Raw genomic sequence first — 288,358 nt, 5'->3', positions numbered from 1 at the left:
TGTTGGTGCGGCTTCGGAACTTTTAAATATCTCGATATATCTCGAAAACTACGCTTCTGATCAAAAAATATCATAGAACCTAAATTGTAGGAAACGTAATTCTCTACAAAAAAGGTCTCTTAACATTTTGCCATAGGTCACTTCGTTTCCGAGATATTTGCAGATTTATCTCAAGGGAAGGGGCCTGACGGACATATTTCGAGATATTTCTTCTTCTTGTTGTTCTTCTTCTGCACAGCTAAGCTGGAAGTGGCATTTGCAGCTCGCAATAGTGCAGAGTTATCTCAAAGAAAGGGGCCGCGGTGTTTCTGTATCTCTATTATGTTGGTGCGGCTTCGGAACTTTTAAATATCTTGATATATCTCGAGAACTACGCATCTGATCAAAAAATATCATAGAACATAAAAAGTAGGAAACTTAATTCTCTACAAAAAAGGTCTCTTAACATTTTGCCATAGCTTGCTTCGTTTCCGAGATATTTGCACATTTATCTCAAGGGAAGGGGCCTAACGGACATATTTCGAGATATTTCTTCTTCTTGTTGTTCTTCTTCTGCACAGCTAAACTGGAAGTGGCATTTCCAGCTCGCAATAGTGCAGAGTTATCTCAAAGAGAGGGGCCACGGTGTTTCTGTATCTCTATTATGTTGGTGCGGCTTCGGAACTTTTAAATATCTTGATATATCTCGAGAACTACGCATCTGATCAAAAAATGTCATAGAAGATAAAAAGTAGGAAACCTAATTCTCTACAAAAAAGGTCTCTTAACATTTTGCCATAGCTCGCTTCGTTTCCGAGATATTTGCAGATTTATCTCAAGGGAAGGGGCCTGACGGACATATTTCGAGATATTTCTTCTTCTTGTTGTTCTTCTTCTGCACAGCTAAGCTGGAAGTGGCATTTGCGGCTCGCACTAGTGCAGAGTTATCTCAAAGAAAGGGGCCACGGTGTTTCTGTATCTCTATTATGTTGGTGCGGCTTCGGAACTTTTAAATATCTCGATATATCTCGAAAACTACGCTTCTGATCAAAAAATATCATAGAACATAAAAAGTAGGAAACTTGATTCTCTACAAAAAAGGTCTCTCAACATTTTGCCATTGCTCGCTTCGTTTCCGAGATATTTGCAGATTTATCTCAAGGGAAGGGGCCTGACGGACATATTTCGCGATATTTCTTCTTCTTGTTGTTCTTCTTCTGCACAGCTAAGCTGGAAGTGGCATTTGCAGCTCGCAATAGTGCAGAGTTATCTCAAAGAAAGGGGCCACGGTGTTTCTGTATCTCTATTATGTTGGTGCGGCTTCGGAACTTTTAAATATCTTGATATATCTCGAGAACTACGCATCTGATCAAAAAATATCATAGAACATAAAAAGTAGGAAACTTAATTCTCTACAAAAAAGGTCTCTTAGCATTTTGCCATAGCTCGCTTCGTTTCCGAGATATTTGCAGATTCAGCTCAAAGGAACTGGCCTGACGCACATGTTTCGAGATATTTCTTCTTCTTGTTGTTCTTCCTCTGCACAGCTAAGCTGGAAGTGGCATTTGCACCTCGCAATAGTGCAGAGTTATCTCAAAGAATGGGGCCACGGTGTTTCTGTATCTCTATTATGTTGGTGCGGCTTCGGAACTTTTAAATATCTCGATATATCTCGAAAACTACGCTTCTGATCAAAAAATATTATAGAACATAAATTGTAGGAAACATAATTCTCTACAAAAAAGGTCTCTCAACATTTTGCCATAGCTCGCTTCGTTTCCGAGATATTTGCAGATGTATCTCAAGGGAAGGGGCCTAACGGACATATTTCGAGATATTTCTTCTTCTTGTTGTTCTTCTTCTGCACAGCTAGGCTGGAAGTGGCATTTGCAGCTCGCAATAGTGCAGAGTTATCTCAAAGAAAGGGGCCACGGTGTTTCTGTATCTCTATTATGTTGGTGCGGCTTCGGAACTTTTAAATATCTTGATATATCTCGAGAACTGCGCATCTGATCAAAAAATATCATAAAACACAAAAAGTAGGAAACTTAATTCTCTACAAAAAAGGTCTCTTAACATTTTGCCATAGCTCGCTTCGTTTCCGAGATATTTGCAGATTTATCTCAAGGGAAGGGGCCTGACGGACATATTTCGAGATATTTCTTCTTCTTGTTGTTCTTCTTCTGCACAGCTAAGCTGGAAGTGGCATTTGCGGCTCGCACTAGTGCAGAGTTATCTCAAAGAAAGGGGCCACGGTGTTTCTGTATCTCTATTATGTTGGTGCGGCATCGGAACTTTTAAATATCTCGATATATCTCGAAAACTACGCTTCTGATCAAAAAATATCATAGAACATAAATTGTAGGAAACATAATTCTCTACAAAAAAGGTCTCTTAACATTTTGCCATAGCTCGCTTCGTTTCCGAGATATTTGCAGATATATCTCCAGGGAAGGGGCCTGACGGACATATTTCGAGATATTTCTTCTTCTTGTTGTTCTTCTTCTGCACAGCTAAGCTGGAAGTGGCATTTACAGCTCGCAATAGTGCAGAGTTATCTCAAAGAAAGGGGCCACGGTGTTTCTGTATCTCTATTATGTTGGTGCGGCTTCGGAACTTTTAAATATCTTGATATATCTCGAGAACTACGCATCTGATCAAAAAATATCATAGAACATAAAAAGTAGGAAACTTAATTCTCTACAAAAAAGGTCTCTTAGCATTTTGCCATAGCTCTCTTCGTTTCCGAGATATTTCCAGATTTATCTCAAGGGAAGGGGCCTGACGGACATATTTCGAGATATTTCTTCTTCTTGTTGTTCTTCTTCTGCACAGCTACGCTGGAAGTGGCATTTGCAGCTCGCAATAGTGCAGAGTTATCTCAAAGAAAGGGGCCACGGTGTTTCTGTATCTCTATTATGTTGGTGCGGCTTCGGAACTTTTAAATATCTTGATATATCTCGAGAACTACGCATCTGATCAAAAAATATCATAGAACATAAAAAGTAGGAAACTTAATTCTCTACAAAAAAGGTCTCTTAACATTTTGCCATAGCTCGCTTCGTTTCCGAGATATTTGCAGATTTATCTCAAGGGAAGGGGCCTAACGGACATATTTCGAGATATTTCTGCTTCTTGTTGTTCTTCTTCTGCACAGCTAAGCTGGAAGTGGCATTTGCAGCTCGCAATAGTGCAGAGTTATCTCAAAGAAAGAGGCCACGGTGTTTCTGTATCTCTATTATGTTGGTGCGGCTTCGGAGCTTTTAAATATCTTGATATATCTCGAAAACTACGCTTCTGATCAAAAAATATCATAGAACATAAATTGTAGGAAACATAATTCTCTACAAAAAACGTCTCTTAACATTTTGCCATAGCTCGCTTCGTTTCCGAGATATTTGCAGATTTATCTCAAGGGAAGGGGCCTGACGGACATATTTCGAGATATTTCTTCTTCTTGTTGTTCTTCTTCTGCACAGCTAAGCTGGAAGTGGCATTTGCGGCTCGCACTAGTGCAGAGTTATCTCAAAGAAAGGGGCCACGGTGTTTCTGTATCTCTATTATGTTGGTGCGGCTTCGGAACTTTTAAATATCTCGATATATCTCGAAAACTACGCTTCTGATCAAAAAATATCATAGAACATAAATTGTAGGAAACATAATTCTCTACAAAAAACGTCTCTTAACATTTTGCCATAGCTCGCTTCGTTTCCGAGATATTTGCAGATTCAGCTCAAAGGAACTGGCCTGACGGACATATTTCGAGATATTTCTTCTTCTTGTTGTTCTTCCTCTGCACAGCTAAGCTGGAAGTGGCATTTGCAGCTCGCAATAGTGCAGAGTTATCTCAAAGAGAGGGGCCACGGTGTTTCTGTATCTCTATTATGTTGGTGCGGCTTCGGAACTTTTAAATATCTTGATATATCTCGAGAACTACGCATCTGATCAAAAAATATCATAGAAGATAAAAAGTAGGAAACTTAATTCTCTACAAAAAAGGTCTCTTAACATTTTGCCATAGCTCGCTTCGTTTCCGAGATATTTGCAGATTTATCTCAAGGGAAGGGGCCTGACGGACATATTTCGAGATATTTCTTCTTCTTGTTGTTCTTCTTCTGCACAGCTAAGCTGGAAGTGGCATTTACAGCTCGCAATAGTGCAGAGTTATCTCAAAGAAAGGGGCCACGGTGTTTCTGTATCTCTATTATGTTGGTGCGGCTTCGGAACTTTTAAATATCTTGATATATCTCGAGAACTACGCGTCTGATCAAAAAATATCATAGAACATAAAAAGTAGGAAACTTAATTCTCTACAAAAAAGGTCTCTTAACATTTTGCCATAGCTCGCTTCGTTTCCGAGATATTTGCAGATTTATCTCAAGGGAAGGGGCCTGACGGACATATTTCGAGATATTTCTTCTTCTTGTTGTTCTTCTTCTGCACAGCTAAGCTGGAAGTGGCATTTGCGGCTCGCACTATTGCAGAGTTATCTCAAAGAAAGGGGCCACGGTGTTTCTGTATCTCTATTATGTTGGTGCGGCTTCGTAACTTTTAAATATCTCAATATATCTCGAAAACTACGCTTCTGATCAAAAAATATCATAGAACCTAAATTGTAGGAAACGTAATTCTCTACAAAAAAGGTCTCTTAACATTTTGCCATAGGTCACTTCGTTTCCGAGATATTTGCAGATTTATCTCAAGGGAAGGGGCCTGACGGACATATTTCGAGATATTTCTTCTTCTTGTTGTTCTTCTTCTGCACAGCTAAGCTGGAAGTGGCATTTGCAGCTCGCAATAGTGCAGAGTTATCTCAAAGAAAGGGGCCGCGGTGTTTCTGTATCTCTATTATGTTGGTGCGGCTTCGGAACTTTTAAATATCTTGATATATCTCGAGAACTACGCATCTGATCAAAAAATATCATAGAACATAAAAAGTAGGAAACTTAATTCTCTACAAAAAAGGTCTCTTAACATTTTGCCAGAGCTTGCTTCGTTTCCGAGATATTTGCACATTTATCTCAAGGGAAGGGGCCTAACGGACATATTTCGAGATATTTCTTCTTCTTGTTGTTCTTCTTCTGCACAGCTAAGCTGGAAGTGGCATTTCAGCTCGCAATAGTGCAGAGTTATCTCAAAGAGAGGGGCCACGGTGTTTCTGTATCTCTATTATGTTGGTGCGGCTTCGGAACTTTTAAATATCTCGATATATCTCGAAAACTACGCTTCTGATCAAAAAATATCATAGAACATAAATTGTAGGAAACATAATTCTCTACAAAAAACGTCTCTTAACATTTTGCCATTGCTCGCTTCGTTTCCGAGATATTTGCAGATTCAGCTCAAAGGAACTGGCCTGACGGACATATTTCGAGATATTTCTTCTTCTTGTTGTTCTTCTTCTGCACAGCTAAGCTGGAAGTGGCATTTCAGCTCGCAATAGTGCAGAGTTATCTCAAAGAGAGGGGCCACGGTGTTTCTGTATCTCTATTATGTTGGTGCGGCTTCGGAACTTTTAAATATCTCGATATATCTCGAAAACTACGCTTCTGATCAAAAAATATCATAGAACATAAATTGTAGGAAACATAATTCTCTACAAAAAACGTCTCTTAACATTTTGCCATAGCTTGCTTCGTTTCCGAGATATTTGCACATTTATCTCAAGGGAAGGGGCCTAACGGACATATTTCGAGATATTTCCTCTTCTTGTTGTTCTTCTTCTGCACAGCTAAACTGGAAGTGGCATTTCCAGCTCGCAATAGTGCAGAGTTATCTCAAAGAGAGGGGCCACGGTGTTTCTGTATCTCTATTATGTTGGTGCGGCTTCGGAACTTTTAAATATCTTGATATATCTCGAGAACTACGCATCTGATCAAAAAATATCATAGAAGATAAAAAGTAGGAAACCTAATTCTCTACAAAAAAGGTCTCTTAACATTTTGCCATAGCTCGCTTCGTTTCCGAGATATTTGCAGATTTATCTCAAGGGAAGGGGCCTGACGGACATATTTCGAGATATTTCTTCTTCTTGTTGTTCTTCTTCTGCACAGCTAAGCTGGAAGTGGCATTTGCGGCTCGCACTAGTGCAGAGTTATCTCAAAGAAAGGGGCCACGGTGTTTCTGTATCTCTATTATGTTGGTGCGGCTTCGGAACTTTTAAATATCTCGATATATCTCGAAAACTACGCTTCTGATCAAAAAATATCATAGAACATAAAAAGTAGGAAACTTGATTCTCTACAAAAAAGGTCTCTCAACATTTTGCCATTGCTCGCTTCGTTTCCGAGATATTTGCAGGTTTATCTCAAGGGAAGGGGCCTAACGGACATATTTCGAGATATTTCTTCTTCTTGTTGTTCTTCTTCTGCACAGCTAAGCTGGAAGTGGCATTTCAGCTCGCAATAGTGCAGAGTTATCTCAAAGAGAGGGGCCACGGTGTTTCTGTATCTCTATTATGTTGGTGCGGCTTCGGAACTTTTAAATATCTCGATATATCTCGAAAACTACGCTTCTGATCAAAAAATATCATAGAACATAAATTGTAGGAAACATAATTCTCTACAAAAAACGTCTCTTAACATTTTGCCATTGCTCGCTTCGTTTCCGAGATATTTGCAGATTCAGCTCAAAGGAACTGGCCTGACGGACATATTTCGAGATATTTCTTCTTCTTGTTGTTCTTCTTCTGCACAGCTAAGCTGGAAGTGGCATTTACAGCTCGCAATAGTGCAGAGTTATCTCAAAGAGAGGGGCCACGGTGTTTCTGTATCTCTATTATGTTGGTGCGGCTTCGGAACTTTTAAATATCTTGATATATCTCGAGAACTACGCATCTGATCAAAAAATATCATAGAACATAAAAAGTAGGAAACTTAATTCTCTACAAAAAAGGTCTCTTAGCATTTTGCCATAGCTCGCTTCGTTTCCGAGATATTTGCAGATTCAGCTCAAAGGAACTGGCCTGACGCACATGTTTCGAGATATTTCTTCTTCTTGTTGTTCTTCCTCTGCACAGCTAAGCTGGAAGTGGCATTTGCACCTCGCAATAGTGCAGAGTTATCTCAAAGAATGGGGCCACGGTGTTTCTGTATCTCTATTATGTTGGTGCGGCTTCGGAACTTTTAAATATCTTGATATATCTCGAGAACTGCGCATCTGATCAAAAAATATCATAAAACATAAAAAGTAGGAAACTTAATTCTCTACAAAAAAGGTCTCTTAACATTTTGCCATAGCTCGCTTCGTTTCCGAGATATTTGCAGATTTATCTCAAGGGAAGGGGCCTGACGGACATATTTCGAGATATTTCTTCTTCTTGTTGTTCTTCTTCTGCACAGCTAAGCTGGAAGTGGCATTTGCGGCTCGCACTAGTGCAGAGTTATCTCAAAGAAAGGGGCCACGGTGTTTCTGTATCTCTATTATGTTGGTGCGGCTTCGTAACTTTTAAATATCTCGATATATCTCGAAAACTACGCTTCTGATCAAAAAATATCATAGAACATAAATTGTAGGAAACATAATTCTCTACAAAAAAGGTCTCTTAACATTTTGCCATAGCTCGCTTCGTTTCCGAGATATTTGCAGATATATCTCAAGGGCAGGGGCCTGACGGACATATTTCGAGATATTTCTTCTTCTTGTTGTTCTTCTTCTGCACAGCTAAGCTGGAAGTGGCATTTGCGGCTCGCACTAGTGCACAGTTATCTCAAAGAAAGGGGCCACGGTGTTTCTGTATCTCTATTATGTTGGTGCGTCTTCGGAACTTTTAAATATCTCGAAATATCTCGAAAACTACGCTTCTGATCAAAAAATATCATAGAACATAAATTGTAGGAAACATAATTCTCTACAAAAAACGTCTCTTAACATTTTGCCATAGCTCGCTTCGTTTCCGAGATATTTGCAGATTCAGCTCAAAGGAACTGGCCTGACGGACATATTTCGAGATATTTCTTCTTCTTGTTGTTCTTCCTCTGCACAGCTGAGCTGGAAGTGGCATTTGCACCTCGCAATAGTGCAGAGTTATCTCAAAGAAAGGGGCCACGGTGTTTCTGTATCTCTATTATGTTGGTGCGGCTTCGGAACTTTTAAATATCTCGATATATCTCGAAAACTACGCTTCTGATCAAAAAATATCATAGAACATAAATTGTAGGAAACATAATTCTCTACAAAAAAGGTCTCTTAACATTTTGCCATAGCTCGCTTCGTTTCCGAGATATTTGCAGATTTATCTCAAGGGAAGGGGCCTAACGGACATATTTCGAGATATTTCTTCTTCTTGTTGTTCTTCTTCTGCACAGCTAAGCTGGAAGTGGCATTTGCAGCTTGCAATAGTGCAGAGTTATCTCAAAGAAAGGGGCCACGGTGTTTCTGTATCTCTATTATGTTGGTGCGGCTTCGGAACTTTTAAATATCTTGATATATCTCGAGAACTGCGCATCTGATCAAAAAATATCATAGAACATAAAAAGTAGGAAACTTAATTCTCTACAAAAAAGGTCTCTTAACATTTTGCCATAGCTCGCTTCGTTTCCGAGATATTTGCAGATTTATCTCAAGGGAAGGGGCCTGACGGACATATTTCGAGATATTTCTTCTTCTTGTTGTAGTTCTTCTGCACAGCTAAGCTGGAAGTGGCATTTACAGCTCGCAATAGTGCAGAGTTATCTCAAAGAAAGGGGCCACGGTGTTTCTGTATCTCTATTATGTTGGTGCGGCTTCGGAACTTTTAAATATCTTGATATATCTCGAGAACTACGCATCTGATCAAAAAATATCATAGAAGATAAAAAGTAGGAAACTTAATTCTCTACAAAAAAGGTCTCTTAACATTTTGCCATAGCTCGCTTCGTTTCCGAGATATTTGCAGATATATCTCAAGGGAAGGGGCCTGACGGACATATTTCGAGATATTTCTTCTTCTTGTTGTTCTTCTTCTGCACAGCTAAGCTGGAAGTGGCATTTGCGGCTCGCACTAGTGCACAGTTATCTCAAAGAAAAGGGCCACGGTGTTTCTGTATCTCTATTATGTTGGTGCGTCTTCGGAACTTTTAAATATCTTGATATATCTCGAAAACTACGCTTCTGATCAAAAAATATCATAGAACATAAATTGTAGGAAACATAATTCTCTACAAAAAACGTCTCTTAACATTTTGCCATAGCTCGCTTCGTTTCCGAGATATTTGCAGATTCAGCTCAAAGGAACTGGCCTGACGGACATATTTCGAGATATTTCTTCTTCTTGTTGTTCTTCCTCTGCACAGCTAAGCTGGAAGTGACATTTGCAGCTCGCAATAGTGCAGAGTTAGCTCAAAGAAAGGGGCCACGGTGTTTCTGTATCTCTATTATGTTGGTGCGGCTTCGGAACTTTTAAATATCTCGATATATCTCGAGAACTACGCATCTGATCAAAAAATATCATAGAACATAAAAAGTAGGAAACTTAATTCTCTACAAAAAAGGTCTCTTAACATTTTGCCATAGCTCGCTTCGTTTCCGAGATATTTGCATATTTATTTCAAGGGAAGGGGCCTGACGGACATATTTCGAGATATTTCTTCTTCTTGTTGTTCTTCCTCTGCACAGCTAAGCTGGAAGTGGCATTTGCAGCTCGCAATAGTGCAGAGTTATCTCAAAGAAAGGGGCCACGGTGTTTCTGTATCTCTATTATGTTGGTGCGGCTTCGGAACTTTTAAATATCTTGATATATCTCGAGAACTACGCATCTGATCAAAAAATATCATAGAACATAAAAAGTAGGAAACGTAATTCTCTACAAAAAAGGTCTCTTAACATTTTGCCATAGCTCGCTTCGTTTCCGAGATATTTGCATATTTATTTCAAGGGAAGGGGCCTGACGGACATATTTCGAGATATTTCTTCTTCTTGTTGTTCTTCTTCTGCACAGCTAAGCTGGAAGTGGCATTTGCGGCTCGCACTAGTGCAGAGTTATCTCAAAGAAAGGGGCCACGGTGTTTCTGTATCTCTATTATGTTGGTGCGGCTTCGGAACTTTTAAATATCTCGATATATCTCGAAAACTACGCTTCTGATCAAAAAATATCATAGCACATAGAAAGTAGGAAACTTAATTCTCTACAAAAAAGGTCTCTTAACATTTTGCCATAGCTCGCTTGGTTTCCGAGATATTTGCATATTTATTTCAAGGGAAGGGGCCTGACGGACATATTTCGAGATATTTCTTCTTCTTGTTGTTCTTCTTCTGCACAGCTAAGCTGGAAGTGGCATTTGCGGCTCGCACTAGTGCAGAGTTATCTCAAAGAAAGGGGCCACGGTGTTTCTGTATCTCTATTATGTTGGTGCGGCTTCGGAACTTTTAAATATCTCGATATATCTCGAAAACTACGCTTCTGATGAAAAAATATCATAGCACATAAAAAGTAGGAAACTTAATTCTCTACAAAAAAGGTCTCTTAACATTTTGCCATAGCTCGCTTGGTTTCCGAGATATTTGCAGATTTATCTCAAGGGAAGGGGCCTAACGGACATATTTCGAGATATTTCTTCTTCATGTTGTTCTTCTTCTGCACAGCTAAGCTGGAAGTGGCATTTCCAGCGCGCAATAGTGCAGAGTTATCTCAAAGAAAGGGGCCACGGTGTTTCTGTATCTCTATTATGTTGGTGCGGTTTCGGAACTTTTAAATATCTTGATATATCTCGAGAACTACGCATCTTATCAAAAAATATCATACTACATAAAAAGTAGGAAACTTAATTCTCTACAAGAAAGGTCTCTTAACATTTTGCCATAGCTCGCTTCGTTTCCGAGATATTTGCAGATTTATCTCAAGGGAAGGGGCCTGACGGACATATTTCGAGATATTTCTTCTTCTTGTTGTTCTTCTTCTGCACAGCTAAGCTGGAAGTGGCATTTGCGGCTCGCACTATTGCAGAGTTATCTCAAAGAAAGGGGCCACGGTGTTTCTGTATCTCTATTATGTTGGTGCGGCTTCGTAACTTTTAAATATCTCGATATATCTCGAAAACTACGCTTCTGATCAAAAAATATCATAGAACATAAATTGTAGGAAATATAATTCTCTACAAAAAAGGTCTCTTAACATTTTGCCATAGCTCGCTTCGTTTCCGAGATATTTGCAGATATATCTCAAGGGCTGGGGCCTGACGGACATATTTCGAGATATTTCTTCTTCTTGTTGTTCTTCTTCTGCACAGCTAAGCTGGAAGTGGCATTTGCAGCTCGCAATAGTGCAGAGTTATCTCAAAGAAAGAGGCCACGGTGTTTCTGTATCTCTATTATGTTGGTGCGGCTTCGGAACTTTTAAATATCTTGATATATCTCGAGAACTACGCGTCTGATCAAAAAATATCATAGAACATAAAAAGTAGGAAACATAATTCTCTACAAAAACGGTCTCTTAACATTTTGCCATAGCTCGCTTCGTTTCCGAGATATTTGCAGATATATCTCAAGGGAAGGGGCCTGACGGACATATTTCGAGATATTTCTTCTTCTTGTTGTTCTTCTTCTGCACAGCTAAGCTGGAAGTGGCATTTGCGGCTCGCACTAGTGCACAGTTATCTCAAAGAAAGGGGCCACGGTGTTTCTGTATCTCTATTATGTTGGTGCGTCTTCGGAACTTTTAAATATCTCGATATATCTCGAAAACTACGCTTCTGATCAAAAAATATCATAGAACATAAATTGTAGGAAACATAATTCTCTACAAAAAACGTCTCTTAACATTTTGCCATAGCTCGCTTCGTTTCCGAGATATTTGCAGATTCAGCTCAAAGGAACTGGCCTGACGGACATATTTCGAGATATTTCTTCTTCTTGTTGTTCTTCCTCTGCACAGCTAAGCTGGAAGTGGCATTTGCAGCTCGCAATAGTGCAGAGTTATCTCAAAGAAAGGGGCCACGGTGTTTCTGTATCTCTATTATGTTGGTGCGGCTTCGGAACTTTTAAATATCTCGATATATCTCGAAAACTACGCTTCTGATCAAAAAATATCATAGAACATAAATTGTAGGAAACATAATTCTCTACAAAAAAGGTCTCTTAACATTTTGCCATAGCTCGCTTCGTTTCCGAGATATTTGCAGATATATCTCAAGGGAAGGGGCCTGACGGACATATTTCGAGATATTTCTTCTTCTTGTTGTTCTTCTTCTGCACAGCTAAGCTGGAAGTGGCATTTGCAGCTCGCAATAGTGCAGAGTTATCTCAAAGAAAGAGGCCACGGTGTTTCTGTATCTCTATTATGTTGGTGCGGCTTCGGAACTTTTAAATATCTTGATATATCTCGAGAACTACGCATCTGATCAAAAAATATCATAGAACATAAAAAGTAGGAAACTTAATTCTCTACAAAAAAGGTCTCTTAACATTTTGCCATAGCTCGCTTCGTTTCCGAGATATTTGCATATTTATTTCAAGGGAAGGGGCCTGACGGACATATTTCGAGATATTTCTTCTTCTTGTTGTTCTTCTTCTGCACAGCTAAGCTGGAAGTGGCATTTGCGGCTCGCACTAGTGCAGAGTTATCTCAAAGAAAGGGGCCACGGTGTTTCTGTATCTCTATTATGTTGGTGCGGCTTCGGAACTTTTAAATATCTCGATATATCTCGAAAACTACGCTTCTGATCAAAAAATATCATAGCACATAGAAAGTAGGAAACTTAATTCTCTACAAAAAAGGTCTCTTAACATTTTGCCATAGCTCGCTTGGTTTCCGAGATATTTGCATATTTATTTCAAGGGAAGGGGCCTGACGGACATATTTCGAGATATTTCTTCTTCTTGTTGTTCTTCTTCTGCACAGCTAAGCTGGAAGTGGCATTTGCGGCTCGCACTAGTGCAGAGTTATCTCAAAGAAAGGGGCCACGGTGTTTCTGTATCTCTATTATGTTGGTGCGGCTTCGGAACTTTTAAATATCTCGATATATCTCGAAAACTACGCTTCTGATGAAAAAATATCATAGCACATAAAAAGTAGGAAACTTAATTCTCTACAAAAAAGGTCTCTTAACATTTTGCCATAGCTCGCTTGGTTTCCGAGATATTTGCAGATTTATCTCAAGGGAAGGGGCCTAACGGACATATTTCGAGATATTTCTTCTTCATGTTGTTCTTCTTCTGCACAGCTAAGCTGGAAGTGGCATTTCCAGCGCGCAATAGTGCAGAGTTATCTCAAAGAAAGGGGCCACGGTGTTTCTGTATCTCTATTATGTTGGTGCGGTTTCGGAACTTTTAAATATCTTGATATATCTCGAGAACTACGCATCTTATCAAAAAATATCATACTACATAAAAAGTAGGAAACTTAATTCTCTACAAGAAAGGTCTCTTAACATTTTGCCATAGCTCGCTTCGTTTCCGAGATATTTGCAGATTTATCTCAAGGGAAGGGGCCTGACGGACATATTTCGAGATATTTCTTCTTCTTGTTGTTCTTCTTCTGCACAGCTAAGCTGGAAGTGGCATTTGCGGCTCGCACTATTGCAGAGTTATCTCAAAGAAAGGGGCCACGGTGTTTCTGTATCTCTATTATGTTGGTGCGGCTTCGTAACTTTTAAATATCTCGATATATCTCGAAAACTACGCTTCTGATCAAAAAATATCATAGAACATAAATTGTAGGAAATATAATTCTCTACAAAAAAGGTCTCTTAACATTTTGCCATAGCTCGCTTCGTTTCCGAGATATTTGCAGATATATCTCAAGGGCTGGGGCCTGACGGACATATTTCGAGATATTTCTTCTTCTTGTTGTTCTTCTTCTGCACAGCTAAGCTGGAAGTGGCATTTGCAGCTCGCAATAGTGCAGAGTTATCTCAAAGAAAGAGGCCACGGTGTTTCTGTATCTCTATTATGTTGGTGCGGCTTCGGAACTTTTAAATATCTTGATATATCTCGAGAACTACGCGTCTGATCAAAAAATATCATAGAACATAAAAAGTAGGAAACATAATTCTCTACAAAAACGGTCTCTTAACATTTTGCCATAGCTCGCTTCGTTTCCGAGATATTTGCAGATATATCTCAAGGGAAGGGGCCTGACGGACATATTTCGAGATATTTCTTCTTTTTGTTGTTCTTCTTCTGCACAGCTAAGCTGGAAGTGGCATTTGCGGCTCGCACTAGTGCACAGTTATCTCAAAGAAAGGGGCCACGGTGTTTCTGTATCTCTATTATGTTGGTGCGTCTTCGGAACTTTTAAATATCTCGATATATCTCGAAAACTACGCTTCTGATCAAAAAATATCATAGAACATAAATTGTAGGAAACATAATTCTCTACAAAAAACGTCTCTTAACATTTTGCCATAGCTCGCTTCGTTTCCGAGATATTTGCAGATTCAGCTCAAAGGAACTGGCCTGACGGACATATTTCGAGATATTTCTTCTTCTTGTTGTTCTTCCTCTGCACAGCTAAGCTGGAAGTGGCATTTGCAGCTCGCAATAGTGCAGAGTTATCTCAAAGAAAGGGGCCACGGTGTTTCTGTATCTCTATTATGTTGGTGCGGCTTCGGAACTTTTAAATATCTCGATATATCTCGAAAACTACGCTTCTGATCAAAAAATATCATAGAACATAAATTGTAGGAAACATAATTCTCTACAAAAAAGGTCTCTTAACATTTTGCCATAGCTCGCTTCGTTTCCGAGATATTTGCAGATATATCTCAAGGGAAGGGGCCTGACGGACATATTTCGAGATATTTCTTCTTCTTGTTGTTCTTCTTCTGCACAGCTAAGCTGGAAGTGGCATTTGCAGCTCGCAATAGTGCAGAGTTATCTCAAAGAAAGAGGCCACGGTGTTTCTGTATCTCTATTATGTTGGTGCGGCTTCGGAACTTTTAAATATCTTGATATATCTCGAGAACTACGCATCTGATCAAAAAATATCATAGAACATAAAAAGTAGGAAACTTAATTCTCTACAAAAAAGGTCTCTTAACATTTTGCCATAGCTCGCTTCGTTTCCGAGATATTTGCATATTTATTTCAAGGGAAGGGGCCTGACGGACATATTTCGAGATATTTCTTCTTCTTGTTGTTCTTCTTCTGCACAGCTAAGCTGGAAGTGGCATTTGCGGCTCGCACTAGTGCAGAGTTATCTCAAAGAAAGGGGCCACGGTGTTTCTGTATCTCTATTATGTTGGTGCGGCTTCGGAACTTTTAAATATCTCGATATATCTCGAAAACTACGCTTCTGATCAAAAAATATCGTAGCACATAAAAAGTAGGAAACTTAATTCTCTACAAAAAAGGTCTCTTAACATTTTGCCATAGCTCGCTTCGTTTCCGAGATATTTGCAGATTTATCTCAAGGGAAGGGGCCTAACGGACATATTTCGAGATATTTCTTCCGCTTGTTGTTCTTCTTCTGCACAGCTAAGCTGGAAGTGACATTTGCGGCTCGCACTAGTGCAGAGTTATCTCAAAGAAAGGGGCCACGGTGTTTCTGTATCTCTATTATGTTGGTGCGGTTTCGGAACTTTTAAATATCTTGATATATCTCGAGAACTACGCATCTGATCAAAAAATATCATAGAACATAAAAAGTAGGAAACTTAATTCTCTACAAATAAGGTCTCTTAACATTTTGCCATAGCTCGCTTCGTTTCCGAGATATTTGCAAATTTATCTCAAGGGAAGGGGCCTCACGGACATATTTCGAGATATTTCTTCTTCTTGTTGTTCTTCTTCTGCACAGCTAAGCTGGAAGTGGCATTTGCAGCTCGCAATAGTGCAGAGATATCTCAAAGAAAGGGGCCACGGTGTTTCTGTATCTCTATTATGTTGGTGCGGCTTCGGAACTTTTAAATATCTTGATATATCTCGAGAACTACGCGTCTGATCAAAAAATATCATAGAACATAAAAAGTAGGAAACATAATTCTCTACAAAAAAGGTCTCTTAACATTTTGCCATAGCTCGCTTCGTTTCCGAGATATTTGCAGATTTATCTCAAGGGAAGGGGCCTGACGGACATATTTCGAGATATTTCTTCTTCTTGTTGTTCTTCTTCTGCACAGCTAAGCTGGAAGTGGCATTTGCGGCTCGCACTAGTGCACAGTTATCTCAAAGAAAGGGGCCACGGTGTTTCTGTATCTCTATTATGTTGGTGCGGCTTCGGAACTTTTAAGTATCTCGATATATCTCGAAAACTACGCTTCTGATCAAAAAATATCATAGAACATAAATTGTAGGAAACATAATTCTCTACAAAAAACGTCTCTTAACATTTTGCCATAGCTCGCTTCGTTTCCGAGATATTTGCAGATTCAGCTCAAAGGAACTGGCCTGACGGACATATTTCGAGATATTTCTTCTTCTTGTTGTTCTTCCTCTGCACAGCTAAGCTGGAAGTGGCATTTGCAGCTCGCAATAGTGCAGAGTTATCTCAAAGAAAGGGGCCACGGTGTTTCTGTATCTCTATTATGTTGGTGCGGCTTCGGAACTTTTAAATATCTTGATATATCTCGAGAACTACGCATCTGATCAAAAAATATCATAGAACATAAAAAGTAGGAAACTTAATTCTCTACAAATAAGGTCTCTTAACATTTTGCCATAGCTCGCTTCGTTTCCGAGATATTTGCAGATTTATCTCAAGGGAAGGGGCCTCACGGACATATTTCGAGATATTTCTTCTTCTTGTTGTTCTTCTTCTGCACAGCTAAGCTGGAAGTGGCATTTGCGGCTCGCACTAGTGCACAGTTATCTCAAAGAAAGGGGCCACGGTGTTTCTGTATCTCTATTATGTTGGTGCGGCTTCGGAACTTTTAAATATCTTGATATATCTCGAGAACTACGCGTCTGATCAAAAAATATCATAGAACATAAAAAGTAGGAAACATAATTCTCTACAAAAACGGTCTCTTAACATTTTGCCATAGCTCGCTTTGTTTCCGAGATATTTGCAGATTCAGCTCATAGGAACTGGCCTGACGGACATATTTCGAGATATTTCTTCTTCTTGTTGTTCTTCCTCTGCACAGCTAAGCTGGAAGTGGCATTTGCGGCTCGCACTAGTGCAGAGTTATCTCAAAGAAAGGGGCCACGGTGTTTCTGTATCTCTATTATGTTGGTGCGGCTTCGGAACTTTTAAATATCTCGATATATCTCGAAAACTACGCTTCTGATCAAAAAATATCATAGAACATAAAAAGTAGGAAACTTAATTCTCTACAAAAAAGGTCTCTTAACATTTTGCCATAGCTCGCTTCGTTTCCGAGATATTTGCAGATTTATCTCAAGGGAAGGGGCCTAACGGACATATTTCGAGATATTTCTTCTTCTTGTTGTTCTTCTTCTGCACAGCTAAGCTGGAAGTGGCATTTGCGGCTCGCACTATTGCAGAGTTATCTCAAAGAAAGGGGCCACGGTGTTTCTGTATCTCTATTATGTTGGTGCGGCTTCGGAACTTTTAAATATCTCGATATATCTCGAAAACTACGCTTCTGATCAAAAAATATCATAGAACATAAATTGTAGGAAACATAATTCTCTACAAAAAACGTCTCTTAACATTTTGCCATAGCTCGCTTCGTTTCCGAGATATTTGCAGATATATCTCAAGGGAAGGGGCCTGACGGACATATTTCGAGATATTTCTTCTTCTTGTTGTTCTTCTTCTGCACAGCTAAGCTGGAAGTGGCATTTGCGGCTCGCACTAGTGCAGAGTTATCTCAAAGAAAGGGGCCACGGTGTTTCTGTATCTCTATTATGTTGGTGCGGCTTCGGAACTTTTAAATATCTCGATATATCTCGAAAACTACGCTTCTGATCAAAAAATATCATAGAACATAAATTGTAGGAAACATAATTCTCTACAAGAAACGTCTCTTAACATTTTGCCATAGCTCGCTTCGTTTCCGAGATATTTGCAGATATATCTCAAGGGAAGGGGCCTGACGGACATATTTCGAGATATTTCTTCTTCTTGTTGTTCTTCTTCTGCACAGCTAAGCTGGAAGTGGCATTTGCAGCTCGCAATAGTGCAGAGTTATCTCAAAGAAAGAGGCCACGGTGTTTCTGTATCTCTATTATGTTGGTGCGGCTTCGGAACTTTTAAATATCTTGATATATCTCGAGAACTACGCGTCTGATCAAAAAATATCATAGAACATAAAAAGTAGGAAACATAATTCTCTACAAAAACGGTCTCTTAACATTTTGCCGTAGCTCGCTTCGTTTCCGAGATATTTGCAGATATATCTCAAGGGAAGGGGCCTGACGGACATATTTCGAGATATTTCTTCTTCTTGTTGTTCTTCTTCTGCACAGCTAAGCTGGAAGTGGCATTTGCGGCTCGCACTAGTGCACAGTTATCTCAAAGAAAGGGGCCACGGTGTTTCTGTATCTCTATTATGTTGGTGCGGCTTCGGAACTTTTAAATATCTCGATATATCTCGAAAACTACGCTTCTGATCAAAAAATATCATAGAACATAAAAAGTAGGAAACTTAATTCTCTACAAAAAAGGTCTCTTAACATTTTGCCATAGCTCGCTTCGTTTCCGAGATATTTGCATATTAATTTCAAGGGAAGGGGCCTGACGGACATATTTCGAGATATTTCTTCTTCTTGTTGTTCTTCTTCTGCCCAGCTAAGCTGGAAGTGGCATTTGCGGCTCGCACTAGTGCAGAGTTATCTCAAAGAAAGGGGCCACGGTGTTTCTGTATCTCTATTATGTTGGTGCGGCTTCGGAACTTTTAAATATCTCGATATATCTCGAAAACTACGCTTCTGATCAAAAAATATCATAGAACATAAAAAGTAGGAAACTTAATTCTCTACAAAAAAGGTCTCTTAACATTTTGCCATAGCTCGCTTCGTTTCCGAGATATTTGCAGATATATCTCAAGGGAAGGGGCCTGACGGACATATTTCGAGATATTTCTTCTTCTTGTTGTTCTTCTTCTGCACAGCTAAGCTGGAAGTGGCATTTGCGGCTCGCACTAGTGCACAGTTATCTCAAAGAAAGGGGCCACGGTGTTTCTGTATCTCTATTATGTTGGTGCGGCTTCGGAACTTTTAAATATCTCGATATATCTCGAAAACTACGCTTCTGATCAAAAAATATCACAGAACATAAAAAGTAGGAAACTTAATTCTCTACAAAAAAGGTCTCTTAACATTTTGCCATAGCTCGCTTCGTTTCCGAGATATTTGCATATTAATTTCAAGGGAAGGGGCCTGACGGACATATTTCGAGATATTTCTTCTTCTTGTTGTTCTTCTTCTGCCCAGCTAAGCTGGAAGTGGCATTTGCTGCTCGCACTAGTGCAGAGTTATCTCAAAGAAAGGGGCCACGGTGTTTCTGTATCTCTATTATGTTGGTGCGGCTTCGGAACTTTTAAATATCTCGATATATCTCGAAAACTACGCTTCTGATCAAAAAATATCATAGAACATAAAAAGTAGGAAACTTAATTCTCTACAAAAAAGGTCTCTTAACATTTTGCCATAGCTCGCTTCGTTTCCGAGATATTTGCAGATATATCTCAAGGGAAGGGGCCTGACGGACATATTTCGAGATATTTCTTCTTCTTGTTGTTCTTCTTCTGCACAGCAAAGCTGGAAGTGGCATTTGCGGCTCGCACTAGTGCAGAGCTATCTCAAAGAAAGGGGCCACGGTGTTTCTGTATCTCTATTATGTTGGTGCGGCTTCGGAACTTTTAAATATCTTGATATATCTCGAGAACTACGCATCTGATCAAAAAATATCATAGAACATAAAAAGTAGGAAACTTAATTCTCTACAAAAAAGGTCTCTTAACATTTTGCCATAGCTCGCTTCGTTTCCGAGATATTTGCATATTTATTTCAAGGGAAGGGGCCTGACGGACATATTTCGAGATATTTCTTCTTCTTGTTGTTCTTCTTCTGCCCAGCTAAGCTGGAAGTGGCATTTCCGGCTCGCACTAGTGCAGAGTTATCTCAAAGAAAGGGGCCACGGTGTTTCTGTATCTCTATTATGTTGGTGCGGCTTCGGAACTTTTAAATATCTCGATATATCTCGAAAACTACGCTTCTGATCAAAAAATATCATAGAACATAAAAAGTAGGAAACTTAATTCTCTACAAAAAAGGTCTCTTAACATTTTGCCATAGCTCGCTTCGTTTCCGAGATATTTGCAGATTTATCTCAAGGGAAGGGGCCTAACGGACATATTTCGAGATATTTCTTCTTCTTGTTGTTCTTCTTCTGCACAGCTAAGCTGGAAGTGGCATTTGCGGCTCGCACTATCGCAGAGTTATCTCAAAGAAAGGGGCCACGGTGTTTCTGTATCTCTATTATGTTGGTGCGGCTTCGGAACTTTTAAATATCTCGATATATCTCGAAAACTACGCTTCTGATCAAAAAATATCATAGAACATAAATTGTAGGAAACATAATTCTCTACAAAAAACGTCTGTTAACATTTTGCCATAGCTCGCTTCGTTTCCGAGATATTTGCAGATATATCTCAAGGGAAGGGGCCTGCGGACATATTTCGAGATATTTCTTCTTCTTGTTGTTCTTCTTCTGCACAGCTAAGCTGGAAGTGGCATTTGCGGCTCGCACTAGTGCACAGTTATCTCAAAGAAAGGGGCCACGGTGTTTCTGTATCTCTATTATGATGGTGCGGCTTCGGAACTTTTAAATATCTCGATATATCTCGAAAACTACGCTTCTGATCAAAAAATATCATAGAACATAAAAAGTAGGAAACTTAATTCTCTACATAAAAGGTCTCTTAACATTTTGCCATAGCTCGCTTCGTTTCCGAGATATTTGCAGATTTATCTCAAGGGAAGGGGCCTAACGGACATATTTCGAGATATTTCTTCTTCTTGTTGTTCTTCTTCTGCACAGCAAAGCTGGAAGTGGCATTTGCAGCTCGCAATAGTGCAGAGATATCTCAAAGAAAGGGGCCACGGTGTTTCTGTATCTCTATTATGTTGGTGCGGCTTCGGAACTTTTAAATATCTTGATATATCTCGAGAACTACGCCTCTGATCGAAAAATATCATAGAACATAAAAAGTAGGAAACATAATTCTCTACAAAAAACGTCTCTTAATATTTTGCTATAGCTCGCTTCGTTTCCGAGATATTTGCAGATTCAGCTCAAAGGAACTGGCCTGACGGACATATTTCGAGATATTTCTTCTTCTTGTTGTTCTTCCTCTGCACAGCTAAGCTGGAAGTGGCATTTGCAGCTCGCAATAGTGCAGAGTTATCTCAGAGAAAGGGGCCACGGTGTTTCTGTATCTCTATTATGTTGGTGCGTCTTCGGAACTGTTAAATATCTCGATATATCTCGAAAACTACGCTTCTGATCAAAAAATATCATAGAACATAAATTGTAGGAAACATAATTCTCTACAAAAAACGTCTCATAACATTTTGCCATAGCTCGCTTCGTTTCCGAGATATTTGCAGATTCAGCTCAAGGGAAGGGGCCTGACGGACATATTTCGAGATATTTCTTCTTCTTGTTGTTCTTCTTCTGCACAGCTAAGCTGGAAGTGGCATTTGCAGCTCGCAATAGTGCAGAGTTATCTCAAAGAAAGGGGCCACGGTGTTTCTGTATCTCTATTATGTTGGTGCGGCTTCAGAACTTTTAAATATCTTGATATATCTCGAGAACTACGCATCTGATCAAAAAATATCATAGAACATAAAAAGTAGGAAACTTAATTCTCTACATAAAAGGTCTCTTAACATTTTGCCATAGCTCGCTTCGTTTCCGAGATATTTGCAGATTTATCTCAAGGGAAGGGGCCTAACGGACATATTTCGAGATATTTCTTCTTCTTGTTGTTCTTCTTCTGCACAGCAAAGCTGGAAGTGGCATTTGCAGCTCGCAATAGTGCAGAGATATCTCAAAGAAAGGGGCCACGGTGTTTCTGTATCTCTATTATGTTGGTGCGGCTTCGGAACTTTTAAATATCTTGATATATCTCGAGAACTACGCCTCTGATCGAAAAATATCATAGAACATAAAAAGTAGGAAACTTAATTATCTACAAAAACGGTCTCTTAACATTTTGCCATAGCTCGCTTCGTTTCCGAGATATTTGCAGATTTATCTCAAGGGAAGGGGCCTGACGGACATATTTCGAGATACTTCTTCTTCTTGTTGTTCTTCTTCTGCACAGCTAAGCTGGAAGTGGCATTTGCGGCTCGCACTAGTGCAGAGTTATCTCAAAGAAAGGGGCCACGGTGTTTCTGTATCTCTATTATGTTGGTGCGGCTTCGGAACTTTTAAATATCTCGATATATCTCGAAAACTACGCTTCTGATCAAAAAATATCATAGAACATAAATTGTAGGAAACATAATTCTCTACAAAAAACGTCTCTTAACATTTTGCTATAGCTCGCTTCGTTTCCGAGATATTTGCAGATTCAGCTCAAAGGAAGTGGCCTGACGGACATATTTCGAGATATTTCTTCTTCTTGTTGTTCTTCCTCTGCACAGCTAAGCTGGAAGTGGCATTTGCAGCTCGCAATAGTGCAGAGTTATCTCAAAGAAAGGGGCCACGGTGTTTCTGTATCTCTATTATGTTGGTGCGGCTTCGGAACTTTTAAATATCTCGATATATCTCGAAAACTACGCTTCTGATCAAAAAATATCATAGAACCTAAATTGTAGGAAACATAATTCTCTACAAAAAAGGTCTCTTAACATTTTGCCATAGCTCGCTTCGTTTCCGAGATATTTGCAGATATATCTCAAGGGAAGGGGCCTGACGGACATATTTCGAGATATTCCTTCTTCTTGTTGTTCTTCTTCTGCACAGCTAAGCTGGAAGTGGCATTTGCAGCTCGCAATAGTGCAGAGTTATCTCAAAGAAAGGGGCCACGGTGTTTCTGTATCTCTATTATGTTGGTGCGACTTCGGAACTTTTAAATATCTTGATATATCTCGAGAACTACGCATCTGATCAAAAAATATCATAGAACATAAAAAGTAGGAAACTTAATTCTCTACAAAAAAGGTTTCTTAACATTTTGCCATAGCTCGCTTCGTTTCCGAGATATTTGCAGATTTATCTCAAGGGAGGGGCCTAACGGACATATTTCGAGATATTTCTTCTTCTTGTTGTTCCTCTTCTGCACAGCTAAGCTGGAAGTGGCATTTGCGGCTCGCAATAGTGCAGAGATATCTCAAAGAAAGGGGCCACGGTGTTTCTGTATCTCTATTATGTTGGTGCGGCTTCGGAACTTTTAAATATCTTGATATATCTCGAGAACTACGCGTCTGATCAAAAAATATCATAGAACATAAAAAGTAGGAAACATAATTCTCTACCAAAAAGGTCTCTTAACATTTTGCCATAGCTCGCTTCGTTTCCGAGATATTTGCAGATTTATCTCAAGGGAAGGGGCCTAACGGACATATTTCGAGATGTTTCTTCTTCTTGTTGTTCTTCTTCTGCACAGCTGAGCTGGAAGTGGCATTTGCAGGTCGCAATAGTGCAGAGTTATCTCAAAGAAAGGGGCCACGGTGTTTCTGTATCTCTATTATGTTGGTGCGGCTTCGGAACTTTTAAATATCTCGATATATCTCGAAAACTACGCTTCTGATCAAAAAATATCATAGAACGTAAATTGTAGGAAATATTATTCTCTACAAAAAAGGTCTCTCAACATTTTGCCATAGCTCGCTTCGTTTCCGAGATATTTGCAGATTCATCTCAAGGAAAGGGGTCTGACGGACATATTTCGAGATATTTCTTCTTCTTGTTGTTCTTCTTCTGCACAGCTAAGCTCGAAGGGGCATTTGCAGCTCGCAATAGTGCAGAGTTATCCCAAAGAAAGGGGCCACGGTGTTTCTGTATCTCTATTATGTTGGTGCGGCTTCGGAACTTTTAAATATCTCGATATATCTCGAAAACTACGCTTCTGATCAAAAAATATCATGGAACATAAATTGTAGGAAACATAATTCTCTACAAAAAAGGTCTCTTAACATTTTGCCATAGCTCGCTTCGTTTCCGAGATATTTGCAGATTTATCTCAAGGGAAGGGGCCTGACGGACATATTTCGAGATATTTCTTCTTCTTGTTGTTCTTCTTCTGCACAGCTAAGCTGGAAGTGGCATTTGCGGCTCGCACTAGTGCACAGTTATCTCAAAGAAAGGGGCCACGGTGTTTCTGTATCTCTATTGTGTTGGTGCGTCTTCGGAACTTTTAAATATCTCGATATATCTCGAAAACTACGCTTCTGATCAAAAAATATCATAGAACATAAATTGTAGGAAACATAATTCTCTACAAAAAACGTCTCTTAACATTTTGCTATAGCTCGCTTCGTTTCCGAGATATTTGCAGATTCAGCTCAAAGGAAGTGGCCTGACGGACATATTTCGAGATATTTCTTCTTCTTGTTGTTCTTCCTCTGCACAGCTAAGCTGGAAGTGGCATTTGCAGCTCGCAATAGTGCAGAGTTATCTCAAAGAAAGGGGCCACGGTGTTTCTGTATCTCTATTATGTTGGTGCGGCTTCGGAACTTTTCAATATCTTGATATATCTCGAGAACTACGCATCTGATCAAAAAATATCATAGAACATAAAAAGTAGGAAACTTAATTCTCTACAAAAAAGATCTCTTAACATTTTGCCATAGCTCGCTTCGTTTCCGAGATATTTGCAGATTTATCTCAAGGGAAGGGGCCTCACGGACATATTTCGAGATATTTCTTCTTCTTGTTGTTCCTCTTCTGCACAGCTAAGCTGGAAGTGGCATTTGCGGCTCGCAATAGTGCAGAGATATCTCAAAGAAAGGGGCCACGGTGTTTCTGTATCTCTATTATGTTGGTGCGTCTTCGGAACTTTTAAATATCTCGATATATCTCGAAAACTACGCTTCTTATCAAAAAATATCATAGAACATAAATTGTAGGAAACATAATTCTCTACAAAAAACGTCTCTTAACATTTTGCTATAGCTCGCTTCGTTTCCGAGATATTTGCAGATTCAGCTCAAAGGAACTGGCCTGACGGACATATTTCGAGATATTTCTTCTTCTTGTTGTTCTTCCTCTGCACAGCTAAGCTGGAAGTGGCATTTGCAGCTCGCAATAGTGCAGAGTTATCTCAAAGAAAGGGGCCACGGTGTTTCTGTATCTCTATTATGTTGGTGCGGCTTCGGAACTTTTCAATATCTTGATATATCTCGAGAACTACGCATCTGATCAAAAAATATCATAGAACATAAAAAGTAGGAAACTTAATTCTCTACAAAAAAGATCTCTTAACATTTTGCCATAGCTCGCTTCGTTTCCGAGATATTTGCAGATTTATCTCAAGGGAAGGGGCCTCACGGACATATTTCGAGATATTTCTTCTTCTTGTTGTTCCTCTTCTGCACAGCTAAGCTGGAAGTGGCATTTGCGGCTCGCAATAGTGCAGAGATATCTCAAAGAAAGGGGCCACGGTGTTTCTGTATCTCTATTATGTTGGTGCGTCTTCGGAACTTTTAAATATCTCGATATATCTCGAAAACTACGCTTCTTATCAAAAAATATCATAGAACATAAATTGTAGGAAACATAATTCTCTACAAAAAACGTCTCTTAACATTTTGCTATAGCTCGCTTCGTTTCCGAGATATTTGCAGATTCAGCTCAAAGGAACTGGCCTGACGGACATATTTCGAGATATTTCTTCTTCTTGTTGTTCTTCCTCTGCACAGCTAAGCTGGAAGTGGCATTTGCAGCTCGCAATAGTGCAGAGTTATCTCAAAGAAAGGGGCCACGGTGTTTCTGTATCTCTATTATGTTGGTGCGGCTTCGGAACTTTTAAATATCTCGATATATCTCGAAAACTACGCTTCTGATCAAAAAATATCATAGAACCTAAATTGTAGGAAACATAATTCTCTACAAAAAAGGTCTCTTAACATTTTGCCATAGCTCGCTTCGTTTCCGAGATATTTGCAGATATATCTCAAGGGAAGGGGCCTGACGGACATATTTCGAGATATTCCTTCTTCTTGTTGTTCTTCTTCTGCACAGCTAAGCTGGATGTGGCATTTGCAGCTCGCAATAGTGCAGAGTTATCTCAAAGAAAGGGGCCACGGTGTTTCTGTATCTCTATTATGTTGGTGCGGCTTCGGAACTTTTAAATATCTTGATATATCTCGAGAACTACGCATCTGATCAAAAAATATCATAGAACATAAAAAGTAGGAAACTTAATTCTCTACAAAAAAGGTCTCTTAACATTTTGCCATAGCTCGCTTCGTTTCCGAGATATTTGCAGATTTATCTCAAGGGAGGGGCCTAACGGACATATTTCGAGATGTTTCTTCTTCTTGTTGTTCTTCTTCTGCACAGCTGAGCTGGAAGTGGCATTTGCAGGTCGCAATAGTGCAGAGTTATCTCAAAGAAAGGGGCCACGGTGTTTCTGTATCTCTATTATGTTGGTGCGGCTTCGGAACTTTTAAATATCTCGATATATCTCGAAAACTACGCTTCTGATCAAAAAATATCATAGAACGTAAATTGTAGGAAATATTATTCTCTACAAAAAAGGTCTCTCAACATTTTGCCATAGCTCGCTTCGTTTCCGAGATATTTGCAGATTCATCTCAAGGAAAGGGGTCTGACGGACATATTTCGAGATATTTCTTCTTCTTGTTGTTCTTCTTCTGCACAGCTAAGCTCGAAGGGGCATTTGCAGCTCGCAATAGTGCAGAGTTATCCCAAAGAAAGGGGCCACGGTGTTTCTGTATCTCTATTATGTTGGTGCGGCTTCGGAACTTTTAAATATCTCGATATATCTCGAAAACTACGCTTCTGATCAAAAAATATCATGGAACATAAATTGTAGGAAACATAATTCTCTACAAAAAAGGTCTCTTAACATTTTGCCATAGCTCGCTTCGTTTCCGAGATATTTGCAGATTTATCTCAAGGGAAGGGGCCTGACGGACATATTTCGAGATATTTCTTCTTCTTGTTGTTCTTCTTCTGCACAGCTAAGCTGGAAGTGGCATTTGCGGCTCGCACTAGTGCACAGTTATCTCAAAGAAAGGGGCCACGGTGTTTCTGTATCTCTATTGTGTTGGTGCGTCTTCGGAACTTTTAAATATCTCGATATATCTCGAAAACTACGCTTCTGATCAAAAAATATCATAGAACATAAATTGTAGGAAACATAATTCTCTACAAAAAACGTCTCTTAACATTTTGCTATAGCTCGCTTCGTTTCCGAGATATTTGCAGATTCAGCTCAAAGGAAGTGGCCTGACGGACATATTTCGAGATATTTCTTCTTCTTGTTGTTCTTCCTCTGCACAGCTAAGCTGGAAGTGGCATTTGCAGCTCGCAATAGTGCAGAGTTATCTCAAAGAAAGGGGCCACGGTGTTTCTGTATCTCTATTATGTTGGTGCGGCTTCGGAACTTTTAAATATCTCGATATATCTCGAAAACTACGCTTCTGATCAAAAAATATCATAGAACCTAAATTGTAGGAAACATAATTCTCTACAAAAAAGGTCTCTTAACATTTTGCCATAGCTCGCTTCGTTTCCGAGATATTTGCAGATATATCTCAAGGGAAGGGGCCTGACGGACATATTTCGAGATATTCCTTCTTCTTGTTGTTCTTCTTCTGCACAGCTAAGCTGGATGTGGCATTTGCAGCTCGCAATAGTGCAGAGTTATCTCAAAGAAAGGGGCCACGGTGTTTCTGTATCTCTATTATGTTGGTGCGGCTTCGGAACTTTTAAATATCTTGATATATCTCGAGAACTACGCATCTGATCAAAAAATATCATAGAACATAAAAAGTAGGAAACTTAATTCTCTACAAAAAAGGTCTCTTAACATTTTGCCATAGCTCGCTTCGTTTCCGAGATATTTGCAGATTTATCTCAAGGGAGGGGCCTAACGGACATATTTCGAGATGTTTCTTCTTCTTGTTGTTCTTCTTCTGCACAGCTGAGCTGGAAGTGGCATTTGCAGGTCGCAATAGTGCAGAGTTATCTCAAAGAAAGGGGCCACGGTGTTTCTGTATCTCTATTATGTTGGTGCGGCTTCGGAACTTTTAAATATCTCGATATATCTCGAAAACTACGCTTCTGATCAAAAAATATCATAGAACGTAAATTGTAGGAAATATTATTCTCTACAAAAAAGGTCTCTCAACATTTTGCCATAGCTCGCTTCGTTTCCGAGATATTTGCAGATTCATCTCAAGGAAAGGGGTCTGACGGACATATTTCGAGATATTTCTTCTTCTTGTTGTTCTTCTTCTGCACAGCAAAGCTGGAAGTGGCATTTGCGGCTCGCACTAGTGCAGAGCTATCTCAAAGAAAGGGGCCACGGTGTTTCTGTATCTCTATTATGTTGGTGCGGTTTCGGAACTTTTTAATATCTTGATATATCTCGAGAACTACGCATCTGATCAAAAAATATCATAGAACATAAAAAGTAGGAAACTTAATTCTCTACAAATAAGGTCTCTTAACATTTTGCCATAGCTCGCTTCGTTTCCGAGATATTTGCAGATTTATCTCAAGGGAAGGGGCCTCACGGACATATTTCGAGATATTTCTTCTTCTTGTTGTTCTTCTTCTGCACAGCTAAGCTGGAAGTGGCATTTGCGGCTCGCACTAGTGCACAGTTATCTCAAAGAAAGGGGCCACGGTGTTTCTGTATCTCTATTATGTTGGTGCGTCTTCGGAACTTTTAAATATCTCGATATATCTCGAAAACTACGCTTCTTATCAAAAAATATCATAGAACATAAATTGTAGGAAACATAATTCTCTACAAAAAACGTCTCTTAACATTTTGCTATAGCTCGCTTCGTTTCCGAGATATTTGCAGATTCAGCTCAAAGGAACTGGCCTGACGGACATATTTCGAGATATTTCTTCTTCTTGTTGTTCTTCCTCTGCACAGCTAAGCTGGAAGTGGCATTTGCAGCTCGCAATAGTGCAGAGTTATCTCAAAGAAAGGGGCCACGGTGTTTCTGTATCTCTATTATGTTGGTGCGGCTTCGGAACCCTTAAATATCTCGATATATCTCGAAAACTACGCTTCTGATCAAAAAATATCATAGAACCTAAATTGTAGGAAACATAATTCTCTACAAAAAAGGTCTCTTAACATTTTGCCATAGCTCGCTTCGTTTCCGAGATATTTGCAGACATATCTCAAGGGAAGGGGCCTGACGGACATATTTCGAGATATTCCTTCTTCTTGTTGTTCTTCTTCTGCACAGCTAAGCTGGATGTGGCATTTGCAGCTCGCAATAGTGCAGAGTTATCTCAAAGAAAGGGGCCACGGTGTTTCTGTATCTCTATTATGTTGGTGCGGCTTCGGAACTTTTAAATATCTTGATATATCTCGAGAACTACGCATCTGATCAAAAAATATCATAGAACATAAAAAGTAGGAAACTTAATTCTCTAGAAAAAAGGTCTCTTAACATTTTGCCATAGCTCGCTTCGTTTCCGAGATATTTGCAGATTTATCTCAAGGGAGGGGCCTAACGGACATATTTCGAGATGTTTCTTCTTCTTGTTGTTCTTCTTCTGCACAGCTGAGCTGGAAGTGGCATTTGCAGGTCGCAATAGTGCAGAGTTATCCCAAAGAAAGGGGCCACGGTGTTTCTGTATCTCTATTATGTTGGTGCGGCTTCGAAACTTTTAAATATCTCGATATATCTCGAAAACTACGCTTCTGATCAAAAAATATCATAGAACATAAATTGTAGGAAACATAATTCTCTACAAAAAAGGTCTCTTAACATTTTGCCATAGCTCGCTTCGTTTCCGAGATATTTGCAGATTTATCTCAAGGGAAGGGGCCTGACGGACATATTTCGAGATATTTCTTCTTCTTGTTGTTCTTCTTCTGCACAGCTAAGCTGGAAGTGGCATTTGCGGCTCGCACTAGTGCACAGTTATCTCAAAGAAAGGGGCCACGGTGTTTCTGTATCTCTATTATGTTGGTGCGGCTTCGGAACTTTTAAATATCTTGATATATCTCGAGAACTACGCGTCTGATCAAAAAATATCATAGAACATAAAAAGTAGGAAACATAATTCTCTACTAAAAAGGTCTCTTAACATTTTGCCATAGCTCGCTTCGTTTCCGAGATATTTGCAGATTTATCTCAAGGGAAGGGGCCTGACGGACATATTTCGAGATATTTCTTCTTCTTGTTGTTCTTCTTCTGCACAGCAAAGCTGGAAGTGGCATTTGCGGCTCGCACTAGTGCAGAGCTATCTCAAAGAAAGGGGCCACGGTGTTTCTGTATCTCTATTATGTTGGTGCGGTTTCGGAACTTTTTAATATCTTGATATATCTCGAGAACTACGCATCTGATCAAAAAATATCATAGAACATAAAAAGTAGGAAACTTAATTCTCTACAAATAAGGTCTCTTAACATTTTGCCATAGCTCGCTTCGTTTCCGAGATATTTGCAGATTTATCTCAAGGGAAGGGGCCTCACGGACATATTTCGAGATATTTCTTCTTCTTGTTGTTCTTCTTCTGCACAGCTAAGCTGGAAGTGGCATTTGCGGCTCGCACTAGTGCACAGTTATCTCAAAGAAAGGGGCCACGGTGTTTCTGTATCTCTATTATGTTGGTGCGTCTTCGGAACTTTTAAATATCTCGATATATGTCGAAAACTACGCTTCTGATCAAAAAATATCATAGAACATAAATTGTAGGAAACATAATTCTCTACAAAAAACGTCTCTTAACATTTTGCTATAGCTCGCTTCGTTTCCGAGATATTTGCAGATTCAGCTCAAAGGAACTGGCCTGACGGACATATTTCGAGATATTTCTTCTTCTTGTTGTTCTTCCTCTGCACAGCTAAGCTGGAAGTGGCATTTGCAGCTCGCAATAGTGCAGAGTTATCTCAAAGAAAGGGGCCACGGTGTTTCTGTATCTCTATTATGTTGGTGCGGCTTCGGAACTTTTAAATATCTCGATATATCTCGAAAACTACGCTTCTGATCAAAAAATATCATAGAACCTAAATTGTAGGAAACATAATTCTCTACAAAAAAGGTCTCTTAACATTTTGCCATAGCTCGCTTCGTTTCCGAGATATTTGCAGATATATCTCAAGGGAAGGGGCCTGACGGACATATTTCGAGATATTCCTTCTTCTTGTTGTTCTTCTTCTGCACAGCTAAGCTGGATGTGGCATTTGCAGCTCGCAATAGTGCAGAGTTATCTCAAAGAAAGGGGCCACGGTGTTTCTGTATCTCTATTATGTTGGTGCGGCTTCGGAACTTTTAAATATCTTGATATATCTCGAGAACTACGCATCTGATCAAAAAATATCATACTACATAAAAGGTAGGAAACTTAATTCTCTACAAGAAAGGTCTCTAAACATTTTGCCATAGCTCGCTTCATTTCCGAGATATTTGCAGATTTATCTCAAGGGAAGGGGCCTGACGGACATATTTCGAGATATTTCTTCTTCTTGTTGTTCTTCCTCTGCACAGCTAAGCTGGAAGTGGCATTTGCAGCTCGCAATAGTGCAGAGTTATCTCAAAGAAAGGGGCCACGGTGTTTCTGTATCTCTATTATGTTGGTGCGGCTTCGGAACTTTTAAATATCTCGATATATCTCGAAAACTACGCTTCTGATCAAAAAATATCATAGAACCTAAATTGTAGGAAACATAATTCTCTACAAAAAAGGTCTCTTAACATTTTGCCATAGCTCGCTTCGTTTCCGAGATATTTGCAGATATATCTCAAGGGAAGGGGCCTGACGGACATATTTCGAGATATTCCTTCTTCTTGTTGTTCTTCTTCTGCACAGCTAAGCTGGAAGTGGCATTTGCAGCTCGCAATAGTGCAGAGTTATCTCAAAGAAAGGGGCCACGGTGTTTCTGTATCTCTATTATGTTGGTGCGGCTTCGGAACTTTTAAATATCTTGATATATCTCGAGAACTACGCATCTGATCAAAAAATATCATAGAACATAAAAAGTAGGAAACTTAATTCTCTACAAAAAAGGTCTCTTAACATTTTGCCATAGCTCGCTTCGTTTCCGAGATATTTGCAGATTTATCTCAAGGGAGGGGCCTAACGGAGATATTTCGAGATATTTCTTCTTCTTGTTGTTCCTCTTCTGCACAGCTAAGCTGGAAGTGGCATTTGCGGCTCGCAATAGTGCAGAGATATCTCAAAGAAAGGGGCCACGGTGTTTCTGTATCTCTATTATGTTGGTGCGGCTTCGGAACTTTTAAATATCTTGATATATCTCGAGAACTACGCGTCTGATCAAAAAATATCATAGAACATAAAAAGTAGGAAACATAATTCTCTACTAAAAAGGTCTCTTAAGATTTTGCCATAGCTCGCTTCGTTTCCGAGATATTTGCAGATTTATCTCAAGGGAAGGGGCCTGACGGACATATTTCGAGATATTTCTTCTTCTTGTTGTTCTTCTTCTGCACAGCAAAGCTGGAAGTGGCATTTGCGGCTCGCACTAGTGCAGAGCTATCTCAAAGAAAGGGGCCACGGTGTTTCTGTATCTCTATTATGTTGGTGCGGTTTCGGAACTTTTTAATATCTTGATATATCTCGAGAACTACGCATCTGATCAAAAAATATCATAGAACATAAAAAGTAGGAAACTTAATTCTCTACAAATAAGGTCTCTTAACATTTTGCCATAGCTCGCTTCGTTTCCGAGATATTTGCAGATTTATCTCAAGGGAAGGGGCCTCACGGACATATTTCGAGATATTTCTTCTTCTTGTTGTTCTTCTTCTGCACAGCTAAGCTGGAAGTGGCATTTGCGGCTCGCACTAGTGCACAGTTATCTCAAAGAATGGGGCCACGGTGTTTCTGTATCTCTATTATGTTGGTGCGTCTTCGGAACTTTTAAATATCTCGATATATCTCGAAAACTACGCTTCTGATCAAAAAATATCATAGAACATGAATTGTAGGAAACATAATTCTCTACAAAAAACGTCTCTTAACATTTTGCTATAGCTCGCTTCGTTTCCGAGATATTTGCAGATTCAGCTCAAAGGAACTGGCCTGACGGACATATTTCGAGATATTTCTTCTTCTTGTTGTTCTTCCTCTGCACAGCTAAGCTGGAAGTGGCATTTGCAGCTCGCAATAGTGCAGAGTTATCTCAAAGAAAGGGGCCACGGTGTTTCTGTATCTCTATTATGTTGGTGCGGCTTCGGAACTTTTAAATATCTCGATATATCTCGAAAACTACGCTTCTGATCAAAAAATATCATAGAACCTAAATTGTAGGAAACATAATTCTCTACAAAAAAGGTCTCTTAACATTTTGCCATAGCTCGCTTCGTTTCCGAGATATTTGCAGATATATCTCAAGGGAAGGGGCCTGACGGACATATTTCGAGATATTCCTTCTTCTTGTTGTTCTTCTTCTGCACAGCTAAGCTGGATGTGGCATTTGCAGCTCGCAATAGTGCAGAGTTATCTCAAAGAAAGGGGCCACGGTGTTTCTGTATCTCTATTATGTTGGTGCGGCTTCGGAACTTTTAAATATCTTGATATATCTCGAGAACTACGCATCTGATCAAAAAATATCATAGAACATAAAAAGTAGGAAACTTAATTCTCTACAAAAAAGGTCTCTTAACATTTTGCCATAGCTCGCTTCGTTTCCGAGATATTTGCAGATTTATCTCAAGGGAGGGGCCTAACGGACATATTTCGAGATGTTTCTTCTTCTTGTTGTTCTTCTTCTGCACAGCTGAGCTGGAAGTGGCATTTGCAGGTCGCAATAGTGCAGAGTTATCTCAAAGAAAGGGGCCACGGTGTTTCTGTATCTCTATTATGTTGGTGCGGCTTCGGAACTTTTAAATATCTCGATATATCTCGAAAACTACGCTTCTGATCAAAAAATATCATAGAACGTAAATTGTAGGAAATATTATTCTCTACAAAAAAGGTCTCTCAACATTTTGCCATAGCTCGCTTCGTTTCCGAGATATTTGCAGATTCATCTCAAGGAAAGGGGTCTGACGGACATATTTCGAGATATTTCTTCTTCTTGTTGTTCTTCTTCTGCACAGCTAAGCTCGAAGTGGCATTTGCAGCTCGCAATAGTGCAGAGTTATCCCAAAGAAAGGGGCCACGCTGTTTCTGTATCTCTATTATGTTGGTGCGGCTTCGGAACTTTTAAATATCTCGATATATCTCGAAAACTACGCTTCTGATCAAAAAATATCATAGAACATAAATTGTAGGAAACATAATTCTCTACAAAAAAGGTCTCTTAACATTTTGCCATAGCTCGCTTCGTTTCCGAGATATTTGCAGATTTATCTCAAGGGAAGGGGCCTGACGGACATATTTCGAGATATTTCTTCTTCTTGTTGTTCTTCTGCACAGCTAAGCTGGAAGTGGCATTTGCGGCTCGCACTAGTGCACAGTTATCTCAAAGAAAGGGGCCACGGTGTTTCTGTATCTCTATTATGTTGGTGCGTCTTCGGAACTTTTAAATATCTCGATATATCTCGAAAACTACGCTTCTGATCAAAAAATATCATAGAACATAAATTGTAGAAAGCATAATTCTCTACAAAGAAGGTCTCTTAACATTTTGCCATAGCTCGCTTCGTTTCCGAGATATTTGCAGATATATCTCAAGGGAAGGGGCCTGACGGACATATTTCGAGATATTTCTTCTTCTTGTTGTTCTTCTTCTGCACAGCTAAGCTGGAAGTGGCATTTACAGCTCGCAATAGTGCAGAGTTATCTCAAAGAAAGGGGCCACGGTGTTTCTGTATCTCTATTATGTTGGTGCGGCTTCGGAACTTTTAAATATCTTGATATATCTCGAGAACTACGCCTCTGATCGAAAAATATCATAGAACATAAAAAGTAGGAAACTGAATTCTCTACAAAAAAGGTCTCTTAACATTTTGCCATAGCTCGCTTCGTTTCCGAGATATTTGCAGATTTATCTCAAGGGAAGGGGCCTGACGGACATATTTCGAGATATTTCTTCTTCTTGTTGTTCTTCTTCTGCCCAGCTAAGCTGGAAGTGGCATTTGCAGCGCGCAATAGTGCAGAGTTATCTCAAAGAAAGGGGCCACGGTGTTTCTGTATCTCTATTATGTTGGTGCGGCTTCGAAACTTTTAAATATCTCGATATATCTCGAAAACTACGCTTCTGATCAAAAAATATCATAGAACATAAATTGTAGGAAACATAATTCTCTACAAAAAAGGTCTCTTAACATTTTGCCATAGCTCGCTTCGTTTCCGAGATATTTGCAGATTTATCTCAAGGGAAGGGGCCTGACGGACATATTTCGAGATATTTCTTCTTCTTGTTGTTCTTCTTCTGCACAGCTAAGCTGGAAGTGGCATTTGCGGCTCGCACTAGTGCACAGTTATCTCAAAGAAAGGGGCCACGGTGTTTCTGTATCTCTATTATGTTGGTGCGGCTTCGGAACTTTTAAATATCTTGATATATCTCGAGAACTACGCGTCTGATCAAAAAATATCATAGAACATAAAAAGTAGGAAACATAATTCTCTACTAAAAAGGTCTCTTAACATTTTGCCATAGCTCGCTTCGTTTCCGAGATATTTGCAGATTTATCTCAAGGGAAGGGGCCTGACGGACATATTTCGAGATATTTCTTCTTCTTGTTGTTCTTCTTCTGCACAGCAAAGCTGGAAGTGGCATTTGCGGCTCGCACTAGTGCAGAGCTATCTCAAAGAAAGGGGCCACGGTGTTTCTGTATCTCTATTATGTTGGTGCGGTTTCGGAACTTTTTAATATCTTGATATATCTCGAGAACTACGCATCTGATCAAAAAATATCATAGAACATAAAAAGTAGGAAACTTAATTCTCTACAAATAAGGTCTCTTAACATTTTGCCATAGCTCGCTTCGTTTCCGAGATATTTGCAGATTTATCTCAAGGGAAGGGGCCTCACGGACATATTTCGAGATATTTCTTCTTCTTGTTGTTCTTCTTCTGCACAGCTAAGCTGGAAGTGGCATTTGCGGCTCGCACTAGTGCACAGTTATCTCAAAGAAAGGGGCCACGGTGTTTCTGTATCTCTATTATGTTGGTGCGTCTTCGGAACTTTTAAATATCTCGATATATGTCGAAAACTACGCTTCTGATCAAAAAATATCATAGAACATAAATTGTAGGAAACATAATTCTCTACAAAAAACGTCTCTTAACATTTTGCTATAGCTCGCTTCGTTTCCGAGATATTTGCAGATTCAGCTCAAAGGAACTGGCCTGACGGACATATTTCGAGATATTTCTTCTTCTTGTTGTTCTTCCTCTGCACAGCTAAGCTGGAAGTGGCATTTGCAGCTCGCAATAGTGCAGAGTTATCTCAAAGAAAGGGGCCACGGTGTTTCTGTATCTCTATTATGTTGGTGCGGCTTCGGAACTTTTAAATATCTCGATATATCTCGAAAACTACGCTTCTGATCAAAAAATATCATAGAACCTAAATTGTAGGAAACATAATTCTCTACAAAAAAGGTCTCTTAACATTTTGCCATAGCTCGCTTCGTTTCCGAGATATTTGCAGATATATCTCAAGGGAAGGGGCCTGACGGACATATTTCGAGATATTCCTTCTTCTTGTTGTTCTTCTTCTGCACAGCTAAGCTGGATGTGGCATTTGCAGCTCGAAATAGTGCAGAGTTATCTCAAAGAAAGGGGCCACGGTGTTTCTGTATCTCTATTATGTTGGTGCGGCTTCGGAACTTTTAAATATCTTGATATATCTCGAGAACTACGCATCTGATCAAAAAATATCATACTACATAAAAGGTAGGAAACTTAATTCTCTACAAGAAAGGTCTCTAAACATTTTGCCATAGCTCGCTTCATTTCCGAGATATTTGCAGATTTATCTCAAGGGAAGGGGCCTGACGGACATATTTCGAGATATTTCTTTTTCTTGTTGTTCCTCTTCTGCACAGCTAAGCTGGAAGTGGCATTTGCGGCTCGCAATAGTGCAGAGATATCTCAAAGAAAGGGGCCACGGTGTTTCTGTATCTCTATTATGTTGGTGCGGCTTCGGAACTTTTAAATATCTTGATATATCTCGAGAACTACGCGTCTGATCAAAAAATATCATAGAACATAAAAAGTAGGAAACATAATTCTCTACTAAAAAGGTCTCTTAAGATTTTGCCATAGCTCGCTTCGTTTCCGAGATATTTGCAGATTTATCTCAAGGGAAGGGGCCTGACGGACATATTTCGAGATATTTCTTCTTCTTGTTGTTCTTCTTCTGCACAGCAAAGCTGGAAGTGGCATTTGCGGCTCGCACTAGTGCAGAGCTATCTCAAAGAAAGGGGCCACGGTGTTTCTGTATCTCTATTATGTTGGTGCGGTTTCGGAACTTTTTAATATCTTGATATATCTCGAGAACTACGCATCTGATCAAAAAATATCATAGAACATAAAAAGTAGGAAACTTAATTCTCTACAAATAAGGTCTCTTAACATTTTGCCATAGCTCGCTTCGTTTCCGAGATATTTGCAGATTTATCTCAAGGGAAGGGGCCTCACGGACATATTTCGAGATATTTCTTCTTCTTGTTGTTCTTCTTCTGCACAGCTAAGCTGGAAGTGGCATTTGCGGCTCGCACTAGTGCACAGTTATCTCAAAGAATGGGGCCACGGTGTTTCTGTATCTCTATTATGTTGGTGCGTCTTCGGAACTTTTAAATATCTCGATATATCTCGAAAACTACGCTTCTGATCAAAAAATATCATAGAACATAAATTGTAGGAAACATAATTCTCTACAAAAAACGTCTCTTAACATTTTGCTATAGCTCGCTTCGTTTCCGAGATATTTGCAGATTCAGCTCAAAGGAACTGGCCTGACGGACATATTTCGAGATATTTCTTCTTCTTGTTGTTCTTCCTCTGCACAGCTAAGCTGGAAGTGGCATTTGCAGCTCGCAATAGTGCAGAGTTATCTCAAAGAAAGGGGCCACGGTGTTTCTGTATCTCTATTATGTTGGTGCGGCTTCGGAACTTTTAAATATCTCGATATATCTCGAAAACTACGCTTCTGATCAAAAAATATCATAGAACCTAAATTGTAGGAAACATAATTCTCTACAAAAAAGGTCTCTTAACATTTTGCCATAGCTCGCTTCGTTTCCGAGATATTTGCAGATATATCTCAAGGGAAGGGGCCTGACGGACATATTTCGAGATATTCCTTCTTCTTGTTGTTCTTCTTCTGCACAGCTCAGCTGGATGTGGCATTTGCAGCTCGCAATAGTGCAGAGTTATCTCAAAGAAAGGGGCCACGGTGTTTCTGTATCTCTATTATGTTGGTGCGGCTTCGGAACTTTTAAATATCTTGATATATCTCGAGAACTACGCATCTGATCAAAAAATATCATAGAACATAAAAAGTAGGAAACTTAATTCTCTACAAAAAAGGTCTCTTAACATTTTGCCATAGCTCGCTTCGTTTCCGAGATATTTGCAGATTTATCTCAAGGGAGGGGCCTAACGGACATATTTCGAGATGTTTCTTCTTCTTGTTGTTCTTCTTCTGCACAGCTGAGCTGGAAGTGGCATTTGCAGGTCGCAATAGTGCAGAGTTATCTCAAAGAAAGGGGCCACGGTGTTTCTGTATCTCTATTATGTTGGTGCGGCTTCGGAACTTTTAAATATCTCGATATATCTCGAAAACTACGCTTCTGATCAAAAAATATCATAGAACGTAAATTGTAGGAAATATTATTCTCTACAAAAAAGGTCTCTCAACATTTTGCCATAGCTCGCTTCGTTTCCGAGATATTTGCAGATTCATCTCAAGGAAAGGGGTCTGACGGACATATTTCGAGATATTTCTTCTTCTTGTTGTTCTTCTTCTGCACAGCTAAGCTCGAAGTGGCATTTGCAGCTCGCAATAGTGCAGAGTTATCCCAAAGAAAGGGGCCACGCTGTTTCTGTATCTCTATTATGTTGGTGCGGCTTCGGAACTTTTAAATATCTCGATATATCTCGAAAACTACGCTTCTGATCAAAAAATATCATAGAACATAAATTGTAGGAAACATAATTCTCTACAAAAAAGGTCTCTTAACATTTTGCCATAGCTCGCTTCGTTTCCGAGATATTTGCAGATTTATCTCAAGGGAAGGGGCCTGACGGACATATTTCGAGATATTTCTTCTTCTTGTTGTTCTTCTGCACAGCTAAGCTGGAAGTGGCATTTGCGGCTCGCACTAGTGCACAGTTATCTCAAAGAAAGGGGCCACGGTGTTTCTGTATCTCTATTATGTTGGTGCGTCTTCGGAACTTTTAAATATCTCGATATATCTCGAAAACTACGCTTCTGATCAAAAAATATCATAGAACATAAATTGTAGAAAGCATAATTCTCTACAAAGAAGGTCTCTTAACATTTTGCCATAGCTCGCTTCGTTTCCGAGATATTTGCAGATATATCTCAAGGGAAGGGGCCTGACGGACATATTTCGAGATATTTCTTCTTCTTGTTGTTCTTCTTCTGCACAGCTAAGCTGGAAGTGGCATTTACAGCTCGCAATAGTGCAGAGTTATCTCAAAGAAAGGGGCCACGGTGTTTCTGTATCTCTATTATGTTGGTGCGGCTTCGGAACTTTTAAATATCTTGATATATCTCGAGAACTACGCCTCTGATCGAAAAATATCATAGAACATAAAAAGTAGGAAACTGAATTCTCTACAAAAAAGGTCTCTTAACATTTTGCCATAGCTCGCTTCGTTTCCGAGATATTTGCAGATTTATCTCAAGGGAAGGGGCCTGACGGACATATTTCGAGATATTTCTTCTTCTTGTTGTTCTTCTTCTGCCCAGCTAAGCTGGAAGTGGCATTTGCAGCGCGCAATAGTGCAGAGTTATCTCAAAGAAAGGGGCCACGGTGTTTCTGTATCTCTATTATGTTGGTGCGGCTTCGGAACTTTTAAATATCTTGATATATCTCGAGAACTACGCATCTGATCAAAAAATATCATACTACATAAAAGGTAGGAAACTTAATTCTCTACAAGAAAGGTCTCTAAACATTTTGCCATAGCTCGCTTCGTTTCCGAGATATTTGCAGATTTATCTCAAGGGAAGGGGCCTGACGGACATATTTCGAGATATTTCTTCTTCTTGTTGTTCTTCTTCTGCACAGCTAAGCTGGAAGTGGCATTTGCAGCTCGCAATAGTGCAGAGTTATCTCAAAGAGAGGGGCCACGGTGTTTCAGTATCTCTATTATGTTTGGTGCGGCTTCGGAACTTTTAAGTATCTTGATCTATCTCGAGAACTACGCTTCTGATCAAAAAATATCATAGAACATAAAAAGTAGGAAACTTAATTCTCTACAAAAACGGTCTCTTAACATTTTGCCATAGCTCGCTTCGTTTCCGAGATATTTGCAGATATATCTCAAGGGAAGGGGCCTGACGGACATATTTCGAGATATTTCTTCTTCTTGTTGTTCTTCTTCTGCACAGCTAACCTGGAAGTGGCATTTGCGGCTCGCACTAGTGCAGAGTTATCTCAAAGAAAGGGGCCACGGTGTTTCTGTATCTCTATTATGTTGGTGCGGCTTCGGAACTTTTAAATATCTTGATATATCTCGAGAACTACGCATCTGATCAAAAAATATCATAGAACATAAAAAGTAGGAAACTTAATTCTCTACAAAAAAGGTCTCTTAACATTTTGCCATAGCTCGCTTCGTTTCCGAGATATTTGCAGATTTATCTCAAGGGAAGTGGCCTGACGGACATATTTCGAGATATTTCCTCTTCTTGTTGTTCTTCTTCTGCACAGCTAAGCTGGAAGTGGCATTTGCAGCTCGCAATAGTGCAGAGTTATCTCAAAGAGAGGGGCCACGGTGTTTCTGTACCTCTATTATGTTTGGTGCGGCTTCGGAACTTTTAAGTATCTTGATCTATCTCGAGAACTACGCTTCTGATCAAAAAATATCATAGAACATAAATTGTAGGAAATATAATTCTCTACAAAAAACGTCTCTTAACATTTTGCCATAGCTCGCTTCGTTTCCGAGATATTTGCAGATTTATCTCAAGGGAAGGGGCCTGACGGACATATTTCGAGATATTTCTTCTTCTTGTTGTTCTTCTTCTGCACAGCTAAGCTGGAAGTGGCATTTGCGGCTCGCACTAGTGCAGAGTTATCACAAAGAAAGGGGCCACGGTGTTTCTGTATCCCTATTATGTTGGTGCGACTTCGGAACTTTTAAATATCTCGATATATCTCGAAAACTACGCTTCTGATCAAAAAATATCATAGAACATAAATTGTAGGAAACATAATTCTCTACAAAAAACGTCTCTTAACATTTTGCCATAGCTCGCTTCGTTTCCGAGATATTTGCAGATTCAGCTCAAAGGAACTGGCCTGACGGACATATTTCGAGATATTTCTTCTTCTTGTTGTTCTTCTTCTGCACAGCTAAGCTGGAAGTGGCATTTGCAGCGCGCAATAGTGCAGAGTTATCTCAAAGAAAGGGGCCACGGTGTTTCTGTATCTCTATTATGTTGGTGCGGCTTCGGAACTTTTAAATATCTTGATATATCTCGAGAACTACGCATCTGATCAAAAAATATCATACAACATAAAAAGTAGGAAACTTAATTCTCTACAAAAAAGGTCTCTTAACGTTTTGCCATAGCTCGCTTCGTTTCCGAGATATTTGCAGATTTATCTCAAGGGAAGGGGCCTGACGGACATATTTCGAGATATTTCTTCTTCTTGTTGTTCTTCTTCTGCACAGCTGAGCTGGAAGTGGCATTTGCAGGTCGCAATAGTGCAGAGTTATCTCAAAGAAAGGGGCCACGGTGTTTCTGTATCTCTATTATGTTGGTGCGGCTTCGGAACTTTTAAATATCTCGATATATGTCGAAAACTACGCTTCTGATCAAAAAATATCATAGAACGTAAATTGTAGGAAATATTATTCTCTACAAAAAAGGTCTCTCAACATTTTGCCATAGCTCGCTTCGTTTCCGAGATATTTGCAGATTCATCTCAAGGGAAGGGGTCTGACGGACATATTTCGAGATATTTCTTCTTCTTGTTGTTCTTCTTCTGCACAGCTAAGCTCGAAGTGGCATTTGCAGCTCGCAATAGTGCAGAGTTATCTCAAAGAAAGAGGCCACGGTGTTTCCGTACCTCTATTATGTTGGTGCAGCTTCGGAACTTTTAAATATCTTGATATATCTCGAGAACTACGCATCTGATCAAAAAATATCATCGAACATAAGAAGTAGGGAACTTAATTCTCTACAAAAAAGGTCTCTTAACATTTTGCCATAGCTCGCTTCGTTTCCGAGATATTTGCAGATTTATCTCAAGGGAAGTGGCCTGACGGACATATTTCGAGATATTTCTTCTTCTTGTTGTTCTTCTTCTGCACAGCTAAGCTGGAAGTGGCATTTGCAGCTCGCAATAGTGCAGAGTTTTCTCAAAGAGAGGGGCCACGGTGTTTCTGTATCTCTATTATGTTTGGTGCGGCTTCGGAACTTTTAAGTATCTTGATCTATCTCGAGAACTACGCTTCTGATCAAAAAATATCATAGAACATAAATTGTAGGAAATATAATTCTCTACAAAAAACGTCTCTTAACATTTTGCCATAGCTCGCTTCGTTTCCGAGATATTTGCAGATTTATCTCAAGGGAAGGGGCCTGACGGACATATTTCGAGATATTTCTTCTTCATGTTGTTCTTCTTCTGCACAGCTAAGCTGGAAGTGGCATTTGCGGCTCGCACTAGTGCAGAGTTATCTCAAAGAAAGGGGCCACGGTGTTTCTGTATCCCTATTATGTTGGTGCGGCTTCGGAACTTTTAAATATCTCGATATATCTCGAAAACTACGCTTCTGATCAAAAAATATCATAGAACATAAATTGTAGGAAACATAATTCTCTACAAAAAACGTCTCTTAACATTTTGCCATAGCTCGCTTCGTTTCCGAGATATTTGCAGATTCAGCTCAAAGGAACTGGCCTGACGGACATATTTCGAGATATTTCTTCTTCTTGTTGTTCTTCTTCTGCACAGCTAAGCTGGAAGTGGCATTTGCAGCGCGCAATAGTGCAGAGTTATCTCAAAGAAAGGGGCCACGGTGTTTCTGTATCTCTATTATGTTGGTGCGGCTTCGGAACTTTTAAATATCTCGATATATCTCGAAAACTACGCTTCTGATCAAAAAAGATCATAGAATATAAATTGTAGGAAACATAATTCTCTACAAAAAAGGTCTCTTAACATTTTGCCATAGCTCGCTTCGTTTCCGAGATATTTGCAGATATATCTCAAGGGAAGGGGCCTGACGGACATATTTCGAAATATTTCTTCTTCTTGTTGTTCTTCTTCTGCACAGCTAAGCTGGAAGTGGCATTTACAGCTCGCAATAGTGCAGAGTTATCTCAAAGAAAGGGGCCACGGTGTTTCTGTATCTCTATTATGTTGGTGCGGCTTCGGAACTTTTAAATATCTTGATATATCTCGAGAACTACGCATCTGATCAAAAAATATCATAGAACATAAAAAGTAGGAAACTTAATTCTCTACAAAAAAGGTCTCTTAACATTTTGCCATAGCTCGCTTCGTTTCCGAGATATTTGCAGATTTATCTCAAGGAAAGGGGCCTGACGGACATATTTCGAGATATTTCTTCTTCTTGTTGTTCTTCTTCTGCACAGCTAAGCTGGAAGTGGCATTTGCGGCTCGCACTAGTGCAGAGTTATCTCAAAGAAAGGGGCCACGGTGTTTCTGTATCCCTATTATGTTGGTGCGGCTTCGGAACTTTTAAATATCTCGATATATCTCGAAAACTACGCTTCTGATAAAAAAATATCATAGAACATAGATTGTAGGAAACATAATTCTCTACAAAAAACGTCTCTTAACATTTTGCCATAGCTCGCTTCGTTTCCGAGATATTTGCAGACTCAGCTCAAAGGAACTGGCCTGACGGACATATTTCGAGATATTTCTTCTTCTTGTTGTTCTTCCTCTGCACAGCTAAGCTGGAAGTGGCATTTGCAGCGCGCAATAGTGCAGAGTTATCTCAAAGAAAGGGGCCACGGTGTTTCTGTATCTCTATTATGTTGGTGCGGCTTCGGAACTTTTAAATATCTTGATATATCTCGAGAACTACGCATCTGATCAAAAAATATCATACTACATAAAAGGTAGGAAACTTAATTCTCTACAAGAAAGGTCTCTAAACATTTTGCCATAGCTCGCTTCGTTTCCGAGATATTTGCAGATTTATCTCAAGGGAAGGGGCCTGACGGACATATTTCGAGATATTTCTTCTTCTTGTTGTTCTTCCTCTGCACAGCTAAGCTGGAAGTGGCATTTGCAGCTCGCAATAGTGCAGAGTTATCTCAAAGAAAGGGGCCACGGTGTTTCTGTATCTCTATTATGTTGGTGCGGTTTCGGAACTTTTAAATATCTCGATATATCTCGAAAACTACGCTTCTGATCAAAAAATATCATAGAACCTAAATTGTAGGAAACATAATTCTCTACAAAAAAGGTCTCTTAACATTTTGCCATAGCTCGCTTCGTTTCCGAGATATTTGCAGATATATCTCAAGGGAAGGGGCCTGACGGACATATTTCGAGATATTCCTTCTTCTTGTTGTTCTTCTTCTGCACAGCTAAGCTGGAAGTGGCATTTGCAGCTCGCAATAGTGCAGAGTTATCTCAAAGAAAGGGGCCACGGTGTTTCTGTATCTCTATTATGTTGGTGCGGCTTCGGAACTTTTAAATATCTTGATATATCTCGAGAACTACGCATCTGATCAAAAAATATCATAGAACATAAAAAGTAGGAAACTTAATTCTCTACAAAAAAGGTCTCTTAACATTTTGCCATAGCTCGCTTCGTTTCCGAGATATTTGCAGATTTATCTCAAGGGAAGGGGCCTGACGGACATATTTCGAGATATTTCTTCTTCTTGTTGTTCTTCTTCTGCACAGCTAAGCTGGAAGTGGCATTTGCGGCTCGCACTAGTGCACAGTTATCTCAAAGAAAGGGGCCACGGTGTTTCTGTATCTCTATTATGTTGGTGCGTCTTCGGAACTTTTAAATATCTCGATATATCTCGAAAACTACGCTTCTGATCAAAAAATATCATAGAACATAAATTGTAGGAAACATAATTCTCTACAAAAAACGTCTCTTAACATTTTGCTATAGCTCGCTTCGTTTCCGAGATATTTGCAGATTCAGCTCAAAGGAACTGGCCTGACGGACATATTTCGAGATATTTCTTCTTCTTGTTGTTCTTCCTCTGCACAGCTAAGCTGGAAGTGGCATTTGCAGCTCGCAATAGTGCAGAGTTATCTCAAAGAAAGGGGCCACGGTGTTTCTGTATCTCTATTATGTTGGTGCGGCTTCGGAACTTTTAAATATCTCGATATATCTCGAAAACTACGCTTCTGATCAAAAAATATCATAGAACCTAAATTGTAGGAAACATAATTCTCTACAAAAAAGGTCTCTTAACATTTTGCCATAGCTCGCTTCGTTTCCGAGATATTTGCAGATATATCTCAAGGGAAGGGGCCTGACGGACATATTTCGAGATATTCCTTCTGCTTGTTGTTCTTCTTCTGCACAGCTAAGCTGGATGTGGCATTTGCAGCTCGCAATAGTGCAGAGTTATCTCAAAGCAAGGGGCCACGGTGTTTCTGTATCTCTATTATGTTGGTGCGGCTTCGGAACTTTTAAATATCTTGATATATCTCGAGAACTACGCATCTGATCAAAAAATATCATAGAACATAAAAAGTAGGAAACTTAATTCTCTACAAAAAAGGTCTCTTAACATTTTGCCATAGCTCGCTTCGTTTCCGAGATATTTGCAGATTTATCTCAAGGGAGGGGCCTAACGGACATATTTCGAGATGTTTCTTCTTCTTGTTGTTTTTCTTCTGCACAGCTGAGCTGGAAGTGGCATTTGCAGGTAGCAATAGTGCAGAGTTATCTCAAAGAAAGGGGCCACGGTGTTTCTGTATATCTATTATGTTGGTGCGGCTTCGGAACTTTTAAATATCTCGATATATCTCGAAAACTACGCTTCTGATCAAAAAATATCATAGAACGTAAATTGTAGGAAATATTATTCTCTACAAAAAAGGTCTCTCAACATTTTGCCATAGCTCGCTTCGTTTCCGAGATATTTGCAGATTCATCTCAAGGAAAGGGGTCTGACGGACATATTTCGAGATATTTCTTCTTCTTGTTGTTCTTCTTCTGCACAGCTAAGCTCGAAGTGGCATTTGCAGCTCGCAATAGTGCAGAGTTATCCCAAAGAAAGGGGCCACGGTGTTTCTGTATCTCTATTATGTTGGTGCGGCTTCGGAACTTTTAAATATCTCGATATATCTCGAAAACTACGCTTCTGATCAAAAAATATCATAGAACATAAATTGTAGGAAACATAATTCTCTACAAAAAAGGTCTCTTAACATTTTGCCATAGCTCGCTTCGTTTCCGAGATATTTGCAGATTTATCTCAAGGGAAGGGGCCTGACGGACATATTTCGAGATATTTCTTCTTCTTGTTGTTCTTCTTCTGCACAGCTAAGCTGGAAGTGGCATTTGCGGCTCGCACTAGTGCACAGTTATCTCAAAGAAAGGGGCCACGGTGTTTCTGTATCTCTATTATGTTGGTGCGTCTTCGGAACTTTTAAATATCTCGATATATCTCGAAAACTACGCTTCTGATCAAAAAATATCATAGAACATAAATTGTAGAAAGCATAATTCTCTACAAAGAAGGTCTCTTAACATTTTGCCATAGCTCGCTTCGTTTCCGAGATATTTGCAGATATATCTCAAGGGAAGGGGCCTGACGGACATATTTCGAGATATTTCTTCTTCTTGTTGTTCTTCTTCTGCACAGCTAAGCTGGAAGTGGCATTTACAGCTCGCAATAGTGCAGAGTTATCTCAAAGAAAGGGGCCACGGTGTTTCTGTATCTCTATTATGTTGGTGCGGCTTCGGAACTTTTAAATATCTTGATATATCTCGAGAACTACGCCTCTGATCGAAAAATATCATAGAACATAAAAAGTAGGAAACTGAATTCTCTACAAAAAAGGTCTCTTAACATTTTGCCATAGCTCGCTTCGTTTCCGAGATATTTGCAGATTTATCTCAAGGGAGGGGCCTAACGGACATATTTCGAGATGTTTCTTCTTCTTGTTGTTCTTCTTCTGCACAGCTGAGCTGGAAGTGGCATTTGCAGGTCGCAATAGTGCAGAGTTATCTCAAAGAAAGGGGCCACGGTGTTTCTGTATCTCTATTATGTTGGTGCGGCTTCGGAACTTTTAAATATCTCGATATATCTCGAAAACTACGCTTCTGATCAAAAAATATCATAGAACGTAAATTGTAGGAAATATTATTCTCTACAAAAAAGGTCTCTCAACATTTTGCCATAGCTCGCTTCGTTTCCGAGATATTTGCAGATTTATCTCAAGGGAAGGGGCCTGACGGACATATTTCGAGATATTTCTTCTTCTTGTTGTTCTTCTTCTGCACAGCTAAGCTGGAAGTGGCATTTGCAGCTCGCAATAGTGCAGAGTTATCTCAAAGAGAGGGGCCACGGTGTTTCTGTATCTCTATTATGTTTGGTGCGGCTTCGGAACTTTTAAGTATCTTGATCTATCTCGAGAACTACGCTTCTGATCAAAAAATATCATAGAACATAAAAAGTAGGAAACTTAATTCTCTACAAAAACGGTCTCTTAACATTTTGCCATAGCTCGCTTCGTTTCCGAGATATTTGCAGATATATCTCAAGGGAAGGGGCCTGACGGACATATTTCGAGATATTTCTTCTTCTTGTTGTTCTTCTTCTGCACAGCTAACCTGGAAGTGGCATTTGCGGCTCGCACTAGTGCAGAGTTATCTCAAAGAAAGGGGCCACGGTGTTTCTGTATCTCTATTATGTTGGTGCGGCTTCGGAACTTTTAAATATCTTGATATATCTCGAGAACTACGCATCTGCTCAAAAAATATCATAGAACATAAAAAGTAGGAAACATAATTCTCTACAAAAAAGGTCTCTTAACATTTTGCCATAGCTCGCTTCGTTTCCGAGATATTTGCAGATTTATCTCAAGGGAAGTGGCCTGACGGACATATTTCGAGATATTTCCTCTTCTTGTTGTTCTTCTTCTGCACAGCTAAGCTGGAAGTGGCATTTGCAGCTCGCAATAGTGCAGAGTTATCTCAAAGAGAGGGGCCACGGTGTTTCTGTATCTCTATTATGTTTGGTGCGGCTTCGGAACTTTTAAGTATCTTGATCTATCTCGAGAACTACGCTTCTGATCAAAAAATATCATAGAACATAAATTGTAGGAAATATAATTCTCTACAAAAAACGTCTCTTAACATTTTGCCATAGCTCGCTTCGTTTCCGAGATATTTGCAGATATATCTCAAGGGAAGGGGCCTGACGGACATATTTCGAAATATTTCTTCTTCTTGTTGTTCTTCTTCTGCACAGCTAAGCTGGAAGTGGCATTTGCGGCTCGCACTAGTGCAGAGTTATCACAAAGAAAGGGGCCACGGTGTTTCTGTATCCCTATTATGTTGGTGCGGCTTCGGAACTTTTAAATATCTCGATATATCTCGAAAACTACGCTTCTGATCAAAAAATATCATAGAACATAAATTGTAGGAAACATAATTCTCTACAAAAAACGTCTCTTAACATTTTGCCATAGCTCGCTTCGTTTCCGAGATATTTGCAGATTCAGCTCAAAGGAACTGGCCTGACGGACATATTTCGAGATATTTCTTCTTCTTGTTGTTCTTCTTCCGCACAGCTAAGCTGGAAGTGGCATTTGCAGCGCGCAATAGTGCAGAGTTATCTCAAAGAAAGGGGCCACGGTGTTTCTGTATCTCTATTATGTTGGTGCGGCTTCGGAACTTTTAAATATCTCGATATATCTCGAAAACTACGCTTCTGATCAAAAAAGATCATAGAATATAAATTGTAGGAAACATAATTCTCTACAAAAAAGGTCTCTTAACATTTTGCCATAGCTCGCTTCGTTTCCGAGATATTTGCAGATATATCTCAAGGGAAGGGGCCTGACGGACATATTTCGAGATATTTCTTCTTCTTGTTGTTCTTCTTCTGCACAGCTAACCTGGAAGTGGCATTTGCGGCTCGCACTAGTGCAGAGTTATCTCAAAGAAAGGGGCCACGGTGTTTCTGTATCTCTATTATGTTGGTGCGGCTTCGGAACTTTTAAATATCTTGATATATCTCGAGAACTACGCATCTGCTCAAAAAATATCATAGAACATAAAAAGTAGGAAACATAATTCTCTACAAAAAAGGTCTCTTAACATTTTGCCATAGCTCGCTTCGTTTCCGAGATATTTGCAGATTTATCTCAAGGGAAGTGGCCTGACGGACATATTTCGAGATATTTCCTCTTCTTGTTGTTCTTCTTCTGCACAGCTAAGCTGGAAGTGGCATTTGCAGCTCGCAATAGTGCAGAGTTATCTCAAAGAGAGGGGCCACGGTGTTTCTGTATCTCTATTATGTTTGGTGCGGCTTCGGAACTTTTAAGTATCTTGATCTATCTCGAGAACTACGCTTCTGATCAAAAAATATCATAGAACATAAATTGTAGGAAATATAATTCTCTACAAAAAACGTCTCTTAACATTTTGCCATAGCTCGCTTCGTTTCCGAGATATTTGCAGATTTATCTCAAGGGAAGGGGCCTGACGGACATATTTCGAGATATTTCTTCTTCTTGTTGTTCTTCTTCTGCACAGCTAAGCTGGAAGTGGCATTTGCGGCTCGCACTAGTGCAGAGTTATCACAAAGAAAGGGGCCACGGTGTTTCTGTATCCCTATTATGTTGGTGCGGCTTCGGAACTTTTAAATATCTCGATATATCTCGAAAACTACGCTTCTGATCAAAAAATATCATAGAACATAAATTGTAGGAAACATAATTCTCTACAAAAAACGTCTCTTAACATTTTGCCATAGCTCGCTTCGTTTCCGAGATATTTGCAGATTCAGCTCAAAGGAACTGGCCTGACGGACATATTTCGAGATATTTCTTCTTCTTGTTGTTCTTCTTCCGCACAGCTAAGCTGGAAGTGGCATTTGCAGCGCGCAATAGTGCAGAGTTATCTCAAAGAAAGGGGCCACGGTGTTTCTGTATCTCTATTATGTTGGTGCGGCTTCGGAACTTTTAAATATCTCGATATATCTCGAAAACTACGCTTCTGATCAAAAAAGATCATAGAATATAAATTGTAGGAAACATAATTCTCTACAAAAAAGGTCTCTTAACATTTTGCCATAGCTCGCTTCGTTTCCGAGATATTTGCAGATATATCTCAAGGGAAGGGGCCTGACGGACATATTTCGAAATATTTCTTCTTCTTGTTGTTCTTCTTCTGCACAGCTAAGCTGGAAGTGGCATTTGCGGCTCGCACTAGTGCAGAGTTATCACAAAGAAAGGGGCCACGGTGTTTCTGTATCCCTATTATGTTGGTGCGGCTTCGGAACTTTTAAATATCTCGATATATCTCGAAAACTACGCTTCTGATCAAAAAATATCATAGAACATAAATTGTAGGAAACATAATTCTCTACAAAAAACGTCTCTTAACATTTTGCCATAGCTCGCTTCGTTTCCGAGATATTTGCAGATTCAGCTCAAAGGAACTGGCCTGACGGACATATTTCGAGATATTTCTTCTTCTTGTTGTTCTTCTTCCGCACAGCTAAGCTGGAAGTGGCATTTGCAGCGCGCAATAGTGCAGAGTTATCTCAAAGAAAGGGGCCACGGTGTTTCTGTATCTCTATTATGTTGGTGCGGCTTCGGAACTTTTAAATATCTCGATATATCTCGAAAACTACGCTTCTGATCAAAAAAGATCATAGAATATAAATTGTAGGAAACATAATTCTCTACAAAAAAGGTCTCTTAACATTTTGCCATAGCTCGCTTCGTTTCCGAGATATTTGCAGATATATCTCAAGGGAAGGGGCCTGACGGACATATTTCGAAATATTTCTTCTTCTTGTTGTTCTTCTTCTGCACAGCTAAGCTGGAAGTGGCATTTGCAGCTCGCAATAGTGCAGAGTTATCTCAAAGAAAGGGGCCACGGTGTTTCTGTATCTCTATTATGTTGGTGCGGCTTCGGAACTTTTAAATATCTTGATATATCTCGAGAACTACGCATCTGATCAAAAAATATCATAGAACATAAAAAGTAGGAAACTTAATTCTCTACAAAAAAGGTCTCTTAACATTTTGCCATAGCTCGCTTCGTTTCCGAGATATTTGCAGATTTATCTCAAGGAAAGGGGCCTGACGGACATATTTCGAGATATTTCTTCTTCTTGTTGTTCTTCTTCTGCACAGCTAAGCTGGAAGTGGCATTTGCGGCTCGCACTAGTGCAGAGTTATCTCAAAGAAAGGGGCCACGGTGTTTCTGTATCCCTATTATGTTGGTGCGGCTTCGGAACTTTTAAATATCTCGATATATCTCGAAAACTACGCTTCTGATAAAAAAATATCATAGAACATAGATTGTAGGAAACATAATTCTCTACAAAAAACGTCTCTTAACATTTTGCCATAGCTCGCTTCGTTTCCGAGATATTTGCAGATTCAGCTCAAAGGAACTGGCCTGACGGACATATTTCGAGATATTTCTTCTTCTTGTTGTTCTTCCTCTGCACAGCTAAGCTGGAAGTGGCATTTGCAGCGCGCAATAGTGCAGAGTTATCTCAAAGAAAGGGGCCACGGTGTTTCTGTATCTCTATTATGTTGGTGCGGCTTCGGAACTTTTAAATATCTTGATATATCTCGAGAACTACGCATCTGATCAAAAAATATCATACTACATAAAAGGTAGGAAACTTAATTCTCTACAAGAAAGGTCTCTAAACATTTTGCCATAGCTCGCTTCGTTTCCGAGATATTTGCAGATTTATCTCAAGGGAAGGGGCCTGACGGACATATTTCGAGATATTTCTTGTTCTTGTTGTTCTTCCTCTGCACAGCTAAGCTGGAAGTGGCATTTGCAGCTCGCAATAGTGCAGAGTTATCTCAAAGAAAGGGGCCACGGTGTTTCTGTATCTCTATTATGTTGGTGCGTCTTCGGAACTTTTAAATATCTCGATATATCTCGAAAACTACGCTTCTGATCAAAAAATATCATAGAACATAAATTGTAGGAAACATAATTCTCTACAAAAAACGTCTCTTAACATTTTGCTATAGCTCGCTTCGTTTCCGAGATATTTGCAGATTCAGCTCAAAGGAACTGGCCTGACGGACATATTTCGAGATATTTCTTCTTCTTGTTGTTCTTCCTCTGCACAGCTAAGCTGGAAGTGGCATTTGCAGCTCGCAATAGTGCAGAGTTATCTCAAAGAAAGGGGCCACGGTGTTTCTGTATCTCTATTATGTTGGTGCGGCTTCGGAACTTTTAAATATCTCGATATATCTCGAAAACTACGCTTCTGATCAAAAAATATCATAGAACCTAAATTGTAGGAAACATAATTCTCTACAAAAAAGGTCTCTTAACATTTTGCCATAGCTCGCTTCGTTTCCGAGATATTTGCAGATATATCTCAAGGGAAGGGGCCTGACGGACATATTTCGAGATATTCCTTCTTCTTGTTGTTCTTCTTCTGCACAGCTAAGCTGGATGTGGCATTTGCAGCTCGCAATAGTGCAGAGTTATCTCAAAGCAAGGGGCCACGGTGTTTCTGTATCTCTATTATGTTGGTGCGGCTTCGGAACTTTTAAATATCTTGATATATCTCGAGAACTACGCATCTGATCAAAAAATATCATAGAACATAAAAAGTAGGAAACTTAATTCTCTACAAAAAAGGTCTCTTAACATTTTGCCATAGCTCGCTTCGTTTCCGAGATATTTGCAGATTTATCTCAAGGGAGGGGCCTAACGGACATATTTCGAGATGTTTCTTCTTCTTGTTGTTCTTCTTCTGCACAGCTGAGCTGGAAGTGGCATTTGCAGGTCGCAATAGTGCAGAGTTATCTCAAAGAAAGGGGCCACGGTGTTTCTGTATCTCTATTATGTTGGTGCGGCTTCGGAACTTTTAAATATCTCGATATATCTCGAAAACTACGCTTCTGATCAAAAAATATCATAGAACGTAAATTGTAGGAAATATTATTCTCTACAAAAAAGGTCTCTCAACATTTTGCCATAGCTCGCTTCGTTTCCGAGATATTTGCAGATTCATCTCAAGGAAAGGGGTCTGACGGACATATTTCGAGATATTTCTTCTTCTTGTTGTTCTTCTTCTGCACAGCTAAGCTCGAAGTGGCATTTGCAGCTCGCAATAGTGCAGAGTTATCCCAAAGAAAGGGGCCACGGTGTTTCTGTATCTCTATTATGTTGGTGCGGCTTCGGAACTTTTAAATATCTCGATATATCTCGAAAACTACGCTTCTGATCAAAAAATATCATAGAACATAAATTGTAGGAAACATAATTCTCTACAAAAAAGGTCTCTTAACATTTTGCCATAGCTCGCTTCGTTTCCGAGATATTTGCAGATTTATCTCAAGGGAAGGGGCCTGACGGACATATTTCGAGATATTTCTTCTTCTTGTTGTTCTTCTTCTGCACAGCTAAGCTGGAAGTGGCATTTGCGGCTCGCACTAGTGCACAGTTATCTCAAAGAAAGGGGCCACGGTGTTTCTGTATCTCTATTATGTTGGTGCGTCTTCGGAACTTTTAAATATCTCGATATATCTCGAAAACTACGCTTCTGATCAAAAAATATCATAGAACATAAATTGTAGGAAACATAATTCTCTACAAAAAACGTCTCTTAACATTTTGCCATAGCTCGCTTCGTTTCCGAGATATTTGCAGATATATCTCAAGGGAAGGGGCCTGACGGACATATTTCGAGATATTCCTTCTGCTTGTTGTTCTTCTTCTGCACAGCTAAGCTGGATGTGGCATTTGCAGCTCGCAATAGTGCAGAGTTATCTCAAAGCAAGGGGCCACGGTGTTTCTGTATCTCTATTATGTTGGTGCGGCTTCGGAACTTTTAAATATCTTGATATATCACGAGAACTACGCATCTGATCAAAAAATATCATAGAACATAAAAAGTAGGAAACTTAATTCTCTACAAAAAAGGTCTCTTAACATTTTGCCATAGCTCGCTTCGTTTCCGAGATATTTGCAGATTTATCTCAAGGGAGGGGCCTAACGGACATATTTCGAGATGTTTCTTCTTCTTGTTGTTCTTCTTCTGCACAGCTGAGCTGGAAGTGGCATTTGCAGGTAGCAATAGTGCAGAGTTATCTCAAAGAAAGGGGCCACGGTGTTTCTGTATATCTATTATGTTGGTGCGGCTTCGGAACTTTTAAATATCTCGATATATCTCGAAAACTACGCTTCTGATCAAAAAATATCATAGAACCTAAATTGTAGGAAACATAATTCTCTACAAAAAAGGTCTCTTAACATTTTGCCATAGCTCGCTTCGTTTCCGAGATATTTGCAGATATATCTCAAGGGAAGGGGCCTGACGGACATATTTCGAGATATTCCTTCTTCTTGTTGTTCTTCTTCTGCACAGCTAAGCTGGATGTGGCATTTGCAGCTCGCAATAGTGCAGAGTTATCTCAAAGCAAGGGGCCACGGTGTTTCTGTATCTCTATTATGTTGGTGCGGCTTCGGAACTTTTAAATATCTTGATATATCTCGAGAACTACGCATCTGATCAAAAAATATCATAGAACATAAAAAGTAGGAAACTTAATTCTCTACAAAAAAGGTCTCTTAACATTTTGCCATAGCTCGCTTCGTTTCCGAGATATTTGCAGATTTATCTCAAGGGAGGGGCCTAACGGACATATTTCGAGATGTTTCTTCTTCTTGTTGTTCTTCTTCTGCACAGCTGAGCTGGAAGTGGCATTTGCAGGTCGCAATAGTGCAGAGTTATCTCAAAGAAAGGGGCCACGGTGTTTCTGTATCTCTATTATGTTGGTGCGGCTTCGGAACTTTTAAATATCTCGATATATCTCGAAAACTACGCTTCTGATCAAAAAATATCATAGAACGTAAATTGTAGGAAATATTATTCTCTACAAAAAAGGTCTCTCAACATTTTGCCATAGCTCGCTTCGTTTCCGAGATATTTGCAGATTCATCTCAAGGAAAGGGGTCTGACGGACATATTTCGAGATATTTCTTCTTCTTGTTGTTCTTCTTCTGCACAGCTAAGCTCGAAGTGGCATTTGCAGCTCGCAATAGTGCAGAGTTATCCCAAAGAAAGGGGCCACGGTGTTTCTGTATCTCTATTATGTTGGTGCGGCTTCGGAACTTTTAAATATCTCGATATATCTCGAAAACTACGCTTCTGATCAAAAAATATCATAGAACATAAATTGTAGGAAACATAATTCTCTACAAAAAAGGTCTCTTAACATTTTGCCATAGCTCGCTTCGTTTCCGAGATATTTGCAGATTTATCTCAAGGGAAGGGGCCTGACGGACATATTTCGAGATATTTCTTCTTCTTGTTGTTCTTCTTCTGCACAGCTAAGCTGGAAGTGGCATTTGCGGCTCGCACTAGTGCACAGTTATCTCAAAGAAAGGGGCCACGGTGTTTCTGTATCTCTCTTATGTTGGTGCGGCTTCGGAACTTTTAAATATCTTGATATATCACGAGAACTACGCATCTGATCAAAAAATATCATAGAACATAAAAAGTAGGAAACTTAATTCTCTACAAAAAAGGTCTCTTAACATTTTGCCATAGCTCGCTTCGTTTCCGAGATATTTGCAGATTTATCTCAAGGGAGGGGCCTAACGGACATATTTCGAGATGTTTCTTCTTCTTGTTGTTCTTCTTCTGCACAGCTGAGCTGGAAGTGGCATTTGCAGGTAGCAATAGTGCAGAGTTATCTCAAAGAAAGGGGCCACGGTGTTTCTGTATATCTATTATGTTGGTGCGGCTTCGGAACTTTTAAATATCTCGATATATCTCGAAAACTACGCTTCTGATCAAAAAATATCATAGAACGTAAATTGTAGAAAATATTATTCTCTACAAAAAAGGTCTCTCAACATTTTGCCATAGCTCGCTTCGTTTCCGAGATATTTGCAGATTCATCTCAAGGAAAGGGGTCTGACGGACATATTTCGAGATATTTCTTCTTCTTGTTGTTCTTCTTCTGCACAGCTAAGCTCGAAGTGGCATTTGCAGCTCGCAATAGTGCAGAGTTATCCCAAAGAAAGGGGCCACGGTGTTTCTGTATCTCTATTATGTTGGTGCGGCTTCGGAACTTTTAAATATCTCGATATATCTCGAAAACTACGCTTCTGATCAAAAAATATCATAGAACATAAATTGTAGGAAACATAATTCTCTACAAAAAAGGTCTCTTAACATTTTGCCATAGCTCGCTTCGTTTCCGAGATATTTGCAGATTTATCTCAAGGGAAGGGGCCTGACGGACATATTTCGAGATATTTCTTCTTCTTGTTGTTCTTCTTCTGCACAGCTAAGCTGGAAGTGGCATTTGCGGCTCGCACTAGTGCACAGTTATCTCAAAGAAAGGGGCCACGGTGTTTCTGTATCTCTATTATGTTGGTGCGTCTTCGGAACTTTTAAATATCTCGATATATCTCGAAAACTACGCTTCTGATCAAAAAATATCATAGAACATAAATTGTAGAAAGCATAATTCTCTACAAAGAAGGTCTCTTAACATTTTGCCATAGCTCGCTTCGTTTCCGAGATATTTGCAGATATATCTCAAGGGAAGGGGCCTGACGGACATATTTCGAGATATTTCTTCTTCTTGTTGTTCTTCTTCTGCACAGCTAAGCTGGAAGTGGCATTTACAGCTCGCAATAGTGCAGAGTTATCTCAAAGAAAGGGGCCACGGTGTTTCTGTATCTCTATTATGTTGGTGCGGCTTCGGAACTTTTAAATATCTTGATATATCTCGAGAACTACGCCTCTGATCGAAAAATATCATAGAACATAAAAAGTAGGAAACTGAATTCTCTACAAAAAAGGTCTCTTAACATTTTGCCATAGCTCGCTTCCTTTCCGAGATATTTGCAGATTTATCTCAAGGGAAGGGGCCTGACGGACATATTTCGAGATATTTCTTCTTCTTGTTGTTCTTCTTCTGCCCAGCTAAGCTGGAAGTGGCATTTGCAGCGCGCAATAGTGCAGAGTTATCTCAAAGAAAGGGGCCACGGTGTTTCTGTATCTCTATTATGTTGGTGCGGCTTCGGAACTTTTAAATATCTTGATATATCTCGAGAACTACGCATCTGATCAAAAAATATCATACTACATAAAAGGTAGGAAACTTAATTCTCTACAAGAAAGGTCTCTAAACATTTTGCCATAGCTCGCTTCGTTTCCGAGATATTTGCAGATTTATCTCAAGGGAAGGGGCCTGACGGACATATTTCGAGATATTTCTTCTTCTTGTTGTTCTTCTTCTGCACAGCTAAGCTGGAAGTGGCATTTGCAGCTCGCAATAGTGCAGAGTTATCTCAAAGAGAGGGGCCACGGTGTTTCTGTATCTCTATTATGTTTGGTGCGGCTTCGGAACTTTTAAGTATCTTGATCTATCTCGAGAACTACGCTTCTGATCAAAAAATATCATAGAACATAAAAAGTAGGAAACTTAATTCTCTACAAAAACGGTCTCTTAACATTTTGCCATAGCTCGCTTCGTTTCCGAGATATTTGCAGATATATCTCAAGGGAAGGGGCCTGACGGACATATTTCGAGATATTTCTTCTTCTTGTTGTTCTTCTTCTGCACAGCTAACCTGGAAGTGGCATTTGCGGCTCGCACTAGTGCAGAGTTATCTCAAAGAAAGGGGCCACGGTGTTTCTGTATCTCTATTATGTTGGTGCGGCTTCGGAACTTTTAAATATCTTGATATATCTCGAGAACTACGCATCTGCTCAAAAAATATCATAGAACATAAAAAGTAGGAAACTTAATTCCCTACAAAAAAGGTCTCTTAACATTTTGCCATAGCTCGCTTCGTTTCCGAGATATTTGCAGATTTATCTCAAGGGAAGGGGCCTGACGGACATATTTCGAGATATTTCTTCTTCTTGTTGTTCTTCTTCTGCACAGCAAAGCTGGAAGTGGCATTTGCAGCTCGCAATAGTGCAGAGTTATCTCAAAGAAAGGGGCCACGGTGTTTCTGTATCTCTATTATGTTGGTGCGGCTTCGGAACTTTTAAATATCTTGATATATCTCGACAAACTACGCATCTGATCAAAAAATATCATAGAACATAAAAAGTAGGAAACTTAATTCTCTACAAAAAAGGTCTCTTAACATTTTGCCATAGCTCGCTTCGTTTCCGAGATATTTGCAGATTTATCTCAAGGGAAGGGGCCTGACGGACATATTTCGAGATATTTCTTCTTCTTGTTGTTCTTCTTCTGCACAGCTAAGCTGGAAGTGGCATTTGCGGCTCGCACTAGTGCAGAGTTATCTCAAAGAATGGGGCCACGGTGTTTCTGTATCTCTATTATGTTGGTGCGGCTTCGGAACTTTTAAATATCTCGATATATCTCGAAAACTACGCTTCTGATAAAAAAATATCATAGAACATAAAAAGTAGGAAACTTAATTCTCTACAAAAAAGGTCTCTTAACATTTTGCCATAGCTCGCTTCGTTTCCGAGATATTTGCAGATTTATCTCAAGGGAAGGGGCCTAACGGACATATTTCGAGATATTTCTTCTTCTTGTTGTTCTTCTTCTGCACAGCTAAACTGGAAGTGGCATTTCCAGCTCGCAATAGTGCAGATTTATCTCAAAGAAAGGGGCCACGGTGTTTCTGTATCTCTATTATGTTGGTGCGGCTTCGGAACTTTTAAATATCTTGATATATCTCGAGAACTACGCATCTGATCAAAAAATATCCTAGAACATAAAAAGTAGGAAACTTAATTCTCTACAAAAAAGGTCTCTTAACATTTTGCCATAGCTCGCTTCGTTTCCGAGATATTTGCAGATTTATCTCAAGGGAAGGGGCCTGACGGAAATATTTCGAGATATTTCTTCTTCTTGTTGCTCTTCTTCTGCACAGCTAAGCTGGAAGTGGCATCTGCGGCTCGCACTAGTGCAGAGTTATCTCAAAGAAAGGGGCCACGGTGTTTCTGTATCTCTATTTTGTTGGTGCGGCTTCGGAACTTTTAAATATCTCGATATATCTCGAAAACTACGCTTCTGATCAAAAAATTTCATAGAACATAAATTGTAGGAAACATAATTCTCTACAAAAAAGATCTCTTAACATTTTGCCATAGCTCGCTTCGTTTCCGAGATATTTGCAGATATATCTCAAGGGAAGGGGCCTGACGGACATATTTCGAGATATTTCTTCTTCTTGTTGTTCTTCTTCTGCACAGCTAAGCTGGAAGTGGCATTTACAGCTCGCAATAGTGCAGAGTTATCTCAAAGAAAGGGGCCACGGTGTTTCTGTATCTCTATTATGTTGGTGCGGCTTCGGAACTTTTAAATATCTCGATATATCTCGAAAACTACGCTTCTGATCAAAAAATATCATAGAACATAAATTGTAGAAAGCATAATTCTCTACAAAAAAGGTCTCTTAACATTTTGCCATAGCTCGCTTCGTTTCCGAGATATTTGCAGATATATCTCAAGGGAAGGGGCCTGACGGACATATTTCGAGATATTTCTTCTTCTTGTTGTTCTTCTTCTGCACAGCTAAGCTGGAAGTGGCATTTACAGCTCGCAATAGTGCAGAGTTATCTCAAAGAAAGGGGCCACGGTGTTTCTGTATCTCTATTATGTTGGTGCGGCTTCGGAACTTTTAAATATCTTGATATATCTCGAGAACTACGCCTCTGATCGAAAAATATCATAGAACATAAAAAGTAGGAAACTGAATTCTCTACAAAAAAGGTCTCTTAACATTTTGCCATAACTCGCTTCGTTTCCGAGATATTTGCAGATTTATCTCAAGGGAAGGGGCCTGACGGACATATTTCGAGATATTTCTTCTTCTTGTTGTTCTTCTTCTGCCCAGCTAAGCTGGAAGTGGCATTTGCAGCGCGCAATAGTGCAGAGTTATCTCAAAGAAAGGGGCCACGGTGTTTCTGTATCTCTATTATGTTGGTGCGGCTTCGGAACTTTTAAATACCTTGATATATCTCGAGAACTACGCATCTGATCAAAAAATATCATAGAACATAAAAAGTAGGAAACTTAATTCTCTACAAAAAAGGTCTCTTAACATTTTGCCATAGCTCGCTTCGTTTCCGAGATATTTGCAGATTTATCTCAAGGGAAGGGGCCTGACGGACATATTTCGAGATATTTCTTCTTCTTGTTGTTCTTCTTCTGCACAGCTAAGCTGGAAGTGGCATCTGCGGCTCGCACTAGTGCAGAGTTATCTCAAAGAAAGGGGCCACGGTGTTTCTGTATCTCTATTTTGTTGGTGCGGCTTCGGAACTTTTAAATATCTCGATATATCTCGAAAACTACGCTTCTGATCAAAAAATATCATAGAACATAAATTGTAGGAAACATAATTCTCTACAAAAAAGGTCTCTTAACATTTTGCCATAGCTCGCTTCGTTTCCGAGATATTTGCAGATATATCTCAAGGGAAGGGGCCTGACGGACATATTTCGAGATATTTCTTCTTCTTGTTGTTCTTCTTCTGCACAGCTAAACTGGAAGTGGCATTTCCAGCTCGCAATCGTGCAGAGTTATCTCAAAGAAAGGGGCCACGGTGTTTCTGTATCTCTATTATGTTGGTGCGGCTTCGCAACTTTTAAATATCTTGATATATCTCGAGAACTACGCCTCTGATCGAAAAATATCATAGAACATAAAAAGTAGGAAACTTAATTATCTACAAAAAAGGTCTCTTAACATTTTGCCATAGCTCGCTTCGTTTCCGAGATATTTGCAGATTTATCTCAAGGGAAGGGGCCTGACGGACATATTTCGAGATATTTCTTCTTCTTGTTGTTCTTCTTCTGCACAGCTAAGCTGGAAGTGGCATTTGCAGCTCGCAATAGTGCAGAGTTATCTCAAAGAGAGGGGCCACGGTGTTTCTGTATCTCTATTATGTTTGGTGCGGCTTCGGAACTTTTAAGTATCTTGATCTATCTCGAGAACTACGCTTCTGATCAAAAAATATCATAGAACATAAATTGTAGGAAATATAATTCTCTACAAAAAACATCTCTTAACATTTTGCCATAGCTCGCTTCGTTTCCGAGATATTTGCAGATTCAGCTCAAAGGAACTGGCCTGACGGACATATTTCGAGATATTTCTTCTTCTTGTTGTTCTTCCTCTGCACAGCTAAGCTGGAAGTGGCATTTGCAGCGCGCAATAGTGCAGAGTTATCTCAAAGAAAGGGGCCACGGTGTTTCTGTATCTCTATTATGTTGGTGCGGCTTCGGAACTTTTAAATATCTTGATATATCTCGAGAACTACGCATCTGATCAAAAAATATCATACTACATAAAAGGTAGGAAACTTAATTCTCTACAAGAAAGGTCTCTAAACATTTTGCCATAGCTCGCTTCGTTTCCGAGATATTTGCAGATTTATCTCAAGGGAAGGGGCCTGACGGACATATTTCGAGATATTTCTTCTTCTTGTTGTTCTTCTTCTGCACAGCTAAGCTGGAAGTGGCATTTGCAGCTCGCAATAGTGCAGAGTTATCTCAAAGAAAGGGGCCACGGTGTTTCTGTATCTCTATTATGTTGGTGCGGCTTCGGAACTTTTAAATATCTTGATATATCTCGAGAACTACGCATCTGATCAAAAAATATCATAGAACATAAAAAGTAGGAAACTTAATTCCCTACAAAAAAGGTCTCTTAACATTTTGCCATAGCTCGCTTCGTTTCCGAGATATTTGCAGATTTATCTCAAGGGAAGGGGCCTGACGGACATATTTCGAGATATTTCTTCTTCTTGTTGTTCTTCTTCTGCACAGCTAAGCTGGAAGTGGCATTTACAGCTCGCAATAGTGCAGAGTTATCTCAAAGAAAGGGGCCACGGTGTTTCTGTATCTCTATTATGTTGGTGCGGCTTCGGAACTTTTAAATATCTCGATATATCTCGAAAACTACGCTTCTGATCAAAAAATATCATAGAACATAAATTGTAGAAAGCATAATTCTCTACAAAAAAGGTCTCTTAACATTTTGCCATAGCTCGCTTCGTTTCCGAGATATTTGCAGATATATCTCAAGGGAAGGGGCCTGACGGACATATTTCGAGATATTTCTTCTTCTTGTTGTTCTTCTTCTGCACAGCTAAACTGGAAGTGGCATTTCCAGCTCGCAATCGTGCAGAGTTATCTCAAAGAAAGGGGCCACGGTGTTTCTGTATCTCTATTATGTTGGTGCGGCTTCGCAACTTTTAAATATCTTGATATATCTCGAGAACTACGCCTCTGATCGAAAAATATCATAGAACATAAAAAGTAGGAAACTTAATTATCTACAAAAAAGGTCTCTTAACATTTTGCCATAGCTCGCTTCGTTTCCGAGATATTTGCAGATTTATCTCAAGGGAAGGGGCCTGACGGACATATTTCGAGATATTTCTTCTTCTTGTTGTTCTTCTTCTGCCCAGCTAAGCTGGAAGTGGCATTTGCAGCGCGCAATAGTGCAGAGTTATCTCAAAGAAAGGGGCCACGGTGTTTCTGTATCTCTATTATGTTGGTGCGGCTTCGGAACTTTTAAATACCTTGATATATCTCGAGAACTACGCATCTGATCAAAAAATATCATAGAACATAAAAAGTAGGAAACTTAATTCTCTACAAAAAAGGTCTCTTAACATTTTGCCATAGCTCGCTTCGTTTCCGAGATATTTGCAGATTTATCTCAAGGGAAGGGGCCTGACGGACATATTTCGAGATATTTCTTCTTCTTGTTGTTCTTCTTCTGCACAGCTAAGCTGGAAGTGGCATTTGCGGCTCGCACTAGTGCAGAGTTATCTCAAAGAAAGGGGCCACGGTGTTTCTGTATCTCTATTATGTTGGTGCGGCTTCGGAACTTTTAAATATCTCGATATATCTCGAAAACTACGCTTCTGATAAAAAAATATCATAGAACATAAATTGTAGGAAACATAATTCTCTACAAAAAACGTCTCTTAACATTTTGCCATAGCTCGCTTCGTTTCCGAGATATTTGCAGATTCAGCTCAAAGGAACTGGCCTGACGGACATATTTCGAGATATTTCTTCTTCTTGTTGTTCTTCTTCTGCACAGCTAAGCTGGAAGTGGCATTTGCAGCTCGCAATAGTGCAGAGTTATCTCAAAGAAAGGGGCCACGGTGTTTCTGTATCTCTATTATGTTGGTGCGGCTTCGGAACTTTTAAATATCTTGATATATCTCGAGAACTACGCATCTGATCAAAAAATATCATACTACATAAAAGGTAGGAAACTTAATTCTCTACAAGAAAGGTCTCTAAACATTTTGCCATAGCTCGCTTCGTTTCCGAGATATTTGCAGATTTATCTCAAGGGAAGGGGCCTGACGGACATATTTCGAGATATTTCTTCTTCTTGTTGTTCTTCTTCTGCACAGCTAAGCTGGAAGTGGCATTTGCAGCTCGCAATAGTGCAGAGTTATCTCAAAGAAAGGGGCCACGGTGTTTCTTTATCTCTATTATGTTGGTGCGGCTTCGGAACTTTTAAATATCTTGATATATCTCGAGAACTACGCATCTGATCAAAAAATATCATAGAACATAAAAAGTAGGAAACTTAATTCTCTACAAAAAAGGTCTCTTAACATTTTGCCATAGCTCGCTTCGTTTCCGAGATATTTGCAGATTTATCTCAAGGGAAGGGGCCTGACGGACATATTTCGAGATATTTCTTCTTCTTGTTGTTCTTCTTCTGCACAGCTAAGCTGGAAGTGGCATTTGCCGCTCGCACTAGTGCAGAGTTATCTCAAAGAAAGGGGCCACGGTGTTTCTGTATCTCTATTATGTTGGTGCGGCTTCGGAACTTTTAAATATCTCGATATATCTCGAAAACTACGCTTCTGATCAAAAAATATCGTAGAACATAAATTGTAGGAAACATAATTCTCTACAAAAAAGGTCTCTTAACATTTTGCCATAGCTCGCTTCGTTTCCGAGATATTTGCAGATATATCTCAAGGGAAGGGGCCTGACGGACATATTTCGAGATATTTCTTCTTCTTGTTGTTCTTCTTCTGCACAGCTAAGCTGGAAGTGGCATTTACAGCTCGCAATAGTGCAGAGTTATCTCAAAGAAAGGGGCCACGGTGTTTCTGTATCTCTATTATGTTGGTGCGGCTTCGGAACTTTTAAATATCTTGATATATCTCGAGAACTACGCATCTGATCAAAAAATATCATAGAACATAAAAAGTAGGAAACTTAATTCCCTACAAAAAAGGTCTCTTAACATTTTGCCATAGCTCGCTTCGTTTCCGAGATATTTGCAGATTTATCTCAAGGGAAGGGGCCTGACGGACATATTTCGAGATATTTCTTCTTCTTGTTGTTCTTCTTCTGCACAGCAAAGCTGGAAGTGGCATTTGCAGCTCGCAATAGTGCAGAGTTATCTCAAAGAAAGGGGCCACGGTGTTTCTGTATCTCTATTATGTTCGTGCGGCTTCGGAACTTTTAAATATCTTGATATATCTCGACAAACTACGCATCTGATCAAAAAATATCATAGAACATAGAAAGTAGGAAACTTAATTCTCTACAAAAAAGGTCTCTTAACATTTTGCCATAGCTCGCTTCGTTTCCGAGATATTTGCAGATTTATCTCAAGGGAAGGGGCCTGACGGACATATTTCGAGATATTTCTTCTTCTTGTTGTTCTTCTTCTGCACAGCTAAGCTGGAAGTGGCATTTGCGGCTCGCACTAGTGCAGAGTTATCTCAAAGAAAGGGGCCACGCTGTTTCTGTATCTCTATTATGTTGGTGCGGCTTCGGAACTTTTAAATATCTCGATATATCTCGAAAACTACGCTTCTGATAAAAAAATATCATAGAACATAAAAAGTAGGAAACTTAATTCTCTACAAAAAAGGTCTCTTAACATTTTGCCATAGCTCGCTTCGTTTCCGAGATATTTGCAGATTTATCTCAAGGGAAGGGGCCTAACGGACATATTTCGAGATATTTCTTCTTCTTGTTGTTCTTCTTCTGCACAGCTAAACTGGAAGTGGCATTTCCAGCTCGCAATAGTGCAGATTTATCTCAAAGAAAGGGGCCACGGTGTTTCTGTATCTCTATTATGTTGGTGCGGCTTCGGAACTTTTAAATATCTTGATATATCTCGAGAACTACGCATCTGATCAAAAAATATCTTAGAACATAAAAAGTAGGAAACTTAATTCTCTACAAAAAAGGTCTCTTAACATTTTGCCATAGCTCGCTTCGTTTCCGAGATATTTGCAGATTTATCTCAAGGGTAGGGGCCTGACGGAAATATTTCGAGATATTTCTTCTTCTTGTTGCTCTTCTTCTGCACAGCTAAGCTGGAAGTGGCATCTGCGGCTCGCACTAGTGCAGAGTTATCTCAAAGAAAGGGGCCACGGTGTTTCTGTATCTCTATTTTGTTGGTGCGGCTTCGGAACTTTTAAATATCTCGATATATCTCGAAAACTACGCTTCTGATCAAAAAATTTCATAGAACATAAATTGTAGGAAACATAATTCTCTACAAAAAAGATCTCTTAACATTTTGCCATAGCTCGCTTCGTTTCCGAGATATTTGCAGATATATCTCAAGGGAAGGGGCCTGACGGACATATTTCGAGATATTTCTTCTTCTTGTTGTTCTTCTTCTGCACAGCTAAGCTGGAAGTGGCATTTACAGCTCGCAATAGTGCAGAGTTATCTCAAAGAAAGGGGCCACGGTGTTTCTGTATCTCTATTATGTTGGTGCGGCTTCGGAACTTTTAAATATCTCGATATATCTCGAAAACTACGCTTCTGATCAAAAAATATCATAGAACATAAATTGTAGAAAGCATAATTCTCTACAAAAAAGGTCTCTTAACATTTTGCCATAGCTCGCTTCGTTTCCGAGATATTTGCAGATATATCTCAAGGGAAGGGGCCTGACGGACATATTTCGAGATATTTCTTCTTCTTGTTGTTCTTCTTCTGCACAGCTAAACTGGAAGTGGCATTTCCAGCTCGCAATCGTGCAGAGTTATCTCAAAGAAAGGGGCCACGGTGTTTCTGTATCTCTATTATGTTGGTGCGGCTTCGCAACTTTTAAATATCTTGATATATCTCGAGAACTACGCCTCTGATCGAAAAATATCATAGAACATAAAAAGTAGGAAACTTAATTATCTACAAAAAAGGTCTCTTAACATTTTGCCATAGCTCGCTTCGTTTCCGAGATATTTGCAGATTTATCTCAAGGGAAGGGGCCTGACGGACATATTTCGAGATATTTCTTCTTCTTGTTGTTCTTCTTCTGCCCAGCTAAGCTGGAAGTGGCATTTGCAGCGCGCAATAGTGCAGAGTTATCTCAAAGAAAGGGGCCACGGTGTTTCTGTATCTCTATTATGTTGGTGCGGCTTCGGAACTTTTAAATACCTTGATATATCTCGAGAACTACGCATCTGATCAAAAAATATCATAGAACATAAAAAGTAGGAAACTTAATTCTCTACAAAAAAGGTCTCTTAACATTTTGCCATAGCTCGCTTCGTTTCCGAGATATTTGCAGATTTATCTCAAGGGAAGGGGCCTGACGGAAATATTTCGAGATATTTCTTCTTCTTGTTGTTCTTCTTCTGCACAGCTAAGCTGGAAGTGGCATCTGCGGCTCGCACTAGTGCAGACTTATCTCAAAGAAAGGGGCCACGGTGTTTCTGTATCTCTATTTTGTTGGTGCGGCTTCGGAACTTTTAAATATCTCGATATATCTCGAAAACTACGCTTCTGATCAAAAAATATCATAGAACATAAATTGTAGGAAATATAATTCTCTACAAAAAACGTCTCTTAACATTTTGCCATAGCTCGCTTCGTTTCCGAGATATTTGCAGATTTATCTCAAGGGAAGGGGCCTGACGGACATATTTCGAGATATTTCTTCTTCTTGTTGTTCTTCTTCTGCACAGCTAAGCTGGAAGTGGCATTTGCGGCTCGCACTAGTGCAGAGTTATCACAAAGAAAGGGGCCACGGTGTTTCTGTATCCCTATTATGTTGGTGCGACTTCGGAACTTTTAAATATCTCGATATATCTCGAAAACTACGCTTCTGATCAAAAAATATCATAGAACATAAATTGTAGGAAACATAATTCTCTACAAAAAACGTCTCTTAACATTTTGCCATAGCTCGCTTCGTTTCCGAGATATTTGCAGATTCAGCTCAAAGGAACTGGCCTGACGGACATATTTCGAGATATTTCTTCTTCTTGTTGTTCTTCTTCTGCACAGCTAAGCTGGAAGTGGCATTTGCAGCTCGCAATAGTGCAGAGTTATCTCAAAGAAAGGGGCCACGGTGTTTCTGTATCTCTATTATGTTGGTGCGGCTTCGGAACTTTTAAATATCTTGATATATCTCGAGAACTACGCATCTGATCAAAAAATATCATACTACATAAAAGGTAGGAAACTTAATTCTCTACAAGAAAGGTCTCTAAACATTTTGCCATAGCTCGCTTCGTTTCCGAGATATTTGCAGATTTATCTCAAGGGAAGGGGCCTGACGGACATATTTCGAGATATTTCTTCTTCTTGTTGTTCTTCTTCTGCACAGCTAAGCTGGAAGTGGCATTTGCAGCTCGCAATAGTGCAGAGTTATCTCAAAGAAAGGGGCCACGGTGTTTCTTTATCTCTATTATGTTGGTGCGGCTTCGGAACTTTTAAATATCTTGATATATCTCGAGAACTACGCCTCTGATCGAAAAATATCATAGAACATAAAAAGTAGGAAACTTAATTATCTACAAAAAAGGTCTCTTAACATTTTGCCATAGCTCGCTTCGTTTCCGAGATATTTGCAGATTTATCTCAAGGGAAGGGGCCTGACGGACATATTTCGAGATATTTCTTCTTCTTGTTGTTCTTCTTCTGCCCAGCTAAGCTGGAAGTGGCATTTGCAGCGCGCAATAGTGCAGAGTTATCTCAAAGAAAGGGGCCACGGTGTTTCTGTATCTCTATTATGTTGGTGCGGCTTCGGAACTTTTAAATACCTTGATATATCTCGAGAACTACGCATCTGATCAAAAAATATCATAGAACATAAAAAGTAGGAAACTTAATTCTCTACAAAAAAGCTCTCTTAACATTTTGCCATAGCTCGCTTCGTTTCCGAGATATTTGCAGATTTATCTCAAGGGAAGGGGCCTGACGGAAATATTTCGAGATATTTCTTCTTCTTGTTGTTCTTCTTCTGCACAGCTAAGCTGGAAGTGGCATCTGCGGCTCGCACTAGTGCAGACTTATCTCAAAGAAAGGGGCCACGGTGTTTCTGTATCTCTATTTTGTTGGTGCGGCTTCGGAACTTTTAAATATCTCGATATATCTCGAAAACTACGCTTCTGATCAAAAAATATCATAGAACATAAATTGTAGGAAACATAATTCTCTACAAAAAAGGTCTCTTAACATTTTGCCATAGCTCGCTTCGTTTCCGAGATATTTGCAGATATATCTCAAGGGAAGGGGCCTGACGGACATATTTCGAGATATTTCTTCTTCTTGTTGTTCTTCTTCTGCACAGCTAAACTGGAAGTGGCATTTCCAGCTCGCAATCGTGCAGAGTTATCTCAAAGAAAGGGGCCACGGTGTTTCTGTATCTCTACTATGTTGGTGCGGCTTCGCAACTTTTAAATATCTTGATATATCTCGAGAACTACGCCTCTGATCGAAAAATATCATAGAACATAAAAAGTAGGAAACTTAATTATCTACAAAAAAGGTCTCTTAACATTTTGCCATAGCTCGCTTCGTTTCCGAGATATTTGCAGATTTATCTCAAGGGAAGGGGCCTGACGGACATATTTCGAGATATTTCTTCTTCTTGTTGTTCTTCTTCTGCACAGCTAAGCTGGAAGTGGCATCTGCGGCTCGCACTAGTGCAGAGTTATCTCAAAGAAAGGGGCCACGGTGTTTCTGTATCTCTATTTTGTTGGTGCGGCTTCGGAACTTTTAAGTATCTTGATATATCTCGAAAACTACGCTTCTGATCAAAAAATATCATAGAACATAAATTGTAGGAAATATAATTCTCTACAAAAAACGTCTCTTAACATTTTGCCATAGCTCGCTTCGTTTCCGAGATATTTGCAGATTTATCTCGAGGGAAGGGGCCTGACGGACATATTTCGAGATATTTCTTCTTCTTGTTGTTCTTCTTCTGCACAGCTAAGCTGGAAGTGGCATTTGCGGCTCGCACTAGTGCAGAGTTATCACAAAGAAAGGGGCCACGGTGTTTCTGTATCCCTATTATGTTGGTGCGACTTCGGAACTTTTAAATATCTCGATATATCTCGAAAACTACGCTTCTGATCAAAAAATATCATAGAACATAAATTGTAGGAAACATAATTCTCTACAAAAAACGTCTCTTAACATTTTGCCATAGCTCGCTTCGTTTCCGAGATATTTGCAGATTCAGCTCAAAGGAACTGGCCTGACGGACATATTTCGAGATATTTCTTCTTCTTGTTGTTCTTCTTCTGCACAGCTAACCTGGAAGTGGCATTTGCAGCTCGCAATAGTGCAGAGTTATCTCAAAGAAAGGGGCCACGGTGTTTCTGTATCTCTATTATGTTGGTGCGGCTTCGGAACTTTTAAATATCTTGATATATCTCGAGAACTACGCATCTGATCAAAAAATATCATACTACATAAAAGGTAGGAAACTTAATTCTCTACAAGAAAGGTCTCTAAACATTTTGCCATAGCTCGCTTCGTTTCCGAGATATTTGCAGATTTATCTCAAGGGAAGGGGCCTGACGGACATATTTCGAGATATTTCTTCTTCTTGTTGTTCTTCTTCTGCACAGCTAAGCTGGAAGTGGCATTTGCAGCTCGCAATAGTGCAGAGTTATCTCAAAGAAAGGGGCCACGGTGTTTCTGTATCTCTATTATGTTGGTGCGGCTTCGGAACTTTTAAATATCTTGATATATCTCGACAAACTACGCATCTGATCAAAAAATATCATAGAACATAAAAAGTAGGAAACTTAATTCTCTACAAAAAAGGTCTCTTAACATTTTGCCATAGCTCGCTTCGTTTCCGAGATATTTGCAGATTTATCTCAAGGGAAGGGGCCTGACGGACATATTTCGAGATATTTCTTCTTCTTGTTGTTCTTCTTCTGCACAGCTAAGCTGGAAGTGGCATTTGCGGCTCGCACTAGTGCAGAGTTATCTCAAAGAAAGGGGCCACGGTGTTTCTGTATCTCTATTATGTTGGTGCGGCTTCGGAACTTTTAAATATCTCGATATATCTCGAAAACTACGCTTCTGATAAAAAAATATCATAGAACATAAATTGTAGGAAACATAATTCTCTACAAAAAACGTCTCTTAACATTTTGCCATAGCTCGCTTCGTTTCCGAGATATTTGCAGATTCAGCTCAAAGGAACTGGCCTGACGGACATATTTCGAGATATTTCTTCTTCTTGTTGTTCTTCTTCTGCACAGCTAAGCTGGAAGTGGCATTTGCAGCTCGCAATAGTGCAGAGTTATCTCAAAGAAAGGGGCCACGGTGTTTCTGTATCTCTATTATGTTGGTGCGGCTTCGGAACTTTTAAATATCTTGATATATCTCGAGAACTACGCATCTGATCAAAAAATATCATACTACATAAAAGGTAGGAAACTTAATTCTCTACAAGAAAGGTCTCTAAACATTTTGCCATAGCTCGCTTCGTTTCCGAGATATTTGCAGATTTATCTCAAGGGAAGGGGCCTGACGGACATATTTCGAGATATTTCTTCTTCTTGTTGTTCTTCTTCTGCACAGCTAAGCTGGAAGTGGCATTTGCAGCTCGCAATAGTGCAGAGTTATCTCAAAGAAAGGGGCCACGGTGTTTCTTTATCTCTATTATGTTGGTGCGGCTTCGGAACTTTTAAATATCTTGATATATCTCGAGAACTACGCATCTGATCAAAAAATATCATAGAACATAAAAAGTAGGAAACTTAATTCTCTACAAAAAAGGTCTCTTAACATTTTGCCATAGCTCGCTTCGTTTCCGAGATATTTGCAGATTTATCTCAAGGGAAGGGGCCTGACGGACATATTTCGAGATATTTCTTCTTCTTGTTGTTCTTCTTCTGCACAGCTAAGCTGGAAGTGGCATTTGCCGCTCGCACTAGTGCAGAGTTAGCTCAAAGAAAGGGGCCACGGTGTTTCTGTATCCCTATTATGTTGGTGCGGCTTCGGAACTTTTAAATATCTCGATATATCTCGAAAACTACGCTTCTGATCAAAAAATATCGTAGAACATGAATTGTAGGAAACATAATTCTCTACAAAAAAGGTCTCTTAACATTTTGCCATAGCTCGCTTCGTTTCCGAGATATTTGCAGATATATCTCAAGGGAAGGGGCCTGACGGACATATTTCGAGATATTTCTTCTTCTTGTTGTTCTTCTTCTGCACAGCTAAGCTGGAAGTGGCATTTACAGCTCGCAATAGTGCAGAGTTATCTCAAAGAAAGGGGCCACGGTGTTTCTGTATCTCTATTATGTTGGTGCGGCTTCGGAACTTTTAAATATCTTGATATATCTCGAGAACTACGCATCTGATCAAAAAATATCATAGAACATAAAAAGTAGGAAACTTAATTCCCTACAAAAAAGGTCTCTTAACATTTTGCCATAGCTCGCTTCGTTTCCGAGATATTTGCAGATTTATCTCAAGGGAAGGGGCCTGACGGACATATTTCGAGATATTTCTTCTTCTTGTTGTTCTTCTTCTGCACAGCAAAGCTGGAAGTGGCATTTGCAGCTCGCAATAGTGCAGAGTTATCTCAAAGAAAGGGGCCACGGTGTTTCTGTATCTCTATTATGTTGGTGCGGCTTCGGAACTTTTAAATATCTTGATATATCTCGACAAACTACGCATCTGATCAAAAAATATCATAGAACATAAAAAGTAGGAAACTTAATTCTCTACAAAAAAGGTCTCTTAACATTTTGCCATAGCTCGCTTCGTTTCCGAGATATTTGCAGATTTATCTCAAGGGAAGGGGCCTGACGGACATATTTCGAGATATTTCTTCTTCTTGTTGTTCTTCTTCTGCACAGCTAAGCTGGAAGTGGCATTTGCGGCTCGCACTAGTGCAGAGTTATCTCAAAGAAAGGGGCCACGGTGTTTCTGTATCTCTATTATGTTGGTGCGGCTTCGGAACTTTTAAATATCTCGATATATCTCGAAAACTACGCTTCTGATAAAAAAATATCATAGAACATAAAAAGTAGGAAACTTAATTCTCTACAAAAAAGGTCTCTTAACATTTTGCCATAGCTCGCTTCGTTTCCGAGATATTTGCAGATTTATCTCAAGGGAAGGGGCCTAACGGACATATTTCGAGATATTTCTTCTTCTTGTTGTTCTTCTTCTGCACAGCTAAACTGGAAGTGGCATTTCCAGCTCGCAATAGTGCAGATTTATCTCAAAGAAAGGGGCCACGGTGTTTCTGTATCTCTATTATGTTGGTGCGGCTTCGGAACTTTTAAATATCTTGATATATCTCGAGAACTACGCATCTGATCAAAAAATATCTTAGAACATAAAAAGTAGGAAACTTAATTCTCTACAAAAAAGGTCTCTTAACATTTTGCCATAGCTCGCTTCGTTTCCGAGATATTTGCAGATTTATCTCAAGGGAAGGGGCCTGACGGAAATATTTCGAGATATTTCTTCTTCTTGTTGCTCTTCTTCTGCACAGCTAAGCTGGAAGTGGCATCTGCGGCTCGCACTAGTGCAGAGTTATCTCAAAGAAAGGGGCCACGGTGTTTCTGTATCTCTATTTTGTTGGTGCGGCTTCGGAACTTTTAAATATCTCGATATATCTCGAAAACTACGCTTCTGATCAAAAAATTTCATAGAACATAAATTGTAGGAAACATAATTCTCTACAAAAAAGATCTCTTAACATTTTGCCATAGCTCGCTTCGTTTCCGAGATATTTGCAGATATATCTCAAGGGAAGGGGCCTGACGGACATATTTCGAGATATTTCTTCTTCTTGTTGTTCTTCTTCTGCACAGCTAAGCTGGAAGTGGCATTTACAGCTCGCAATAGTGCAGAGTTATCTCAAAGAAAGGGGCCACGGTGTTTCTGTATCTCTATTATGTTGGTGCGGCTTCGGAACTTTTAAATATCTCGATATATCTCGAAAACTACGCTTCTGATCAAAAAATATCATAGAACATAAATTGTAGAAAGCATAATTCTCTACAAAAAAGGTCTCTTAACATTTTGCCATAGCTCGCTTCGTTTCCGAGATATTTGCAGATATATCTCAAGGGAAGGGGCCTGACGGACATATTTCGAGATATTTCTTCTTCTTGTTGTTCTTCTTCTGCACAGCTAAACTGGAAGTGGCATTTCCAGCTCGCAATCGTGCAGAGTTATCTCAAAGAAAGGGGCCACGGTGTTTCTGTATCTCTATTATGTTGGTGTGGCTTCGCAACTTTTAAATATCTTGATATATCTCGAGAACTACGCCTCTGATCGAAAAATATCATAGAACATAAAAAGTAGGAAACTTAATTATCTACAAAAAAGGTCTCTTAACATTTTGCCATAGCTCGCTTCGTTTCCGAGATATTTGCAGATTTATCTCAAGGGAAGGGGCCTGACGGACATATTTCGAGATATTTCTTCTTCTTGTTGTTCTTCTTCTGCCCAGCTAAGCTGGAAGTGGCATTTGCAGCGCGCAATAGTGCAGAGTTATCTCAAAGAAAGGGGCCACGGTGTTTCTGTATCTCTATTATGTTGGTGCGGCTTCGGAACTTTTAAATACCTTGATATATCTCGAGAACTACGCATCTGATCAAAAAATATCATAGAACGTAAAAAGTAGGAAACTTAATTCTCTACAAAAAAGGTCTCTTAACATTTTGCCATAGCTCGCTTCGTTTCCGAGATATTTGCAGATTTATCTCAAGGGAAGGGGCCTGACGGAAATATTTCGAGATATTTCTTCTTCTTGTTGTTCTTCTTCTGCACAGCTAAGCTGGAAGTGGCATCTGCGGCTCGCACTAGTGCAGACTTATCTCAAAGAAAGGGGCCACGGTGTTTCTGTATCTCTATTATGTTGGTGCGGCTTCGCAACTTTTAAATATCTTGATATATCTCGAGAACTACGCCTCTGATCGAAAAATATCATAGAACATAAAAAGTAGGAAACTTAATTATCTACAAAAAAGGTCTCTTAACATTTTGCCATAGCTCGCTTCGTTTCCGAGATATTTGCAGATTTATCTCAAGGGAAGGGGCCTGACGGACATATTTCGAGATATTTCTTCTTCTTGTTGTTCTTCTTCTGCACAGCTAAGCTGGAAGTGGCATCTGCGGCTCGCGCTAGTGCAGAGTTATCTCAAAGAAAGGGGCCACGGTGTTTCTGTATCTCTATTTTGTTGGTGCGGCTTCGGAACTTTTAAATATCTCGATATATCTCGAAAACTACGCTTCTGATCAAAAAATATCATAGAACATAAATTGTAGGAAACATAATTCTCTACAAAAAAGGTCTCTTAACATTTTGCCATAGCTCGCTTCGTTTCCGAGATATTTGCAGATATATCTCAAGGGAAGGGGCCTGACGGACATATTTCGAGATATTTCTTCTTCTTGTTGTTCTTCTTCTGCACAGCTAAACTGGAAGTGGCATTTCCAGCTCGCAGTCGTGCAGAGTTATCTCAAAGAAAGGGGCCACGGTGTTTCTGTATCTCTATTATGTTGGTGCGGCTTCGCAACTTTTAAATATCTTGATATATCTCGAGAACTACGCCTCTGATCGAAAAATATCATAGAACATAAAAAGTAGGAAACTTAATTATCTACAAAAAAGGTCTCTTAACATTTTGCCATAGCTCGCTTCGTTTCCGAGATATTTGCAGATTTATCTCAAGGGAAGGGGCCTGACGGACATATTTCGAGATATTTCTTCTTCTTGTTGTTCTTCTTCTGCACAGCTAAGCTGGAAGTGGGATTTGCAGCTCGCAATAGTGCAGAGTTATCTCAAAGAGAGGGGCCACGGTGTTTCTGTATCTCTATTATGTTTGGTGCGGCTTCGGAACTTTTAAGTATCTTGATCTATCTCGAGAACTACGCTTCTGATCAAAAAATATCACAGAACATAAATTGTAGGAAATATAATTCTCTACAAAAAACATCTCTTAACATTTTGCCATAGCTCGCTTCGTTTCCGAGATATTTGCAGATTCAGCTCAAAGGAACTGGCCTGACGGACATATTTCGAGATATTTCTTCTTCTTGTTGTTCTTCCTCTGCACAGCTAAGCTGGAAGTGGCATTTGCAGCGCGCAATAGTGCAGAGTTATCTCAAAGAAAGGGGCCACGGTGTTTCTGTATCTCTATTATGTTGGTGCGGCTTCGGAACTTTTAAATATCTTGATATATCTCGAGAACTACGCATCTGATCAAAAAATATCATACTACATAAAAGGTAGGAAACTTAATTCTCTACAAGAAAGGTCTCTAAACATTTTGCCATAGCTCGCTTCGTTTCCGAGATATTTGCAGATTTATCTCAAGGGAAGGGGCCTGACGGACATATTTCGAGATATTTCTTCTTCTTGTTGTTCTTCTTCTGCACAGCTAAGCTGGAAGTGGCATTTGCAGCTCGCAATAGTGCAGAGTTATCTCAAAGAAAGGGGCCACGGTGTTTCTGTATCTCTATTATGTTGGTGCGGCTTCGGAACTTTTAAATATCTCGATATATCTCGAAAACTACGCTTCTGATCAAAAAATATCGTAGAACATAAATTGTGGGAAACATAATTCTCTACAAAAAAGGTCTCTTAACATTTTGCCATAGCTCGCTTCGTTTCCGAGATATTTGCAGATATATCTCAAGGGAAGGGGCCTGACGGACATATTTCGAGATATTTCTTCTTCTTGTTGTTCTTCTTCTGCACAGCTAAACTGGAAGTGGCATTTCCAGCTCGCAATCGTGCAGAGTTATCTCAAAGAAAGGGGCCACGGTGTTTCTGTATCTCTATTATGTTGGTGTGGCTTCGCAACTTTTAAATATCTTGATATATCTCGAGAACTACGCCTCTGATCGAAAAATATCATAGAACATAAAAAGTAGGAAACTTAATTATCTACAAAAAAGGTCTCTTAACATTTTGCCATAGCTCGCTTCGTTTCCGAGATATTTGCAGATTTATCTCAAGGGAAGGGGCCTGACGGACATATTTCGAGATATTTCTTCTTCTTGTTGTTCTTCTTCTGCCCAGCTAAGCTGGAAGTGGCATTTGCAGCGCGCAATAGTGCAGAGTTATCTCAAAGAAAGGGGCCACGGTGTTTCTGTATCTCTATTATGTTGGTGCGGCTTCGGAACTTTTAAATACCTTGATATATCTCGAGAACTACGCATCTGATCAAAAAATATCATAGAACGTAAAAAGTAGGAAACTTAATTCTCTACAAAAAAGGTCTCTTAACATTTTGCCATAGCTCGCTTCGTTTCCGAGATATTTGCAGATTTATCTCAAGGGAAGGGGCCTGACGGAAATATTTCGAGATATTTCTTCTTCTTGTTGTTCTTCTTCTGCACAGCTAAGCTGGAAGTGGCATCTGCGGCTCGCACTAGTGCAGACTTATCTCAAAGAAAGGGGCCACGGTGTTTCTGTATCTCTATTATGTTGGTGCGGCTTCGCAACTTTTAAATATCTTGATATATCTCGAGAACTACGCCTCTGATCGAAAAATATCATAGAACATAAAAAGTAGGAAACTTAATTATCTACAAAAAAGGTCTCTTAACATTTTGCCATAGCTCGCTTCGTTTCCGAGATATTTGCAGATTTATCTCAAGGGAAGGGGCCTGACGGACATATTTCGAGATATTTCTTCTTCTTGTTGTTCTTCTTCTGCACAGCTAAGCTGGAAGTGGCATCTGCGGCTCGCGCTAGTGCAGAGTTATCTCAAAGAAAGGGGCCACGGTGTTTCTGTATCTCTATTTTGTTGGTGCGGCTTCGGAACTTTTAAATATCTCGATATATCTCGAAAACTACGCTTCTGATCAAAAAATATCATAGAACATAAATTGTAGGAAACATAATTCTCTACAAAAAAGGTCTCTTAACATTTTGCCATAGCTCGCTTCGTTTCCGAGATATTTGCAGATATATCTCAAGGGAAGGGGCCTGACGGACATATTTCGAGATATTTCTTCTTCTTGTTGTTCTTCTTCTGCACAGCTAAACTGGAAGTGGCATTTCCAGCTCGCAGTCGTGCAGAGTTATCTCAAAGAAAGGGGCCACGGTGTTTCTGTATCTCTATTATGTTGGTGCGGCTTCGCAACTTTTAAATATCTTGATATATCTCGAGAACTACGCCTCTGATCGAAAAATATCATAGAACATAAAAAGTAGGAAACTTAATTATCTACAAAAAAGGTCTCTTAACATTTTGCCATAGCTCGCTTCGTTTCCGAGATATTTGCAGATTTATCTCAAGGGAAGGGGCCTGACGGACATATTTCGAGATATTTCTTCTTCTTGTTGTTCTTCTTCTGCACAGCTAAGCTGGAAGTGGGATTTGCAGCTCGCAATAGTGCAGAGTTATCTCAAAGAGAGGGGCCACGGTGTTTCTGTATCTCTATTATGTTTGGTGCGGCTTCGGAACTTTTAAGTATCTTGATCTATCTCGAGAACTACGCTTCTGATCAAAAAATATCACAGAACATAAATTGTAGGAAATATAATTCTCTACAAAAAACATCTCTTAACATTTTGCCATAGCTCGCTTCGTTTCCGAGATATTTGCAGATTCAGCTCAAAGGAACTGGCCTGACGGACATATTTCGAGATATTTCTTCTTCTTGTTGTTCTTCCTCTGCACAGCTAAGCTGGAAGTGGCATTTGCAGCGCGCAATAGTGCAGAGTTATCTCAAAGAAAGGGGCCACGGTGTTTCTGTATCTCTATTATGTTGGTGCGGCTTCGGAACTTTTAAATATCTTGATATATCTCGAGAACTACGCATCTGATCAAAAAATATCATACTACATAAAAGGTAGGAAACTTAATTCTCTACAAGAAAGGTCTCTAAACATTTTGCCATAGCTCGCTTCGTTTCCGAGATATTTGCAGATTTATCTCAAGGGAAGGGGCCTGACGGACATATTTCGAGATATTTCTTCTTCTTGTTGTTCTTCTTCTGCACAGCTAAGCTGGAAGTGGCATTTGCAGCTCGCAATAGTGCAGAGTTATCTCAAAGAAAGGGGCCACGGTGTTTCTGTATCTCTATTATGTTGGTGCGGCTTCGGAACTTTTAAATATCTCGATATATCTCGAAAACTACGCTTCTGATCAAAAAATATCGTAGAACATAAATTGTGGGAAACATAATTCTCTACAAAAAAGGTCTCTTAACATTTTGCCATAGCTCGCTTCGTTTCCGAGATATTTGCAGATATATCTCAAGGGAAGGGGCCTGACGGACATATTTCGAGATATTTCTTCTTCTTGTTGTTCTTCTTCTGCACAGCTAAACTGGAAGTGGCATTTCCAGCTCGCAATAGTGCAGAGTTATCTCAAAGAAAGGGGCCACGGTGTTTCTGTATCTCTATTATGTTGGTGCGGCTTCGGAACTTTTAAATATCTTGATATATCTCGAGAACTACGCATCTGATCAAAAAATATCATCGAACATAAAAAGTAGGAAACTTAATTCTCTACAAGAAAGGTCTCTAAACATTTTGCCATAGCTCGCTTCGTTTCCGAGATATTTGCAGATTTATCTCAAGGGAAGGGGCCTGACGGACATATTTCGAGATATTTCTTCTTCTTGTTGTTCTTCTTCTGCACAGCTAAGCTGGAAGTGGCATTTGCACCTCGCAATAGTGCAGAGTTTTCTCAAAGAGAGGGGCCACGGTGTTTCTGTATCTCTATTATGTTGGTGCGGCTTCGGAACTTTTAAGTATCTTGATCTATCTCGAGAACTACGGATCTGATCAAAAAATATCATAGAAGATAAAAAGTAGGAAACTTAATTCTCTACAAAAAAGGTCTCTTAACATTTCGCCATAGCTCGCATCGTTTCCGAGATATTTGCAGATTTATCTCAAGGGAAGGGGCCTGTCGGACATATTTCGAGATATTTCTTCTTCTTGTTGCTCTTCTTCTGCACAGCTAAGCTCGAAGTGGCATTTGCAGCTCGCAATAGTGCAGAGTTATCTCAAAGAAAGAGGCCACGGTGTTTCTGTACCTCTATTATGTTGGTGCAGCTTCGGAACTTTTAAATATCTTGATATATCTCGAGAACTACGCATCTGATCAAAAAATATCATCGAACATAAAAAGTAGGAAACTTAATTCTCTACAAAAAAGGTCTCTTAACATTTTGCCATAGCTCGCTTCGTTTCCGAGATATTTGCAGATATATCTCAAGGGAAGGGGCCTGACGGACATATTTCGAGATATTTCTTCTTCTTGTTGTTCTTCTTCTGCACAGCTAAGCTGGAAGTGGCATTTACAGCTCGCAATAGTGCAGAGTTATCTCAAAGAAAGGGGCCACGGTGTTTCTGTATCTCTATTATGTTGGTGCGGCTTCGGAACTTTTAAATATCTTGATATATCTCGAGAACTACGCATCTGCTCAAAAAATATCATAGAACATGAAAAGTAGGAAACTTAATTCTCTACAAAAAAGGTCTCTTAACATTTTGCCATAGCTCTCTTCGTTTCCGAGATATTTGCAGAATTATCTCAAGGGAAGGGGCCTGACGGACATATTTCGAGATATTTCTTCTTCTTGTTGTTCTTCTTCTGCACAGCTAAGCTGGAAGTGGCATTTGCAGCTCGCAATAGTGCAGAGTTATCTCAAAGAAAGGGGCCACGGTGTTTCTGTATCTCTATTATGTTGGTGCGTCTTCGGAACTTTTAAATATCTCGATATATCTCGAAAACTACGCTTCTGATCAAAAAATATCATAGAACATAAATTGTAGGAAACATAATTCTCTACAAAAAACGTCTCTTAACATTTTGCCATAGCTCGCTTCGTTTCCGAGATATTTGCAGATTCAGCTCAAAGGAACTGGCCTGACGGACATATTTCGAGATATTTCTTCTTCTTGTTGTTCTTCCCCTGCACAGCTAAGCTGGAAGTGGCATTTGCAGCTCGCAATAGTGCAGAGTTATCTCAAAGAAAGGGGCCACGGTGTTTCTGTATCTCTATTATGTTGGTGCGGCTTCGGAACTTTTAAATATCTTGATATATCTCGAGAACTACGCGTCTGATCAAAAAATATGATAGAACATAAAAAGTAGGAAACTTAATTCTCTACAAAAAAGTCTGTTAACATTTTGCCATAGCTCGCTTCGTTTCCGAGATATTTGCAGATTTATCTCAAGGGAAGGGGCCTGACGGACATATTTCGAGATATTTCTTCTTCTTGTTGTTCTTCTTCTGCACAGCTAAGCTGGAAGTGGCATTTGCAGCTCGCAATAGTGCAGAGTTATCTCAAAGAAAGGGGCCACGGTGTTTCTGTATCTCTATTATGTTGGTGCGGCTTCGGAACTTTTAAATATCTTGATATATCTCGAGAACTACGCGTCTGATCAAAAAATATCATAGAACATAAAAAGTAGGAAACATAATTCTCTACAAAAAAGGTCTCTTAACATTTTGCCATAGCTCGCTTCGTTTCCGAGATATTTGCAGATTTATCTCAAGGGAAGGGGCCTGACAGACATATTTCGAGATATTTCTTCTTCTTGTTGTTCTTCTTCTGCGCAGCTAAGCTGGAAGTGGCATTTGCGGCTCGCACTAGTGCAGAGTTATCTCAAAGAAAGGGGCCACGGTGTTTCTGTATCGCTATTATGTTGGTGCGGCTTCGGAACTTTTAAATATCTTGATATATCTCGAGAACTACGCGTCTGATCAAAAAATATCATAGAACATAAAAAGTAGGAAACATAATTCTCTACAAAAAAGGTCTCTTAACATTTTGCCATAGCTCGCTTCGTTTCCGAGATATTTGCAGATTTATCTCAAGGGAAGGGGCCTGACAGACATATTTCGAGATATTTCTTCTTCTTGTTGTTCTTCTTCTGCGCAGCTAAGCTGGAAGTGGCATTTGCAGCTCGCAATAGTGCAGAGTTATCTCAAACAAAGGGGCCACAGTGTTTCTGTATCTCTATTATGTTGGTGCGGCTTCGGAACTTTTAAATATCTTGATATATCTCGAGAACTACGCATCTGATCAAAAAATATCATAGAACATAAAACGTAGGAAACTTAATTCTCTACAAAAAAGGTCTCTTAACATTTTGCCATAGCTCGGTTCGTTTCCGAGATATTTGCAGATTTATCTCAAGGGAAGGGGCCTAACGGACATATTTCGAGATATTTCTTCTTCTTGTTGTTCTTCTTCTGCACAGCTAAACTGGAAGTGGCATTTCCAGGTCGCAATAGTGCAGAGTTATCTCAAAGAAAGGAGCCACGGTGTTTCTGTATCTCTATGTTGGTGCGGCTTCGGAACTTTTAAATATCTGGATATATCTCGAGAACTACGCGTCTGATCAAAAAATATCATAGAACATAAAAAGTAGGAAACATGATTCTCTACAAAAAAGGTCTCTTAACATTTTGCCATAGCTCGCTTCGTTTCCGAGATATTTGCAGATTTATCTCAAGGGAAGGGGCCTGACGGACATATTTCGAGATATTTCTTCTTCTTGTTGTTCCTCTTCTGCACAGCTAAGCTGGAAGTGGCATTTGCAGCTCGCAATTGTGCAGAGTTATCTCAAAGAGAGGGGCCACGGTGTTTCTGTATCTCTATTATGTTGGTGCGGCTTCGGAACTTTTAAATATCTTGATATATCTCGAGAACTACGCATCTGATCAGAAAATATCACAGAAGATAAAAAGTAGGAAACTTAATTCTCTACAAAAAAGGTCTCTTAACATTTTGCCATAGCTCGCTTCGTTTCCGAGATATTTGCAGATTTATCTCAAGGTAAGGGGCCTGACGGACATATTTCGAGATATTTCTTCTTCTTGTTGTTCTTCTTCTGCACAGCTAAGCTGGAAGTGGCATTTGCAGCTCGCAATAGTGCATAGCTATCTGAAAGAAAGGGGCCACGGTGTTTCTGTATCTCTATTATGTTGGTGCGGCTTCGGAACTTTTAAATATCTTGATATATCTCGAGAACTACGCATCTGATCAAAAAATATCATAGAACATAAAAAGTAGGAAACTTAATTCGCTACAAAAAAGGTCTCTTAACATTTTGCCATAGCTCGCTTCGTTTCCGAGATATTTGCAGATTTATCTCAAGGGAAGGGGCCTAACGGACATATTTCGTGATATTTCTTCTTCTTGTTGTTCTTCTTCTGCACAGCTAAGCTGGAAGTGGCATTTGCAGCTCGCAATAGTGCAGAGTTATCCCAAAGAAAGGGGCCACGGTGTTTCTGTATCTCTATTATGTTGGTGCGGCTTCGGAACTTTTAAATATCTTGATATATCTCGAGAACTACGCATCTGATCAGAAAATATCATAGAAGATAAAAAGTAGGAAACTTAATTCTCTACAAAAAAGGTCTCTTAACATTTTGCCATAGCTCGCTTCGTTTCCGAGATATTTGCAGATTCAGCTCAAAGGAACTGGCCTGACGGACATATTTCGAGATATTTCTTCTTCTTGTTGTTCTTCTTCTGCGCAGCTAAGCTGGAAGTGGCATTTGCGGCTCGCACTAGTGCAGAGTTATCTCAAAGAAAGGGGCCACGGTGTTTCTGTATCGCTATTATGTTGGTGCGGCTTCGGAACTTTTAAATATCTTGATATATCTCGAGAACTACGCGTCTGATCAAAAAATATCATAGAACATAAAAAGTAGGAAACATGATTCTCTACAAAAAAGGTCTCTTAACATTTTGCCATAGCTCGCTTCGTTTCCGAGATATTTGCAGATTTATCTCAAGGGAAGGGGCCTGACGGACATATTTCGAGATATTTCTTCTTCTTGTTGTTCCTCTTCTGCACAGCTAAGCTGGAAGTGGCATTTGCAGCTCGCAATTGTGCAGAGTTATCTCAAAGAGAGGGGCCACGGTGTTTCTGTATCTCTATTATGTTGGTGCGGCTTCGGAACTTTTAAATATCTTGATATATCTCGAGAACTACGCATCTGATCAGAAAATATCACAGAAGATAAAAAGTAGGAAACTTAATTCTCTACAAAAAAGGTCTCTTAACATTTTGCCATAGCTCGCTTCGTTTCCGAGATATTTGCAGATTTATCTCAAGGTAAGGGGCCTGACGGACATATTTCGAGATATTTCTTCTTCTTGTTGTTCTTCTTCTGCACAGCTAAGCTGGAAGTGGCATTTGCAGCTCGCAATAGTGCATAGCTATCTGAAAGAAAGGGGCCACGGTGTTTCTGTATCTCTATTATGTTGGTGCGGCTTCGGAACTTTTAAATATCTTGATATATCTCGAGAACTACGCATCTGATCAAAAAATATCATAGAACATAAAAAGTAGGAAACTTAATTCGCTACAAAAAAGGTCTCTTAACATTTTGCCATAGCTCGCTTCGTTTCCGAGATATTTGCAGATTTATCTCAAGGGAAGGGGCCTAACGGACATATTTCGTGATATTTCTTCTTCTTGTTGTTCTTCTTCTGCACAGCTAAGCTGGAAGTGGGATTTGCAGCTCGCAATAGTGCAGAGTTATCTCAAAGAAAGGGGCCACGGTGTTTCTGTATCTCTATTATGTTGGTGCGGCTTCGGAACTTTTAAATATCTTGATATATCTCGAGAACTACGCATCTGATCAGAAAATATCATAGAAGATAAAAAGTAGGAAACTTAATTCTCTACAAAAAAGGTCTCTTAACATTTTGCCATAGCTCGCTTCGTTTCCGAGATATTTGCAGATTCAGCTCAAAGGAACTGGCCTGACGGACATATTTCGAGATATTTCTTCTTCTTGTTGTTCTTCCTCTGCACAGCTAAGCTGGAAGTGGCATTTGCAGCTCGCAATAGTGCAGAGTTATCTCAAAGAAAGGGGCCACGGTGTTTCTGTATCTCTATTATGTTGGTGCGGCTTCGGAACTTTTAAATATCTTGATATATCTCGAGAACTACGCATCTGATCAAAAAATATCATAGAACATAAAAAGTAGGAAACTTAATTCTCTACAAAAAAGGTCTCTTATCATTTTGCCATAGCTCTCTTCGTTTCCGAGATATTTGCAGATTTATCTCAAGGGAAGGGGCCTGACGGACATATTTCGAGATATTTCTTCTTCTTGTTGTTCTTCTTCTGCACAGCTAAACTGGAAGTGGCATTTCCAGGTCGCAATAGTGCAGAGTTATTTCAAAGAAAGGAGCCACGGTGTTTCTGTATCTCTATTATGTTGGTGCGGCTTCGGAACTTTTAAATATCTTGATATATCTCGAGAACTACGCGTCTGATCAAAAAATATCATAGAACATAAAAAGTAGGAAACATAATTCTCTACAAAAAACGTCTCTTAACATTTTGCCATAGCTCGCTTCGTTTCCGAGATATTTGCAGATTCAGCTCAAAGGAACTGGCCTGACGGACATATTTCGAGATAATTCTTCTTCTTGTTGTTCTTCCTCTGCACAGCTAAGCTGGAAGTGGCATTTGCAGCTCGCAATAGTGCAGAGTTATCTCAAAGAAAGGGGCCACGGTGTTTCTGTATCTCTATTATGTTGGTGCGGCTTCGGAACTTTTAAATATCTCGATATATCTCGAGAACTACGCATCTGATCAGAAAATATCATAGAAGATAAAAAGTAGGAAACTTAATTCTCTACAAAAAAGGTCTCTTAACATTTTGCCATAGCTCGCTTCGTTTCCGAGATATTTGCAGATTCAGCTCAAAGGAACTGGCCTGACGGACATATTTCGAGATATTTCTTCTTCTTGTTGTTCTTCCTCTGCACAGCTAAGCTGGAAGTGGCATTTGCAGCTCGCAATAGTGCAGAGTTATCTCAAAGAAAGGGGCCACGGTGTTTCTGTATCTCTATTATGTTGGTGCGGCTTCGGAACTTTTAAATATCTTGATATATCTCGAGAACTACGCATCTGATCAAAAAATATCATAGAACATAAAAAGTAGGAAACTTAATTCTCTACAAAAAAGGTCTCTTATCATTTTGCCATAGCTCTCTTCGTTTCCGAGATATTTGCAGATTTATCTCAAGGGAAGGGGCCTGACGGACATATTTCGAGATATTTCTTCTTCTTGTTGTTCTTCTTCTGCACAGCTAAGCTGGAAGTGGCATTTGCAGCTCGCAATAGTGCAGAGTTATCTCAAAGAAAGGGGCCACGGTGTTTCTGTATCTCTATCATGTTGGTGCGGCTTCGGAACTTTTAAATATCTTGATATATCTCGAGAACTACGCATCTGATCAAAAAATATCATAGAACATAAAACGTAGGAAACTTAATTCTCTACAAAAAAGGTCTCTTAACATTTTGCCATAGCTCGCTTCGTTTCCGAGATATTTGCAGATTTATCTCAAGGGAAGGGGCCTAACGGACATATTTCGAGATATTTCTTCTTCTTGTTGTTCTTCTTCTGCACAGCTAAACTGGAAGTGGCATTTCCAGCTCGCAATTGTGCAGAGTTATCTCAAAGAGAGGGGCCACGGTGTTTCTGTATCTCTATTATGTTGGTGCGGCTTCGGAACTTTTAAATATCTTGATATATCTCGAGAACTACGCATCTGATCAGAAAATATCATAGAAGATAAAAAGTAGGAAACTTAATTCTGTACAAAAAATGTCTCTTAACATTTTGCCATAGCTCGCTTCGTTTCCGAGATATTTGCAGATTTATCTCAAGGTAAGGGGCCTGACGGACATATTTCGAGATATTTCTTCTTCTTGTTGTTCTTCTTCTGCACAGCTAAGCTGGAAGTGGCATTTGCAGCTCGCAATAGTGCATAGCTATCTGAAAGAAAGGGGCCACGGTGTTTCTGTATCTCTATTATGTTGGTGCGGCTTCGGAACTTTTAAATATCTTGATATATCTCGAGAACTACGCATCTGATCAAAAAATATCATAGAACATAAAAAGTAGGAAACTTAATTCGCTACAAAAAAGGTCTCATAACATTTTGCCATAGCTCGCTTCGTTTCCGAGATATTTGCAGATTTATCTCAAGGGAAGGGGCCTAACGGACATATTTCGTGATATTTCTTCTTCTTGTTGTTCTTCTTCTGCACAGCTAAGCTGGAAGTGGCATTTGCCGCTCGCAATAGTGCAGAGTTATCTCAAAGAGAGGGGCCACGGTGTTTCTGTATCTCTATTATGTTGGTGCGGCTTCGGAACTTTTAAATATCTTGATACATCTCGAGAACTACGCATCTGATCAAAAAATATCATAGAACATAAATTGTAGGAAACATAATTGTCTACAAAAAAGGTCTCTTAACATTTTGCCATAGCTCGCTTCGTTTCCGAGATACTTGCCGATTTATCTCAAGGGAAGGGGCCTGACGGACATATTTCGAGATATTTCTTCTTCTTGTTGTTCTTCTTCTGCACAGCTAAGCTGGAAGTGGCATTTACAGCTCGCAATAGTGCAGAGTTATCTCAAAGAAAGGGGCCACGGTGTTTCTGTATCTCTATTATGTTGGTGCGGCTTCGGAACTTTTAAATATCTTGATATATCTCGAGAACTACGCATCTGATCAAAAAATATCATAGAAGATAAAAAGTAGGAAACTTAATTCTCTACAAAAAAGGTTTCTTAACATTTTCCCATAGCTGGCATCGTTTCCGAGATATTTGCAGATTTATCTCAAGGGAAGGGGCCTGACGGACATATTCCGAGATATTTCTTCTTCTTGTTGTTCCTCTTCTGCACAGCTAACCTGGAAGTGGCATTTGCAGCTCGCAATAGTGCAGAGTTATCTCAAAGAAAGAGGCCACGGTGTTTCTGCACCTCTACTATGTTGGTGCAGCTTCGGAGCTTTTAAATATCTTGATATATCTCGAGAACTACGCATCTGATCAAAAAATATCATACAACATAAAAAGTAGGAAACTTAATTCTCTACAAAAAAGGTCTCTTAACGTTTTGCAATAGGTCGCTTCGTTTCCGAGATATTTGCAGATTTATCTCAAGGGAAGGGTCCTGACGGACATATTTCGAGATATTTCTTCTTCTTGTTGTTCTTCTTCTGCACAGCTAAACTGGAAGTGGCATTTCCAGCTCGCAATAGTGCAGAGTTATCCCAAAGAAAGGGGCCACGGTGTTTCTGTATCTCTATTATGTTGGTGCGGCTTCGGCACTTTTAAATATCTCGATATATCTCGAAAGCTACGCTTCTGATCAAAAAATATCATAGAACATAAATTGTAGGAAACATAATTCTCTACGAAAAAGGTCTCTTAACATTTTGCCATAGCTCGCTTCGTTTCCGAGATATTTGCAGATTTATCTCAAGGGAAGGGTCCTGATGGACATATTTCGAGATATTTCTTCTTCTTGTTGTTCTTCTTCTGCACAGCTAAACTGGAAGTGGCATTTCCAGCTCGCAATCGTGCAGAGTAATCTCAAAGAAAGGGGCCACGGTGTTTCTGTATCTCTATTATGTTGGTGCGGCTTCGGAACTTTTAAATATCTTGATATATCTCGAGAACTACGCATCTGATCAAAAAATATCATAGAACATAAAAAGTAGGAAACTTAATTCTCTACAAAAAAGGTCGCTTAACATTTTGCCATAGCTCGCTTCGTTTCCGAGATATTTGCATATTTATCTCAAGGGAAGGGGCCTGACGGACATATTTCGAGATATTTCTTCTTCTTGTTGTTCTTCTTCTGCACAGCTAAGCTGGAAGTGGCATTTGCGGCTCGCACTAGTGCAGAGTTATCTCAAAGAACGGGGCCACGGTGTTTCTGTATCCCTATTATGTTGGTGCGGCTTCGGAACTTTTAAATATCTTGATATATCTCGAGAACTACGCTTCTGATCAAAAAATATCATAGAATATAAATTGTAGGAAACATAATTCTCTACAAAAAACGTCTCTTAACATTTTGCCATAGCTCGCTTCGTTTCCGAGATATTTGCAGATTCAGCTCAAAGGAACTGGCCTGACGGACATATTTCGAGATATTTCTTCTTCTTGTTGTTCTTCCACTCCACAGCTAAGCTGGAAGTGGCATTTGCAGCTCGCAATAGTGCAGAGTTATCTCAAAGAAAGGGGCCACGGTGTTTCTGTATCTCTATTATGTTGGTGCGGCTTCGGAACTTTTGAATATCTTGATATATCTCGAGAACTACGCATCTGATCAAAAAATATCATAGAACATAAAAAGTAGGAAACTTAATTCTCTACAAAAAAGGTCTCTTAGCATTTTGCCATAGCTCGCTTCGTTTCCGAGATATTTGCAGATTTATCTCAAGGGAAGGGGCCTGACGGACATATTTCGAGATATTTCTTCTTCTTGTTGATCTTCTTCTGCACAGCTAAGCTGGAAGTGGCATTTGCGGCTCGCACTAGTGCAGAGTTATCTCAACGAAAGGGGCCACAGTGTTTCTGTATCTCTATTATGTTGGTGCGGCTTCGGAACTTTTAAATATCTCGATATATCTCGAAAACTACGCTTCTGATGAAAAAATATCATAGAAGATAAATTGTAGGAAACATAATTCTCTACAAAAAAGGTCTCTTAACATTTTGCCATAGCTCGCTTCGTTTCCGAGATATTTGCAGATATATCTCAAGGGAAGGGGCCTGACGGACATATTTCGAGATATTTCTTCTTCTTGTTGTTCTTGTTCTGCACAGCTAAGCTGGAAGTGGCATTTACAGCTCGCAATAGTGCAGAGTTATCTCAAAGAAAGGGGCCACGGTGTTTCTGTATCTCTATTATGTTGGTGCGGCTTCGGAACTTTTAAATATCTTGATATATCTCGAGAAATACGCATCTGATCAAAAAATATCATAGAACATAAAAAGTAGGAAACTTAATTCTCTACAAAAAAGGTCGCTTAACATTTTGCCATAGCTCGCTTCGTTTCCGAGATATTTGCATATTTATCTCAAGGGAAGGGGCCTGACGGACATATTTCGAGATATTTCTTCTTCTTGTTGTTCTTCTTCTGCACAGCTAAGCTGGAAGTGGCATTTGCGGCTCGCACTAGTGCAGAGTTATCTCAAAGAACGGGGCCACGGTGTTTCTGTATCCCTATTATGTTGGTGCGGCTTCGGAACTTTTAAATATCTTGATATATCTCGAGAACTACGCATCTGATCAAAAAATATCATAGAACATAAAAAGTAGGAAACTTAATTCTCTACAAAAAAGGTCTCTTAGCATTTTGCCATAGCTCGCTTCGTTTCCGAGATATTTGCAGATTTATCTCAAGGGAAGGGGCCTGACGGACATATTTCGAGATATTTCTTCTTCTTGTTGTTCTTCTTCTGCACAGCTAAGCTGGAAGTGGCATTTGCGGCTCGCACTAGTGCAGAGTTATCTCAACGAAAGGGGCCACGGTGTTTCTGTATCTCTATTATGTTGGTGCGGCTTCGGAACTTTTAAATATCTTTATATATCTCGAGAACTACGCATCTGATCAGAAAATATCATACAAGATAAAAAGTAGGAAACTTAATTCTCTACAAAAAAGGTCTCTTAACATTTTGCCATAGCTCGCTTCGTTTCCGAGATATTTGCAGATTTATCTCAAGGTAAGGGGCCTGACGGACATATTTCGAGATATTTCTTCTTCTTGTTGTTCTTCTTCTGCACAGCTAAGCTGGAAGTGGCATTTGCAGCTCGCAATAGTGCATAGTTATCTGAAAGAAAGGGGCCACGGTGTTTCTGTATCTCTATTATGTTGGTGCGGCTTCGGAACTTTTAAATATCTCGATATATCTCGAAAACTACGCTTCTGATGAAAAAATATCATAGAAGATAAATTGTAGGAAACATAATTCTCTACAAAAAAGGTCTCTTAACATTTTGCCATAGCTCGCTTCGTTTCCGAGATATTTGCAGATATATCTCAAGGGAAGGGGCCTGACGGACATATTTCGAGATATTTCTTCTTCTTGTTGATCTTGTTCTGCACAGCTAAGCTGGAAGTGGCATTTACCGCTCGCAATAGTGCAGAGTTATCTCAAAGAAAGGGGCCACGGTGTTTCTGTATCTCTATTATGTTGGTGCGGCTTCGGAACTTTTAAATATCTTGATATATCTCGAGAAATACGCATCTGATCAAAAAATATCATAGAACATAAAAAGTAGGAAACTTAATTCTCTACAAAAAAGGTCGCTTAACATTTTGCCATAGCTCGCTTCGTTTCCGAGATATTTGCATATTTATCTCAAGGGAAGGGGCCTGACGGACATATTTCGAGATATTTCTTCTTCTTGTTGTTCTTCTTCTGCACAGCTAAGCTGGAAGTGGCATTTGCGGCTCGCACTAGTGCAGAGTTATCTCAAAGAACGGGGCCACGGTGTTTCTGTATCCCTATTATGTTGGTGCGGCTTCGGAACTTTTAAATATCTTGATATATCTCGAGAACTACGCATCTGATCAAAAAATATCATAGAACATAAAAAGTAGGAAACTTAATTCTCTACAAAAAAGGTCTCTTAGCATTTTGCCATAGCTCGCTTCGTTTCCGAGATATTTGCAGATTTATCTCAAGGGAAGGGGCCTGACGGACATATTTCGAGATATTTCTTCTTCTTGTTGTTCTTCTTCTGCACAGCTAAGCTGGAAGTGGCATTTGCGGCTCGCACTAGTGCAGAGTTATCTCAACGAAAGGGGCCACGGTGTTTCTGTATCTCTATTATGTTGGTGCGGCTTCGGAACTTTTAAATATCTTGATATATCTCGAGAACTACGCATCTGATCAGAAAATATCATAGAAGATAAAAAGTAGGAAACTTAATTCTCTACAAAAAAGGTCTCTTAACATTTTGCCATAGCTCGCTTCGTTTCCGAGATATTTGCAGATTTATCTCAAGGTAAGGGGCCTGACGGACATATTTCGAGATATTTCTTCTTCTTGTTGTTCTTCTTCTGCACAGCTAAGCTGGAAGTGGCATTTGCAGCTCGCAATAGTGCATAGTTATCTGAAAGAAAGGGGCCACGGTGTTTCTGTATCTCTATTATGTTGGTGCGGCTTCGGAACTTTTAAATATCTTGATATATCTCGAGAACTACGCATCTGATCAAAAAATATCATAGAACATAAAAAGTAGGAAACTTAATTCTCTACAAAAAAGGTCGCTTAACATTTTGCCATAGCTCGCTTCGTTTCCGAGATATTTGCATATTTATCTCAAGGGAAGGGGCCTGACGGACATATTTCGAGATATTTCTTCTTCTTGTTGTTCTTCTTCTGCACAGCTAAGCTGGAAGTGGCATTTGCGGCTCGCACTAGTGCAGAGTTATCTCAAAGAACGGGGCCACGGTGTTTCTGTATCCCTATTATGTTGGTGCGGCTTCGGAACTTTTAAATATCTCGATATATCTCGAAAACTACGCTTCTGATCAAAAAATATCATAGAACATAAATTGTAGGAAACATAATTCTCTACAAAAAACGTCTCTTAACATTTTGCCATAGCTCGCTTCGTTTCCGAGATATTTGCAGATTCAGCTCAAAGGAACTGGCCTGACGGACATATTTCGAGATATTCCTTCTTCTTGTTGTTCTTCCTCTGCACAGCTAAGCTGGAAGTGGCATTTGCAGCTCGCAATAGTGCAGAGTTATCTCAAAGAAAGGGGCCACGGTGTTTCTGTATCTCTATTATGTTGGTGCGGCTTCGGAACTTTTGAATATCTTGATATATCTCGAGAACTACGCATCTGATCAAAAAATATCATAGAACATAAAAAGTAGGAAACTTAATTCTCTACAAAAAAGGTCTCTTAACATTTTGCCATAGCTCGCTTCGTTTCCGAGATATTTGCAGATTTATCTCAAGGGAAGGGGCCTGACGGACATATTTCGAGATATTTCTTCTTCTTGTTGTTCTTCTTCTGCACAGCTAAGCTGGAAGTGGCATTTGCGGCTCGCACTAGTGCAGAGTTATCTCAACGAAAGGGGCCACGGTGTTTCTGTATCTCTATTATGTTGGTGCGGCTTCGGAACTTTTAAATATCTCGATATATCTCGAAAACTACGCTTCTGATGAAAAAATATCATAGAAGATAAATTGTAGGAAACATAATTCTCTACAAAAAAGGTCTCTTAACATTTTGCCATAGCTCGCTTCGTTTCCGAGATATTTGCAGATATATCTCAAGGGAAGGGGCCTGACGGACATATTTCGAGATATTTCTTCTTCTTGTTGATCTTGTTCTGCACAGCTAAGCTGGAAGTGGCATTTACAGCTCGCAATAGTGCAGAGTTATCTCAAAGAAAGGGGCCACGGTGTTTCTGTATCTCTATTATGTTGGTGCGGCTTCGGAACTTTTAAATATCTTGATATATCTCGAGAAATACGCATCTGATCAAAAAATATCATAGAACATAAAAAGTAGGAAACTTAATTCTCTACAAAAAAGGTCGCTTAACATTTTGCCATAGCTCGCTTCGTTTCCGAGATATTTGCATATTTATCTCAAGGGAAGGGGCCTGACGGACATATTTCGAGATATTTCTTCTTCTTGTTGTTCTTCTTCTGCACAGCTAAGCTGGAAGTGGCATTTGCGGCTCGCACTAGTGCAGAGTTATCTCAAAGAACGGGGCCACGGTGTTTCTGTATCCCTATTATGTTGGTGCGGCTTCGGAACTTTTAAATATCTTGATATATCTCGAGAACTACGCATCTGATCAAAAAATATCATAGAACATAAAAAGTAGGAAACTTAATTCTCTACAAAAAAGGTCTCTTAGCATTTTGCCATAGCTCGCTTCGTTTCCGAGATATTTGCAGATTTATCTCAAGGTAAGGGGCCTGACGGACATATTTCGAGATATTTCTTCTTCTTGTTGTTCTTCTTCTGCACAGCTAAGCTGGAAGTGGCATTTGCAGCTCGCAATAGTGCATAGTTATCTGAAAGAAAGGGGCCACGGTGTTTCTGTATCTCTATTATGTTGGTGCGGCTTCGGAACTTTTAAATATCTTGATATATCTCGAAAACTACGCTTCTGATCAAAAAATATCATAGAACATAAATTGTAGGAAACATAATTCTCTACAAAAAACGTCTCTTAACATTTTGCCATAGCTCGCTTCGTTTCCGAGATATTTGCAGATTCAGCTCAAAGGAACTGGCCTGACGGACATATTTCGAGATATTCCTTCTTCTTGTTGTTCTTCCTCTGCACAGCTAAGCTGGAAGTGGCATTTGCAGCTCGCAATAGTGCAGAGTTATCTCAAAGAAAGGGGCCACGGTGTTTCTGTATCTCTATTATGTTGGTGCGGCTTCGGAACTTTTAAATATCTCGATATATCTCGAGAACTACCCATCTGATCAAAAAATATCATAGAAGATAAAAAGTAGGGAACTTAATTCTCTACAAAAAAGGTCTCTTAACATTTTCCCATACCTGGCATCGTTTCCGAGATATTTGCAGATTTATCTCAAGGGAAGGGGCCTGACGGACATATTCCGAGATATTTCTTCTTCTTGTTGTTCCTCTTCTGCACAGCTAAGCTGGAAGTGGCATTTGCAGCTCGCAATAGTGCAGAGTTATCTCAAAGGGAGGGGCCACGGTGTTTCAGTATCTCTATTATGTTGGTGCGGCTTCGGAACTTTTAAATATCTTGATATATGTCGAGAACTACGCATCTGATCAGAAAATATCATAGAAGATAAAAAGTAGGAAACTTAATTCTCTACAAAAAAGGTCTCTTAACATTTTGCCATAGCTTGCTTCGTTTCCGAGATATTTGCAGATTTATCTCAAGGTAAGGGGCCTGACGGACATATTTCCAGATATTTCTTCTTCTTGTTGTTCTTCTTCTGCACAGCTAAGCTGGAAGTGGCATTTGCAGCTCGCAATAGTGCATAGCTATCTGAAAGAAAGGGGCCACGGTGTTTCTGTATCTCTATTATGTTGGTGCGGCTTCGGAACTTTTAATTATCTTGATATATCGCGAGAACTACGCATCTGATCAAAAAATATCATAGAACATAAAAAGTAGGAAACTTAATTCGCTACAAAAAAGGTCTCTTAACATTTTGCCATAGCTCGCTTCGTTTCCGAGATATTTGCAGATTTATCTCAAGGGAAGGGGCCTGACGGACATATTTCGAGATATTTCTTCTTCTTGTTGTTCTTCTTCTGCACAGCTAAGCTGGAAGTGGCATTTGCAGCTCGCAATAGTGCATAGTTATCTGAAAGAAAGGGGCCACGGTGTTTCTGTATCTCTATTATGTTGGAGCGGCTTCGGAACTTTTAAATATCTCGATATATCTCGAAAACTACGCTTCTGATCAAAAAATATCATAGAACATAAATTGTAGGAAACATAATTCTCTACAAAGAAGGTCTCTTCACATTTTGCCATAGCTCGCTTCGTTTCCGAGATATTTGCAGATATATCTCAAGGGAAGGGGCCTGACGGACATATTTCGAGATATTTCTTCTTCTTGTTGTTCTTCTTCTGCACAGCTAAGCTGGAAGTGGCATTTGCGGCTCGCACTAGTGCAGAGTTATCTCAAAGAACGGGGCCACGGTGTTTCTGTATCCCTATTATGTTGGTGCGGCTTCGGAACTTTTAAATATCTTGATATATCTCGAGAACTACGCATCTGATCAAAAAATATCATAGAACATAAAAAGTAGGAAACTTAATTCTCTACAAAAAAGGTCTCTTAGCATTTTGCCATAGCTCGCTTCGTTTCCGAGATATTTGCAGATTTATCTCAAGGGAAGGGGCCTGACGGACATATTTCGAGATATTTCTTCTTCTTGTTGTTCTTCTTCTGCACAGCTAAGCTGGAAGTGGCATTTGCGGCTCGCACTAGTGCAGAGTTATCTCAACGAAAGGGGCCACGGTGTTTCTGTATCTCTATTATGTTGGTGCGGCTTCGGAACTTTTAAATATCTTGATATATCTCGAGAACTACGCATCTGATCAGAAAATATCATAGAAGATAAAAAGTAGGAAACTTAATTCTCTACAAAAAAGGTCTCTTAACATTTTGCCATAGCTCGCTTCGTTTCCGAGATATTTGCAGATTTATCTCAAGGTAAGGGGCCTGACGGACATATTTCGAGATATTTCTTCTTCTTGTTGTTCTTCTTCTGCACAGCTAAGCTGGAAGTGGCATTTGCAGCTCGCAATAGTGCATAGTTATCTGAAAGAAAGGGGCCACGGTGTTTCTGTATCTCTATTATGTTGGTGCGGCTTCGGAACTTTTAAATATCTTGATATATCTCGAGAACTACGCATCTGATCAAAAAATATCATAGAACATAAAAAGTAGGAAACTTAATTCTCTACAAAAAAGGTCGCTTAACATTTTGCCATAGCTCGCTTCGTTTCCGAGATATTTGCATATTTATCTCAAGGGAAGGGGCCTGACGGACATATTTCGAGATATTTCTTCTTCTTGTTGTTCTTCTTCTGCACAGCTAAGCTGGAAGTGGCATTTGCGGCTCGCACTAGTGCAGAGTTATCTCAAAGAACGGGGCCACGGTGTTTCTGTATCCCTATTATGTTGGTGCGGCTTCGGAACTTTTAAATATCTCGATATATCTCGAAAACTACGCTTCTGATCAAAAAATATCATAGAACATAAATTGTAGGAAACATAATTCTCTACAAAAAACGTCTCTTAACATTTTGCCATAGCTCGCTTCGTTTCCGAGATATTTGCAGATTCAGCTCAAAGGAACTGGCCTGACGGACATATTTCGAGATATTCCTTCTTCTTGTTGTTCTTCCTCTGCACAGCTAAGCTGGAAGTGGCATTTGCAGCTCGCAATAGTGCAGAGTTATCTCAAAGAAAGGGGCCACGGTGTTTCTGTATCTCTATTATGTTGGTGCGGCTTCGGAACTTTTGAATATCTTGATATATCTCGAGAACTACGCATCTGATCAAAAAATATCATAGAACATAAAAAGTAGGAAACTTAATTCTCTACAAAAAAGGTCTCTTAACATTTTGCCATAGCTCGCTTCGTTTCCGAGATATTTGCAGATTTATCTCAAGGGAAGGGGCCTGACGGACATATTTCGAGATATTTCTTCTTCTTGTTGTTCTTCTTCTGCACAGCTAAGCTGGAAGTGGCATTTGCGGCTCGCACTAGTGCAGAGTTATCTCAACGAAAGGGGCCACGGTGTTTCTGTATCTCTATTATGTTGGTGCGGCTTCGGAACTTTTAAATATCTCGATATATCTCGAAAACTACGCTTCTGATGAAAAAATATCATAGAAGATAAATTGTAGGAAACATAATTCTCTACAAAAAAGGTCTCTTAACATTTTGCCATAGCTCGCTTCGTTTCCGAGATATTTGCAGATATATCTCAAGGGAAGGGGCCTGACGGACATATTTCGAGATATTTCTTCTTCTTGTTGATCTTGTTCTGCACAGCTAAGCTGGAAGTGGCATTTACAGCTCGCAATAGTGCAGAGTTATCTCAAAGAAAGGGGCCACGGTGTTTCTGTATCTCTATTATGTTGGTGCGGCTTCGGAACTTTTAAATATCTTGATATATCTCGAGAAATACGCATCTGATCAAAAAATATCATAGAACATAAAAAGTAGGAAACTTAATTCTCTACAAAAAAGGTCGCTTAACATTTTGCCATAGCTCGCTTCGTTTCCGAGATATTTGCATATTTATCTCAAGGGAAGGGGCCTGACGGACATATTTCGAGATATTTCTTCTTCTTGTTGTTCTTCTTCTGCACAGCTAAGCTGGAAGTGGCATTTGCGGCTCGCACTAGTGCAGAGTTATCTCAAAGAACGGGGCCACGGTGTTTCTGTATCCCTATTATGTTGGTGCGGCTTCGGAACTTTTAAATATCTTGATATATCTCGAGAACTACGCATCTGATCAAAAAATATCATAGAACATAAAAAGTAGGAAACTTAATTCTCTACAAAAAAGGTCTCTTAGCATTTTGCCATAGCTCGCTTCGTTTCCGAGATATTTGCAGATTTATCTCAAGGTAAGGGGCCTGACGGACATATTTCGAGATATTTCTTCTTCTTGTTGTTCTTCTTCTGCACAGCTAAGCTGGAAGTGGCATTTGCAGCTCGCAATAGTGCATAGTTATCTGAAAGAAAGGGGCCACGGTGTTTCTGTATCTCTATTATGTTGGTGCGGCTTCGGAACTTTTAAATATCTTGATATATCTCGAGAACTACGCATCTGATCAAAAAATATCATAGAACATAAAAAGTAGGAAACTCAATTCTCTACAAAAAAGGTCTCTTAACATTTTGCAATAGCTCGCTTCGTTTCCGAGATATTTGCAGATTTATCTCAAGGGAAGGTGCCTGACGGACATATTTCGAGATATTTCTTCTTCTTGTTGTTCTTGTTCTGCACAGCTAAGCTGGAAGTGGCATTTGCGGCTCGCACTAGTGCAGAGTTATCTCAAAGAAAGGGGCCACGGTGTTTCTGTATCTCTATTATGTTGGTGCGGCTTCGGAACTTTTAAATATCTCGATATATCTCGAAAACTACGCTTCTGATCAAAAAATATCATAGAACATAAATTGTAGGAAACATAATTCTCTACAAAAAACGTCTCTTAACATTTTGCCATAGCTCGCTTCGTTTCCGAGATATTTGCAGATTCAGCTCAAAGGAACTGGCCTGACGGACATATTTCGAGATATTCCTTCTTCTTGTTGTTCTTCCTCTGCACAGCTAAGCTGGAAGTGGCATTTGCAGCTCGCAATAGTGCAGAGTTATCTCAAAGAAAGGGGCCACGGTGTTTCTGTATCTCTATTATGTTGGTGCGGCTTCGGAACTTTTAAATATCTCGATATATCTCGAGAACTACCCATCTGATCAAAAAATATCATAGAAGATAAAAAGTAGGGAACTTAATTCTCTACAAAAAAGGTCTCTTAACATTTTCCCATACCTGGCATCGTTTCCGAGATATTTGCAGATTTATCTCAAGGGAAGGGGCCTGACGGACATATTCCGAGATATTTCTTCTTCTTGTTGTTCCTCTTCTGCACAGCTAAGCTGGAAGTGGCATTTGCAGCTCGCAATAGTGCAGAGTTATCTCAAAGGGAGGGGCCACGGTGTTTCAGTATCTCTATTATGTTGGTGCGGCTTCGGAACTTTTAAATATCTTGATATATGTCGAGAACTACGCATCTGATCAGAAAATATCATAGAAGATAAAAAGTAGGAAACTTAATTCTCTACAAAAAAGGTCTCTTAACATTTTGCCATAGCTTGCTTCGTTTCCGAGATATTTGCAGATTTATCTCAAGGTAAGGGGCCTGACGGACATATTTCCAGATATTTCTTCTTCTTGTTGTTCTTCTTCTGCACAGCTAAGCTGGAAGTGGCATTTGCAGCTCGCAATAGTGCATAGCTATCTGAAAGAAAGGGGCCACGGTGTTTCTGTATCTCTATTATGTTGGTGCGGCTTCGGAACTTTTAATTATCTTGATATATCGCGAGAACTACGCATCTGATCAAAAAATATCATAGAACATAAAAAGTAGGAAACTTAATTCGCTACAAAAAAGGTCTCTTAACATTTTGCCATAGCTCGCTTCGTTTCCGAGATATTTGCAGATTTATCTCAAGGGAAGGGGCCTGACGGACATATTTCGAGATATTTCTTCTTCTTGTTGTTCTTCTTCTGCACAGCTAAGCTGGAAGTGGCATTTGCAGCTCGCAATAGTGCATAGTTATCTGAAAGAAAGGGGCCACGGTGTTTCTGTATCTCTATTATGTTGGAGCGGCTTCGGAACTTTTAAATATCTCGATATATCTCGAAAACTACGCTTCTGATCAAAAAATATCATAGAACATAAATTGTAGGAAACATAATTCTCTACAAAGAAGGTCTCTTCACATTTTGCCATAGCTCGCTTCGTTTCCGAGATATTTGCAGATATATCTCAAGGGAAGGGGCCTGACGGACATATTTCGAGATATTTCTTCTTCTTGTTGTTCTTCTTCTGCACAGCTAAGCTGGAAGTGGCATTTACAGCTCGCAATAGTGCAGAGTTATCTCAAAGAAAGGGGCCACGGTGTTTCTGTATCTCTATTATGTTGGTGCGGCTTCGGAACTTTTAAATATCTTGATATATCTCGAGAACTACGCATCTGATCAAAAAATATCATAGAAGATAAAAAGTAGGGAACTTAATTCCCTACAAAAAAGGTCTCTTAACATTTTCCCATACCTGGCATCGTTTCCGAGATATTTGCAGATTTATCTCAAGGGAAGGGGCCTGACGGACATATTCCGAGATATTTCTTCTTCTTGTTGTTCCTCTTCTGCACAGCTAAGCTGGAAGTGGCATTTGCAGCTCGCAATAGTGCAGAGTTATCTCAAAGGGAGGGGCCACGGTGTTTCAGTATCTCTATTATGTTGGTGCGGCTTCGGAACTTTTAAATATCTTGATATATGTCGAGAACTACGCATCTGATCAGAAAATATCATAGAAGATAAAAAGTAGGAAACTTAATTCTCTACAAAAAAGGTCTCTTAACATTTTGCCATAGCTTGCTTCGTTTCCGAGATATTTGCAGATTTATCTCAAGGTAAGGGGCCTGACGGACATATTTCCAGATATTTCTTCTTCTTGTTGTTCTTCTTCTGCACAGCTAAGCTGGAAGTGGCATTTGCGGCTCGCACTAGTGCAGAGTTATCTCAAAGAACGGGGCCACGGTGTTTCTGTATCCCTATTATGTTGGTGCGGCTTCGGAACTTTTAAATATCTTGATATATCTCGAGAACTACGCTTCTGATCAAAAAATATCATAGAATATAAATTGTAGGAGACATAATTCTCTACAAAAAACGTCTCTTAACATTTTGCCGTAGCTCGCTTCGTTTCCGAGATATTTGCAGATTCAGCTCAAAGGAACTGGCCTGACGGACATATTTCGAGATATTTCTTCTTCTTGTTGTTCTTCCACTGCACAGCTAAGCTGGAAGTGGCATTTGCAGCTCGCAATAGTGCAGAGTTATCTCAAAGAAAGGGGCCACGGTGTTTCTGTATCTCTATTATGTTGGTGCGGCTTCGGAACTTTTGAATATCTTGATATATCTCGAGAACTACGCATCTGATCAAAAAATATCATAGAACATAAAAAGTAGGAAACTTAATTCTCTACAAAAAAGGTCTCTTAGCATTTTGCCATAGCTCGCTTCGTTTCCGAGATATTTGCAGATTTATCTCAAGGGAAGGGGCCTGACGGACATATTTCGAGATATTTCTTCTTCTTGTTGATCTTCTTCTGCACAGCTAAGCTGGAAGTGGCATTTGCGGCTCGCACTAGTGCAGAGTTATCTCAACGAAAGGGGCCACAGTGTTTCTGTATCTCTATTATGTTGGTGCGGCTTCGGAACTTTTAAATATCTCGATATATCTCGAAAACTACGCTTCTGATGAAAAAATATCATAGAACATAAATTGTAGGAAACATAATTCTCTACAAAAAAGGTCTCTTAACATTTTGCCATAGCTCGCTTCGTTTCCGAGATATTTGCAGATATATCTCAAGGGAAGGGGCCTGACGGACATATTTCGAGATATTTCTTCTTCTTGTTGTTCTTCTTCTGCACAGCTAAGCTGGAAGTGGCATTTACAGCTCGCAATAGTGCAGAGTTATCTCAAAGAAAGGGGCCACGGTGTTTCTGTATCTCTATTATGTTGGTGCGGCTTCGGAACTTTTAAATATCTTGATATATCTCGAGAACTACGCATCTGATAAAAAAATATCATAGAACATAAAAAGTAGGAAACCTAATTCTCTACAAAAAAGGTCTCTTAACATTTTGCCATAGCTCTCTTCGTTTCCGAGATATTTGCAGATTTATCTCAAGGGAAGGGGCCTGACGGACATATTTCGAGATATTTCTTCTTCTTGTTGTTCTTCTTCTGTACAGCTAAGCTGAAAGTGGCATTTGCAGCTCGCAATAGTGCAGAGTTATCTCAAAGAAAGGGGCCACGGTGTTTCTGTATCTCTATTATGTTGGTGCGGCTTCGGAACTTTTAAATATCTTGATATATCTCGAGAACTACGCATCTGATCAAAAAATATCATAGAACATAAAAAGTAGGAAACTTAATTCTCTACAAAAAAGGTCGCTTAACATTTTGCCATAGCTCGCTTCGTTTCCGAGATATTTGCATATTTATCTCAAGGGAAGGGGCCTGACGGACATATTTCGAGATATTTCTTCTTCTTGTTGTTCTTCTTCTGCACAGCTAAGCTGGAAGTGGCATCTGCGGCGCTCACTAGTGCAGAGTTATCTCAAAGAACGGGGCCACGGTGTTTCTGTATCCCTATTATGTTGGTGCGGCTTCGGAACTTTTAAATATCTTGATATATCTCGAGAACTACGCTTCTGATCAAAAAATATCATAGAACATAAATTGTAGGAAACATAATTCTCTACAAAAAACGTCTCTTAACATTTTGCCATAGCTCGCTTCGTTTCCGAGATATTTGCAGATTCAGCTCAAAGGAACTGGCCTGACGGACATATTTCGAGATATTTCTTCTTCTTGTTGTTCTTCCACTGCACAGCTAAGCTGGAAGTGGCATTTGCAGCTCGCAATAGTGCAGAGTTATCTCAAAGAAAGGGGCCACGGTGTTTCTGTATCTCTATTATGTTGGTGCGGCTTCGGAACTTTTGAATATCTTGATATATCTCGAGAACTACGCTTCTGATCAAAAAATATCATAGAACATAAAAAGTAGGAAACTTAATTCTCTACAAAAAAGGTCTCTTAGCATTTTGCCATAGCTCGCTTCGTTTCCGAGATATTTGCAGATTTATCTCAAGGGAAGGGGCCTGACGGACATATTTCGAGATATTTCTTCTTCTTGTTGTTCTTCTTCTGCACAGCTAAGCTGGAAGTGGCATTTGCGGCTCGCACTAGTGCATAGTTATCTGAAAGAAAGGGGCCACGGTGTTTCTGTATCTCTATTATGTTGGTGCGGCTTCGGAACTTTTAAATATCTTGATATATCTCGAGAACTACGCATCTGATCAAAAAATATCATAGAACATAAAAAGTAGGAAACTTAATTCTCTACAAAATAGGTCGCTTAACATTTTGCCATAGCTCGCTTCGTTTCCGAGATATTTGCATATTTATCTCAAGGGAAGGGGCCTGACGGACATATTTCGAGATATTTCTTCTTCTTGTTGTTCTTCTTCTGCACAGCTAAGCTGGAAGTGGCATTTGCGGCTCGCACTAGTGCAGAGTTATCTCAACGAAAGGGGCCACGGTGTTTCAGTATCTCTATTATGTTGGTGCGGCTTCGGAACTTTTAAATATCTCGATATATCTCGAAAACTACGCTTCTGATCAAAAAATATCATAGAACATAAATTGTAGGAAACATAATTCCCTACAAAAAAGGTCTCTTAACATTTTGCCATAGCTCGCTTAGTTTCCGAGATATTTGCAGATTTATCTCAAGGTAAGGGGCCTGACGGACATATTTCGAGATATTTCTTCTTCTTGTTGTTCTTGTTCTGCACAGCTAAGCTGGAAGTGGCATTTGCGGCTCGCACTAGTGCAGAGTTATCTCAAAGAAAGGGGCCACGGTGTTTCTGTATCTCTATTATGTTGGTGCGGCTTCGGAACTTTTAAATATCTCGATATATCTCGAAAACTACGCTTCTGATCAAAAAATATCATAGAACATAAATTGTAGGAAACATAATTCTCTACAAAAAACGTCTCTTAACATTTTGCCATAGCTCGCTTCGTTTCCGAGATATTTGCAGATTCAGCTCAAAGGAACTGGCCTGACGGACATATTTCGAGATATTCCTTCTTCTTGTTGTTCTTCCTCTGCACAGCTAAGCTGGAAGTGGCATTTGCAGCTCGCAATAGTGCAGAGTTATCTCAAAGAAAGGGGCCACGGTGTTTCTGTATCTCTATTATGTTGGTGCGGCTTCGGAACTTTTAAATATCTCGATATATCTCGAAAACTACGCTTCTGATCAAAAAATATCATAGAACATAAAAAGTAGGAAACTTAATTCTCTACAAAAAAGGTCTCTTAACATTTTGCCATAGCTCGCTTCGTTTCCGAGATATTTGCAGATTTATCTCAAGGGAAGGGGCCTGACGGACATATTTCGAGATATTTCTTCTTCTTGTTGTTCTTCTTCTGCACAGCTAAGCTGGAAGTGGCATTTGCGGCTCGCACTAGTGCAGAGTTATCTCAGCGAAAGGGGCCACGGTGTTTCTGTATCTCTATTATGTTGGTGCGGCTTCGGAACTTTTAAATATCTCGATATATCTCGAAAACTACGCTTCTGATCAAAAAATATCATAGAACGTAAATTGTAGGAAACTTAATTCTCTACAAAAAAGGTCTCTTAACATTTTGCCATAGCTCGCTTCGTTTCCGAGATATTTGCAGATTTATCTCAAGGTAAGGGGCCTGACGGACATATTTCGAGATATTTCTTCTTCTTGTTGTTCTTCTTCTGCACAGCTAAGCTGGAAGTGGCATTTGCAGCTCGCAATAGTGCATAGTTATCTGAAAGAAAGGGGCCACGGTGTTTCTGTATCTCTATTATGTTGGTGCGGCTTCGGAACTTTTAAATATCTTGATATATCTCGAGAACTACGCATCTGATCAAAAAATATCATAGAGCATAAAAAGTAGGAAACTCAATTCTCTACAAAAAAGGTCTCTTAACATTTTGCAATAGCTCGCTTCGTTTCCGAGATATTTGCAGATTTATCTCAAGGGAAGGTGCCTGACGGACATATTTCGAGATATTTCTTCTTCTTGTTGTTCTTGTTCTGCACAGCTAAGCTGGAAGTGGCATTTGCGGCTCGCACTAGTGCAGAGTTATCTCAAAGAAAGGGGCCACGGTGTTTCTGTATCTCTATTATGTTGGTGCGGCTTCGGAACTTTTAAATATCTCGATATATCTCGAAAACTACGCTTCTGATCAAAAAATATCATAGAACATAAATTGTAGGAAACATAATTCTCTACAAAAAACGTCTCTTAACATTTTGCCATAGCTCGCTTCGTTTCCGAGATATTTGCAGATTCAGCTCAAAGGAACTGGCCTGACGGACATATTTCGAGATATTCCTTCTTCTTGTTGTTCTTCCTCTGCACAGCTAAGCTGGAAGTGGCATTTGCAGCTCGCAATAGTGCAGAGTTATCTCAAAGAAAGGGGCCACGGTGTTTCTGTATCTCTATTATGTTGGTGCGGCTTCGGAACTTTTAAATATCTCGATATATCTCGAAAACTACGCTTCTGATCAAAAAATATCATAGAACATAAAAAGTAGGAAACTTAATTCTCTACAAAAAAGGTCTCTTAACATTTTGCCATAGCTCGCTTCGTTTCCGAGATATTTGCAGATTTATCTCAAGGGAAGGGGCCTGACGGACATATTTCGAGATATTTCTTCTTCTTGTTGTTCTTCTTCTGCACAGCTAAGCTGGAAGTGGCATTTGCGGCTCGCACTAGTGCAGAGTTATCTCAGCGAAAGGGGCCACGGTGTTTCTGTATCTCTATTATGTTGGTGCGGCTTCGGAACTTTTAAATATCTCGATATATCTCGAAAACTACGCTTCTGATCAAAAAATATCATAGAACGTAAATTGTAGGAAACTTAATTCTCTACAAAAAAGGTCTCTTAACATTTTGCCATAGCTCGCTTCGTTTCCGAGATATTTGCAGATTTATCTCAAGGTAAGGGGCCTGACGGACATATTTCGAGATATTTCTTCTTCTTGTTGTTCTTCTTCTGCACAGCTAAGCTGGAAGTGGCATTTGCAGCTCGCAATAGTGCATAGTTATCTGAAAGAAAGGGGCCACGGTGTTTCTGTATCTCTATTATGTTGGTGCGGCTTCGGAACTTTTAAATATCTTGATATATCTCGAGAACTACGCATCTGATCAAAAAATATCATAGAGCATAAAAAGTAGGAAACTCAATTCTCTACAAAAAAGGTCTCTTAACATTTTGCAATAGCTCGCTTCGTTTCCGAGATATTTGCAGATTTATCTCAAGGGAAGGTGCCTGACGGACATATTTCGAGATATTTCTTCTTCTTGTTGTTCTTGTTCTGCACAGCTAAGCTGGAAGTGGCATTTGCGGCTCGCACTAGTGCAGAGTTATCTCAAAGAAAGGGGCCACGGTGTTTCTGTATCTCTATTATGTTGGTGCGGCTTCGGAACTTTTAAATATCTCGATATATCTCGAAAACTACGCTTCTGATCAAAAAATATCATAGAACATAAATTGTAGGAAACATAATTCTCTACAAAAAACGTCTCTTAACATTTTGCCATAGCTCGCTTCGTTTCCGAGATATTTGCAGATTCAGCTCAAAGGAACTGGCCTGACGGACATATTTCGAGATATTCCTTCTTCTTGTTGTTCTTCCTCTGCACAGCTAAGCTGGAAGTGGCATTTGCAGCTCGCAATAGTGCAGAGTTATCTCAAAGAAAGGGGCCACGGTGTTTCTGTATCTCTATTATGTTGGTGCGGCTTCGGAACTTTTGAATATCTTGATATATCTCGAGAACTACGCATCTGATCAAAAAATATCATAGAACATAAAAAGTAGGAAACTTAAGTCTCTACAAAAAAGGTCTCTTAACATTTTGCCATAGCTCGCTTCGTTTCCGAGATATTTGCAGATTTATCTCAAGGGAAGGGGCCTGACGGACATATTTCGAGATATTTCTTCTTCTTGTTGTTCTTCTTCTGCACAGCTAAGCTGGAAGTGGCATTTGCGGCTCGCACTAGTGCAGAGTTATCTCAACGAAAGGGGCCACGGTGTTTCTGTATCTCTATTATGTTGGTGCGGCTTCGGAACTTTTAAATATCTCGATATATCTCGAAAACTACGCTTCTGATGAAAAAATATCATAGAACATAAATTGTAGGAAACATAATTCTCTACAAAAAAGGTCTCTAAACATTTTGCCATAGCTCGCTTCGTTTCCGAGATATTTGCAGATTTATCTCAAGGGAAGGGGCCTGACGGACATATTTCGAGAGATTTCTTCTTCTTGTTGTTCTTCTTCTGCACAGCTAAGCTGAAAGTGGCATTTGCAGCTCGCAATAGTGCAGAGTTATCTCAAAGAAAGGGGCCACGGTGTTTCTGTATCTCTATTATGTTGGTGCGGCTTAGGAACTTTTAAATATCTTGATATATCTCGAGAACTACGCATCTGATCAGAAAATATCATAGAAGATAAAAAGTAGGAAACTTAATTCTCTACAAAAAAGGTCTCTTAACATTTTGCCATAGCTCGCTTCGTTTCCGAGATATTTGCAGATTTATCTCAAGGTAAGGGGCCTGACGGACATATTTCGAGATATTTCTTCTTCTTGTTGTTCTTCTTCTGCACAGCTAAGCTGGAAGTGGCATTTGCAGCTCGCAATAGTGCATAGTTATCTGAAAGAAAGGGGCCACGGTGTTTCTGTATCTCTATTATGTTGGTGCGGCTTCGGAACTTTTAAATATCTTGATATATCTCGAGAACTACGCATCTGATCAAAAAATATCATAGAACATAAAAAGTAGGAAACTCAATTCTCTACAAAAAAGGTCTCTTAACATTTTGCAATAGCTCGCTTCGTTTCCGAGATATTTGCAGATTTATCTCAAGGGAAGGTGCCTGACGGACATATTTCGAGATATTTCTTCTTCTTGTTGTTCTTGTTCTGCACAGCTAAGCTGGAAGTGGCATTTGCGGCTCGCACTAGTGCAGAGTTATCTCAAAGAAAGGGGCCACGGTGTTTCTGTATCTCTATTATGTTGGTGCGGCTTCGGAGCTTTTAAATATCTCGATATATCTCGAAAACTACGCTTCTCATCAAAAAATATCATAGAACATAAATTGTAGGAAACATAATTCTCTACAAAAAACGTCTCTTAACATTTTGCCATAGCTCGCTTCGTTTCCGAGATATTTGCAGATTCAGCTCAAAGGAACTGGCCTGACGGACGTATTTCGAGATATTCCTTCTTCTTGTTGTTCTTCCTCTGCACAGCGAAGCTGGAAGTGGCATTTGCAGCTCGCAGTAGTGCAGAGTTATCTCAAAGAAAGGGGCCACGGTGTTTCTGTATCTCTATTATGTTGGTGCGGCTTCGGAACTTTTAAATATCTTGGTATATCTCGAGAACTACGCATCTGATCAAAAAATATCATAGAAGATAAAAAGTAGGAAACTTAATTCTCTACAAAAAAGGTCTCTTAACATTTTGCCATAGCTCGCTTGGTTTCCGAGATATTTGCAGATTTATCTCAAGGTAAGGGGCCTGACGGACATATTTCGAGATATTTCTTCTTCTTGTTGTTCTTCTTCTGCACAGCTAAGCTGGAAGTGGCATTTGCAGCTCGCAATAGTGCATAGTTATCTGAAAGAAAGGGGCCACGGTGTTTCTGTATCTCTATTATGTTGGTGCGGCTTCGGAACTTTTAAATATCTTGATATATCTCGAGAACTACGCATCTGATCAAAAAATATCATAGAACATAAAAAGTAGGAAACTCAATTCTCTACAAAAAAGGTCTCTTAACATTTTGCAATAGCTCGCTTCGTTTCCGAGATATTTGCAGATTTATCTCAAGGGAAGGTGCCTGACGGACATATTTCGAGATATTTCTTCTTCTTGTTGTTCTTGTTCTGCACAGCTAAGCTGGAAGTGGCATTTGCGACTCGCACTAGTGCAGAGTTATCTCAAAGAAAGGGGCCACGGTGTTTCTGTATCTCTATTATGTTGGTGCGGCTTCGGAACTTTTAAATATCTCGATATATCTCGAAAACTACGCTTCTGATCAAAAAATATCATAGAACATAAATTGTAGGAAACATAATTCTCTACAAAAAACGTCTCTTAACATTTTGCCATAGCTCGCTTCGTTTCCGAGATATTTGCAGATATATCTCAAGGGAAGGGGCCTGACGGACATATTTCGAGATATTTCTTCTTCTTGTTGTTCTTCTTCTGCGCAGCTAAGCTGGAAGTGGCATTTGCAGCTCGCAATAGTGCAGAGATATCTCAAAGAAAGGGGCCACGGTGTTTCTGTATCTCTATTATGTTGGTGCGGCTTCGGAACTTTTAAATATCTTGATATATCTCGAGAACTACGCATCTGATCAAAAAATATCATAGAACATAAAAAGTAGGAAACTTAATTCTCTACAAAAAAGGTCGCTTAACATTTTGCCATAGCTCGCTTCGTTTCCGAGATATTTGCATATTTATCTCAAGGGAAGGGGCCTGACGGACATATTTCGAGATATTTCTTCTTCTTGTTGTTCTTCTTCTGCACAGCTAAGCTGGAAGTGGCATTTGCGGCTCGCAATAGTGCAGAGTTATCTCAAAGAAAGGGGCCACGGTGTTTCTGTATCTCTATTATGTTGGTGCGGCTTCGGAACTTTTAAATATCTTGATATATCTCGAGAACTACGCGTCTGATCAAAAAATATCATAGAACATAAAAAGTAGGAAACTTAATTCTCTGCAAAAAAGTCTGTTAACATTTTGCCATAGCTCGCTTCGTTTCCGAGATATTTGCATATTTATCTCAAGGGAAGGGGCCTGACGGACATATTTCGAGATATTTCTTCTTCTTATTGTTCTTCTTCTGCACAGCTAAGCTGGAAGTGGCATTTGCAGCTCGCAATAGTGCAGAGTTATCTCAAAGAAAGGGGCCACGGTGTTTCTGTATCTCTATTATGTTGGTGCGGCTTCGGAACTTTTAAATATCTTGATATATCTCGAAAACTACGCTTCTGATCAAAAAATCTCATAGAACATAAATTGTAGGAAACATAATTCTCTACAAAGAAGGTCTCTTCACATTTTGCCATAGCTCGCTTCGTTTCCGAGATATTTGCAGATATATCTCAAGGGAAGGGGCCTGACGGACATATTTCGAGATATTTCTTCTTCTTGTTGTTCTTCTTCTGCACAGCTAAGCTGGAAGTGGCATTTGCAGCTCGCAATAGTGCATAGTTATCTGAAAGAAAGGGGCCACGGTGTTTCTGTATCTCTATTATGTTGGTGCGGCTTCGGAACTTTTAAATATCTCGATATATCTCGAAAACTACGCTTCTGATCAAAAAATATCATAGAACATAAATTGTAGGAAACATAATTCTCTACAAAGAAGGTCTCTTCACATTTTGCCATAGCTCGCTTCGTTTCCGAGATATTTGCAGATATATCTCAAGGGAAGGGGCCTGACGGACATATTTCGAGATATTTCTTCTTCTTGTTGTTCTTCTTCTGCACAGCTAAGCTGGAAGTGGCATTTACAGCTCGCAATAGTGCAGAGTTATCTCAAAGAAAGGGGCCACGGTGTTTCTGTATCTCTATTATGTTGGTGCGGCTTCGGAACTTTTAAATATCTTGATATATCTCGAGAACTACGCATCTGATCAAAAAATATCATAGAAGATAAAAAGTAGGGAACTTAATTCTCTACAAAAAAGGTCTCTTAACATTTTCCCATACCTGGCATCGTTTCCGAGATATTTGCAGATTTATCTCAAGGGAAGGGGCCTGACGGACATATTCCGAGATATTTCTTCTTCTTGTTGTTCCTCTTCTGCACAGCTAAGCTGGAAGTGGCATTTGCAGCTCGCAATAGTGCAGAGTTATCTCAAAGGGAGGGGCCACGGTGTTTCTGTATCTCTATTATGTTGGTGCGGCTTCGGAGCTTTTAAATATCTCGATATATCTCGAAAACTACGCTTCTCATCAAAAAATATCATACAACATAAATTGTAGGAAACATAATTCTCTACAAAAAACGTCTCTTAACATTTTGCCATAGCTCGCTTCGTTTCCGAGATATTTGCAGATTCAGCTCAAAGGAACTGGCCTGACGGACGTATTTCGAGATATTCCTTCTTCTTGTTGTTCTTCCTCTGCACAGCTAAGCTGGAAGTGGCATTTGCAGCTCGCAGTAGTGCAGAGTTATCTCAAAGAAAGGGGCCACGGTGTTTCTGTATCTCTATTATGTTGGTGCGGCTTCGGAACTTTTAAATATCTTGGTATATCTCGCGAACTACGCATCTGATCAAAAAATATCATAGAAGATAAAAAGTAGGAAACTTAATTCTCTACAAAAAAGGTCTCTTAACATTTTGCCATAGCTCGCTTCGTTTCCGAGATATTTGCAGATTTATCTCAAGGTAAGGGGCCTGACGGACATATTTCGAGATATTTCTTCTTCTTGTTGTTCTTCTTCTGCACAGCTAAGCTGGAAGTGGCATTTGCAGCTCGCAATAGTGCATAGTTATCTGAAAGAAAGGGGCCACGGTGTTTCTGTATCTCTATTATGTTGGTGCGGCTTCGGAACTTTTAAATATCTTGATATATCTCGAGAACTACGCATCTGATCAAAAAATATCATAGAACATAAAAAGTAGGAAACTCAATTCTCTACAAAAAAGGTCTCTCAACATTTTGCAATAGCTCGCTTCGTTTCCGAGATATTTGCAGATTTATCTCAAGGGAAGGTGCCTGACGGACATATTTCGAGATATTTCTTCTTCTTGTTGTTCTTCTTCTGCACAGCTAAGCTGGAAGTGGCATTTGCGACTCGCACTAGTGCAGAGTTATCTCAAAGAAAGGGGCCACGGTGTTTCTGTATCTCTATTATGTTGTTGCGGCTTCGGAACTTTTAAATATCTCGATATATCTCGAAAACTACGCTTCTGATCAAAAAATATCATAGAACATAAATTGTAGGAAACATAATTCTCTACAAAAAACGTCTCTTAACATTTTGCCATAGCTCGCTTCGTTTCCGAGATATTTGCAGATTCAGCTCAAAGGAACTGGCCTGACGGACATATTTCGAGATATTCCTTCTTCTTGTTGTTCTTCCTCTGCACAGCTAAGCTGGAAGTGGCATTTGCAGCTCGCAGTAGTGCAGAGTTATCTCAAAGAAAGGGGCCACGGTGTTTCTGTATCTCTATTATGTTGGTGCGGCTTCGGAACTTTTAAATATCTTGGTATATCTCGAGAACTATGCATCTGATCAAAAAATATCATAGAACATAAATTGTAGGAAACATAATTCTCTACAAAAAAGGTCTGTTAACATTTTGCCATAGCTCGCTTCGTTTCCGAGATATTTGCAGATATATCTCAAGGGAAGGGGCCTGACGGACATATTTCGAGATATTTCTTCTTCTTGTTGTTCTTCTTCTGCGCAGCTAAGCTGGAAGTGGCATTTGCAGCTCGCAATAGTGCAGAGATATCTCAAAGAAAGGGGCCACGGTGTTTCTGTATCTCTATTATGTTGGTGCGGCTTCGGAACTTTTAAATATCTTGATATATCTCGAGAACTACGCATCTGATCAAAAAATATCATAGAACATAAAAAGTAGGAAACTTAATTCTCTACAAAAAAGGTCGCTTAACATTTTGCCATAGCTCGCTTCGTTTCCGAGATATTTGCAGATTTATCTCAAGGGAAGGGGCCTGACGGACATATTTCGAGATATTTCTTCTTCTTGTTGTTCTTCTTCTGCACAGCTAAGCTGGAAGTGGCATTTGCAGCTCGCAATAGTGCAGAGTTATCTCAAAGAAAGGGGCCACGGTGTTTCTGTATCTCTATTATGTTGGTGCGGCTTCGGAACTTTTAAATATCTTGATATATCTCGAGAACTACGCGTCTGATCAAAAAATATCATAGAACATAAAAAGTAGGAAACTTAATTCTCTACAGAAAAGGTCTCTTAACATTTTGCCATAGCTCGCTTCGTTTCCGAGATATTTGCAGATTTATCTCAAGGGAAGGGGCCTAACGGACATATTTCGAGATATTTCTTCTTCTTGTTGTTCTTCTTCTGCACAGCTAAACTGGAAGTGGCATTTCCAGGTCGCAATAGTGCAGAGTTATCTCAAAGAAAGGAGCCACGGTGTTTCTGTATCTCTATTATGTTGGTGCGGCTTCGGAACTTTTAAATATCTTGATATATCTCGAGAACTACGCATCTGATCAAAAAATATCATAGAACATAAAAAGTAGGAAACTTAATTCTCTACAAAAAAGGTCTCTTAACGTTTTGCAATAGCTCGCTTCGTTTCCGAGATATTTGCAGATTTATCTCAAGGGAAGGGTCCTGACGGACATATTTCGAGGTATTTCTTCTTCTTGTTGTTCTTCTTCTGCACAGCTAAGCTGGAAGTGGCATTTGCAGCTCGCAATAGTGCAGAGTTATCTCAAAGAAAGGGGCCACGGTGTTTCTGTATCTCTATTATGTTGGTGCGGCTTCGGAACTTTTAAATATCTTGATATATCTCGAGAACTACGGACCTGATCAAAAAATATCGTAGAACATAAAAAGTAGGAAACTTAATTCTCTACAAATAAGGTCTCTTAACATTTTGCCATAGCTCGCTTGGTTTCCGAGATATTTGCAGATTTATCTCAAGGGAAGGGGCCTGAGGGACATATTTCGAGATATTTCTTCTTCTTGTTGTTCTTCTTCTGCACAGCTAAGCTGGAAGTGGCATTTGCAGCTCGCAATAGTGCAGAGTTACCTCAAAGAAAGGGGCCACGGTGTTTCTGTATCTCTATTATGTTGGTGCCGCTTCGGAACTTTTAAATATCTGGATATATCTCGAGAACTACGCATCTGATCAAAAAATATCATAGAACATAAAAAGTAGGAAACGTAATTCTCTACAAAAAAGGTCTCTTAACATTTTGCCATAGCTCGCTTCGTTTCCGAGATATTTGCAGATTTATCTCAAGGGAAGGGGCCTGACGGACATATTTCGAGATATTTCTTCTTCTTGTTGTTCTTCTTCTGCACAGCTAAGCTGGAAGTGGCATTTGCAGCTCGCAGTAGTGCAGAGTTATCTCAAAGAAAGGGGCCACGGTGTTTCTGTATCTCTATTATGTTGGTGCGGCTTCGGAACTTTTAAATATCTTGACATATCTCGAGAACTACGCATCTGATCAAAAAATATCATAGAACATAAAAAGTAGAAAACTTAATTCTCTACAAAAAAGGTCTCTTAACATTTTGCCATAGCTCGCTTCGTTTCCGCGATATTTGCAGATTTATCTCAAGGGAAGGGGCCTGACGGACATATTTCGAGATATTTCTTCTTGTTGTTGTTCTTCTTCTGCACAGCTAAGCTGGAAGTGGCATTTGCAGCTCGCAATAGTGCAGAGTTATCTCAAAGAAAGGGGCCACGGTGTTTCTGTATCTCTATTATGTTGGTGCGGCTTCGGAACTTTTAAATATCTTGATATATCTCGAGAACTACGCATCTGATCAAAAAATATCGTAGAACATAAAAAGTAGGAAACTTAATTCTCTACAAATAAGGTCTCTTAACATTTTGCCATAGCTCGCTTCGTTTCCGAGATATTTGCAGATTTATCTCAAGGGAAGGGGCCTAACGGACATATTTCGTGATATTTCTTCTTCTTGTTGTTCTTCTTCTGCACAGCTAAGCTGGAAGTGGCATTTGCAGCTCGCAATAGTGCAGAGTTATCTCAAAGAAAGGGGCCACGGTGTTTCTGTATCTCTATTATGTTGGTGCCGCTTCGGAACTTTTAAATATCTGGATATATCTCGAGAACTACGCATCTGATCAAAAAATATCATAGAACATAAAAAGTAGGAAACTTAATTCTCTACAAAAAAGGTCTCTTAACATTTTGCCATAGCTCGCTTCGTTTCCGAGATATTTGCAGATTTATCTCAAGGGAAGGGGCCTGACGGACATATTTCGAGATATTTCTTCTTCTTGTTGTTCTTCTTCTGCACAGCTAAGCTGGAAGTGGCATTTGCAGCTCGCAGTAGTGCAGAGTTATCTCAAAGAAAGGGGCCACGGTGTTTCTGTATCTCTATTATGTTGGTGCGGCTTCGGAACTTTTAAATATCTTGACATATCTCGAGAACTACGCATCTGATCAAAAAATATCATAGAACATAAAAAGTAGGAAACTTAATTCTCTACAAAAAAGGTCTCTTAACATTTTGCCATAGCTCGCTTCGTTTCCGAGATATTTGCAGATTTATCCCAAGGGAAGGGGCCTGACGGACATATTTCGAGATATTTCTTCTTCTTGTTGTTCTTCTTCTGCACAGCTAAGCTGGAAGTGGCATTTGCAGCTCGCAGTAGTGCAGAGTTATCTCAAAGAAAGGGGCCACGGTGTTTCTGTATCTCTATTATGTTAGTGCGGCTTCGGAACTTTTAAATATCTTGATATATCTCGAGAACTACGCATCTGTTCAAAAAATATCATAGAACATAAAAAGTAGGAATCCTAATTTTCTACAAAAAAGGTCTCTTAACATTTTGCCATAGCTCGCTTCGTTTCCGAGATATTTGCAGATTTATCTCAAGGGAAGGGGCCTGACGGACATATTTCGAGATATTTCTTCTTCTTGTTGTTCTTCTTCTGCACAGCTAAGCTGGAAGTGGCATTTGCAGCTCGCAGTAGTGCAGAGTTATCTCAAAGAAAGGGGCCACGGTGTTTCTGTATCTCTATTATGTTGGTGCGGCTTCGGAACTTTTAAATATCTTGATATATCTCGAGAACTACGCATCTGATCAAAAAATATCATAGAACATAAAAAGTAGGAAACTTAATTCTCTACAAAAAAGGTCTCTTAACTTTTTGCCATAGCTCGCTTCGTTTCCGCGATATTTGCAGATTTATCTCAAGGGAAGGGGCCTGACGGACATATTTCGAGATATTTCTTCTTGTTGTTGTTCTTCTTCTGCACAGCTAAGCTGGAAGTGGCATTTGCAGCGCGCAATAGTGCAGAGTTATCTCAAACAAAGGGGCCACGGTGTTTCTGTATCTCTATTATGTTAGTGCGGCTTCGGAACTTTTAAATATCTTGATATATCTCGAGAACTACGCATCTGTTCAAAAAATATCATAGAACATAAAAAGTAGGAATCCTAATTTTCTACAAAAAAGGTCTCTTAACATTTTGCCGTAGCTCGCTTCGTTTCCGAGATATTTGCAGATTTATCTCAAGGGAAGGGGCCTGACGGACATATTTCCAGATATTTCTTCTTCTTGTTGTTCTTCTTCTGCACAGCTAAGCTGGAAGTGGCATCTGCAGCTCGCAATAGTGCAGAGTTATCTCAAAGAAAGGGGCCACGGTGTTTCTGTATCTCTATTATGTTGGTGCGGCTTCGGAACTTTTAAATATCTTGATATATCTCGAGAACTACGCATCTGATCAAAAAATATCATAGAACATAAAAAGTAGGAAACTTAATTCTCTACAAAAAAGGTCTCTTAACATTTTGCCATAGCTCGCTTCGTTTCCGAGATATTTGCAGATTTATGTCAAGGGAAGGGGCCTGACGGACATATTTCGAGATATTTCTTCTTCTTGTTGTTCTTCTTCTGCACAGCTAAGCTGGAAGTGGCATTTGCAGCTCGCAATAGTGCAGAGTTATCTCAAAGAAAGGGGCCACGGTGTTTCTGTATCTCTATTATGTTGGTGCGGCTTCGGAACTTTTAAATATCTTGATATATCTCGAGAACTACGCATCTGATCAAAAAATATCGTAGAACATAAAAAGTAGGAAACTTAAATCTCTACAGATAAGGTCTCTTAACATTTTGCCATAGCTCGCTTGGTTTCCGAGATATTTGCAGATTTATCTCAAGGGAAGGGGCCTGAGGGACATATTTCCAGATATTTCTTCTTCTTGTTGTTCTTCTTCTGCACAGCTAAGCTGGAAGTGGCATCTGCAGCTCGCAATAGTGCAGAGTTATCTCAAAGAAAGGGGCCACGGTGTTTCTGTATCTCTATTATGTTGGTGCGGCTTCGGAACTTTTAAATATCTTGATATATCTCGAGAACTACGCATCTGATCAAAAAATATCATAGAACATAAAAAGTAGGAAACTTAATTCTCTACAAAAAAGGTCTCTTAACATTTTGCCATAGCTCGCTTCGTTTCCGAGATATTTGCAGATTTATCTCAAGGGAAGGGGCCTGACGGACATATTTCGAGATATTTCTTCTTCTTGTTGTTCTTCTTCTGCACAGCTAAGCTGGAAGTGGCATTTGCAGCTCGCAATAGTGCAGAGTTATCTCAAAGAAAGGGGCCACGGTGTTTCTGTATCTCTATTATGTTGGTGCGGCTTCGGAACTTTTAAATATCTTGATATATCTCGAGAACTACGCATCTGATCAAAAAATATCGTAGAACATAAAAAGTAGGAAACTTAAATCTCTACAAATAAGGTCTCTTAACATTTTGCCATAGCTCGCTTGGTTTCCGAGATATTTGCAGATTTATCTCAAGGGAAGGGGCCTGAGGGACATATTTCGAGATATTTCTTCTTCTTGTTGTTCTTCTTCTGCACAGCTAAGCTGGAAGTGGCATTTGCACCTCACAATAGTGCAGAGTTACCTCAAAGAAAGGGGCCACGGTGTTTCTGTATCTCTATTATGTTGGTGCCGCTTCGGAACTTTTAAATATCTGGATATATCTCGAGAACTACGCATCTGATCAAAAAATATCATAGAACATAAAAAGTAGGAAACTTAATTCTCTACAAAAAAGGTCTCTTAACATTTTGCCATAGCTCGCTTCGTTTCCGAGATATTTGCAGATTTATCCCAAGGGAAGGGGCCTGACGGACATATTTCGAGATATTTCTTCTTCTTGTTGTTCTTCTTCTGCACAGCTAAGCTGGAAGTGGCATTTGCAGCTCGCAATAGTGCAGAGTTATCTCAAAGAAAGGGGCCACGGTGTTTCTGTATCTCTATTATGTTGGTGCGGCTTCGGAACTTTTAAATATCTTGATATATCTCGAGAACTACGCATCTGATCAAAAAATATCGTAGAACATAAAAAGTAGGAAACTTAAATCTCTACAAATAAGGTCTCTTAACATTTTGCCATAGCTCGCTTGGTTTCCGAGATATTTGCAGATTTATCTCAAGGGAAGGGGCCTGAGGGACATATTTCGAGATATTTCTTCTTCTTGTTGTTCTTCTTCTGCACAGCTAAGCTGGAAGTGGCATTTGCACCTCGCAATAGTGCAGAGTTACCTCAAAGAAAGGGGCCACGGTGTTTCTGTATCTCTATTATGTTGGTGCCGCTTCGGAACTTTTAAATATCTGGATATATCTCGAGAACTACGCATCTGATCAAAAAATATCATAGAACATAAAAAGTAGGAAACTTAATTCTGTACAAAAAAGGTCTCTTAACATTTTGCCATAGCTCGCTTCGTTTCCGAGATATTTGCAGATTTATCCCAAGGGAAGGGGCCTGACGGACATATTTCGAGATATTTCTTCTTCTTGTTGTTCTTCTTCTGCACAGCTAAGCTGGAAGTGGCATTTGCAGCTCGCAGTAGTGCAGAGTTATCTCAAAGAAAGGGGCCACGGTGTTTCTGTATCTCTATTATGTTGGTGCGGCTTCGGAACTTTTAAATATCTTGATATATCTCGAGAACTACGCATCTGATCAAAAAATATCATAGAACATAAAAAGTAGGAAACTTAATTCTCTACAAAAAAGGTCTCTTAACATTTTGCCATAGCTCGCTTCGTTTCCGAGATATTTGCAGATTTATCTCAAGGGAAGGGGCCTGACGGACATATTTCGAGATATTTCTTCTTCTTGTTGTTCTTCTTCTGCACAGCTAAGCTGGAAGTGCCATTTGCAGCGCGCAATAGTGCAGAGTTATCTCAAAGAAAGGGGCCACGGTGTTTCTGTATCTCTATTATGTTGGTGCGGCTTCGGAACTTTTAAATATCTTGATATATCTCGAGAACTACGCATCTGTTCAAAAAATATCATAGAACATAAAAAGTAGGAATCCTAATTTTCTACAAAAAAGGTCTCTTAACATTTTGCCGTAGCTCGCTTCGTTTCCGAGATATCTGCAGATTTATCTCAAGGGAAGGGACCTGACGGACATATTTCCAGATATTTCTTCTTCTTGTTGTTCTTCTTCTGCACAGCTAAGCTGGAAGTGGCATTTGCAGCTCGCAATAGTGCAGAGTTATCTCAAAGAAAGGGGCCACGGTGTTTCTGTATCTCTATTATGTTGGTGCGGCTTCGGAACTTTTAAATATCTTGATATATCTCGAGAACTACGCATCTGATCAAAAAATATCGTAGAACATAAAAAGTAGGAAACTTAATTCTCTACAAATAAGGTCTCTTAACATTTTGCCATAGCTCGCTTGGTTTCCGAGATATTTGCAGATTTATCTCAAGGGAAGGGGCCTCAGGGACATATTTCGAGATATTTCTTCTTCTTGTTGTTCTTCTTCTGCACAGCTAAGCTGGAAGTGGCATTTGCAGGTCGCAATAGTGCAGAGTTATCTCAAAGAAAGGGGCCACGGTGTTTCTGTATCTCTATTATGTTGGTGCGGCTTCGGAACTTTTAAATATCTCGATATATCTCGAAAACTACGCTTCTGATCAAAAAATATCAGAGAACGCAAATTGTAGGAAACATAATTCTCTACAAAAAAGGTCTCTTAACATTTTGCCATATCTCGCTTCGTTTCCGAGATATTTGCAGATTTATCTCAAGGGAAGGGGTCTGACGGACATATTTCGAGATATTTCTTCTTCTTGTTGTTCTTCTTCTGCACAGCTAAGCTGGAAGTGGCATTTGCAGCTCGCAGTAGTGCAGAGTTATCTCAAAGAAAGGGGCCACGGTGTTTCTGTATCTCTATTATGTTGGTGCGGCTTCGGAACTTTTAAATATCTTGATATATCTCGAAAACTACGCATCTGATCAAAAAATATCATAGAACATAAAAAGTAGGAAAATTAATTCTCTACAAAAAAGGTCTCTTAACATTTTGCCATAGCTCGCTTCGTTTCCGAGATATTTGCAGATTTATCTCAAGGGAAGGGTCCTGACGGACATATTTCGAGATATTTCTTCTTCTTGTTGTTCTTCTTCTGCACAGCTAAACTGGAAGTGGCATTTCCAGCTCGCAATAGTGCAGAGTTATCAGAAAGAAAGGGGCCACGGTGTTTCTGTATCTCTATTATGTTAGTGCGGTTTCGGAACTTTTAAATATCTTGATATATCTCGAGAACTACGCATCTGTTCAAAAAATATCATAGAACATAAAAAGTAGGAATCCTAATTTTCTACAAAAATGGTCTCTTAACATTTTGCCGTAGCTCGTTTCGTTTCCCAGATATTTGCAGATTTATCTCAAGGGAAGGGGCCTGACGGACATATTTCCAGATATTTCTTCTTCATGTTGTTCTTCTTCTGCACAGCTAAGCTGGAAGTGGCATCTGCAGCTCGCAACAGTGCAGAGTTATCTCAAAGAAAGGGGCCACGGTGTTTCTGTATCTCTATTATGTTGGTGCGGCTTCGGAACTTTTAAATATCTTGATATATCTCGAGAACTACGCATCTGATCAAAAAATATCATAGAACATAAAAAGTAGGAAACTTAATTCTCTACAAAAAAGGTCTCTTAACGTTTTGCAATAGCTCGCTTCGTTTCCGAGATATTTGCAGATTTATCTCAAGGGAAGGGTCCTGACGGACATATTTCGAGATATTTCTTCTTCTTGTTGTTCTTCTTCTGCACAGCTAAACTGGAAGTGGCATTTCCAACTCGCAATAGTGCAGAGTTATCCCAAAGAAAGGGGCCACGATGTTTCTGTATCTCTATTATGTTGGTGCCGCTTCGGAACTTTTAAATATCTGGATATATCTCGAGAACTACGCATCTGATCAAAAAATATCATAGAACATAAAAAGTAGGAAACTTAATTCTCTACAAAAAAGGTCTCTTAACATTTTGCCATAGCTCGCTTCGTTTCCGAGATATTTGCAGATTTATCTCAAGGGAAGGGGCCTGACGGACATATTTCGAGATATTTCTTCTTCTTGTTGTTCTTCTTCTGCACAGCTAAGCCGGAAGTGGCATTTGCAGCGCGCAATAGTGCAGAGTTATCTCAAAGAAAGGGGCCACGGTGTTTCTGTATCTCTATTATGTTAGTGCGGCTTCGGAACTTTTAAATATCTTGATATATCTCGAGAACTACGCATCTGTTCAAAAAATATCATAGAACATAAAAAGTAGGAATCCTAATTTTCTACAAAAAAGGTCTCTTAACATTTTGCCGTAGCTCGTTTCGTTTCCCAGATATTTGCAGATTTATCTCAAGGGAAGGGGCCTGACGGACATATTTCCAGATATTTCTTCTTCATGTTGTTCTTCTTCTGCACAGCTAAGCTGGAAGTGGCATCTGCAGCTCGCAACAGTGCAGAGTTATCTCAAAGAAAGGGGCCACGGTGTTTCTGTATCTCTATTATGTTGGTGCGGCTTCGGAACTTTTAAATATCTTGATATATCTCGAGAACTACGCATCTGATCAAAAAATATCATAGAACATAAAAGGTTGGAAACTTAATTCTCTACAAAAAAGGTCTCTTAACGTTTTGCAATAGCTCGCTTCGTTTCCGAGATATTTGCAGATTTATCTCAAGGGAAGGGGCCTGACTGACATATTTCGAGATATTTCTTCTTCTTGTTGTTCTTCTTCTGCACAGCTAAGCTGGAAGTGGCATTTGCAGCTCGCAGTAGTGCAGAGTTATCTCAAAGAAAGGGGCCACGGTGTTTCTGTATCTCTATTATGTTGGTGCGGCTTCGGAACTTTTAAATATCTTGATATATCTCGAGAACTACGCATCTGATCAAAAAATATCGTAGAACATAAAAAGTAGGAAACTTAATTCTCTACAAATAAGGTCTCTTAACATTTTGCCATAGCTCTCTTGGTTTCCGAGATATTTGCAGATTTATCTCAAGGGAAGGGGCCTGAGGGACATATTTCGAGATATTTCTTCTTCTTGTTGTTCTTCTTCTGCACAGCTAAGCTGGAAGTGGCATTTGCAGCTCGCAATAGTGCAGAGTTACCTCAAAGAAAGGGGCCACGGTGTTTCTGTATCTCTATTATGTTGGTGCCGCTTCGGAACTTTTAAATATCTGGATATATCTCGAGAACTACGCATCTGATCAAAAAATATCATAGAACATAAAAAGTAGGAAACTTAATTCTCTACAAAAAAGGTCTCTTAACATTTTGCCATAGCTCGCTTCGTTTCCGAGATATTTGCAGATTTATCTCAAGGGAAGGGGCCTGACGGACATATTTCGAGATATTTCTTCTTCTTGTTGTTCTTCTTCTGCACAGCTAAGCTGGAAGTGGCATTTGCAGCTCGCAGTAGTGCAGAGTTATCTCAAAGAAAGGGGCCACGGTGTTTCTGTATCTCTATTATGTTGGTGCGGCTTCGGAACTTTTAAATATCTCGACATATCTCGAAAACTACGCATCTGATCAAAAAATATCATAGAACATAAAAAGTAGGAAACTTAATTCTCTACAAAAAAGGTCTCTTAACATTTTCCCATAGCTGGCATCGTTTCCGAGATATTTGCAGATTTAGCTCAAGGGAAGGGGCCTGACGACATATTCCGAGATATTTCTTCTTCTTGTTGTTCCTCTTCTGCACAGCTAAGCTGGAAGTGGCATTTGCAGGTCGCAATAGTGCAGAGTTATCTCAAAGAAAGGGGCCACGGTGTTTCTGTATCTCTATTATGTTGGTGCGGATTCGGAACTTTTAAATATCTCGATATATCTCGAAAACTACGCTTCTGATCAAAAAATATCAGAGAACGTAAATTGTAGGAAACATAATTCTCTACAAAAAAGGTCTCTTAACATTTTGCCATAGCTCGCTTCGTTTCCGAGATATTTGCAGATTTATCTCAAGGGAAGGGGCCTGACGGACATATTTCGAGATATTTCTTGTTCTTGTTGTTCTTCTTCTGCACAGCTAAGCTGGAAGTGGCATTTGCAGCTCGCAACAGTGCAGAGTTATCTCAAAGAAAGGGGCCACGGTGTTTCTGTATCTCTATTATGTTGTTGCGGCTTGGGAACTTTTAAATATCTTGATATATCTCGAGAACTACGCATCTGATCAAAAAATATCGTAGAACATAAAAAGTAGGAAACTTAATTCTCGACAAATAAGGTCTCTTAACATTTTGCCATAGCTCGCTTGGTTTCCGAGATATTTGCAGATTTATCTCAAGGGAAGGGGCCTGAGGGACATATTTCGAGATATTTCTTCTTCTTGTTGTTCTTCTTCTGCACAGCTAAACTTGGAGTGGCATTTCCAGCTCGCAATCGTGCAGAGTTATCTCAAAGAGAGGGGCCACGGTGTTTCTGTATCTCTATTATGTTGGTGCGGCTTCGGAACTTTTAAATATCTTGATATATCTCGAGAACTACGCCTCTGATCGAAAAATGTCATAGAACATAAAAAGTAGGAAACTTAATTCTCTACAAAAAAGGTCTCTTAACATTTTGCCATAGCTCGCTTCGTTTCCGAGATATTTACAGATTTATCTCAAGGGAAGGGGCCTGACGGACATATTTCGAGATATTTCTTCTTCTTGTTGTTCTTCTTCTGCACAGCTAAGCTGGAAGTGGCATTTGCAGCTCGCAATAGTGCAGAGTTATCTCAAAGAAAGGGGCCACGGTGTTTCTGTATCTCTATTATGTTGGTGCGGCTTGGGAACTTTTAAATATCTTGATATATCTCGAGAACTACGCATCTGATCAAAAAATATCGTAGAACATGAAAAGTAGGAAACTTAATTCTCTACAAATAAGGTCTCTTAACATTTTGCCATAGCTCGCTTGGTTTCCGAGATATTTGCAGATTTATCTCAAGGGAAGGGGCCTGAGGGACATATTTCGAGATATTTCTTCTTCTTGTTATTCTTCTTCTGCACAGCTAAGCTGGAAGTGGCATTTGCAGCTCGCAATAGTGCAGAGTTACCTCAAAGAAAGGGGCCACGGTGTTTCTGTATCTCTATTATGTTGGTGCCGCTTCGGAACTTTTAAATATCTGGATATATCTCGAGAACTACGCATCTGATCAAAAAATATCATAGAACATAAAAAGTAGGAAACTTAATTCTCTACAAAAAAGGTCTCTTAACATTTTGCCATAGCTCGCTTCGTATCCGAGATATTTGCAGATTTATCTCAAGGGAAGGGGCCTGACGGACATATTTCGAGATATTTCTTCTTCTTGTTGTTCTTCTTCTGCACAGCTAAGCTGGAAGTGGCATTTGCAGCTCGCAGTAGTGCAGAGTTATCTCATAGAAAGGGGCCACGGTGTTTCTGTATCTCTATTATGTTGGTGCCGCTTCGGAACTTTTAAATATCTGGATATATCTCGAGAACTACGCATCTGATCAAAAAATATCGTAGAACATAAAAAGTAGGAAACTTAATTCTCTACAAATAAGGTCTCTTAACATTTTGCCATAGCTCGCTTGGTTTCCGAGATATTTGCAGATTTATCTCAAGGGAAAGGGCCTGACGGACATATTTCCAGATATTTCTTCTTCTTGTTGTTCTTCTTCTGCACAGCTAAGCTGGAAGTGGCATTTGCAGCCCGCAATAGTGCAGAGTTATCTCAAAGAAAGGGGCCACGGTGTTTCTGTATCTGTATTATGTTGGTGCGGCTTCGGAACTTTTAAATATCTTGATATATCTCGAGAACTACGCATCTGATCAAAAAATATCATAGAACATAAAAAGTAGGAAACCTAATTTTCTACAAAAAAGGTCGCTTAACATTTTGCCGTAGCTCGCTTCGTTTCCGAGATATTTGCAGATTTATCTCAAGGGAAGGGGCCTGACGGACATATTTCGAAATATTTCTTATTCTTGTTGTTCTTCTTCTGCACAGCTAAGCTGGAAGTGGCATTTGCAGCTCGCAATAGTGCAGAGTTATCTCAAAGAAAGGGGCCACGGTGTTTCTGTACCTCTATTATGTTGGTGCAGCTTCGGAGCTTTTAAATATCTTGATATATCTCGAGAACTACGCATCTGATCAAAAAATATCATAGAACATAAAAAGTAGGAAACTTAATTCTCTACAAAAAAGGTCTCTTAACATTTTGCCATAGCTCGCTTCGTTTCCGAGATATTTACAGATTTATCTCAAGGGAAGGGGCCTGACGGACATATTTCGAGATATTTCTTCTTCTTGTTGTTCTTCTTCTGCACAGCTAAGCTGGAAGTGGCATTTGCAGCTCGCAATAGTGCAGAGTTATCGCAAAGAAAGGGGCCACGGTGTTTCTGTATCTCTATTATGTTGGTGCGGCTTCGGAACTTTTAAATATCTTGATATATCTCGAGAACTACGCATCTGACCAAAAAATATCATAGAACATAAAAAGTAGGAAACCTAATTTTCCACAAAAAAGGTCTCTTAACATTTTGCCGTAGCTCGCTTCGTTTCCGAGATATTTGCAGATTTATCTCAAGGGAAGGGGCCTGACGGACATATTTCGAAATATTTCTTATTCTTGTTGTTCTTCTTCTGCACAGCTAAGCTGGAAGTGGCATTTGCAGCTCGCAATAGTGCAGAGTTATCTCAAAGAATGGGGCCACGGTGTTTCTGTATCTCTATTATGTTGGTGCGGCTTCGGAACTTTTAATTATCTTGCTATATCTCGAGAACTACGCATCTGATCAAAAAATATCATAGAACATAAAAAGTAGGAAACTTAATTCTCTACAAAAAAGGTCTCTTAACATTTTGCCATAGCTCGCTTCGTTTCCGAGATATTTGCAGATTTATCTCAAGGGAAGGGGCCTGACGGACATATTTCGAGATATTTCTTCTTCTTGTTGTTCTTCTTCTGCACAGCTAAGCTGGAAGTGGCATTTGCAGCTCGCAATAGTGCAGAGTTACCTCAAAGAAAGGGGCCACGGTGTTTCTGTATCTCTATTATGTTGGTGCGGCTTCGGAACTTTTAAATATCTAGCTATATCTCGAGAACTACGCATCTGATCAAAAAATATCATAGAACATAAAAAGTAGGAAACTTAATTCTCTACAAAAAAGGTCTCTTAACATTTTGCCATCACTCGCGTCGTTTCCGAGATATTTGCAGATTTATCTCAAGGGAAGGGGCCTGACGGACATATTTCGAGATATTTCTTCTTCTTGTTGTTCTTCTTCTGCACAGCTAAGCTGGAAGTGGCATTTGCAGCGCGCAATAGTGCAGAGTTATCTCAAAGAAAGGGGCCACGGTGTTTCTGTATCTCTATTATGTTGGTGCGGCTTCGGAACTTTTAAATATCTTGATATATCTCGAGAACTACGCATCTGATCAAAAAATATCGTAGAACATAAAAAGTAGGAAACTTAATTCTCTACAAATAAGGTCTCTTAACATTTTGCCATAGCTCGCTTGGTTTCCGAGATATTTGCAGATTTATCTCAAGGGAAAGGGCCTGACGGACATATTTCCAGATATTTCTTCTTCTTGTTGTTCTTCTTCTGCACAGCTAAGCTGGAAGTGGCATTTGCAGCTCGCAATAGTGCAGAGTTATCTCAACGAAAGGGGCCACGGTGTTTCTGTACCTCTATTATGTTGGTGCGGCTTCGGAACTTTTAAATATCTTGATATATCTCGAGAACTACGCATCTGATCAAAAAATATCGTAGAACATAAAAAGTAGGAAACTTAATTCTCTACAAAAAAGGTCTCTTAACATTTTGCCATAGCTCGCTTCGTTTCCGAGATATTTGCAGATTTATCTCAAGGGAAGGGGCCTGACGGACATATTTCGAGATATTTCTTCTTCTTGTTGTTCTTCTTCTGCACAGCTAAGCTGGAAGTGGCATTTGCAGCTCGCAGTAGTGCAGAGTTATCTCAAAGAAAGGGGCCACGGTGTTTCTGTATCTCTATTATGTTGGTGCGGCTTCGGAACTTTTAAATATCTTGATATATCTCGAGAACTACGCATCTGATCAAAAAATATCGTAGAACATAAAAAGTAGGAAACTTAATTCTCTACAAATAAGGTCTCTTAACATTTTGCCATAGCTCGCTTGGTTTCCGAGATATTTGCAGATTTATCTCAAGGGAAAGGGCCTGACGGACATATTTCCAGATATTTCTTCTTCTTGTTGTTCTTCTTCTGCACAGCTAAGCTGGAAGTGGCATTTGCAGCTCGCAATAGTGCAGAGTTATCTCAAAGAAAGGGGCCACGGTGTTTCTGTATCTGTATTATGTTGGTGCGGCTTCGGAACTTTTAAATATCTTGATATATCTCGAGAACTACGCATCTGATCAAAAAATATCATAGAACATAAAAAGTAGGAAACCTAATTTTCTACAAAAAAGGTCGCTTAACATTTTGCCGTAGCTCGCTTCGTTTCCTAGATATTTGCAGATTTATCTCAAGGGAAGGGGCCTGACGGACATATTTCGAAATATTTCTTATTCTTGTTGTTCTTCTTCTGCACAGCTAAGCTGGAAGTGGCATTTGCAGCTCGCAATAGTGCAGAGTTATCTCAAAGAAAGGGGCCACGGTGTTTCTGTACCTCTATTATGTTGGTGCAGCTTCGGAGCTTTTAAATATCTTGATATATCTCGAGAACTACGCATCTGATCAAAAAATATCATAGAACATAAAAAGTAGGAAACTTAATTCTCTACAAAAAAGGTCTCTTAACGTTTTGCAATAGCTCGCTTCGTTTCCGAGATATTTGCAGATTTATCTCAAGGGAAGGGTCCTGACGGACATATTTCGAGATATTTCTTCTTCTTGTTGTTCTTCTTCTGCACAGCTAAACTGGAAGTGGCATTTCCAGCTCGCAATCGTGCAGAGTTATCTCAAAGAGAGGGGCCACGGTGTTTCTGTATCTCTATTATGTTGGTGCGGCTTCGGAACTTTTAAATATCTTGATATATCTCGAGAACTACGCATCTGACCAAAAAATATCATAGAACATAAAAAGTAGGAAACCTAATTTTCTACAAAAAAGGTCTCTTAACATTTTGCCGTAGCTCGCTTCGTTTCCGAGATATTTGCAGATTTATCTCAAGGGAAGGGGCCTGACGGACATATTTCGAAATATTTCTTATTCTTGTTGTTTTTCTTCTGCACAGCTAAGCTGGAAGTGGCATTTGCAGCTCGCAGTAGTGCAGAGTTATCTCAAAGAAAGGGGCCACGGTGTTTCTGTATCTCTATTATGTTGGTGCGGCTTCGGAACTTTTAAATATCTTGATATATCTCGAGAACTACGCATCTGATCAGAAAATATCGTAGAACATAAAAAGTAGGAAACTTAATTCTCTACAAATAAGGTCTCTTAACATTTTGCCATAGCTCGCTTGGTTTCCGAGATATTTGCAGATTTATCTCAAGGGAAAGGGCCTGACGGACATATTTCCAGATATTTCTTCTTCTTGTTGTTCTTCTTCTGCACAGCTAAGCTGGAAGTGGCATTTGCAGCTCGCAATAGTGCAGAGTTATCTCAAAGAAAGGGGCCACGGTGTTTCTGTATCTGTATTATGTTGGTGCGGCTTCGGAACTTTTAAATATCTTGATATATCTCGAGAACTACGCATCTGATCAAAAAATATCATAGAACATAAAAAGTAGGAAACCTAATTTTCTACAAAAAAGGTCGCTTAACATTTTGCCGTAGCTCGCTTCGTTTCCTAGATATTTGCAGATTTATCTCAAGGGAAGGGGCCTGACGGACATATTTCGAAATATTTCTTATTCTTGTTGTTCTTCTTCTGCACAGCTAAGCTGGAAGTGGCATTTGCAGCTCGCAATAGTGCAGAGTTATCTCAAAGAAAGGGGCCACGGTGTTTCTGTACCTCTATTATGTTGCTGCAGCTTCGGAGCTTTTAAATATCTTGATATATCTCGAGAACTACGCATCTGATCAAAAAATATCATAGAACATAAAAAGTAGGAAACTTAATTCTCTACAAAAAAGGTCTCTTAACGTTTTGCAATAGCTCGCTTCGTTTCCGAGATATTTGCAGATTTATCTCAAGGGAAGGGTCCTGACGGACATATTTCGAGATATTTCTTCTTCTTGTTGTTCTTCTTCTGCACAGCTAAACTGGAAGTGGCATTTCCAGCTCGCAATCGTGCAGAGTTATCTCAAAGAGAGGGGCCACGGTGTTTCTGTATCTCTATTATGTTGGTGCGGCTTCGGAACTTTTAAATATCTTGATATATCTCGAGAACTACGCATCTGACCAAAAAATATCATAGAACATAAAAAGTAGGAAACCTAATTTTCTACAAAAAAGGTCTCTTAACATTTTGCCGTAGCTCGCTTCGTTTCCGAGATATTTGCAGATTTATCTCAAGGGAAGGGGCCTGACGGACATATTTCGAAATATTTCTTATTCTTGTTGTTTTTCTTCTGCACAGCTAAGCTGGAAGTGGCATTTGCAGCTCGCAATAGTGCAGAGTTATCTCAAAGAAAGGGGCCACGGTGTTTCTGTACCTCTATTATGTTGGTGCAGCTTCGGAGCTTTTAAATATCTTGATATATCTCGAGAACTACGCATCTGATCAAAAAATATCATAGAACATAAAAAGTATGAAACTTAATTCTCTACAAAAAAGGTCTCTTAACATTTTGCCATAGCTCGCTTCGTTTCCGAGATATTTGCAGATTTATCTCAAGGGAAGGGGCCTGACGGACATATTTCGAGATATTTCTTCTTCTTGTTGTTCTTCTTCTGCACAGCTAAGCTGGAAGTGGCATTTGCAGCGCGCAATAGTGCAGAGTTATCTCAAAGAAAGGGGCCACGGTGTTTCTGTATCTCTATTATGTTGGTGCGGCTTCGGAACTTTTAAATATCTTGATATATCTCGAAAACTACGCTTCTGATCAAAAAATATCAGAGAACATAAATTGTAGGAAACATAATTCTCTACAAAAAAGGTCTCTTAACATTTTGCCATAGCTCGCTTCGTTTCCGAGATATTTGCAGATTTATCTCAAGGGAAGGGGCCTGACGGACATATTTCGAGATATTTCTTCTTCTTGTTGTTCTTCTTCTGCACAGCTAAGCTGGAAGTGGCATTTGCAGCGCGCAATAGTGCAGAGTTATCTCAAAGAAACGGGCCACGGTGTTTCTGTATCTCTATTATGTTGGTGCCGCTTCGGAACTTTTAAATATCTGGATATATCTCGAGAACTACGCATCTGATCAAAAAATATCATACAACATAAAAAGTAGGAAACTTAATTCTCTACAAAAAAGGTCTCTTAACATTTTGCCATAGCTCGCTTCGTTTCCGAGATATTTGCAGATTTATCTCAAGGGAAGGGGCCTGACGGACATATTTCGAGATATTTCTTCTTCTTGTTGTTCTTCTTCTTCACAGCTAAGCTGGAAGTGGCATTTGCAGCTCGCAATAGTGCAGAGTTATCTCAAAGAAAGGGGCCACGGTGTTTCTGTATCTGTATTATGTTGGTGCGGCTTCGGAACTTTTAAATATCTTGATATATCTCGAGAACTACGCATCTGATCAAAAAATATCATAGAACATAAAAAGTAGGAAACCTAATTTTCTACAAAAAAGGTCGCTTAACATTTTGCCGTAGCTCGCTTCGTTTCCTAGATATTTGCAGATTTATCTCAAGGGAAGGGGCCTGACGGACATATTTCGAAATATTTCTTATTCTTGTTGTTCTTCTTCTGCACAGCTAAGCTGGAAGTGGCATTTGCAGCTCGCAATAGTGCAGAGTTATCTCAAAGAAAGGGGCCACGGTGTTTCTGTACCTCTATTATGTTGGTGCAGCTTCGGAGCTTTTAAATATCTTGATATATCTCGAGAACTACGCATCTGATCAAAAAATATCATAGAACATAAAAAGTAGGAAACTTAATTCTCTACAAAAAAGGTCTCTTAACGTTTTGCAATAGCTCGCTTCGTTTCCGAGATATTTGCAGATTTATCTCAAGGGAAGGGTCCTGACGGACATATTTCGAGATATTTCTTCTTCTTGTTGTTCTTCTTCTGCACAGCTAAACTGGAAGTGGCATTTCCAGCTCGCAATCGTGCAGAGTTATCTCAAAGAGAGGGGCCACGGTGTTTCTGTATCTCTATTATGTTGGTGCGGCTTCGGAACTTTTAAATATCTTGATATATCTCGAGAACTACGCATCTGACCAAAAAATATCATAGAACATAAAAAGTAGGAAACCTAATTTTCTACAAAAAAGGTCTCTTAACATTTTGCCGTAGCTCGCTTCGTTTCCGAGATATTTGCAGATTTATCTCAAGGGAAGGGGCCTGACGGACATATTTCGAAATATTTCTTATTCTTGTTGTTCTTCTTCTGCACAGCTAAGCTGGAAGTGGCATTTGCAGCTCGCAATAGTGCAGAGTTATCTCAAAGAAAGGGGCCACGGTGTTTCTGTACCTCTATTATGTTGGTGCAGCTTCGGAGCTTTTAAATATCTTGATATATCTCGAGAACTACGCATCTGATCAAAAAATATCATAGAACATAAAAAGTAGGAAACTTAATTCTCTACAAAAAAGGTCTCTTAACATTTTGCCATAGCTCGCTTCGTTTCCGAGATATTTGCAGATTTATCTCAAGGGAAGGGGCCTGACGGACATATTTCGAGATATTTCTTCTTCTTGTTGTTCTTCTTCTTCACAGCTAAGCTGGAAGTGGCATTTGCAGCTCGCAATAGTGCAGAGTTATCTCAAAGAAAGGGGCCACGGTGTTTCTGTATCTCTATTATGTTGGTGCGGCTTCGGAACTTTTAAATATCTTGATATATCTCGAGAACTACGCATCTGATCAAAAAATACCATAGAACATAAAAAGTAGGAAACTTAATTCTCTACAAATAAGGTCTCTTAACATTTTGCCATAGCTCGCTTCGTTTCCGAGATATTTGCAGATTTATCTCAAGGGAAGGGGCCTGACGGACATATTTCGAGATATTTCTTCTTCTTGTTGTTCTTCTTCTGCACAGCTAAGCTGGAAGTGGCATTTGCAGCTCGCAATAGTGCAGAGTTATCTCAAAGAAAGGGGCCACGGTGTTTCTGTATCTCTATTATGTTGGTGCGGCTTCGGAACTTTTAAATATCTTGATATATCTCGAGAACTACGCATCTGTTCAAAAAATATCATAGAACATAAAAAGTAGGAATCCTAATTTTCTACAAAAAAGGTCTCTTAACATTTTGCGGTAGCTCGCTTCGTTTCCGAGATATTTGCAGATTTATCTCAAGGGAAGGGGCCTGACGGACATATTTCGAGATATTTCTTCTTTTTGTTGTTCTTCTTCTGCACAGCTAAGCTGGAAGTGGCATTTGCAGCTCGCAATAGTGCAGAGTTATCTCAAAGAAAGGGGCCACGGTGTTTCTGTATCTCTATTATGTTGGTGCGGCTTCGGAACTTTTAAATATCTTGATATATCTCGAGAACTACGCATCCGATCAAAAAATATCATAGAACATAGAAAGTAGGAAACTTAATTCTCTACAAAAAAGGTCTCTTAACATTTTGCCATAGCTCGCTTCGTTTCCGAGATATTTGCAGATTTATCTCGAGGGAAGGGGCCTGACGGACATATTTCGAGATATTTCTTCTTCTTGTTGTTCTTCTTCTGCACAGCTAAGCTGGAAGCGGCATTTGCGGCTCGCACTAGTGCAGAGTTATATCAAAGAAAGGGGCCACGGTGTTTCTGTGTCTCTATTATGTTGGTGCGGCTTCGGATCTTTTAAATATCTTGATATATCTCGAGAACTACGCATCTGATCAAAAAATACCATAGAACATAAAAAGTAGGAAACTTAATTCTCTACAAAAAAGGTCTCTTAACATTTTCTCATAGCTGGCATCGTTTCCGAGATATCTGCAGATTTAGCTCAAGGGAAGGGGCCTGACGGACATATTCCGAGATATTTCTTCTTCTTGTTGTTCCTCTTCTGCACAGCTAAGCTGGAAGTGGCATTTGCAGGTCGCAATAGTGCAGAGTTATCTCAAAGAAAGGGGCCACGGTGTTTCTGTATCTCTATTATGTTGGTGCGGCTTCGGAACTTTTAAATATCTCGATATATCTCGAAAACTACGCTTCTGATCAAAAAATATCAGGGAACGTAAATTGTAGGAAACATAATTCTCTACAAAAAAGGTCTCTTAACATTTTGCCATAGCTCGCTTCGTTTCCGAGATATTTGCAGATTTATCTCAAGGGAAGGTGCCTGACGGACATATTTCGAGATATTTCTTCTTCTTGTTGTTCTTCTTCTGCACAGCTAAGCTGGAAGTGGCATTTGCAGCTCGCAATAGTGCAGAGTTATCTCAAAGAAAGGGGCCACGGTGTTTCTGTATCTCTATTATGTTGGTGCGGCTTCGGAACTTTTAAATATCTCGATATATCTCGAAAACTACGCTTCTGATCAAAAAATATCAGAGAACGTAAATTGTAGGAAACATAATTCTCTACAAAAAAGGTCTCTTAACATTTTGCCATAGCTCGCTTCGTTTCCGAGATATTTGCAGATATATCTCAAGGGAAGGGGCCTGACGGACATATTTCGAGATATTTCTTCTTCTTGTTGTTCTTCTTCTTCACAGCTAAGCTGGAAGTGGCATTTGCAGCTCGCAATAGTGCAGAGTTATCTCAAAGAAAGGGGCCACGGTGTTTCTGTATCTCTATTATGTTGGTGCGGCTTCGGAACTTTTAAATATCTTAATATATCTCGAGAACTACGCATCTGATCAAAAAATATCATAGAACATAAAAAGTAGGAAACTTAATTCTCTACAAAAAAGGTCTCTTAACATTTTGCCATAGCTCGCTTCGTTTCCGAGATATTTGCAGATATATCTCAAGGGCAGGGGCCTGACGGACATATTTCGAGATATTTCTTCTTCTTGTTGTTCTTCTTCTGCACAGCTAAACTGGAAGTGGCATTTCCAGTTCGCAATAGTGCAGAGTTATCTCAAAGAAAGGAGCCACGGTGTTTCTGTATCTCTATTATGTTGGTGCGGCTTCGGAACTTTTAAATATCTTGATATATCTCGAGAACTACGCATCTGATCAAAAAATATCATAGAACATAAAATGTAGGAAACTTAATTCTCTACAAAAAAGGTCTCTTAACATTTTGCCATAGCTCGCTTCGTTTCCGAGATATTTGCAGATTTATCTCAAGGGAAGGGGCCTGACGGACATATTTCGAGATATTTCTTCTTCTCGTTGTTCTTCTTCTGCACAGCTAAGCTGTAAGTGGCATTTGCGGCTAGCACTAGTGCAGAGTTATCTCAAAGAAAGGGGCCACGGTGTTTCTGTATCTCTATTATGTTGGTGCGGCTTCGGAACCTTTAAATATCTCGATATATCTCGAAAACTACGCTTCTGATCAAAAAATATCATAGAACATAAATTGTAGGAAACATAATTCTCTACAAAAAAGGTCTCTTAACATTTTGCCATAGCTCGCTTCGTTTCCGAGATATTTGCAGATATATCTCAAGGGCAGGGGCCTGACGGACATATATCGAGATATTTCTTCTTCTTGTTGTTCTTCTTCTGCACAGCTAAGCTGGAAGTGGCATTTACAGCTCGCAATAGTGCAGAGTTATCTCAAAGAAAGGGGCCACGGTGTTTCTGTATCTCTATTATGTTGGTGCGGCTTCGGAACTTTTAAATATCTTGATATATCTCGAGAACTACGCATCTGATCAAAAAATATCATAGAACATAAAAAGTAGGAAACTTAATTCTCTACAAAAAAGGTTTCTTAACATTTTGCCATAGCTCTCTTCGTTTCCGAGATATTTGCAGATTTATCTCAAGGGAAGGGGCCTGACGGACATATTTCGAGATACTTCTTCTTCTTGTTGTTCTTCTTCTGCACAGCTAAGCTGGAAGTGGCATTTGCAGCTCGCAATAGTGCAGAGTTATCTCAAAGAAAGGGGCCACGGTGTTTCTGTATCTCTATTATGTTGGTGCGGCTTCGGAACTTTTAAATATCTTAATATATCTCGAGAACTACGCATCTGATCAAAAAATATCATAGAACATAAAATGTAGGAAACTTAATTCTCTACAAAAAAGGTCTCTTAACATTTTGCCATAGCTCGCTTCGTTTCCGAGATATTTGCAGATTTATCTCAAGGGAAGGGGCCTAACGGACATATTTCGAGATATTTCTTCTTCTTGTTGTTCTTCTTCTGCACAGCTAAGCTGGAAGCGGCATTTGCGGCTCGCACTAGTGCAGAGTTATCTCAAAGAAAGGGGCCACGGTGTTTCTGTATCTCTGTTATGTTGGTGCGGTTTCGGAACTTTTAAATATCTTGATATATCTCGAGAACTACGCATCTGATCAAAAAATATCATAGAACATAAATTGTAGGAAGCATAATTCTCTACAAAAAAGGTCTCTTAACATTTTGCCATAGCTCGCTTCGTTTCCGAGATATTTGCAGATATATCTCAAGGGAAGGGGCCTGACGGACATATTTCGAGATATTTCTTCTTGTTGTTGTTCTTCTTCTGCACAGCTAAGCTGGAAGTGGCATTTACAGCTCGCAATAGTGCAGAGTTATCTCAAAGAAAGGGGCCACGGTGTTTCTGTATCTCTATTATGTTGGTGCGGCTTCGGAACTTTTAAATATCTTGATATATCTCGAGAACTACGCATCTGATCAAAAAATATCATAGAACATAAAAAGTAGGAAACCTAATTTTCTACAAAAAAGGTCTCTTAACATTTTGCCATAGCTCGCTTCGTTTCCGAGATATTTGCAGATTTATCTCAAGGGAAGGCGCCTGACGGACATATTTCGAGATATTTCTTCTTCTTGTTGTTCTTCTTCTGCACAGCTACGCTGGAACTGGCATTTGCGGCTCGCACTAGTGCAGAGTTATCTCAAAGAAAGGGGCCACGGTGTTTCTGTATCCCTATTATGTTGGTGCGGCTTCGGAACTTTTAAATATCTCGATATATCTCGAAAACTACGCTTCTGATCAAAAAATATCATAGAACATAAATTGTAGGAAACATAATTCTCTACAAAAAACGTCTCTTAACATTTTGCCATAGCTCGCTTCGTTTCCGAGATATTTGCAGATTCAGCTCAAAGGAACTGGCCTGACGGACATATTTCGAGATATTTCTTCTTCTTGTTGTTCTTCTTCTGCACAGCTAAACTGGAAGTGGCATTTCCAGCTCGCAATCGTGCAGAGTTATCTCAAAGAAAGGGGCCACGGTGTTTCTGTATCCCTATTATGTTGGTGCGGCTTCGGAACTTTTAAATATCCCGATATATCTCGAAAACTACGCTTCTGATCAAAAAATATCATAGAACATAAATTGTAGGAAACATAATTCTCTACAAAAAACGTCTCTTAACATTTTGCCATAGCTCGCTTCGTTTCCGAGATATTTGCAGATTCAGCTCAAAGGAACTGGCCTGACGGACATATTTCGAGATATTTCTTCTTCTTGTTGTTCTTCTTCTGCACAGCTAAACTGGAAGTGGCATTTCCAGCTCGCAATCGTGCAGAGTTATCTCAAAGAAAGGGGCCACGGTGTTTCTGTATCTCTATTATGTTGGTGCGGCTTCGGAACTTTTAAATATCTTGATATATCTCGAGAACTACGCCTCTGATCGAAAAATATCATAGAACATAAAAAGTAGGAAACTTAATTCTCTACAAAAAAGGTCTCTTAACATTTTGCCATAGCTCGCTTCGTTTCCGAGATATTTGCAGATATATCTCAAGGGAAGGGGCCTGACGGACATATTTCGAGATATTTCTTCTTCTCGTTGTTCTTCTTCTGCACAGCTAAGCTGTAAGTGGCATTTGCGGCTCGCACTAGTGCAGAGTTATCTCAAAGAAAGGGGCCACGGTGTTTCTGTATCCCTATTATGTTGGTGCGGCTTCGGAACTTTTAAATATCTCGATATATCTCGAGAACTACGCCTCTGATCGAAAAATATCATAGAACATAAAAAGTAGGAAACTTAATTCTCTACAAAAAAAGTCTCTTAACATTTTGCCATAGCTCGCTTCGTTTCCGAGATATTTGCAGATATATCTCAAGGGCAGGGGCCTGACGGACATATATCGAGATATTTCTTCTTCTTGTTGTTCTTCTTCTGCACAGCTAAGCTGGAAGTGGCATTTGCAGCTCGCACTAGTGCAGAGTTATCTCAAAGAAAGGGGCCACGGTGTTTCTGTATCTCTATTATGTTGGTGCGGCTTCGGAACTTTTAAATATCTTGATATATCTCGAGAACTACGCATCTGATCAAAAAATATCGTAGAACATGAAAAGTAGGAAACTTAATTCTCTACAAAAAAGGTCTCTTAACATTTTGCCATAGCTCTCTTCGTTTCCGAGATATTTGCAGATTTATCTCAAGGGAAGGGGCCTGACGGACATATTTCGAGATATTTCTTCTTCTTGTTGTTCTTCTTCTGCACAGCTAAGCTGGAAGTGGCATTTGCAGCTCGCAATAGTGCAGAGTTATCTCAAAGAAAGGGGCCACGGTGTTTCTGTATCTCCATTATGTTGGTGCGGCTTCGGAACTTTTAAATATCTTGATATATCTCGAGAACTACGCATCTGATCAAAAAATATCATAGAACATAAAAAGTAGGAAACTTAATTCTCTACAAAAAAGGTCTCTTAACATTTTGCCATAGCTCGCTTCGTTTCCGAGATATTTGCAGATTTATCTCAAGGGAAGGGTCCTGATGGACATATTTCGAGATATTTCTTCTTCTTGTTGTTCTTCTTCTGCACAGCTAAACTGGAAGTGGCATTTGCGGCTCGCACTAGTGCAGAGTTATCTCAAAGAAAGGAGCCACGGTGTTTCTGTATCTCTATTATGTTGGTGCGGCTTCGGAACTTTTAAATATCTCGATATATCTCGAAAACTACGCTTCTGATCAAAAAATATCATAGAACATAAATTGTAGGAAACATAATTCACTACAAAAAACGTCTCTTAACATTTTGCCATAGCTCGCTTTGTTTCCGAGATATTTGCAGATTCAGCTCAAAGGAACGGGCCTGACGGACATATTTCGAGATACTTCTTCTTCTTGTTGTTCTTCCTCTGCACAGCTAAGCTGGAAGTGGCATTTGCAGCTCGCAATAGTGCAGAGTTATCTCAAAGAAAGGGGCCACGGTGTTTCTGTATCTCTATTATGTTGGTGCGGCTTCGGAACTTTTAAATATCTCGATATATCTCGAGAACTACGCGTCTGATCGAAAAATATCATAGAACATAAAAAGTAGGAAACCTAATTCTCTACAAAAAAGGTCTCTTAACATTTTGCCATAGCTCGCTTCGTTTCCGAGATATTTGCAGATTTATTTCAAGGGAAGGGGCCTGACGGACATATTTCGAGATATTTCTTCTTCTTGTTGTTCTTCTTCTGCACAGCTAAGCTGGAAGTGGCATTTGCAGCTCGCAATAGTGCAGAGTTATCTCTAAGAAAGGGGCCACGGTGTACCTGTATCTCTATTATGTTGGTGCGGCTTCGGAACTTTTAAATATCTTGATATATCTCGAGAACCACGCATCTGATCAAAAAATATCATACAACATAAAAAGTAGGAAACTTAATTCTCTACAAAAACGGTCTCTTAACATTTTGCCATAGCTCGCTTCGTTTCCGAGATATTTGCAGATTTATCTCAAGGGAAGGGGCCTGACGGACATATTTCGAGATATTTCTTCTTCTTGTTGTTCTTCTTCTGCACAGCTGAGCTGGAAGTGGCATTTGCAGGTCGCAATAGTGCAGAGTTATCTCAAAGAAAGGGGCCACGGTGTTTCTGTATCTCTATTATGTTGGTGCGGCTTCGGAACTTTTAAATATCTTGATATATCTCGAGAACTACGCATCTGATCAAAAAATATCATAGAACATAAATTGTAGGAAACATAATTCTCTACAAAAAGGGTATCTTAACATTTTGCCATAGCTCGCTTCGTTTCCGAGATATTTGCAGATATATCTCAAGGGAAGGGGCCTACCGGACATATTTCGAGATATTTCTTCTTCTTGTTGTTCTTCTTCTGCACAGCTAAGCTGGAAGTGGCATTTACAGCTCGCAATAGTGCAGAGTTATCTCAAAGAAAGGGGCCACGGTGTTTCTGTATCTCTATTATGTTGGTGCTGCTTCGGAACTTTTAAATATCTTGATATATCTCGAGAACTACGCATCTGATCAAAAAATATCGTAGAAGATAAAAAGTAGGAAACTTAATTCTCTACAAAAAAGGTCTCTTAACATTTCGCCATAGCTCGCTTCGTTTCCGAGATATTTGCAGATTTATCTCAAGGGAAGGGGCCTGTCGGACATATTTCGAGATATTTCTTCTTCTGCACAGCTAAGCTGGAAGTGGCATTTGCGGCTCGCACTAGTGCAGAGTTATCTCAAAGAAAGGGGCCACGGTGTTTCTGTATCTCTATTATGTTGGTGCGGCTTCGGAACTTTTAAATATCTCGATATATCTCGAAAACTACGCTTCTGATCAAAAAATATGATAGAACATAAATTGTAGGAAACATAATTCTCTACAAAAAACGTCTCGTAACATTTTGCCATAGCTCGCTTCGTTTCCGAGATATTTGCAGATTCAGCTCAAAGGAACGGGCCTGACGGACATATTTCGAGATACTTCTTCTTCTTGTTGTTCTTCCTCTGCACAGCTAAGCTGGAAGTGGCATTTGCAGCTCGCAATAGTGCACAGTTATCTCAAAGAAAGGGGCCACGGTGTTTCTGTATCTCTATTATGTTGGTGCGGCTTCGGAACTTTTAAATATCTTGATATATCTCGAGAACTACGCATCTGATCAAAAAATATCATACTACATAAAAAGTAGGAAACTTAATTCTCTACAAGAAAGGTCTGTAAACATTTTGCCATAGCTCGCTTCGTTTCCGAGATATTTGCAGATTTATCTCAAGGGAAGGGGCCTGACGGACATATTTCGAGATATTTCTTCTTCTTGTTGTTCTTCTTCTGCACAGCTAAGCTGGAAGTGGCATTTGCAGCTCGCAATAGTGCAGAGTTATCTCAAAGAGAGGGGCCACGGTGTTTCTGTATCTCTATTATGTTGGTGCGGCTTCGGAACTTTTAAATATCTTGATATATCTCGAGAACTACGCATCTGATCAAAAAATATCATAGAAGATAAAAAGTAGGAAACTTAATTCTCTACAGAAAAGGTCTCTTAACATTTCGCCATAGCTCGCTTCGTTTCCGAGATATTTGCAGATTTATCTCAAGGGAAGGGGCCTGTCGGACATATTTCGAGATATTTCTTCTTCTTGTTGTTCTTCTTCTGCACAGCTAAGCTGGAAGTGGCATTTGCGGCTCGCACTAGTGCAGAGTTATCTCAAAGAAAGGGGCCACGGTGTTTCTGTATCTCTATTATGTTGGTGCGGCTTCGGAACTTTTAAATATCTCGATATGTCTCGAAAACTACGCTTCTGATCAAAAAATATCATAGAACATAAATTGTAGGAAACATAATTCTCTACAAAAAACGTCTCTTAACATTTTGCCATAGCTCGCTTCGTTTCCGAGATATTTGCAGATTCAACTCAAAGGAACTGGCCTGACGGACATATTTCGAGATATTTCTTCTTCTTGTTGTTCTTCCTCTGCACAGCTAAGCTGGAAGTGGCATTTGCGGCTCGCACTAGTGCAGAGTTATCTCAACGAAAGGGGCCACGGTGTTTCTGTATCTCTATTATGTTGGTGCGGCTTCGGAACTTTTAAATATCTCGATATATCTCGAAAACTACGCTTCTGACCAAAAAATATCATAGAACATAAATTGTAGGAAACATAATTCTCTACAAAAAAGGTCTCTTAACATTTTGCCATAGCTCGCTTCGTTTCCGAGATATTTGCAGATATATCTCAAGGGAAGGGGCCTGACGGACATATTTCGAGATATTTCTTCCTCTTGTTGTTCTTCTTCTGCACAGCTAAGCTGGAAGTGGCATTTACAGCTCGCAATAGTGCAGAGTTATCTCAAAGAAAGGGGCCACGGTGTTTCTGTATCTCTATTATGTTGGTGCGGCTTTGGAACTTCTAAATATCTGGATATATCTCGAAAACTACGCTTCTGATCAAAAAATATCATAGAACATAAATTGTAGGAAACATAATTCTCTACAAAAAAGGTCTCTGAACATTTTGCCATAGCTCGCTTCGTTTCCGAGATATTTGCAGATATATCTCAAGGGAAGGGGCCTGACGGACATATTTCGAGATATGTCTTCTTCTTGTTGTTCTTCTTCTGCACAGCTAAGCTGGAAGTGGCATTTACAGCTCGCAATAGTGCAGGGTTATCTCAAAGAGAGGGGCCACGGTGTTTCTGTATCTCTATTATGTTGGTGCGGCTTCGGAACTTTTAAATATCTTGATATATCTCGAGAACTACGCATCTGATCAAAAAATATCATAGAACATAAAAAGTAGGAAACTTAATTCTCTACAAAAAAGGTCTCCTAACATTTTGCCATAGCTCGCTTCGTTTCCGTGATATTTGCAGATTTATCTCAAGGGAAGGGGCCTGACGGACATATTTCGAGATATTTCTTCTTCTTGTTGTTCTTCTTCTGCACAGCTAAACTGGAAGTGGCATTTCCAGCTCGCAATAGTGCAGAGTTATCTCAAAGAGAGGGGCCACGGTGTTTCTGTATCTCTATTATGTTGGTGCGGCTTCGGAACTTTTAAATATCTTGATATATCTCGAGAACTACGCATCTGATCAAAAAATATCATAGAACATAAAAAGTAGGAAACTTAATTCTCTACAAAAAAGGTCTCTCAACATTTTGCCATAGCTCGCTTCGTTTCCGAGATATTTGCAGATTTATCTCAAGGGAAGGGGCCTGACGGACATATTTCGAGATATTTCTTCTTCTTGTTGTTCTTCTTCTGCACAGCTAAGCTGGAAGTGGCATTTGCGGCTCGCACTAGTGCAGAGTTATCTCAAAGAAAGGGGCCACGGTGTGTCTGTATCCCTATTATGTTGCTGCGGCTTCGGAACTTTTAAATATCTCGATATATCTCGAAAACTACGCTTCTGATCAAAAAATATCATAGAACATAAATTGTAGGAAACATAATTCTCTACAAAAAACGTCTCTTAACATTTTGCCATAGCTCGCTTCGTTTCCGAGATATTTGCAGATTTATCTCAAGGGAAGGGGCCTGACGGACATATTTCGAGATATTTCTTCTTCTTGTTGTTCTTCTTCTGCACAGCTAAGCTGGAAGTGGCATTTGCGGCTCGCACTAGTGCAGAGTTATCTCAACGAAAGGGGCCACGGTGTTTCTGTATCTCTATTATGTTGGTGCGGCTTTGGAACTTCTAAATATCTGGATATATCTCGAAAACTACGCTTCTGATCAAAAAATATCATAGAACATAAATTGTAGGAAACATAATTCTCTACAAAAAAGGTCTCTGAACATTTTGCCATAGCTCGCTTCGTTTCCGAGATATTTGCAGATATATCTCAAGGGAAGGGGCCTGACGGACATATTTCGAGATATGTCTTCTTCTTGTTGTTCTTCTTCTGCACAGCTAAGCTGGAAGTGGCATTTACAGCTCGCAATAGTGCAGGGTTATCTCAAAGAGAGGGGCCACGGTGTTTCTGTATCTCTATTATGTTGGTGCGGCTTTGGAACTTTTAAATATCTGGATATATCTCGAAAACTACGCTTCTGATCAAAAAATATCATAGAACATAAATTGTAGGAAACATAATTCTCTACAAAAAGGTCTCTTAACATTTTGCCATAGCTCGCTTCGTTTCCGAGATATTTGCAGATATATCTCAAGGGAAGGGGCCTGACGGACATATTTCGAGATATGTCTTCTTCTTGTTGTTCTTCTTCTGCACAGCTAAGCTGGAAGTGGCATTTACAGCTCGCAATAGTGCAGAGTTATCTCAAAGAAAGGGGCCACGGTGTTTCTGTATCTCTATTATGTTGGTGCGGCTTCGGAACTTTTAAATATCTTGATATATCTCGAGAACTACGCATCTGATCAAAAAATATCATAGAACATAAAAAGTAGGAAACTTAATTCTCTACAAAAAAGGTCTCTTAACATTTTGCCATAGCTCGCTTCGTTTCCGAGATATTTGCAGATTTATCTCAAGGGAAGGGGCCTAACGGACATATTTCGAGATATTTCTTCTTCTTGTTGTTCTTCTTCTGCACAGCTAAACTGGAAGTGGCATTTCCAGCTCGCAATAGTGCAGAGTTATCTCAAAGAGAGGGGCCACGGTGTTTCTGTATCTCTATTATGTTGGTGCGGCTTCGGAACTTTTAAATATCTTGATATATCTCGAGAACTACGCATCTGATCAAAAAATATCATAGAAGATAAAAAGTAGGAAACTTAATTCTCTACAAAAAAGGTCTCTTAACATTTTGCCATAGCTCACTTCGTTTCCGAGATATTTGCAGATTTATCTCAAGGGAAGGGGCCTGACGGACATATTTCGAGATATTTCTTCTTCTTGTTGTTCTTCTTCTGCACAGCTAAGCTGGAAGTGGCATTTGCGGCTCGCACTAGTGCAGAGTTATCTCAAAGAAAGGGGCCACGGTGTTTCTGTATCTCTATTATGTTGGTGCGGCTTCGGAACTTTTAAATATCTTGATATATCTCGAGAACTACGCATCTGATCAAAAAATATCATAGAACATAAAAAGTAGGAAACTTAATTCTCTACAAAAGAGGTCTCTTAACATTTTACCATAGCTCGCTTCGTTTCCGAGATATTTGCAGATTTATCTCAAGGGAAGGGGCCTGACGGACATATTTCGAGATATTTCTTCTTCTTGTTGTTCTTCTTCTGCACAGCTAAGCTGGAAGTGGCATTTGCGGCTCGCACTAGTGCAGAGTTATCTCAAAGAAAGGGGCCATGGTGTTTCTGTATCTCTATTATGTTGGTGCGGCTTCGGAACTTTTAAATATCTCGATATATCTCGAAAACTACGCTTCTGATCAAAAAATATCATAGAACATAAATTGTAGGAAACATAATTCTCTACAAAAAAGGTCTCTTAACATTTTGCCATAGCTCTCTTCGTTGCCGAGATATTTGCAGATTTATCTCAAGGGAAGGGGCCTAACGGACATATTTCGAGATATTTCTTCTTCTTGTTGTTCTTCTTCTGCACAGCTAAACTGGACGTGGCATTTCCAGCTCGCAATAGTGCAGAGTTATCTCAAAGAGAGGGGCCCCGATGTTTCTGTATCGCTATTATGTTGGTGCGGCTTCGGAACTTTTAAATATCTTGATATATCTCGAGAGCTACGCGTCTGATCAAAAAATATCATAGAACATAAAAAGTAGGAAACATAATTCCCTACAAAAAAGGTCTCTTAACATTTTGCCATAGCTCGCTTCGTTTCCGAGATATTTGCAGATTTATCTCAAGGGAAGTGGCCTGACGGACATATTTCGAGATATTTGTTCTTCTTGTTGTTCTTCTTCTGCACAGCTAAGCTGGAAGTGGCATTTGCGGCTCGCACTAGTGCAGAGTTATCTCAAACAAAGGGGCCACGGTGTTTCTGTATCCCTATTATGTTGGTGCGGCTTCGGAACTTTTAAATATCTCGATATATCTCGAAAACTACGCTTCTGATCAAAAAATATCATAGAACATAAATTGTAGGAAACATAATTCTCTACAAAAAACGTCTCTTAACATTTTGCCATAGCTCGCTTCGTTTCCGAGATATTTGCAGATTTATCTCAAGGGAAGGGGCCTGACGGACATATTTCGAGATATTTCTTCTTCTTGTTGTTCTTCTTCTGCACAGCTAAACTGGAAGTGGCATTTCCAGCTCGCAATAGTGCAGAGTTATCTCAAAGAGAGGGGCCACGGTGTTTCTGTATCTCTATTATGTTGGTGCGGCTTCGGAACTTTTAAATATCTTGATATATCTCGAGAACTACGCATCTGATCAAAAAATATCATAGAACATAAAAAGTAGGAAACGTAATTCTCTACAAAAAAGGTCTCTCAACATTTTGCCATAGCTCGCTTCGTTTCCGAGATATTTGTAGATTTATCTCAAGGGAAGGGGCCTGACGGAAATATTTCGAGATATTTCTTCTTCTTGTTGTTCTTCTTCTGCACAGCTAAACTGGAAGTGGCATTTCCGGCTCGCACTAGTGCAGAGTTATCTCAAAGAAAGGGGCCACGGTGTTTCTGTATCCCTATTATGTTGGTGCGGCTTCGGAACTTTTAAATATCTCGATATATCTCGAAAACTACGCTTCTGATCAAAAAATATCATAGAACATAAATTATAGGAAACATAATTCTCTACAAAAAAGGTCTCTTAACATTTTGCCATAGCTCGCTTCGTTTCCGAGATATTTGCAGATATATCTCAAGGGAAGGGGCCTGACGGACATATTTCGAGATATTTCTTCTTCTTGTTGTTCTTCTTCTGCACAGCTAAGCTGGAAGTGGCATTTACAGCTCGCAATAGTGCAGAGTTATCTCAAAGAAAGGGGCCACGGTGTTTCTGTATCTCTATTATGTTGGTGCGGCTTCGGAACTTTTAAATATCTTGATATATCTCGAGACCTACGCATCAGATCAAAAAATATCATAGAACATAAATTGTAGGAAACATAATTCTCTACAAAAAAGGTCTCTTAACATTTTGCCATAGCTCGCTTCGTTTCCGAGATATTTGCAGATATATCTCAAGGGAAGGGGCCTGACGGACATATTTCGAGATATGTCTTCTTCTTGTTGTTCTTCTTCTGCACAGCTAAGCTGGAAGTGGCATTTACAGCTCGCAATAGTGCAGAGTTATCTCAAAGAAAGGGGCCACGGTGTTTCTGTATCTCTATTATGTTGGTGCGGCTTCGGAACTTTTAAATATCTTGATATATCTCGCGAACTACGCATCTGATCAAAAAATATCATAGAACATGAAAAGTAGGAAACTTAATTCTCTACAAAAAAGGTCTCTTAACATTTTGCCATAGCTCGCTTCGTTTCCGAGATATTTGCAGATTTATCTCAAGGGAAGGGGCCTGACGGACATATTTCGAGATATTTCTTCTTCTTGTTGTTCTTCTTCTGCACAGCTAAGCTGGAAGTGGCATTTGCGGCTCGCACTAGTGCAGAGTTATCTCAAAGAAAGGGGCCACGGTGTTTCTGTATCCCTATTATGTTGGTGCGGCTTCGGAACTTTTAAATATCTCGATATATCTCGAAAACTACGCTTCTGATCAAAAAATATCATAGAACATAAATTGTAGGAAACTGAATTCTCTACAAAAAAGGTCTCTTAACATTTTGCCATAGCTCTCTTCGTTTCCGAGATATTTGCAGATTTATCTCAAGGGAAGGGGCCTAACGGACATATTTCGAGATATTTCTTCTTCTTGTTGTTCTTCTTCTGCACAGCTAAACTGGAAGTGGCATTTCCAGCTCGCAATAGTGCAGAGTTATCTCAAAGAGAGGGGCCACGGTGTTTCTGTATCTCTATTATGTTGGTGCGGCTTCGGAACTTTTAAATATCTTGATATATCTCGAGAGCTATGCGTCTGATCAAAAAATATCATAGAACATAAAAAGTAGGAAACATAATTCTCTACAAAAAAGGTCTCTTAACATTTTGCCATAGCTCGCTTCGTTTCCGAGATATTTGCAGATTCAGCTCAAAGGAACTGGCCTGACGGACATATTTCGAGATATTTCTTCTTCTTGTTGTTCTTCCTCTCCACAGCTAAGCTGGAAGTGGCATTTGCAGCTCGCAATAGTGCAGAGTTATCTCAAAGAAAGGGGCCACGGTGTTTCTGTATCTCTATTATGTTGGTGCGGCTTCGGAACTTTTAAATATCTCGATATATCTCGAAAACTACGCTTCTGATCAAAAAATATCATAGAACATAAATTGTAGGAAACATAATTCTCTACAAAAAAGGTCTCTTAACATTTTGCCATAGCTCGCTTCGTTTCCGAGATATTTGCAGATTTATCTCAAGGGAAGGGGCCTAACGGACATATTTCGAGATATTTCTTCTTCTTGTTGTTCTTCTTCTGCACAGCTAAACTGGACGTGGCATTTCCAGCTCGCAATAGTGCAGAGTTATCTCAAAGAGAGGGGCCCCGATGTTTCTGTATCGCTATTATGTTGGTGCGGCTTCGGAACTTTTAAATATCTTGATATATCTCGAGAGCTACGCGTCTGATCAAAAAATATCATAGAACATAAAAAGTAGGAAACATAATTCCCTACAAAAAAGGTCTCTTAACATTTTGCCATAGCTCGCTTCGTTTCCGAGATATTTGCAGATTTATCTCAAGGGAAGTGGCCTGACGGACATATTTCGAGATATTTGTTCTTCTTGTTGTTCTTCTTCTGCACAGCTAAGCTGGAAGTGGCATTTGCGGCTCGCACTAGTGCAGAGTTATCTCAAACAAAGGGGCCACGGTGTTTCTGTATCTCTATTATGTTGGTGCGGCTTCGGAACTTTTAAATATCTTGATATATCTCGAGAACTACGCATCTGATCAAAAAATATCATAGAACATAAAAAGTAGGAAACTTAATTCTCTACAAAAAAGGTCTCTCAACATTTTGCCATAGCTCGCTTCGTTTCCGAGATATTTGCAGATTTATCTCAAGGGAAGGGGCCTGACGGACATATTTCGAGATATTCCTTCTTCTTGTTGTTCTTCTTCTGCACAGCTAAGGTGGAAGTGGCATTTGCGGCTGGCACTAGTGCAGAGTTATCTCAAAGAAAGGGGCCACGGTGTTTCTGTATCCCTATTATGTTGGTGCGGCTTCGGAACTTTTAAATATCTCGATATATCTCGAAAACTACGCTTCTGATCAAAAAATATCATAGAACATAAATTGTAGGAAACATAATTCTCTACAAAAAACGTCTCTTAACATTTTGCCATAGCTCGCTTCGTTTCCGAGATATTTGCAGATTTATCTCAAGGGAAGGGGCCTGACGGACATATTTCGAGATATTTCTTCTTCTTGTTGTTCTTCTTCTGCACAGCTAAACTGGAAGTGGCATTTCCAGCTCGCAATAGTGCAGAGTTATCTCAAAGAGAGGGGCCACGGTGTTTCTGTATCTCTATTATGTTGGTGCGGCTTCGGAACTTTTAAATATCTTGATATATCTCGAGAACTACGCATCTGATCAAAAAATATCATAGAACATAAAAAGTAGGAAACGTAATTCTCTACAAAAAAGGTCTCTCAACATTTTGCCATAGCTCGCTTCGTTTCCGAAATATTTGTAGATTTATCTCAAGGGAAGGGGCCTGACGGAAATATTTCGAGATATTTCTTCTTCTTGTTGTTCTTCTTCTGCACAGCTAAACTGGAAGTGGCATTTCCGGCTCGCACTAGTGCAGAGTTATCTCAAAGAAAGGGGCCACGGTGTTTCTGTATCCCTATTATGTTGGTGCGGCTTCGGAACTTTTAAATATCTCGATATATCTCGAAAACTACGCTTCTGATCAAAAAATATCATAGAACATAAATTATAGGAAACATAATTCTCTACAAAAAAGGTCTCTTAACATTTTGCCATAGCTCGCTTCGTTTCCGAGATATTTGCAGATATATCTCAAGGGAAGGGGCCTGACGGACATATTTCGAGATATGTCTTCTTCTTGTTGTTCTTCTTCTGCACAGCTAAGCTGGAAGTGGCATTTACAGCTCGCAATAGTGCAGAGTTATCTCAAAGAAAGGGGCCACGGTGTTTCTGTATCTCTATTATGTTGGTGCGGCTTCGGAACTTTTAAATATCTCGATATATCTCGAAAACTACGCTTCTGATCAAAAAATATCATAGAACATAAATTGTAGGAAACATAATTCTCTACAAAAAAGGTCTCTTAACATTTTGCCATAGCTCGCTTCGTTTCCGAGATATTTGCAGATTTATCTCAAGGGAAGGGGCCTAACGGACATATTTCGAGATATTTCTTCTTCTTGTTGTTCTTCTTCTGCACAGCTAAACTGGACGTGGCATTTCCAGCTCGCAATAGTGCAGAGTTATCTCAAAGAGAGGGGCCCCGATGTTTCTGTATCGCTATTATGTTGGTGCGGCTTCGGAACTTTTAAATATCTTGATATATCTCGAGAGCTACGCGTCTGATCAAAAAATATCATAGAACATAAAAAGTAGGAAACATAATTCTCTACAAAAAGGTCTCTTAACATTTTGCCATAGCTCGCTTCGTTTCCGAGATATTTGCAGATTTATCTCAAGGGAAGTGGCCTGACGGACATATTTCGAGATATTTGTTCTTCTTGTTGTTCTTCTTCTGCACAGCTAAGCTGGAAGTGGCATTTGCGGCTCGCACTAGTGCAGAGTTATCTCAACGAAAGGGGCCACGGTGTTTCTGTATCTCTATTATGTTGGTGCGGCTTCGGAACTTTTAAATATCTCGATATATCTCGAAAACTACGCTTCTGATCAAAAAATGTCATAGAACATAAATTGTAGGAAACATAATTCTCTACAAAAAAGGTCTCTTAACATTTTGCCATAGCTCGCTTCGTTTCCGAGATATTTGCAGATTTATCTCAAGGGAAGGGGCCTGACGGACATATTTCGAGATATTTCTTCTTCTTGTTGTTCTTCTTCTGCACAGCTAAACTGGAAGCGGCATTTCCAGCTCGCAATAGTGCAGAGTTATCTCAAAGAGAGGGGCCACGGTGTTTCTGTATCTCTATTATGTTGGTGCGGCTTCGGAACTTTTAAATATCTTGATATATCTCGAGAACTACGCATCTGATCAAAAAATATCATAGAACATAAAAAGTAGGAAACTTAATTCTCTACAAAAAAGGTCTCTCAACATTTTGCCATAGCTCGCTTCGTTTCCGAGATATTTGCAGATTTATCTCAAGGGAAGGGGCCTGACGGACATATTTCGAGATATTTCTTCTTCTTGTTGTTCTTCTTCTGCACAGCTAAGCTGGAAGTGGCATTTACAGCTCGCAATAGTGCAGAGTTATCTCAAAGAAAGGGGCCACGGTGTTTCTGTATCTCTATTATGTTGGTGCGGCTTCGGAACTTTTAAATATCTTGATATATCTCGAGAACTACGCATCTGATCAAAAAATATCAGAGAACATAAAAAGTAGGAAACTTAATTCTCTACAAAAAAGGTCTCTTAACATTTTGCCATAGCTCGCTTCGTTTCCGAGATATTTGCAGATTTATCTCAAGGGAAGGGGCCTAACGGACATATTTCGAGATATTTCTTCTTCTTGTTGTTCTTCTTCTGCACAGCTAAACTGGACGTGGCATTTCCAGCTCGCAATAGTGCAGAGTTATCTCAAAGAGAGGGGCCCCGATGTTTCTGTATCGCTATTATGTTGGTGCGGCTTCGGAACTTTTAAATATCTTGATATATCTCGAGAGCTACGCGTCTGATCAAAAAATATCATAGAACATAAAAAGTAGGAAACATAATTCTCTACAAAAAGGTCTCTTAACATTTTGCCATAGCTCGCTTCGTTTCCGAGATATTTGCAGATTTATCTCAAGGGAAGTGGCCTGACGGACATATTTCGAGATATTTGTTCTTCTTGTTGTTCTTCTTCTGCACAGCTAAGCTGGAAGTGGCATTTGCGGCTCGCACTAGTGCAGAGTTATCTCAAACAAAGGGGCCACGGTGTTTCTGTATCTCTATTATGTTGGTGCGGCTTCGGAACTTTTAAATATCTTGATATATCTCGAGAACTACGCATCTGATCAAAAAATATCATAGAACATAAAAAGTAGGAAACTTAATTCTCTACAAAAAAGGTCTCTCAACATTTTGCCATAGCTCGCTTCGTTTCCGAGATATTTGCAGATTTATCTCAAGGGAAGGGGCCTGACGGACATATTTCGAGATATTTCTTCTTCTTGTTGTTCTTCTTCTGCACAGCTAAACTGGAAGTGGCATTTCCAGCTCGCAATAGTGCAGAGTTATCTCAAAGAAAGGGGCCACGGTGTTTCTGTATCTCTATTATGTTGGTGCGGCTTCGGAACTTTTAAATATCTTGATATATCTCGAGAACTACGCATCTGATCAAAAAATATCATAGAACATAAAAAGTAGGAAACTTAATTCTCTACAAAAAAGGTCTCTTAACATTTTGCCATAGCTCGCTTCGTTTCCGAGATATTTGCAGATTTATCTCAAGGGAAGGGGCCTGACGGACATATTTGGAGATATTTCTTCTTCTTGTTGTTCTTCTTCTGCACAGCTAAGCTGGAAGTGGCATTTGCGGCTCGCACTAGTGCAGAGTTATCTCAAAGAAAGGGGCCACGGTGTTTCTGTATCTCTATTATGTTGGTGCGGCTTCGGAACTTTTAAATATCTCGATATATCTCGAAAACTACGCTTCTGTTCAAAAAATATCATAGAACATAAATTGTAGGAAACATAATTCTCTACAAAAAAGGTCTCTTAACATTTTGCCATAGCTCTCTTCGTTTCCGAGATATTTGCAGATTTATCTCAAGGGAAGGGGCCTAACGGACATATTTCGAGATATTTCTTCTTCTTGTTGTTCTTCTTCTGCACAGCTAAACTGGAAGTGGCAATATCCAGCTCGCAATAGTGCAGAGTTATCTCAAAGAGAGGGGCCACGGTGTTTCTGTATCTCTATTATGTTGGTGCGGCTTCGGAACTTTTAAATATCTTGATATATCTCGAGAGCTACGCGTCTGATCAAAAAATATCATAGAACATAAAAAGTAGGAAACATAATTCACTACAAAAAACGTCTCTTAACATTTTGCCATAGCTCGCTTCGTTTCCGAGATATTTGCAGATTTATCTCAAGGGAAGGGGCCTGACGGACATATTTCGAGATATTTCTTCTTCTTGTTGTTCTTCTTCTGCACAGCTAAGCTGGAAGTGGCATTTACAGCTCGCAATAGTGCAGAGTTATCTCAAAGAAAGGGGCCACGGTGTTTCTGTATCTCTATTATGTTGGTGCGGCTTCGGAACTTTTAAATATCTTGATATATCTCGAGAACTACGCATCTGATCAAAAAATATCATAGAACATAAAAAGTAGGAAACTTAATTCTCTACAAAAAAGGTCTCTTAACATTTTGCCATAGCTCGCTTCGTTTCCGAGATATTTGCAGATTTATCTCAAGGGAAGGGGCCTAACGGACATATTTCGAGATATTTCTTCTTCTTGTTGTTCTTCTTCTGCACAGCTAAACTGGAAGTGGCATTTCCAGCTCGCAATAGTGCAGAGTTATCTCAAAGAGAGGGGCCACGGTGTTTCTGTATCTCTATTATGTTGGTGCGGCTTCGGAACTTTTAAATATCTTGATATATCTCGAGAACTACGCATCTGATCAAATAATATCATAGAACGTAAAAAGTAGGAAACTTAATTCTCTACAAAAAGGTCTGTTAACATTTTGCCATAGCTCGCTTCGTTTCCGAGATATTTGCAGATTTATCTCAAGGGAAGGGGCCTGACGGACATATTTCGAGATATTTCTTCTTCTTGTTGTTCTTCTTCTGCACAGCTAAGCTGGAAGTGGCATTTGCAGCTCGCAATAGTGCAGAGTTATCTCAAAGAAAGGGGCCACGGTGTTTCTGTATCTCTATTATGTTGGTGCGGCTTCGGAACTTTTAAATATCTTGATATATCTCGAGAACTACGGATCAGATCAAAAAATATCATAGAACATAAAAAGTAGGAAACTTAATTCTCTACAAAAAAGGTCTCTTGACATTTTGCCATAGCTCTCTTCGTTTCCGAGATATTTGCAGATTTATCTCAAGGGAAGGGGCCTGACGGACATATTTCGAGATATTTCTTCTTCTTGTTGTTCTTCTTCTGCACAGCTAAACTGGAAGTGGCGTTTCCAGCTCGCAATAGTGCAGAGTTATCTCAAAGAGAGGGGCCACGGTGTTTCTGTATCTCTATTATGTTGGTGCGGCTTCGGAACTTTTAAATATCTTGATATATCTCGAGAACTACGCATCTGATCAAAAAATATTATAGAACATAAAAAGTAGGAAACTTAATTCTCTACAAAAAAGGTCTCTTAACATTTTACCATAGCTCGCTTCGTTTCCGAGATATTTGCAGATATATCTCAAGGGAAGGGGCCTGACGGACATATTTCGAGATATTTCTTCTTCTTGTTGTTCTTCTTCTGCACAGCTAAGCTGGAAGTGGCATTTGCGGCTCGCACTAGTGCAGAGTTATCTCAAAGAAAGGGGCCACGGTGTTTCTGTATCTCTATTATGTTGGTGCGGCTTCGGAACTTTTAAATATCTCGATATATCTCGAAAACTACGCTTCTGATCAAAAAATATCATAGAACATAAATTGTAGGAAACATAATTCTCTACAAAAAAGGTCTCTTAACATTTTGCCATAGCTCTCTTCGTTTCCGAGATATTTGCAGATTTATCTCAAGGGAAGGGGCCTGACGGACATATTTCGAGATATTTCTTCTTCTTGTTGTTCTTCTTCTGCACAGCTAAACTGGAAGTGGCATTTCCAGCTCGCAATAGTGCAGAGTTATCTCAAAGAGAGGGGCCACGGTGTTTCTGTATCTCTATTATGTTGGTGCGGCTTCGGAACTTTTAAATATCTTGATATATCTCGAGAACTACGCATCTGATCAAAAAATATCATAGAACATAAAAAGTAGGAAACTTAATTCTCTACAAAAAAGGTCTCTCAACATTTTGCCATAGCTCGCTTCGTTTCCGAGATATTTGCAGATTTATCTCAAGGGAAGGGGCCTGACGGACATATTTCGAGATATTTCTTCTTCTTGTTGTTCTTCTTCTGCACAGCTAAGCTGGAAGTGGCATTTACAGCTCGCAATAGTGCAGAGTTATCTCAAAGAAAGGGGCCACGGTGTTTCTGTATCTCTATTATGTTGGTGCGGCTTCGGAACTTTTAAATATCTTGATATATCTCGAGAACTACGCATCTGATCAAAAAATATCATAGAACATAAAAAGTAGGAAACTTAATTCTCTACAAAAAAGGTCTCTTAACATTTTGCCATAGCTCGCTTCGTTTCCGAGATATTTGCAGATTTATCTCAAGGGAAGGGGCCTAACGGACATATTTCGAGATATTTCTTCTTCTTGTTGTTCTTCTTCTGCACAGCTAAACTGGAAGTGGCATTTCCAGCTCGCAATAGTGCAGAGTTATCTCAAAGAGAGGGGCCACGGTGTTTCTGTATCTCTATTATGTTGGTGCGGCTTCGGAACTTTTAAATATCTTGATATATCTCGAGAACTACGCATCTGATCAAATAATATCATAGAACGTAAAAAGTAGGAAACTTAATTCTCTACAAAAAGGTCTGTTAACATTTTGCCATAGCTCGCTTCGTTTCCGAGATATTTGCAGATTTATCTCAAGGGAAGGGGCCTGACGGACATATTTCGAGATATTTCTTCTTCTTGTTGTTCTTCTTCTGCACAGCTAAACTGGAAGTGGCATTTCCAGCTCGCAATAGTGCAGAGTTATCTCAAAGAGAGGGGCCACGGTGTTTCTGTATCTCTATTATGTTGGTGCGGCTTCGGAACTTTTAAATATCTTGATATATCTCGAGAACTACGCATCTGATCAAAAAATATCATAGAACATAAAAAGTAGGAAACTTAATTCTCTACAAAAAAGGTCTCTTAACATTTTGCCATAGCTCGCTTCGTTTCCGAGATATTTGCAGATTTACCTCAAGGGAAGGGGCCTGACGGACATATTTCGAGATATTTCTTCTTCTTGTTGTTCTTCTTCTGCACAGCTAAGCTGGAAGTGGCATTTGCGGCTCGCACTAGTGCAGAGTTATCTCAAAGAAAGGGGACACGGTGTTTCTGTATCTCTATTATGTTGGTGCGGCTTCGGAACTTTTAAATATCTTGATATATCTCGAGAACTACGCATCTGATCAAAAAATATCATAGAACATAAAAAGTAGGAAACTTAATTCTCTACAAAAAAGGTCTCTTAACATTTTACCATAGCTCGCTTCGTTTCCGAGATATTTGCAGATTTATCTCAAGGGAAGGGGCCTGACGGACATATTTCGAGATATTTCTTCTTCTTGTTGTTCTTCTTCTGCACAGCTAAGCTGGAAGTGGCATTTGCGGCTCGCACTAGTGCAGAGTTATCTCAAAGAAAGGGGCCACGGTGTTTCTGTATCTCTATTATGTTGGTGCGGCTTCGGAACTTTTAAATATCTCGATATATCTCGAAAACTACGCTTCGGATCAAAAAATATCATAGAACATAAATTGTAGGAAACATAATTCTCTACAAAAAAGGTCTCTTAACATTTTGCCATAGCTCTCTTCGTTTCCGAGATATTTGCAGATTTATCTCAAGGGAAGGGGCCTAACGGACATATTTCGAGATATTTCTTCTTCTTGTTGTTCTTCTTCTGCACAGCTAAACTGGAAGTGGCATTTCCAGCTCGCAATAGTGCAGAGTCATCTCAAAGAGAGGGGCCACGGTGTTTCTGTATCTCTATTATGTTGGTGCGGCTTCGGAACTTTTAAATATCTTGATATATCTCGAGAGCTACGCGTCTGATCAAAAAATATCATACAACATAAAAAGTAGGAAACATAATTCTCTACAAAAAAGGTCTCTTAACATTTTGCCATAGCTCGCTTCGTTTCCGAGATATTTGCAGATTCAGCTCGAAGGAACTGGCCTGACGGACATATTTCGAGATATTTCTTCTTCTTGTTGTTCTTCCTCTGCACAGCTAAGCTGGAAGTGGCATTTGCAGCTCGCAATAGTGCAGAGTTATCTCAAAGATAGGGGCCACGGTGTTTCTGTATCTCTATTATGTTGGTGCGGCTTCCGAACTTTTAAATATCTCGATATATCTCGAAAACTACGCTTCTGAACAAAAAATATCATAGAACATAAATTGTAGGAAACATAATTCTCTACAAAAAAGGTCTCTTAACATTTTGCCATAGCTCGCTTCGTTTCCGAGATATTTGCAGATTTATCTCAAGGGAAGGGGCCTAACGGACATATTTCGAGATATTTCTTCTTCTTGTTGTTCTTCTTCTGCACAGCTAAACTGGACGTGGCATTTCCAGCTCGCAATAGTGCAGAGTTATCTCAAAGAGAGGGGCCACGGTGTTTCTGTACCGCTATTATGTTGGTGCGGCTTCGGAACTTTTAAATATCTTGATATATCTCGAGAGCTACGCGTCTGATCAAAAAATATCATAGAACATAAAAAGTAGGAAACATAATTCTCTACAAAAAAGGTCTCTTAACATTTTGCCATAGCTCGCTTCGTTTCCGAGATATTTGCAGATTTATCTCAAGGGAAGGGGCCTAACGGACATATTTCGAGATATTTCTTCTTCTTGTTGTTCTTCTTCTGCACAGCTAAACTGGACGTGGCATTTCCAGCTCGCAATAGTGCAGAGTTATCTCAAAGAGAGGGGCCACGGTGTTTCTGTATCGCTATTATGTTGGTGCGGTTTCGGAACTTTTAAATATCTTGATATATCTCGAGAGCTACGCGTCTGATCAAAAAATATCATAGAACATAAAAAGTAGGAAACTTAATTCTCTACAAAAAAGTCTGGTAAGATTTTGCCATAGCTCGCTTCGTTTCCGAGATATTTGCAGATTTATCTCAAGGTAAGGGGCCTGACGGACATATTTCGAGATATTTCTTCTTCTTGTTGTTCTTCTTCTGCACAGCTAAGCTGGAAGTGGCATTTACAGCTCGCAATAGTGCATAGTTATCTGAAAGAAAGGGGCCACGGTGTTTCTGTATCTCTATTATGTTGGTGCGGCTTCGGAACTTTTAAATATCTTGATATATTTCGAGAACTACGCGTCTGATCAAAAAATATCATACAACATAAAAAGTAGGAAACATAATTCTCTACAAAAAAGGTCTCTTAACATTTTGCCATAGCTCGCTTCGTTTCCGAGATATTTGCAGATTCAGCTCGAAGGAACTGGCCTGACGGACATATTTCGAGATATTTCTTCTTCTTGTTGTTCTTCTTCTGCACAGCTAAGCTGGAAGTGGCATTTACAGCTCGCAATAGTGCATAGTTATCTGAAAGAAAGGGGCCACGGTGTTTCTGTATCTCTATTATGTTGGTGCGGCTTCGGAACTTTTAAATATCTTGATATATTTCGAGAACTACGCATCTGATCAAAAAATATCATAGAACATAAAAAGTAGGAAACTCAATTCTCTACAAAAAAGGTCTCTTAACATTTTGCAATAGCTCGCTTCGTTTCCGAGATATTTGCAGATTTATCTCAAGGGAAGGGGCCTAACGGACATATTTCGAGATATTTCTTCTTCTTGTTGTTCTTCTTCTGCACAGCTAAACTGGAAGTGGCATTTCCAGCTCGCAATAGTGCAGAGTTATCTCAAAGAAAGGGGCCACGGTGTTTCTGTATCTCTATTATGTTGGTGCGGCTTCTTAACTTTTAAATATCTTGATATATCTCGAGAACTACGCATCTGATCAAAAAATATCATAGAACATAAAAAGTAGGAAACTCAATTCTCTACAAAAAAGGTCTCTTAACATTTTGCCATAGCTCGCTTCGTTTCCGAGATATTTGCAGATTCAGCTCAAAGGAACTGGCCTGACGGACATATTTCGAGATATTTCTTCTTCTTGTTGTTCTTCCTCTGCACAGCTAAACTGGAAGTGGCATTTGCAGCTCGCAATAGTGCATAGTTATCTGAAAGAAAGGGGCCACGGTGTTTCTGTATCTCTATTATGTTGGTGCGGCTTCGGAACTTTTAAATATCTTGATATATCTCGAGAACTACGCATCTGATCAAAAAATATCATAGAACATAAAAAGTAGGAAACTCAATTCTCTACAAAAAAGGTCTCTTAACATTTTGCAATAGCTCGCTTCGTTTCCGAGATATTTGCAGATTTATCTCAAGGGAAGGGGCCTGACGGACATATTTCGAGATATTTCTTCTTCTTGTTGTTCTTCTTCTGCACAGCTAAGCTGGAAGTGGCATTTGCGGCTCGCACTAGTGCAGAGTTATCTCAAAGAAAGGGGCCACGGTGTTTCTGTATCTCTATTATGTTGGTGCTTCTTCGGAACTTTTAAATATCTCGATATATCTCGAAAACTACGCTTCTGATCAAAAAATATCATAGAACATAAATTGTAGGAAACATAATTCTCTACAGAAAACGTCTCTTAATATTTTGCCATAGCTCGCTTCGTTTCTGAGATATTTGCAGATTTATCTCAAGGGAAGGGGCCTAACGGACATATTTCGAGATATTTCTTCTTCTTGTTGTTCTTCTTCTGCACAGCTAAACTGGAAGTGGCATTTCCAGCTCGCAATAGTGCAGAGTTATCTCAAAGAGAGGGGCCACGGTGTTTCTGTATCTCTATTATGTTGGTGCGGCTTCGGAACTTTTAAATATCTTGATATATCTCGAGAACTACGCATCTGATCAAATAATATCATAGAACGTAAAAAGTAGGAAACTTAATTCTCTACAAAAAGGTCTGTTAACATTTTGCCATAGCTCGCTTCGTTTCCGAGATATTTGCAGATTTATCTCAAGGGAAGGGGCCTGACGGACATATTTCGAGATATTTCTTCTTCTTGTTGTTCTTCTTCTGCACAGCTAAGCTGGAAGTGGCATTTGCAGCTCGCACTAGTGCAGAGTTATCTCAAAGAAAGGGGCCACGGTGTTTCTGTATCTCTGTTATGTTGGTGCGGTTTCGGAACTTTTAAATATCTTGATATATCTCGAGAACTACGGATCAGATCAAAAAATATTATAGAACATAAAAAGTAGGAAACTTAATTCTCTACAAAAAAGGTCTCTTAACATTTTACCATAGCTCGCTTCGTTTCCGAGATATTTGCAGATATATCTCAAGGGAAGGGGCCTGACGGACATATTTCGAGATATTTCTTCTTCTTGTTGTTCTTCTTCTGCACAGCTAAGCTGGAAGTGGCATTTGCGGCTCGCACTAGTGCAGAGTTATCTCAAAGAAAGGGGCCACGGTGTTTTCTGTATCTCTATTATGTTGGTGCGGCTTCGGAACTTTTAAATATCTCGATATATCTCGAAAACTACGCTTCTGATCAAAAAATATCATAGAACATAAATTGTAGGAAACATAATTCTCTACAAAAAAGGTCTCTTAACATTTTGCCATAGCTCTCTTCGTTTCCGAGATATTTGCAGATTTATCTCAAGGGAAGGGGCCTGACGGACATATTTCGAGATATTTCTTCTTCTTGTTGTTCTTCTTCTGCACAGCTAAACTGGAAGTGGCATTTCCAGCTCGCAATAGTGCAGAGTTATCTCAAAGAGAGGGGCCACGGTGTTTCTGTATCTCTATTATGTTGGTGCGGCTTCGGAACTTTTAAATATCTTGATATATCTCGAGAACTACGCATCTGATCAAAAAATATCATAGAACATAAAAAGTAGGAAACTTAATTCTCTACAAAAAAGGTCTCTCAACATTTTGCCATAGCTCGCTTCGTTTCCGAGATATTTGCAGATTTATCTCAAGGGAAGGGGCCTGACGGACATATTTCGAGATATTTCTTCTTCTTGTTGTTCTTCTTCTGCACAGCTAAGCTGGAAGTGGCATTTACAGCTCGCAATAGTGCCGAGTTATCTCAAAGAAAGGGGCCACGGTGTTTCTGTATCTCTATTATGTTGGTGCGGCTTCGGAACTTTTAAATATCTTGATATATCTCGAGAACTACGCATCTGATCAAAAAATATCATAGAACATAAAAAGTAGGAAACTTAATTCTCTACAAAAAAGGTCTCTTACCATTTTGCCATAGCTCGCTTCGTTTCCGAGATATTTGCAGATTTATCTCAAGGGAAGGGGCCTAACGGACATATTTCGAGATATTTCTTCTTCTTGTTGTTCTTCTTCTGCACAGCTAAACTGGAAGTGGCATTTCCAGCTCGCAATAGTGCAGAGTTATCTCAAAGAGAGGGGCCACGGTGTTTCTGTATCTCTATTATGTTGGTGCGGCTTCGGAACTTTTAAATATCTTGATATATCTCGAGAACTACGCATCTGATCAAAAAATATCATAGAACATAAAAAGTAGGAAACTTAATTCTCTACAAAAAAGGTCTCTTAACATTTTGCCATAGCTCGCTTCGTTTCCGAGATATTTGCAGATTTATCTCAAGGGAAGGGGCCTGACGGACATATTTCGAGATATTTCTTCTTCTTGTTGTTCTTCTTCTGCACAGCTAAGCTGGAAGTGGCATTTGCGGCTCGCACTAGTGCAGAGTTATCTCAAAGAAAGGGGACACGGTGTTTCTGTATCTCTATTATGTTGGTGCGGCTTCGGAACTTTTAAATATCTTGATATATCTCGAGAACTACGCATCTGATCAAAAAATATCATAGAACATAAAAAGTAGGAAACTTAATTCTCTACAAAAAAGGTCTCTTAACATTTTACCATAGCTCGCTTCGTTTCCGAGATATTTGCAGATTTATCTCAAGGGAAGGGGCCTGACGGACATATTTCGAGATATTTCTTCTTCTTGTTGTTCTTCTTCTGCACAGCTAAGCTGGAAGTGGCATTTGCGGCTCGCACTAGTGCAGAGTTATCTCAAAGAAAGGGGCCACGGTGTTTCTGTATCTCTATTATGTTGGTGCGGCTTCGGAACTTTTAAATATCTCGATATATCTCGAAAACTACGCTTCGGATCAAAAAATATCATAGAACATAAATTGTAGGAAACATAATTCTCTACAAAAAAGGTCTCTTAACATTTTGCCATAGCTCTCTTCGTTTCCGAGATATTTGCAGATTTATCTCAAGGGAAGGGGCCTAACGGACATATTTCGAGATATTTCTTCTTCTTGTTGTTCTTCTTCTGCACAGCTAAACTGGAAGTGGCATTTCCAGCTCGCAATAGTGCAGAGTCATCTCAAAGAGAGGGGCCACGGTGTTTCTGTATCTCTATTATGTTGGTGCGGCTTCGGAACTTTTAAATATCTTGATATATCTCGAGAGCTACGCGTCTGATCAAAAAATATCATACAACATAAAAAGTAGGAAACATAATTCTCTACAAAAAAGGTCTCTTAACATTTTGCCATAGCTCGCTTCGTTTCCGAGATATTTGCAGATTCAGCTCGAAGGAACTGGCCTGACGGACATATTTCGAGATATTTCTTCTTCTTGTTGTTCTTCCTCTGCACAGCTAAGCTGGAAGTGGCATTTGCAGCTCGCAATAGTGCAGAGTTATCTCAAAGATAGGGGCCACGGTGTTTCTGTATCTCTATTATGTTGGTGCGGCTTCCGAACTTTTAAATATCTCGATATATCTCGAAAACTACGCTTCTGAACAAAAAATATCATAGAACATAAATTGTAGGAAACATAATTCTCTACAAAAAAGGTCTCTTAACATTTTGCCATAGCTCGCTTCGTTTCCGAGATATTTGCAGATTTATCTCAAGGGAAGGGGCCTAACGGACATATTTCGAGATATTTCTTCTTCTTGTTGTTCTTCTTCTGCACAGCTAAACTGGACGTGGCATTTCCAGCTCGCAATAGTGCAGAGTTATCTCAAAGAGAGGGGCCACGGTGTTTCTGTATCGCTATTATGTTGGTGCGGCTTCGGAACTTTTAAATATCTTGATATATCTCGAGAGCTACGCGTCTGATCAAAAAATATCATAGAACATAAAAAGTAGGAAACATAATTCTCTACAAAAAAGGTCTCTTAACATTTTGCCATAGCTCGCTTCGTTTCCGAGATATTTGCAGATTTATCTCAAGGGAAGGGGCCTAACGGACATATTTCGAGATATTTCTTCTTCTTGTTGTTCTTCTTCTGCACAGCTAAACTGGACGTGGCATTTCCAGCTCGCAATAGTGCAGAGTTATCTCAAAGAGAGGGGCCACGGTGTTTCTGTATCGCTATTATGTTGGTGCGGTTTCGGAACTTTTAAATATCTTGATATATCTCGAGAGCTACGCGTCTGATCAAAAAATATCATAGAACATAAAAAGTAGGAAACTTAATTCTCTACAAAAAAGTCTGGTAAGATTTTGCCATAGCTCGCTTCGTTTCCGAGATATTTGCAGATTTATCTCAAGGTAAGGGGCCTGACGGACATATTTCGAGATATTTCTTCTTCTTGTTGTTCTTCTTCTGCACAGCTAAGCTGGAAGTGGCATTTACAGCTCGCAATAGTGCATAGTTATCTGAAAGAAAGGGGCCACGGTGTTTCTGTATCTCTATTATGTTGGTGCGGCTTCGGAACTTTTAAATATCTTGATATATTTCGAGAACTACGCATCTGATCAAAAAATATCATAGAACATAAAAAGTAGGAAACTCAATTCTCTACAAAAAAGGTCTCTTAACATTTTGCAATAGCTCGCTTCGTTTCCGAGATATTTGCAGATTTATCTCAAGGGAAGGGGCCTAACGGACATATTTCGAGATATTTCTTCTTCTTGTTGTTCTTCTTCTGCACAGCTAAACTGGAAGTGGCATTTCCAGCTCGCAATAGTGCAGAGTTATCTCAAAGAAAGGGGCCACGGTGTTTCTGTATCTCTATTATGTTGGTGCGGCTTCTTAACTTTTAAATATCTTGATATATCTCGAGAACTACGCATCTGATCAAAAAATATCATAGAACATAAAAAGTAGGAAACTCAATTCTCTACAAAAAAGGTCTCTTAACATTTTGCCATAGCTCGCTTCGTTTCCGAGATATTTGCAGATTCAGCTCAAAGGAACTGGCCTGACGGACATATTTCGAGATATTTCTTCTTCTTGTTGTTCTTCCTCTGCACAGCTAAACTGGAAGTGGCATTTGCAGCTCGCAATAGTGCATAGTTATCTGAAAGAAAGGGGCCACGGTGTTTCTGTATCTCTATTATGTTGGTGCGGCTTCGGAACTTTTAAATATCTTGATATATCTCGAGAACTACGCATCTGATCAAAAAATATCATAGAACATAAAAAGTAGGAAACTCAATTCTCTACAAAAAAGGTCTCTTAACATTTTGCAATAGCTCGCTTCGTTTCCGAGATATTTGCAGATTTATCTCAAGGGAAGGGGCCTGACGGACATATTTCGAGATATTTCTTCTTCTTGTTGTTCTTCTTCTGCACAGCTAAGCTGGAAGTGGCATTTGCGGCTCGCACTAGTGCAGAGTTATCTCAAAGAAAGGGGCCACGGTGTTTCTGTATCTCTATTATGTTGGTGCTTCTTCGGAACTTTTAAATATCTCGATATATCTCGAAAACTACGCTTCTGATCAAAAAATATCATAGAACATAAATTGTAGGAAACATAATTCTCTACAGAAAACGTCTCTTAATATTTTGCCATAGCTCGCTTCGTTTCTGAGATATTTGCAGATTTATCTCAAGGGAAGGGGCCTAACGGACATATTTCGAGATATTTCTTCTTCTTGTTGTTCTTCTTCTGCACAGCTAAACTGGAAGTGGCATTTCCAGCTCGCAATAGTACAGAGTTATCTCAAAGAAATGGGCCACGGTGTTTCTGTATCTCTATTATGTTGGTGCGGCTTCGGAACTTTTAAATATCTTGATATATCTCGAGAACTACGCATCTGATCAAAAAATATCATAGAACATAAAAAGTAGGAAACTCAATTCTCTACAAAAAAGGTCTCTTAACATTTTGCCATAGCTCGCTTCGTTTCCGAGATATTTGCAGATTCAGCTCAAAGGAACTGGCCTGACGGACATATTTCGAGATATTTCTTCTTCTTGTTGTTCTTCCTCTGCACAGCTAAACTGGAAGTGGCATTTGCAGCTCGCAATAGTGCATAGTTATCTGAAAGAAAGGGGCCACGGTGTTTCTGTATCTCTATTATGTTGGTGCGGCTTCGGAACTTTTAAATATCTTGATATATCTCGAGAACTACGCATCTGATCAAAAAATATCATAGAACATAAAAAGTAGGAAACTCAATTCTCTACAAAAAAGGTCTCTTAACATTTTGCAATAGCTCGCTTCGTTTCCGAGATATTTGCAGATTTATCTCAAGGGAAGGGGCCTGACGGACATATTTCGAGATATTTCTTCTTCTTGTTGTTCTTCTTCTGCACAGCTAAGCTGGAAGTGGCATTTGCGGCTCGCACTAGTGCAGAGTTATCTCAAAGAAAGGGGCCACGGTGTTTCTGTATCTCTATTATGTTGGTGCTTCTTCGGAACTTTTAAATATCTCGATATATCTCGAAAACTACGCTTCTGATCAAAAAATATCATAGAACATAAATTGTAGGAAACATAATTCTCTACAGAAAACGTCTCTTAATATTTTGCCATAGCTCGCTTCGTTTCTGAGATATTTGCAGATTTATCTCAAGGGAAGGGGCCTAACGGACATATTTCGAGATATTTCTTCTTCTTGTTGTTCTTCTTCTGCACAGCTAAACTGGAAGTGGCATTTCCAGCTCGCAATAGTACAGAGTTATCTCAAAGAAATGGGCCACGGTGTTTCTGTATCTCTATTATGTTGGTGCGGCTTCGGAACTTTTAAATATCTTGATATATCTCGAGAACTACGCATCTGATCAAAAAATATCATAGAACATAAAAAGTAGGAAACTTAATTCTCTACAAAAAAGGTCTCTTAACATTTTGCCATAGCTCTCTTCGTTTCCGAGATATTTGCAGATTTATCTCAAGGGAAGGGGCCTGACGGACACATTTCGAGATATTTCTTCTTCTTGTTGTTCTTCTTCTGCACAGCTAAGCTGGAAGTGGCATTTGCAGCTCGCAATAGTGCAGAGTTATCTCAAAGAAAGGGGCCACGGTGTTTCTGTATCTCTATTATGTTGGTGCGGCTTCGGAACTTTTAAATATCTTGATATATCTCGAGAACTACGCATCTGATCAAAAAATATCATAGAAGATAAAAAGTAGGAAACTTAATTCTCTACAAAAAAGTCTCGTAAGATTTTGCCATAGCTCGCTTCGTTTCCGAGATATTTGCAGATTTATCTCAAGGGAAGGGGCCTAACGGACATATTTCGAGATATTTCTTCTTCTTGTTGTTCTTCTTCTGCACAGCTAAACTGGAAGTGGCATTTCCAGCTCGCAATTGTGCAGAGTTATCTCAAAGAGAGGGGCCACGGTGTTTCTGTATCTCTATTATGTTGGTGCGGCTTCGGAACTTTTAAATATCTTGATATATCTCGAGAACTACGCATCTGATCAAAAAATATCATACAACATAAAACGTAGGAAACTTAATTCTCTACAAAAAAGGTCTCTTAACATTTTGCCATAGCTCGCTTCGTTTCCGAGATATTTGCAGATTTATCTCAAGGGAAGGGGCCTAACGGACATATTTCGAGATATTTCTTCTTCTTGTTGTTCTTCTTCTGCACAGCTAAACTGGAAGTGGCATTTCCAGCTCGCAATAGTGCAGAGTTATCTCAAAGAAAGGGGCCACGGTGTTTCTGTATCTCTATTATGTTGGTGCGGCTTCTTAACTTTTAAATATCTTGATATATCTCGAGAACTACGCATCTGATCAAAAAATATCATAGAACATAAAAAGTAGGAAACTCAATTCTCTACAAAAAAGGTCTCTTAACATTTTGCCATAGCTCGCTTCGTTTCCGAGATATTTGCAGATTCAGCTCAAAGGAACTGGCCTGACGGACATATTTCGAGATATTTCTTCTTCTTGTTGTTCTTCCTCTGCACAGCTAAACTGGAAGTGGCATTTGCAGCTCGCAATAGTGCAGAGTTATCTCAAAGACAGGGGCCACGGTGTTTCTGTATCTCTATTATGTTGGTGCGGCTTCGGAACTTTTAAATATCTCGATATATCTCGAAAACTACGCTTCTGATCAAAAAATATCATAGAACATAAATTGTAGGAAACATAATTCTCTACAAAAAAGGTCTCTTAACATTTTGCCATAGCTCGCTTCGTTTCCGAGATATTTGCAGATTTATCTCAAGGGAAGGGGCCTAACGGACATATTTCGAGATATTTCTTCTTCTTGTTGTTCTTCTTCTGCACAGCTAAACTGGAAGTGGCATTTGCAGCTCGCAATAGTGCAGAGTTATCTCGAAGACAGGGGCCACGGTGTTTCTGTATCTCTATTATGTTGGTGCGGCTTCGGAACTTTTAAATATCTTGATATATCTCGAGAACTACGCATCTGATCAAAAAATATCATAGAACATAAAAAGTAGGAAACTTAATTCTCTACAAAAAAGGTCTCTTAACATTTTACCATAGCTCGCTTCGTTTCCGAGATATTTGCAGATTTATCTCAAGGGAAGGGGCCTGACGGACATATTTCGAGATATTTCTTCTTCTTGTTGTTCTTCTTCTGCACAGCTAAGCTGGAAGTGGCATTTGCGGCTCGCACTAGTGCAGAGTTATCTCAAAGAAAGGGGCCACGGTGTTTCTGTATCCCTATTATGTTGGTGCGGCTTCGGAACTTTTAAATATCTCGATATATCTCGAAAACTACGCTTCTGATCAAAAAATATCATAGAACATAAATTGTAGGAAACATAATTCTCTACAAAAAACGTCTCTTAACATTTTGCCATAGCTCGCTTCGTTTCCGAGATATTTGCAGATTTATCTCAAGGGAAGGGGCCTGACGGACATATTTCGAGATATGTCTTCTTCTTGTTGTTCTTCTTCTGCACAGCTAAGCTGGAAGTGGCATTTACAGCTCGCAATAGTGCAGAGTTATCTCAAAGAAAGGGGCCACGGTGTTTCTGTATCTCTATTATGTTGGTGCGGCTTCGGAACTTTTAAATATCTTGATATATCTCGAGAACTACGCATCTGATCAAAAAATATCATAGAACATAAAAAGTAGGAAACTTAATTCTCTACAAAAAAGGTCTCTTAACATTTTGCCATACCTCGCTTCGTTTCCGAGATATTTGCAGATTTATCTCAAGGGAAGGGGCCTGACGGACACATTTCGAGATATTTCTTCTTCTTGTTGTTCTTCTTCTGCACAGCTAAGCTGGAAGTGGCATTTGCAGCTCGCAATAGTGCAGAGTTATCTCAAAGAAAGGGGCCACGGTGTTTCTGTATCTCTATTATGTTGGTGCTGCTTCGGAGCTTTTAAATATCTCGATATATCTCGAAAACTACGCTTCTGATCAAAAAATATCATAGAACATAAATTGTAGGAAACATAATTCTCTACAAAAAACGTCTCTTAACATTTTGCCATAGCTCTCTTCGTTTCCGAGATATTTGCAGATACATCTCAAGGGAAGGGGCCTAACGGACATATTTCGAGATATTTCTTCTTCTTGTTGTTCTTCTTCTGCACAGCTAAACTGGAAGTGGCATTTCCAGCTCGCAATAGTACAGAGTTATCTCAAAGAAAGGGGCCACGGTGTTTCTGTATCTCTATTATGTTGGTGCGGCTTCGGAACTTTTAAATATCTTGATATATCTCGAGAACTACGCATCTGATCAAAAAATATCATAGAACATAAAAAGTAGGAAACTTAATTCTCTACAAAAAAGTCTCGTAAGATTTTGCCATAGCTCGCTTCGTTTCCGAGATATTTGCAGATTTATCTCAAGGTAACGGGCCTGACGGACATATTTCGAGATATTTCTTCTTCTTGTTGTTCTTCTTCTGCAGAGCTAAGCTGGAAGTGGCATTTACAGCTCGCAATAGTGCATAGTTATCTGAAAGAAAGGGGCCACGGTGTTTCTGTATCTCTATTATGTTGGTGCGGCTTCGGAACTTTTAAATATCTTGATATATCTCGAGAACTACGCATCTGATCAAAAAATATCATAGAACATAAAAAGTAGGAAACTCAATTCTCTACAAAAAAGGTCTCTTAACATTTTGCAATAGCTCGCTTCGTTTCCGAGATATTTGCAGATTTATCTCAAGGGAAGGGGCCTGACGGACATATTTCGAGATATTTCTTCTTCTTGTTGTTCTTCTTCTGCACAGCTAAGCTGGAAGTGGCATTTGCGGCTCGCACTAGTGCAGAGTTATCTCAAAGAAAGGGGCCACGGTGTTTCTGTATCTCTATTATGTTGGTGCTTCTTCGGAACTTTTAAATATCTCGATATATCTCGAAAACTACGCTTCTGATCAAAAAATATCATAGAACATAAATTGTAGGAAACATAATTCTCTACAGAAAACGTCTCTTAATATTTTGCCATAGCTCGCTTCGTTTCTGAGATATTTGCAGATTTATCTCAAGGGAAGGGGCCTAACGGACATATTTCGAGATATTTCTTCTTCTTGTTGTTCTTCTTCTGCACAGCTAAACTGGAAGTGGCATTTCCAGCTCGCAATAGTACAGAGTTATCTCAAAGAAATGGGCCACGGTGTTTCTGTATCTCTATTATGTTGGTGCGGCTTCGGAACTTTTAAATATCTTGATATATCTCGAGAACTACGCATCTGATCAAAAAATATCATAGAACATAAAAAGTAGGAAACTTAATTCTCTACAAAAAAGGTCTCTTAACATTTTGCCATAGCTCTCTTCGTTTCCGAGATATTTGCAGATTTATCTCAAGGGAAGGGGCCTGACGGACACATTTCGAGATATTTCTTCTTCTTGTTGTTCTTCTTCTGCACAGCTAAGCTGGAAGTGGCATTTGCAGCTCGCAATAGTGCAGAGTTATCTCAAAGAAAGGGGCCACGGTGTTTCTGTATCTCTATTATGTTGGTGCGGCTTCGGAACTTTTAAATATCTTGATATATCTCGAGAACTACGCATCTGATCAAAAAATATCATAGAAGATAAAAAGTAGGAAACTTAATTCTCTACAAAAAAGTCTCGTAAGATTTTGCCATAGCTCGCTTCGTTTCCGAGATATTTGCAGATTTATCTCAAGGGAAGGGGCCTAACGGACATATTTCGAGATATTTCTTCTTCTTGTTGTTCTTCTTCTGCACAGCTAAACTGGAAGTGGCATTTCCAGCTCGCAATTGTGCAGAGTTATCTCAAAGAGAGGGGCCACGGTGTTTCTGTATCTCTATTATGTTGGTGCGGCTTCGGAACTTTTAAATATCTTGATATATCTCGAGAACTACGCATCTGATCAAAAAATATCATACAACATAAAACGTAGGAAACTTAATTCTCTACAAAAAAGGTCTCTTAACATTTTGCCATAGCTCGCTTCGTTTCCGAGATATTTGCAGATTTATCTCAAGGGAAGGGGCCTAACGGACATATTTCGAGATATTTCTTCTTCTTGTTGTTCTTCTTCTGCACAGCTAAACTGGAAGTGGCATTTCCAGCTCGCAATAGTGCAGAGTTATCTCAAAGAAAGGGGCCACGGTGTTTCTGTATCTCTATTATGTTGGTGCGGCTTCTTAACTTTTAAATATCTTGATATATCTCGAGAACTACGCATCTGATCAAAAAATATCATAGAACATAAAAAGTAGGAAACTCAATTCTCTACAAAAAAGGTCTCTTAACATTTTGCCATAGCTCGCTTCGTTTCCGAGATATTTGCAGATTCAGCTCAAAGGAACTGGCCTGACGGACATATTTCGAGATATTTCTTCTTCTTGTTGTTCTTCCTCTGCACAGCTAAACTGGAAGTGGCATTTGCAGCTCGCAATAGTGCAGAGTTATCTCAAAGACAGGGGCCACGGTGTTTCTGTATCTCTATTATGTTGGTGCGGCTTCGGAACTTTTAAATATCTCGATATATCTCGAAAACTACGCTTCTGATCAAAAAATATCATAGAACATAAATTGTAGGAAACATAATTCTCTACAAAAAAGGTCTCTTAACATTTTGCCATAGCTCGCTTCGTTTCCGAGATATTTGCAGATTTATCTCAAGGGAAGGGGCCTAACGGACATATTTCGAGATATTTCTTCTTCTTGTTGTTCTTCTTCTGCACAGCTAAACTGGAAGTGGCATTTGCAGCTCGCAATAGTGCAGAGTTATCTCGAAGACAGGGGCCACGGTGTTTCTGTATCTCTATTATGTTGGTGCGGCTTCGGAACTTTTAAATATCTTGATATATCTCGAGAACTACGCATCTGATCAAAAAATATCATAGAACATAAAAAGTAGGAAACTTAATTCTCTACAAAAAAGGTCTCTTAACATTTTACCATAGCTCGCTTCGTTTCCGAGATATTTGCAGATTTATCTCAAGGGAAGGGGCCTGACGGACATATTTCGAGATATTTCTTCTTCTTGTTGTTCTTCTTCTGCACAGCTAAGCTGGAAGTGGCATTTGCGGCTCGCACTAGTGCAGAGTTATCTCAAAGAAAGGGGCCACGGTGTTTCTGTATCCCTATTATGTTGGTGCGGCTTCGGAACTTTTAAATATCTCGATATATCTCGAAAACTACGCTTCTGATCAAAAAATATCATAGAACATAAATTGTAGGAAACATAATTCTCTACAAAAAACGTCTCTTAACATTTTGCCATAGCTCGCTTCGTTTCCGAGATATTTGCAGATTTATCTCAAGGGAAGGGGCCTGACGGACATATTTCGAGATATGTCTTCTTCTTGTTGTTCTTCTTCTGCACAGCTAAGCTGGAAGTGGCATTTACAGCTCGCAATAGTGCAGAGTTATCTCAAAGAAAGGGGCCACGGTGTTTCTGTATCTCTATTATGTTGGTGCGGCTTCGGAACTTTTAAATATCTTGATATATCTCGAGAACTACGCATCTGATCAAAAAATATCATAGAACATAAAAAGTAGGAAACTTAATTCTCTACAAAAAAGGTCTCTTAACATTTTGCCATACCTCGCTTCGTTTCCGAGATATTTGCAGATTTATCTCAAGGGAAGGGGCCTGACGGACACATTTCGAGATATTTCTTCTTCTTGTTGTTCTTCTTCTGCACAGCTAAGCTGGAAGTGGCATTTGCAGCTCGCAATAGTGCAGAGTTATCTCAAAGAAAGGGGCCACGGTGTTTCTGTATCTCTATTATGTTGGTGCTGCTTCGGAGCTTTTAAATATCTCGATATATCTCGAAAACTACGCTTCTGATCAAAAAATATCATAGAACATAAATTGTAGGAAACATAATTCTCTACAAAAAACGTCTCTTAACATTTTGCCATAGCTCTCTTCGTTTCCGAGATATTTGCAGATACATCTCAAGGGAAGGGGCCTAACGGACATATTTCGAGATATTTCTTCTTCTTGTTGTTCTTCTTCTGCACAGCTAAACTGGAAGTGGCATTTCCAGCTCGCAATAGTACAGAGTTATCTCAAAGAAAGGGGCCACGGTGTTTCTGTATCTCTATTATGTTGGTGCGGCTTCGGAACTTTTAAATATCTTGATATATCTCGAGAACTACGCATCTGATCAAAAAATATCATAGAACATAAAAAGTAGGAAACTTAATTCTCTACAAAAAAGTCTCGTAAGATTTTGCCATAGCTCGCTTCGTTTCCGAGATATTTGCAGATTTATCTCAAGGTAACGGGCCTGACGGACATATTTCGAGATATTTCTTCTTCTTGTTGTTCTTCTTCTGCACAGCTAAGCTGGAAGTGGCATTTACAGCTCGCAATAGTGCATAGTTATCTGAAAGAAAGGGGCCACGGTGTTTCTGTATCTCTATTATGTTGGTGCGGCTTCGGAACTTTTAAATATCTTGATATATCTCGAGAACTACGCATCTGATCAAAAAATATCATAGAACATAAAAAGTAGGAAACTCAATTCTCTACAAAAAAGGTCTCTTAACATTTTGCAATAGCTCGCTTCGTTTCCGAGATATTTGCAGATTTATCTCAAGGGAAGGGGCCTGACGGACATATTTCGAGATATTTCTTCTTCTTGCTGTTCTTCTTCTGCACAGCTAAGCTGGAAGTGGCATTTGCGGCTCGCACTAGTGCAGAGTTATCTCAAAGAAAGGGGCCACGGTGTTTCTGTATCTCTATTATGTTGGTGCGGCTTCGGAACTTTTAAATATCTTGATATATCTCGAGAACTACGCATCTGATCAAAAAATATCATAGAACATAAAAGGTAGGAAACTTAATTCTCTACAAAAAAGGTCTCTTAACATTTTGCCATAGCTCTCTTCGTTTCCGAGATATTTGCAGATTTATCTCAAGGGAAGGGGCCTGACGGACACATTTCGAGATATTTCTTCTTCTTGTTGTTCTTCTTCTGCACAGCTAAGCTGGAAGTGGCATTTGCAGCTCGCAATAGTGCAGAGTTATCTCAAAGAAAGGGGCCACGGTGTTTCTGTATCTCTATTATGTTGGTGCGGCTTCGGAACTTTTAAATATCTTGATATATCTCGAGAACTGCGCATCTGATCAAAAAATATCATAGAACATAAAAAGTAGGAAACTTTATTCTCTACAAAAAAGTCTGGTAAGATTTTGCCATAGCTCGCTTCGTTTCCGAGATATTTGCAGATTTATCTCAAGGGAAGGGGCCTAACGGACATATTTCGAGATATTTCTTCTTCTTGTTGTTCTTCTTCTGCACAGCTAAACTGGAAGTGGCATTTCCAGCTCGCAATAGTGCAGAGTTATCTCAAAGAGAGGGGCCACGGTGTTTCTGTATCTCTATTATGTTGGTGCGGCTTCGGAACTTTTAAATATCTTGATATATCTCGAGAACTACGCATCTGATCAAAAAATATCATACAACATAAAACGTAGGAAACTTAATTCTCTACAAGAAAGGTCTCTTAACATTTTGCCATAGCTCACTTCGTTTCCGAGATATTTGCAGATTTATCTCAAGGGAAGGGGCCTGACGGACATATTTCGAGATATTTCTTCTTCTTGTTGTTCTTCTTCTGCACAGCTAAACTGGAAGTGGCATTTCCAGCTCGCAATAGTGCAGAGTTATCTCAAAGAAAGGGGCCACGGTGTTTCTGTATCTCTATTATGTTGGTGCGGCTTCTTAACTTTTAAATATCTTGATATATCTCGAGAACTACGCATCTGATCAAAAAATATCATAGAACATAAAAAGTAGGAAACTCAATTCTCTACAAAAAAGGTCTCTTAACATTTTGCCATAGCTCGCTTCGTTTCCGAGATATTTGCAGATTCAGCTCAAAGGAACTGGCCTGACGGACATATTTCGAGATATTTCTTCTTCTTGTTGTTCTTCTTCTGCACAGCTAAGCTGGAAGTGGCATTTGCGGCTCGCACTAGTGCAGAGTTATCTCAAAGAAAGGGGCCACGGTGTTTCTGTATCTCTATTATGTTGGTGCTTCTTCGGAACTTTTAAATATCTCGATATATCTCGAAAACTACGCTTCTGATCAAAAAATATCATAGAACATAAATTGTAGGAAACATAATTCTCTACAGAAAACGTCTCTTAATATTTTGCCATAGCTCGCTTCGTTTCTGAGATATTTGCAGATTTATCTCAAGGGAAGGGGCCTAACGGACATATTTCGAGATATTTCTTCTTCTTGTTGTTCTTCTTCTGCACAGCTAAACTGGAAGTGGCATTTCCAGCTCGCAATAGTACAGAGTTATCTCAAAGAAATGGGCCACGGTGTTTCTGTATCTCTATTATGTTGGTGCGGCTTCGGAACTTTTAAATATCTTGATATATCTCGAGAACTACGCATCTGATCAAAAAATATCATAGAACATAAAAAGTAGGAAACTTAATTCTCTACAAAAAAGGTCTCTTAACATTTTGCCATAGCTCTCTTCGTTTCCGAGATATTTGCAGATTTATCTCAAGGGAAGGGGCCTGACGGACACATTTCGAGATATTTCTTCTTCTTGTTGTTCTTCTTCTGCACAGCTAAGCTGGAAGTGGCATTTGCAGCTCGCAATAGTGCAGAGTTATCTCAAAGAAAGGGGCCACGGTGTTTCTGTATCTCTATTATGTTGGTGCGGCTTCGGAACTTTTAAATATCTTGATATATCTCGAGAACTACGCATCTGATCAAAAAATATCATAGAAGATAAAAAGTAGGAAACTTAATTCTCTACAAAAAAGTCTCGTAAGATTTTGCCATAGCTCGCTTCGTTTCCGAGATATTTGCAGATTTATCTCAAGGGAAGGGGCCTAACGGACATATTTCGAGATATTTCTTCTTCTTGTTGTTCTTCTTCTGCACAGCTAAACTGGAAGTGGCATTTCCAGCTCGCAATTGTGCAGAGTTATCTCAAAGAGAGGGGCCACGGTGTTTCTGTATCTCTATTATGTTGGTGCGGCTTCGGAACTTTTAAATATCTTGATATATCTCGAGAACTACGCATCTGATCAAAAAATATCATACAACATAAAACGTAGGAAACTTAATTCTCTACAAAAAAGGTCTCTTAACATTTTGCCATAGCTCGCTTCGTTTCCGAGATATTTGCAGATTTATCTCAAGGGAAGGGGCCTAACGGACATATTTCGAGATATTTCTTCTTCTTGTTGTTCTTCTTCTGCACAGCTAAACTGGAAGTGGCATTTCCAGCTCGCAATAGTGCAGAGTTATCTCAAAGAAAGGGGCCACGGTGTTTCTGTATCTCTATTATGTTGGTGCGGCTTCTTAACTTTTAAATATCTTGATATATCTCGAGAACTACGCATCTGATCAAAAAATATCATAGAACATAAAAAGTAGGAAACTCAATTCTCTACAAAAAAGGTCTCTTAACATTTTGCCATAGCTCGCTTCGTTTCCGAGATATTTGCAGATTCAGCTCAAAGGAACTGGCCTGACGGACATATTTCGAGATATTTCTTCTTCTTGTTGTTCTTCCTCTGCACAGCTAAACTGGAAGTGGCATTTGCAGCTCGCAATAGTGCAGAGTTATCTCGAAGACAGGGGCCACGGTGTTTCTGTATCTCTATTATGTTGGTGCGGCTTCGGAACTTTTAAATATCTTGATATATCTCGAGAACTACGCATCTGATCAAAAAATATCATAGAACATAAAAAGTAGGAAACTTAATTCTCTACAAAAAAGGTGTCTTAACATTTTACCATAGCTCGCTTCGTTTCCGAGATATTTGCAGATTTATCTCAAGGGAAGGGGCCTGACGGACATATTTCGAGATATTTCTTCTTCTTGTTGTTCTTCTTCTGCACAGCTAAGCTGGAAGTGGCATTTGCGGCTCGCACTAGTGCAGAGTTATCTGAAAGAAAGGGGCCACGGTGTTTCTGTATCTCTATTATGTTGGTGCGGCTTCGGAACTTTTAAATATCTTGATATATCTCGAGAACTACGCATCTGATCAAAAAATATCATAGAACATAAAAAGTAGGAAACTCAATTCTCTACAAAAAAGGTCTCTTAACATTTTGCAATAGCTCGCTTCGTTTCCGAGATATTTGCAGATTTATCTCAAGGGAAGGGGCCTGACGGACATATTTCGAGATATTTCTTCTTCTTGCTGTTCTTCTTCTGCACAGCTAAGCTGGAAGTGGCATTTGCGGCTCGCACTAGTGCAGAGTTATCTCAAAGAAAGGGGCCACGGTGTTTCTGTATCTCTATTATGTTGGTGCGGCTTCCGAACTTTTAAATATCTTGATATATCTCGAGAACTACGCATCTGATCAAAAAATATCATAGAACATAAAAGGTAGGAAACTTAATTCTCTACAAAAAAGGTCTCTTAACATTTTGCCATAGCTCTCTTCGTTTCCGAGATATTTGCAGATTTATCTCAAGGGAAGGGGCCTGACGGACACATTTCGAGATATTTCTTCTTCTTGTTGTTCTTCTTCTGCACAGCTAAGCTGGAAGTGGCATTTGCAGCTCGCAATAGTGCAGAGTTATCTCAAAGAAAGGGGCCACGGTGTTTCTGTATCTCTATTATGTTGGTGCGGCTTCGGAACTTTTAAATATCTTGATATATCTCGAGAACTGCGCATCTGATCAAAAAATATCATAGAACATAAAAAGTAGGAAACTTTATTCTCTACAAAAAAGTCTGGTAAGATTTTGCCATAGCTCGCTTCGTTTCCGAGATATTTGCAGATTTATCTCAAGGGAAGGGGCCTAACGGACATATTTCGAGATATTTCTTCTTCTTGTTGTTCTTCTTCTGCACAGCTAAACTGGAAGTGGCATTTCCAGCTCGCAATAGTGCAGAGTTATCTCAAAGAGAGGGGCCACGGTGTTTCTGTATCTCTATTATGTTGGTGCGGCTTCGGAACTTTTAAATATCTTGATATATCTCGAGAACTACGCATCTGATCAAAAAATATCATACAACATAAAACGTAGGAAACTTAATTCTCTACAAAAAAGGTCTCTTAACATTTTGCCATAGCTCACTTCGTTTCCGAGATATTTGCAGATTTATCTCAAGGGAAGGGGCCTGACGGACATATTTCGAGATATTTCTTCTTCTTGTTGTTCTTCTTCTGCACAGCTAAACTGGAAGTGGCATTTCCAGCTCGCAATAGTGCAGAGTTATCTCAAAGAAAGGGGCCACGGTGTTTCTGTATCTCTATTATGTTGGTGCGGCTTCTTAACTTTTAAATATCTTGATATATCTCGAGAACTACGCATCTGATCAAAAAATATCATAGAACATAAAAAGTAGGAAACTCAATTCTCTACAAAAAAGGTCTCTTAACATTTTGCCATAGCTCGCTTCGTTTCCGAGATATTTGCAGATTCAGCTCAAAGGAACTGGCCTGACGGACATATTTCGAGATATTTCTTCTTCTTGTTGTTCTTCTTCTGCACAGCTAAGCTGGAAGTGGCATTTGCGGCTCGCACTAGTGCAGAGTTATCTCAAAGAAAGGGGCCACGGTGTTTCTGTATCTCTATTATGTTGGTGCTTCTTCGGAACTTTTAAATATCTCGATATATCTCGAAAACTACGCTTCTGATCAAAAAATATCATAGAACATAAATTGTAGGAAACATAATTCTCTACAGAAAACGTCTCTTAATATTTTGCCATAGCTCGCTTCGTTTCTGAGATATTTGCAGATTTATCTCAAGGGAAGGGGCCTAACGGACATATTTCGAGATATTTCTTCTTCTTGTTGTTCTTCTTCTGCACAGCTAAACTGGAAGAGGCATTTCCAGCTCGCAATAGTACAGAGTTATCTCAAAGAAATGGGCCACGGTGTTTCTGTATCTCTATTATGTTGGTGCGGCTTCGGAACTTTTAAATATCTTGATATATCTCGAGAACTACGCATCTGATCAAAAAATATCATAGAACATAAAAAGTAGGAAACTTAATTCTCTACAAAAAAGGTCTCTTAACATTTTGCCATAGCTCTCTTCGTTTCCGAGATATTTGCAGATTTATCTCAAGGGAAGGGGCCTGACGGACACATTTCGAGATATTTCTTCTTCTTGTTGTTCTTCTTCTGCACAGCTAAGCTGGAAGTGGCATTTGCAGCTCGCAATAGTGCAGAGTTATCTCAAAGAAAGGGGCCACGGTGTTTCTGTATCTCTATTATGTTGGTGCGGCTTCGGAACTTTTAAATATCTTGATATATCTCGAGAACTACGCATCTGATCAAAAAATATCATAGAAGATAAAAAGTAGGAAACTTAATTCTCTACAAAAAAGTCTCGTAAGATTTTGCCATAGCTCGCTTCGTTTCCGAGATATTTGCAGATTTATCTCAAGGGAAGGGGCCTAACGGACATATTTCGAGATATTTCTTCTTCTTGTTGTTCTTCTTCTGCACAGCTAAACTGGAAGTGGCATTTCCAGCTCGCAATTGTGCAGAGTTATCTCAAAGAGAGGGGCCACGGTGTTTCTGTATCTCTATTATGTTGGTGCGGCTTCGGAACTTTTAAATATCTTGATATATCTCGAGAACTACGCATCTGATCAAAAAATATCATACAACATAAAACGTAGGAAACTTAATTCTCTACAAAAAAGGTCTCTTAACATTTTGCCATAGCTCGCTTCGTTTCCGAGATATTTGCAGATTTATCTCAAGGGAAGGGGCCTAACGGACATATTTCGAGATATTTCTTCTTCTTGTTGTTCTTCTTCTGCACAGCTAAACTGGAAGTGGCATTTCCAGCTCGCAATAGTGCAGAGTTATCTCAAAGAAAGGGGCCACGGTGTTTCTGTATCTCTATTATGTTGGTGCGGCTTCTTAACTTTTAAATATCTTGATATATCTCGAGAACTACGCATCTGATCAAAAAATATCATAGAACATAAAAAGTAGGAAACTCAATTCTCTACAAAAAAGGTCTCTTAACATTTTGCCATAGCTCGCTTCGTTTCCGAGATATTTGCAGATTCAGCTCAAAGGAACTGGCCTGACGGACATATTTCGAGATATTTCTTCTTCTTGTTGTTCTTCCTCTGCACAGCTAAACTGGAAGTGGCATTTGCAGCTCGCAATAGTGCAGAGTTATCTCAAAGACAGGGGCCACGGTGTTTCTGTATCTCTATTATGTTGGTGCGGCTTCGGAACTTTTAAATATCTCGATATATCTCGAAAACTACGCTTCTGATCAAAAAATATCATAGAACATAAATTGTAGGAAACATAATTCTCTACAAAAAAGGTCTCTTAACATTTTGCCATAGCTCGCTTCGTTTCCGAGATATTTGCAGATTTATCTCAAGGGAAGGGGCCTAACGGACATATTTCGAGATATTTCTTCTTCTTGTTGTTCTTCTTCTGCACAGCTAAACTGGAAGTGGCATTTGCAGCTCGCAATAGTGCAGAGTTATCTCGAAGACAGGGGCCACGGTGTTTCTGTATCTCTATTATGTTGGTGCGGCTTCGGAACTTTTAAATATCTTGATATATCTCGAGAACTACGCATCTGATCAAAAAATATCATAGAACATAAAAAGTAGGAAACTTAATTCTCTACAAAAAAGGTCTCTTAACATTTTACCATAGCTCGCTTCGTTTCCGAGATATTTGCAGATTTATCTCAAGGGAAGGGGCCTGACGGACATATTTCGAGATATTTCTTCTTCTTGTTGTTCTTCTTCTGCACAGCTAAGCTGGAAGTGGCATTTGCGGCTCGCACTAGTGCAGAGTTATCTCAAAGAAAGGGGCCACGGTGTTTCTGTATCCCTATTATGTTGGTGCGGCTTCGGAACTTTTAAATATCTCGATATATCTCGAAAACTACGCTTCTGATCAAAAAATATCATAGAACATAAATTGTAGGAAACATAATTCTCTACAAAAAACGTCTCTTAACATTTTGCCATAGCTCGCTTCGTTTCCGAGATATTTGCAGATTTATCTCAAGGGAAGGGGCCTGACGGACATATTTCGAGATATGTCTTCTTCTTGTTGTTCTTCTTCTGCACAGCTAAGCTGGAAGTGGCATTTACAGCTCGCAATAGTGCAGAGTTATCTCAAAGAAAGGGGCCACGGTGTTTCTGTATCTCTATTATGTTGGTGCGGCTTCGGAACTTTTAAATATCTTGATATATCTCGAGAACTACGCATCTGATCAAAAAATATCATAGAGCATAAAAAGTAGGAAACTTAATTCTCTACAAAAAAGGTCTCTTAACATTTTGCCATACCTCGCTTCGTTTCCGAGATATTTGCAGATTTATCTCAAGGGAAGGGGCCTGACGGACACATTTCGAGATATTTCTTCTTCTTGTTGTTCTTCTTCTGCACAGCTAAGCTGGAAGTGGCATTTGCAGCTCGCAATAGTGCAGAGTTATCTCAAAGAAAGGGGCCACGGTGTTTCTGTATCTCTATTATGTTGGTGCTGCTTCGGAGCTTTTAAATATCTCGATATATCTCGAAAACTACGCTTCTGATCAAAAAATATCATAGAACATAAATTGTAGGAAACATAATTCTCTACAAAAAACGTCTCTTAACATTTTGCCATAGCTCTCTTCGTTTCCGAGATATTTGCAGATACATCTCAACGGAAGGGGCCTAACGGACATATTTCGAGATATTTCTTCTTCTTGTTGTTCTTCTTCTGCACAGCTAAACTGGAAGTGGCATTTCCAGCTCGCAATAGTACAGAGTTATCTCAAAGAAAGGGGCCACGGTGTTTCTGTATCTCTATTATGTTGGTGCGGCTTCGGAACTTTTAAATATCTTGATATATCTCGAGAACTACGCATCTGATCAAAAAATATCATAGAACATAAAAAGTAGGAAACTTAATTCTCTACAAAAAAGTCTCGTAAGATTTTGCCATAGCTCGCTTCGTTTCCGAGATATTTGCAGATTTATCTCAAGGTAACGGGCCTGACGGACATATTTCGAGATATTTCTTCTTCTTGTTGTTCTTCTTCTGCACAGCTAAGCTGGAAGTGGCATTTACAGCTCGCAATAGTGCATAGTTATCTGAAAGAAAGGGGCCACGGTGTTTCTGTATCTCTATTATGTTGGTGCGGCTTCGGAACTTTTAAATATCTTGATATATCTCGAGAACTACGCATCTGATCAAAAAATATCATAGAACATAAAAAGTAGGAAACTCAATTCTCTACAAAAAAGGTCTCTTAGCATTTTGCAATAGCTCGCTTCGTTTCCGAGATATTTGCAGATTTATCTCAAGGGAAGGGGCCTGACGGACATATTTCGAGATATTTCTTCTTCTTGTTGTTCTTCTTCTGCACAGCTAAGCTGGAAGTGGCATTTGCGGCTCGCACTAGTGCAGAGTTATCTCAAAGAAAGGGGCCACGGTGTTTCTGTATCTCTATTATGTTGGTGCGGCTTCGGAACTTTTAAATATCTTGATATATCTCGAGAACTACGCATCTGATCAAAAAATATCATAGAACATAAAAGGTAGGAAACTTAATTCTCTACAAAAAAGGTCTCTTAACATTTTGCCATAGCTCTCTTCGTTTCCGAGATATTTGCAGATTTATCTCAAGGGAAGGGGCCTGACGGACACATTTCGAGATATTTCTTCTTCTTGTTGTTCTTCTTCTGCACAGCTAAGCTGGAAGTGGCATTTGCAGCTCGCAATAGTGCAGAGTTATCTCAAAGAAAGGGGCCACGGTGTTTCTGTATCTCTATTATGTTGGTGCGGCTTCGGAACTTTTAAATATCTTGATATATCTCGAGAACTGCGCATCTGATCAAAAAATATCATAGAACATAAAAAGTAGGAAACTTTATTCTCTACAAAAAAGTCTGGTAAGATTTTGCCATAGCTCGCTTCGTTTCCGAGATATTTGCAGATTTATCTCAAGGGAAGGGGCCTAACGGACATATTTCGAGATATTTCTTCTTCTTGTTGTTCTTCTTCTGCACAGCTAAACTGGAAGTGGCATTTCCAGCTCGCAATAGTGCAGAGTTATCTCAAAGAGAGGGGCCACGGTGTTTCTGTATCTCTATTATGTTGGTGCGGCTTCTTAACTTTTAAATATCTTGATATATCTCGAGAACTACGCATCTGATCAAAAAATATCATAGAACATAAAAAGTAGGAAACTCAATTCTCTACAAAAAAGGTCTCTTAACATTTTGCCATAGCTCGCTTCGTTTCCGAGATATTTGCAGATTCAGCTCAAAGGAACTGGCCTGACGGACATATTTCGAGATATTTCTTCTTCTTGTTGTTCTTCCTCTGCACAGCTAAGCTGGAAGTGGCATTTGCAGCTCGCAATAGTGCAGAGTTATCTCAAAGAAAGGGGCCACGGTGTTTCTGTATCTCTATTATGTTGGTGCGGCTTCGGAACTTTTAAATATCTCGATATATCTCGAAAACTACGCTTCTGATCAAAAAATATTATAGAACATAAATTGTAGGAAACATAATTCTCTACAAAAAAGGTCTCTTAACATTTTGCCATAGCTCGCTTCGTTTCCGAGATATTTGCAGATTTATCTCAAGGGAAGGGGCCTAACGGACATATTTCGAGATATTTCTTCTTCTTGTTGTTCTTCTTCTGCACAGCTAAACTGGACGTGGCATTTCCAGCTCGCAATAGTGCAGAGTTATCTCAAAGAGAGGGGCCACGGTGTTTCTGTATCGCTATTATGTTGGTGCGGCTTCGGAACTTTTAAATATCTTGATATATCTCGAGAGCTACGCGTCTGATCAAAAAATATCATAGAACATAAATTGTAGGACACATAATTCTCTACAAAAAAGGTCTCTAAACATTTTGCCATAGCTCGCTTCGTTTCCGAGATATTTGCAGATATATCTCAAGGGAAGGGGCCTGACGGACATATTTCGAGATATTTCTTCTTCTTGTTGTTCTTCTCCTGCACAGCTAAGCTGGAAGTGGCATTCACAGCTCGCAATACTGCAGAGTTATCTCAAAGAAAGGGGCCACGGTGTTTCTGTATCTCTATTATGTTGGTGCGGCTTCGGAACTTTTAAATATCTTGATATATCTCGAGAACTACGCATCTGATCAAAAAATATCATAGAACATAAAAAGTAGGAAACTTAATTCTCTACAAAAAAGGTCTCTTAACATTTTGCCATAGCTCGCTTCGTTTCCGAGATATTTGCAGATTTATCTCAAGGGAAGGGGCCTGACGGACATATTTCGAGATATTTCTTCTTCTTGTTGTTCTTCTTCTGCACAGCTAAGCTGGTAGTGGCATTTGCGGCTCGCACTAGTGCAGAGTTATCTCAAAGAAAGGGGCCACGGTGTTTCTGTATCTCTATTATGTTGGTGCTGCTTCGGAGCTTTTAAATATCTCGATATATCTCGAAAACTACGCTTCTGATCAAAAAATATCATAGAACATAAATTGTAGGAAACATAATTCTCTACAAAAAACGTCTCTTAAGATTTTGCCATAGCTCGCTTCGTTTCCGAGATATTTGCAGATTCATCTCAAGGGAAGGGGCCTAACGGACATATTTCGAGATATTTCTTCTGCTTGTTGTTCTTCTTCTGCACAGCTAAACTGGAAGTGGCATTTCCAGCTCGCAATAGTACAGAGTTATCTCAAAGAAATGGGCCACGGTGTTTCTGTATCTCTATTATGTTGGTGCGGCTTCGGAACTTTTAAATATCTTGATATATCTCGAGAACTACGCATCTGATCAAAAAATATCATAGAACATAAAAGGTAGGAAACTTAATTCTCTACAAAAAAGGTCTCTTAACATTTTGCCATAGCTCTCTTCGTTTCCGAGATATTTGCAGATTTATCTCAAGGGAAGGGGCCTGACGGACACATTTCGAGATATTTCTTCTTCTTGTTGTTCTTCTTCTGCACAGCTAAGCTGGAAGTGGCATTTGCAGCTCGCAATAGTGCAGAGTTATCTCAAAGAAAGGGGCCACGGTGTTTCTGTATCTCTATTATGTTGGTGCGGCTTCGGAACTTTTAAATATCTTGATATATCTCGAGAACTGCGCATCTGATCAAAAAATATCATAGAACATAAAAAGTAGGAAACTTAATTCTCTACAAAAAAGGTCTCTTAACATTTTGCCATAGCTCGCTTCGTTTCCGAGATATTTGCAGATTTATCTCAAGGGAAGGGGCATAACGGACATATTTCGAGATATTTCTTCTTCTTGTTGTTCTTCTTCTGCACAGCTAAACTGGACGTGGCATTTCCAGCTCGCAATAGTGCAGAGTTATCTCAAAGAGAGGGGCCACGGTGTTTCTGTATCGCTATTATGTTGGTGCGGCTGCGGAACTTTTAAATATCTTGATATATCTCGAGAGCTACGCGTCTGATCAAAAAATATCATAGAACATAAAAAGTAGGAAACATAATTCTCTACAAAAAAGGTCTCTTAACATTTTGCCATAGCTCGCTTCGTTTCCGAGATATTTGCAGATTTATCTCAAGGGAAGTGGCCTGACGGACATATTTCGAGATATTTGTTCTTCTTGTTGTTCTTCTTCTGCACAGCTAAGCTGGAAGTGGCATTTGCGGCTCGCACTAGTGCAGAGTTATCTCAAACAAAGGGGCCACGGTGTTTCTGTATCTCTATTATGTTGGTGCGGCTTCGGAACTTTTAAATATCTTGATATATCTCGAGAACTACGCATCTGATCAAAAAATATCATAGAACATAAAAAGTAGGAAACTTAATTCTCTACAAAAAAGGTCTCTTAACATTTTACCATAGCTCGCTTCGTTTCCGAGATATTTGCAGATTTATCTCAAGGGAAGGGGCCTGACGGACATATTTCGAGATATTTCTTCTTCTTGTTGTTCTTCTTCTGCACAGCTAAGCTGGAAGTGGCATTTGCGGCTCGCACTAGTGCAGAGTTATCTCAAAGAAAGATGCCACGGTGTTTATGTATCTCTATTATGTTGGTGCGGTTTCGGAACTTTTAAATATCTTGATATATCTTGAGAACTACGCATCTGATCAAAAAATATCATAGAACGTAAAAGGTAGGAAACTTAATTCTCTACAAATAAGGTCTCTTAACATTTTGCCATAGCTCGCTTCGTTTCCGAGATATTTGCAGATTTATCTCAAGGGAAGGGGCCTAACGGACATATTTCGAGATATTTTTGCTTCTTGTTGTTCTTCTTCTGCACAGCTAAACTGGAAGTGGCATTTCCAGCTCGCAATAGTGCAGAGTTATCTCAAAGAGAGGGGCCACGGTGTTTCTGTATCTCTATTATGGTGGTGCGGCTTCGGAACTTTTAAATATCTTGATATATCTCGAGAACTACGCATCAGATCAAAAAATATCATAGAACATAAAAAGTAGGAAACTTAATTCTCTACAAAAAAGGTCTCTTAACATTTTGCCATAGCTCGCTTCGTTTCCGAGATATTTGCAGATTTATCTCAAGGGAAGGGGCCTGACGGACATATTTCGAGATATTTCTTCTTCTTGTTGTTCTTCTTCTGCACAGCTAAGCTGGAAGTGGCATTTGCGGCTCGCACTAGTGCAGAGTTATCACAAAGAAAGGGGCCACGGTGTTTCTGTATCTCTATTATGTTGGTGCGGCTTCGGAACTTTTAAATATCTCGATATATCTCGAAAACTACGCTTCTGATCAAAAAATATCATAGAACATAAATTGTAGGAAACATAATTCTCTACAAAAAAGGTCTCTTAACATTTTGCCATAGCTCGCTTCGTTTCCGAGATATTTGCAGATTTATCTCAAGGGAAGGGGCCTGACGGACATATTTCGAGATATTTCTTCTTCTTGTTGTTCTTCTTCTGCACAGCTAAGCTGGAAGTGGCATTTGCGGCTCGCACTAGTGCAGAGTTATCTCAAAGAAAGGGGCCACGGTGTTTCTGTATCTCTATTATGTTGGTGCGGCTTTGGAACTTTTAAATATCTCGATATATCTCGAAAACTACGCTTCTGATCAAAAAATATCATAGAACATAAATTGTAGGACACATAATTCTCTACAAAAAAGGTCTCTTAACATTTCGCCATAGCTCGCTTCGTTTCCGAGATATTTGCAGATATATCTCAAGGGAAGGGGCCTGACGGACATATTTCGAGATATTTCTTCTTCTTGTTGTTCTTCTCCTGCACAGCTAAGCTGGAAGTGGCATTTACAGCTCGCAATACTGCAGAGTTATCTCAAAGAAAGGGGCCACGGTGTTTCTGTATCTCTATTATGTTGGTGCGGCTTCGGAACTTTTAAATATCTTGATATATCTCGAGAACTACGCATCTGATCAAAAAATATCATAGAACATAAAAAGTAGGAAACTGAATTCTCTACAAAAAAGGTCTCTTAACATTTTGCCATAGCTCGCTTCGTTTCCGAGATATTTGCAGATTTATCTCAAGGGAAGGGGCCTAACGGACATATTTCGAGATATTTCTTCTTCTTGTTGTTCTTCTTCTGCACAGCTAAACTGGAAGTGGCATTTCCAGCTCGCAATAGTGCAGAGTTATCTCAAAGAGAGGGGCCACGGTGTTTCTGTATCTCTATTATGTTGGTGCGGCTTCGGAACTTTTAAATATCTTGATATATCTCGAGAACTACGCATCTGATCAAAAAATATCATAGAACATAAAAAGTAGGAAACTTAATTCTCTACAAAAAAGGTCTCTTAACATTTTGCCATAGCTCGCTTCGTTTCCGAGATATTTGCAGATTTATCTCAAGGGAAGGGGCCTGACGGACATATTTCGAGATATTTCTTCTTCTTGTTGCACTTCTTCTGCACAGCTAAGCTGGAAGTGGGATTTGCGGCTCGCACTAGTGCAGAGTTATCTCAAAGAAAGGGGCCACGGTGTTTCTGTATCCCTATTATGTTGGTGCGGCTTCGGAACTTTTAAATATCTCGATATATCTCGAAAACTACGCTTCTGATCAAAAAATATCATAGAACATAAATTGTAGGAAACATAATTCTCTACAAAAAACGTCTCTTAACATTTTGCCATAGCTCGCTTCGTTTCCGAGATATTTGCAGATTTATCTCAAGGGAAGGGGCCTAACGGACATATTTCGAGATATTTTTGCTGCTTGTTGTTCTTCTTCTGCACAGCTAAACTGGAAGTGGCATTTCCAGCTCGCAATAGTGCAGAGTTATCTCAAAGAGAGGGGCCACGGTGTTTCTGTATCTCTATTATGTTGGTGCGGCTTCGGAACTTTTAAATATCTTGATATATCTCGAGAACTACGCATCTGATCGAAAAATATCATAGAACATAAAAAGTAGGAAACTTAATTCTCTACAAGAAAGGTCTCTTAACATTTTGCGATAGCTCGCTTCGTTTCCGAGATATTTGCAGATTTATCTCAAGGGAAGGGGCCTAACGGACATATTTCGAGATATTTCTTCTTCTTGTTGTTCTTCTTCTGCACAGCTAAGCTGGAAGTGGCATTTGCGGCTCGCACTAGAGCAGAGTTATCTCAAAGAAAGGGGTCACGGTGTTTATGTATCTCTATTATGTTGGTGCGGTTTCGGAACTTCTAAATATCTTGATATATCTCGAGAACTACGCATCTGATCAAAAAATATCATAGAACGTAAAAGGTAGGAAACTTAATTCTCTACAAATAAGGTCTCTTAACATTTTGCCATAGCTCGCTTCGTTTCCGAGATATTTGCAGATTTATCTCAAGGGAAGGGGCCTAACGGACATATTTCGAGATATTTTTGCTTCTTGTTGTTCTTCTTCTGCACAGCTAAGCTGGAAGTGGCATTTGCGGCTCGCACTAGTGCAGAGTTATCTCAAAGAAAGGGGCCACGGTGTTTCTGTATCTCTATTATGTTGGTGCGGCTTTGGAACTTTTAAATATCTCGATATATCTCGAAAACTACGCTTCTGATCAAAAAATATCATAGAACATAAATTGTAGGACACATAATTCTCTACAAAAAAGGTCTCTTAACATTTCGCCATAGCTCGCTTCGTTTCCGAGATATTTGCAGATATATCTCAAGGGAAGGGGCCTGACGGACATATTTCGAGATATTTCTTCTTCTTGTTGTTCTTCTCCTGCACAGCTAAGCTGGAAGTGGCATTTACAGCTCGCAATACTGCAGAGTTATCTCAAAGAAAGGGGCCACGGTGTTTCTGTATCTCTATTATGTTGGTGCGGCTTCGGAACTTTTAAATATCTTGATATATCTCGAGAACTACGCATCTGATCAAAAAATATCATAGAATATAAAAAGTAGGAAACTGAATTCTCTACAAAAAAGGTCTCTTAACATTTTGCCATAGCTCGCTTCGTTTCCGAGATATTTGCAGATTTATCTCAAGGGAAGGGGCCTAACGGACATATTTCGAGATCTTTCTTCTTCTTGTTGTTCTTCTTCTGCACAGCTAAACTGGAAGTGGCATTTCCAGCTCGCAATAGTGCAGAGTTATCTCAAAGAGAGGGGCCACGGTGTTTCTGTATCTCTATTATGTTGGTGCGGCTTCGGAACTTTTAAATATCTTGATATATCTCGAGAACTACGCATCTGATCAAAAAATATCATAGAACATAAAAAGTAGGAAACTTAATTCTCTACAAAAAAGGTCTCTTAACATTTTGCCATAGCTCGCTTCGTTTCCGAGATATTTGCAGATTTATCTCAAGGGAAGGGGCCTGACGGACATATTTCGAGATATTTCTTCTTCTTGTTGTACTTCTTCTGCACAGCTAAGCTGGAAGTGGGATTTGCGGCTCGCACTAGTGCAGAGTTATCTCAAAGAAAGGGGCCACGGTGTTTCTGTATCCCTATTATGTTGGTGCGGCTTCGGAACTTTTAAATATCTCGATATATCTCGAAAACTACGCTTCTGATCAAAAAATATCATAGAACATAAATTGTAGGAAACATAATTCTCTACAAAAAACGTCTCTTAACATTTTGCCATAGCTCGCTTCGTTTCCGAGATATTTGCAGATTTATCTCAAGGGAAGGGGCCTAACGGACATATTTCGAGATATTTTTGCTTCTTGTTGTTCTTCTTCTGCACAGCTAAACTGGAAGTGGCATTTCCAGCTCGCAATAGTGCAGAGTTATCTCAAAGAGAGGGGCCACGGTGTTTCTGTATCTCTATTATGTTGGTGCGGCTTCGGAACTTTTAAATATCTTGATATATCTCGAGAACTACGCATCTGATCGAAAAATATCATAGAACATAAAAAGTAGGAAACTTAATTCTCTACAAGAAAGGTCTCTTAACATTTTGCGATAGCTCGCTTCGTTTCCGAGATATTTGCAGATTTATCTCAAGGGAAGGGGCCTAACGGACATATTTCGAGATATTTCTTCTTCTTGTTGTTCTTCTTCTGCACAGCTAAGCTGGAAGTGGCATTTGCGGCTCGCACTAGAGCAGAGTTATCTCAAAGAAAGGGGTCACGGTGTTTATGTATCTCTATTATGTTGGTGCGGTTTCGGAACTTTTAAATATCTTGATATATCTTGAGAACTACGCATCTGATCAAAAAATATCATAGAACGTAAAAGGTAGGAAACTTAATTCTCTACAAATAAGGTCTCTTAACATTTTGCCATAGCTCGCTTCGTTTCCGAGATATTTGCAGATTTATCTCAAGGGAAGGGGCCTGACGGACATATTTCGAGATATTTCTTCTTCTTGTTGTTCTTCTTCTGCACAGCTAAGCTGGAAGTGGCATTTGCGGCTCGCACTAGTGCAGAGTTATCTCAAAGAAAGGGGCCACGGTGTTTCTGTATCTCTATTATGTTGGTGCGGCTTTGGAACTTTTAAATATCTCGATATATCTCGAAAACTACGCTTCTGATCAAAAAATATCATAGAACATAAATTGTAGGACACATAATTCTCTACAAAAAAGGTCTCTTAACATTTCGCCATAGCTCGCCTCGTTTCCGAGATATTTGCAGATATATCTCAAGGGAAGGGGCCTGACGGACATATTTCGAGATATTTCTTCTTCTTGTTGTTCTTCTCCTGCACAGCTAAGCTGGAAGTGGCATTTACAGCTCGCAATACTGCAGAGTTATCTCAAAGAAAGGGGCCACGGTGTTTCTGTATCTCTATTATGTTGGTGCGGCTTCGGAACTTTTAAATATCTTGATATATCTCGAGAACTACGCATCTGATCAAAAAATATCATAGAACATAAAAAGTAGGAAACTGAATTCTCTACAAAAAAGGTCTCTTAACATTTTGCCATAGCTCGCTTCGTTTCCGAGATATTTGCAGATTTATCTCAAGGGAAGGGGCCTAACGGACATATTTCGAGATATTTCTTCTTCTTGTTGTTCTTCTTCTGCACAGCTAAACTGGAAGTGGCATTTCCAGCTCGCAATAGTGCAGAGTTATCTCAAAGAGAGGGGCCACGGTGTTTCTGTATCTCTATTATGTTGGTGCGGCTTCGGAACTTTTAAATATCTTGATATATCTCGAGAACTACGCATCTGATCAAAAAATATCATAGAACATAAAAAGTAGGAAACTTAATTCTCTACAAAAAAGGTCTCTTAACATTTTGCCATAGCTCGCTTCGTTTCCGAGATATTTGCAGATTTATCTCAAGGGAAGGGGCCTGACGGACATATTTCGAGATATTTCTTCTTCTTGTTGTACTTCTTCTGCACAGCTAAGCTGGAAGTGGGATTTGCGGCTCGCACTAGTGCAGAGTTATCTCAAAGAAAGGGGCCACGGTGTTTCTGTATCCCTATTATGTTGGTGCGGCTTCGGAACTTTTAAATATCTCGATATATCTCGAAAACTACGCTTCTGATCAAAAAATATCATAGAACATAAATTGTAGGAAACATAATTCTCTACAAAAAACGTCTCTTAACATTTTGCCATAGCTCGCTTCGTTTCCGAGATATTTGCAGATTTATCTCAAGGGAAGGGGCCTAACGGACATATTTCGAGATATTTTTGCTTCTTGTTGTTCTTCTTCTGCACAGCTAAACTGGAAGTGGCATTTCCAGCTCGCAATAGTGCAGAGTTATCTCAAAGAGAGGGGCCACGGTGTTTCTGTATCTCTATTATGTTGGTGCGGCTTCGGAACTTTTAAATATCTTGATATATCTCGAGAACTACGCATCTGATCGAAAAATATCATAGAACATAAAAAGTAGGAAACTTAATTCTCTACAAGAAAGGTCTCTTAACATTTTGCGATAGCTCGCTTCGTTTCCGAGATATTTGCAGATTTATCTCAAGGGAAGGGGCCTAACGGACATATTTCGAGATATTTCTTCTTCTTGTTGTTCTTCTTCTGCACAGCTAAGCTGGAAGTGGCATTTGCGGCTCGCACTAGAGCAGAGTTATCTCAAAGAAAGGGGTCACGGTGTTTATGTATCTCTATTATGTTGGTGCGGTTTCGGAACTTTTAAATATCTTGATATATCTTGAGAACTACGCATCTGATCAAAAAATATCATAGAACGTAAAAGGTAGGAAACTTAATTCTCTACAAATAAGGTCTCTTAACATTTTGCCATAGCTCGCTTCGTTTCCGAGATATTTGCAGATTTATCTCAAGGGAAGGGGCCTAACGGACATATTTCGAGATATTTTTGCTTCTTGTTCTTCTTCTTCTGCACAGCTAAACTGGAAGTGGCATTTCCAGCTCGCAATAGTGCAGAGTTATCTCAAAGAGAGGGGCCACGGTGTTTCTGTATCTCTATTATGGTGGTGCGGCTTCGGAACTTTTAAATATCTTGATATATCTCGAGAACTACGCATCAGATCAAAAAATATCATAGAACATAAAAAGTAGGAAACTTAATTCTCTACAAAAAAGGTCTCTTAACATTTTGCCATAGCTCGCTTCGTTTCCGAGATATTTGCAGATTTATCTCAAGGGAAGGGGCCTGACGGACATATTTCGAGATATTTCTTCTTCTTGTTGTTCTTCTTCTGCACAGCTAAGCTGGAAGTGGCATTTGCGGCTCGCACTAGTGCAGAGTTATCACAAAGAAAGGGGCCACGGTGTTTCTGTATCTCTATTATGTTGGTGCGGCTTCGGAACTTTTAAATATCTCGATATATCTCGAAAACTACGCTTCTGATCAAAAAATATCATAGAACATAAATTGTAGGAAACATAATTCTCTACAAAAAAGGTCTCTTAACATTTTGCCATAGCTCGCTTCGTTTCCGAGATATTTGCAGATTTATCTCAAGGGAAGGGGCCTGACGGACATATTTCGAGATATTTCTTCTTCTTGTTGTTCTTCTTCTGCACAGCTAAGCTGGAAGTGGCATTTGCGGCTCGCACTAGTGCAGAGTTATCTCAAAGAAAGGGGCCACGGTGTTTCTGTATCTCTATTATGTTGGTGCGGCTTTGGAACTTTTAAATATCTCGATATATCTCGAAAACTACGCTTCTGATCAAAAAATATCATAGAACATAAATTGTAGGACACATAATTCTCTACAAAAAAGGTCTCTTAACATTTCGCCATAGCTCGCCTCGTTTCCGAGATATTTGCAGATATATCTCAAGGGAAGGGGCCTGACGGACATATTTCGAGATATTTCTTCTTCTTGTTGTTCTTCTCCTGCACAGCTAAGCTGGAAGTGGCATTTACAGCTCGCAATACTGCAGAGTTATCTCAAAGAAAGGGGCCACGGTGTTTCTGTATCTCTATTATGTTGGTGCGGCTTCGGAACTTTTAAATATCTTGATATATCTCGAGAACTACGCATCTGATCAAAAAATATCATAGAACATAAAAAGTAGGAAACTGAATTCTCTACAAAAAAGGTCTCTTAACATTTTGCCATAGCTCGCTTCGTTTCCGAGATATTTGCAGATTTATCTCAAGGGAAGGGGCCTAACGGACATATTTCGAGATATTTCTTCTTCTTGTTGTTCTTCTTCTGCACAGCTAAACTGGAAGTGGCATTTCCAGCTCGCAATAGTGCAGAGTTATCTCAAAGAGAGGGGCCACGGTGTTTCTGTATCTCTATTATGTTGGTGCGGCTTCGGAACTTTTAAATATCTTGATATATCTCGAGAACTACGCATCTGATCAAAAAATATCATAGAACATGAAAAGTAGGAAACTTAATTCTCTACAAAAAAGGTCTCTTAACATTTTGCCATAGCTCGCTTCGTTTCCGAGATATTTGCAGATTTATCTCAAGGGAAGGGGCCTGACGGACATATTTCGAGATATTTCTTCTTCTTGTTGTACTTCTTCTGCACAGCTAAGCTGGAAGTGGGATTTGCGGCTCGCACTAGTGCAGAGTTATCTCAAAGAAAGGGGCCACGGTGTTTCTGTATCCCTATTATGTTGGTGCGGCTTCGGAACTTTTAAATATCTCGATATATCTCGAAAACTACGCTTCTGATCAAAAAATATCATAGAACATAAATTGTAGGAAACATAATTCTCTACAAAAAACGTCTCTTAACATTTTGCCATAGCTCGCTTCGTTTCCGAGATATTTGCAGATTTATCTCAAGGGAAGGGGCCTAACGGACATATTTCGAGATATTTTTGCTTCTTGTTGTTCTTCTTCTGCACAGCTAAACTGGAAGTGGCATTTCCAGCTCGCAATAGTGCAGAGTTATCTCAAAGAGAGGGGCCACGGTGTTTCTGTATCTCTATTATGTTGGTGCGGCTTCGGAACTTTTAAATATCTTGATATATCTCGAGAACTACGCATCTGATCGAAAAATATCATAGAACATGAAAAGTAGGAAACTTAATTCTCTACAAGAAAGGTCTCTTAACATTTTGCGATAGCTCGCTTCGTTTCCGAGATATTTGCAGATTTATCTCAAGGGAAGGGGCCTAACGGACATATTTCGAGATATTTCTTCTTCTTGTTGTTCTTCTTCTGCACAGCTAAGCTGGAAGTGGCATTTGCGGCTCGCACTAGAGCAGAGTTATCTCAAAGAAAGGGGTCACGGTGTTTATGTATCTCTATTATGTTGGTGCGGTTTCGGAACTTTTAAATATCTTGATATATCTTGAGAACTACGCATCTGATCAAAAAATATCATAGAACGTAAAAGGTAGGAAACTTAATTCTCTACAAATAAGGTCTCTTAACATTTTGCCATAGCTCGCTTCGTTTCCGAGATATTTGCAGATTTATCTCAAGGGAAGGGGCCTAACGGACATATTTCGAGATATTTTTGCTTCTTGTTCTTCTTCTTCTGCACAGCTAAACTGGAAGTGGCATTTCCAGCTCGCAATAGTGCAGAGTTATCTCAAAGAGAGGGGCCACGGTGTTTCTGTATCTCTATTATGGTGGTGCGGCTTCGGAACTTTTAAATATCTTGATATATCTCGAGAACTACGCATCAGATCAAAAAATATCATAGAACATAAAAAGTAGGAAACTTAATTCTCTACAAAAAAGGTCTCTTAACATTTTGCCATAGCTCGCTTCGTTTCCGAGATATTTGCAGATTTATCTCAAGGGAAGGGGCCTGACGGACATATTTCGAGATATTTCTTCTTCTTGTTGTTCTTCTTCTGCACAGCTAAGCTGGAAGTGGCATTTGCGGCTCGCACTAGTGCAGAGTTATCACAAAGAAAGGGGCCACGGTGTTTCTGTATCTCTATTATGTTGGTGCGGCTTCGGAACTTTTAAATATCTCGATATATCTCGAAAACTACGCTTCTGATCAAAAAATATCATAGAACATAAATTGTAGGAAACATAATTCTCTACAAAAAAGGTCTCTTAACATTTTGCCATAGCTCGCTTCGTTTCCGAGATATTTGCAGATTTATCTCAAGGGAAGGGGCCTGACGGACATATTTCGAGATATTTCTTCTTCTTGTTGTTCTTCTCCTGCACAGCTAAGCTGGAAGTGGCATTTACAGCTCGCAATACTGCAGAGTTATCTCAAAGAAAGGGGCCACGGTGTTTCTGTATCTCTATTATGTTGGTGCGGCTTCGGAACTTTTAAATATCTTGATATATCTCGAGAACTACGCATCTGATCAAAAAATATCATAGAACATAAAAAGTAGGAAACTTAATTCTCTACAAAAAAGGTCTCTTAACATTTTGCCATAGCTCGCTTCGTTTCCGAGATATTTGCAGATTTATCTCAAGGGAAGGGGCCTGACGGACATATTTCGAGATATTTCTTCTTCTTGTTGTACTTCTTCTGCACAGCTAAGCTGGAAGTGGGATTTGCGGCTCGCACTAGTGCAGAGTTATCTCAAAGAAAGGGGCCACGGTGTTTCTGTATCCCTATTATGTTGGTGCGGCTTCGGAACTTTTAAATATCTCGATATATCTCGAAAACTACGCTTCTGATCAAAAAATATCATAGAACATAAATTGTAGGAAACATAATTCTCTACAAAAAACGTCTCTTAACATTTTGCCATAGCTCGCTTCGTTTCCGAGATATTTGCAGATTTATCTCAAGGGAAGGGGCCTAACGGACATATTTCGAGATATTTTTGCTTCTTGTTGTTCTTCTTCTGCACAGCTAAACTGGAAGTGGCATTTCCAGCTCGCAATAGTGCAGAGTTATCTCAAAGAGAGGGGCCACGGTGTTTCTGTATCTCTATTATGTTGGTGCGGCTTCGGAACTTTTAAATATCTTGATATATCTCGAGAACTACGCATCTGATCGAAAAATATCATAGAACATAAAAAGTAGGAAACTTAATTCTCTACAAGAAAGGTCTCTTAACATTTTGCGATAGCTCGCTTCGTTTCCGAGATATTTGCAGATTTATCTCAAGGGAAGGGGCCTAACGGACATATTTCGAGATATTTCTTCTTCTTGTTGTTCTTCTTCTGCACAGCTAAGCTGGAAGTGGCATTTGCGGCTCGCACTAGAGCAGAGTTATCTCAAAGAAAGGGGTCACGGTGTTTATGTATCTCTATTATGTTGGTGCGGTTTCGGAACTTTTAAATATCTTGATATATCTTGAGAACTACGCATCTGATCAAAAAATATCATAGAACGTAAAAGGTAGGAAACTTAATTCTCTACAAATAAGGTCTCTTAACATTTTGCCATAGCTCGCTTCGTTTCCGAGATATTTGCAGATTTATCTCAAGGGAAGGGGCCTGACGGACATATTTCGAGATATTTCTTCTTCTTGTTGTTCTTCTTCTGCACAGCTAAGCTGGAAGTGGCATTTGCGGCTCGCACTAGTGCAGAGTTATCACAAAGAAAGGGGCCACGGTGTTTCTGTATCTCTATTATGTTGGTGCGGCTTCGGAACTTTTAAATATCTCGATATATCTCGAAAACTACGCTTCTGATCAAAAAATATCATAGAACATAAATTGTAGGAAACATAATTCTCTACAAAAAAGGTCTCTTAACATTTTGCCATAGCTCGCTTCGTTTCCGAGATATTTGCAGATTTATCTCAAGGGAAGGGGCCTGACGGACATATTTCGAGATATTTCTTCTTCTTGTTGTTCTTCTTCTGCACAGCTAAGCTGGAAGTGGCATTTGCGGCTCGCACTAGTGCAGAGTTATCTCAAAGAAAGGGGCCACGGTGTTTCTGTATCTCTATTATGTTGGTGCGGCTTTGGAACTTTTAAATATCTCGATATATCTCGAAAACTACGCTTCTGATCAAAAAATATCATAGAACATAAATTGTAGGACACATAATTCTCTACAAAAAAGGTCTCTTAACATTTCGCCATAGCTCGCTTCGTTTCCGAGATATTTGCAGATATATCTCAAGGGAAGGGGCCTGACGGACATATTTCGAGATATTTCTTCTTCTTGTTGTTCTTCTCCTGCACAGCTAAGCTGGAAGTGGCATTTACAGCTCGCAATACTGCAGAGTTATCTCAAAGAAAGGGGCCACGGTGTTTCTGTATCTCTATTATGTTGGTGCGGCTTCGGAACTTTTAAATATCTTGATATATCTCGAGAACTACGCATCTGATCAAAAAATATCATAGAACATAAAAAGTAGGAAACTGAATTCTCTACAAAAAAGGTCTCTTAACATTTTGCCATAGCTCGCTTCGTTTCCGAGATATTTGCAGATTTATCTCAAGGGAAGGGGCCTAACGGACATATTTCGAGATATTTCTTCTTCTTGTTGTTCTTCTTCTGCACAGCTAAACTGGAAGTGGCATTTCCAGCTCGCAATAGTGCAGAGTTATCTCAAAGAGAGGGGCCACGGTGTTTCTGTATCTCTATTATGTTGGTGCGGCTTCGGAACTTTTAAATATCTTGATATATCTCGAGAACTACGCATCTGATCAAAAAATATCATAGAACATAAATTGTAGGAAACATAATTCTCTACAAAAAACGTCTCTTAACATTTTGCCATAGCTCGCTTCGTTTCCGAGATATTTGCAGATTTATCTCAAGGGAAGGGGCCTAACGGACATATTTCGAGATATTTTTGCTTCTTGTTGTTCTTCTTCTGCACAGCTAAACTGGAAGTGGCATTTCCAGCTCGCAATAGTGCAGAGTTATCTCAAAGAGAGGGGCCACGGTGTTTCTGTATCTCTATTATGTTGGTGCGGCTTCGGAACTTTTAAATATCTTGATATATCTCGAGAACTACGCATCTGATCGAAAAATATCATAGAACATAAAAAGTAGGAAACTTAATTCTCTACAAGAAAGGTCTCTTAACATTTTGCGATAGCTCGCTTCGTTTCCGAGATATTTGCAGATTTATCTCAAGGGAAGGGGCCTAACGGACATATTTCGAGATATTTCTTCTTCTTGTTGTTCTTCTTCTGCACAGCTAAGCTGGAAGTGGCATTTGCGGCTCGCACTAGAGCAGAGTTATCTCAAAGAAAGGGGTCACGGTGTTTATGTATCTCTATTATGTTGGTGCGGTTTCGGAACTTTTAAATATCTTGATATATCTTGAGAACTACGCATCTGATCAAAAAATATCATAGAACGTAAAAGGTAGGAAACTTAATTCTCTACAAATAAGGTCTCTTAACATTTTGCCATAGCTCGCTTCGTTTCCGAGATATTTGCAGATTTATCTCAAGGGAAGGGGCCTGACGGACATATTTCGAGATATTTCTTCTTCTTGTTGTTCTTCTTCTGCACAGCTAAGCTGGAAGTGGCATTTGCGGCTCGCACTAGTGCAGAGTTATCACAAAGAAAGGGGCCACGGTGTTTCTGTATCTCTATTATGTTGGTGCGGCTTCGGAACTTTTAAATATCTCGATATATCTCGAAAACTACGCTTCTGATCAAAAAATATCATAGAACATAAATTGTAGGAAACATAATTCTCTACAAAAAAGGTCTCTTAACATTTTGCCATAGCTCGCTTCGTTTCCGAGATATTTGCAGATTTATCTCAAGGGAAGGGGCCTGACGGACATATTTCGAGATATTTCTTCTTCTTGTTGTTCTTCTTCTGCACAGCTAAGCTGGAAGTGGCATTTGCGGCTCGCACTAGTGCAGAGTTATCTCAAAGAAAGGGGCCACGGTGTTTCTGTATCTCTATTATGTTGGTGCGGCTTTGGAACTTTTAAATATCTCGATATATCTCGAAAACTACGCTTCTGATCAAAAAATATCATAGAACATAAATTGTAGGACACATAATTCTCTACAAAAAAGGTCTCTTAACATTTCGCCATAGCTCGCTTCGTTTCCGAGATATTTGCAGATATATCTCAAGGGAAGGGGCCTGACGGACATATTTCGAGATATTTCTTCTTCTTGTTGTTCTTCTCCTGCACAGCTAAGCTGGAAGTGGCATTTACAGCTCGCAATACTGCAGAGTTATCTCAAAGAAAGGGGCCACGGTGTTTCTGTATCTCTATTATGTTGGTGCGGCTTCGGAACTTTTAAATATCTTGATATATCTCGAGAACTACGCATCTGATCAAAAAATATCATAGAACATAAAAAGTAGGAAACTGAATTCTCTACAAAAAAGGTCTCTTAACATTTTGCCATAGCTCGCTTCGTTTCCGAGATATTTGCAGATTTATCTCAAGGGAAGGGGCCTAACGGACATATTTCGAGATATTTCTTCTTCTTGTTGTTCTTCTTCTGCACAGCTAAACTGGAAGTGGCATTTCCAGCTCGCAATAGTGCAGAGTTATCTCAAAGAGAGGGGCCACGGTGTTTCTGTATCTCTATTATGTTGGTGCGGCTTCGGAACTTTTAAATATCTTGATATATCTCGAGAACTACGCATCTGATCAAAAAATATCATAGAACATAAAAAGTAGGAAACTTAATTCTCTACAAAAAAGGTCTCTTAACATTTTGCCATAGCTCGCTTCGTTTCCGAGATATTTGCAGATTTATCTCAAGGGAAGGGGCCTGACGGACATATTTCGAGATATTTCTTCTTCTTGTTGTACTTCTTCTGCACAGCTAAGCTGGAAGTGGGATTTGCGGCTCGCACTAGTGCAGAGTTATCTCAAAGAAAGGGGCCACGGTGTTTCTGTATCCCTATTATGTTGGTGCGGCTTCGGAACTTTTAAATATCTCGATATATCTCGAAAACTACGCTTCTGATCAAAAAATATCATAGAACATAAATTGTAGGAAACATAATTCTCTACAAAAAACGTCTCTTAACATTTTGCCATAGCTCGCTTCGTTTCCGAGATATTTGCAGATTTATCTCAAGGGAAGGGGCCTAACGGACATATTTCGAGATATTTTTGCTTCTTGTTGTTCTTCTTCTGCACAGCTAAACTGGAAGTGGCATTTCCAGCTCGCAATAGTGCAGAGTTATCTCAAAGAGAGGGGCCACGGTGTTTCTGTATCTCTATTATGTTGGTGCGGCTTCGGAACTTTTAAATATCTTGATATATCTCGAGAACTACGCATCTGATCGAAAAATATCATAGAACATAAAAAGTAGGAAACTTAATTCTCTACAAGAAAGGTCTCTTAACATTTTGCGATAGCTCGCTTCGTTTCCGAGATATTTGCAGATTTATCTCAAGGGAAGGGGCCTAACGGACATATTTCGAGATATTTCTTCTTCTTGTTGTTCTTCTTCTGCACAGCTAAGCTGGAAGTGGCATTTGCGGCTCGCACTAGAGCAGAGTTATCTCAAAGAAAGGGGTCACGGTGTTTATGTATCTCTATTATGTTGGTGCGGTTTCGGAACTTTTAAATATCTTGATATATCTTGAGAACTACGCATCTGATCAAAAAATATCATAGAACGTAAAAGGTAGGAAACTTAATTCTCTACAAATAAGGTCTCTTAACATTTTGCCATAGCTCGCTTCGTTTCCGAGATATTTGCAGATTTATCTCAAGGGAAGGGGCCTGACGGACATATTTCGAGATATTTCTTCTTCTTGTTGTTCTTCTTCTGCACAGCTAAGCTGGAAGTGGCATTTGCAGCTCGCAATAGTGCAGAGTTATCTCAAAGAAAGGGGCCACGGTGTTTCTGTATCTCTATTATGTTGGTGCGGCTTCGGAACTTTTAAATATCTTGATATATCTCGAGAACTACGCATCTGATCAAAAAATATCATAGAACATAAAAAGTAGGAAACTTAATTCTCTACAAAAAAGGTCTCTTAACATTTTGCCATAGCTCGCTTCGTTTCCGAGATATTTGCAGATTTATCTCAAGGGAAGGGGCCTAACGGACATATTTCGAGATATTTCTTCTTCTTGTTGTTCTTCTTCTGCACAGCTAAACTGGAAGTGGCATTTCCAGCTCGCAATAGTGCAGAGTTATCTCAAAGAGAGGGGCCACGGTGTTTCTGTATCTCTATTATGTTGGTGCGGCTTCGGAACTTTTAAATATCTTGATATATCTCGAGAACTACGCATCTGATCAAAAAATATCATAGAACATAAAAAGTAGGAAACTTAATTCTCTACAAAAAGGTCTGTTAACATTTTGCCATAGCTCGCTTCGTTTCCGAGATATTTGCAGATTTATCTCAAGGGAAGGGGCCTGACGGACATATTTCGAGATATTTCTTCTTCTTGTTGTTCTTCTTCTGCACAGCTAAGCTGGAAGTGGCATTTGCAGCTCGCAATAGTGCAGAGTTATCTCAAAGAAAGGGGCCACGGTGTTTCTGTATCTCTATTATGTTGGTGCGGCTTCGGAACTTTTAAATATCTTGATATATCTCGAGAACTACGGATCAGATCAAAAAATATCATAGAACATAAAAAGTAGGAAACTTAATTCTCTACAAAAAAGGTCTCTTGACATTTTGCCATAGCTCTCTTCGTTTCCGAGATATTTGCAGATTTATCTCAAGGGAAGGGGCCTGACGGACATATTCCGAGATATTTCTTCTTCTTGTTGTTCTTCTTCTGCACAGCTAAACTGGAAGTGGCGTTTCCAGCTCGCAATAGTGCAGAGTTATCTCAAAGAGAGGGGCCACGGTGTTTCTGTATCTCTATTATGTTGGTGCGGCTTCGGAACTTTTAAATATCTTGATATATCTCGAGAACTACGCATCTGATCAAAAAATATCATAGAACATAAAAAGTAGGAAACTTAATTCTCTACAAAAAAGGTCTCTTAACATTTTACCATAGCTCGCTTCGTTTCCGAGATATTTGCAGATTTATCTCAAGGGATGGGGCCTGACGGACATATTTCGAGATATTTCTTCTTCTTGTTGTTCTTCTTCTGCACAGCTAAGCTGGAAGTGGCATTTGCGGCTCGCACTAGTGCAGAGTTATCTCAAAGAAAGGGGCCACGGTGTTTCTGTATCTCTATTATGTTGGTGCGGCTTTGGAACTTTTAAATATCTCGATATATCTCGAAAACTACGCTTCTGATCAAAAAATATCATAGAACATAAATTGTAGGACACATAATTCTCTACAAAAAAGGTCTCTTAACATTTCGCCATAGCTCGCTTCGTTTCCGAGATATTTGCAGATATATCTCAAGGGAAGGGGCCTGACGGACATATTTCGAGATATTTCTTCTTCTTGTTGTTCTTCTCCTGCACAGCTAAGCTGGAAGTGGCATTTACAGCTCGCAATACTGCAGAGTTATCTCAAAGAAAGGGGCCACGGTGTTTCTGTATCTCTATTATGTTGGTGCGGCTTCGGAACTTTTAAATATCTTGATATATCTCGAGAACTACGCATCTGATCAAAAAATATCATAGAACATAAAAAGTAGGAAACTGAATTCTCTACAAAAAAGGTCTCTTAACATTTTGCCATAGCTCGCTTCGTTTCCGAGATATTTGCAGATTTATCTCAAGGGAAGGGGCCTAACGGACATATTTCGAGATATTTCTTCTTCTTGTTGTTCTTCTTCTGCACAGCTAAACTGGAAGTGGCATTTCCAGCTCGCAATAGTGCAGAGTTATCTCAAAGAGAGGGGCCACGGTGTTTCTGTATCTCTATTATGTTGGTGCGGCTTCGGAACTTTTAAATATCTTGATATATCTCGAGAACTACGCATCTGATCAAAAAATATCATAGAACATAAAAAGTAGGAAACTTAATTCTCTACAAAAAAGGTCTCTTAACATTTTGCCATAGCTCGCTTCGTTTCCGAGATATTTGCAGATTTATCTCAAGGGAAGGGGCCTGACGGACATATTTCGAGATATTTCTTCTTCTTGTTGTACTTCTTCTGCACAGCTAAGCTGGAAGTGGGATTTGCGGCTCGCACTAGTGCAGAGTTATCTCAAAGAAAGGGGCCACGGTGTTTCTGTATCCCTATTATGTTGGTGCGGCTTCGGAACTTTTAAATATCTCGATATATCTCGAAAACTACGCTTCTGATCAAAAAATATCATAGAACATAAATTGTAGGAAACATAATTCTCTACAAAAAACGTCTCTTAACATTTTGCCATAGCTCGCTTCGTTTCCGAGATATTTGCAGATTTATCTCAAGGGAAGGGGCCTAACGGACATATTTCGAGATATTTTTGCTTCTTGTTGTTCTTCTTCTGCACAGCTAAACTGGAAGTGGCATTTCCAGCTCGCAATAGTGCAGAGTTATCTCAAAGAGAGGGGCCACGGTGTTTCTGTATCTCTATTATGTTGGTGCGGCTTCGGAACTTTTAAATATCTTGATATATCTCGAGAACTACGCATCTGATCGAAAAATATCATAGAACATAAAAAGTAGGAAACTTAATTCTCTACAAGAAAGGTCTCTTAACATTTTGCGATAGCTCGCTTCGTTTCCGAGATATTTGCAGATTTATCTCAAGGGAAGGGGCCTAACGGACATATTTCGAGATATTTCTTCTTCTTGTTGTTCTTCTTCTGCACAGCTAAGCTGGAAGTGGCATTTGCGGCTCGCACTAGAGCAGAGTTATCTCAAAGAAAGGGGTCACGGTGTTTATGTATCTCTATTATGTTGGTGCGGTTTCGGAACTTTTAAATATCTTGATATATCTTGAGAACTACGCATCTGATCAAAAAATATCATAGAACGTAAAAGGTAGGAAACTTAATTCTCTACAAATAAGGTCTCTTAACATTTTGCCATAGCTCGCTTCGTTTCCGAGATATTTGCAGATTTATCTCAAGGGAAGGGGCCTGACGGACATATTTCGAGATATTTCTTCTTCTTGTTGTTCTTCTTCTGCACAGCTAAGCTGGAAGTGGCATTTGCAGCTCGCAATAGTGCAGAGTTATCTCAAAGAAAGGGGCCACGGTGTTTCTGTATCTCTATTATGTTGGTGCGGCTTCGGAACTTTTAAATATCTTGATATATCTCGAGAACTACGCATCTGATCAAAAAATATCATAGAACATAAAAAGTAGGAAACTTAATTCTCTACAAAAAAGGTCTCTTAACATTTTGCCATAGCTCGCTTCGTTTCCGAGATATTTGCAGATTTATCTCAAGGGAAGGGGCCTAACGGACATATTTCGAGATATTTCTTCTTCTTGTTGTTCTTCTTCTGCACAGCTAAACTGGAAGTGGCATTTCCAGCTCGCAATAGTGCAGAGTTATCTCAAAGAGAGGGGCCACGGTGTTTCTGTATCTCTATTATGTTGGTGCGGCTTCGGAACTTTTAAATATCTTGATATATCTCGAGAACTACGCATCTGATCAAAAAATATCATAGAACATAAAAAGTAGGAAACTTAATTCTCTACAAAAAGGTCTGTTAACATTTTGCCATAGCTCGCTTCGTTTCCGAGATATTTGCAGATTTATCTCAAGGGAAGGGGCCTGACGGACATATTTCGAGATATTTCTTCTTCTTGTTGTTCTTCTTCTGCACAGCTAAGCTGGAAGTGGCATTTGCAGCTCGCAATAGTGCAGAGTTATCTCAAAGAAAGGGGCCACGGTGTTTCTGTATCTCTATTATGTTGGTGCGGCTTCGGAACTTTTAAATATCTTGATATATCTCGAGAACTACGGATCAGATCAAAAAATATCATAGAACATAAAAAGTAGGAAACTTAATTCTCTACAAAAAAGGTCTCTTGACATTTTGCCATAGCTCTCTTCGTTTCCGAGATATTTGCAGATTTATCTCAAGGGAAGGGGCCTGACGGACATATTCCGAGATATTTCTTCTTCTTGTTGTTCTTCTTCTGCACAGCTAAACTGGAAGTGGCGTTTCCAGCTCGCAATAGTGCAGAGTTATCTCAAAGAGAGGGGCCACGGTGTTTCTGTATCTCTATTATGTTGGTGCGGCTTCGGAACTTTTAAATATCTTGATATATCTCGAGAACTACGCATCTGATCAAAAAATATCATAGAACATAAAAAGTAGGAAACTTAATTCTCTACAAAAAAGGTCTCTTAACATTTTACCATAGCTCGCTTCGTTTCCGAGATATTTGCAGATTTATCTCAAGGGATGGGGCCTGACGGACATATTTCGAGATATTTCTTCTTCTTGTTGTTCTTCTTCTGCACAGCTAAGCTGGAAGTGGCATTTGCGGCTCGCACTAGTGCAGAGTTATCTCAAAGAAAGGGGCCACGGTGTTTCTGTATCTCTATTATGTTGGTGCGGCTTCGGAACTTTTAAATATCTCGATATATCTCGAAAACTACGCTTCTGATCAAAAAATATCATAGAACATAAATTGTAGGAAACATAATTCTCTACAAAAAAGGTCTCTTAACATTTTGCCATAGCTCTCTTCGTTTCCGAGATATTTGCAGATTTATCTCAAGGGAAGGGGCCTGACGGACATATTTCGAGATATTTCTTCTTCTTGTTGTTCTTCTTCTGCACAGCTAAACTGGAAGTGGCATTTCCAGCTCGCAATAGTGCAGAGTTATCTCAAAGAGAGGGGCCACGGTGTTTCTGTATCTCTATTATGTTGGTGCGGCTTCGGAACTTTTAAATATCTCGATATATCTCGAGAACTACGCATCTGATCAAAAAATATCATAGAACATAAAAAGTAGGAAACTTAATTCTCTACAAAAAAGGTCTCTCAACATTTTGCCATAGCTCGCTTCGTTTCCGAGATATTTGCAGATTTATCTCAAGGGAAGGGGCCTGACGGACATATTTCGAGATATTTCTTCTTCTTGTTGTTCTTCTTCTGCACAGCTAAGCTGGAAGTGGCATTTACAGCTCGCAATAGTGCCGAGTTATCTCAAAGAAAGGGGCCACGGTGTTTCTGTATCTCTATTATGTTGGTGCGGCTTCGGAACTTTTAAATATCTTGATATATCTCGAGAACTACGCATCTGATCAAAAAATATCATAGAACATAAAAAGTAGGAAACTTAATTCTCTACAAAAAAGGTCTCTTAACATTTTGCCATAGCTCGCTTCGTTTCCGAGATATTTGCAGATTTATCTCAAGGGAAGGGGCCTAACGGACATATTTCGAGATATTTCTTCTTCTTGTTGTTCTTCTTCTGCACAGCTAAACTGGAAGTGGCATTTCCAGCTCGCAATAGTGCAGAGTCATCTCAAAGAGAGGGGCCACGGTGTTTCTGTATCTCTATTATGTTGGTGCGGCTTCGGAACTTTTAAATATCTCGATATATCTCGAGAACTACGCATCTGATCAAAAAATATCATAGAACATAAAAAGTAGGAAACTTAATTCTCTACAAAAAAGGTCTCTCAACATTTTGCCATAGCTCGCTTCGTTTCCGAGATATTTGCAGATTTATCTCAAGGGAAGGGGCCTGACGGACATATTTCGAGATATTTCTTCTTCTTGTTGTTCTTCTTCTGCACAGCTAAGCTGGAAGTGGCATTTACAGCTCGCAATAGTGCCGAGTTATCTCAAAGAAAGGGGCCACGGTGTTTCTGTATCTCTATTATGTTGGTGCGGCTTCGGAACTTTTAAATATCTTGATATATCTCGAGAACTACGCATCTGATCAAAAAATATCATAGAACATAAAAAGTAGGAAACTTAATTCTCTACAAAAAAGGTCTCTTAACATTTTGCCATAGCTCGCTTCGTTTCCGAGATATTTGCAGATTTATCTCAAGGGAAGGGGCCTAACGGACATATTTCGAGATATTTCTTCTTCTTGTTGTTCTTCTTCTGCACAGCTAAACTGGAAGTGGCATTTCCAGCTCGCAATAGTGCAGAGTCATCTCAAAGAGAGGGGCCACGGTGTTTCTGTATCTCTATTATGTTGGTGCGGCTTCGGAACTTTTAAATATCTTGATATATCTCGAGAGCTACGCGTCTGATCAAAAAATATCATAGAACATAAAAAGTAGGAAACATAATTCTCTACAAAAAAGGTCTCTTAACATTTTGCCATAGCTCGCTTCGTTTCCGAGATATTTGCAGATTCAGCTCAAAGGAACTGGCCTGACGGACATATTTCGAGATATTTCTTCTTCTTGTTGTTCTTCCTCTGCACAGCTAAGCTGGAAGTGGCATTTGCAGCTCGCAATAGTGCAGAGTTATCTCAAAGATAGGGGCCACGGTGTTTCTGTATCTCTATTATGTTGGTGCGGCTTCCGAACTTTTAAATATCTCGATATATCTCGAAAACTACGCTTCTGAACAAAAAATATCATAGAACATAAATTGTAGGAAACATAATTCTCTACAAAAAAGGTCTCTTAACATTTTGCCATAGCTCGCTTCGTTTCCGAGATATTTGCAGATTTATCTCAAGGGAAGGGGCCTAACGGACATATTTCGAGATATTTCTTCTTCTTGTTGTTCTTCTTCTGCACAGCTAAACTGGAAGTGGCATTTCCAGCTCGCAATAGTGCAGAGTCATCTCAAAGAGAGGGGCCACGGTGTTTCTGTATCTCTATTATGTTGGTGCGGCTTCGGAACTTTTAAATATCTTGATATATCTCGAGAGCTACGCGTCTGATCAAAAAATATCATAGAACATAAAAAGTAGGAAACATAATTCTCTACAAAAAAGGTCTCTTAACATTTTGCCATAGCTCGCTTCGTTTCCGAGATATTTGCAGATTCAGCTCAAAGGAACTGGCCTGACGGACATATTTCGAGATATTTCTTCTTCTTGTTGTTCTTCCTCTGCACAGCTAAGCTGGAAGTGGCATTTGCAGCTCGCAATAGTGCAGAGTTATCTCAAAGATAGGGGCCACGGTGTTTCTGTATCTCTATTATGTTGGTGCGGCTTCCGAACTTTTAAATATCTCGATATATCTCGAAAACTACGCTTCTGAACAAAAAATATCATAGAACATAAATTGTAGGAAACATAATTCTCTACAAAAAAGGTCTCTTAACATTTTGCCATAGCTCGCTTCGTTTCCGAGATATTTGCAGATTTATCTCAAGGGAAGGGGCCTAACGGACATATTTCGAGATATTTCTTCTTCTTGTTGTTCTTCTTCTGCACAGCTAAACTGGACGTGGCATTTCCAGCTCGCAATAGTGCAGAGTTATCTCAAAGAGAGGGGCCACGGTGTTTCTGTATCGCTATTATGTTGGTGCGGCTTCGGAACTTTTAAATATCTTGATATATCTCGAGAGCTACGCGTCTGATCAAAAAATATCATAGAACATAAAAAGTAGGAAACATAATTCTCTACAAAAAAGGTCTCTTAACATTTTGCCATAGCTCGCTTGGTTTCCGAGATATTTGCAGATTTATCTCAAGGGAAGTGGCCTGACGGACATATTTCGAGATATTTGTTCTTCTTGTTGTTCTTCTTCTGCACAGCTAAGCTGGAAGTGGCATTTGCGGCTCGCACTAGTGCAGAGTTATCTCAAACAAAGGGGCCACGGTGTTTCTGTATCTCTATTATGTTGGTGCGGCTTCGGAACTTTTAAATATCTTGATATATCTCGAGAACTACGCATCTGATCAAGAAATATCATAGAACATAAAAAGTAGGAAACTTAATTCTCTACAAAAAAGGTCTCTTAACATTTTACCATAGCCCGCTTCGTTTCCGAGATATTTGCAGATTTATCTCAAGGGAAGGGGCCTGACGGACATATTTCGAGATATTTCTTCTTCTTGTTGTTCTTCTTCTGCACAGCTAAGCTGGAAGTGGCATTTGCGGCTCGCACTAGTGCAGAGTTATCTCAAAGAAAGATGCCACGGTGTTTCTGTATCTCTATTATGTTGGTGCGGCTTCGGAACTTTTAAATATCTCGATATATCTCGAAAACTACGCTTCTGATCAAAAAATATCATACAACATAAATTGTAGGAAACATAATTCTCTACAAAAAAGGTCTCTTAACATTTTGCCATAGCTCGCTTCGTTTCCGAGATATTAGCAGATTTATCTCAAGGGAAGGGGCCTGACGGACATATTTCGAGATATTTCTTCTTCTTGTTGTTCTTCTTCTGCACAGCTAAGCTGGAAGTGGCATTTACAGCTCGCAATAGTGCAGAGTTATCTCAAAGAAAGGGGCCACGGTGTTTCTGTATCTCTATTATGTTGGTGCGGCTTCGGAACTTTTAAATATCTTGATATATCTCGAGAACTACGCATCTGATCAAAAAATATCATAGAACATAAAAAGTAGAAAACTTAATTCTCTACAAAAAAGGTCTCTAAACATTTTGCCATAGCTCGCTTCGTTTCCGAGATATTTGCAGATTTATCTCAAGGGAAGGGGCCTGACGGACATATTTCGAGATATTTCTTCTTCTTGTTGTACTTCTTCTGCACAGCTAAGCTGGAAGTGGCATTTGCGGCTCGCACTAGTGCAGAGTTATCTCAAAGAAAGGGGCCACGGTGTTTCTGTATCCCTATTATGTTGGTGCGGCTTCGGAACTTTTAAATATCTCGATATATCTCGAAAACTACGCTTCTGATCAAAAAATATCATAGAACATAAATTGTAGGAAACATAATTCTCTACAAAAAACGTCTCTTAACATTTTGCCATAGCTCGCTTCGTTTCCGAGATATTTGCAGATTCAGCTCAAAGGAACTGGCCTGACGGACATATTTCGAGATATTTCTTCTTCTTGTTGTTCTTCCTCTGCACAGCTAAGCTGGAAGTGGCATTTGCAGCTCGCAATAGTGCAGAGTTATCTCAAAGAAAGGGGCCACGGTGTTTCTGTATCTCTATTATGTTGGTGCGGCTTCGGAACTTTTAAATATCTTGATATATCTCGGGAACTACGCATCTGATCAAAAAATATCATAGAACATAAAAAGTAGGAAACTTAATTCTCTACAAAAAAGTCTGGTAAGATTTTGCCATAGCTCGCTTCGTTTCCGAGATATTTGCAGATTTATCTCAAGGTAAGGGGCCTGACGGACATATTTCGAGATATTTCTTCTTCTTGTTGTTCTTCTTCTGCACAGCTAAACTGGAAGTGGCATTTCCAGCTCGCAATAGTACAGAGTTATCTCAAAGAAAGGGGCCACGGTGTTTCTGTATCTCTATTATGTTGGTGCGGCTTCGGAACTTTTAAATATCTTGATATATCTCGGGAACTACGCATCTGATCAAAAAATATCATAGAACATAAAAAGTAGGAAACTTAATTCTCTACAAAAAAGTCTGGTAAGATTTTGCCATAGCTCGCTTCGTTTCCGAGATATTTGCAGATTTATCTCAAGGTAAGGGGCCTGACGGACATATTTCGAGATATTTCTTCTTCTTGTTGTTCTTCTTCTGCACAGCTAAGCTGGAAGTGGCATTTACAGCTCGCAATAGTGCATAGTTATCTGAAAGAAAGGGGCCACGGTGTTTCTGTATCTCTATTATGTTGATGCGGCTTCGGAACTTTTAAATATCTTGATATATCTCGAGAACTACGCATCTGATCAAAAAATATTATAGAACATAAAAAGTAGGAAACTCAATTCTCTACAAAAAAGGTCTCTTAACATTTTGCAATAGCTCGCTTCGTTTCCGAGATATTTGCAGATTTATCTCAAGGGAAGGGGCCTGACGGACATATTTCGAGATAGTTCTTCTTCTTGTTGTACTTCTTCTGCACAGCTAAGCTGGAAGTGGCATTTGCGGCTCGCACTAGTGCAGAGTTATCTCAAAGAAAGGGGCCACGGTGTTTCTGTATCTCTATTATGTTGGTGCTGCTTCGGAACTTTTAAATATCTCGATATATCTCGAAAACTACGCTTCTGATCAAAAAATATCATAGAACATAAATTGTAGGAAACATAATTCTCTACAGAAAACGTCTCTTAACATTTTGCCATAGCTCGCTTCGTTTCCGAGATATTTGCAGATTCATCTCAAGGGAAGGGGCCTAACGGACATATTTCGAGATATTTCTTCTTCTTGTTGTTCTTCTTCTGCACAGCTAAACTGGAAGTGGCATTTCCAGCTCGCAATAGTACAGAGTTATCTCAAAGAAAGGGGCCACGGTGTTTCTGTATCTCTATTATGTTGGTGCGGCTTCGGAACTTTTAAATATCTTGATATATCTCGGGAACTACGCATCTGATCAAAAAATATCATAGAACATAAAAAGTAGGAAACTTAATTCTCTACAAAAAAGTCTGGTAAGATTTTGCCATAGCTCGCTTCGTTTCCGAGATATTTGCAGATTTATCTCAAGGTAAGGGGCCTGACGGACATATTTCGAGATATTTCTTCTTCTTGTTGTTCTTCTTCTGCACAGCTAAGCTGGAAGTGGCATTTACAGCTCGCAATAGTGCATAGTTATCTGAAAGAAAGGGGCCACGGTGTTTCTGTATCTCTATTATGTTGATGCGGCTTCGGAACTTTTAAATATCTTGATATATCTCGAGAACTACGCATCTGATCAAAAAATATTATAGAACATAAAAAGTAGGAAACTCAATTCTCTACAAAAAAGGTCTCTTAACATTTTGCAATAGCTCGCTTCGTTTCCGAGATATTTGCAGATTTATCTCAAGGGAAGGGGCCTGACGGACATATTTCGAGATAGTTCTTCTTCTTGTTGTACTTCTTCTGCACAGCTAAGCTGGAAGTGGCATTTGCGGCTCGCACTAGTGCAGAGTTATCTCAAAGAAAGGGGCCACGGTGTTTCTGTATCTCTATTATGTTGGTGCTGCTTCGGAACTTTTAAATATCTCGATATATCTCGAAAACTACGCTTCTGATCAAAAAATATCATAGAACATAAATTGTAGGAAACATAATTCTCTACAGAAAACGTCTCTTAATATTTTGCCATAGCTCGCTTCGTTTCTGAGATATTTGCAGATTTATCTCAAGGGAAGGGGCCTAACGGACATATTTCGAGATATTTCTTCTTCTTGTTGTTCTTCTTCTGCACAGCTAAACTGGAAGTGGCATTTCCAGCTCGCAATAGTACAGAGTTATCTCAAAGAAATGGGCCACGGTGTTTCTGTATCTCTATTATGTTGGTGCGGCTTCGGAACTTTTAAATATCTTGATATATCTCGAGAACTACGCATCTGATCAAAAAATATCATAGAACATAAAAAGTAGGAAACTTAATTCTCTACAAAAAAGGTCTCTTAACATTTTGCCATAGCTCTCTTCGTTTCCGAGATATTTGCAGATTTATCTCAAGGGAAGGGGCCTGACGGACACATTTCGAGATATTTCTTCTTCTTGTTGTTCTTCTTCTGCACAGCTAAGCTGGAAGTGGCATTTGCAGCTCGCAATAGTGCAGAGTTATCTCAAAGAAAGGGGCCACGGTGTTTCTGTATCTCTATTATGTTGGTGCGGCTTCGGAACTTTTAAATATCTTGATATATCTCGAGAACTACGCATCTGATCAAAAAATATCATAGAACATAAAAAGTAGGAAACTTAATTCTCTACAAAAAAGTCTCGTAAGATTTTGCCATAGCTCGCTTCGTTTCCGAGATATTTGCAGATTTATCTCAAGGGAAGGGGCCTAACGGACATATTTCGAGATATTTCTTCTTCTTGTTGTTCTTCTTCTGCACAGCTAAACTGGAAGTGGCATTTCCAGCTCGCAATTGTGCAGAGTTATCTCAAAGAGAGGGGCCACGGTGTTTCTGTATCTCTATTATGTTGGTGCGGCTTCGGAACTTTTAAATATCTTGATATATCTCGAGAACTACGCATCTGATCAAAAAATATCATACAACATAAAACGTAGGAAACTTAATTCTCTACAAAAAAGGTCTCTTAACATTTTGCCATAGCTCGCTTCGTTTCCGAGATATTTGCAGATTTATCTCAAGGGAAGGGGCCTAACGGACATATTTCGAGATATTTCTTCTTCTTGTTGTTCTTCTTCTGCACAGCTAAACTGGAAGTGGCATTTCCAGCTCGCAATAGTGCAGAGTTATCTCAAAGAAAGGGGCCACGGTGTTTCTGTATCTCTATTATGTTGGTGCGGCTTCTTAACTTTTAAATATCTTGATATATCTCGAGAACTACGCATCTGATCAAAAAATATCATAGAACATAAAAAGTAGGAAACTCAATTCTCTACAAAAAAGGTCTCTTAACATTTTGCCATAGCTCGCTTCGTTTCCGAGATATTTGCAGATTCAGCTCAAAGGAACTGGCCTGACGGACATATTTCGAGATATTTCTTCTTCTTGTTGTTCTTCCTCTGCACAGCTAAACTGGAAGTGGCATTTGCAGCTCGCAATAGTGCAGAGTTATCTCAAAGAAAGGGGCCACGGTGTTTCTGTATCTCTATTATGTTGGTGCGGCTTCGGAACTTTTAAATATCTCGATATATCTCGAAAACTACGCTTCTGATCAAAAAATATCATAGAACATAAATTGTAGGAAACATAATTCTCTACAAAAAACGTCTCTTAACATTTTGCCATAGCTCGCTTCGTTTCCGAGATATTTGCAGATTCAGCTCAAAGGAACTGGCCTGACGGACATATTTCGAGATATTTCTTCTTCTTGTTGTTCTTCCTCTGCACAGCTAAGCTGGAAGTGGCATTTGCAGCTCGCAATAGTGCAGAGTTATCTCAAAGAAAGGGGCCACGGTGTTTCTGTATCTCTATTATGTTGGTGCGGCTTCGGAACTTTTAAATATCTCGATATATCTCGAAAACTACGCTTCTGATCAAAAAATATCATAGAACATAAATTGTAGGAAACATAATTCTCTACAAAAAACGTCTCTTAACATTTTGCCATAGCTCGCTTCGTTTCCGAGATATTTGCAGATTCATCTCAAGGGAAGGGGCCTAACGGACATATTTCGAGATATTTCTTCTTCTTGTTGTTCTTCTTCTGCACAGCTAAACTGGAAGTGGCATTTCCAGCTCGCAATAGTACAGAGTTATCTCAAAGAAAGGGGCCACGGTGTTTCTGTATCTCTATTATGTTGGTGCGGCTTCGGAACTTTTAAATATCTTGATATATCTCGGGAACTACGCATCTGATCAAAAAATATCATAGAACATAAAAAGTAGGAAACTTAATTCTCTACAAAAAAGGTCTCTTAACATTTTGCAATAGCTCGCTTCGTTTCCGAGATATTTGCAGATTTATCTCAAGGGAAGGGGCCTGACGGACATATTTCGAGATAGTTCTTCTTCTTGTTGTACTTCTTCTGCACAGCTAAGCTGGAAGTGGCATTTGCGGCTCGCACTAGTGCAGAGTTATCTCAAAGAAAGGGGCCACGGTGTTTCTGTATCTCTATTATGTTGGTGCTGCTTCGGAACTTTTAAATATCTCGATATATCTCGAAAACTACGCTTCTGATCAAAAAATATCATAGAACATAAATTGTAGGAAACATAATTCTCTACAGAAAACGTCTCTTAACATTTTGCCATAGCTCGCTTCGTTTCCGAGATATTTGCAGATTCATCTCAAGGGAAGGGGCCTAACGGACATATTTCGAGATATTTCTTCTTCTTGTTGTTCTTCTTCTGCACAGCTAAACTGGAAGTGGCATTTCCAGCTCGCAATAGTACAGAGTTATCTCAAAGAAAGGGGCCACGGTGTTTCTGTATCTCTATTATGTTGGTGCGGCTTCGGAACTTTTAAATATCTTGATATATCTCGGGAACTACGCATCTGATCAAAAAATATCATAGAACATAAAAAGTAGGAAACTTAATTCTCTACAAAAAAGTCTGGTAAGATTTTGCCATAGCTCGCTTCGTTTCCGAGATATTTGCAGATTTATCTCAAGGTAAGGGGCCTGACGGACATATTTCGAGATATTTCTTCTTCTTGTTGTTCTTCTTCTGCACAGCTAAGCTGGAAGTGGCATTTACAGCTCGCAATAGTGCATAGTTATCTGAAAGAAAGGGGCCACGGTGTTTCTGTATCTCTATTATGTTGATGCGGCTTCGGAACTTTTAAATATCTTGATATATCTCGAGAACTACGCATCTGATCAAAAAATATTATAGAACATAAAAAGTAGGAAACTCAATTCTCTACAAAAAAGGTCTCTTAACATTTTGCAATAGCTCGCTTCGTTTCCGAGATATTTGCAGATTTATCTCAAGGGAAGGGGCCTGACGGACATATTTCGAGATAGTTCTTCTTCTTGTTGTACTTCTTCTGCACAGCTAAGCTGGAAGTGGCATTTGCGGCTCGCACTAGTGCAGAGTTATCTCAAAGAAAGGGGCCACGGTGTTTCTGTATCTCTATTATGTTGGTGCTGCTTCGGAACTTTTAAATATCTCGATATATCTCGAAAACTACGCTTCTGATCAAAAAATATCATAGAACATAAATTGTAGGAAACATAATTCTCTACAGAAAACGTCTCTTAATATTTTGCCATAGCTCGCTTCGTTTCTGAGATATTTGCAGATTTATCTCAAGGGAAGGGGCCTAACGGACATATTTCGAGATATTTCTTCTTCTTGTTGTTCTTCTTCTGCACAGCTAAACTGGAAGTGGCATTTCCAGCTCGCAATAGTACAGAGTTATCTCAAAGAAATGGGCCACGGTGTTTCTGTATCTCTATTATGTTGGTGCGGCTTCGGAACTTTTAAATATCTTGATATATCTCGAGAACTACGCATCTGATCAAAAAATATCATAGAACATAAAAAGTAGGAAACTTAATTCTCTACAAAAAAGGTCTCTTAACATTTTGCCATAGCTCTCTTCGTTTCCGAGATATTTGCAGATTTATCTCAAGGGAAGGGGCCTGACGGACACATTTCGAGATATTTCTTCTTCTTGTTGTTCTTCTTCTGCACAGCTAAGCTGGAAGTGGCATTTGCAGCTCGCAATAGTGCAGAGTTATCTCAAAGAAAGGGGCCACGGTGTTTCTGTATCTCTATTATGTTGGTGCGGCTTCGGAACTTTTAAATATCTTGATATATCTCGAGAACTACGCATCTGATCAAAAAATATCATAGAACATAAAAAGTAGGAAACTTAATTCTCTACAAAAAAGTCTCGTAAGATTTTGCCATAGCTCGCTTCGTTTCCGAGATATTTGCAGATTTATCTCAAGGTAAGGGGCCTGACGGACATATTTCGAGATATTTCTTCTTCTTGTTGTTCTTCTTCTGCACAGCTAAGCTGGAAGTGGCATTTACAGCTCGCAATAGTGCATAGTTATCTGAAAGAAAGGGGCCACGGTGTTTCTGTATCTCTATTATGTTGATGCGGCTTCGGAACTTTTAAATATCTTGATATATCTCGAGAACTACGCATCTGATCAAAAAATATTATAGAACATAAAAAGTAGGAAACTCAATTCTCTACAAAAAAGGTCTCTTAACATTTTGCAATAGCTCGCTTCGTTTCCGAGATATTTGCAGATTTATCTCAAGGGAAGGGGCCTGACGGACATATTTCGAGATAGTTCTTCTTCTTGTTGTACTTCTTCTGCACAGCTAAGCTGGAAGTGGCATTTGCGGCTCGCACTAGTGCAGAGTTATCTCAAAGAAAGGGGCCACGGTGTTTCTGTATCTCTATTATGTTGGTGCTGCTTCGGAACTTTTAAATATCTCGATATATCTCGAAAACTACGCTTCTGATCAAAAAATATCATAGAACATAAATTGTAGGAAACATAATTCTCTACAGAAAACGTCTCTTAATATTTTGCCATAGCTCGCTTCGTTTCTGAGATATTTGCAGATTTATCTCAAGGGAAGGGGCCTAACGGACATATTTCGAGATATTTCTTCTTCTTGTTGTTCTTCTTCTGCACAGCTAAACTGGAAGTGGCATTTCCAGCTCGCAATAGTACAGAGTTATCTCAAAGAAATGGGCCACGGTGTTTCTGTATCTCTATTATGTTGGTGCGGCTTCGGAACTTTTAAATATCTTGATATATCTCGAGAACTACGCATCTGATCAAAAAATATCATAGAACATAAAAAGTAGGAAACTTAATTCTCTACAAAAAAGGTCTCTTAACATTTTGCCATAGCTCTCTTCGTTTCCGAGATATTTGCAGATTTATCTCAAGGGAAGGGGCCTGACGGACACATTTCGAGATATTTCTTCTTCTTGTTGTTCTTCTTCTGCACAGCTAAGCTGGAAGTGGCATTTGCAGCTCGCAATAGTGCAGAGTTATCTCAAAGAAAGGGGCCACGGTGTTTCTGTATCTCTATTATGTTGGTGCGGCTTCGGAACTTTTAAATATCTTGATATATCTCGAGAACTACGCATCTGATCAAAAAATATCATAGAACATAAAAAGTAGGAAACTTAATTCTCTACAAAAAAGTCTCGTAAGATTTTGCCATAGCTCGCTTCGTTTCCGAGATATTTGCAGATTTATCTCAAGGGAAGGGGCCTAACGGACATATTTCGAGATATTTCTTCTTCTTGTTGTTCTTCTTCTGCACAGCTAAACTGGAAGTGGCATTTCCAGCTCGCAATTGTGCAGAGTTATCTCAAAGAGAGGGGCCACGGTGTTTCTGTATCTCTATTATGTTGGTGCGGCTTCGGAAGTTTTAAATATCTTGATATATCTCGAGAACTACGCATCTGATCAAAAAATATCATACAACATAAAACGTAGGAAACTTAATTCTCTACAAAAAAGGTCTCTTAACATTTTGCCATAGCTCGCTTCGTTTCCGAGATATTTGCAGATTTATCTCAAGGGAAGGGGCCTAACGGACATATTTCGAGATATTTCTTCTTCTTGTTGTTCTTCTTCTGCACAGCTAAACTGGAAGTGGCATTTCCAGCTCGCAATAGTGCAGAGTTATCTCAAAGAAAGGGGCCACGGTGTTTCTGTATCTCTATTATGTTGGTGCGGCTTCTTAACTTTTAAATATCTTGATATATCTCGAGAACTACGCATCTGATCAAAAAATATCATAGAACATAAAAAGTAGGAAACTCAATTCTCTACAAAAAAGGTCTCTTAACATTTTGCCATAGCTCGCTTCGTTTCCGAGATATTTGCAGATTCAGCTCAAAGGAACTGGCCTGACGGACATATTTCGAGATATTTCTTCTTCTTGTTGTTCTTCCTCTGCACAGCTAAACTGGAAGTGGCATTTGCAGCTCGCAATAGTGCAGAGTTATCTCAAAGAAAGGGGCCACGGTGTTTCTGTATCTCTATTATGTTGGTGCGGCTTCGGAACTTTTAAATATCTCGATATATCTCGAAAACTACGCTTCTGATCAAAAAATATCATAGAACATAAATTGTAGGAAACATAATTCTCTACAAAAAACGTCTCTTAACATTTTGCCATAGCTCGCTTCGTTTCCGAGATATTTGCAGATTCAGCTCAAAGGAACTGGCCTGACGGACATATTTCGAGATATTTCTTCTTCTTGTTGTTCTTCCTCTGCACAGCTAAGCTGGAAGTGGCATTTGCAGCTCGCAATAGTGCAGAGTTATCTCAAAGAAAGGGGCCACGGTGTTTCTGTATCTCTATTATGTTGGTGCGGCTTCGGAACTTTTAAATATCTCGATATATCTCGAAAACTACGCTTCTGATCAAAAAATATCATAGAACATAAATTGTAGGAAACATAATTCTCTACAAAAAACGTCTCTTAACATTTTGCCATAGCTCGCTTCGTTTCCGAGATATTTGCAGATTCATCTCAAGGGAAGGGGCCTAACGGACATATTTCGAGATATTTCTTCTTCTTGTTGTTCTTCTTCTGCACAGCTAAACTGGAAGTGGCATTTCCAGCTCGCAATAGTACAGAGTTATCTCAAAGAAAGGGGCCACGGTGTTTCTGTATCTCTATTATGTTGGTGCGGCTTCGGAACTTTTAAATATCTTGATATATCTCGGGAACTACGCATCTGATCAAAAAATATCATAGAACATAAAAAGTAGGAAACTTAATTCTCTACAAAAAAGGTCTCTTAACATTTTGCAATAGCTCGCTTCGTTTCCGAGATATTTGCAGATTTATCTCAAGGGAAGGGGCCTGACGGACATATTTCGAGATAGTTCTTCTTCTTGTTGTACTTCTTCTGCACAGCTAAGCTGGAAGTGGCATTTGCGGCTCGCACTAGTGCAGAGTTATCTCAAAGAAAGGGGCCACGGTGTTTCTGTATCTCTATTATGTTGGTGCTGCTTCGGAACTTTTAAATATCTCGATATATCTCGAAAACTACGCTTCTGATCAAAAAATATCATAGAACATAAATTGTAGGAAACATAATTCTCTACAGAAAACGTCTCTTAACATTTTGCCATAGCTCGCTTCGTTTCCGAGATATTTGCAGATTCATCTCAAGGGAAGGGGCCTAACGGACATATTTCGAGATATTTCTTCTTCTTGTTGTTCTTCTTCTGCACAGCTAAACTGGAAGTGGCATTTCCAGCTCGCAATAGTACAGAGTTATCTCAAAGAAAGGGGCCACGGTGTTTCTGTATCTCTATTATGTTGGTGCGGCTTCGGAACTTTTAAATATCTTGATATATCTCGGGAACTACGCATCTGATCAAAAAATATCATAGAACATAAAAAGTAGGAAACTTAATTCTCTACAAAAAAGTCTGGTAAGATTTTGCCATAGCTCGCTTCGTTTCCGAGATATTTGCAGATTTATCTCAAGGTAAGGGGCCTGACGGACATATTTCGAGATATTTCTTCTTCTTGTTGTTCTTCTTCTGCACAGCTAAGCTGGAAGTGGCATTTACAGCTCGCAATAGTGCATAGTTATCTGAAAGAAAGGGGCCACGGTGTTTCTGTATCTCTATTATGTTGATGCGGCTTCGGAACTTTTAAATATCTTGATATATCTCGAGAACTACGCATCTGATCAAAAAATATTATAGAACATAAAAAGTAGGAAACTCAATTCTCTACAAAAAAGGTCTCTTAACATTTTGCAATAGCTCGCTTCGTTTCCGAGATATTTGCAGATTTATCTCAAGGGAAGGGGCCTGACGGACATATTTCGAGATAGTTCTTCTTCTTGTTGTACTTCTTCTGCACAGCTAAGCTGGAAGTGGCATTTGCGGCTCGCACTAGTGCAGAGTTATCTCAAAGAAAGGGGCCACGGTGTTTCTGTATCTCTATTATGTTGGTGCTGCTTCGGAACTTTTAAATATCTCGATATATCTCGAAAACTACGCTTCTGATCAAAAAATATCATAGAACATAAATTGTAGGAAACATAATTCTCTACAGAAAACGTCTCTTAATATTTTGCCATAGCTCGCTTCGTTTCTGAGATATTTGCAGATTTATCTCAAGGGAAGGGGCCTAACGGACATATTTCGAGATATTTCTTCTTCTTGTTGTTCTTCTTCTGCACAGCTAAACTGGAAGTGGCATTTCCAGCTCGCAATAGTACAGAGTTATCTCAAAGAAATGGGCCACGGTGTTTCTGTATCTCTATTATGTTGGTGCGGCTTCGGAACTTTTAAATATCTTGATATATCTCGAGAACTACGCATCTGATCAAAAAATATCATAGAACATAAAAAGTAGGAAACTTAATTCTCTACAAAAAAGGTCTCTTAACATTTTGCCATAGCTCTCTTCGTTTCCGAGATATTTGCAGATTTATCTCAAGGGAAGGGGCCTGACGGACACATTTCGAGATATTTCTTCTTCTTGTTGTTCTTCTTCTGCACAGCTAAGCTGGAAGTGGCATTTGCAGCTCGCAATAGTGCAGAGTTATCTCAAAGAAAGGGGCCACGGTGTTTCTGTATCTCTATTATGTTGGTGCGGCTTCGGAACTTTTAAATATCTTGATATATCTCGAGAACTACGCATCTGATCAAAAAATATCATAGAACATAAAAAGTAGGAAACTTAATTCTCTACAAAAAAGTCTCGTAAGATTTTGCCATAGCTCGCTTCGTTTCCGAGATATTTGCAGATTTATCTCAAGGTAAGGGGCCTGACGGACATATTTCGAGATATTTCTTCTTCTTGTTGTTCTTCTTCTGCACAGCTAAGCTGGAAGTGGCATTTACAGCTCGCAATAGTGCATAGTTATCTGAAAGAAAGGGGCCACGGTGTTTCTGTATCTCTATTATGTTGATGCGGCTTCGGAACTTTTAAATATCTTGATATATCTCGAGAACTACGCATCTGATCAAAAAATATTATAGAACATAAAAAGTAGGAAACTCAATTCTCTACAAAAAAGGTCTCTTAACATTTTGCAATAGCTCGCTTCGTTTCCGAGATATTTGCAGATTTATCTCAAGGGAAGGGGCCTGACGGACATATTTCGAGATAGTTCTTCTTCTTGTTGTACTTCTTCTGCACAGCTAAGCTGGAAGTGGCATTTGCGGCTCGCACTAGTGCAGAGTTATCTCAAAGAAAGGGGCCACGGTGTTTCTGTATCTCTATTATGTTGGTGCTGCTTCGGAACTTTTAAATATCTCGATATATCTCGAAAACTACGCTTCTGATCAAAAAATATCATAGAACATAAATTGTAGGAAACATAATTCTCTACAGAAAACGTCTCTTAATATTTTGCCATAGCTCGCTTCGTTTCTGAGATATTTGCAGATTTATCTCAAGGGAAGGGGCCTAACGGACATATTTCGAGATATTTCTTCTTCTTGTTGTTCTTCTTCTGCACAGCTAAACTGGAAGTGGCATTTCCAGCTCGCAATAGTACAGAGTTATCTCAAAGAAATGGGCCACGGTGTTTCTGTATCTCTATTATGTTGGTGCGGCTTCGGAACTTTTAAATATCTTGATATATCTCGAGAACTACGCATCTGATCAAAAAATATCATAGAACATAAAAAGTAGGAAACTTAATTCTCTACAAAAAAGGTCTCTTAACATTTTGCCATAGCTCTCTTCGTTTCCGAGATATTTGCAGATTTATCTCAAGGGAAGGGGCCTGACGGACACATTTCGAGATATTTCTTCTTCTTGTTGTTCTTCTTCTGCACAGCTAAGCTGGAAGTGGCATTTGCAGCTCGCAATAGTGCAGAGTTATCTCAAAGAAAGGGGCCACGGTGTTTCTGTATCTCTATTATGTTGGTGCGGCTTCGGAACTTTTAAATATCTTGATATATCTCGAGAACTACGCATCTGATCAAAAAATATCATAGAACATAAAAAGTAGGAAACTTAATTCTCTACAAAAAAGTCTCGTAAGATTTTGCCATAGCTCGCTTCGTTTCCGAGATATTTGCAGATTTATCTCAAGGGAAGGGGCCTAACGGACATATTTCGAGATATTTCTTCTTCTTGTTGTTCTTCTTCTGCACAGCTAAACTGGAAGTGGCATTTCCAGCTCGCAATTGTGCAGAGTTATCTCAAAGAGAGGGGCCACGGTGTTTCTGTATCTCTATTATGTTGGTGCGGCTTCGGAAGTTTTAAATATCTTGATATATCTCGAGAACTACGCATCTGATCAAAAAATATCATACAACATAAAACGTAGGAAACTTAATTCTCTACAAAAAAGGTCTCTTAACATTTTGCCATAGCTCGCTTCGTTTCCGAGATATTTGCAGATTTATCTCAAGGGAAGGGGCCTAACGGACATATTTCGAGATATTTCTTCTTCTTGTTGTTCTTCTTCTGCACAGCTAAACTGGAAGTGGCATTTCCAGCTCGCAATAGTGCAGAGTTATCTCAAAGAAAGGGGCCACGGTGTTTCTGTATCTCTATTATGTTGGTGCGGCTTCTTAACTTTTAAATATCTTGATATATCTCGAGAACTACGCATCTGATCAAAAAATATCATAGAACATAAAAAGTAGGAAACTCAATTCTCTACAAAAAAGGTCTCTTAACATTTTGCCATAGCTCGCTTCGTTTCCGAGATATTTGCAGATTCAGCTCAAAGGAACTGGCCTGACGGACATATTTCGAGATATTTCTTCTTCTTGTTGTTCTTCCTCTGCACAGCTAAACTGGAAGTGGCATTTGCAGCTCGCAATAGTGCAGAGTTATCTCAAAGAAAGGGGCCACGGTGTTTCTGTATCTCTATTATGTTGGTGCGGCTTCGGAACTTTTAAATATCTCGATATATCTCGAAAACTACGCTTCTGATCAAAAAATATCATAGAACATAAATTGTAGGAAACATAATTCTCTACAAAAAACGTCTCTTAACATTTTGCCATAGCTCGCTTCGTTTCCGAGATATTTGCAGATTCAGCTCAAAGGAACTGGCCTGACGGACATATTTCGAGATATTTCTTCTTCTTGTTGTTCTTCCTCTGCACAGCTAAGCTGGAAGTGGCATTTGCAGCTCGCAATAGTGCAGAGTTATCTCAAAGAAAGGGGCCACGGTGTTTCTGTATCTCTATTATGTTGGTGCGGCTTCGGAACTTTTAAATATCTCGATATATCTCGAAAACTACGCTTCTGATCAAAAAATATCATAGAACATAAATTGTAGGAAACATAATTCTCTACAAAAAACGTCTCTTAACATTTTGCCATAGCTCGCTTCGTTTCCGAGATATTTGCAGATTCATCTCAAGGGAAGGGGCCTAACGGACATATTTCGAGATATTTCTTCTTCTTGTTGTTCTTCTTCTGCACAGCTAAACTGGAAGTGGCATTTCCAGCTCGCAATAGTACAGAGTTATCTCAAAGAAAGGGGCCACGGTGTTTCTGTATCTCTATTATGTTGGTGCGGCTTCGGAACTTTTAAATATCTTGATATATCTCGGGAACTACGCATCTGATCAAAAAATATCATAGAACATAAAAAGTAGGAAACTTAATTCTCTACAAAAAAGTCTAGTAAGATTTTGCCATAGCTCGCTTCGTTTCCGAGATATTTGCAGATTTATCTCAAGGTAAGGGGCCTGACGGACATATTTCGAGATATTTCTTCTTCTTGTTGTTCTTCTTCTGCACAGCTAAGCTGGAAGTGGCATTTACAGCTCGCAATAGTGCATAGTTATCTGAAAGAAAGGGGCCACGGTGTTTCTGTATCTCTATTATGTTGATGCGGCTTCGGAACTTTTAAATATCTTGATATATCTCGAGAACTACGCATCTGATCAAAAAATATTATAGAACATAAAAAGTAGGAAACTCAATTCTCTACAAAAAAGGTCTCTTAACATTTTGCAATAGCTCGCTTCGTTTCCGAGATATTTGCAGATTTATCTCAAGGGAAGGGGCCTGACGGACATATTTCGAGATATTTCTTCTTCTTGTTGTACTTCTTCTGCACAGCTAAGCTGGAAGTGGCATTTGCGGCTCGCACTAGTGCAGAGTTATCTCAAAGAAAGGGGCCACGGTGTTTCTGTATCTCTATTATGTTGGTGCTGCTTCGGAACTTTTAAATATCTCGATATATCTCGAAAACTACGCTTCTGATCAAAAAATATCATAGAACATAAATTGTAGGAAACATAATTCTCTACAGAAAACGTCTCTTAATATTTTGCCATAGCTCGCTTCGTTTCTGAGATATTTGCAGATTTATCTCAAGGGAAGGGGCCTAACGGACATATTTCGAGATATTTCTTCTTCTTGTTGTTCTTCTTCTGCACAGCTAAACTGGAAGTGGCATTTCCAGCTCGCAATAGTACAGAGTTATCTCAAAGAAATGGGCCACGGTGTTTCTGTATCTCTATTATGTTGGTGCGGCTTCGGAACTTTTAAATATCTTGATATATCTCGAGAACTACGCATCTGATCAAAAAATATCATAGAACATAAAAAGTAGGAAACTTAATTCTCTACAAAAAAGGTCTCTTAACATTTTGCCATAGCTCTCTTCGTTTCCGAGATATTTGCAGATTTATCTCAAGGGAAGGGGCCTGACGGACACATTTCGAGATATTTCTTCTTCTTGTTGTTCTTCTTCTGCACAGCTAAGCTGGAAGTGGCATTTGCAGCTCGCAATAGTGCAGAGTTATCTCAAAGAAAGGGGCCACGGTGTTTCTGTATCTCTATTATGTTGGTGCGGCTTCGGAACTTTTAAATATCTTGATATATCTCGAGAACTACGCATCTGATCAAAAAATATCATAGAACATAAAAAGTAGGAAACTTAATTCTCTACAAAAAAGTCTCGTAAGATTTTGCCATAGCTCGCTTCGTTTCCGAGATATTTGCAGATTTATCTCAAGGGAAGGGGCCTAACGGACATATTTCGAGATATTTCTTCTTCTTGTTGTTCTTCTTCTGCACAGCTAAACTGGAAGTGGCATTTCCAGCTCGCAATTGTGCAGAGTTATCTCAAAGAGAGGGGCCACGGTGTTTCTGTATCTCTATTATGTTGGTGCGGCTTCGGAACTTTTAAATATCTCGATATATCTCGAAAACTACGCTTCTGATCAAAAAATATCATAGAACATAAATTGTAGGAAACATAATTCTCTACAGAAAACGTCTCTTAATATTTTGCCATAGCTCGCTTCGTTTCTGAGATATTTGCAGATTTATCTCAAGGGAAGGGGCCTAACGGACATATTTCGAGATATTTCTTCTTCTTGTTGTTCTTCTTCTGCACAGCTAAACTGGAAGTGGCATTTCCAGCTCGCAATAGTACAGAGTTATCTCAAAGAAATGGGCCACGGTGTTTCTGTATCTCTATTATGTTGGTGCGGCTTCGGAACTTTTAAATATCTTGATATATCTCGAGAACTACGCATCTGATCAAAAAATATCATAGAACATAAAAAGTAGGAAACTTAATTCTCTACAAAAAAGGTCTCTTAACATTTTGCCATAGCTCTCTTCGTTTCCGAGATATTTGCAGATTTATCTCAAGGGAAGGGGCCTGACGGACACATTTCGAGATATTTCTTCTTCTTGTTGTTCTTCTTCTGCACAGCTAAGCTGGAAGTGGCATTTGCAGCTCGCAATAGTGCAGAGTTATCTCAAAGAAAGGGGCCACGGTGTTTCTGTATCTCTATTATGTTGGTGCGGCTTCGGAACTTTTAAATATCTTGATATATCTCGAGAACTACGCATCTGATCAAAAAATATCATAGAACATAAAAAGTAGGAAACTTAATTCTCTACAAAAAAGTCTCGTAAGATTTTGCCATAGCTCGCTTCGTTTCCGAGATATTTGCAGATTTATCTCAAGGGAAGGGGCCTAACGGACATATTTCGAGATATTTCTTCTTCTTGTTGTTCTTCTTCTGCACAGCTAAACTGGAAGTGGCATTTCCAGCTCGCAATAGTGCAGAGTTATCTCAAAGAAAGGGGCCACGGTGTTTCTGTATCTCTATTATGTTGGTGCGGCTTCTTAACTTTTAAATATCTTGATATATCTCGAGAACTACGCATCTGATCAAAAAATATCATAGAACATAAAAAGTAGGAAACTCAATTCTCTACAAAAAAGGTCTCTTAACATTTTGCCATAGCTCGCTTCGTTTCCGAGATATTTGCAGATTCAGCTCAAAGGAACTGGCCTGACGGACATATTTCGAGATATTTCTTCTTCTTGTTGTTCTTCCTCTGCACAGCTAAACTGGAAGTGGCATTTGCAGCTCGCAATAGTGCAGAGTTATCTCAAAGAAAGGGGCCACGGTGTTTCTGTATCTCTATTATGTTGGTGCGGCTTCGGAACTTTTAAATATCTCGATATATCTCGAAAACTACGCTTCTGATCAAAAAATATCATAGAACATAAATTGTAGGAAACATAATTCTCTACAAAAAAGGTCTCTTAACATTTTGCCATAGCTCGCTTCGTTTCCGAGATATTTGCAGATTTATCTCAAGGGAAGGGGCCTAACGGACATATTTCGAGATATTTCTTCTTCTTGTTGTTCTTCTTCTGCACAGCTAAACTGGACGTGGCATTTCCAGCTCGCAATAGTGCAGAGTTATCTCAAAGAGAGGGGCCACGGTGTTTCTGTATCGCTATTATGTTGGTGCGGTTTCGGAACTTTTAAATATCTTGATATATCTCGAGAGCTACGCGTCTGATCAAAAAATATCATAGAACATAAAAAGTAGGAAACTTAATTCTCTACAAAAAAGTCTGGTAAGATTTTGCCATAGCTCGCTTTGTTTCCGAGATATTTGCAGATTTATCTCAAGGTAAGGGGCCTGACGGACATATTTCGAGATATTTCTTCTTCTTGTTGTTCTTCTTCTGCACAGCTAAGCTGGAAGTGGCATTTACAGCTCGCAATAGTGCATAGTTATCTGAAAGAAAGGGGCCACGGTGTTTCTGTATCTCTATTATGTTGGTGCGGCTTCGGAACTTTTAAATATCTTGATATATCTCGAGAACTACGCATCTGATCAAAAAATATCATAGAACATAAAAAGTAGGAAACTCAATTCTCTACAAAAAAGGTCTCTTAACATTTTGCAATAGCTCGCTTCGTTTCCGAGATATTTGCAGATTTATCTCAAGGGAAGGGGCCTGACGGACATATTTCGAGATATTTCTTCTTCTTGTTGTTCTTCTTCTGCACAGCTAAGCTGGAAGTGGCATTTGCGGCTCGCACTAGTGCAGAGTTATCTCAAAGAAAGGGGCCACGGTGTTTCTGTATCTCTATTATGTTGGTGCTTCTTCGGAACTTTTAAATATCTCGATATATCACGAAAACTACGCTTCTGATCAAAAAATATCATAGAACATAAATTGTAGGAAACATAATTCTCTACAGAAAACGTCTCTTAATATTTTGCCATAGCTCGCTTCGTTTCTGAGATATTTGCAGATTTATCTCAAGGGAAGGGGCCTAACGGACATATTTCGAGATATTTCTTCTTCTTGTTGTTCTTCTTCTGCACAGCTAAACTGGAAGTGGCATTTCCAGCTCGCAATAGTACAGAGTTATCTCAAAGAAATGGGCCACGGTGTTTCTGTATCTCTATTATGTTGGTGCGGCTTCGGAACTTTTAAATATCTTGATATATCTCGAGAACTACGCATCTGATCAAAAAATATCATAGAACATAGAAAGTAGGAAACTTAATTCTCTACAAAAAAGGTCTCTTAACATTTTGCCATAGCTCGCTTCGTTTCCGAGATATTTGCAGATTCAGCTCAAAGGAACTGGCCTGACGGACATATTTCGAGATATTTCTTCTTCTTGTTGTTCTTCCTCTGCACAGCTAAACTGGAAGTGGCATTTGCAGCTCGCAATAGTGCATAGTTATCTGAAAGAAAGGGGCCACGGTGTTTCTGTATCTCTATTATGTTGGTGCGGCTTCGGAACTTTTAAATATCTTGATATATCTCGAGAACTACGCATCTGATCAAAAAATATCATAGAACATAGAAAGTAGGAAACTCAATTCTCTACAAAAAAGGTCTCTTAACATTTTGCAATAGCTCGCTTCGTTTCCGAGATATTTGCAGATTTATCTCAAGGGAAGGGGCCTGACGGACATATTTCGAGATATTTCTTCTTCTTGTTGTTCTTCTTCTGCACAGCTAAGCTGGAAGTGGCATTTGCGGCTCGCACTAGTGCAGAGTTATCTCAAAGAAAGGGGCCACGGTGTTTCTGTATCTCTATTATGTTGGTGCTTCTTCGGAACTTTTAAATATCTCGATATATCTCGAAAACTACGCTTCTGATCAAAAAATATCATAGAACATAAATTGTAGGAAACATAATTCTCTACAGAAAACGTCTCTTAATATTTTGCCATAGCTCGCTTCGTTTCTGAGATATTTGCAGATTTATCTCAAGGGAAGGGGCCTAACGGACATATTTCGAGATATTTCTTCTTCTTGTTGTTCTTCTTCTGCACAGCTAAACTGGAAGTGGCATTTCCAGCTCGCAATAGTACAGAGTTATCTCAAAGAAATGGGCCACGGTGTTTCTGTATCTCTATTATGTTGGTGCGGCTTCGGAACTTTTAAATATCTTGATATATCTCGAGAACTACGCATCTGATCAAAAAATATCATAGAACATAAAAAGTAGGAAACTTAATTCTCTACAAAAAAGGTCTCTTAACATTTTGCCATAGCTCTCTTCGTTTCCGAGATATTTGCAGATTTATCTCAAGGGAAGGGGCCTGACGGACACATTTCGAGATATTTCTTCTTCTTGTTGTTCTTCTTCTGCACAGCTAAGCTGGAAGTGGCATTTGCAGCTCGCAATAGTGCAGAGTTATCTCAAAGAAAGGGGCCACGGTGTTTCTGTATCTCTATTATGTTGGTGCGGCTTCGGAACTTTTAAATATCTTGATATATCTCGAGAACTACGCATCTGATCAAAAAATATCATAGAAGATAAAAAGTAGGAAACTTAAATCTCTACAAAAAAGTCTCGTAAGATTTTGCCATAGCTCGCTTCGTTTCCGAGATATTTGCAGATTTATCTCAAGGGAAGGGGCCTAACGGACATATTTCGAGATATTTCTTCTTCTTGTTGTTCTTCTTCTGCACAGCTAAACTGGAAGTGGCATTTCCAGCTCGCAATTGTGCAGAGTTATCTCAAAGAGAGGGGCCACGGTGTTTCTGTATCTCTATTATGTTGGTGCGGCTTCGGAACTTTTAAATATCTTGATATATCTCGAGAACTACGCATCTGATCAAAAAATATCATACAACATAAAACGTAGGAAACTTAATTCTCTACAAAAAAGGTCTCTTAACATTTTGCCATAGCTCGCTTCGTTTCCGAGATATTTGCAGATTTATCTCAAGGGAAGGGGCCTAACGGACATATTTCGAGATATTTCTTCTTCTTGTTGTTCTTCTTCTGCACAGCTAAACTGGAAGTGGCATTTCCAGCTCGCAATAGTGCAGAGTTATCTCAAAGAAAGGGGCCACGGTGTTTCTGTATCTCTATTATGTTGGTGCGGCTTCTTAACTTTTAAATATCTTGATATATCTCGAGAACTACGCATCTGATCAAAAAATATCATAGAACATAAAAAGTAGGAAACTCAATTCTCTACAAAAAAGGTCTCTTAACATTTTGCCATAGCTCGCTTCGTTTCCGAGATATTTGCAGATTCAGCTCAAAGGAACTGGCCTGACGGACATATTTCGAGATATTTCTTCTTCTTGTTGTTCTTCCTCTGCACAGCTAAACTGGAAGTGGCATTTGCAGCTCGCAATAGTGCAGAGTTATCTCAAAGACAGGGGCCACGGTGTTTCTGTATCTCTATTATGTTGGTGCGGCTTCGGAACTTTTAAATATCTCGATATATCTCGAAAACTACGCTTCTGATCAAAAAATATCATAGAACATAAATTGTAGGACACATAATTCTCTACAAAAAAGGTCTCTTAACATTTCGCCATAGCTCGCTTCGTTTCCGAGATATTTGCAGATTTATCTCAAGGGAAGGGGCCTAACGGACATATTTCGAGATATTTCTTCTTCTTGTTGTTCTTCTTCTGCACAGCTAAGCTGGAAGTGGCATTTACAGCTCGCAATAGTGCATAGTTATCTGAAAGAAAGGGGCCACGGTGTTTCTGTATCTCTATTATGTTGGTGCGGCTTCGGAACTTTTAAATATCTTGATATATCTCGAGAACTACGCATCTGATCAAAAAATATCATAGAACATAAAAGGTAGGAAACTTAATTCTCTACAAAAAAGGTCTCTTAACATTTTGCCATAGCTCTCTTCGTTTCCGAGATATTTGCAGATTTATCTCAAGGGAAGGGGCCTGACGGACACATTTCGAGATATTTCTTCTTCTTGTTGTTCTTCTTCTGCACAGCTAAGCTGGAAGTGGCATTTGCGGCTCGCACTAGTGCAGAGTTATCTCAAAGAAAGGGGCCACGGTGTTTCTGTATCCCTATTATGTTGGTGCGGCTTCGGAACTTTTAAATATCTCGATATATCTCGAAAACTACGCTTCTGATCAAAAAATATCATAGAACATAAATTGTAGGAAACATAATTCTCTACAAAAAACGTCTCTTAACATTTTGCCATAGCTCGCTTCGTTTCCGAGATATTTGCAGATTTATCTCAAGGGAAGGGGCCTGACGGACATATTTCGAGATATGTCTTCTTCTTGTTGTTCTTCTTCTGCACAGCTAAGCTGGAAGTGACATTTACAGCTCGCAATAGTGCAGAGTTATCTCAAAGAAAGGGGCCACGGTGTTTCTGTATCTCTATTATGTTGGTGCGGCTTCGGAACTTTTAAATATCTTGATATATCCCGAGAACTACGCATCTGATCAAAAAATATCATAGAACATAAAAAGTAGGAAACTTAATTCTCTACCAAAAAGGTCTCTTAACATTTTGCCATAGCTCGCTTCGTTTCCGAGATATTTGCAGATTTATCTCAAGGGAAGGGGCCTGACGGACACATTTCGAGATATTTCTTCTTCTTGTTGTTCTTCTTCTGCACAGCTAAGCTGGAAGTGGCATTTGCAGCTCGCAATAGTGCAGAGTTATCTCAAAGAAAGGGGCCACGGTGTTTCTGTATCTCTATTATGTTGGTGCTGCTTCGGAGCTTTTAAATATCTCGATATATCTCGAAAACTACGCTTCTGATCAAAAAATATCATAGAACATAAATTGTAGGAAACATAATTCTCTACAAAAAACGTCTCTTAACATTTTGCCATAGCTCGCTTCGTTTCCGAGATATTTGCAGATTCATCTCAAGGGAAGGGGCCTAACGGACATATTTCGAGATATTTCTTCTTCTTGTTGTTCTTCTTCTGCACAGCTAAACTGGAAGTGGCATTTCCAGCTCGCAATAGTACAGAGTTATCTCAAAGAAATGGGCCACGGTGTTTCTGTATCTCTATTATGTTGGTGCGGCTTCTTAACTTTTAAATATCTTGATATATCTCGAGAACTACGCATCTGATCAAAAAATATCATAGAACATAAAAAGTAGGAAACTCAATTCTCTACAAAAAAGGTCTCTTAACATTTTGCCATAGCTCGCTTCGTTTCCGAGATATTTGCAGATTCAGCTCAAAGGAACTGGCCTGACGGACATATTTGGAGATATTTCTTCTTCTTGTTGTTCTTCTTCTGCACAGCTAAGCTGGAAGTGGCATTTGCGGCTCGCACTAGAGCAGAGTTATCTCAAAGAAAGGGGTCACGGTGTTTATGTATCTCTATTATGTTGGTGCGGCTTCGGAACTTTTAAATATCTTGATATATCTCGAGAACTACGCATCTGATCAAAAAATATCATAGAACATAAAAAGTAGGAAACTGAATTCTCTCCAAAAAAGGTCTCTTAACATTTTGCCATAGCTCGCTTCGTTTCCGAGATATTTGCAGATTTATCTCAAGGGAAGGGGCCTAGCGGACATATTTCGAGATATTTCTTCTTCTTGTTGTTCTTCTTCTGCACAGCTAAACTGGAAGTGGCATTTCCAGCTCGCAATAGTGCAGAGTTATCTCAAAGAGAGGGGCCACGGTGTTTCTGTATCTCTATTATGTTGGTGCGGCTTCGGAACTTTTAAATATCTTGATATATCTCGAGAACTACGCATCTGATCAAAAAATATCATAGAACATAAAAAGTAGGAAACTTAATTCTCTACAAAAAAGGTCTCTTAACATTTTGCCATAGCTCGCTTCATTTCCGAGATATTTGCAGATTTATCTCAAGGGAAGGGGCCTGACGGACATATTTCGAGATATTTCTTCTTCTTGTTGTACTTCTTCTGCACAGCTAAGCTGGAAGTGGGATTTGCGGCTCGCACTAGTGCAGAGTTATCTCAAAGAAAGGGGCCACGGTGTTTCTGTATCCCTATTATGTTGGTGCGGCTTCGGAACTTTTAAATATCTCGATATATCTCGAAAACTACGCTTCTGATCAAAAAATATCATAGAACATAAATTGTAGGAAACATAATTCTCTACAAAAAACGTCTCTTAACATTTTGCCATAGCTCGCTTCGTTTCCGAGATATTTGCAGATTTATCTCAAGGGAAGGGGCCTAACGGACATATTTCGAGATATTTTTGCTTCTTGTTGTTCTTCTTCTGCACAGCTAAACTGGAAGTGGCATTTCCAGCTCGCAATAGTGCAGAGTTATCTCAAAGAGAGGGGCCACGGTGTTTCTGTATCTCTATTATGTTGGTGCGGCTTCGGAACTTTTAAATATCTTGATATATCTCGAGAACTACGCATCTGATCGAAAAATATCATAGAACATAAAAAGTAGGAAACTTAATTCTCTACAAGAAAGGTCTCTTAACATTTTGCGATAGCTCGCTTCGTTTCCGAGATATTTGCAGATTTATCTCAAGGGAAGGGGCCTAACGGACATATTTCGAGATATTTCTTCTTCTTGTTGTTCTTCTTCTGCACAGCTAAGCTGGAAGTGGCATTTGCGGCTCGCACTAGAGCAGAGTTATCTCAAAGAAAGGGGTCACGGTGTTTATGTATCTCTATTATGTTGGTGCGGTTTCGGAACTTTTAAATATCTTGATATATCTCGAGAACTACGCATCTGATCAAAAAATATCATAGAACGTAAAAGGTAGGAAACTTAATTCTCTACAAAAAAGTCTCGTAAGATTTTGCCATAGCTCGCTTCGTTTCCGAGATATTTGCAGATTTATCTCAAGGGAAGGGGCCTAACGGACATATTTCGAGATATTTTTGCTTCTTGTTGTTCTTCTTCTGCACAGCTAAACTGGAAGTGGCATTTCCAGCTCGCAATAGTGCAGAGTTATCTCAAAGAGAGGGGCCACGGTGTTTCTGTATCTCTATTATGGTGGTGCGGCTTCGGAACTTTTAAATATCTTGATATATCTCGAGAACTACGCATCAGATCAAAAAATATCATAGAACATAAAAAGTAGGAAACTTAATTCTCTACAAAAAAGGTCTCTTAACATTTTGCCATAGCTCGCTTCGTTTCCGAGATATTTGCAGATTTATCTCAAGGGAAGGGGCCTGACGGACATATTTCGAGATATTTCTTCTTCTTGTTGTTCTTCTTCTGCACAGCTAAGCTGGAAGTGGCATTTGCGGCTCGCACTAGTGCAGAGTTATCACAAAGAAAGGGGCCACGGTGTTTCTGTATCTCTATTATGTTGGTGCGGCTTCGGAACTTTTAAATATCTCGATATATCTCGAAAACTACGCTTCTGATCAAAAAATATCATAGAACATAAATTGTAGGAAACATAATTCTCTACAAAAAAGGTCTCTTAACATTTTGCCATAGCTCGCTTCGTTTCCGAGATATTTGCAGATTTATCTCAAGGGAAGGGGCCTGACGGACATATTTCGAGATATTTCTTCTTCTTGTTGTTCTTCTTCTGCACAGCTAAGCTGGAAGTGGCATTTGCGGCTCGCACTAGTGCGGAGTTATCTCAAAGAAAGGGGCCACGGTGTTTCTGTATCTCTATTATGTTGGTGCGGCTTTGGAACTTTTAAATATCTCGATATATCTCGAAAACTACGCTTCTGATCAAAAAATATCATAGAACATAAATTGTAGGACACATAATTCTCTACAAAAAAGGTCTCTTAACATTTCGCCATAGCTCGCTTCGTTTCCGAGATATTTGCAGATATATCTCAAGGGAAGGGGCCTGACGGACATTTTTCGAGATATTTCTTCTTCTTCTTGTTCTTCTCCTGCACAGCTAAGCTGGAAGTGGCATTTACAGCTCGCAATACTGCAGAGTTATCTCAAAGAAAGGGGCCACGGTGTTTCTGTATCTCTATTATGTTGGTGCGGCTTCGGAACTTTTAAATATCTTGATATATCTCGAGAACTACGCATCTGATCAAAAAATATCATAGAACATAAAAAGTAGGAAACTGAATTCTCTACAAAAAAGGTCTCTTAACATTTTGCCATAGCTCGCTTCGTTTCCGAGATATTTGCAGATTTATCTCAAGGGAAGGGGCCTAACGGACATATTTCGAGATATTTCTTCTTCTTGTTGTTCTTCTTCTGCACAGCTAAACTGGAAGTGGCATTTCCAGCTCGCAATAGTGCAGAGTTATCTCAAAGAGAGGGGCCACGGTGTTTCTGTATCTCTATTATGTTGGTGCGGCTTCGGAACTTTTAAATATCTTGATATATCTCGAGAACTACGCATCTGATCAAAAAATATCATAGAACATAAAAAGTAGGAAACTTAATTCTCTACAAAAAAGGTCTCTTAACATTTTGCCATAGCTCGCTTCATTTCCGAGATATTTGCAGATTTATCTCAAGGGAAGGGGCCTGACGGACATATTTCGAGATATTTCTTCTTCTTGTTGTACTTCTTCTGCACAGCTAAGCTGGAAGTGGGATTTGCGGCTCGCACTAGTGCAGAGTTATCTCAAAGAAAGGGGCCACGGTGTTTCTGTATCCCTATTATGTTGGTGCGGCTTCGGAACTTTTAAATATCTCGATATATCTCGAAAACTACGCTTCTGATCAAAAAATATCATAGAACATAAATTGTAGGAAACATAATTCTCTACAAAAAACGTCTCTTAACATTTTGCCATAGCTCGCTTCGTTTCCGAGATATTTGCAGATTTATCTCAAGGGAAGGGGCCTAACGGACATATTTCGAGATATTTTTGCTTCTTGTTGTTCTTCTTCTGCACAGCTAAACTGGAAGTGGCATTTCCAGCTCGCAATAGTGCAGAGTTATCTCAAAGAGAGGGGCCACGGTGTTTCTGTATCTCTATTATGTTGGTGCGGCTTCGGAACTTTTAAATATCTTGATATATCTCGAGAACTACGCATCTGATCGAAAAATATCATAGAACATAAAAAGTAGGAAACTTAATTCTCTACAAGAAAGGTCTCTTAACATTTTGCGATAGCTCGCTTCGTTTCCGAGATATTTGCAGATTTATCTCAAGGGAAGGGGCCTAACGGACATATTTCGAGATATTTCTTCTTCTTGTTGTTCTTCTTCTGCACAGCTAAGCTGGAAGTGGCATTTGCGGCTCGCACTAGAGCAGAGTTATCTCAAAGAAAGGGGTCACGGTGTTTATGTATCTCTATTATGTTGGTGCGGTTTCGGAACTTTTAAATATCTTGATATATCTCGAGAACTACGCATCTGATCAAAAAATATCATAGAACGTAAAAGGTAGGAAACTTAATTCTCTACAAATAAGGTCTCTTAACATTTTGCCATAGCTCGCTTCGTTTCCGAGATATTTGCAGATTTATCTGAAGGGAAGGGGCCTAACGGACATATTTCGAGATATTTTTGCTTCTTGTTGTTCTTCTTCTGCACAGCTAAACTGGAAGTGGCATTTCCAGCTCGCAATAGTGCAGAGTTATCTCAAAGAGAGGGGCCACGGTGTTTCTGTATCTCTATTATGGTGGTGCGGCTTCGGAACTTTTAAATATCTTGATATATCTCGAGAACTACGCATCAGATCAAAAAATATCATAGAACATAAAAAGTAGGAAACTTAATTCTCTACAAAAAAGGTCTCTTAACATTTTGCCATAGCTCGCTTCGTTTCCGAGATATTTGCAGATTTATCTCAAGGGAAGGGGCCTGACGGACATATTTCGAGATATTTCTTCTTCTTGTTGTTCTTCTTCTGCACAGCTAAGCTGGAAGTGGCATTTGCGGCTCGCACTAGTGCAGAGTTATCACAAAGAAAGGGGCCACGGTGTTTCTGTATCTCTATTATGTTGGTGCGGCTTCGGAACTTTTAAATATCTCGATATATCTCGAAAACTACGCTTCTGATCAAAAAATATCATAGAACATAAATTGTAGGAAACATAATTCTCTACAAAAAAGGTCTCTTAACATTTTGCCATAGCTCGCTTCGTTTCCGAGATATTTGCAGATTTATCTCAAGGGAAGGGGCCTGACGGACATATTTCGAGATATTTCTTCTTCTTGTTGTACTTCTTCTGCACAGCTAAGCTGGAAGTGGGATTTGCGGCTCGCACTAGTGCAGAGTTATCTCAAAGAAAGGGGCCACGGTGTTTCTGTATCCCTATTATGTTGGTGCGGCTTCGGAACTTTTAAATATCTCGATATATCTCGAAAACTACGCTTCTGATCAAAAAATATCATAGAACATAAAAAGTAGGAAACTTAATTCTCTACAAGAAAGGTCTCTTAACATTTTGCGATAGCTCGCTTCGTTTCCGAGATATTTGCAGATTTATCTCAAGGGAAGGGGCCTAACGGACATATTTCGAGATATTTCTTCTTCTTGTTGTTCTTCTTCTGCACAGCTAAGCTGGAAGTGGCATTTGCGGCTCGCACTAGAGCAGAGTTATCTCAAAGAAAGGGGTCACGGTGTTTATGTATCTCTATTATGTTGGTGCGGTTTCGGAACTTTTAAATATCTTGATATATCTCGAGAACTACGCATCTGATCAAAAAATATCATAGAACGTAAAAGGTAGGAAACTTAATTCTCTACAAATAAGGTCTCTTAACATTTTGCCATAGCTCGCTTCGTTTCCGAGATATTTGCAGATTTATCTCAAGGGAAGGGGCCTAACGGACATATTTCGAGATATTTTTGCTTCTTGTTGTTCTTCTTCTGCACAGCTAAGCTGGAAGTGGCATTTACAGCTCGCAATACTGCAGAGTTATCTCAAAGAAAGGGGCCACGGTGTTTCTGTATCTCTATTATGTTGGTGCGGCTTCGGAACTTTTAAATATCTTGATATATCTCGAGAACTACGCATCTGATCAAAAAATATCATAGAACATAAAAAGTAGGAAACTGAATTCTCTACAAAAAAGGTCTCTTAACATTTTGCCATAGCTCGCTTCGTTTCCGAGATATTTGCAGATTTATCTCAAGGGAAGGGGCCTAACGGACATATTTCGAGATATTTCTTCTTCTTGTTGTTCTTCTTCTGCACAGCTAAACTGGAAGTGGCATTTCCAGCTCGCAATAGTGCAGAGTTATCTCAAAGAGAGGGGCCACGGTGTTTCTGTATCTCTATTATGTTGGTGCGGCTTCGGAACTTTTAAATATCTTGATATATCTCGAGAACTACGCATCTGATCAAAAAATATCATAGAACGTAAAAGGTAGGAAACTTAATTCTCTACAAATAAGGTCTCTTAACATTTTGCCATAGCTCGCTTCGTTTCCGAGATATTTGCAGATTTATCTCAAGGGAAGGGGCCTGACGGACATATTTCGAGATATTTCTTCTTCTTGTTGTAGTTCTTCTGCACAGCTAAGCTGGAAGTGGGATTTGCGGCTCGCACTAGTGCAGAGTTATCTCAAAGAAAGGGGCCACGGTGTTTCTGTATCCCTATTATGTTGGTGCGGCTTCGGAACTTTTAAATATCTCGATATATCTCGAAAACTACGCTTCTGATCAAAAAATATCATAGAACATAAATTGTAGGAAACATAATTCTCTACAAAAAACGTCTCTTAACATTTTGCCATAGCTCGCTTCGTTTCCGAGATATTTGCAGATTTATCTCAAGGGAAGGGGCCTAACGGACATATTTCGAGATATTTTTGCTTCTTGTTGTTCTTCTTCTGCACAGCTAAACTGGAAGTGGCATTTCCAGCTCGCAATAGTGCAGAGTTATCTCAAAGAGAGGGGCCACGGTGTTTCTGTATCTCTATTATGTTGGTGCGGCTTCGGAACTTTTAAATATCTTGATATATCTCGAGAACTACGCATCTGATCGAAAAATATCATAGAACATAAAAAGTAGGAAACTTAATTCTCTACAAGAAAGGTCTCTTAACATTTTGCGATAGCTCGCTTCGTTTCCGAGATATTTGCAGATTTATCTCAAGGGAAGGGGCCTAACGGACATATTTCGAGATATTTCTTCTTCTTGTTGTTCTTCTTCTGCACAGCTAAGCTGGAAGTGGCATTTGCGGCTCGCACTAGAGCAGAGTTATCTCAAAGAAAGGGGTCACGGTGTTTATGTATCTCTATTATGTTGGTGCGGTTTCGGAACTTTTAAATATCTTGATATATCTCGAGAACTACGCATCTGATCAAAAAATATCATAGAACGTAAAAGGTAGGAAACTTAATTCTCTACAAATAAGGTCTCTTAACATTTTGCCATAGCTCGCTTCATTTCCGAGATATTTGCAGATTTATCTCAAGGGAAGGGGCCTGACGGACATATTTCGAGATATTTCTTCTTCTTGTTGTACTTCTTCTGCACAGCTAAGCTGGAAGTGGGATTTGCGGCTCGCACTAGTGCAGAGTTATCTCAAAGAAAGGGGCCACGGTGTTTCTGTATCCCTATTATGTTGGTGCGGCTTCGGAACTTTTAAATATCTCGATATATCTCGAAAACTACGCTTCTGATCAAAAAATATCATAGAACATAAATTGTAGGAAACATAATTCTCTACAAAAAACGTCTCTTAACATTTTGCCATAGCTCGCTTCGTTTCCGAGATATTTGCAGATTTATCTCAAGGGAAGGGGCCTAACGGACATATTTCGAGATATTTTTGCTTCTTGTTGTTCTTCTTCTGCACAGCTAAACTGGAAGTGGCATTTCCAGCTCGCAATAGTGCAGAGTTATCTCAAAGAGAGGGGCCACGGTGTTTCTGTATCTCTATTATGTTGGTGCGGCTTCGGAACTTTTAAATATCTTGATATATCTCGAGAACTACGCATCTGATCGAAAAATATCATAGAACATAAAAAGTAGGAAACTTAATTCTCTACAAGAAAGGTCTCTTAACATTTTGCGATAGCTCGCTTCGTTTCCGAGATATTTGCAGATTTATCTCAAGGGAAGGGGCCTAACGGACATATTTCGAGATATTTCTTCTTCTTGTTGTTCTTCTTCTGCACAGCTAAGCTGGAAGTGGCATTTGCGGCTCGCATTAGAGCAGAGTTATCTCAAAGAAAGGGGTCACGGTGTTTATGTATCTCTATTATGTTGGTGCGGTTTCGGAACTTTTAAATATCTTGATATATCTCGAGAACTACGCATCTGATCAAAAAATATCATAGAACGTAAAAGGTAGGAAACTTAATTCTCTACAAATAAGGTCTCTTAACATTTTGCCATAGCTCGCTTCGTTTCCGAGATATTTGCAGATTTATCTCAAGGGAAGGGGCCTAACGGACATATTTCGAGATATTTTTGCTTCTTGTTGTTCTTCTTCTGCACAGCTAAACTGGAAGTGGCATTTCCAGCTCGCAATAGTGCAGAGTTATCTCAAAGAGAGGGGCCACGGTGTTTCTGTATCTCTATTATGGTGGTGCGGCTTCGGAACTTTTAAATATCTTGATATATCTCGAGAACTACGCATCAGATCAAAAAATATCATAGAACATAAAAAGTAGGAAACTTAATTCTCTACAAAAAAGGTCTCTTAACATTTTGCCATAGCTCTCTTCGTTTCCGAGATATTTGCAGATTTATCTCAAGGGAAGGGGCCTGACGGACATATTTCGAGATATTTCTTCTTCTTGATGTTCTTCTTCTGCACAGCTAAGCTGGAAGTGGCATTTGCAGCTCGCAACAGTGCAGAGTTATCTCAAAGAAAGGGGCCACGGTGTTTCTGTATCTCTATTATGTTGGTGCGGCTTCGGAACTTTTAAATATCTCGATATATCTCGAAAACTACGCTTCTGATCAAAAAATATCATAGAACATAAATTGTAGGAAACATAATTCTCTACAAAAAACGTCTGTTAATATTTTGCTATAGCTCGCTTCGTTTCCGAGATATTTGCAGATTCAGCTCAAAGGAACTGGCCTGACGGACATATTTCGAGATATTTCTTCTTCTTGTTGTTCTTCCTCTGCACAGCTAAGCTGGAAGTGGCATTTGCAGCTCGCACTAGTGCAGAGTTATCTCAAAGAAAGGGGCCACGGTGTTTCTGTATCTCTATTATGTTGGTGCGGCTTCGGAACTTTTAAATATCTGGATATATCTCGAGAACTACGCATCTGATCAAAAAATATCATAGAACATGAAAAGTAGGAAACTTAATTCTCTACAAAAAAGGTCTCTTAACATTTTGCCATAGCTCTCTTCGTTTCCGAGATATTTGCAGATTTATCTCAAGGGAAGGGGCCTGACGGACATATTTCGAGATATTTCTTCTTCTTGTTGTTCTTCTTCTGCACAGCTAAGCTGGAAGTGGCATTTGCGGCTCGCACTAGTGCACAGTTATGTCAAAGAAAGGTGCCACGGTGTTTCTGTATCTCTATTATGTTGGTGCGTCTTCGGAACTTTTAAATATCTCGATATATCTCGAAAACTACGCTTCTGATCAAAAAATATCATAGAACGTAAATTGTAGGAAACATTATTCTCTACAAAAAAGGTCTCTTAACATTTTGCCATAGCTCGCTTCGTTTCCGAGATATTTGCAGATTCATCTCAAGGGAAGGGGTCTGACGGACATATTTCGAGATATTTCTTCTTCTTGTTGTTCTTCTTCTGCACAGCTAAGCTCGAAGTGGCATTTGCAGCTCGCAATAGTGCAGAGTTATCTCAAAGAAAGGGGCCACGGTGTTTCTGTATCTCTATTATGTTGGTGCGGCTTCGGAACTTTTAAATATCTCGATATATCTCGAAAACTACGCTTCTGATCAAAAAATATCATAGAACATAAATTGTAGGAAACATAATTCTCTACAAAAAACGTCTGTTAATATTTTGCTATAGCTCGCTTCGTTTCCGAGATATTTGCAGATTCAGCTCAAAGGAACTGGCCTGACGGACATATTTCGAGATATTTCTTCTTCTTGTTGTTCTTCCTCTGCACAGCTAAGCTGGAAGTGGCATTTGCAGCTCGCACTAGTGCAGAGTTATCTCAAAGAAAGGGGCCACGGTGTTTCTGTATCTCTATTATGTTGGTGCGGCTTCGGAACTTTTAAATATCTGGATATATCTCGAGAACTACGCATCTGATCAAAAAATATCATAGAACATGAAAAGTAGGAAACTTAATTCTCTACAAAAAAGGTCTCTTAACATTTTGCCATAGCTCTCTTCGTTTCCGAGATATTTGCAGATTTATCTCAAGGGAAGGGGCCTGACGGACATATTTCGAGATATTTCTTCTTCTTGTTGTTCTTCTTCTGCACAGCTAAGCTGGAAGTGGCATTTGCGGCTCGCACTAGTGCACAGTTATGTCAAAGAAAGGTGCCACGGTGTTTCTGTATCTCTATTATGTTGGTGCGTCTTCGGAACTTTTAAATATCTCGATATATCTCGAAAACTACGCTTCTGATCAAAAAATATCATAGAACGTAAATTGTAGGAAACATTATTCTCTACAAAAAAGGTCTCTTAACATTTTGCCATAGCTCGCTTCGTTTCCGAGATATTTGCAGATTCATCTCAAGGGAAGGGGTCTGACGGACATATTTCGAGATATTTCTTCTTCTTGTTGTTCTTCTTCTGCACAGCTAAGCTCGAAGTGGCATTTGCAGCTCGCAATAGTGCAGAGTTATCTCAAAGAAAGAGGCCACGGTGTTTCTGTACCTCTATTATGTTGGTGCAGCTTCGGAACTTTTAAATATCTTGATATATCTCGAGAACTACGCATCTGATCAAAAAATATCATCGAACATAAAAAGTAGGAAACTTAATTCTCTACAAAAAAGGTCTCTTAACATTTTGCCATAGCTCGCTTCGTTTCCGAGATATTTGCAGATTTATCTCAAGGGAAGGGGCCTGACGGACATATTTCGAGATATTTCTTCTTCTTGTTGTTCTTCTTCTGCACAGCTAAGCTGGAAGTGGCATTTGCAGCTCGCAATAGTGCAGAGTTATCTCAAAGAAAGGGGCCACGGTGTTTCTGTATCTCTATTATGTTGGTGCGGCTTCGGAACTTTTAAATATCTTGATATATCTCGAGAACTACGCGTCTGATCAAAAAATATCATAGAAGATAAAAAGTAGGAAACTTAATTCTCTACAAAAAAGGTCTCTTAACATTTTGCCATAGCTCGCTTCGTTTCCGAGATATTTGCAGATTTATCTCAAGGGAAGTGGCCTGACGGACATATTTCGAGATATTTCTTCTTCTTGTTGTTCTTCTTCTGCACAGCTAAGCTGGAAGTGGCATTTGCAGCTCGCAATAGTGCAGAGATATCTCAAAGAAAGGGGCCACGGTGTTTCTGTATCTCTATTATGTTGGTGCGGCTTCGGAACTTTTAAATATCTTGATATATCTCGAGAACTACGCGTCTGATCAAAAAATATCATAGAACATAAAAAGTAAGAAACATAATTCTCTACAAAAAAGATCTCTTAACATTTTGCCATAGCTCGCTTCGTTTCCGAGATATTTGCAGATTTATCTCAAGGGAAGGGGCCTGACGGACATATTTCGAGATATTTCTTCTTCTTGTTGTTCTTCTTCTGCACAGCTAAGCTGGAAGTGGCATTTGCAGCTCGCAATATTGCAGAGTTATCTCAAAGAAAGGGGCCACGGTGTTTCTGTATCTCTATTATGTTGGTGCGGCTTCGGAACTTTTAAGTATCTCGATATATCTCGAAAACTACGCTTCTGATCAAAAAATATCATAGAACATAAATTGTAGGAAACATAATTCTCTACAAAAAATGTCTCTTAACATTTTGCCATAGCTCGCTTCGTTTCCGAGATATTTGCAGATTCAGCTCAAAGGAACTGGCCTGACGGACATATTTCGAGATATTTCTTCTTCTTGTTGTTCTTCTTCTGCACAGCTAAGCTGGAAGTGGCATTTGCAGCTCGCAATAGTGCAGAGTTATCTCAAAGAAAGGGGCCACGGTGTTTCTGTATCTCTATTATGTTGGTGAGGCTTCGGAACTTTTAAATATCTTGATATATCTCGAGAACTACGCATCTGATCAAAAAATATCATAGAACATGAAAAGTAGGAAACTTAATTATCTACCAAAAAGGTCTCTCAACATTTTGCCATAGCTCTCTTCGTTTCCGAGATATTTGCAGATTTATCTCAAGGGAAGGGGCCTGACGTACATATTTCGAGATATTTCTTCTTCTTGTTGTTCTTCTTCTGCACAGCTAAGCTGGAAGTGGCATTTGCGGCTCGCACTAGTGCAGAGTTATCTCAATGAAAGGGGCCACGGTGTTTCTGTATCTCTATTATGTTGGTGCGGCTTCGGAACTTTTAAATATCTCGATATATCTCGAAAACTACGCTTCTGATCAAAAAATATCATAGAACATAAATTGTAGGAAACATAATTCTCTACAAAAAACGTCTCTTAACATTTTGCCATAGCTCGCTTCGTTTCCGAGATATTTGCAGATTCAGCTCAAAGGAACTGGCCTGACGGACATATTTCGAGATATTTCTTCTTCTTGTTGTTCTTCCTCTGCACAGCTAAGCTGGAAGTGGCATTTGCGGCTCGCAATAGTGCAGAGTTATCTCAAAGAAAGGGGCCACGGTGTTTCTGTATCTCTATTATGTTGGTGCGGCTTCGGAACTTTTAAATATCTTGATATATCTCGAGAACAACGCATCTGATCAAAAAATATCATAGAACATAAAAAGTAGGAAACTTAATTCTCTACAAAAAAGGTCTCTTAACATTTTGCCATAGCTCGCTTCGTTTCCGAGATATTTGCATATTTATCTCAAGGGAAGGGGCCTGACGGACATATTTCGAGATATTTCTTCTTCTTGTTGTTCTTCTTCTGCACAGCTAAGCTGGAAGTGGCATTTGCGGCTCGCACTAGTGCAGAGTTATCTCAAAGAAAGGGGCCACGGTGTTTCAGTATCTCTATTATGTTGGTGCGGCTTCGGAACTTTTAAATATCTTGATATATGTCGAGAACTACGCCTCTGATCGAAAAATATCGTAGACCATAAAAAGTAGGAAACTTAATTCTCTACAAAAAAGGTCTCTTAACATTTTGCCATAGCTCGCTTCGTTTCCGAGATATTTGCAGATTTATCTCAAGGGAAGGGGCCTGACGGACATATTTCGAGATATTTCTTCTTCTTGTTGTTCTTCTTCTGCACAGCTAAGCTGGAAGTGGCATTTGCAGCGCACAATAGAGCAGAGTTATCTCAAAGAAAGGGGCCACGGTGTTTCTGTATCTCTATTATGTTGGTGCGGCTTCGGAAGTTTTAAATATCTTGATATATCTCGAGAACTACGCCTCTGATCGAAAAATATCATAGAACATAAAAAGTAGGAAACTTAATTCTCTACAAAAAAGGTCTCTTAACATTTTGCCATAGCTCGCTTCGTTTCCGAGATATTTGCAGATTTATCTCGAGGGAAGGGGCCTGACGGACATATTTCGAGATATTTCTTCTTCTTGTTGTTCTTCTTCTGCACAGCTAAGCTGGAAGCGGCATTTGCGGCTCGCACTAGTGCAGAGTTATCTCAAAGAAAGGGGCCACGGTGTTTCTGTATCTCTATTATGTTGGTGCGGCTTCGGAACTTTTAAATATCTTGATATATCTCGAGAACTACGCCTCTGATCGAAAAATATCATAGACCATAAAAAGTAGGAAACTTAATTCTCTACAAAAAAGGTCTCTTAACATTTTGCCATAGCTCTCTTCGTTTCCGAGATATTTGCAGATTTATCTCAAGGGAAGGGGCCTGACGGACATATTTCGAGATATTTCTTCTTCTTGATGTTCTTCTTCTGCACAGCTAAGCTGGAAGTGGCATTTGCAGCTCGCAACAGTGCAGAGTTATCTCAAAGAAAGGGGCCACGGTGTTTCTGTATCTCTATTATGTTGGTGCGGCTTCGGAACTTTTAAATATCTCGATATATCTCGAAAACTACGCTTCTGATCAAAAAATATCATAGAACATAAATTGTAGGAAACATAATTCTCTACAAAAGACGTCTGTTAATATTTTGCCATAGCTCGCTTCGTTTCCGAGATATTTGCAGATTCAGCTCAAAGGAACTGGCCTGACGGACATATTTCGAGATATTTCTTCTTCTTGTTGTTCTTCCTCTGCACAGCTAAGCTGGAAGTGGCATTTGCAGCTCGCACTAGTGCAGAGTTATCTCAAAGAAAGGGGCCACGGTGTTTCTGTATCTCTATTATGTTGGTGCGGCTTCGGAACTTTTAAATATCTGGATATATCTCGAGAACTACGCATCTGATCAAAAAATATCATAGAACATGAAAAGTAGGAAACTTAATTCTCTACAAAAAAGGTCTCTTAACATTTTGCCATAGCTCTCTTCGTTTCCGAGATATTTGCAGATTTATCTCAAGGGAAGGGGCCTGACGGACATATTTCGAGATATTTCTTCTTCTTGTTGTTCTTCTTCTGCACAGCTAAGCTGGAAGTGGCATTTGCGGCTCGCACTAGTGCACAGTTATGTCAAAGAAAGGTGCCACGGTGTTTCTGTATCTCTATTATGTTGGTGCGTCTTCGGAACTTTTAAATATCTCGATATATCTCGAAAACTACGCTTCTGATCAAAAAATATCATAGAACGTAAATTGTAGGAAACATTATTCTCTACAAAAAAGGTCTCTTAACATTTTGCCATAGCTCGCTTCGTTTCCGAGATATTTGCAGATTCATCTCAAGGGAAGGTGTCTGACGGACATATTTCGAGATATTTCTTCTTCTTGTTGTTCTTCTTCTGCACAGCTAAGCTCGAAGTGGCATTTGCAGCTCGCAATAGTGCAGAGTTATCTCAAAGAAAGAGGCCACGGTGTTTCTGTACCTCTATTATGTTGGTGCAGCTTCGGAACTTTTAAATATCTTGATATATCTCGAGAACTACGCATCTGATCAAAAAATATCATCGAACATAAAAAGTAGGAAACTTAATTCTCTACAAAAAAGGTCTCTTAACATTTTGCCATAGCTCGCTTCGTTTCCGAGATATTTGCAGATTTATCTCAAGGGAAGGGGCCTGACGGACATATTTCGAGATATTTCTTCTTCTTGTTGTTCTTCTTCTGCACAGCTAAGCTGGAAGTGGCATTTGCAGCTCGCAATAGTGCAGAGTTATCTCAAAGAAAGGGGCCACGGTGTTTCTGTATCTCTATTATGTTGGTGCGGCTTCGGAACTTTTAAATATCTTGATATATCTCGAGAACTACGCGTCTGATCAAAAAATATCATAGAACATAAAAAGTAGGAAACTTAATTCTCTACAAAAAAGGTCTCTTAACATTTTGCCATAGCTCGCTTCGTTTCCGAGATATTTGCAGATTTATCTCAAGGGAAGTGGCCTGACGGACATATTTCGAGATATTTCTTCTTCTTGTTGTTCTTCTTCTGCACAGCTAAGCTGGAAGTGGCATTTGCAGCTCGCAATAGTGCAGAGATATCTCAAAGAAAGGGGCCACGGTGTTTCTGTATCTCTATTATGTTGGTGCGGCTTCGGAACTTTTACATATCTTGATATATCTCGAGAACTACGCTTCTGATCAAAAAATATCATAGAACATAAAAAGTAGGAAACTTAATTCTCTACAAAAAAGGTCTCTTAACATTTTGCCATAGCTCGCTTCGTTTCCGAGATATTTGCAGATTTATCTCAAGGGAAGTGGCCTGACGGACATATTTCGAGATATTTCTTCTTCTTGTTGTTCTTCTTCTGCACAGCTAAGCTGGAAGTGGCATTTGCAGCTCGCAATAGTGCAGAGATATCTCAAAGAAAGGGGCCACGGTGTTTCTGTATCTCTATTATGTTAGTGCGGCTTCGGAACTTTTAAATATCTTGATATATCTCGAGAACTACGCATCTGATCAAAAAATATCATAGAACATAAAAAGTAAGAAACATAATTCTCTACAAAAAAGGTCTCTCAACATTTTGCCATAGCTCGCTTCGTTTCCGAGATATTTGCAGATTTATCTCAAGGGAAGGGGCCTGACGGACATATTTCGAGATATTTCTTCTACTTGTTGTTCTTCTTCTGCACAGCTAAGCTGGAAGTGGCATTTGCGGCTCGCACTAGTGCACAGTTGTCTCAAAGAAAGGGGCCACGGTGTTTCTGTATCTCTATTATGTTGGTGCGGCTTCGGAACTTTTAAGTATCTCGATATATCTCGAAAACTACGCTTCTGATCAAAAAATATCATAGAACATAAATTGTAGGAAACATAATTCTCTACAAAAAATGTCTCTTAACATTTTGCCATAGCTCGCTTCGTTTCCGAGATATTTGCAGATTCAGCTCAAAGGAACTGGCCTGACGGACATATTTCGAGATATTTCTTCTTCTTGTTGTTCTTCTTCTGCACAGCTAAGCTGGAAGTGGCATTTGCAGCTCGCAATAGTGCAGAGTTATCTCAAAGAAAGGGGCCACGGTGTTTCTGTATCTCTATTATGTTGGTGCGGCTTCGGAACTTTTAAATATCTTGATATATCTCGAGAACTACGCATCTGATCAAAAAATATCATAGAACATGAAAAGTAGGAAACTTAATTATCTACCAAAAAGGTCTCTCAACATTTTGCCATAGCTCTCTTCGTTTCCGAGATATTTGCAGATTTATCTCAAGGGAAGGGGCCTGACGTACATATTTCGAGATATTTCTTCTTCTTGTTGTTCTTCTTCTGCACAGCTAAGCTGGAAGTGGCATTTGCGGCTCGCACTAGTGCAGAGTTATCTCAATGAAAGGGGCCACGGTGTTTCTGTATCTCTATTATGTTGGTGCGGCTTCGGAACTTTTAAATATCTCGATATATCTCGAAAACTACGCTTCTGATCAAAAAATATCATAGAACATAAATTGTAGGAAACATAATTCTCTACAAAAAACGTCTCTTAACATTTTGCCATAGCTCGCTTCGTTTCCGAGATATTTGCAGATTCAGCTCAAAGGAACTGGCCTGACGGACATATTTCGAGATATTTCTTCTTCTTGTTGTTCTTCCTCTGCACAGCTAAGCTGGAAGTGGCATTTGCGGCTCGCAATAGTGCAGAGTTATCTCAAAGAAAGGGGCCACGGTGTTTCTGTATCTCTATTATGTTGGTGCGGCTTCGGAACTTTTAAATATCTTGATATATCTCGAGAACAACGCATCTGATCAAAAAATATCATAGAACATAAAAAGTAGGAAACTTAATTCTCTACAAAAAAGGTCTCTTAACATTTTGCCATAGCTCGCTTCGTTTCCGAGATATTTGCATATTTATCTCAAGGGAAGGGGCCTGACGGACATATTTCGAGATATTTCTTCTTCTTGTTGTTCTTCTTCTGCACAGCTAAGCTGGAAGTGGCATTTGCGGCTCGCACTAGTGCAGAGTTATCTCAAAGAAAGGGGCCACGGTGTTTCAGTATCTCTATTATGTTGGTGCGGCTTCGGAACTTTTACATATCTTGATATATCTCGAGAACTACGCTTCTGATCAAAAAATATCATAGAACATAAAAAGTAGGAAACTTAATTCTCTACAAAAAAGGTCTCTTAACATTTTGCCATAGCTCGCTTCGTTTCCGAGATATTTGCAGATTTATCTCAAGGGAAGTGGCCTGACGGACATATTTCGAGATATTTCTTCTTCTTGTTGTTCTTCTTCTGCACAGCTAAGCTGGAAGTGGCATTTGCAGCTCGCAATAGTGCAGAGATATCTCAAAGAAAGGGGCCACGGTGTTTCTGTATCTCTATTATGTTGGTGCGGCTTCGGAACTTTTAAATATCTTGATATATCTCGAGAACTACGCATCTGATCAAAAAATATCATAGAACATAAAAAGTAAGAAACATAATTCTCTACAAAAAAGGTCTCTCAACATTTTGCCATAGCTCGCTTCGTTTCCGAGATATTTGCAGATTTATCTCAAGGGAAGGGGCCTGACGGACATATTTCGAGATATTTCTTCTACTTGTTGTTCTTCTTCTGCACAGCTAAGCTGGAAGTGGCATTTGCGGCTCGCACTAGTGCACAGTTGTCTCAAAGAAAGGGGCCACGGTGTTTCTGTATCTCTATTATGTTGGTGCGGCTTCGGAACTTTTAAGTATCTCGATATATCTCGAAAACTACGCTTCTGATCAAAAAATATCATAGAACATAAATTGTAGGAAACATAATTCTCTACAAAAAATGTCTCTTAACATTTTGCCATAGCTCGCTTCGTTTCCGAGATATTTGCAGATTCAGCTCAAAGGAACTGGCCTGACGGACATATTTCGAGATATTTCTTCTTCTTGTTGTTCTTCTTCTGCACAGCTAAGCTGGAAGTGGCATTTGCAGCTCGCAATAGTGCAGAGTTATCTCAAAGAAAGGGGCCACGGTGTTTCTGTATCTCTATTATGTTGGTGCGGCTTCGGAACTTTTAAATATCTTGATATATCTCGAGAACTACGCATCTGATCAAAAAATATCATAGAACATGAAAAGTAGGAAACTTAATTATCTACCAAAAAGGTCTCTCAACATTTTGCCATAGCTCTCTTCGTTTCCGAGATATTTGCAGATTTATCTCAAGGGAAGGGGCCTGACGTACATATTTCGAGATATTTCTTCTTCTTGTTGTTCTTCTTCTGCACAGCTAAGCTGGAAGTGGCATTTGCGGCTCGCACTAGTGCAGAGTTATCTCAATGAAAGGGGCCACGGTGTTTCTGTATCTCTATTATGTTGGTGCGGCTTCGGAACTTTTAAATATCTCGATATATCTCGAAAACTACGCTTCTGATCAAAAAATATCATAGAACATAAATTGTAGGAAACATAATTCTCTACAAAAAACGTCTCTTAACATTTTGCCATAGCTCGCTTCGTTTCCGAGATATTTGCAGATTCAGCTCAAAGGAACTGGCCTGACGGACATATTTCGAGATATTTCTTCTTCTTGTTGTTCTTCCTCTGCACAGCTAAGCTGGAAGTGGCATTTGCGGCTCGCAATAGTGCAGAGTTATCTCAAAGAAAGGGGCCACGGTGTTTCTGTATCTCTATTATGTTGGTGCGGCTTCGGAACTTTTAAATATCTTGATATATCTCGAGAACAACGCATCTGATCAAAAAATATCATAGAACATAAAAAGTAGGAAACTTAATTCTCTACAAAAAAGGTCTCTTAACATTTTGCCATAGCTCGCTTCGTTTCCGAGATATTTGCAGATTTATCTCAAGGGAAGGGGCCTGACGGACATATTTCGAGATATTTCTTCTTCTTGTTGTTCTTCTTCTGCACAGCTAAGCTGGAAGTGGCATTTGCAGCGCACAATAGAGCAGAGTTATCTCAAAGAAAGGGGCCACGGTGTTTCTGTATCTCTATTATGTTGGTGCGGCTTCGGAAGTTTTAAATATCTTGATATATCTCGAGAACTACGCCTCTGATCGAAAAATATCATAGAACATAAAAAGTAGGAAACTTAATTCTCTACAAAAAAGGTCTCTTAACATTTTGCCATAGCTCGCTTCGTTTCCGAGATATTTGCAGATTTATCTCGAGGGAAGGGGCCTGACGGACATATTTCGAGATATTTCTTCTTCTTGTTGTTCTTCTTCTGCACAGCTAAGCTGGAAGCGGCATTTGCGGCTCGCACTAGTGCAGAGTTATCTCAAAGAAAGGGGCCACGGTGTTTCTGTATCTCTATTATGTTGGTGCGGCTTCGGAACTTTTAAATATCTTGATATATCTCGAGAACTACGCCTCTGATCGAAAAATATCATAGACCATAAAAAGTAGGAAACTTAATTCTCTACAAAAAAGGTCTCTTAACATTTTGCCATAGCTCGCTTCGTTTCCGAGATATTTGCAGATTTATCTCAAGGGAAGGGGCCTGACGGACATATTTCGAGATATTTCTTCTTCTTGTTGTTCTTCTTCTGCACAGCTAAGCTGGAAGTGGCATTTGCAGCGCACAATAGAGCAGAGTTATCTCAAAGAAAGGGGCCACGGTGTTTCTGTATCTCTATTATGTTGGTGCGGCTTCGGAAGTTTTAAATATCTTGATATATCTCGAGAACTACGCCTCTGATCGAAAAATATCATAGAACATAAAAAGTAGGAAACTTAATTCTCTACAAAAAAGGTCTCTTAACATTTTGCCATAGCTCGCTTCGTTTCCGAGATATTTGCAGATTTATCTCGAGGGAAGGGGCCTGACGGACATATTTCGAGATATTTCTTCTTCTTGTTGTTCTTCTTCTGCACAGCTAAGCTGGAAGCGGCATTTGCGGCTCGCACTAGTGCAGAGTTATCTCAAAGAAAGGGGCCACGGTGTTTCTGTATCTCTATTATGTTGGTGCGGCTTCGGAACTTTTAAATATCTTGATATATCTCGAGAACTACGCCTCTGATCGAAAAATATCATAGACCATAAAAAGTAGGAAACTTAATTCTCTACAAAAAAGGTCTCTTAACATTTTGCCATAGCTCGCTTCGTTTCCGAGATATTTGCAGATTTATCTCAAGGGAAGGGGCCTGACGGACATATTCCGACATATTTCTTCTTCTTGTTGTTCCTCTTCTGCACAGCTAAGCTGGAAGTGGCATTTGCAGGTCGCAATAGTGCAGAGTTATCTCAAAGAAAGGGGCCACGGTGTTTCTGTATCTCTATTATGTTGGTGCGGCTTCGGAACTTTTAAATATCTCGATATATCTCGAAAACTACGCTTCTGATCAAAAAATATCAGAGAACGTAAATTGTAGGAAACATAATCCTCTACAAAAAAGGTCTCTTAACATTTTGCCATAGCTCGCTTCGTTTCCGAGATATTTGCAGATTTATCTCAAGGGAAGGGGCCTGACAGACATATTTCGAGATATTTCTTCTTCTTGTTGTTCTTCTTCTGCACAGCTAAGCTGGAAGTGGCATTTGCGGCTCGCACTAGTGCAGAGTTATCTCAAAGAAAGGGGCCACGGTGTTTCTGTATCTCTATTATGTTGGTGCGGCTTTGGAACTTTTAAATATCTCGATATATCTCGAAAACTACGCTTCTGATCAAAAAATATCATAGAACATAAATTGTAGGACACATAATTCTCTACAAAAAAGGTCTCTTAACATTTCGCCATAGCTCGCTTCGTTTCCGAGATATTTGCAGATTTATCTCAAGGGAAGGGGCCTAACGGACATATTTCGAGATATTTCTTCTTCTTGTTGTTCTTCCTCTGCACAGCTAAACTGGAAGTGGCATTTCCAGCTCGCAATAGTGCAGAGTTATCTCAAAGAGAGGGGCCACGGTGTTTCTGTATCTCTATTATGTTGGTGCGGCTTCGGAACTTTTAAATATCTTGATATATCTCGAGAACTACGCATCTGATCAAAAAATATCATAGAACATAAAAAGTAGGAAACTTAATTCTCTACAAAAAAGGTCTCTTAACATTTTGCCATAGCTCGCTTCGTTTCCGAGATATTTGCAGATTTATCTCAAGGGAAGGGGCCTGACGGACATATTTCGAGATATTTCTTCTTCTTGTTGTACTTCTTCTGCACAGCTAAGCTGGAAGTGGGATTTGCGGCTCGCACTAGTGCAGAGTTATCTCAAAGAAAGGGGCCACGGTGTTTCTGTATCCCTATTATGTTGGTGCGGCTTCGGAACTTTTAAATATCTCGATATATCTCGAAAACTACGCTTCTGATCAAAAAATATCATAGAACATAAATTGTAGGAAACATAATTCTCTACAAAAAAGGTCTCTTAACATTTTGCCATAGCTCGCTTCGTTTCCGAGATATTTGCAGATATATCTCAAGGGAAGGGGCCTGACGGACATATTTCGAGATATTTCTTCTTCTTGTTGTTCTTCTTCTGCACAGCTAAGCTGGAAGTGGCATTTACAGCTCGCAATAGTGCAGAGTTATCTCAAAGAAAGGGGCCACGGTGTTTCTGTATCTCTATTATGTTGGTGCGGCTTCGGAACTTTTAAATATCTTGATATATCTCGTGAACTACGCGTCTGATCAAAAAATATCATAGAACATAAAAAGTAGGAAACTTAATTCTCTACAAAAACGGTCTCTTAACATTTTGCCATAGCTCACTTCGTTTCCGAGATATTTGCAGATATATCTCAAGGGAAGGGGCCTGACGGACATATTTCGAGATATTTCTTCTTCTTGTTGTTCTTCTTCTGCACAGCTAAGCTGGAAGTGGCATTTGCGGCTCGCACTAGTGCACAGTTATCTCAAAGAAAGGGGCCACGGTGTTTCTGTATCTCTATTATGTTGGTGCGGCTTCGGAACTTTTAAATATCTTGATATATCTCGAGAACTACGCATCCGATCAAAAAATATCATAGAACATAAAAAGTAGGAAACTTAATTCTCTACAAAAACGGTCTCTTAACATTTTGCCATAGCTCGCCTCGTTTCCGAGATATTTGCAGATTTATCTCGAGGGAAGGGGCCTGACGGACATATTTCGAGATATTTCTTCTTCTTGTTGTTCTTCTTCTGCACAGCTAAGCTGGAAGCTGCATTTGCGGCTCGCACTAGTGCAGAGTTATCTCAAAGAAAGGGGCCACGGTGTTTCAGTATCTCTATTATGTTGGTGCGGCTTCGGAACTTTTAAATATCTTGATATATGTCGAGAACTACGCCTCTGATCGAAAAATATCGTAGACCATAAAAAGTAGGAAACTTAATTCTCTACAAAAAAGGTCTCTTAACATTTTGCCATAGCTCGCTTCGTTTCCGAGATATTTGCAGATTTATCTCAAGGGAAGGGGCCTGACGGACATATTTCGAGATATTTCTTCTTCTTGTTGTTCTTCTTCTGCACAGCTAAGCTGGAAGTGGGATTTGCAGCGCACAATAGAGCAGAGTTATCTCAAAGAAAGGGGCCACGGTGTTTCTGTATCTCTATTATGTTGGTGCGGCTTCGGAAGTTTTAAATATCTTGATATATCTCGAGAACTACGCCTCTGATCGAAAAATATCATAGAACATAAAAAGTAGGAAACTTAATTCTCTACAAAAAAGGTCTCTTAACATTTTGCCATAGCTCACTTCGTTTCCGAGATATTTGCAGATATATCTCAAGGGAAGGGGCCTGACGGACATATTTCGAGATATTTCTTCTTCTTGTTGTTCTTCTTCTGCACAGCTAAGCTGGAAGTGGCATTTGCGGCTCGCACTAGTGCACAGTTATCTCAAAGAAAGGGGCCACGGTGTTTCTGTATCTCTATTATGTTGGTGCGGCTTCGGAACTTTTAAATATCTTGATATATCTCGAGAACTACGCATCCGATCAAAAAATATCATAGAACATAAAAAGTAGGAAACTTAATTCTCTACAAAAACGGTCTCTTAACATTTTGCCATAGCTCGCCTCGTTTCCGAGATATTTGCAGATTTATCTCGAGGGAAGGGGCCTGACGGACATATTTCGAGATATTTCTTCTTCTTGTTGTTCTTCTTCTGCACAGCTAAGCTGGAAGCGGCATTTGCGGCTCGCACTAGTGCAGAGTTATCTCAAAGAAAGGGGCCACGGTGTTTCAGTATCTCTATTATGTTGGTGCGGCTTCGGAACTTTTAAATATCTTGATATATGTCGAGAACTACGCCTCTGATCGAAAAATATCGTAGACCATAAAAAGTAGGAAACTTAATTCTCTACAAAAAAGGTCTCTTAACATTTTGCCATAGCTCGCTTCGTTTCCGAGATATTTGCAGATTTATCTCAAGGGAAGGGGCCTGACGGACATATTTCGAGATATTTCTTCTTCTTGTTGTTCTTCTTCTGCACAGCTAAGCTGGAAGTGGCATTTGCAGCGCACAATAGAGCAGAGTTATCTCAAAGAAAGGGGCCACGGTGTTTCTGTATCTCTATTATGTTGGTGCGGCTTCGGAAGTTTTAAATATCTTGATATATCTCGAGAACTACGCCTCTGATCGAAAAATATCATAGAACATAAAAAGTAGGAAACTTAATTCTCTACAAAAAAGGTCTCTTAACATTTTGCCATAGCTCGCTTCGTTTCCGAGATATTTGCAGATTTATCTCGAGGGAAGGGGCCTGACGGACATATTTCGAGATATTTCTTCTTCTTGTTGTTCTTCTTCTGCACAGCTAAGCTGGAAGCGGCATTTGCGGCTCGCACTAGTGCAGAGTTATCTCAAAGAAAGGGGCCACGGTGTTTCTGTATCTCTATTATGTTGGTGCGGCTTCGGAACTTTTAAATATCTTTATATATCTCGAGAACTACGCCTCTGATCGAAAAATATCATAGACCATAAAAAGTAGGAAACTTAATTCTCTACAAAAAAGGTCTCTTAACATTTTGCCATAGCTCGCTTCGTTTCCGAGATATTTGCAGATTTATCTCAAGGGAAGGGGCCTGACGGACATATTCCGACATATTTCTTCTTCTTGTTGTTCCTCTTCTGCACAGCTAAGCTGGAAGTGGCATTTGCAGGTCGCAATAGTGCAGAGTTATCTCAAAGAAAGGGGCCACGGTGTTTCTGTATCTCTATTATGTTGGTGTGGCTTCGGAACTTTTAAATATCTTGATATATCTCGAGAACTACGCATCTGATCAAAAAATATCATAGAACATAAAAAGTAGGAAACTTAATTCTGTACAAAAAAGGTCTCTTAACATTTTGCCATAGCTCGCTTCGTTTCCGAGATATTTGCAGATTTATCTCAAGGGAAGGGGCCTAACGGACATATTTCGAGATATTTCTTCTTCTTGTTGTTCTTCTTCTGCACAGCTAAACTGGAAGTGGCATTTCCAGCTCGCAATAGTGCAGAGTTATCTCAAAGAGAGGGGCCACGGTGTTTCTGTATCTCTATTATGTTGGTGCGGCTTCGGAACTTTTAAATATCTTGATATATCTCGAGAACTACGCATCTGATCAAAAAATATCATAGAACATAAAAAGTAGGAAACTTAATTCTCTACAAAAAAGGTCTCTTAACATTTTGCCATAGCTCGCTTCGTTTCCGAGATATTTGCAGATTTATCTCAAGGGAAGGGGCCTGACGGACATATTTCGAGATATTTCTTCTTCTTGTTGTACTTCTTCTGCACAGCTAAGCTGGAAGTGGGATTTGCGGCTCGCACTAGTGCAGAGTTATCTCAAAGAAAGGGGCCACGGTGTTTCTGTATCCCTATTATGTTGGTGCGGCTTCGGAACTTTTAAATATCTCGATATATCTCGAAAACTACGCTTCTGATCAAAAAATATCATAGAACATAAATTGTAGGAAACATAATTCTCTACAAAAAACGTCTCTTAACATTTTGCCATAGCTCGCTTCGTTTCCGAGATATTTGCAGATTTATCTCAAGGGAAGGGGCCTAACGGACATATTTCGAGATATTTTTGCTTCTTGTTGTTCTTCTTCTGCACAGCTAAACTGGAAGTGGCATTTGCGGCTCGCACTAGAGCAGAGTTATCTCAAAGAAAGGGGTCACGGTGTTTATGTATCTCTATTATGTTGGTGCGGCTTCGGAACTTTTAAATATCTCGATATATCTCGAAAACTACGCTTCTGATCAAAAAATATCATAGAACATAAATTGTAGGAAACATAATTCTCTACAAAAAACGTCTGTCAACATTTTGCCATAGCTCGCTTCGTTTCCGAGATATTTGCAGATTCAGCTCAAAGGAACTGGCCTGACGGACATATTTCGAGATATTTCTTCTTCTTGTTGTTCTTCCTCTGCACAGCTAAGCTGGAAGTGGCATTTGCAGCTCGCAATAGTGCAGAGTTATCTCAAAGAAAGGGGCCACAGTGTTTCTGTATCTCTATTATGTTGGTGGGGCTTCGGAACTTTTAAATATGTTGATATATCTCGAGAACTACGCGTCTGATCAGAAAATATAATAGAACATAACAAGTAGGAAACTTAATTCTCTACAAAAACGGTCTCTTAACATTTTGCCATAGCTCACTTCGTTTCCGAGATATTTGCAGATATATCTCAAGGGGAGGGGCCTGACGGACATATTTCGAGATATTTCTTCTTCTTGTTGTTCTTCTTCTGCACAGCTAAGCTGGAAGTGGCATTTGCGGCTCGCACTAGTGCACAGTTATGTCAAAGAAAGGTGCCACGGTGTTTCTGTATCTCTATTATGTTGGTGCGTCTTCGGAACTTTTAAATATCTCGATATATCTCGAAAACTACGCTTCTGATCAAAAAATATCATAGAGCGTAAATTGTAGGAAACATTATTCTCTACAAAAAAGGTCTCTTAACATTTTGCCATAGCTCGCTTCGTTTCCGAGATATTTGCAGATTCATCTCAAGGGAAGGGGTCTGACGGACATATTTCGAGATATTTCTTCTTCTTGTTGTTCTTCTTCTGCACAGCTAAGCTCGAAGTGGCATTTGCAGCTCGCAATAGTGCAGAGTTATCTCAAAGAAAGAGGCCACGGTGTTTCTGTACCTCTATTATGTTGGTGCAGCTTCGGAACTTTTAAATATCTTGATATATCTCGAGAACTACGCATCTGATCAAAAAATATCATCGAACATAAAAAGTAGGAAACTTAATTCTCTACAAAAAAGGTCTCTTAACATTTTGCCATAGCTCGCTTCGTTTCCGAGATATTTGCAGATTTATCTCAAGGGAAGTGGCCTGACGGACATATTTCGAGATATTTCTTCTTCTTGTTGTTCTTCTTCTGCACAGCTAAGCTGGAAGTGGCATTTGCAGCTCGCAATAGTGCAGAGATATCTCAAAGAAAGGGGCCACGGTGTTTCTGTATCTCTATTATGTTGGTGCGGCTTCGGAACTTTTAAATATCTTGATATATCTCGAGAACTACGCGTCTGATCAAAAAATATCATAGAACATAAAAAGTAAGAAACATAATTCTCTACAAAAAAGGTCTCTTATCATTTTGCCATAGCTCGCTTCGTTTCCGAGATATTTGCAGATATATCTCAAGGGAAGGGGCCTGACGGACATATTTCGAGATATTTCTTCTTCTTGTTGTTCTTCTTCTGCACAGCTAAGCTGGAAGTGGCATTTGCAGCTCGCAATAGTGCAGAGTTATCTCAAAGAAAGGGGCCACGGTGTTTCTGTATCTCTATTATGTTGGTGCGGCTTCGGAACTTTTAAATATCTGGATATATCTCGAGAACTACGCGTCTGATCAAAAAATATCATAGAACATAAAAAGTAGGAAACTTAACTCTCTACAAGAAAGGTCTCTTAACATTTTGCGATAGCTCGCTTCGTTTCCGAGATATTTGCAGATTTATCTCAAGGGAAGGGGCCTAACGGACATATTTCGAGATATTTCTTCTTCTTGTTGTTCTTCTTCTGCACAGCTAAGCTGGAAGTGGCATTTGCGGCTCGCACTAGAGCAGAGTTATCTCAAAGAAAGGGGTCACGGTGTTTATGTATCTCTATTATGTTGGTGCGGTTTCGGAACTTTTAAATATCTTGATATATCTCGAGAACTACGCATCTGATCAAAAAATATCATAGAACGTAAAAGGTAGGAAACTTAATTCTCTACAAATAAGGTCTCTTAACATTTTGCCATAGCTCGCTTCGTTTCCGAGATATTTGCAGATTTATCTCAAGGGAAGGGGCCTAACGGACATATTTCGAGATATTTTTGCTTCTTGTTGTTCTTCTTCTGCACAGCTAAACTGGAAGTGGCATTTCCAGCTCGCAATAGTGCAGAGTTATCTCAAAGAGAGGGGCCACGGTGTTTCTGTATCTCTATTATGGTGGTGCGGCTTCGGAACTTTTAAATATCTTGATATATCTCGAGAACTACGCATCAGATCAAAAAATATCATAGAACATAAAAAGTAGGAAACTTAATTCTCTACAAAAAAGGTCTCTTAACATTTTGCCATAGCTCTCTTCGTTTCCGAGATATTTGCAGATTTATCTCCAGGGAAGGGGCCTGACGGACATATTTCGAGATATTTCTTCTTCTTGATGTTCTTCTTCTGCACAGCTAAGCTGGAAGTGGCATTTGCAGCTCGCAACAGTGCAGAGTTATCTCAAAGAAAGGGGCCACGGTGTTTCTGTATCTCTATTATGTTGGTGCGGCTTCGGAACTTTTAAATATCTCGATATATCTCGAAAACTACGCTTCTGATCAAAAAATATCATAGAACATAAATTGTAGGAAACATAATTCTCTACAAAAAACGTCTGTTAACATTTTGCCATAGCTCGCTTCGTTTCCGAGATATTTGCAGATTCAGCTCAAAGGAACTGGCCTGACGGACATATTTCGAGATATTTCTTCTTCTTGTTGTTCTTCCTCTGCACAGCTAAGCTGGAAGTGGCATTTGCAGCTCGCACTAGTGCAGAGTTATCTCAAAGAAAGGGGCCACGGTGTTTCTGTATCTCTATTATGTTGGTGCCGCTTCGGAACTTTTAAATATCTGGATATATCTGGAAAACTACGCTTCTGATCAAAAAATATCATAGAACATAAATTGTAGGAAACATAATTCTCTACAAAAAAGGTCTCTTAACATTTTGCCATAGCTCGCTTCGTTTCCGAGATATTTGCAGATATATCTCAAGGGAAGGGGCCTGACGGACATATTTCGAGATATTTCTTCTTCTTGTTGTTCTTCTTCTGCACAGCTAAGCTGGAAGTGGCATTTACAGCTCGCAATAGTGCAGAGTTATCTCAAAGAAAGGGGCCACGGTGTTTCTGTATCTCTATTATGTTGGTGCGGCTTCGGAACTTTTAAATATATTGATATATCTCGAGAACTACGCATCTGATCAAAAAATATCATAGAACATGAAAAGTAGGAAACTTAATTCTCTACAAAAAAGGTCTCTTAACATTTTGCCATAGCTCTCTTCGTTTCCGAGATATTTGCAGATTTATCTCAAGGGAAGGGGCCTGACGGACATATTTCGAGATATTTCTTCTTCTTGTTGTTCTTCTTCTGCACAGCTAAGCTGGAAGTGGCATTTGCAGCTCGCAATAGTGCAGAGTTATCTCAAAGAAAGGGGCCACAGTGTTTCTGTATCTCTATTATGTTGGTGGGGCTTCGGAACTTTTAAATATGTTGATATATCTCGAGAACTACGCGTCTGATCAGAAAATATAATAGAACATAAAAAGTAGGAAACTTAATTCTCTACAAAAACGGTCTCTTAACATTTTGCCATAGCTCACTTCGTTTCCGAGATATTTGCAGATATATCTCAAGGGGAGGGGCCTGACGGACATATTTCGAGATATTTCTTCTTCTTGTTGTTCTTCTTCTGCACAGCTAAGCTGGAAGTGGCATTTGCGGCTCGCACTAGTGCACAGTTATGTCAAAGAAAGGTGCCACGGTGTTTCTGTATCTCTATTATGTTGGTGCGTCTTCGGAACTTTTAAATATCTCGATATATCTCGAAAACTACGCTTCTGATCAAAAAATATCATAGAACGTAAATTGTAGGAAACATTATTCTGTACAAAAAAGGTCTCTTAACATTTTGCCATAGCTCGCTTCGTTTCCGAGATATTTGCAGATTCATCTCAAGGGAAGGGGTCTGACGGACATATTTCGAGATATTTCTTCTTCTTGTTGTTCTTCTTCTGCACAGCTAAGCTCGAAGTGGCATTTGCAGCTCGCAATAGTGCAGAGTTATCTCAAAGAAAGAGGCCACGGTGTTTCTGTACCTCTATTATGTTGGTGCAGCTTCGGAACTTTTAAATATCTTGATATATCTCGAGAACTACGCATCTGATCAAAAAATATCATCGAACATAAAAAGTAGGAAACTTAATTCTCTACAAAAAAGGTCTCTTAACATTTTGCCATAGCTCGCTTCGTTTCCGAGATATTTGCAGATTTATCTCAAGGGAAGTGGCCTGACGGACATATTTCGAGATATTTCTTCTTCTTGTTGTTCTTCTTCTGCACAGCTAAGCTGGAAGTGGCATTTGCAGCTCGCAATAGTGCAGAGATATCTCAAAGAAAGGGGCCACGGTGTTTCTGTATCTCTATTATGTTGGTGCGGCTTCGGAACTTTTAAATATCTTGATATATCTCGAGAACTACGCGTCTGATCAAAAAATATCATAGAACATAAAAAGTAAGAAACATAATTCTCTACAAAAAAGGTCTCTTATCATTTTGCCATAGCTCGCTTCGTTTCCGAGATATTTGCATATTTATCTCAAGGGAAGGGGCCTGACGGACATATTTCGAGATATTTCTTCTTCTTGTTGTTCTTCTTCTGCACAGCTAAGCTGGAAGTGGCATTTGCGGCTCGCACTAGTGCAGAGTTATCTCAAAGAAAGGGGCCACGGTGTTTCTGTATCTCTATTATGTTGGTGCGGCTTCGGAACTTTTAAATATCTCGATATATCTCGAAAACTACGCTTCTGATCAAAAAATATCATAGAACCTAAATTGTAGGAAACATAATTCTCTACAAAAAAGGTCTCTTAACATTTTGCCATAGCTCGCTTCGTTTCCGAGATATTTGCAGATATATCTCAAGGGAAGGGGCCTGACGGACATATTTCGAGATATTTCTTCTTCTTGTTGTTCTTCTTCTGCACAGCTAAGCTGGAAGTGGCATTTGCAGCTCGCAATAGTGCAGAGTTATCTCAAAGAAAGGGGCCACGGTGTTTCTGTATCTCTATTATGTTGGTGCGGCTTCGGAACTTTTAAATATCTTGATATATCTCGAGAACTACGCATCTGATCAAAAAATATCATAGAACATAAAAAGTAGGAAACTTAATTCTCTACAAAAAAGGTCTCTTAACATTTTGCCATAGCTCGCTTCGTTTCCGAGATATTTGCAGATTTATCTCAAGGGAAGGGGCCTAACGGACATATTTCGAGATATTTGTTCTTCTTGTTGTTCTTCTTCTGCACAGCTAAGCTGGAAGTGGCATTTGCAGCTCGCAATAGTGCAGAGATATCTCAAAGAAAGGGGCCACGGTGTTTCTGTATCTCTATTATGTTGGTGCGGCTTCGGAACTTTTAAATATCTTGATATATCTCGAGAACTACGCGTCTGATCAAAAAATATCATAGAACATAAAAAGTAAGAAACATAATTCTCTACAAAAAAGGTCTCTTATCATTTTGCCATAGCTCGCTTCGTTTCCGAGATATTTGCAGATATATCTCAAGGGAAGGGGCCTGACGGACATATTTCGAGATATTTCTTCTTCTTGTTGTTCTTCTTCTGCACAGCTAAGCTGGAAGTGGCATTTGCAGCTCGCAATAGTGCAGAGTTATCTCAAAGAAAGGGGCCACGGTGTTTCTGTATCTCTATTATGTTGGTGCGGCTTCGGAACTTTTAAATATCTGGATATATCTCGAGAACTACGCGTCTGATCAAAAAATATCATAGAACATAAAAAGTAGGAAACTTAACTCTCTACAAGAAAGGTCTCTTAACATTTTGCGATAGCTCGCTTCGTTTCCGAGATATTTGCAGATTTATCTCAAGGGAAGGGGCCTAACGGACATATTTCGAGATATTTCTTCTTCTTGTTGTTCTTCTTCTGCACAGCTAAGCTGGAAGTGGCATTTGCGGCTCGCACTAGAGCAGAGTTATCTCAAAGAAAGGGGTCACGGTGTTTATGTATCTCTATTATGTTGGTGCGGTTTCGGAACTTTTAAATATCTTGATATATCTCGAGAACTACGCATCTGATCAAAAAATATCATAGAACGTAAAAGGTAGGAAACTTAATTCTCTACAAATAAGGTCTGTTAACATTTTGCCATAGCTCGCTTCGTTTCCGAGATATTTGCAGATTTATCTCAAGGGAAGGGGCCTAACGGACATATTTCGAGATATTTTTGCTTCTTGTTGTTCTTCTTCTGCACAGCTAAACTGGAAGTGGCATTTCCAGCTCGCAATAGTGCAGAGTTATCTCAAAGAGAGGGGCCACGGTGTTTCTGTATCTCTATTATGGTGGTGCGGCTTCGGAACTTTTAAATATCTTGATATATCTCGAGAACTACGCATCAGATCAAAAAATATCATAGAACATAAAAAGTAGGAAACTTAATTCTCTACAAAAAAGGTCTCTTAACATTTTGCCATAGCTCTCTTCGTTTCCGAGATATTTGCAGATTTATCTCCAGGGAAGGGGCCTGACGGACATATTTCGAGATATTTCTTCTTCTTGATGTTCTTCTTCTGCACAGCTAAGCTGGAAGTGGCATTTGCAGCTCGCAACAGTGCAGAGTTATCTCAAAGAAAGGGGCCACGGTGTTTCTGTATCTCTATTATGTTGGTGCGGCTTCGGAACTTTTAAATATCTCGATATATCTCGAAAACTACGCTTCTGATCAAAAAATATCATAGAACATAAATTGTAGGAAACATAATTCTCTACAAAAAACGTCTGTTAACATTTTGCCATAGCTCGCTTCGTTTCCGAGATATTTGCAGATTCAGCTCAAAGGAACTGGCCTGACGGACATATTTCGAGATATTTCTTCTTCTTGTTGTTCTTCCTCTGCACAGCTAAGCTGGAAGTGGCATTTGCAGCTCGCACTAGTGCAGAGTTATCTCAAAGAAAGGGGCCACGGTGTTTCTGTATCTCTATTATGTTGGTGCGGCTTCGGAACTTTTAAATATCTGGATATATCTGGAAAACTACGCTTCTGATCAAAAAATATCATAGAACATAAATTGTAGGAAACATAATTCTCTACAAAAAAGGTCTCTTAACATTTTGCCATAGCTCGCTTCGTTTCCGAGATATTTGCAGATATATCTCAAGGGAAGGGGCCTGACGGACATATTTCGAGATATTTCTTCTTCTTGTTGTTCTTCTTCTGCACAGCTAAGCTCGAAGTGGCATTTGCAGCTCGCAATAGTGCAGAGTTATCTCAAAGAAAGAGGCCACGGTGTTTCTGTACCTCTATTATGTTGGTGCAGCTTCGGAACTTTTAAATATCTTGATATATCTCGAGAACTACGCATCTGATCAAAAAATATCATCGAACATAAAAAGTAGGAAACTTAATTCTCTACAAAAAAGGTCTCTTAACATTTTGCCATAGCTCGCTTCGTTTCCGAGATATTTGCAGATTTATCTCAAGGGAAGTGGCCTGACGGACATATTTCGAGATATTTCTTCTTCTTGTTGTTCTTCTTCTGCACAGCTAAGCTGGAAGTGGCATTTGCAGCTCGCAATAGTGCAGAGATATCTCAAAGAAAGGGGCCACGGTGTTTCTGTATCTCTATTATGTTGGTGCGGCTTCGGAACTTTTAAATATCTTGATATATCTCGAGAACTACGCGTCTGATCAAAAAATATCATAGAACATAAAAAGTAAGAAACATAATTCTCTACAAAAAAGGTCTCTTATCATTTTGCCATAGCTCGCTTCGTTTCCGAGATATTTGCATATTTATCTCAAGGGAAGGGGCCTGACGGACATATTTCGAGATATTTCTTCTTCTTGTTGTTCTTCTTCTGCACAGCTAAGCTGGAAGTGGCATTTGCGGCTCGCACTAGTGCAGAGTTATCTCAAAGAAAGGGGCCACGGTGTTTCTGTATCTCTATTATGTTGGTGCGGCTTCGGAACTTTTAAATATCTCGATATATCTCGAAAACTACGCTTCTGATCAAAAAATATCATAGAACCTAAATTGTAGGAAACATAATTCTCTACAAAAAAGGTCTCTTAACATTTTGCCATAGCTCGCTTCGTTTCCGAGATATTTGCAGATATATCTCAAGGGAAGGGGCCTGACGGACATATTTCGAGATATTTCTTCTTCTTGTTGTTCTTCTTCTGCACAGCTAAGCTGGAAGTGGCATTTGCAGCTCGCAATAGTGCAGAGTTATCTCAAAGAAAGGGGCCACGGTGTTTCTGTATCTCTATTATGTTGGTGCGGCTTCGGAACTTTTAAATATCTTGATATATCTCGAGAACTACGCATCTGATCAAAAAATATCATAGAACATAAAAAGTAGGAAACTTAATTCTCTACAAAAAAGGTCTCTTAACATTTTGCCATAGCTCGCTTCGTTTCCGAGATATTTGCAGATTTATCTCAAGGGAAGGGGCCTGACGGACATATTTCGAGATATTTCTTCTTCTTGTTGTACTTCTTCTGCACAGCTAAGCTGGAAGTGGGATTTGCGGCTCGCACTAGTGCAGAGTTATCTCAAAGAAAGGGGCCACGGTGTTTCTGTATCCCTATTATGTTGGTGCGGCTTCGGAACTTTTAAATATCTCGATATATCTCGAAAACTACGCTTCTGATCAAAAAATATCATAGAACATAAATTGTAGGAAACATAATTCTCTACAAAAAACGTCTCTTAACATTTTGCCATAGCTCGCTTCGTTTCCGAGATATTTGCAGATTTATCTCAAGGGAAGGGGCCTAACGGACATATTTCGAGATATTTTTGCTTCTTGTTGTTCTTCTTCTGCACAGCTAAACTGGAAGTGGCATTTCCAGCTCGCAATAGTGCAGAGTTATCTCAAAGAGAGGGGCCACGGTGTTTCTGTATCTCTATTATGTTGGTGCGGCTTCGGAACTTTTAAATATCTTGATATATCTCGAGAACTACGCATCTGATCGAAAAATATCATAGAACATAAAAAGTATGAAACTTAATTCTCTACAATAAAGGTCTCTTAACATTTTGCCATAGCTCACTTCGTTTCCGAGATATTTGCAGATATATCTCAAGGGGAGGGGCCTGACGGACATATTTCGAGATATTTCTTCTTCTTGTTGTTCTTCTTCTGCACAGCTAAGCTGGAAGTGGCATTTGCAGCTCGCAGTAGTGCAGAGTTATCTCAAAGAAAGAGGCCACGGTGTTTCTGTACCTCTATTATGTTGGTGCAGCTTCGGAACTTTTAAATATCTTGATATATCTCGAGAACTACGCATCTGATCAAAAAATATCATCGAACATAAAAAGTAGGAAACTTAATTCTCTACAAAAAAGGTCTCTTAACATTTTGCCATAGCTCGCTTCGTTTCCGAGATATTTGCAGATTTATCTCAAGGGAAGTGGCCTGACGGACATATTTCGAGATATTTCTTCTTCTTGTTGTTCTTCTTCTGCACAGCTAAGCTGGAAGTGGCATTTGCAGCTCGCAATAGTGCAGAGATATCTCAAAGAAAGGGGCCACGGTGTTTCTGTATCTCTATTATGTTGGTGCGGCTTCGGAACTTTTAAATATCTTGATATATCTCGAGAACTACGCGTCTGATCAAAAAATATCATAGAACATAAAAAGTAAGAAACATAATTCTCTACAAAAAAGGTCTCTCATCATTTTGCCATAGCTCGCTTCGTTTCCGAGATATTTGCATATTTATCTCAAGGGAAGGGGCCTGACGGACATATTTCGAGATATTTCTTCTTCTTGTTGTTCTTCTTCTGCACAGCTAAGCTGGAAGTGGCATTTGCGGCTCGCACTAGTGCAGAGTTATCTCAAAGAAAGGGGCCACGGTGTTTCTGTATCTCTATTATGTTGGTGCGGCTTCGGAACTTTTAAATATCTCGATATATCTCGAAAACTGCGCTTCTGATCAAAAAATATCATAGAACCTAAATTGTAGGAAACATAATTCTCTACAAAAAAGGTCTCTTAACATTTTGCCATAGCTCGCTTCGTTTCCGAGATATTTGCAGATATATCTCAAGGGAAGGGGCCTGACGGACATATTTCGAGATATTTCTTCTTTTTGTTGTTCTTCTTCTGCACAGCTAAGCTGGAAGTGGCATTTGCAGCTCGCAATAGTGCAGAGTTATCTCAAAGAAAGGGGCCACGGTGTTTCTGTATCTCTATTATGTTGGTGCGGCTTCGGAACTTTTAAATATCTTGATATATCTCGAGAACTACGCGTCTGATCAAAAAATATCATAGAACATAAAAAGTAGGAAACTTAATTCTCCAGAAAAAAGGTCTCTTAACATTTTGCCGTAGCTCGCTTCGTTTCCGAGATATTTGCAGATTTATCTCAAGGGAAGTGGCCTGACGGACATATTTCGAGATATTTCTTCTTCTTGTTGTTCTTCTTCTGCACAGCTAAGCTGGAAGTGGCATTTGCAGCTCGCAATAGTGCAGAGATATCTCAAAGAAAGGGGCCACGGTGTTTCTGTATCTCTATTATGTTGGTGCGGCTTCGGAACTTTTAAATATCTTGATATATCTCGAGAACTACGCGTCTGATCAAAAAATATCATAGAACATAAAAAGTAAGAAACATAATTCTCTACAAAAAAGGTCTCTTAACATTTTGCCATAGCTCGCTTCGTTTCCGAGATATTTGCAGATTTATCTCAAGGGAAGGGGCCTGACGGACATATTTCGAGATATTTCTTCTTCTTGTTGTTCTTCTTCTGCACAGCTAAGCTGGAAGTGGCATTTGCAGCTCGCAATATTGCAGAGTTATCTCAAAGAAAGGGGCCACGGTGTTTCTGTATCTCTATTATGTTGGTGCGGCTTCGGAACTTTTACATATCTTGATATATCTCGAGAACTACGCTTCTGATCAAAAAATATCATAGAACATAAAAAGTAGGAAACTTAATTCTCTACAAAAAAGGTCTCTTAACATTTTGCCATAGCTCGCTTCGTTTCCGAGATATTTGCAGATTTATCTCAAGGGAAGTGGCCTGACGGACATATTTCGAGATATTTCTTCTTCTTGTTGTTCTTCTTCTGCACAGCTAAGCTGGAAGTGGCATTTGCAGCTCGCAATAGTGCAGAGATATCTCAAAGAAAGGGGCCACGGTGTTTCTGTATCTCTATTATGTTGGTGCGGCTTCGGAACTTTTAAATATCTTGATATATCTCGAGAACTACGCATCTGATCAAAAAATATCATAGAACATAAAAAGTAAGAAACATAATTCTCTACAAAAAAGGTCTCTTAACATTTTGCCATAGCTCGCTTCGTTTCCGAGATATTTGCAGATTTATCTCAAGGGAAGGGGCCTGACGGACATATTTCGAGATATTTCTTCTACTTGTTGTTCTTCTTCTGCACAGCTAAGCTGGAAGTGGCATTTGCGGCTCGCACTAGTGCACAGTTATCTCAAAGAAAGGGGCCACGGTGTTTCTGTATCTCTATTATGTTGGTGCGGCTTCGGAACTTTTAAGTATCTCGATATATCTCGAAAACTACGCTTCTGATCAAAAAATATCATAGAACATAAATTGTAGGAAACATAATTCTCTACAAAAAATGTCTCTTAACATTTTGCCATAGCTCGCTTCGTTTCCGAGATATTTGCAGATTCAGCTCAAAGGAACTGGCCTGACGGACATATTTCGAGATATTTCTTCTTCTTGTTGTTCTTCTTCTGCACAGCTAAGCTGGAAGTGGCATTTGCAGCTCGCAATATTGCAGAGTTATCTCAAAGAAAGGGGCCACGGTGTTTCTGTATCTCTATTATGTTGGTGCGGCTTCGGAACTTTTACATATCTTGATATATCTCGAGAACTACGCATCTGATCAAAAAATATCATAGAACATAAAAAGTAGGAAACTTAATTCTCTACAAAAAAGGTCTCTTAACATTTTGCCATAGCTCGCTTCGTTTCCGAGATATTTGCAGATTTATCTCAAGGGAAGGGGCCTGACGGACATATTTCGAGATATTTCTTCTTCTTGTTGTACTTCTTCTGCACAGCTAAGCTGGAAGTGGGATTTGCGGCTCGCACTAGTGCAGAGTTATCTCAAAGAAAGGGGCCACGGTGTTTCTGTATCCCTATTATGTTGGTGCGGCTTCGGAACTTTTAAATATCTCGATATATCTCGAAAACTACGCTTCTGATCAAAAAATATCATAGAACATAAATTGTAGGAAACATAATTCTCTACAAAAAACGTCTCTTAACATTTTGCCATAGCTCGCTTCGTTTCCGAGATATTTGCAGATTTATCTCAAGGGAAGGGGCCTAACGGACATATTTCGAGATATTTTTGCTTCTTGTTGTTCTTCTTCTGCACAGCTAAACTGGAAGTGGCATTTCCAGCTCGCAATAGTGCAGAGTTATCTCAAAGAGAGGGGCCACGGTGTTTCTGTATCTCTATTATGTTGGTGCGGCTTCGGAACTTTTAAATATCTTGATATATCTCGAGAACTACGCATCTGATCGAAAAATATCATAGAACATAAAAAGTAGGAAACTTAATTCTCTACAATAAAGGTCTCTTAACATTTTGCCATAGCTCACTTCGTTTCCGAGATATTTGCAGATATATCTCAAGGGGAGGGGCCTGACGGACATATTTCGAGATATTTCTTCTTCTTGTTGTTCTTCTTCTGCACAGCTAAGCTGGAAGTGGCATTTGCAGCTCGCAATAGTGCAGAGTTATCTCAAAGAAAGAGGCCACGGTGTTTCTGTACCTCTATTATGTTGGTGCAGCTTCGGAACTTTTAAATATCTTGATATATCTCGAGAACTACGCATCTGATCAAAAAATATCATCGAACATAAAAAGTAGGAAACTTAATTCTCTACAAAAAAGGTCTCTTAACATTTTGCCATAGCTCGCTTCGTTTCCGAGATATTTGCAGATTTATCTCAAGGGAAGTGGCCTGACGGACATATTTCGAGATATTTCTTCTTCTTGTTGTTCTTCTTCTGCACAGCTAAGCTGGAAGTGGCATTTGCAGCTCGCAATAGTGCAGAGATATCTCAAAGAAAGGGGCCACGGTGTTTCTGTATCTCTATTATGTTGGTGCGGCTTCGGAACTTTTAAATATCTTGATATATCTCGAGAACTACGCGTCTGATCAAAAAATATCATAGAACATAAAAAGTAAGAAACATAATTCTCTACAAAAAAGGTCTCTTATCATTTTGCCATAGCTCGCTTCGTTTCCGAGATATTTGCATATTTATCTCAAGGGAAGGGGCCTGACGGACATATTTCGAGATATTTCTTCTTCTTGTTGTTCTTCTTCTGCACAGCTAAGCTGGAAGTGGCATTTGCGGCTCGCACTAGTGCAGAGTTATCTCAAAGAAAGGGGCCACGGTGTTTCTGTATCTCTATTATGTTGGTGCGGCTTCGGAACTTTTAAATATCTCGATATATCTCGAAAACTACGCTTCTGATCAAAAAATATCATAGAACCTAAATTGTAGGAAACATAATTCTCTACAAAAAAGGTCTCTTAACATTTTGCCATAGCTCGCTTCGTTTCCGAGATATTTGCAGATATATCTCAAGGGAAGGGGCCTGACGGACATATTTCGAGATATTTCTTCTTTTTGTTGTTCTTCTTCTGCACAGCTAAGCTGGAAGTGGCATTTGCAGCTCGCAATAGTGCAGAGTTATCTCAAAGAAAGGGGCCACGGTGTTTCTGTATCTCTATTATGTTGGTGCGGCTTCGGAACTTTTAAATATCTTGATATATCTCGAGAACTACGCGTCTGATCAAAAAATATCATAGAACATAAAAAGTAGGAAACTTAATTCTCCAGAAAAAAGGTCTCTTAACATTTTGCCATAGCTCGCTTCGTTTCCGAGATATTTGCAGATTTATCTCAAGGGAAGTGGCCTGACGGACATATTTCGAGATATTTCTTCTTCTTGTTGTTCTTCTTCTGCACAGCTAAGCTGGAAGTGGCATTTGCAGCTCGCAATAGTGCAGAGATATCTCAAAGAAAGGGGCCACGGTGTTTCTGTATCTCTATTATGTTGGTGCGGCTTCGGAACTTTTAAATATCTTGATATATCTCGAGAACTACGCGTCTGATCAAAAAATATCATAGAACATAAAAAGTAAGAAACATAATTCTCTACAAAAAAGGTCTCTTAACATTTTGCCATAGCTCGCTTCGTTTCCGAGATATTTGCAGATTTATCTCAAGGGAAGGGGCCTGACGGACATATTTCGAGATATTTCTTCTTCTTGTTGTTCTTCTTCTGCACAGCTAAGCTGGAAGTGGCATTTGCAGCTCGCAATATTGCAGAGTTATCTCAAAGAAAGGGGCCACGGTGTTTCTGTATCTCTATTATGTTGGTGCGGCTTCGGAACTTTTACATATCTTGATATATCTCGAGAACTACGCTTCTGATCAAAAAATATCATAGAACATAAAAAGTAGGAAACTTAATTCTCTACAAAAAAGGTCTCTTAACATTTTGCCATAGCTCGCTTCGTTTCCGAGATATTTGCAGATTTATCTCAAGGGAAGGGGCCTGACGGACATATTTCGAGATATTTCTTCTACTTGTTGTTCTTCTTCTGCACAGCTAAGGTGGAAGTGGCATTTGCGGCTCGCACTAGTGCACAGTTATCTCAAAGAAAGGGGCCACGGTGTTTCTGTATCTCTATTATGTTGGTGCGGCTTCGGAACTTTTAAGTATCTCGATATATCTCGAAAACTACGCTTCTGATCAAAAAATATCATAGAACATAAATTGTAGGAAACATAATTCTCTACAAAAAATGTCTCTTAACATTTTGCCATAGCTCGCTTCGTTTCCGAGATATTTGCAGATTCAGCTCAAAGGAACTGGCCTGACGGACATATTTCGAGATATTTCTTCTTCTTGTTGTTCTTCTTCTGCACAGCTAAGCTGGAAGTGGCATTTGCAGCTCGCAATATTGCAGAGTTATCTCAAAGAAAGGGGCCACGGTGTTTCTGTATCTCTATTATGTTGGTGCGGCTTCGGAACTTTTACATATCTTGATATATCTCGAGAACTACGCTTCTGATCAAAAAATATCATAGAACATAAAAAGTAGGAAACTTAATTCTCTACAAAAAAGGTCTCTTAACATTTTGCCATAGCTCGCTTCGTTTCCGAGATATTTGCAGATTTATCTCAAGGGAAGTGGCCTGACGGACATATTTCGAGATATTTCTTCTTCTTGTTGTTCTTCTTCTGCACAGCTAAGCTGGAAGTGGCATTTGCAGCTCGCCATAGTGCAGAGATATCTCAAAGAAAGGGGCCACGGTGTTTCTGTATCTCTATTATGTTGGTGCGGCTTCGGAACTTTTAAATATCTTGATATATCTCGAGAACTACGCATCTGATCAAAAAATATCATAGAACATAAAAAGTAAGAAACATAATTCTCTACAAAAAAGGTCTCTTAACATTTTGCCATAGCTCGCTTCGTTTCCGAGATATTTGCAGATGTATCTCAAGGGAAGGGGCCTGACGGACATATTTCGAGATATTTCTTCTACTTGTTGTTCTTCTTCTGCACAGCTAAGCTGGAAGTGGCATTTGCGGCTCGCACTAGTGCACAGTTATCTCAAAGAAAGGGGCCACGGTGTTTCTGTATCTCTATTATGTTGGTGCGGCTTCGGAACTTTTAAGTATCTCGATATATCTCGAAAACTACGCTTCTGATCAAAAAATATCATAGAACATAAATTGTAGGAAACATAATTCTCTACAAAAAATGTCTCTTAACATTTTGCCATAGCTCGCTTCGTTTCCGAGATATTTGCAGATTCAGCTCAAAGGAACTGGCCTGACGGACATATTTCGAGATATTTCTTCTTCTTGTTGTTCTTCTTCTGCACAGCTAAGCTGGAAGTGGCATTTGCAGCTCGCAATATTGCAGAGTTATCTCAAAGAAAGGGGCCACGGTGTTTCTGTATCTCTATTATGTTGGTGCGGCTTCGGAACTTTTACATATCTTGATATATCTCGAGAACTACGCTTCTGATCAAAAAATATCATAGAACATAAAAAGTAGGAAACTTAATTCTCTACAAAAAAGGTCTCTTAACATTTTGCCATAGCTCGCTTCGTTTCCGAGATATTTGCAGATTTATCTCAAGGGAAGTGGCCTGACGGACATATTTCGAGATATTTCTTCTTCTTGTTGTTCTTCTTCTGCACAGCTAAGCTGGAAGTGGCATTTGCAGCTCGCCATAGTGCAGAGATATCTCAAAGAAAGGGGCCACGGTGTTTCTGTATCTCTATTATGTTGGTGCGGCTTCGGAACTTTTAAATATCTTGATATATCTCGAGAACTACGCATCTGATCAAAAAACATCATAGAACATAAAAAGTAAGAAACATAATTCTCTACAAAAAAGGTCTCTTAACATTTTGCCATAGCTCGCTTCGTTTCCGAGATATTTGCAGATGTATCTCAAGGGAAGGGGCCTGACGGACATATTTCGAGATATTTCTTCTACTTGTTGTTCTTCTTCTGCACAGCTAAGCTGGAAGTGGCATTTGCGGCTCGCACTAGTGCACAGTTATCTCAAAGAAAGGGGCCACGGTGTTTCTGTATCTCTATTATGTTGGTGCGGCTTCGGAACTTTTAAGTATCTCGATATATCTCGAAAACTACGCTTCTGATCAAAAAATATCATAGAACATAAATTGTAGGAAACATAATTCTCTACAAAAAATGTCTCTTAACATTTTGCCATAGCTCGCTTCGTTTCCGAGATATTTGCAGATTCAGCTCAAAGGAACTGGCCTGACGGACATATTTCGAGATATTTCTTCTTCTTGTTGTTCTTCTTCTGCACAGCTAAGCTGGAAGTGGCATTTGCAGCTCGCAATATTGCAGAGTTATCTCAAAGAAAGGGGCCACGGTGTTTCTGTATCTCTATTATGTTGGTGCGGCTTCGGAACTTTTACATATCTTGATATATCTCGAGAACTACGCTTCTGATCAAAAAATATCATAGAACATAAAAAGTAGGAAACTTAATTCTCTACAAAAAAGGTCTCTTAACATTTTGCCATAGCTCGCTTCGTTTCCGAGATATTTGCAGATTTATCTCAAGGGAAGTGGCCTGACGGACATATTTCGAGATATTTCTTCTTCTTGTTGTTCTTCTTCTGCACAGCTAAGCTGGAAGTGGCATTTGCAGCTCGCCATAGTGCAGAGATATCTCAAAGAAAGGGGCCACGGTGTTTCTGTATCTCTATTATGTTGGTGCGGCTTCGGAACTTTTAAATATCTTGATATATCTCGAGAACTACGCATCTGATCAAAAAATATCATAGAACATAAAAAGTAAGAAACATAATTCTCTACAAAAAAGGTCTCTTAACATTTTGCCATAGCTCGCTTCGTTTCCGAGATATTTGCAGATGTATCTCAAGGGAAGGGGCCTGACGGACATATTTCGAGATATTTCTTCTACTTGTTGTTCTTCTTCTGCACAGCTAAGCTGGAAGTGGCATTTGCGGCTCGCACTAGTGCACAGTTATCTCAAAGAAAGGGGCCACGGTGTTTCTGTATCTCTATTATGTTGGTGCGGCTTCGGAACTTTTAAGTATCTCGATATATCTCGAAAACTACGCTTCTGATCAAAAAATATCATAGAACATAAATTGTAGGAAACATAATTCTCTACAAAAAATGTCTCTTAACATTTTGCCATAGCTCGCTTCGTTTCCGAGATATTTGCAGATTCAGCTCAAAGGAACTGGCCTGACGGACATATTTCGAGATATTTCTTCTTCTTGTTGTTCTTCTTCTGCACAGCTAAGCTGGAAGTGGCATTTGCAGCTCGCAATAGTGCAGAGTTATCTCAAAGAAAGGGGCCACGGTGTTTCTGTATCTCTATTATGTTGGTGCGGCTTCGGAACTTTTAAATATCTTGATATATCTCGAGAACTACGCATCTGATCAAAAAATATCATAGAACATGAAAAGTAGGAAACTTAATTATCTACCAAAAAGGTCTCTCAACATTTTGCCATAGCTCTCTTCGTTTCCGAGATATTTGCAGATTTATCTCAAGGGAAGGGGCCTGACGGACATATTTCAAGATATTTCTTCTTCTTGTTGTTCTTCTTCTGCACAGCTAAGCTGGAAGTGGCATTTGCGGCTCGCACTAGTGCAGAGTTATCTCAATGAAAGGGGCCACGGTGTTTCTGTATCTCTATTATGTTGGTGCGGCTTCGGAACTTTTAAATATCTCGATATATCTCGAAAACTACGCTTCTGATCAAAAAATATCATAGAACCTAAATTGTAGGAAACATAATTCTCTACAAAAAAGGTCTCTTAAGATTTTGCCATAGCTCGCTTCGTTTCCGAGATATTTGCAGATATATCTCAAGGGAAGGGGCCTGACGGACATATTTCGAGATATTTCTTCTTCTTGTTGTTCTTCTTCTGCACAGCTAAGCTGGAAGTGGCATTTGCAGCTCGCAATAGTGCAGAGTTATCTGAAAGAAAGGGGCCACGGTGTTTCTGTATCTCTATTATGTTGGTGCGGCTTCGGATCTTTTCAATATCTTCATATATCTCGAGAACTACGCATCTGATCAAAAAATATCATAGAACATAAAAAGTAGGAAACTTAATTCTCTACAAATAAGGTCTCTTAACATTTTGCCATAGCTCGCTTGGTTTCCGAGATATTTGCAGATTTATCACAAGGGAAGGGGCCTCACGGACATATTTCCAGATATTTCTTCTTCTTGTTGTTCTTCTTCTGCACAGCTAAGCTGGAAGTGGCATTTGCGGCTCGCACTAGTGCAGAGTTATCTCAAAGAAAGGGGCCACGGTGTTTCTGTATCTCTATTAAGTTGGTGCAGCTTCAGGACTTTTAAATATCTTGATATATCTCGAGAACTACGCATCTGATCAAAAAATATCATAGAACATAAAAAGTAGGAAACTTAATTCTCTACAAATAAGGTCTCTTAACATTTTGGCATAGCTCGCTTCGTTTCCGAGATATTTGCAGATTTATCTCAAGGGAAGGGGCCTGACAGACATATTTCGAGATATTTCTTCTTCTTGTTGTTCTTCTTCTGCACAGCTAAGCTGGAAGTGGCATTTGCAGCTCGCAATAGTGCAGAGTTATCTCAAAGAAAGGGGCCACGGTGTTTCTGTATCTCTATTATGTTGGTGCGTCTTCGGAACTTTTAAATATCTCGATATATCTCGAAAACTACGCTTCTGATCAAAAAATATCATAGAACGTAAATTGTAGGAAACATTATTCTCTACAAAAAAGGTCTCTTAATATTTTGCCATAGCTCGCTTCGTTTCCGAGATATTTGCAGATTCATCTCAAGGGAAGGGGTCTGACGGACATATTTCGAGATATTTCTTCTTCTTGTTGTTCTTCTTCTGCACAGCTAAGCTGGAAGTGGCATTTGCAGCGCGCAATAGTGCAGAGTTATCTCAAAGAAAGGGGCCACGGTGTTTCTGTATCTCTATTATGTTGGTGCGGCTTCGGAACTTTTAAATATCTTGATATATCTCGAGAACTACGCCTCTGATCGAAAAATATCATAGACCATAAAAAGTAGGAAACTTAATTCTCTACAAAAAAGGTCTCTTAACATTTTGCCATAGCTCGCTTCGTTTCCGAGATATTTGCAGATTTATCTCAAGGGAAGGGGCCTGACGGACATATTCCGACATATTTCTTCTTCTTGTTGTTCCTCTTCTGCACAGCTAAGCTGGAAGTGGCATTTGCAGGTCGCAATAGTGCAGAGTTATCTCAAAGAAAGGGGCCACGGTGTTTCTGTATCTCTATTATGTTGGTGCGGCTTCGGAACTTTTAAATATCTCGATATATCTCGAAAACTACGCTTCTGATCAAAAAATATCAGAGAACGTAAATTGTAGGAAACATAATTCTCTACAAAAAAGGTCTCTTAACATTTTGCCATAGCTCGCTTCGTTTCCGAGATATTTGCAGATTTATCTCAAGGGAAGGGGCCTGACGGACATATTTCCAGATATTTCTTCTTCTTGTTGTTCTTCTTCTGCACAGCTAAGCTGGAAGTGGCATTTGCAGCTCGCAATAGTGCAGAGTTATCTCAAAGAAAGGGGCCACGGTGTTTCTGTATCTCTATTATGTTGGTGCGGCTTCGGAACTTTTAAATATCTTGATATATCTCGAGAACTACGCATCTGATCGAAAAATATCATAGAACATAAAAAGTAGGAAACTTAATTCTCTACAAAAGAGGTCTCTTAACATTTTGCCATAGCTCGCTTCGTTTCCGAGATATTTGCAGATTTATCTCAAGGGAAGGGGCCTGACGGACATATTTCGAGATATTTCTTCTTCTTGTTGTACTTCTTCTGCACAGCAAAGCTGGAAGTGGCATTTGCAGCGCACAATAGTGCAGAGTTATCTCAAAGAAAGGGGCCACGGTGTTTCTGTATCTCTATTATGTTGGTGCGGCTTCGGAACTTTTAAGTATCTTGATATATCTCGAGAACTACGCATCTGATCAAAAAATATCATAGAACATGAAAAGTAGGAAACTTAATTCTCTACAAAAAAGGTCTCTTAACATTTTGCCATAGGTCTCTTCGTTTCCGAGATATTTGCAGATTTATCTCAAGGGAAGGGGCCTGACGGACATATTTCGAGATATTTCTTCTTCTTGTTGTTCTTCTTCTGCACAGCTAAGCTGGAAGTGGCATTTGCGGCACGCACTAGTGCAGAGTTATCTCAAAGAAAGGGGCCACGGTGTTTCTGTATCCCTATTATGTTGGTGCGGCTTCGGAACTTTTAAATATCTCGATATATCTCGAGAACTACGCTTCTGATCAAAAAATATCATAGAACATAAATTGTAGGAAACATAATTCTCTACAAAAAAGGTCTCTTAACATTTTGCCATAGCTCGCTTCGTTTCCGAGATATTTGCCGATTTATCTCAAGGGAAGGGGCCTGACGGACATATTTCGAGATATTTCTTCTTCTTGTTGTTCTTCTTCTGCACAGCTAAGCTGGAAGTGGCATTTGCAGCTCGCAATTGTGCAGAGTTATCTCAAAGAAAGGGGCCACGGTGTTTCTGTATCTCTATTATGTTGGTGCGGCTTCGGAACTTTTAAATATCTCGATATATCTCGAGAACTACGCATCTGATCAAAAAATATCATAGAACATAAAAAGTAGGAAACTTAATTCTCTACAAATAAGGTCTCTTAACATTTTGGCATAGCTCGCTTCGTTTCCGAGATATTTGCAGATTTATCTCAAGGGAAGGGGCCTGACAGACATATTTCGAGATATTTCTTCTTCTTGTTGTTCTTCTTCTGCACAGCTAAGCTGGAAGTGGCATTTGCAGCTCGCAATAGTGCAGAGTTATCTCAAAGAAAGGGGCCACGGTGTTTCTGTATCTCTATTATGTTGGTGCGTCTTCGGAACTTTTAAATATCTCGATATATCTCGAAAACTACGCTTCTGATCAAAAAATATCATAGAACGTAAATTGTAGGAAACATTATTCTCTACAAAAAAGGTCTCTTAATATTTTGCCATAGCTCGCTTCGTTTCCGAGATATTTGCAGATTCATCTCAAGGGAAGGGGTCTGACGGACATATTTCGAGATATTTCTTCTTCTTGTTGTTCTTCTTCTGCACAGCTATGCTGGAAGTGGCATTTGCAGCGCGCAATAGTGCAGAGTTATCTCAAAGAAAGGGGCCACGGTGTTTCTGTATCTCTATTATGTTGGTGCGGCTTCGGAACTTTTAAATATCTTGATATATCTCGAGAACTACGCATCCGATCAAAAAATATCATAGAACATAAAAAGTAGGAAACTTAATTCTCTACAAAAAAGGTCTCTTAACATTTTCCCATAGCTCGCTTGGTTTCCGAGATATTTGCAGATTTATCTCGAGGGAAGGGGCCTGACGGACATATTTCGAGATATTTCTTCTTCTTGTTGTTCTTCTTCTGCACAGCTAAGCTGGAAGCGGCATTTGCGGCTCGCACTAGTGCAGAGTTATCTCAAAGAAAGGGGCCACGGTGTTTCTGTATCTCTATTATGTTGGTGCGGCTTCGGAACTTTTAAATATCTTGATATATCTCGAGAACTACGCATCTGATCGAAAAATATCATAGAACATAAAAAGTAGGAAACTTAATTCTCTACAAAAGAGGTCTCTTAACATTTTGCCATAGCTCGCTTCGTTTCCGAGATATTTGCAGATTTATCTCAAGGGAAGGGGCCTGACGGACATATTTCGAGATATTTCTTCTTCTTGTTGTACTTCTTCTGCACAGCAAAGCTGGAAGTGGCATTTGCAGCGCACAATAGTGCAGAGTTATCTCAAAGAAAGGGGCCACGGTGTTTCTGTATCTCTATTATGTTGGTGCGGCTTCGGAACTTTTAAGTATCTTGATATATCTCGAGAACTACGCATCTGATCAAAAAATATCATAGAACATGAAAAGTAGGAAACTTAATTCTCTACAAAAAAGGTCTCTTAACATTTTGCCATAGGTCTCTTCGTTTCCGAGATATTTGCAGATTTATCTCAAGGGAAGGGGCCTGACGGACATATTTCGAGATATTTCTTCTTCTTGTTGTTCTTCTTCTGCACAGCTAAGCTGGAAGTGGCATTTGCGGCACGCACTAGTGCAGAGTTATCTCAAAGAAAGGGGCCACGGTGTTTCTGTATCCCTATTATGTTGGTGCGGCTTCGGAACTTTTAAATATCTCGATATATCTCGAGAACTACGCTTCTGATCAAAAAATATCATAGAACATAAATTGTAGGAAACATAATTCTCTACAAAAAAGGTCTCTTAACATTTTGCCATAGCTCGCTTCGTTTCCGAGATATTTGCCGATTTATCTCAAGGGAAGGGGCCTGACGGACATATTTCGAGATATTTCTTCTTCTTGTTGTTCTTCTTCTGCACAGCTAAGCTGGAAGTGGCATTTGCAGCTCGCAATTGTGCAGAGTTATCTCAAAGAAAGGGGCCACGGTGTTTCTGTATCTCTATTATGTTGGTGCGGCTTCGGAACTTTTAAATATCTCGATATATCTCGAGAACTACGCATCTGATCAAAAAATATCATAGAACATAAAAAGTAGGAAACTTAATTCTCTACAAATAAGGTCTCTTAACATTTTGGCATAGCTCGCTTCGTTTCCGAGATATTTGCAGATTTATCTCAAGGGAAGGGGCCTGACAGACATATTTCGAGATATTTCTTCTTCTTGTTGTTCTTCTTCTGCACAGCTAAGCTGGAAGTGGCATTTGCAGCTCGCAATAGTGCAGAGTTATCTCAAAGAAAGGGGCCACGGTGTTTCTGTATCTCTATTATGTTGGTGCGTCTTCGGAACTTTTAAATATCTCGATATATCTCGAAAACTACGCTTCTGATCAAAAAATATCATAGAACGTAAATTGTAGGAAACATTATTCTCTACAAAAAAGGTCTCTTAATATTTTGCCATAGCTCGCTTCGTTTCCGAGATATTTGCAGATTCATCTCAAGGGAAGGGGTCTGACGGACATATTTCGAGATATTTCTTCTTCTTGTTGTTCTTCTTCTGCACAGCTAAGCTGGAAGTGGCATTTGCAGCGCGCAATAGTGCAGAGTTATCTCAAAGAAAGGGGCCACGGTGTTTCTGTATCTCTATTATGTTGGTGCGGCTTCGGAACTTTTAAATATCTTGATATATCTCGAGAACTACGCATCCGATCAAAAAATATCATAGAACATAAAAAGTAGGAAACTTAATTCTCTACAAAAAAGGTCTCTTAACATTTTCCCATAGCTCGCTTGGTTTCCGAGATATTTGCAGATTTATCTCGAGGGAAGGGGCCTGACGGACATATTTCGAGATATTTCTTCTTCTTGTTGTTCTTCTTCTGCACAGCTAAGCTGGAAGCGGCATTTGCGGCTCGCACTAGTGCAGAGTTATCTCAAAGAAAGGGGCCACGGTGTTTCTGTATCTCTATTATGTTGGTGCGGCTTCGGAACTTTTAAATATCTTGATATATCTCGTGAACTACGCGTCTGATCAAAAAATATCATAGAACATAAAAAGTAGGAAACTTAATTCTCTACAAAAACGGTCTCTTAACATTTTGCCATAGCTCACTTCGTTTCCGAGATATTTGCAGATATATCTCAAGGGAAGGGGCCTGACGGACATATTTCGAGATATTTCTTCTTCTTGTTGTTCTTCTTCTGCACAGCTAAGCTGGAAGTGGCATTTGCGGCTCGCACTAGTGCACAGTTATCTCAAAGAAAGGGGCCACGCTGTTTCTGTATCTCTATTATGTTGGTGCGTCTTCGGAACTTTTAAATATCTCGATATATCTCGAAAACTACGCTTCTGATCAAAAAATATCATAGAACGTAAATTGTAGGAAACATTATTCTCTACAAAAAAGGTCTCTTAATATTTTGCCATAGCTCGCTTCGTTTCCGAGATATTTGCAGATTCATCTCAAGGGAAGGGGTCTGACGGACATATTTCGAGATATTTCTTCTTCTTGTTGTTCTTCTTCTGCACAGCTAAGCTGGAAGTGGCATTTGCAGCGCGCAATAGTGCAGAGTTATCTCAAAGAAAGGGGCCACGGTGTTTCTGTATCTCTATTATGTTGGTGCGGCTTCGGAACTTTTAAATATCTTGATATATCTCGAGAACTACGCCTCTGATCGAAAAATATCATAGACCATAAAAAGTAGGAAACTTAATTCTCTACAAAAAAGGTCTCTTAACATTTTGCCATAGCTCGCTTCGTTTCCGAGATATTTGCAGATTTATCTCAAGGGAAGGGGCCTGACGGACATATTCCGACATATTTCTTCTTCTTGTTGTTCCTCTTCTGCACAGCTAAGCTGGAAGTGGCATTTGCAGGTCGCAATAGTGCAGAGTTATCTCAAAGAAAGGGGCCACGGTGTTTCTGTATCTCTATTATGTTGGTGCGGCTTCGGAACTTTTAAATATCTCGATATATCTCGAAAACTACGCTTCTGATCAAAAAATATCAGAGAACGTAAATTGTAGGAAACATAATTCTCTACAAAAAAGGTCTCTTAACATTTTGCCATAGCTCGCTTCGTTTCCGAGATATTTGCAGATTTATCTCAAGGGAAGGGGCCTGACGGACATATTTCCAGATATTTCTTCTTCTTGTTGTTCTTCTTCTGCACAGCTAAGCTGGAAGTGGCATTTGCAGCTCGCAATAGTGCAGAGTTATCTCAAAGAAAGGGGCCACGGTGTTTCTGTATCTCTATTATGTTGGTGCGGCTTCGGAACTTTTAAATATCTTGATATATCTCGAGAACTACGCATCTGATCGAAAAATATCATAGAACATAAAAAGTAGGAAACTTAATTCTCTACAAAAGAGGTCTCTTAACATTTTGCCATAGCTCGCTTCGTTTCCGAGATATTTGCAGATTTATCTCAAGGGAAGGGGCCTGACGGACATATTTCGAGATATTTCTTCTTCTTGTTGTACTTCTTCTGCACAGCAAAGCTGGAAGTGGCATTTGCAGCGCACAATAGTGCAGAGTTATCTCAAAGAAAGGGGCCACGGTGTTTCTGTATCTCTATTATGTTGGTGCGGCTTCGGAACTTTTAAGTATCTTGATATATCTCGAGAACTACGCATCTGATCAAAAAATATCATAGAACATGAAAAGTAGGAAACTTAATTCTCTACAAAAAAGGTCTCTTAACATTTTGCCATAGGTCTCTTCGTTTCCGAGATATTTGCAGATTTATCTCAAGGGAAGGGGCCTGACGGACATATTTCGAGATATTTCTTCTTCTTGTTGTTCTTCTTCTGCACAGCTAAGCTGGAAGTGGCATTTGCGGCACGCACTAGTGCAGAGTTATCTCAAAGAATGGGGCCACGGTGTTTCTGTATCCCTATTATGTTGGTGCGGCTTCGGAACTTTTAAATATCTCGATATATCTCGAGAACTACGCTTCTGATCAAAAAATATCATAGAACATAAATTGTAGGAAACATAATTCTCTACAAAAAAGGTCTCTTAACATTTTGCCATAGCTCGCTTCGTTTCCGAGATATTTGCAGATATATCTCAAGGGAAGGGGCCTGACGGACATATTTCGAGATATTTCTTCTTCTTGTTGTTCTTCTTCTGCACAGCTAAGCTGAAGGTGGCATTTGCAGCACGCAGTAGAGCAGATTTATATGAAGGAAAGGGGCCACGGTGTTTCTGTATCTTTATTATGTTGGTGCGGCTTCGGAACTTTTAAATATCTCGATATTTCTCGAAAACTACGCATCTGATCAAAAAATATCAAAGAACGTAAAAAGTAGTAAACTTAATTCACTACAAAAAAGGTCTCTTAACATTTTGCCATAGCTCGCATCGTTTCCGAGATATTTGCAGATTTAGCTCAAGGGAAGGGGCCTGACGGACATATCCCGAGATATTTCTTGTTCTTGTTGTGCTTCTTCTGCACAGCGAAGCTGGAAGTGGCATTTGCAGCTCGCAATAGTGCAGAGTTATCTCAAAGAAAGGGGACACGGTTTTTCTGTATCTCTATTATGTTGGTGCGGCTTCGGAACTTTTAAATATCTCGATATATCTCGAGAACTACGCATCTGATCAAAAAATATCATAGAACATAAAAAGTAGGAAACTTAATTCTCTACAAATAAGGTCTCTTAACATTTTGCCATAGCTCGCTTCGTTTCCGAGATATTTGCAGATTTATCTCAAGGGAAGGGGCCTGACGGACATATTCCGAGATATTTCTTCTTCTTGTTGTTCCTCTTCTGCACAGCTAAGCTGGAACTGGCATTTGCAGGTCGCAATAGTGCAGAGTTATCTCAAAGAAAGGGGCCACGGTGTTTCTGTATCTCTATTATGTTGGTGCGGCTTCGGAACTTTTAAATATCTTGATATATCTCGAGAACTACGCATCTGATCAAAAAATATCATAGAACATAAAAAGTTGGAAACTTAATTCTCTACAAAAAAGGTCTCTTAACATTTTGCCATAGCTCGCTTCGTTTCCGAGATATTTGCAGATTTATCTCAAGGGAAGGGGCCTGACGGACATATTTCGAGATATTCCTTCTTCTTGTTGTTCTTCTTCTGCACAGCTAAGCTGGAAGTGGCATTTGCGGCTCGCACTAGTGCAGAGTTATCTCAAAGAAAGGGGCCACGGTGTTTCTGTATCTCTATTATGTTGGTGCGGCTTCGGAACTTTTAAATATCTCGATATATCTCGAAAACTACGCTTCTGATCAAAAAATATCATAGAACATAAATTGTAGGAAACATAATTCTCTACAAAAAACGTCTCTTAACATTTTGCCATAACTCGCTTCGTTTCCGAGATATTTGCAGATTCAGCTCAAAGGAACGGGCCTGACGGACATATTTCGAGATATTTCTTCTTCTTGTTGTTCTTCTTCTGCACAGCTAAACTGGAAATGGCATTTCCAGCTCGCAATAGTGCAGAGTAATCTCAAAGAAAGGGGCCACGGTGTTTCTGTATCTCTATTATGTTGGTGCGGCTTCGGAACTTTTAAATATCTCGATATATCTCGATAACTACGCTTCTGATCAAAAAATATCATAGAACATAAATTGTAGGAAACATAATTCTCTACAAAAAACGTCTCATAACATTTTGCCATAGCTCGCTTCGTTTCCGAGATATTTGCAGATTCAGCTCAAAGGAACGGGCCTGATGGACATATTTCGAGATATTTCTTCTTCTTGTTGTTCTTCTTCTGCACAGCTAAGCTGAAAGTGGCATTTGCAGCTCGCAATAGTGCAGAGTTATCTCAAAGAAAGGGGCCACGGTGTTTCTGTATCTCTATTATGTTGGTGCGGCTTCGGAACTTTTAAATATCTTGATATATCTCGAGAACTACGCATCTGATCAAAAAATATCATAGAACATAAAAAGTAGGAAACTTAATTCTCTACAAAAAAGGTCTCTTAACATTTTGCCATAGCTCGCTTCGTTTCCGAGATATTTGCAGATTTATCTCAAGGGAAGGGGCCTGACGGACATATTTCGAGATATTTCTTCTTCTTGTTGTTCTTCTTCTGCACAGCTAAGCTGGAAGTGGCATTTACAGCTCGCAATAGCGCAGAGTTATCTCAAAGAAAGGGGCCACGGTGTTTCTGTATCTCTATTATGTTGGTGCGGCTTCGGAACTTTTAAATATCTTGATATATCTCGAGAACTACGCATCTGATCAAAAAATATCATAGAACATAAAAAGTAGGAAACTTAACTCTCTACAAAAAAGGTCTCTTAACATTTTGCCATAGCTCGCTTCGTTTCCGAGATATTTGCAGATTTATCTCAAGGGAAGGGGCCTAACGGACATATTTCGAGATACTTCTTCTTCTTGTTGTTCTTCTTCTGCACAGCTAAACTGGAAGTGGCATTTCCAGCTCGCAATAGTGCAGAGTTATCTCAAAGAGAGGGGCCACGGTGTTTCTGTATCTCTATTATGTTGGTGCGCCTTCGGAACTTTTAAATATCTTGATATATCTCGAGAGCTACGCATCTGATCAAAAAATATCATACAAGATAAAAAGTAGGAAACTGAATTCTCTACAAAAAAGGTCTCTTAACATTTTGCCATAGCTCGCTTCGTTTCCGAGATATTTGCAGATTTATCTCAAGGGAAGGGGCCTGACGGACATATTTCGAGATATTTCTTCTTCTTGTTGTTCTTCTTCTGCACAGCTAAGCTGGAAGTGGCATTTGCGGCTCGCACTAGTGCAGAGTTATCTCAAAGAAAGGGGCCACGGTGTTTCTGTATCTCTATTATGTTGGTGCGGCTTCGGAACTTTTAAATATCTCGATATATCTCGAAAACTACGCTTCTGATCAAAAAATATCATAGAACGTGAAAAGTAGGAAACTTAATTCTCTACAAAAAAGGTCGCTTAACATTTTGCCATAGCTCTCTTCGTTTCCGAGATATTTGCAGATTTATCTCAAGGGAAGGGTCCTAACGGACATATTTCGAGATATTTCTTCTTCTTGTTGTTCTTCTTCTGCACAGCTAAACTGGAAGTGGCATTTCAGCTCGCAATAGTGCAGAGTTATCTCAAAGAGAGGGGCCACGGTGTTTCTGTATCTCTATTATGTTGGTGCGGCTTCGGCACTTTTAAATATCTCGATATATCTCGAAAACTACGCATCTGATCAAAAAATATCATAGAACATAAAAAGTAGGAAACTTAATTCTCTACAAAAGAGGTCTCTTAACATTTTGCCATAGCTCGCTTCGTTTCCGAGATATTTGCACATTTATTTCAAGGGAAGGGGCCTAACGGACATATTTCGAGATATTTCTTCTTCTTGTTGTTCTTCTTCTGCACAGCTAAGCTGGAAGTGGCATTTACAGCTCGCAATAGTGCAGAGTTATCTCAAAGAAAGGGGCCACGGTGTTTCTGTATCTCTATTATGTTGGTGCGGCTTCGGAACTTTTAAATATCTTGATATATCTCGAGAACTACGCATCTGCTCAAAAAATATCATAGAACGTAAAAAGTAGGAAACTTAATTCTCTACAAATGAGGTCTCTTAACATTTTGCCATAGCTCGCTTCGTTTCCGAGATATTTGCAGATTTATCTCAAGGGAAGGGGCCTAACGGACATATTTCGAGATACTTCTTCTTCTTGTTGTTCTTCTTCTGCACAGCTAAACTGGAAGTGGCATTTCCAGCTCGCAATAGTGCAGAGTTATCTCAAAGAGAGGGGCCACGGTGTTTCTGTATCTCTATTATGTTGGTGCGCCTTCGGAACTTTTAAATATCTTGATATATCTCGAGAACTACGCATCTGATCAAAAAATATCATAGAAGATAAAAAGTAGGAAACTTAATTCTCTACAAAAAAGGTCTCTTAACATTTTGCCATAGCTCGCTTCGTTTCCGAGATATTTGCAGATTTATCTCAAGGGAAGGGGCCCGACGGACATATTTCGAGATATTTCTTCTTCTTGTTGTTCTTCTTCTGCACAGCTAAGCTGGAAGTGGCATTTGCGGCTCGCACTAGTGCAGAGTTATCTCAAAGAAAGGGGCCACGGTGTTTCTGTATCTCTATTATGTTGGTGCGGCTTCGGAACTTTTAAATATCTCGATATATCTCGAAAACTACGCTTCTGATCAAAAAATATCATAGAACATGAAAAGTAGGAAACTTAATTCTCTACAAAAAACGTCGCTTAACATTTTGCCATAGCTCTCTTCGTTTCCGAGATATTTGCAGATTTATCTCAAGGGAAGGGTCCTAACGGACATATTTCGAGATATTTCTTCTTCTTGTTGTTCTTCTTCTGCACAGCTAAACTGGAAGTGGCATTTCAGCTCGCAATAGTGCAGAGTTATCTCAAAGAGAGGGGCCACGGTGTTTCTGTATCTCTATTATGTTGGTGCGGCTTCGGCACTTTTAAATATCTCGATATATCTCGAAAACTACGCATCTGATCAAAAAATATCATAGAACATAAAAAGTAGGAAACTTAATTCTCTACAAAAGAGGTCTCTTAACATTTTGCCATAGCTCGCTTCGTTTCCGAGATATTTGCACATTTATTTCAAGGGAAGGGGCCTAACGGACATATTTCGAGATATTTCTTCTTCTTGTTGTTCTTCTTCTGCACAGCTAAGCTGGAAGTGGCATTTACAGCTCGCAATAGTGCAGAGTTATCTCAAAGAAAGGGGCCACGGTGTTTCTGTATCTCTATTATGTTGGTGCGGCTTCGGAACTTTTAAATATCTTGATATATCTCGAGAACTACGCATCTGCTCAAAAAATATCATAGAACGTAAAAAGTAGGAAACTTAATTCTCTACAAATAAGGTCTCTTAACATTTTGCCATAGCTCGCTTCGTTTCCGAGATATTTGCAGATTTATCTCAAGGGAAGGGGCCTAACGGACATATTTCGAGATACTTCTTCTTCTTGTTGTTCTTCTTCTGCACAGCTAAACTGGAAGTGGCATTTCCAGCTCGCAATAGTGCAGAGTTATCTCAAAGAGAGGGGCCACGGTGTTTCTGTATCTCTATTATGTTGGTGCGCCTTCGGAACTTTTAAATATCTTGATATATCTCGAGAACTACGCATCTGATCAAAAAATATCATAGAAGATAAAAAGTAGGAAACTTAATTCTCTACAAAAAAGGTCTCTTAACATTTTGCCATAGCTCGCTTCGTTTCCGAGATATTTGCAGATTTATCTCAAGGGAAGGGGCCCGACGGACATATTTCGAGATATTTCTTCTTCTTGTTGTTCTTCTTCTGCACAGCTAAGCTGGAAGTGGCATTTGCGGCTCGCACTAGTGCAGAGTTATCTCAAAGAAAGGGGCCACGGTGTTTCTGTATCTCTATTATGTTGGTGCGGCTTCGGAACTTTTAAATATCTCGATATATCTCGAAAACTACGCTTCTGATCAAAAAATATCATAGAACATGAAAAGTAGGAAACTTAATTCTCTACAAAAAACGTCGCTTAACATTTTGCCATAGCTCTCTTCGTTTCCGAGATATTTGCAGATTTATCTCAAGGGAAGGGTCCTAACGGACATATTTCGAGATATTTCTTCTTCTTGTTGTTCTTCTTCTGCACAGCTAAACTGGAAGTGGCATTTCAGCTCGCAATAGTGCAGAGTTATCTCAAAGAGAGGGGCCACGGTGTTTCTGTATCTCTATTATGTTGGTGCGGCTTCGGCACTTTTAAATATCTCGATATATCTCGAAAACTACGCATCTGATCAAAAAATATCATAGAACATAAAAAGTAGGAAACTTAATTCTCTACAAAAAAGGTCTCTTAACATTTTGCCATAGCTCGCTTCGTTTCCGAGATATTTGCACATTTATCTCAAGGGAAGGGGCCTAACGGACATATTTCGAGATATTTCTTCTTCTTGTTGTTCTTCTTCTGCACAGCTAAGCTGGAAGTGGCATTTGCGGCTCGCACTAGTGCAGAGTTATCTCAAAGAAAGGGGCCACGGTGTTTCTGTATCTCTATTATGTTGGTGCGGCTTCGGAACTTTTAAATATCTCGATATATCTCGAAAACTACGCTTCTGATCAAAATTATCAGACAACGTAAATTGTAGGAAACATAATTCTCTACAAAAAAGGTCTCTTAACATTTTGCCATAGCTCGCTTCGTTTCCGAGATATTTGCAGATTTATCTCAAGGGAAGGGTCCTGATGGACATATTTCGAGATATTTCTTCTTCATGTTGTTCTTCTTCTGCACAGTTAAACTGGAAGTGGCATTTCCAGCTCGCAATCGTGCAGAGTTATCTCAAAGAAAGGGGCCACGGTGTTTCTGTATCTCTATTATGTTGGTGCGGCTTCGGAACTTTTAAATATCTTGATATATCTCGAGAACTACGCATCTGATCAAAAAATATCATACTACATAAAAAGTAGGAAACTTAATTCTCTACAAGAGAGGTCTCTAAACATTTTGCCATAGCTCGCTTCGTTTCCGAGATATTTGCAGATTTATCTCAAGGGAAGGGGCCTGACGGACATATTTCGAGATATTTCTTCTTTTTGTTGTTCTTCTTCTGCACAGCTAAGCTGGAAGTGGCATTTGCAGCTCGCAATAGTGCAGAGTTATCTCAAAGTGAGGGGCCACGGTGTTTCTGTATCTCTATTATGTTGGTGCGGCTTCGGAACTTTTAGATATCTTGATATATCTCGAGAACTACGCATCTGATCAAAAACTATCATAGAAGATAAAAAGTAGGAAACTTAATTCTCTACAAAAAAGGTCTCTTAAGATTTCGCCATAGCTCGCTTCGTTTCCGAGATATTTGCAGATTTATCTCAAGGGAAGGGGCCTGTCGGACATATTTCGAGATATTTCTTCTTCTTGTTGTTCTTCTTCTGCAC

The sequence above is a fragment of the Osmia lignaria genome, unplaced genomic scaffold (assembly GCF_051020975.1).
Source record: "Osmia lignaria lignaria isolate PbOS001 unplaced genomic scaffold, iyOsmLign1 scaffold0007, whole genome shotgun sequence".
Taxonomy (NCBI): domain Eukaryota; kingdom Metazoa; phylum Arthropoda; class Insecta; order Hymenoptera; family Megachilidae; genus Osmia; species Osmia lignaria.
This window is presented reverse-complemented; position numbering follows the sequence as displayed.